Here is a 280,676-nt window from a genome sequence, read left to right on the forward strand (position 1 = left end):
TCCCTGGCGGCCCAGGGGTTAAGACTCCGAGCTTTCACTGCAGCGGGGCACAGGTTCGATCCCTGGCCGGAGAATTAAGGTCTTTCATGGTGTGACCAAAAGCTAGAAAGAAAGAGATAGAACTGGGTTCAGAGCCTGTATCAGTTACCCACTGCATGTAACAAACCTCTCCAGAATGTAGTGGCTTGAAACAAGGATTCCCTATTTCTCACCAGTCTGTAGGTCAACAGTGTGAGCTGGGATCAGCTCATTGGTTCGTCTGCTAGTCTCACCTGGAGGGCATTCTTGGGGCTACAGTCCTCTGCGGCTCCACTGGGGCTGACCTGTCTGAAATGGCCTCACTCCTGTATCTGGAAGCTGACGCTGGCCCTTGGCCAGGGCACGTGACTGCTCACCTCTCAGGAGGTCAGGCTGGGCAGCTTCACTGCATGGTGGTCTCTGGGCTCCAGGAGAGTGTAGGTGGAAGCTGCAAGCCCTCTAGCAGCCCAGCCTCCAAAGTGGCGCAGCCTGACTTCTGCCACAATTTATCGGTCAAGGCAAGTCATAGGCCAGCCCAGATCTAAAGAGCGAGGAAATAGATCCCACCTCTCAATGGGAGGCACTGCAGAGTTTGCATCCGTATTTAATCTACTATAGGCCAGAGGGTCCCAATAAATGACCGAAGCATGCCATTCTGCCCCCAGTAGGCCCACATCTCATATACCACCACCTTCTCCCTGAAACAAGCATTATAAAACGGTTGGAGTTCAGGAATTCCCTGGCAGTTCAGGGGTTAGGACTCCGCTTTCACTGTTGGGGGGCCTGGGTTCAATCCCTGGTCAACCCCACAAGCTTCAAGGTGTGGTAAAAAAAAAAAATCTGTTGGTGCTCATTTTGCAGACCAGGCTATAGACATTGATTGGTTAGGAATGGTGTTTGACTCATTGGCTGATTCCATTTTTAAAAAATTTATTTATTTGGCCTTAGTTGGAGCACATGGGATCTTCAATCTTTATCATGGCATGTGGGATCTAGCTCCCTGACCAAGGATTGTACCTGAGCCCCCTGCATTGGAAGCAAGCATCTTAGCAACTTGAGCACCAGGAAAGCCCCTGATTGCCTTCTGGATGATGGCCGCTAATATATCTCCCATCTCACATGCTGATCTTACAATGTGATGGTGAGGAGCCTCCACGGAGAGGTGAGGGTCTTATGTTCCCTCTCCTTGAAACTGGGTGGGCCTTTGAAATAGGTTTAACCGATAGAAAGGCACAGAAGTAATGTATTTGACTTCAAAGGCAAGATGGCAAAGAGCAATACAGCCTTCACCAAATTCTCTTGGTGAATTTGTCCTTGGACCCTAGCCGCCAAGCTATAAGGAAGCCAAAGTTTGGAGATGCCCTCTTTGGGTGTTCCAGCCAATAGCCCTAGTTAGGCCCCCAGCCATCAGCCAGCATCAACTGCCAAACACATGAGTGAACATTCTTTCAGATGATTCCACTCCTGGCTTTTGATTCTTTCAGCAGAGGCCTTTGAAGTCATGGAATAAAGATAAGCCATCCTCATTGTGCCATGTGTGAATGTGTGGCCCACAGAAATCAGGAGAGATAATAATGAGTATTGATTTTTTAAAAATAATTTTCTTTATTCATTTATGTGTGGCTGCGCTGGGTCTTCCTTGCTGCGCTGGCTTTTCTCTAGCTGCGGTGACCGGGGGCTACTCTCCTTTTTCGGTGTGCAGGCTTCTCGTTGTGGTGGCTTCTCTTGTTGCACAGCGCAGGCTTTTGGGTGGGCTTCAGTAGCTGCGGCTCATGGGCTCAGGAGTTGCCGCTCCTGGGCCCTCAAGTTCAGGCTCGAGAGTTGTGGCCCATGGGCTTGGTTGCTCCATGACATGTGAGATCTTCCCAGGCCAGGGATCGAACCCATGTCTCCTGCACTGGCAGATGGATTCTTTACCACTGAGCCACCAGGGAAGACTGATTATTGATGTTTTAAGCCACTAAGTTTTAGTGTAATCTGTTGCAGCAGGAGCTCGACAATAATGTAAGCTGTGGTAATAGAGACAAGAAAAAACAGTGGCTTAAACAAACTAACTCTCTCCTTTTCACTGAGAGAGTCTGGAAGTAGGAAACCCAGGGATGATATGGACATACCTATGATGTCATCAGAAGCCCAGGGTCTTTTTTTGTTTGGTTGGTTTTTTTGGCCACATCATGCAGCATGCAGGATCCTAGTTCCCCAGCCAGGGAAGCTTGGAACCACTGGACAACCAGAGAATATTTGTCTTCCCAGGGTCTTTTTTCTTGCTGTTCTATTATCCTCAGCACATGGCTACAATTCTCAAGGTCACCTCCTGATCCAAAGTAGCTACTGGAGTTCCAACGATCACATCTGCCTTCCAGGCTGAAGGCAGGATGAAGCAGAGAGGACAGAACTAGCCTTCACCAATATTGTTTCCATTTCGAGGAACGTTTTTAGAAATTCATTCCAAGACCTTCTGCTTATATCTCATACCCTAAAATTAAGTAACACAGCCACACCATATGTGCAAGGGAGGCTGGAAATGTTGCCTTTTAGCTGAGCTCATTGCCATCTAAAGTAAAACTGGGGTTCTGGTGTTGAGGAGAGGAGGAGAATGGATAGTGACTCGTAGGCTGATGGTTGGTGGCTGATGTGTTAGAGCAGGACAATGGAAGAGGGGTCTTCCCATGTTGGGGAGCTGGAGCTACACATTGGCCCGCAACCTGCTGCAGCCTCCTTGAATGTTTGGGGACCGTGGAATTTTCCATCTAAGTTGCTTCTGAACAAAGGATGGACTTCATTCCCTGTGAGACAGTGGGCTGATGTATGAGGAAAGCTCTGGTCTCTAACTTCACCCTCCCCAGGTGAACAGCAGGCAGCTGGACTTTTGCTAAAAATCTAACATGCAGCACTGAGCTTACCACTTCCTCCTTGACCACCTTGCATGGTTGCCCCAGTTTACTGGCAAATTCTTGGCATTGATGTTGAAGGCCTCAGCCACCTCTTCCACAGCTCTGCTTTGACCCCTACTTCATGCCTGGCACCCAAGCCTTTGTGTGGGTAGCTCCCACTGTCCAGAACACCTTCCACCCATCTCTGCCTGGGAGAATCCCACCCACCTTTAGCACTCTCATGGTGCCTTCGCAAGGACTAGAAAAGACTGTCCTTTATCCGGGCTTCCCAGGTGGCTCAGTGTTAAGGAATCCACCTGCCAGTCCAGGAGATACAGGAGACATGGGTTTGATCCCTGGGTCAGGAAGATTCCCCTAGAGGAGGAAATGGCAACCCACTCCAGTATTCTTGCCTGGGAAATCCTGTGGACAGAAGAGCCTGGTGGGCTACAATCCAAGGGGTTGCAAAAGAGTCAGATATGACTGGCTGAGCATGCACGCACACCCTTTATCCAGGTGGATGCAGCTCCCAGGGCTTGAGGAGTGGCGCACAGGTGGGATTCCAAGCACATGTGCCCCTTGCCCAGCAAACATCCTACAGAGCTGTACAGGGAGATGTCACTTTAAGGACCTCCCTAGGGAGGGAGGGAGGTCCTTCCTTTACCGGCTCTGTCCTGGACCCCACACCCTGATCTGGGGCTGGCTAGTTCCAGCTTTGTGTCCTCTGACCTGCTCAGTGCCCATTCCCTCAGACCCATGACACCAATAGCCATTCGGGGAACTGAGTTTGTGCCACAGACCATACCTCTCTCTTCCCACTTCGGGGACCAGTCACCCATCCCTTGGGCTTCCCAGGTGGCGCTAGTGGTAAAGAAGCTGCCTGCCAATGCAGGAGACATAAGAGATGCCGATCCAATCCCTGAGTCGGGAAAATCCCCTGAAGGAGGGTATGGCAACCCTGCAGTATGCTTGCCTGGAGAATCCCATGGACAGAGGAGCCTGGTGGGCTCCAGTCCATGGGGTCACAAACAGTCGGACACGACTGAGCAACTAAGCACAGCACCCCTCCCTTAGTCTTCAGCACACCCAGCAGCAGAATGGAAACCCCTGCTGGGCTGAAAGAGGGGCCACTTGGATAGTCCCTTGGAAATGACCCAGATGCCAGTAGATTGGAGTCAGCTACTCAGAGCAACTCAAACCTGAATCTCAGAGGCTCCAGCCTGGGCGGGGAGCTCACCCTCTCCTGGTGGTGCTGCAGCCACCCCACCCCTGGCACACCACTGCCACCCCCCAGACCCTGCCAGGCCCACTGTGTTTGTTGTGGTGGCCTCGAACCCACCACCAAGAAATGCACGAGAGAAGACATTCCATTTCATACCTTTTATTTTATCTGCATCTTCTCTGCCTTCTCCCTCCCCCACCGGCTCCTGAGAGGGGGTGGAAGCCCCAGTTGGAAGGGAAGGGACTACTCTCGCCTCCCTGGGGGAGGGACAGTGTCCCCTGGGCCAGGCCCCAGTGATGGAGGAAGCAGGGGCCTCCCTGGCAGAGCAAGGGCATCGTCCAAGAGGCTGTGGTCAGGGCTGAGACCCCTCGGATGCCCTGTGGCCCTGAGCCCCGTGTGTCATCAGGAAGGTGAAGAGCAGAGAAGTCAGGGGGCGATGAGAGGTGTGCGCGTGGCTGAGAGGTGGACACGGATGTCAGGGGCCAGGAGCAGAGACTAGGGAAAGCGGACTCGAGGGGGGGCCCTGAGAAGGAACCCCGGGTTATAGAGGCGACTGGGTGCGGGGGAAGGGTGCACCAGGGAAAGCAGGGGGTGGGGTGAGTGGGACACGGTTGTGCTCCAAGAACCAGGCTCCCGGTAGAGGGGCCGGGCTGCAGGGTCTGATCAGGGGCTGGCCCTGAGCAGAGGCCTGGCAGGGGAGGAGGACGGGGACCCTGGGTGGGGAGCGGGGCCGAGGCCGCGGTGCTGCCATAGCCAACTCTCCAGGTTCGTGGATGCCAGCCCAGCTGGGCGTGGCCCCAAACCACCAATTTGTGCTTCTGGGTTGCTTGAGGGCCCCCAACGCGGCCTCCACCGTGCCGAGAAGGGTCCATAGGCAGCCAGCCCTCTGCAGCGGGCAACTGCTGTCCCCAGGACTCCTCCCCCAGCCCAGGTTTTCTGGAAACTTCCTTTCCTGCCCAGCCTGGGAGGTCCCCCAAGCTAGATCACCTGCCATCGCAGGGGGTGGGACATGGTGGTGGTGGTGGCGGTGGAGGGGAGCCATGCTGGAACAGTTCCTAGACTCAACTGCGGGGGTGTCCCTTTGCCCTCCAGATGACCAGGGGTCACTGCACGCTTAGTCTAAGGGCTCCACCCCCACCCCCACCCCTCGTGTGCTGGTCTGGTTTCCCTCCTGTTTTGGACAGCAATCACTCAGGCATGGAAGCCCCTGGGGTGGGATGGTGGGGAGAGGGCCAGTCTGGGGGCCACGTGGGTCTCAGAGAGCACCCTGGCCGTCCCCCTGGCAGCCGCTGTCACCGTGGACGATGAGCACCGGGAAGTAAAGGGCGTCCTCATAGCACGGTGGGCTTTCCAGGGGCTCTGTGTCCTCCCCCCGGCGCCCCAGCGGCCCCCCGCTCAGGCTTCGGAAGACCCCCGGCGTGGCCCGACCCCCGGCTCCCAGCGAGAGGCGGCTGCGGCTGAAAGGCAGGCGGGGCCCGCTGGGCCGGGCGGGCGGCAGCGAGTTGCTGCTGACGGAGCGGCGGCAGCGCTGGCAGCCTCGGAGGTAGGCGCCCGAGCCGGCGCCCATGACCACGGCCTCCGAGTAGCTGGGCACCAGCTGCCGGTTGGAGCAGATGTGCCACTCGAGCTCGGTGAAGTCCACCGTGGCCACTCGGGAGAGCGGGGGCCCACTGGGCACGGCGCCGGGCGGGGGCGAGCTGGCGCCGAAGAGCTTCTCCACCTGGTAGTGGACGTGGGCCGTGCCGTAGGCCGCCACCACGCGCAGCGGCCAGGACAGCGTGGCCGCCGACACCAGCCAGAAGACCCAGGCGCGCGCGTACCAGGGCGGGCTGCGCGGGTCGGCGAACACCATGAGGGACTCGCGGAAGTCCACGTCCTTCAGGTGCATGCCCTCGCGGGCCTCCAGGTAGTCGTCCAGGCCCTCGTTGGCGCTGAAGAAGCGGGCCCGCTGGGTGAGGTACGAGGCCTCGGCCTCGGCGCTGCCGAAGCTGAAGCACTTGGTGAAGCGCAGCCGCGTGGCCGCGTGGTCGGCCAGGCCCACGAGCTCCTTGGAGACGTCGCGGACGCCGTGCGCCGAGTAGTCGAACTCGCCCCGCGCCGTGCGGCTGTCGGCCCTCTCGTGGTAGACCTGCGTGGTGGTGTAGGCGTCGCCGTTGCGGTAGCGGGTGATCTGGCGGGTGCGCCGCACGTAGTGGTAGCTGGTGGCCTTCCACCAGACGCAGGGCGGCGCCTGCTGCAGCCGGCGGATCAGGGCGAGCACGGTGCTGGCGTCGGTGCGCGGCGCCTGGCAGGACCGCACGTGACAGTGCCAGCACTCGGCCAGGTAGAGGAGGTAGAGGAGGGAGACGAAGGCCAGGGGGATGTACAGGTAGCCGTCGGAGCAGGGGCTGGCCGGGTAGGTGGGCGGTGGCCCCCCGCCTCCGCGGGCCAGGGCGGCCTCTGGCCCCAGGACCAGCCGAGGCACCGTGGCCAGGCGGCACCAGGCCACCACGGCGCCGCAGGCGTGGATGAGCAGGGTGAGAAGCAGGCACTTCCAGTGCGACTCGCGGCACAGAGAGCTTCCCAGGGACTGCTTCAGGGGCCGCTGCTGCAGAAGGGGCAATGAGAGGGGAGGCCTGGGTCAGCCCCGTGAAGGGGGTGGGGCTTCGCTCCCCACTTTCCAGAGGAGGAAACTGAGGCTCTGAGGGATGGAGGGGCTTGCTCCTGGCCTCACCCCTCTACCCAACTCACAGCAGAGCCGCAGGTCTCCAACTATGTGCCCTGAGCCTGGCCTCCACAGTGCCCTGTCTCCACTCAGTCAGGCGCATGTAGGAGAAAACAGATTCATCTCTGCCACCAGAGGGAAGGATACCCCAGCCCCTCAACGACTGGCTGTTGAGGAAACTGCCTTCTGGTCCTGACTTCACTCCCGATTTGCTGTGTGATTGCAGCCATATCCCTGCCCTCTCTGGGCACTGATTCCTGGACCTGGGGGTGTGGGGAGCCAGGGTGGCAGGGGGTCCTAGGAGTGGAGAGCCTAGGGGCAGCCTTAGGTGGCCGGGATTGGGTGCTGGCTCCACCACTGACTGTATGACTTGGCTAGTCCCCTCATCCTCTTTGGACCTCAGTTTCCTCATCTGTAAACTGGGATTGTTTACAGTCAACTGGGGTTGTGACAAGTCAAGGAGATCCTATGTGTGGAGATCTTAGCATAGAGTCTGGCCAATAGAATAAATATTATTCCCATTACTCTGCAATCCCTCTGGTCCATTGGTCTAACTAGGGATGGCAGGAGACTTGGGAGAGGCTTTTAAGTAAATGAGAAAGAGGAAGAGAGAGGTGTGAGTCTGGAGGGAGGGGAGCAGACGGAGCGCCATCCTCCACTCCCCATCTGCGCTGAGGGAGGGGGCTGGACACAGTGCAGGGCAGCAGGGACCACTCCCTGGCCCAGGGACTCAGGCACACCCTCCCTGGCAGAGCTTCCAGCCTGGCCCCCACTTTATCCCCAGATGCCCAGGGAGAGAAAAGAGGGAGGAGAGAAGGGGTGAAAAGGGGAAGAAGGAAGAGAAAACAGCATAGGTGGGCTTAAGGGGCCACTGTGTCCGCCACAGTCCCACCAGGCCCCGAGAGACCCAAGAGGAGAGGAACTGTCCCCAGCCCACCACAGGTGCCACCCCCCACCCCGACCTGCAGGGGCAGTCAGGTGCACATACCCTCATCCACCCCCAGAATTCACTCCACGCCACCCCACCCCAAGTTCATCAAAGAATCCACCCACCAGGAATGTGATCACTGCCTGTTTATCTGACAAACACCAGCCCTCACCAGTGCCCAGGGTACAACCTCCTTCCTCATGGTGACATGGTGCCAAGGTGTGTGTGCACCTGCCTCCCGCCCCGCCGGCCCAGGGCCCACCCACCGCAGGACACACAGAGGCACATACATGTTATACACTCACTGAAACCCAGGGACACACCTTACCTGTCATAGTGCACATCCCCCATCTCTACCCCTACTGCAACCTGACACCCACACCCTACAGACCCACCCACAACAGAGCTGCGCTCACACACACTCACTCATTAGCACTTCACCCAAGCCATGGGGGCCCCGGTCCCTCACCTGACTATAGGGCACAGATGTCCCATTCAAGGTGTGGGGAGCACCCACTGACATCCACACACCCACAAGCATCCTACATTCACCCAAACACACACATAGATCCACTCATCGCCTATCACCCGGACACCCCACACTGGGCCCCGCACCCCTGCAGATCCTCTTCCTCCTTAGGACTGAGGAGGGGCCGTTCTGAGGGTCCCAACCAGCAGGATGGGCCCTGGGTCCTCACCTCTGGGAGAGGGAGAAGGGGTACCCAGAGGCCACCTCCCTTCCTCTCCCCTCTTCCCTTTGCTCCCTGCCCCCCCCCCCCCCAGTCCCTGCTACTGCCGCTGCATTGCAGGCTCCGCCCCGGGCACCTCATGAACGGCCGGGCAGCCGGGCCGGGGGCCTGACCCGGGGGCTCTGGGGAAGACGGACAGCGCTGCAGAATGGGGAGGCGCAGGGGCCCGGTGCTGACGTCACAGGAGGGCGAGGCTGGATGAGGGGGCGTCGGGGGCGGGAGTTGTTCCCCATATCCCTTCCCAGCTGCCCCACCCCGACCCCCACGCGGGCCCCTAGGCCCCGAGACCCCTCGCAGGATGCAGATTACCCCAATGACGTCATTGACCATAAGGGCTCCGGACTTCCCTCCGCAGGCCCCGCTTTGGGGGTCGCCCGGGCTCTTCTCGCCCTCTCCCCTCTGCAGCCCCAGCTCCGGTCCCCCATCACCCGGCGCCGGTACCTCCTCCCGCAGCGGCTCGCCGTCCGGGGTGATCTCGGGCACGTCCCCGCTGTCGCCACCGCCGTCCTCGGGCATGGTGTCCTGGCTGCTTGGGCGGCCCCCGCCCGGGCCCGGGGCATGATAGGGGGGAGCGCGGAGGACTGCGGCGTGGCCCCGGAGGGCGTCCGCTCGGCTCAGCGGCCGCGGAGGGAGTGCGCGGAGCTCGAGCGCGGCGGCGGCAGTGGCGGCGGCGTTGGCGGCCGAGGTGCCCGGCGCCCCGCCCTCCTCTGACCCCGCCCCCACGGCACCCGCGGCGCCGCCGGCAGCGCCTGGCACCGCGGGCATTGCCCCCGCCCCCGAGAAGCCCAAGCTCGGCGGACGGACGCCTGGGTTCCCCTCCTGCCGCGCTCTCGCTTGCGACCTTGGATGAGTCCTTGCTTTCTGGAGCCTGAGTTACCCACGCTGTAAATAGAATCTCGAGGGTGGGTAGGTGGGTGGGTGCCGGCAGGGTCCTATCTCTGAGGAGTAGGCCCAGGTCTAAGCCCACTCAGATCCCATCTCTGAAGCCTCGCTTGTGGCGGTGGTACAAGGGGCAGTTACAGACCTGAATGCTGTTGTGAGCCTTATTAGCTGGACAGAGGCGCTGGGCTGTACTTGAAGTAGGCAAGCAGGAAGCCAGGACACCCTAGGCTTTGTGTCCTTGAGTTGGCACCCTCCACCCCAACCTCAGTTTTCCCACCTGTGAAATGGGTACAGGAAGGTGTTGGATTCAAGGCACATTCATCATGTGGAACAGGAACGTGGGATTTATCCTGCACGAGAGGACCCCCCTCCCAGGTACTGGTGGCCCCAGTGCCACTCCCTGACCCTCAGAGGCCTCAGATCTTCACATCTGACCCTGAGTCACAGCCTAGGCCCCAAGGTAGACAATCAGTGGGTAGGACATAGGGAGCTGCAATGCTGGGTGGATTTTGTTTTGTGATTTTTTTTTTTCCAAACAGTAACTCAAAGATCATCCTGTTCAATACCCCTACACATTTAAAGATGAAGTTAGTAACTGAAGTGATAGAGAGGAAAGGACTGAATCAGAATTTCATCCATTTATTTTTTTATTTATTGGGTGCACATGTTTATTGGTGTCATCTATATGCAAGTACTGTGAAGAATTCATAAGCATTGTGAAGACAAGTGTAGAAGTGGAGAATGACACAGGTCCTATTCTCATGATATTTACATCCAGGGCAAACTACTGCAGCCAGAGGGAGCCTGGAGCCTGGCCTCCAGCATCCATTCCAAGCCAGGTCAGGACTCTTCACTTTGTCTCTCTGAGAGGCACACGTTGAACTGATTCTTAAAGGATAATTAGGTTTGGGACAGGTGGATGTGAAGGGTAAGGACACACCAGGTGGAGGGGACTTCTGGGCAAAGGCACTGTGACTGGACCACATGGATTGAGTTTGGAGAGCAGGAAGGCCACCTGGTGTAACTGGACACTGGGCAGCTAACTAGAGGCAGGTCAAAGTGGCCCTGATCTTCCTTTGAAGAAGTGGTGGCTGGAAGTCTGTGAGAAGGGAGACCCCTGAAGACTGTCTTCAGGAGAAAGGAGTCCCTGAGGTCATGAGTGAAGCTTGGGGGTCTCACTTCGAGATGACTGCAGGGGTGAGAATGACTCAGGAGTTTCAACTGCAGCTTCTGGAGACGAACCAGCACACCTCCACTGACATCTTCTGGACCACGGGAGAGTCGATGGGACGAACCTAGTGTAGGATCCTATTCCAACTATTACCACCCAATTTCTGGGACTTCAGACCCGGACCTCGGTTTTCAATAGGTGCAATGGGTGTGTGTGTGTATGTGTGTGTGTGTCGAGAACCCAGGCCGGTGTAATGGGTTTGTGTGTCTGTATGGTGTGTGTGTGTCTACCCCGTGTGTGTATATGTGCTTGTGTGTGTGTAGAACCCGGGCCCTCCGAGCACCAGGCCCCTGGGGGTCTGCAGGATGGCAGCAGTAGCGGTAGGGAATTTCAGCACTAGACGACGGACAGCACCCGCGCGGAAAGGACGGGTGGGAGGCGGGAGGAGGAGTCAGAATCCCAGAGCTCGCTAGGCCCTACGGTCACTGCTCAGCCCCAGTTCCTACCAACAGCGCCTCCCCGTGCACCCCTCACCTCCACCTCTCCTGGAGTCAGTACTGGGAGTAGAATGGAGGACACGGAAGGAAAGCTAACGGTGAGAAGGAGAGGCAAAAGCCCGAGGGACAGGGCTTGATCACAGTTCCACCGTCCCAGTCCCTCTTGGAGTACGTCTCACGAGTGAAGCTTCCTTCCCGGACTCCAACCTCCGCCTGTTGTAGTCGTGGCAGGCCGACCGTCAACTGCCCCACTGCGCAGGCGCGGAAATAATTATACCTTTAGCCCATCTATTGGCTGCTCTGCCGCGAACTAATAAACCCACTATCCAATCAGAGAGAGGCTCCAATAGCTCCGCCTATCTCTCCCGGAAGTTGATTACTGCCGAATCCGCTTCGGCGAGGGCGCGCCAGCAGCCAATTGGGAGAGGGGAGGGGCGAGCCAGCGCTGCGGAGGAGCCAATGGCAGGCAGCAGGGGATGACGCACCCGACATGGCTGCTGTCGTCGGACAGTTCGGGGACGTGTCGGGCTTCTCGGTAACTTCGATCGGTGTCCAAGGAACGGAGCAGCTGCCTCGCTAGTATTCGTACCACGAGGCGACTCAGCGGGCCCTCGGAGAGAGCGACCATCGGGGCCATGGCTTATCACTCGGGCTACGGAGCCCACGGTGCGTGGGGCGCGGGGCGGGCGGGGCGCGGGCCGACCCGCCCGAGGACGGTCGGCGGCGCGGCCCGCTCACCCTGAGGGAGAGGGGCAGCCGTGACTGCTGCCCAGGGCGGCGAATGTCATTCGGATTCCTGCCCCGTGAAGCTCGGCCACGCGTCCCGGACTTCGCCCTCTGCCCAAACCCGAGATCAGATCGGGCGATGATAGCACTGTTGGGACCTCCCGTGCCCGACTCGGGCATGAATGGGGTCTGCCTCCCAAACTTCCCTTCCCAGCCATGACTCTGGTAGGATTCCTCACCAGTTCCTAGGGCCTCCGCGTTACCCAGCCGTCGCCTTTTCCACCCTTGTTCAAGGCGGGGATGTCCTCCCAGTTGTCTTCACCTAGCAAATTCAGCCTCCAAGATTCAGTTCAGAGATCAGTTCCCTTGAGGAGGCCCCCAGGAACCTTCAGGCGGGCAACCACTTCCAGGGGCTGCCTCAGTTCTTTCTTTCCCCACATTTAGCACCTCCAGAAAGAATCCCTCCTCACAGTTCTTTCTGGATTAGTTACTCCTCATCCAGCTAGTGTCCCTCACTGATTGCTTGGTGCTCCCAAGACCCATACAGGACTGTCCAGCCTGGGGAAGGGGCGGTGGTTTGGGCTTATGCTTGGTATTCCTGTCACCTGCAAACCCACAGGCTCCAAGCACAGGGCCCGGGCAGCTCCGGATCCCCCTCCCCTCTTCGATGACACAAGCGGTGGTTACTCCAGCCAGCCGGGGGGCTACCCAGCCCCAGGAGCCGACGTGGCCTTCAATGTCAACCACTTGCTTGGGGACCCAATGGCCAACATGGCTATGGCCTATGGCAGCTCCATCGCATCCCATGGGAAGGACATGATGAACAAGGAGGTGTGGCCCACCCCCAGGGCAAGGGTGGCAGGATTTCTGGCCAGGGCTGGGGCATCACGGGATCCCACCTAATCCGCACAGCAGCCTTCAGGGAAGGAGCAGACAGAGGAGCACCCTGAGGTTCTGGGTGCAGCTCTTCCACAGCCTCCTCTCTCCCCTCCTAGCTGCACCGTTTTGTGTCTGTGAACAAACTGAAGTATTTTTTCGCTGTGGACACAGCCTATGTGGCTAAGAAGCTAGGGCTGCTGGTCTTCCCCTACACACACCAGGTGAGCTGCCTAGCAGAGGAGCTGGTGGGCCCCTCTGCCTCCCGCCTCCTACCCCAGAGCCTGGCCCCCAGATCTCAGCCCCCTCCTTTGCTCTCTTGTCTGCTCCTCCTCACCTGGCCGCTGCTGCCACCTCCAGAACTGGGAAGTGCAGTACAGTCGTGATGTGCCTCTGCCCCCACGGCAAGACCTCAACGCCCCCGATCTCTATATCCCCAGTGAGTCTTTGACCTGGGCTGGGGGATGTGGTGGGGGGACTTGTGCCTTGAGGCACCAATGAGGAGAGACAAGCTCATGTGCTGGTTCAGCATCTGCTCTTGGTGATCTTGTGTGTGGCTTTTGTGATGTCCCTAGACACCAGGTAGACAGAATGGGGTGACCAGCCGCTTCCTGGGTGTGCTCCCAGGATAGTCCCCTTTGCGACCTCCCTGCCACCTGACCTGGACCATGTCCCTCCCCAGCCTGGAGCCCGAGGTGTAGACCTGGCTCGGCAACTTTCAGCTATGGGACCTCACGGGGCTCCTTGCATGCTCCTGAAGAAGCTGGAATAAAAACAGTTCCTACCACAGAGAACTGTGGTAGACATTCAGTGAGATGTGTGTGCTCAGCCAGCACTTGGCACACACGAAGCACACAGTAAATATACGCTGTTATCACCGTGCTACTTGTCCTCCAAGGCCTGCGCCAGTATCCCCTCCTCTGAGGACGTGGGCACTCCCTCTGGGTTCCCACAACCACCTGTCCGCATGGCATGGGTCAGGCCGCCCACACCGCACTGTGTTCAGCAGACACCGCGTCTGACTCCTCTCCCTGCACAAGGCACGGCCCCTGGTGGACATGCTGGAGGAGGGGAGTATGCCCGGGCTGGCTCCCAAAAGGGCAGCCAGACAGCCCAGGTGCCCTGGGAGATCCATGGTTCCTCTTCCCTCCTTCATTCCATTTCCCTCTCAGAGTCACTGCCATTCCCGTTTTACACACTGAAGCCAAGGCTCGGAGAGGTTTGAGCATCTTTGAGGACACACAGCTCACAGGTGGTAGAGCTAGTTTCCTGACTCCAGACACTATGCCCTCTTGTGGGTACATCAGTTTTAGGGCTATCAGAGGGCAGAAGACAGGACTGATGAGTTTAAATTGCTTTGAAAAGGCAGCTGCCATCTTAGCTTTTGTGAAAATAGCAGAGGTGACTTTGGCACACGAGGTAGTTTCTGAGACACAGCAGGAAGCTTTGGTGAGTTTCTTAGTATAGGAGAGGGCTTGGAGGTCCTGAGAGAAGGACATTTATACAACAGGAGGGCTCAGCAGGAAAAGGCCTCCCAAGCAGGGCACTGGGGGTCTGAGGGTAGAGGTGAAGCATGTGGGGATATTCAGGGAAGGAAGTATGGGGGTGTCAGTGGCTCTGAATACCTGGGGATGGGGTGTGGGGGCTCTGGTTGAGGAAACCAGGCTGATGGCATCTCTCTGGCTCTTGGCAGCAATGGCCTTCATCACCTACGTGCTGCTGGCTGGGATGGCACTAGGCATTCAGAAAAGGTCAGTGCCAATCCATCCCGATTCCCATCATTTCCCCACTCCTGACTCCACTCCCCACCTCCCTGGGGGATCTGTGCCAACTCCCAAGTCCATCCATGCCCCTAGTCTCACCCCTGCCTTAGGACGGCTGGTTCGGGACTCCCTTCACCTCACCCCCACATGGCCACAGGTTCTCCCCGGAGGTGCTGGGCCTGTGTGCAAGCACAGCGCTGGTGTGGGTTGTGATGGAAGTGCTGGCCCTGCTCCTGGGCATCTACCTGGCCACCGTGCGCAGCGACCTGAGTACCTTCCACCTGCTGGCCTACAGCGGCTACAAATATGTGGGGTGAGCACCTGTGGGCCAAGCAGGAGGCTGCCTGCTTCCTGGGGTTCCTGGCCTGCCCACTGGTAGCCTCGAACTGTGACTCTGGATCCCCTCTGCCCACCCAGCTCTTCTCTATTAGAGGGAGTGCCTGTTTTCAGCAGCCTCCTCAGGAGCCGGTGGTGTTGCTCAGGAATGTGCTAGAGTCACCCGGGAGCTCCGGGGAGAAGGGTGAGCTGGGGTGGTGAAGGGGGTCTTGGATCCAGGTCTGAGGACCGAGTCCTGGCCTTCCCAATTCATTCTGAGTCTAGGTCCCTGGCAGGGGGTGGGGTGCAGACTGGGGGGTAAAGGACCCCAGTGATGGTAGCTGGGGTCTAGGCTGGGCTCTGGGGCAGTCTCAGGCCTGGACCCTCGGGGTCTCCAGTCTTTTCTTCCTCCCTCCTGCCCCCGCCCCCTGTAGGATGATCCTCAGTGTCCTCATGGGCCTGCTCTTCGGCAGCGATGGCTACTACGTTGCGCTGGCCTGGACTTCGTCCGCGCTCATGTACTTCATTGTGAGTCTGAGGCTGGCCCCTCTTTGCCTGGGGTCGGAGCTGCAGACAGGCCTTCTCCTCCCGGCGCAACTTTAGCTCTCTCCTTTCTTCCAGGTGCGCTCTTTGCGAACAGCAGTCCTGGGACCCGACAGCATAGGGGGCCCGGCCCCCCGACAACGTCTCCAGCTCTACCTGACACTGGGAGCTGCAGCCTTTCAGCCCCTTATCATATACTGGCTGACTTTTCACCTGGTCCGGTGACCCCCATCCCTGCTGGCACTGATTTTTCCATACATTGAAGATTTGATTTCCTTGATTCTGTTTGACCCTGTTTCTGGGGCTTGTGGGGGTGATTTGCTAACACTTCTCGGGCTTTGCATTGGCCAGGGGACTGGGACCGCCACTTTTTTCCAAGGAGGGGGATCCAGGGAGGTCTTCCTGGAGTCGGTGGCCTTGATACTGCCTTGGAAGGCAGATGGAAGTGTTTCAACAGAAATAGTTGTTTATATGTGGCTGGGAAAGTGAAGTGGAAGCAGGCAGCTGCTAAAGAGATCTCGAAGGCCTCTGATCCATCTGAGGAGGTCCTAGAGGGGTATGTAGGCTAGTGGGGTGCTTCCCCCTCTTTCCCCCATCTCCTCTTTAAGCCTTTTAGGAGCAGAACTGGGGCCCATGTGTTTGCAGTAGTTTATTCATATTTTGTCACAAATGGCCGGGGAGGGGGTGCCGTACTCCTCCAGGCAACATAGAAAATAGGTTCAAGAGACTGGGTAGGCTGGGGTTGGGGCAAGTAGGGACAGGAAAGGGTCTGGAGAGAGAGCCTGGGGGAGGGGAGAGGGCAGACTAGGGGTGGGGCTGCCCCCCTGCTGAGCCTGCTCATTCCCGGTGTGGGTACCCCCCACCTGCAGGGGGAGCCTCAAGGTGGGGGGTGGAGGGGGCGGCCCAGAACTTCCAGGGTCAAGCCCTGCACCTTGGCAGGGCCTAAATTCCCCTGAAGAGGACAAGGCCGGAGGTCCCACCCCTTCCAGGACTGACTGCCATGCCCACAGGCTGGCAGAGGAGCTCCTGCCCCTGTTGAGAGCTCTGCCCAGCCCTAGTCCAAGGGGAGGGGGCTCTGAAGGCGGGAAGTCCCCGCAGCAGCAGTTTGGGGGGTGGAGAGGAGGCTGGGGGCACCAGTGCCCCCTCCCTCCCCAGGGCTGAGGCCTCTGCGGCCCAGGGGCAGGGCTGGGGGTGCACAGGCGTCCGGTCCGTTCTGGGCTCGCTCCCTGGCCGGCTTCCCCCTTAGAAACTCACCAACGTATAAACCATACTGTGGGAAGACACGGCAGTGAGCCAAGTCACAAGCGCGCCCGACTACCGTCCACCCACCCTGTTGCACCCCAGTTATCAAGGGCAAAGGGCCTGAACTTGGGGCCCAACCATCCCTGGGATTGAAGGGATGGTGCCTGGCACATCCCTTCCCTGACTCTGACTGTAGCGGGCAGGGCCTCACCTGTACAGGTAATAGAAGAAGGAGAGCAGGTAGAAGGCAAGTTTGCACCAGGACTCCTTCTGGCAGTAGTTGAGGATGTCGGCATTCATGATGGAGACGGCGTCATACATGACCTCAGAGCCATCTGCAGGGCGGTGGAAGTACCTGGGGGGAGGGAGGGGTCTGAGTGCCCACCCTCAAGCCTCCCAACCACATCCTGCCGGCTCCCCCATCTCCCCCTCCCAAAGGCGGCGGCTGCCCTCACCTCCAGAGGTGGTAGAAGAGGAGGGGGATGTTGAGGCCCAGGGTCACCCACTCAGCTGCACACAGAAACATCAGACAGAAGAGGCCGTGGATGGAGTATTCTGGGACCACCAGCTGGGGAGTGAGGGTGAGAGGTCAGCGGCCAGGTGCTAGGACAGATCCAAGCTTCAAGGGTCCTTGGGAGGTGCCCACCCACCATGACCTCTGTGATTAAAAGGGCTTCTAGCCTCCCACTCCCTCCCACGTGGCAGAGCGGATCAAACAGGCCGCAGAGGAGCAAAGCCTGGCTCTGGGTCACAGTGGGGCTGCGCTGGACTAGGAGCCTTCCGCCCCTAACCCTGACACTGACCTTCCTCAGTAGGCAGCAAATGCGTTCGATATTTTTTAAACGCTCGCGCTGTCGGGGAGGAAAAGACAGCAATGGTGAACGGGGAGGAAAAGACAGCAATGGTGAACGTGAAGGAGCGGGCACTGGATGCGCCCCGCCGCACTCCCACGCTCCCCACTCCCTGCACGTGGCCACCGGGGGGCGCCAGAGCAGGCTCTGCGGCGTTTTCGGCGGCGCGGCAGGAAAGCAGCCGCGCGGTCCCCATAGCGACCGTCACCATGGAGGGATCTTCACCCGCGTCTCCACGGCAACGGCCCAGAGCCCGGCAACGGCTGCCCCGCCAGGAGGAACCCGAGCCCTAAGCCCGCGCCAGGTGTTTGCTGGGGGCGGGGACAGACAAGAGGAAGGAGCACGGCCACCGCCCCCCACACACACCCCCGTCTTCCCGTCTTCCCTTCTTCCCGCCGCCCTCCACCCGCGACATATGGAAAGACAGACGGACGGACACACCTCGGCACAGCACATGTATCACTTACTGCCCGCGCTGGGTTGCCCTGGTCGATAGGGTTCTTGAAGTCAGTCCGCAGCTCGTCAAAGGCTATGATCTGGGGGAGGGGCGTATGCCCGTCAGGGTTGGGGCAACAGCTTATGGCCCTCCCACCCATTCGTCTCTGGTGTGAGATTCACACATGGGGATCGACCCAGATGAAGCTTGCCGCAAAGGTAGAGAAACAGGCCCAGAGAGGGGGCCTGGCCCAAGGCCACACAACAGTTTGGGATGGAATTCTAGTGTGCTGACGCGCACTTCAGAACATGTCCACTACACCTCCATCCAAAACATCCCAAGAGATACTGTCTTGTCTGCAGGCCCTGTGCTGAACACTGGGCCCCAGAAGCCTGGGACACAGCCCCTGTCTGGGAGGAGCCTCAGGCTTAGAAGGACAACTGTGAACTGCATTCCAGGGTGATCGGGGCTGCACAGAAATTGGGGTGGGTGCCTGATCCAGCGTGGGGTGGGGTGGGGAGTTCAGGCTGGACTCGGAGCAGGTGTTTGTCTGGTGAACAAATGGGGGGAAGGGCAGTGGGAACAGCAGGTACAGTGGCAGAAGGTTGGAAGAACAAGGAACATTCAGGAAGCTGTAGGTTCTATGGGGCTAGAGTGAAAGTGTAAGGTGAGTGGGAATGGTGAACAATGGGCTGGAGTGGTCAGCAGCGCCAGACGTGGAGGCCTTGTAAGGTGGGACCAGATATTTGGACTTGAACACAAACGTACAGGGGAGCCATTGAGGGGTAGAAAGCAGCAGAGCGAGGGCCGTCAGGGTGATGTTCTAGGGCTCAACGAGCAGGAAGTACATACTGGCCAACAGTCCCCGCCAAGACATACACGATGCTTCCTTTATGCCAACAGGCTTTATGTTTAATGCTTGCAACAGCATGATGATGTAGGAGCTGTATTATCACTTTCATTTTGCAGATGAGGAAACTGAGATAGATTAAATGACTTGTCCAAGGCCACATAGCTAGTTAGTGGCAAGCCAGGATTCTAAACCACTTGGATTCCAGAGTTAAAATTGTAAACACTTTACTACACTCAAGCCAGACCAGTCAGGGGACTTTTGGATGTTTGGGGTGCAGGCTGGGTGCTGGGGGCGGGTAGGCGAGGCATGGCGATCCGAGTGAAGAGAGGGCAGTGGGGATGCAGAGGGGTGGATGGGCTCCAGAGCTATTTAGAAGCCAGACTCCGGAGGGCTTGAATGGCAGTGAAGAAGAGGCAGAGGGGCCCAAGGAGACTTCGGGTGTTCGGGCATCTGGTGGTGGGCCCTGTCTTCATTGGGATGGGAACTCTTGAGGGAGCAGGTGTTTCAGAGGATGACGAGATGGATGTGAGGGGAGCTGGCCTGGGAGGAAGGCTGGCAGAGGAGCCTTCTGGGGTCCCCTCCCCTCAGCACCAGCCCCAGGATGAAGCAGTGGGCCCACCACCCCCAAGCATCCCAGACCCCATAAGGCTCGAAGCGAGAGAACATGGGCTTCCTGGAGGGAGCTGGGGCCATCTGGAGCAGCTCCCCCAATTCTCCCCCAACTCTGGGCAGCCGCCTGCCTGTTAGGCACAGCAATGGGGTCCAGCAGGGAGCGGAAGGGTGCCGTCTGTCTGCCCCAGAGCTGGCACCACCAGCAGGCAGCGGGTGTTGTGCCTCCCACCCCCCAGGCTGCCTGGCGCTGACTCAGCCCCCTGGAACAAACAACCCCCCCATGGTGACAGCAGACACGCGTCACTCACCACCAGGGTTGCCTAGTGACCAGCGGGGCCTGGGCTCAGGGTCTGTGGTGGGATCTGGGGTCCTGCCCTGGAAGGTTCTAATTCTTACCAATTTGGATTGAGAACCACACCTCCTCTCCCCACCCGCACACCCCTTGGCAAGCCTTGCCCTGGACTTACATACACTCGGCCTCATGTACAACAAGCCTACTTTACCAATGAGGAAATGGACGCAGGACGAGAGACTTGCTATGACTGCCCAGCTAAACAGCTGAGCGAACACAGTGCCTGAGATGTAGTACGTACTCAATAAACATTTTCTGAGAACGCCTGCGCCCTTTTTTCCAGCCTGGGAGCCCCACAGGAGCAAAGCCCGAGTCTTATTCATCCTAGTCTTCCCCAGAGCCACCCAGAGCCTGGTTCTCAGGAGCATGGACATGCTGAATGGAGGACTGCTCTGAGGACCCCCAGAGGACAGGGACCCCCACAGAGGCTGTAGGAGGCCTCTGGATGGGGAAAGGCCCAGAAAGGGGTTTCTTGAATTCCAGGAGACTTTCTTCCAGGAGCTGGTTAGCTCTGTGTGCCCAGCCTGTGACTCTCAATTCCTTCCAGTCCTCAGGACTCCAGCCACCACCCCACAGGATAGTCCAAGGCCCTGGCATGAGACAGAAGGCTCAGGGAGATCAAGAGGGATCCAGGGGAGATGCAGGAAGAGGAAGACAAACAGAGAAGCAGGCAGAGGAAAGAAAAAGCAACTGAGAGGCCCACAGAAAGAGGCAAAGTCAAGGGGAGAGATGGCCGCAGAGTGGGGGTGTGTCTGAAGGTGCCTATAGGGGCTCACTCCTCACACAGGAGGGGTGCAGTCAGAGTCCATGGAATCCTGGTGTAAAAGAGACAGGTGGCAGGGGGGCAGCAGGGGATGATGAGGGAGAGATGGGTCAAGAGCCAGGGAGGATCATGGAGCAGGCAGGCAGCAGGTCCCAGGAAAAGAAGGGAGTGATGAAGTGGGGAGACCCAGAGAGAAGCTGGTAAGGCAATGGGAAGGAAGAGGATGGAAGGGGGACTAGAGAGAGGGCTGGCAGGGCACAAAGCGATGACCGGGGAGGTGTGCGCTGGACGTACAAGCAGAGGATGCGGAGCGGAGTGGGCCAGGGCCAAGATGCACAGGCTGGGCGGAGGGGATGGGGTGGTGGCCGAAACCTCAGGGGACAGAGGAGAAGAAAGGGCAGTAAAGAGGGGGGCAGGGGTCCCAAAAAAGAAGCTGGAGGCTGACTGACAGTTCTGCAGTGATGGAAGGGAGACAGGCAGGGGAGGAGAAGGCCCCAGAGAGTGGGGGAGAGGGACCCTCTCTCAGGGAAGGCAATCAGCATAAGGGATGAGAAACGGACATTTCGAAGAACCAGGTGTGAGGCAAGGCCGGAGCGAGGAGCGAGAGACAGACCCAGAGAGACAGGAGACAAAGAGGAAAGTGGGGGCAGGAAGAGGAGGAAAGCTGGAAGTGCGGAGAAAACCTAGTGGGGGGAAGTCCAGACAGGAGGGGGCAGGGAAACCCAAGGTGAGCTGGTTAGATCTCTGGGGCTGCTTACAGCCAATCGATGCAGGGTCCTGAGTGGGGGTGGGGGCTTGGGGTGGGACGGGAAAGGGTTAATGGGCTTTGCGATCTGTGGGTCCTGTAAACAGATGCAGTTGCCATAGCAACCAGCTCCATCACTCTGGCTGGAAAAACCCACAAAGGGGGTGGGGAGAGCAGACAGACAAACTGCCCGTTGGACAACGGGGGCGACTAAATGGTTGGGGAGGGGGGGCGGGAAACAGGAGGAGGCAAAGTAGCAAGAATCCCAGAATTTCGCCTCACACCCCAAGGCTGCATGGGGCAGGGCAGGGGGGTCAGGGACCCACTGACATACCCACAGACAGGCGGGGGCGGCGGAGAAAGGGGGCCCCCCCGGAAAGGAAGCTGATGATGAGGGGGGTGTTCATGGGGTGAACAGCAGCCGACTGATGGGCGATAGCGGAGAGAAGGCTCCAAGTTTCTCCGGGCCCTGAGACCATCCATCCGTCCCCCTCCCATTCCCTGTGCCCCTGCCCCCACCCCGCCCCCAGCCCCAGCCCGGCCTTACGTGCCAGATGACAAAGAAGATGAGGGAGGCGCACAGCACCAGGGTGAGCATGTAGCAGAACGCGGCGAAGGTGAACGCCATGGCCCCCGCGCCGGGCGGCGGCCCGGGGGGCGCCAGCGCGGGGCCCGGGCGCAAGGGGACGCCCCCCCGGCCCGCGCTTAGGGCCGGCCGGGCATGGCCCGCAGGGCTCGGGCGCGGGCTCGGGGGGCGCGGGCAGCGCGGCCTGGTTTGGGTCCGCGGGGCCGTGGGGCACCCAGGGCGCGGGCCGGTGGGCTCGGGGGGCGCGTCCGCTGCCGGCTGCCCGGGCCCCGATCGCTCATCCTGCGATCCCTCGCCCGCGGCTCCCTCGCTCACCAGCCCGCGAAGCCGGCGGGGCGGAGCCGGGGGCGGGGCCGCCGTGCGAGCAGCCTCGGGCGGGCGGGGCCGGGTCTCTGTGCGCCCCTCCGCCAGCCCGGCCTGGGCGCCACCCCCGCCCCAACCTCAGGGACACGTAAGCATGGACGCACATGCCCGGCATACCCCCCTTTCCCCACAACCACACAACGAACCCACCGCAGCCACACTCGGACGGGCTCACACGGGCTCAGACGGGCGCACACACTGTTCTCACACACCGGCCAGGAGGCTGGGCTGAGGTCTGAAGTGCAAAGCGCTTGTCACTGTCCGTCCACCGTCCGTGTGAGGGGCAGACGCACCTGGCTTGAACCCAGAACAAGCCAGGAGAGGGGGCTGAGCCAGACAGCTTCAGGGGACGCAGGCCGGGAACAACGGGCCCGAGTCCGCAGGCCTGCCGCCTGCTCCAGCTGCGGCCCAACTCCTCATCCTGAGCCGCCTGTGTGGGTGTCGGCGGCGGCTCCCCAGGTGCTCACTGATGGCCGCTGCCTCCCTCCCTGCCGGAACCGTGCTGGGCCCGTGGGGACAGACCACAGCAGCACAAGCAGGCAGCTCTCCTAGCTCCAGGAACTGGGTCAAGGACTTCCAACAGCAACCCTAGGACACACAGCCTGAGCCAGGACCCCCGTGAAGCCCAGGGCTCCAGTTCCTTTCCACCCCAGGGCGCCCCCACCACAGACCACACTCACAGACCACAACTTCCTTGCAAAAACCCTCGGCTCACCCGAGGGCCAATGGAAATTTATTTATTTCTTGTCCTTTCGTCTTTCCCCAAGTGGCTTTTCCTTGCAAAATGCCTGACATGACACCAGAGGGGAACCTGGGAGTGGGGGGGGGCACCCCAAGGGGCAGCCCAGGGTCTTAAATACAAGCTGGAGGGCAGGGCACAGGTGGGACAGGCGAGAGACAGCACAAGGGACATGGCTTCTCAGGTAGAGACCAAAGGTTTGTCTTTGTGCAGGAAGAAGCTGTGTCACAGGGCAGAGGGCTAGGATCCTGGGTGAGAGGGAAGAAGTGGAGAGGCCCCTCAACCCTGGGTGGCACCCACATTCCCAGAGAAGTAGGGGGTGAGGATCCGCCCTCATGGGCTCCGAGGGACGGACAGGCCGGGGCGAATAAGCCAGACGTGCTGCCTCAGGGGAAGGAGGCGGTGCTGGCAGAGAGAGGGTTAAGGCTGGTGCCCAGCCTCTGGCACGGTGGGCCTTCCGCCTCCGCCTGCCTTGGGGACAAAGGGGCACGGTGGGCAGGCAGCACACGGGCCTGGATCTGGCAGGGCAGGGGGCGGCAGGAGCAGGCTCCCTCTGGGCTCAAGACACAGGCCCAGTGCAGCTGCCCGCCCACCTGCCCTAGATGTGCTCACACCCCACCGCAGCTGGACGGCTGAAGCTCTGAGTGTGGGAGGGGTGGGGGGCTGGGGAGGGTAGGGGGCTGGGGAGAGTAGGGGGCTGGGCCCGTGGCCCCACGCCCGTCCTGAGGTCTAGCCCAGGGCCCTGGATCCCAGGGCCTTGGATCCCCTGGTCTCATTCCTGGCCCCAGGTGCTGACTGCAGCCAGGGCAGTAGAGGCCAGGGAGGCCCTCAGCTCTTGGGGAAGCAGGGCGGGTACAGGGGGAGAAGGAAGAAGAGTCAGGAGAGAGACCCACTGCAGCATACATGGGGGGCAGGGAAACAGAGGAGCCCTCATCCCAAAGGTGTGTGGTGGGATATCTTTTAAAGTCCCCTAGAGGCAGCAGCAGAGCAAGACCGCACCCCAACCCCAGCCACAGGTCCTGGGTGTCCTCCCCGGGGGGCCTGGGGCTCAGGGTGGCAGGCAGATGGGCCAGAGGGAGATTGGGAGCCCAGGACACCCCCAAAGCCACAGATTCAAATGCCCCGGAGAGGGAGGCCCCTCCTGCCCCCTCCAGGGGCATCATCTGGAGAAGGTGCCCCCTCCTGTCCCACCCCATGAACCCCTCCTAGCAACAGCCACCACCAGCCTGCTTCACCGGGGTGCTGTCGATCTTGAGGTTGGGCCGCTCACCCCCCGAGGCTGCCCCGGGCCCCATCCGCTTTTTGATCTCAGCAGCCATGGTCATGAATGCCTGCTCGACGTTGGTAGCGTTCTTGGCACTCGTCTCCAGGAAGGGGATGCCCAGAGAGTCTGCAAACTCCTGATGAGGGGAGAGGAGGGGAGGTAAGCAGTGGCAGGCCCCGGCCCCCTTGCCACCGTGTGCCCAGCGGCCTGGCCCGGCCCGCTCACCTTGGCGGTGGTGTGCCCGGCGGCCCGGCCCAGCCCCCTCACCTTGCTGTGCCCAGCGGCCTGGCCCGGCCCGCTCACCTTGGCAGTGGTATTGTCCACCACCTTCTTGGTGGTGAGGTCGCTCTTGTTGCCCACCAGCAGCTTATTGACATTCTCGCTGGCGTAGCGGTCAATCTCCTGGAGCCACTGCTTCACGTTGGCATAGGATTCCTAGAGGAGCCAGACCAAAAGGTATTTTGATCCCAACTGCTACCCCTACCCCAGGCCTGGGGAACAGGGGCCTTGAGGGGAAAGTGGATGTCCTGGGCTCCTGAGAGGCAGGCGTGCTGGGCTCAGGAAGCCAGAGGAAGCCCCATGGGGCTTAGCTCTCCTGCCTGCCCAACTCTGAGACCCCAAAAGCCAGGCCCAGAGCGGCCCAGCTTCTCCCAACAGCCCCAGCACCTAAACAGCTTAGGCCGAAGGCCAGCCAGCTCCTCCTGCAGCTGCTCGTGTCTCCCTGAGACACAGAAAAGGCCTAACCACACGTGGGGAGTGCATGGCATCAGAAGAGAGACAGGCCAGAGGGAAGACAGAAGCAAAGGCTAACAGGTTAGCAAGAATCCCACAGTAGCCTTAAAACCCCATTCATGTTGCAAACCTGGGAGCCCAGTGGCAGGTGGAGGACCCTCCTGGAGGCGGCCCTGGCCTAAGGAGGGAGACAGGGACCCTGGGAGCAGGGCCTAACGTGCGTCCTACTTCTGGCACCAACAGCCTCCTCACTCAGCCCAGCTCTCCCGGCAGCCTGCCATGCCCCAACCCCCACTCCTGGCACGCCGACAAAGGACAAAACTTTTAGGAACAGGATTGAGCTAGAGCCACCTTCCCTTCTTAGGAGCCAGAGGTCTGATGATACCACACTGGGTTCAGACGTACACCTCTTGCCACATCCCAGGCTGGGCCCTGGGTTCAAATAATGGAACCATGCCTGAGCCCAGCCCTAAAGCACTCAGGGGACACACGCAAGGGCAAGACAGGGTGACCAGTGCTGTAGTAAGAGAAGGCAGGAGCTGGTGGGACTCCAGGACCATCTCATCTCGGGGAGATTACAGTTGACCTGCGCCTGCAGGGGTGAACTACCCCCATATGGGTGCTGGTGGGGGGAGGGGGAAAGGTGCAGGGGGAGGAGGCAACACGGGAGGGGTGTGGCATCTTTGGGGGGAGGGGAAAGCTGAAAATTGCTGGGACTCAGGCCCTGGGCAGGGAAGCAGAGGAAGAGGAGGCAGGCCCGAGCGGGGAGGGTCCTGGCCTGGCTGAATCTTGGACGACCAGGAGCCGGTGGAGGTTTCCTTAGGAAGGGGGCAGCAGAAGCACACTTGGGTTCTGGGAAGATAGTCCTGGAAGGAGTGCAGAGGCCACATCAGACCAGCAAGAAGACGGAGACCCACTGGGAGACAGCTGGAATGAGCCAGGCAGAGGCAGGCGAGAGCACAGGATTTAGTGAGACGATCGCAGGCTTAGCCCCACCTCTGCCATTTACTGTTATGACCCTAGATCCGTCACCTGACCTCTCTGAACCTCAGTTTCCTCACTTCAATAAAACAGTACCTCCCGGTGAGGGTGTTTTGAGCATGAGATAATGAATGCAGGCCTGTCTCATAACAAGTGCTTAATTAGCAAGAGCTGCTATTATCCTCATCACTGCTATTATTATGAGGGGACAGATTTGAGAGACGATGGGGGAGAACAGAGGGGCCCGGTGACTGCTGGGATGGGGGAGGAAGAGTTTTCTGGTCAGGCCAACAGGGACACTGTTATAAAGATGAGGACGCAGGAGCCGGTTCAGGAAGAGAGAGTGAGACCAGCACAGGATACGCTAGGTTTTGCAGACCATCGAGAGCTCTGTGGGGGGCCTAGAGGCAGGCTAGGGGCAGGAAAGGATGTGCTGGTAAGCAAAGAACCCTGGGTTCACAAACACTGGCTTTGCCTTCCCTGTCTGTGAAACCACGGGCAAGTAACTCAACATATCTCCAAGCCCGTTTCCTCATCTGGAATACAGGGACCCCACCATTTAGTTCACGGGGTAAAACCGTGAAGGTGAGAATTAACAGAGACGTAGTGCCAGCACAGCACAGGCTGCAGAGGAGGAGGTCCACAGTGATGGCCGTTTAGCTGCAGAAAACACAGAGCAAAAGCCACACCCCAAGGCGGCCAGGGCTGCGCAGGGGGAGTCAGGAGGCTGGGGGCCGTCAGGAAGCACAAAATCCGGGGTGCGGGGAGCAGCAGCGGACGGATCGGTAAAGTCACTGAAAAGAGAATCTAGGGCGCCAAGAGGTGGGAGAGCTGGAGACAGTCATTTTTTCAAGGAGAGGGAAGAGAACACAGTTAAAACCCACGAGAGGTCAATCGTGGCAAAAACTGAAATGAGGTCACAGGATTTGGCAGTTTGAGGTCCATCGTGACCTGCGCCTGAGTGGAGCACAGTTCATCCACAGCCTGTTGGCCAGGAGGCAGCACGAGTCCCTGGCGAGCTGGAATCCAGCTGCCCCTTGGAGCAGGGACTCCTCCTGGCCTGGGGTTGATGTAAGCGTCTCCATGTCCCCAGGGCCGGACCCACGTTAAGCAACAAAGTTTAAAAACAACAAAGCTAGTAGAATCAGTAGGCACGGGCTTTCAGGCTCTGCCACTTGAGCAGCTGCAGGGCCTAAGACCCATTTCTTCATCTGTGAAACGGGAATATAATCCAGACCTCTCTGGAATGATATGAGCATCAGAGGGCTGTGACAGAATTTGTGAACTGTAAGGTGGGGCAGGACTGTTTCTCACTGTTAACATCACCACTGCTGCTACTGACATGTGACTGAAGTTGCCACAGCAGACTCAGGGCTCCCAGAACTCTGCTCACGTGGGGCCCAGAGAGCACAGCTCCTTTACTTCCTTGTGTAAGCCCCTCCCACTGCTTCGCCACAGGGTCTTTGCCCAGGAGGCCATGAGCCCAGCAAAGCAACCAAAGCAGCTGACTAACCCACCAAACAGAGGTGCCTGGAAGGTCTAGAATAAGGTTTGACAGGGAGGTGAGGCCTGGTTCTGTCAAGGCCCTGCAGCAGGGCCTGCCTGGGGAGGATCCATTTCTGCAGTTATTTGCCTCCTTGTGAAATAAGTCCAGGAACAGTCTCCTTTCCGGGCAGCATGAGGAAGAGAGGACGGGAACAGTAAAAAGAAGCAAAAGCCAAAGACCCGAGGCTGAGGAGGAAAAGGGGGGACAGTGAGCCCAGGACTACCTGGTCTGTGACGTCGTATACCACGATGATGCCGTGAGCCCCCCGGTAGTAGCTGGAAGTGATGGTCCGGAACCGTTCCTGACCAGCTGTGTCCCACTACAAGACAGTCAGAGAGGGGGCAGGTCAGCCCTGGGCTCCGTGCCCAGAGCCCCTCCCCTCTGAAGGCAGATGCCTCTGCACCGGGGCTCTGGGAGCAGTCACACTCACGATCTGAAGCTTGATGGTTTTGCCGTCCAGCTCAATGGTTCGGATCTTGAAGTCCACCCCGATGGTGCTGATGTAGCTCTCTGTGTATGTGTCATCCTGAAGACCGGGGGCCAGGGAGATGGCCTGAGCAGACAGGTCTGAAGCCCATCTGGAAAACCTCCCTCTGGTTCCCTGCCCCACCTGAGTGCCTCACTGCTGGGCCCCAGTTCTCACACTCCAACCTGCCAGCCCTATGCCCTTGCTCAGTCAAATATATTGTGGGCAGGTCCTGCCACTTCATCCCTGGTCTCCTGGGTCTTGCAACCACTGTTCTCTGTTGCCCCACCTCCCTCAGGCCACCAGCCAGGACCCTAGATGGATGGTATGGGAAGCTTCTTACTCACAGCAAACCGTAGGAGCAGGCATGACTTGCCCACGCCCGAGTCACCAATCAAAAGCAGCTTAAACAGGTAGTCACTGGAGAGAAAGGATGGGAAGATGTGAAGGAGGGCAGGAAGCCCGCCTGCCAGCACCCTGAAGCCACAACTACAGCATTCTACCACAGCACGATGTGTGCCTCAGATTAGGATAATGAGGCACTCATAAGACCCTCCTGCAAGTCTGGGGCTGGGGAGGGCTGACCACACCCCATAACACCGCTGGCCCAAAGGGGAGCATCTGAATTTCCACTTTACAGAGAAGAAAACAGAGGCACAGAAAGGAACGTGACTTGCCAAGGATCACAATCAGTCAGGTGACAGAGCTGGGTATCCCAGCCTGGTTCCTGATAGACTCCATGGTTTCTAGTCCAGCAGGGAAACCCTACTGCACTGCCCTGGGCCTGTACCTGACTGGGCAGGAGAGGCCCCAGAAGTGGAGGCCAGGGCCCAGCCTAGAACTTATGAACTGAATTTCTACGCAGAGAGCCTGGTGTGAAGCTTCTAAGAAGAGAGGGTCAACAAGTGCCAATGATGGTTAGGCAGCATCACTGACTCAGTGGACATGAATCTGAGCAGACTCCTGGAGACAGTTAAGGACAGGGAAGCCTGGTGTGCTGCAGTCCATGGGGTCACAAAGAACTGGACAGGACTCAGGAACTGAACAACAACAAAATGTATCAAGTTTACACTGGTGCCTGGCCCTGTGCTAAGTACTTCAAATTCATCATCTCATTTACACTTTACAACAGTCCACTGAAGTGAGTGCCTTTATTTCCAACTAATGAGGAAACCACACGCCAGAGAACGGAAGCAACTTGCCCTAACTCACACAGCTGTTAACTTTAATACTGGAAACCAGGTTCAGACTCCAAAGTCTCGTTGAAAGCCTGTTGGTACCCTTCTCTGTTTCCCCTTATGATCCAGCTCAGAGCTTCACCCTTCCCCAAGGAAATGTGAAGTCTGGATCTGGAGAACAAAAAGGAAGTAGCAGAAGAGGAAGAAGATAATCGACACTTGGTGAAAGCTGTCAGTGAGAAGTCGAGGCAGAAACGCGGGCCACCTACCCGTAGGGGGAGTGACCAAGAAGTGAGGAGAGTTTGAGGAACAAAAAGAATCCCACTGGAAGGGTGGAAGCAAATGCCACATTCGTGTAAACTTCATCCGCAGGGTGACGGCGACGGGAAGGGGTGTGACAGTGGCGCCGGGGCTTGCGCAAAGGTGAGAGGAGGGCGGGAGGGGACCGGCCGCCGGGGGCGACCCGGCACTTTGATCCAGCAGCCTGGATGGGAGAGTCTGCGAGCGAGTGTTACCCAGAGGGCCAGCCTCCAGGAACCGGATTCCGGGAGGACCGGAGAGCAGAAAGTACCGCCCGACCTAAACGGCCCGAGTCTGGACCGAGACCAGAAACGCTGGTGACTGGCTCCACTATCAGGACTGTCGTCAGCTCCCCGATCGCCACTCTAAGGCAGCAGGTGGGGAAACTGAGGCCTGGAAAGAGCGGGGCTGCAGGGTCACCTGACCGACAAGGCCTGGTGGTGCCGGTGCCTCGGGCTCCAAGTGGTGCCCCTCGGGGTCGCAGTCTCCAGGCCCGTGTGCGAGAACTCGGGGTGTAGAGTCAGGGTCCTGGGGCCCCCGCGGGAGGGGCAGGACCCGGATGTGAGGGGGGGGAGGTCAGCGGAAGAAGGAGACCCGGATGTGGGGGCGCCGCGCAGCCCTGACCCGGGCCGGACAACCCCGGTAAGCGTACAGTCCCGTTCTCGAGATCGAGGCTGCGCCGCACGGCGCGGGCGGGGCGCACTCACTATTCGGGGTTCATGGCGGCGGCGGCGGCCCGCTCGGTCGCTCCCAGTCGGCTCTGCTCCGCCTCCCGTTCCAAGATGGTGGCCGCTCCGCCCCAGAGACCCCGCCCGCGACGCGCAGGCGCAAACGTTCCCGACCGGGGCCTCGACGCATTGCTTCTCGGAACTTGTAGTCCCCGTACGTTTTCCAACTCACTGCCGCCGCGCAGGCGTAGACCGGAGAGCCCGAATCTCCTAGCCCACGCCTCCGTCGCCGCGCATTGCCTTCTGGAGCTTGTAGTTCGCTCCCCAGACGCACCTGGGCTTAAGGACCGCGCTCTGCAGCCTCACCGCGTCCCGGCTCAATTTAGTGCTGGGATTGGCGTTTCACATCTGACAGAGGCATTCATTCTTATACTCCCCGCTTCCGGGTATATTAGTAAAAGTTCACTTATCAAGGGTTTTTGGTGTGCTGGCACTCCTAACTCCCAGCCACAACCCCAGGAAGAAGGTGTCACCCACATTTTATAGGTGAAAAAATCGAGTCTCAGTAACTCGCCCAAGGTCAAATAGCTTGGTCAGGGATAAAACTCAAAATCCATGATCTATAGAATCTCAGAGATGAAGGTTGTTAGAAAAAACTCCTGAATCTGTGGGGCCCCCAAACAATTCCGGGATAGGAGAAGCCTACTGGGCTCCAGCTGCGCGGAACCAGATGTGAACCACACACACACACTCTCTCTCTCTCATACTCGCAGCCTCTCCCGACCCCACTCTCAACCTAGAGACGTAGAGACATTAGGAGCTCTCGGCCTCCGCCCAAAACAAGCCCGGCTCAGAGTCAAACCGTCTTTATTTCTACAGCAACATTTGAAAATAGAGCGCGACCGCCTCATTTCCCAACTGGGGCAGCCCCTCCTGCCACTTGGGGCCATCACTGCCCGTCTCAAGAAGCTGCAGACGCGGGAGGCGGCGTGGTAGGATGGCTCTGTGGGCGGTGCCCGGGGCGGGGTCAGGCCGAGCCTGGGCGGGGCGGGCAGGGCAGTGCATAAGACCCGGCTGCAGGGCAGGGCCCGGAGGGAGAGGACGGGTATAGGGCAGGCTTTCCGTCCTGGGACACGGGGCGATGGCGGGTCCGGGCGCACCCCTAGGAGGCCGGGAGGAACGCGAGAAGGCCCAGGGAACCCTTTGGGGAGGCGCCGCCCCTGAGATGTGGAACCAGGGAGATACCACCGCGCGGAATGGGGTTGATTAAGGCCTGGGCGGTACCACTAGAGAAGGGTGGGGTGAGGGGAGGCTGGATAGTACCAAGGACGGAGGGGAGGGGTGCGGCCAATAACTTATTTCTCTATATACAGAAGCAACGGCCGGGGGAAGGCTGGGTGCTGAAGGGACCACAGGTGCTTAGTGTTCTTGGATCGCGGGTCTGCGGAGAGCGGGCCACTGAGTCTCTCTGCCTTGGAGACCCTGCCCAACCCCTCTGCTGGCCCTGAACCTAGGGAAGAGAGGCCCTGCTGGAAAGAATAAATAAGGGGGAGAGCTGGAGCGGGCGGGCCCAGCCTCCAGGGCTCAGTCTAAGATGATCAAGGGAGAAGGTTACCCTGAGATTGAACAGAAAAGATAGGGGTCCTTGGAAGAGACAGGAGGGCAAGCAGCAGGCCCATGCGCAGGGCTGGGGTGGGGACAGTGCCGGTGGAGGCTCTGGCGAATGGCTGCCCCTTCAGGATTAGCCCACGAGGGAGTTTCTTCGGGAGAGGTCCATGGAGCTGGAGCTGAGGGTGCGGCTGTCAGAGAGGCCTGTGCCTCCAGGCTGTGGGCAGAGGGGCAGGTGGCTCAGCCTTTGCTGCTGCCAGGCTGTGTTTCCCTGGCCGCGAGGGGCCTGGACAGCCAGAGCCCCTGGTGCCCTGACACTCCCACCCACCTCCACAGTCACTGTGTTTGCCGCTGGCCACTCATAGGCAGCACCCAGCTTTCCCTCACGTTTCCCCAGGGTCCGGCCAGGCCTGGGATGAAGACAAGACCGGAAGTGTTGCGGGATGAACAGACAGGCTTGAGCAGCTTGGCAGGTACTCATGCAGGCCCGAGGCTGGGGCCTCAGCTGCCAGGTGCTGACCACTACCTACCCGTACCTGGACTGGCTCTTCCACGCTCTTGTTGAGGAAGTTGAGGGAACTGGCCCGCTTCATCCTGAGGGGAAAGGGCAGTCAGGATTTGCCCACAGAGGAACTCAGGGAGGACGGGGAAGGGTCAGTGGAAGGCAGGCTGATGCAGGGGCGGAATGGGGCTTGAGTGAGACAGAGTTCACCCTGGGTCCAGAGTTCAGCTGGGGTTGGTAGGTTGTTGGGTGGGTTCTTGAGAGACTCACCAGGGTGGAGGGCTCACCTGGGGTTTGGGGGCTCCTGGGGGCTACCCCCCTGCAGCTTCTTCACCAGCATCTCACTGCTGCGCCTCAGGGCATCCCGAAGCTTCCCGAAGGAGCCACTGCGCCGCAAGGAGCCGCTGCCATCCTGCAAGGAGGCCGACGGGTTCGTCTCTGCCTCACTGGCTACACAGCCCCCTGGGCCAGCCAGCCGCTGGACTCACCCCACTCCACTCGGCAGCAGGCCCTGCCTCCTCGAGGTCAGCCTCAGATCGAGCCCCCGCACCCCCGGGCGCGTCTCGGCTGCCACGGCGGTCTCCACGCCCGCTGCCGCCATCCTTCAGGAGCTCCACCACCTTGGTCTGGCTTGCGGGGTCCAGGCCCTGAGCAGGGGCAGGGCATGTCAGGTGAGCAAGGGGCCCCAATTGGATCACACATCGGGCCACACGGGCCCTTGCCCACACCCCTTGTGTCTGTCGCCCTACCTGCTTGCGGCTGCGGCTGGCACAGTCCTCCAGTGTGTGCGCGGCTTCCAGCTTGCCCTGGCGCCGGTACAGGGCCCCCAAGCTGCGCAGGGTAGTGTTGACTGTGGGGCTGCAGATGGGGAGCAGGGCGGTCTCTGACTCCATGCACCCAGGAATCAGGGCCCACCCTGACACCCAGCCCCCACTGGCCCTGAGGAGCCTCCAGCCAACTAAAATGGAACCCCTCTGGCGGACAGGGCCCTGGTGGAGGTCCGTCTGGGTTCACCTCTATCTTGGGGGATCCCTTCAGGGCCCTAAGTGGGATGTTGCTCCCCAGGACTGAAAGCTGGGAACCCCGGGAGTGAGATCATCAGGTTTTCCCTGGAGGACAGAGCCTTTCTGGGACAGGTGGGCTGTGACCTGGGCCTGGAAAGATGAGCTGACAGAGAGGAAGTGTGTGTTCCGAGGCTGAGCAGTATGGTGTGTGGAGCCTGGCCTTGGCGCGCACCCATGATGCCGCCCCCCTCCCGCCTCTCTGTGCTCCTCACCTGTCTACTTTACAGGCCTTGTACCAGCTGCCATATTCCCCATAGGGGGTGCTGTCCCGGCGCTTATCCTGGGGGAGAGAGACGCGGGAGGTGGGAGAAGGGCCCCCAGCATACTGCCCGCCTTGCCCTCTCTCCACGGATACCCGCCGCGGCCCTGCCCCATGGGGCTACCTTGCTCTCCTCCCGCTCCTCTGCATGCATCCAGATGGGCTTGTTGTCCCCTGCCGAGGGAGAAGGACAGCCTCTCATGTAGGCCTCTCCTGGGTGGGCTGGACACAGGACTGGGGTTTTTGGGTTTTGGGTGGGGGCAGTCAGGGGCACTCAAGAAGAACCAGGGTTGGCCTTCATTGGATGAATGAACGGACAAGAAACAGACCCCAAACATGACTGACCCCCTCCTGGAATAGAGGAGTCTGGCCCAGGCCTGTGCTTGAGGAGCTTATGCCTGGGGGGTCTCGGTGAGCAGACCCTTGCAGACTTCAGGACCCTGGCCCGAGATGGTGCTATGGGCTGGGCTGAAGGGGTCCGAGAGCAGGAAGTGATTGACTGTCAGGAGCCAGGAAGGTGGCTTCCCAGAGGGGAAGACATTTGGGCTGGGCCCTCCCACTGAGCATGTGTTGCCCAGTAGAGCAAGGGGTAGAGGCTCAAAGCTGAGGGCACAGGTGTGCACAGGGAGGGCATTGCATGGATCCAGCCCCCTGGAGGCTGTGCCAGTGGGGGGGCGTGTGCTCACGTGTGCACACACATGGCTGCGGACCAGCCAGACACCTGGTGCGAGGCCTGCCCAGCCGAGGTGTCTGCCGTGGATGCTGGTGGCTGAGCTGGTCTGCACTGGGTGAGCCCCCGGCAGCCCTGCTCACCGCTGACAGAGCCGAACTCCTTCTCGTGAGCGCGGGTGAGGATCTCCTTGTACAGGGCCTCCGCATCCTGGTACTTGCCCTGCTTCAGGTAGCAGGAGGCCTGGAGGGGCAGGGCCCAGAGGTGAGCAGGATGGAAGGAATTGAGTCTTTTCCCCTCCTCCCCCCTCCTCCAGGCCCCCTCCGGCCCAGGACACCAGGTTGTTCTTGGTCTTGGCCACGTTGGGGTCGTCAGGCCCAAGGCGTGTGGCATAGATCTCCAGCGCCCGCCGGTAGTAGTATTCCACCTCCTCGGCTTTGCCCTGGTTCTGGCACAGTAGGGCCAGGTTGCTCAGCTGCTTGGCCACGTCTGGATGAAACTTGCCCAGGACCTAGCACCAGAGGAACCAGTGGCTGGGCTCAGGGCCAGCCTAGGGGCACCCCCAGCCCACCTGGCCGGCCCTGCACTGCCTACTCCCACCTTCTCCCGGATCTCCAGCGCCCGCTTGCACAGGGGCTCAGCCTCCTTGTACTTGCCCCGCTTGCCATACAGGACTGCCAGGTTATTCAGTGTTGCAGCCACCTAGAGGAGGGGAGAACAGAGGCTCCGTGACCTGGGCCCTGCTGGGACCTGGGAGCTACAGAGGGGCGGGGAGGAAGCCTCACTCACAGCTGGGTGGTCCTTGCCCAGAGTCTTCTCGCGGATGGCCAGGGCATCATTGAGCAGGTGGGCAGCCTCCTTGTACTTGTTCTGGTCCCTAGGGGCAGGTGTGAGCTGATGAATAGTATCCTGCAGCCCAAGGCCCTCCTCCCCAGATCCCTGGGGTCACTCCTTCTGCCTGTTCTGATGAGTGAGCACGATGGGGGTATGACCCAGGGCATTGAGAAACATGGTCAGCCCCTGCTCTCCGGCTTGGGGGGCTCTGGGCAGGAAGCACATGCAGTGCTGGGGTATGAGCCAGACCCCCCCCATGCCCTGCCCTCACTGCCTCGTGCTCAGTGTTCCTTGTGGTCTATTCCCCAGGGCCTCTGCTCCTGCTGCTCTTTCTGCCAACAAAACCTTCTCCAATCCCCTTACGTTTCGGGCAAACTCCACTTTCACCAGAGGCCCGCCTCAAGCCTTGGTGTTGGAGAGGCTGTGCCCGGCGCGCTTGTCCTCCCCAGTCATGTCCAAGCCCGTTTCCCGCACTAGACTGAGGCATGATGTGTAGCTCAAGCCCTGCTGTGGGCTCAGCCCTCTCTGGAGACAAGATCCTTCTGTCACCCAGCTAGCTGCCTAGTGGAGCCCGAGTCCTGGCCCACTGCAGGCACCAGTGCTTTGTCATCCCCAGGAAGAGTGCTCCCACAGGTGACCATGGTCGGGGGGTGCCTCACCGGTAGACCAGCGCCAGGATGTTCAGCATGGTGGCCACGTCCGGGTGGTCGTGGCCCGACGTCTTCTCCAGGTCCTCCAGGGCCTGCTTGCAGAGGGGCACGGCCACCTCATAACGGCCCTGGGAGGCGTACTGGATCACCAGGTTGTGCAGGGTGCGCAGCCGGGCCGGGATTTCATAGCCCCCGTGCTGGGCGGCCACATCGCCTCCTCCAGGGCTGGGGGCTGCAAAGCCAAGGAGGGGAGGCCAGATGTACCCCCTGAGCTGGGGGCAGCTTTGACTGATCACACCCGTGGCCCTGGGCAAGTCACTGTCACCCTCTCTCACTTTCCGCATCTATAGAGAGGGTCCAGGCAAGCCACAGAAAGAGAGGGTGGAGGCCCAGCTCTAGTACTTCAAGCCATGTGGCCCAGAGCAAGCCGCCTCGCCCTCGAGAGGAGCGGCCGCCACCTCATCTGCAGAAGGGAGGCTCTGATTGGCACAGGAAACATGAGCAAGGCCAGCACTGGCCCGGGGCTCCAGCCTGGGGTTCAGCGGTCCTCCTTTAACCTCGGGGGAGGCTGGGAGAAGAAAAGAAACTCTACCAGCGGTCACAGAGCAAAGAATGCAAGTCAGGGCTTGCACCCGGGCCGGGCGGCTCCAGGGCTCTGAATTGTGATGCCTGCTCCTCACGGAACTTGAGGGGATGAGAATAGCAACAGGTAAAGCCAGCCTTTTAAGTGCTCATGCTGGGATGTTATGATCAGAAACGAGGCAGGGAAGCACCTGGCGGTCACTCAGTCAGACCTCGTTTCCTGTGACCTCTGGGTCCCAGGGACTGGTTCACCCAGTCTTCCTTTCCCACCCCCAAAGCCAGCCGCCCCTCCGCACCTGGGTTCTGCTCCTCCTCGCTGGGGAACAGGTCATCCAGAGATTCTTTGGGGACGTCCCCCTTGTCCTCCTGGGGAGGGAGACAGGATGAGCGTCAGGGAATGTGGGCAGCCCAGGGGTCCGCAGGCTGGGTGGGAACTGCGCTTGTTCCCTGGCACCTCCCCTGGTCCTGGACCTGCCCCCCACCCCCGCAGTGGCCTTGCAGTGGCCACACCGGGGCTTACGTTGGGGGGGGTGTCCTCATCCAACTTGCGGATCTGGCTCATGAACAGCAAGTGCTGCTTCTCCTCCTCGAGCTGGGCCACGGCCTGCTCGCTGCGCTGCAGCTTCTGCTGCGTCCCCGCCAGCTCCTCGCGCAGCCACTGGTTCTCCTGCACCAAGCGCCGCACCTGGGCCCGCAGCTTCTGCTTCTCCGACTCCACAGCCCCCAGATGGCTTGAGAGCGCCAAGATCACCTGTGGCAGACAGCCAGAATGGAGGTCAGAGCCCTATCCACCCGCCCCCACACCCTGCCCAGCCTGGGCCTCCTAGGGCCCAGAAAAGAGCCAGGCCTGGAGGAGCTGCCAGCCTGAGGGTCCCAAGTTTTCTCATTGACAGAGTTTTGCCCCAGGGCCCCAGACAGACCACACACAGCCTGAGACCTGAACCCAGGATGCTTGGGGATCCCCAGCTCCTTCCTTTTGCAGTAGGAACCCCTGGGCTCCCAGGCTGGCTCTGCTAGACTCTGAAAGAACCCATCATCCCCTTTCCTGGGGCCTCCAGCTAGCCCTCCACATCGATGTCCAGTTGTTTTGATCATGAAGAGCACTGACTGGGGTGCTGCCAGCGCTGGCCGCTCTCTTCCTGTCTCTCTGAGGAGTTGTACTCAAGCCCTGTAGCCAGAGCCACTAAACCACTGCCCCTGGCCCAGGGCTAGCACTTTTCCCAAGATTCCTGAGAGATGGTTGAAAGGATACCAAGAGACCCCATCCTGACTTCTGCCCAGGAGCCACCTGCAGCTCCCAGGGAGAAGATTATGTGTCCTAAACCCCTGGTTTTCTGGGGAACCAGAGAGGCAGGGAAGGGGATGCAGGGGCCTCAGCTCCCATCCCTCTTCCCCAACTCCCTGACTCCTTTCCTGAGCTTCCAGGCTCTTCCTGCCTTGAGGCCTTGCTAGGTGCTACCCTTTCTCCATCCTTCATGGTCAGAGGCATTTCTGCAGTGAAGCCTCTTCCCTCTTATGCTCTCAGCCCCAGGAAAGCAGGGTACCTCACCCACCCCCCCACACCATTCTGTTGCCCACCTGTACCTGCCCTGGGAGGGTGCCCCGGTATGTTCATCTCTGTACCTGGCAGTCAACTGGCCAAGGAGTGAATGACCAACACATTGCCCTTCCAGAGGGCTGGGCAGTCTAGAACCATGTGCTTTCTAGACACTCAAGTGACAGGTGTTTTCAAATTCCCTAAACAGCCTGGACATATATACAGCAGATGGTGTGATCCTTCTTTTAAAAACAAGGAAACCAAGATAATACCACCTGCCCAGGACTCACGGAGCCAGGCAGTGTCTCAGCCAGGATCTGAGTGGGCCAAGACTCTTTTCCCAAGAGTCTAACTCCTCGTGCACCCCAGTGCCTCCTGGGTATCTCCATCTGCATGTCATCCTGGCAGCCCCAGCTCCTTAAGAGGACCCAAACAGAACTCCTGATCCGTCACATGCTCTTCTCCTTTTTTAAAAAAACTTATTTATTTTTATATTTTTTATCTCTTGGCTGCTGCACACAGCATGTGGGATCTTAGTTCCCCGACCAGAGATTGAACCCACGCCCCCTGCACTGAGAGTGCAGACTCTTAACTGCTGGAACACCAGGGAAGTCCCCTCCTCCTCTTAATTTGCTCAAACCACAGACCTGGGAGTTGCCCTTCTCCCTCTCCTTTAGTCCATCCCCAGGCCCTGCTCGACCTACCTCCAGAATGTCTAGAACTCACCCCCTTCTTACTAGCTTCATGGCCACCCCTTTACTCCAAGTTGCCATTTCTCATTTGAATTCCAGTAGTGGCTTCCTAACACCTGCTACCTCCTTCTACCCTGACCCATCCTCATTCACTCTCCACGCCTCAGCCAGAGAGAGTTTTTTAAAGCCTAAGCCAGGCGGTGTGCTGTGACTGCTTAAACCCTCCAAAGGCTTCCTGACTTCCTAAGAATAAAACCCAGACTAATAAGGCCCCTGTCTTCTCCACAGACCCCTTCTGCCCCTCTCTTTCCTCATGAAGCTTCAGTCAGACAAGTCTTCTGTCAGTTCTCCCACCACAATGAGATCTTTTCTACCACAGGACCTTTGCACACACAACCTCTCATTCTCCTTTTTTGTTCTGTCACTCAGATCTTGATTTAAATGTCATTCCTTCAGAAGTGTAGCTTGACCAATAGATAAGACCTCCTGCCATACCTTTTTTTTGAGAACTCACTGTAACGTTGAATATATATGTGTTTCTGACTCTTCTCTTACTAGACTTGGCAGGGATCTTGTCTGTCTTGTTGGACCTGTATCCCTGGCACCTAACATATTTCCTGGCACACAGTAGGCACTTGATAACTTACCTGTTAACAAATGAATAAAAGAATAAATGAGGGGAGGGGTCCTTAAGGACTTCCTTTTTGTTTCCCTAGGCCATGCAGTCTCTGCTAGGTAGCAGAGAAGTCAGATGATCAGCCCTCCTGGGCTCAACCCATCCATTTTTTCAACAGATATCTACCGGCTCCTACCATAAGGCTCCAAGGCACAGATTCTTCCTTCCACGCTGATTCTGTTACTACACTGCTAGGATTCCTCTGGAATGCTCCATCCCTCCCGTGACCTCCCTCCTCAGCACCCCGGACCAGCCTACCTGGGCCTCCCCCAGCCCCAGCTCGATGGCCTCGAGGGAACGGCGCAGGAGGACACAGCGCTCCTGTGAGCCCGGCTCTGCCTCACTAGCTTCATGAGCGACCAGGGGAGCGAGAAGGGCACGATGCTCCCCGCGCAGGGTCTCTAGCCCTTGGATGACGGCCTTGGTGCCCAACACGATCTCATCCTGGCTCAGCTTCTCCTCCCGAGGAAGCACCATCGTGGCCATGGCTGTGCCTCCTGTGAAGGCGAGAGGGCGGGCAGGGGGTGCCGGGCCTGGGGCCAAGCCGCTGTCCGCCCCGGATTAGGTAAACACCTAGGGCCCCCCGGACGCCTGGGTCCCCCGGGAGCCCGGTCCCCCAGATAGCAGCCCGCACCGTGCTCGCGCTCGGCCTACAGGGGGCGCGCTCTGCTCGTCTCGGCCCGGGAGACGCAATGCGGTGCGACCCGCGAGGCTGGACCCGGATTCGGCCCAGACCACTGGCTCAAGGCCGGCTTAGGCAACCCGGTCTCGGGGCTTCCCCGGAGGCTCCCTTAGAACAGGAGGCGCCAGAGGACGATCCTACTGGGATCGTGAGGGGTTTACTCCCGTGCGGAGACACCAGCCCCTCTCAGAGATCCGGTCCCAGCTCCCTCGGGCAGCGCCCCCTCCCCAACAGGCAGGCCGAGCCACAGAGCCCTCCTCCTGGGGAGGCCGACCCTGGGAAGACGCTCCCGCTAAGGAGCTGAGATCTCGGGGTTCCTCGTCCCCTCCCCCCCAGGCCGCGCCCACGACGACCCCTCCCCGTAGGCCAGCATGACATCCTGCGGACCCCTCCTCCCCTGAAAGCTCCCGAGCCCGGTCATCCTGGACCGCGCCCCCTCCCCGCGGGCCGGCCTGGTCCTCTCACGAGCCGCGCCCCAGACAACCCCTCCCCTAAGGCCGACCCCGAGCTCCCTTCCCCCAGCCCGATCGGCCCGCGCGGACCTCAGTCTCCCGCTCAGGCCCGCCTCCCGCTCCCGCTCCGGCTCCGGCTCCGGCTCCGGCTCCGGCTCCGGCTCCGGCTCCAGTGCCGCTTCACCCGGACCAGCCGCCGTGAGCTGGTCCCGCCGCCTCCATCCCGCCGGCCTTCCCAGCAGTCCCTGCGCTGCCTTAAAGGTGAAGCCGGCACCTTGGTGGCGTCGGAGGGGGTGAAACACTCCTTTAGGCCGGCAGGCTGCCTTAAAGGAGCACGCCTGCGGGGCCCACTCCAGGCCAGGGGGAGGGGCCGAGGGCGTGGCTGTCGGCGACGGGGCGTGGTCACCGAGGCGTGGGGCGTGGGCTAGACCGGCGAGTGGGTTCCCCGCCTCCGCCGCCGCCGACGCCACCTCCCAAGCTCCTGCGGCCTCGGAGTCCTCCGTTGTAACCAACACCGAGACCGCGGGAGTGTGGACTGGCTGGGGAGGATGTGTACCTGAACGTACCTTATTCTGCGGCCAGAGAGGACGGCGGGAGAAACTGAGGCCCGGAGGCCCAGGGAGAAGTCTCGGCCTCCTCAGAGTCCAGATCGGGACATTTGACATTTATTGGCATGGAATGAGGCGGAGTGCCACTTTCTGAGCGCTTACTGAGTGCCGCGCGCTTGGATGCCTTAAGTGCATTTAACGCTTACAAAGACCGAATAAAGCGGGCACTGCTATTATCCCAGTGTCACAGGTAATAACCCTACACTCATTTGTCTCTAATCGGTGGTTATGCCCCACCCAATTCCTTTGGAGCTTTCCTTGTCCCATGAGGTGGTTCCCGGCATCTTAGGGCTGCTTCTTGGGAGGAAGGAACAGAGGCTTCCGGCCGTGAAAGAAAAAAGGTGACAAGGGGCAGCTGGGCATTGGCAGAAACACTCTTGACGCTGTGGGTGAGCACCACCGCGAATGCTGTGGACTGGACGATCAGGACAAGGTGATATCATTCAGGGCTCAGGTGAGACGTCATCTCAGAGAGCCTTCCCCTGATTCCCCGCACCCTTATGTAGAGCAGCCCTCCAGCCCATCTCATGCACCCATCAGGCCAAGATCTGCATGCCTTGTTCATTCCCAGAGAAACTCCTGGCCGCCACAGGGCAACACTCAGTGAATGTTGGTTTTTTAAGAAGGGCGCACCTGTTGGCCCAGGTTTAGGCCTGGCAGTCTGCAGCCCTGCGTTGCTGGCCACCCTGGCCTTGCCTCCACTGCTTTTAGGTCGCCATCTCTAGAAGAGATCCCTCTGAGAGACAGTACCTGCCCAGCAACGCCTGGCACTGGTACCCAGGCATCCGGGGTGTACCTCTTGAGTGGGGGGCGCTCAGACTCTACCAGGTTCAGCGTCCTGATGGATGAACCCTGTGAGCATCATCTCTGGCAGATGTCCTGACGCCTCCCAGCTTAAGTATGTTCAGTGGCAGGAAGGTCAGTACAGTCTGCAGTGAGCTCTAAAGGTCAGCAAGGTTTTCCTTTGACAGTCACTGTGGACACTGCTGCCCACACCAAACTGAAGCTCTGCCCAAAGGAAGGACAGCTGCTCCCTTTTGCCAAAAAGATGTTCCAGTGCCTGGCCAGACAATCCAGGGCCCTTCACCCTCTCCTCCCGCCTCCCCCCTCCGGATTTCTCTTTTTCTGGATGTGGCTTAGCATGTCCATCCAGACACTGCTCAGAATATGGGGCTCAGTCCAGGGTGTGGGCATCCAGACCGGGAGGGAGATGTGCAGAGAGCAGAGGGCCAGTCCACTCCCAAGGAGCACACCACCTGTCCACCGTGAAGCTGAAAGTCAGGCTGGCTTCGACAGCCGCTGGACCATGTCTGTTCAGGGTGAGCTCGTCAATTAAAACCCTAGATTGCGTGCATCCTGGTTTTAGCCAGCCAGGTTCTTCTCCCCCATCCTGTGCTTCAGTGAGTGATTTATTTCCCCCCAGAGATTTTTAAAGGGAATTGATACATTCAGATGATGTGACATTCGAAAGGCAGGTACAAGATGCAGTGAAACGTGACTCTCTCTCACTGACCACCCGCAAGTCATGCAGGTCCCCTCCCCAGGAGCACCCGCTGTTACGTTTCTTGTGTCCATTGATTGCGTGGTTTGCCTCAGTGCAGAGCTTGTGTTTATCCTTGTCAGTTTCGTAGGGTCAGTTTTCCTCCAGGGCCCTGCAGGTTGGCGTCTTTTGCATTCAGAGCCTTTAGCCAGCACATCGGCCCTACCTCCCGGGGTCACACTGGCTGTGGTGTGACAAGCCTGCCTCTCTGCAGAGAGACTCCCATCAGACCATGACTGTACTCCCAGATGGCTGGCAAATTCACAGGGAGGAAATGGGATCCTGAGCCCAGGGAAACTTTGCTGTTCTTATCAAGGCTTTGTTGTTGATGTTCAGTCGCCCATTCGTGTCCATCTCTTTACAACCCCATGGACTGCAGCATGGCAGGCTTCCCTGTCCTTCACTACCTCCTGGAGTTTGCTCAAACTCATGTCCATTGAGTCAATGATACCATCCAACCATCTCATCCTCTGCTGCCCTCTTCTGCTGCCCTCAGTCTTTCCCAACATCAGCGTCTTTTCCAGTGAGTCAGCTTTTCACATCAGGTGGCCAAAGTATTGGAACTTCAGCTTCAGCATCAGTCCTCCCAATGAATATTCGGGATTGATTTCCTTTAGGATTGACTGGTTTGATCTCCTTGCTGTCCACGAGACTCTCAGGGGTCTTAACAAGGCTGGGTTTCAGTAACTCTTGGGAGGGAACTTTGTTCAAGGGTTCCTTCTAGAGACTGAGATTCAGTGGTGCCAGGGCGGGTCGTGAATATCTCTTATTATTATGAAACTTCAGCAGTGCCCATGACATGCACCCTGGGCTGAAAGGCACTCCTTATACATCTTTGTTTTACAGATAAGGAAAGTGAGGCCCAGAGAGGGGACAGCAGCTGCACCAGCTGACCACTGTGCCCTTTTCTAATCCAGAGTCTGGTCATTTTGTCCCAGTGTGTAAAGGAGACTGACCCAACACTGTAGAGGTTAAGAGAACCAAGGTCACATTGCCTGTTCATAGACACATGAAGCACAGCCTCATACACCTTCAACACACAGCCTCAGGACTTCCCTGGTGGTCCAGTGGCTAAGACTCTGGCCTCCCAATACAGGGGGCCCAGGTTCAATCCCTGGTCAGAGAACTAGATCTCACATGGAGCAACTAAGAGGTCACAAGTGACAGTGAAAGTTGCTCAGTTGTGTCCGCCTCTTTGCAACCCCATGGACTGTACAGTCCATGGAATGCTCCAGGCCAGAATACTGGAGTGGGTAGCCATTCCCTTCTCCAGAGGATCTTCCCAACCCAGGGATCAAACCCAGGTCTTCTACATTGCAGGCAGATTCTTTACCAGCTGAGCCACAAGGGAAGCCCAACAATACTGGAGTGGGTAGCCTATCCCTTCTCCAGCGGATCTTCCTGACCCGGGAATTGAACTGGGGTTTCCTGCGTTGCAGGCGGATTCTTCACAGACTGAGCTACTGGGAAGCCCTAGGAGGTCACAGGCTGCCACTAAATATCAAGTATGCTGCCAAACGCTTCCCAGGCGGCGCTAGTGGCAAAGAACCGGCCTGTTAATGCAGGAGACCTAAGAGACTCAGGTTCGATCCCTGGATAGGGAAGACCCCCTGGAGAAGGGCATGGCAGCCCACTCCAGTATTCTTACCTGAAGAATCCCATGGACAGAGGAGCCTAGTGGCCTATATAGTCCATGAGGTCGCAGAGAGTCAAACGTGACTGAAGCGACTTAGCACAGCACAGCACATGCTGCCAAATAAATCAATGTTAGGAAAAAAATATAGCCTCAGGCAGGTTCACCCAGAGGCACTGAAGGCCTGTGTGCCACACGTACACCTCCGCGGGTGTGGGTTTACAGGCCCAGGGACCTGCATACCAAATGTAGCCAGGGGCACACACGCCGGGCTTTCTTTGCTTGTGCTTTCTCTCCGGCTCATGACAGAGCACGTTCCTTTTATCACCTAAACAGAGAGAGCATTTTTCAGTCCCCCTTTATGGCTTGTGCTGGGTTCTTGCTCCGGCCTTTCTGCTACCTCTCTGCAGGCTCCCAGGGTTTCTTTGAGGCTCTCTTTAGGCATCTGGCCCTGCTCCTCCCTGTGCGCCCCACAGAGGAAAGCCTGGGCCTTCCCCGCCGGGTTCCCAGGCTCTTATCTTGCTTTTGGTTCATAACCTTGCATGTGTTCAATCTCTTAGTCACTCGGCTTTTGATCTGGTCTCTGGGGATTATACTGTGCGTCTCCCAAGGGAAGGGACTGTTACTTCCCCACTCCCCCCGCCGCCGCAGCTGCTGGTCTGGTGCCAGGCTGCTGATGGGTGCTCTGTTGATGGAAAAGAAAGGAAGGCGTCCATGCCTGATGGTGATTCAGCTCCTTATGCCATTTCCACAGAGCTCATCTGGGGAAGTTGTTCTTGCTACTTTTAAGATTGTTTTCTCCCTGAAAATCACTCCCACTGCTCCCACCCCTTCCCCTTGGATCCTTGGAAGCATTCATCCCACTGAAATCTGCTTTCTTAAGTTAATCTTCTTCCGTTGGCTAGCTTCATGCCTTTTCTTTGAAGTGGTGGTCGGGGCGGGAGGGGGTACATTTTTCCCAAGCATATCATCCCCCTTGGAACATCAGCATATTGGGACTTCCCAGACAGTTCAGTGGTTAGGACTTCACACTCCCAGTGTAGGGGGCACGGGTTCGATCCACAGTCGGGGAACTAGATCCCGCAAGCCATGCATCAGGACAAAAACAAACAAAAACAGCTAAGCCCACGCACCACGACTGAGCCCGAGCTCTGGAGCCCGTGCTCCACAACAGAAGTGACCGCAGTAAGAAGTCCTCCCACCGCAACAATGAGCAGCCTCTACTCACGGCAACTAGAGCAAAGCCCAAGCAGCAACAAAGGCTCAGTACAGCCAAAAATAAATGAAAAAAAATCAGCCACCGGTTCACATCGTAAGTGCTCAAGATTGGAGCTTTCTTAAAGGTCATGTCTCACGCACGCCCCCCACTCCATGACAGGCAGCTCATCACTTTCCGAGGGGCCGGTTTCACCTTGGACGCCTCTGGTTGCCAGATTTTCTGCCACTGAGCTGTGAATCAGCTCTGCTCAGAGCCCCCTTGAGGCTCTTGACTTCTGTCCTGGCAGCCACTGGGCACATCGGCACACACTCTTCCTTGTGGCCTCCCAGACAGACCCGAAGTGTCCCGGTCCTGCTCAGCGGGAGGGCACACAAGCTTTGGGGGCAGACTTAGCTGCATTCAGAGCCCCCCATTTTCCATTTGCTGGCTGGGGAGCCCTAGGCACGTACTGCTGCTTCATCTGTTTCCTTGTCTGTAAAATGAGGTTCCTGATACCGACCTTGCTGAGTCCTCAAGAGAGTGGAATAAAATAGTAAAGACTGTAACATTATGCTCGTACACAATAGACGCTATTGGGACTTCACAGGTGGCACTAATAAAAAAGAACTCACCTGCCAATGCAGGAGGCGTAAGAGATGCAGGTTCGATTCCTGGGTCAGGAAGACCCCCTGGAGGAGGGCATGGCAACCCACTCCAGTATTCTTGCCTGGAGAATCCCCGTGGACAGAGGAGCCTGGTGGGCTACAGTCCACAAGGTCTCAAAGAGTCGAACACGACTGAAACAACTTGGCACACACGCAATGGGTGGTATTACTATTAAATATTATCATTAGTGCCACCAAGCTTACTACTGGACAGGTCCTGTGCTACTGAATGGAGAGTGGGGAGAATAAAATAGGGAATATGGGGCAGTCTCTGGTTATAGCGTTGTTGGAGCGGAGACATTCAGAATGAAAGCGAGCAGCAAATGAGGCAGCAATAGAAAGGAGAGCCTGAAGATAGCAAGCACTATGAGGTCTGGTGCTGGCAGTGGGTACCCTGCATGGTCAGGACCGAGGGAGCTCAGCCTGGTTGGGAGCAATCTCCCCCTCTCCCTAAAGTCAGCTCTTCCACATGCCAAGGATGCTCAAATTTCCATCCAGCCCAGAGAAGCACCCTGCAGACCTACATACTCAATTCCACCTCTGACTAGCACACACCCACCTTGCCCTAAACCGACCATCTCCCACCCAAATCTCCTCCAGAGATGTTTTACCATCCACCTGTTCACCCCGCAGATGGCCAGTCCCCATCCTCAACTGTCTCCTTTGACCCTGTATCCTTTTCTTCTTTTTTTTTTTTTTTTAATATATATATGTTTGGCTGTGCCAGGTCTCAGCTGGGGCAGGTGGGATCTTGGGATAGAACCTGGGCCCCCTGCCTTGGAAACATGAAGTCTTAGCCACTGGACCACCAGGGAAGTCCCTCAACCCTGTTCTCTAACCAGCCACCTACATTTCTTGATTCTGCCTCTTTTTTTTTTTTTTTAATTATTTATTTCTAGCTGTGCTGGGTCTTGGTTTCTGCATGGGCTTTTCTCTAGTTGCAGAGCACGGATGGGCTCTTGCGCACCCAGGCGTCAGCAGCTGTGGCACGTGGTCTCATTAGCTTTGGATCCCAGGCACTGGCTCAACAGTTGTGGCACACAGGCTCAGTTGCTCTGCAGCATGTGGGATCTTCCTGGACCAGGGATTGAACCCATGTCTCCTGCATTAGCAGGTGGATTCTTTACCATTCAGCCACCAGGGAAGCCCTGATTCTGCCTCTTAACTATACAGGACTTAAGTTTCCTTTCTCTGCCACCTCTTCTTCCTGACCTTGGTATATGTCATCATCATCTTTTCTAAATCGCTGCCTTTCCCTGTGAACTCCGCTGGTCTTTATTCTTATTTCCTCCAACATGTAGCAAGGTGATCTTCCTAAATTAGATCATCTTGCTTTTCTGCCTAAAACTGTTTGTCGACTGCTGCTGACCTCGGGATGAAATGCATCGTTCTTGCTCTGGCTCAGAGTAGTACCAGTCACAGCTAGGAGGCTCCTCAGCGCTGTGGCCACTTCCTTTCTCTTCCACCCCATCGCTCCCCACTGCTTTCAGCCCCACTAAACCACGTGTGCTTCTCGAATAGGCAGGACTGTGTCTTATCTCTAGTCTTGCTATTTCCTGTCCCAGGACATCCGTCGTGTTGGGTGTCAGTTTCTTTGAGACATCTTCTTGGACATCCCTTCCCAGGCTGGCTCCGCTGCCCCTCCTTCGTCCTCCCAGGCAACCCTTCATGTTGTGTGGTTGTTGTCTATTTGTCTGTCTCCCCTATGAGGATCAGAGTTTCCATGTAGGTAAAGACCCAGCCCTAGATTTGTCCATGTGTCATTGTGCCTAGGACAGGAACTGGCCCATGGCAGGAACTTAATCCATGTGGGATGGATGGAGGCTTGGGAAGTTGGGATCTGAGCAGGGCCTTGAGAGATGGTCTGGAGTCCCATGACCTGGGTCAGAAATCCAGCTCCTTCTCAGCCACTCTGAGTGTGTTGGACAAGCAACTTACCCATCCCGCTTTCCTTCATCTGGCCTTTGAGTGTTTGCGAGAGACTAAGTGGGGTTTGGAGCAGGGTGGTTGGGAAGACCTCTCTGAGGAAGTGGTGTGCAGGCTACAGCTGAAGGGAAAAATGGGAACTTCCCTGGTGGTCCAGTAGTTAAGAATCCGCCTTCCAATGCAGGGGATGCGGGTTCAATCCCTAGCTGGGGAACTAAAATCCCACAAGCTGGAGCTAGGGAGCCTGTGTGCTACAGCAGGAGACGCCCAAGTGCCGCAACAAAGAAGAGCTTGCACGCAGTAGCAACGAATAAATAAAAGGAAAGGGGATGTTCTCTCTGTGGGGCAGGGAGAGCCGTGTAAGGTGGAGAGAGTGGCATGTCTGGGCTCTTGTGCAGGGAGGAGGCATCTGATCACTGAAAGATCAGGTGTGGCCCGAGTGTGGTGAGCTCTGGGGTGGCGCTGGGGGGCGTGAAGCAAGTGAAAGTGAAGTTAGAGCAGTATGGGTGGGGAGATGGGGCAGGCTGATGGACTGTGGGTTGGGTGAATACAAAGGTATTAGGAAGCTGCTGAAGGACTCTAGCCAGGGAGCAGGGCAGCTGGGAGGCAGAATGGACCAGAGTCCCTAGGATGACGCAGGATGACTCGTGGGTTTCTGGCTTGAGTAATAGGATGGATGCTAGTGCCATTTACTCAGTCTAGGGAGGAGCCAGGGAAATCAAGTTTCTTGATTTTGGCCATATTAGGTTTGAGACGTCTGGGTATATTCGAGTCAAGTAAATGATCAAAAATGAGAGTCGAGCATGTTGGGAGGTGCGGCTCTCTGTTGTTTGGCATCCTTCTCGGTAAAAAGGAAAGTGAAAGAGAAAATCACTCAGTTGTGTCCGATTCTTTGCAACCCCATGAACGATACAGTCCATGGAATTCTCCAGGCCAGAATACTGGAGTGGGTAGCCTTTCCCTTCTCCAGGGGATCTTCCCAACCCAGGGATTGAACCCAGGTCTCCTGTATTGCATTCATTACCAACTGAGCCACAAGAGAAGTCCAGGGAGGTGCTATTCTAGGCTTCCGAGGCAGCCAAGACTAGAGGGAGCAAGTCACATGACCAGGGGCAGGCGCAGGAAGGGCAGGGGGGATGGCTCATGCAAAGGCCCTGTGGCAGGGTGTGCCCAGTGTGTCTGAGGAATATAGAGGAGGCCCTGAGCAAGGGGGAGAATGACCAGAGGTGAGCAGCCCCCCCGGAGGTCAGCACTGCAGGGCCCTGGAGGTTGTGTGGAGGGGTTTGGACTATATTCTGGGTGAGATGGGAAGCCATTGGACAATTTGGATAAGTAATTTAACGCGTTCTAATTAACATTTTAAAAGGCTTCCTCCGGCTATTGTGTAGAGAATAGGCTACAGGAAGAGTGGGTGGAAGCGGAGGTAATTAGGAAGCTATTACAATATCCAGAGAGAGCAGTGAAAGCGGCAGGAGCTGCAGGGTTCTGGTCTGACGGGAAGGCCTATAGGATTTGCCATGGGGGTGGGTGCTGGGTGTGAGAGAGGGGACTCAGGGATGATGCCAAAGATTTAGCAACTGCAGCGTCAGGGCCTCCCAGACAGCGCTAGTGGTAAAGAACCCACCTGCCAATGCAGGAGACGTAAGAGGCTTGGGTTTGATCTCTGGGTCAGGAAGATCCCCTGGAGGAGGAAATGGCAGCCCAGTCCAGGATTCTTGCCTAGAGAATTCCATGGACAGAGAGGAGTCTGGCAGGCTCTGGTCCATGGGGTTGCAGAGTTGGACATGACTGAGCAACTAACACTTTCACGAACTGGTGGGCTACAATCCATGGGATAGCAAAGAGTTGGACACGACTGAAGTGACTTAGCACGCATGCACGCTCAGCTGCTGAGTCAGGGGGATGTCTGCACACCCGGAGAATTTCCCAAGGCCAGGAAGACGAGGAGGAAAAAAAGGAGGCCCAAAATGAGGAATTCAAGAAGCAGGGGTAGGGTGGGGTGGGGAGAACACCGAGTGCCATTCAGGGCCAAGTGGCCAAGGACATCAGTGACCTTCGCAAGGGAACGCCTGATGGGGTAGTGAGGATGAGGCCAGAAGCCCCCAGCTTTTGAAGACTTTCGCTGTTGGGAGAGCGGAGAGGTTTTAGAACCAAGGAGCTATTACTGCCTGTGTACATGGGATGTGCCAGATCTGGTGTGGGGGTGCACCGATGATGCAGGGGCAGCAGGCGGGAGGAAGCCCGAGAAGGTGGGAGGGACCTGGGGCAGGGCCAAGTGGTCCCCCGGGCGGGAGTGAGACTGGGAGTCAAGTCAGCAGGGAGTTCCCACTCCGGTCTCCATCATCTGCTTCCCTGATTCGGCCTGAGCTGGGGCATGCTTGTCCCGCTCGGGCCTCCCACCAGCTCCCAGGCCCCCAGGCCCTTGCCCTGAGGAGCGTCTGGGGGGCTCTGCCCGCTTCTCTAGCCCACCTCAGCCTCCCTCTCCGGGCGTTGTGTCTCACTGGCCAGCTTGTACCCTTCATCAGAGAACTGCAGTGCAGACTGCGTTTCTGGAACACCATCTGGTACCCGACTGGACTCTGCCCCTCGGGAGGCGGGCATTCGTTCCATCTTCCAGGCCCTGAGAGCCTGGGTGGCCATGTCACTGGTTCCCAGAGCCTCCATTAGGTGACTGGCCACGAGGCTTGGGGAGCTGGGGACGGCCTGAGCACCTGGCCATCCACTTTTCCAGAGCTGTGTCCTGCAAGGGTGAGGGGGCACACAAGCCCCCATTACTGGGCACTTATTTGGTGAAGGAGGCTTGGTGTGCAGGCCTGTGTCCTGGGAGCGCGTGAAGAGCCGGGTGTCCCAGGAGCGGGAATCTGTCACCTCCAGGGTTAAGGGCAGGCAGGAAAGCGAACTGATGGTGGACCTGAGCTCACCCCCTCCCCCCAGGCCTGAGGCTTCACCAACTTCCAGAAAATACGGCCCAGCGGGGGAGAGAAGCTGAGTTCTCATCTCATGTTGGAAGAGTGCAGATGACATGTCACTGCCTTGGGAGGTGGGATTTGGGGATGGGGGTCCCTGAGAAAAATGGGGTTTCGGCGTGGGAACAGCGTGACTTCTATTCCTGACCTCAGTTTGCCTCGTGGGGCAACACACCTTCACACTGTTTCTAGAATCAAGTAAATGGGAATAGGCTTCTTTCCAACCAGTTCCCAGTCGATTTTGTTGTTTTTTCTTTTGGCCACAGCACGTGCCATGTGAGATCTTAGTTCCCTGCACTGGAAGCACAAATTTGGAACCGTGGGCTCTCAGGCAATTCCCTCCCAGGCGACTTTTAATATTTATTCGGCTGTACCAGGTCTTAGTTGTGGCCTGTGGAGCCTAGTCAGGATCGAACCCAGGCCCCCTGCATTGGGAGTGCGCAGTCTCAGCCAGTGGACCACCAGGGAAGTCCCCCTCCCAGCTGATTGTGAGTGTAGTTAGTGGCCACACTGTGCGGCGGTGACGAGCGAGGCTGGACAGATTCCGTGTCACAATGAGGCGCGGAGGCCCAAGGATTGCTCGTTGGTAAGAAATCACCAGTTTATTGAATGAAAAACCCAACATCCTCTCAGTCCCTCCCACCCTGCCCCTCTCTCCAGCCAGTGAGCAGCACAGCCCTGGAGACGCTCTGGACGGCAGGGCTGCGCTGGGGGAAGGGCTGGAGGAGTCTGGGGGAGGTATGGAGAATGAGAAAAACACTTTCCAAAATGAAGTTCTGTGCAAAAACTTCTAGAAGGGGTGAGAGGGCCACGAAGCTCTGGAGGCGAGCCACCGGCAGGCTGCGGCCGGAGCTCCGGCCCATGTGCCTCAGGTCTCCAGGAAGGCCACGGCCGATGGTGGGGGCTGAGGAGGGCCGCAGAGGGGGAGGCCTGGCTGGGAGGAAGGGGCCTGCCCAGGCCAGGGGCCCAGGTGAAGAGGGGAGGACAGCGCAGGGAAAGAAGACCGGCGGACACAGGGTGCAGGGAGTGGAAGGGACTGGGCCGCAGACGTGTTGGCAGGGTCTGCCTCCCACCTCTCCGGGTCCGGAGGCAGGGCTGGGGAGGAAAGTCCTCAACAGGGGGAGAGCCAAGGACGGGGACCAGCCCCCGGGCGAGTCACACTAAACCACTGAGAGACTGGTGGTGCAGAGAACCAAAGAACTGCTCAGGGACACATGGGACACCTCCAGGGGACCCGGCGTGGGGGAACCATGCATGGGTGAGACCACGAAGGCTCCTGCACCCCAGAGACCCACGCATCACAGCAGCAACTCTGTCTTGGGGTGGCCTTGTCATTCCCACAGCAGTGGGAAGTGGCCTTGGCGCTGGGCGTCCCCAAGGGGAGGCCGGCGGTGTGGTGTCTGGCAGCTGAGCTTTAGAAGATGATATCCTGGGGGTGGCAGGAGGAGGCTGGAATGCCGGCCGTGGGCCAGGACCCCAGGTTTCCTAATTCCAGGAAGAGAACTGGTGCCACATGGAGAAAGAGGCTGAAGTCAGGTGAGGTGAGGGGAGGCCTGGAGGCCCAGAGGACTCGATTCCAGGGACCGGGGTGGGCGCCGAAAGGCACAGTCAACATGCCTCGGGCCAGGAGCCAAGAGGGAGGGAAAGGAGGGAGGGAGGAGGGGCTGCCCAGGACTGGGCTGGAGCAGTGGCGGGGAACGGTGGCCCCGGTGGGTGGCAGTGTCCTGCAAGACTGGGCCAGGGAGATGCAGGCCCTGGGGCCAGGAAGGGGGACACTGGGCCCGGGGCCTGCTGGCCTCCCCCTGCCCGCAGGCGGTGAGGCTGGTGGCAGTGCCAGGAGGGGGCGTGGCTGGGAGACGGTGCCCTCAGGTGGCCTTGCTGCCACTGAACAGTCCCACTGGAAAGTGCTTGACGTGGGTGGGCCACTGGGCTGCCAGCTGGAAGAACTTGATGTCGCTCCACTCGACCCCGTCGATGGACACTGGGGGTGACAGGGAAGGCGTGGGGATGACCAGGGCTGCCGGGGAGGGCCGCGGCCTTCCTGCCACCCCCTCCTCCAACCCCCACGCCCACACCTCTCAGCATGGTCTGCTGCTGCTTAGCAGAGCAGATGAGGCGGCTGATGCCCTCGATGACCTGGCTTTTAGAATCCACCTCCTTTTCTCGAGGCTTCTTGCTCAGGAAGATGGTGGGAACTGGAAAGCAAGCGGGAACCATGTTGTCACCGCCCCTGGAAAGGCGGCTGCACTCTCCCCCACCCACTGCCCCCTTTCCCTGGGAAGGGCGGTGATTCGAAGAAAGCAGACTCCCCACTCCCCCCAGCCCCGCCTGTCTGTCTCCAGGGCTATGTCTCAGGATCTCCAAGCTCCTGCCCTTCTCCCTGGGCCCCGAGAGAGGGACGGGCAGGCCTGGAGGCCCTGGTCGCTCCTGGCCTCACGGGTCACTTGCCTTTCTTGTTCTTTTCTTTGGTGACCACGGTCATGGCCATGGTGCCGGAGAGCTGGGCCTCCCCGCCGTGGGGCAGGCGGGAGACCTGCACTGAGCGGAAGACGCTCTTGAGGGTGTTCTTGGAGCTGGCGTCCCTCTTGTCGCCTTCCCTCCTCCGCTCCCCAGGGTGGCCCAGCCAGTAGTCCACCTGGAGGCCAATCACGTCCCCGTACGGGCTGCTGGGGCTCCTGGAGAGGGGCGGTAACGGGGAGGGGGCTCAGTGTCCCGCCAAGGGCGGACGGGGCGGGAGGGCCTGGGGGAGGCGCCAGCCAAGTGGCTCCGGGGTCCCTCCAGCCTCACAGAACAGGCTGGTGGGGGAGTGGGGAGTCAGGCTGACCTGAGGACATGGCCAGGAGAGGGCGAGGCCCCAAGTGCCCACAGGGGAGCCTAGGAAGAATCGCCCAGGCAGGAGGGAAGCAGAGAACAAGGAAGCTCTATGAGGGAAGAAAAATGTGTGCACGCACACACACACACACATAAGGACACGTGTGCGTGAGCACGTGTGCAAACGTGCACACACACGACCCCCAGCAGGCAGAACCCCCCGCCGAGGGTGGGAGAGACTAAGTGGGGCAGAGGCAGGCACCAGGCGGCTGCAGAGCTGCCAGGGGCGAGCAGCCGACCTGTGGCTTTCTCTCTCGTTTATGGCACTTCTAGCTCAGGAATAATTTTAGCTCCAAGGAGAAAAAGAGCTGATGTTTTCTTGAAAGGAGGCGTCAGACACAATAGGTACAGGCTACACAAATCATCTGATGTTTCTTTCTGCCTGGATTCAGCGGTTCCATTAAAAAACAAGCTTAAACCGGATGGGAAAGGAGGTCGGGATAAGGCGGGTCCCCAGGCCCCAGGGAGCCTGGACAGTGAGGTCACTGCGTGACCTGCTGGTGGGATTCCCTCCTCTTCCTGCACTTTCGCAAGTCAGTGGCAGACCCCCGACTGGGAGCGAAGAGGGGAGACAGGGCGAGTGAGGGTGAGGGCTGGGGTCCGGGCTCCACCCCGAGACGCTTAGGACTCTTTGGGGACCATGGTACTGTTGCCGGGGGTTCTGGCAAAGCCACCGGCCAGTGCCTACCCTCTCTGCTGCTCACAAAGCGTCCCCAGGAGACCAGGAGGAGACCAGGAGGCCAGGAGGGAGCAGAGGAAGAGACAGGAGCGCCTCTGGCTCTTCTCTGCTGCCCCCTCCCCCGCCTGGGGCTGCCCTGACCCCGCATCCCACCCTCTCCCCTGCCCCAATCAGCTCCCCCAGAGGCCTCCTTGACCACCCCATCTAAACTCTGGACATTTCAGATCCTAAAGGGATTCCCTCCCCATTTCCTAGCCACCGCTCCCTACTCGGTCACAGCACTCTCTCCGTGGCTTTGGCCTTGCTGGGGCCCAGGAGCCCAGGGTCTGACCTGCCCGCGTCACTGGCCGCGGGGGCCCTTGGGTGACGGACACACTGGGTGCCCGGAAGGAGGCCATGCCTCCTTGGGCCAGGAGCTGACAGTGAGGCTCTTATTTCCACCTCACAGCAAAACCCCGTGGCTACGTCACCTTTACTTTCATGGGGTGGAGCCGAGTAGCTTGCCCAAGTGACTGCGATTCTTTGCTCAAACTAGTCAGGCTCCTGAACCTCTTTCTGGGCCTCAGAAAATCCAGTCCTCACAAGAACCCCCCCCACCCCACATTTCTGACCACCCTGTGGCTCTGATCGGGGCTCCTCACCCTCCACCCCCTCAGGAGTGTCTTCATGAGACTTCCGGCAGGGCGGTTTAGCCGGAATTGGAATCCCCCGGACCCCCAAAGTTCCTCTTAGTACTTTTACTGCCTCTACCCCCGTCCTGCTCCCGCTCCACCCAGGGTCCCGGCTCCTGCTGCAGAGTCCGCCGCGGGGGTGCCCCCACCCAGGGTCCCGGCTCCTGCTGCAGAGTCCGCCGTGGGAGTGCCCCCACCCAGGGTCCGGGCTCCTGCTGCAGAGTCCGCCGCGGGGGTGCCCCCACCCAGGGCAGGTGTTCCCACTTTCGAGAGAGTTGCTCTCGCTTTGACAAGTGTCACTGAGTGGTTTGTTCTTTAACACAAACACACACACGGTAGACACAACTGTGTGGACATCATGCAAGTCCAAGTGTCTGACGCCCAGGCCCACACTCCCTCTCCCGGACCAGGCAGTCCTACCCCCAGTACGTGCAGCAGCTGACAGGCTAGAAGGGCCTCAGTGCCTCGGGTTTCATCCGCCCTTACACCCGGGAGGCAGACAGGACAGACGGGAGCAAGCTGTGTGATGACCAGCTTGGCCAGTGACCTGACTCCCCCCGCTGACCTTCTGGGGCCTCGGTCACCGTCCTACACGCTGGGGCAGCGGGGAATGAGTCAGGCGCTACCCTGATGCGATGGAGGCGCGTGGAGGGACAGATGAGAACGGACCACAGCCTTACCCCATGACGGCCAGGGCGCTGCTCATGGACGGGGAGGAAGGAGGGGTGGCTGTGGCGTCTCGGCTCAGGCCTGAGCTGGAGGGCGGCGACGTGGAGGGCACAGTCAGGTTGACCACGGGTGCATCGTCACCATCGCCTGCAGGGGGACACACACGGTCGGCCAGAGGAAGCCGCCCTGACCGGTGTTGGCTGCAGCCTGCTCCGCCACTGCCCTGGGGCTCGAGCCCTGCCTTGGCCTGGGACCCCCTCGTCTTCACCCTTTGGCTTCCTGACTAGGGAGCAGGCGGGCAGGATGCACCATCCTCGCCTGGTAGAGGCCAAGGGGCCCCAGGCTCACCTGTTGTGGAAGGAGAGTCTTCGACCAGACCCACCTTCACCACCTGTGAGGGAGAAGACACCCTGCGTTAGGTTCGCCCACCCAAGCCAGACACCTTCAGGTCAGCTGGACCTGGTGGCCACAACCGCACCGTTTGATCGCAGGCTTCGAAACTCTCTGCCAATTCTGAGCAGCTGGGATCGTCAGGAGAGGTGAGCAAACCCAACTGCAAACAGTGAGTCGAGGCACAGGAGACCTGTAGCTCTTCTCTGGGGACGTGGGCAAGGCCACCCGGTGGGGCAGGAACCCCTTTTGTATCCTGATCTCATTTCTTCTGAGATCACTTGGGCAGGAGGCCGTCTTCCCAGGTCAGAGAGAAGGGGGCACCGGGAGAAAACCTTGGCAGATGGGAGTGGGGTACCGGTGGGGGCGCGAACACACTGGAACAGGAATCTGGAGGAACGCCAACTAGCAGGGGTGATCCCAGGGACCCCGGACCCCAAGCCCAGCCCTAGGCAGTGATACTGATGTCAGTTCCCCAGAGAAAATTCTGGGAAGGGCAGAGGGGGGCCTCCAGCGGCCAGCAAAGGGTACAGCTAGAGACAGACCTGGATGTCAGGGCAGGGGCCTGAGGTCAGCAGGGCTGGGGGCTCATGGAAGCCGGGCCCCAGGGACGGCAGGGAGCGGGGGGTCACACACACATGGTGGTTCCCTTGAAGGTGATAAGAGCACAGTGCTGCCACTCCGTGGAATCTGCTCCTGACTCTACACATCCTGATTGTAATTCCTGGAAAGTGGCACACTGGTACTCCAAACTTCCTGGACACGAGTCCTCTCTCCTTGTTCCTCTGGTTGCTGCACGAGGCTGCCAGCTCCTTTGTTTGCTTGTTTCAATTTTTACTTTCTGTTTTGCTGCAAGGCCAGAATGGCAGTGACCCCACAGCTCCACACAGATGTGGGTCAGACTGCCAGCCCAGGCTGCACATCACGGCCTGGGCCCTCTGATGTGGCCGTGGGACCAGCCCCAGTGGCTGATGGGGACTGACTGGACCAGGCAAATGGGAGCCTTGACAAGGATCCACCCACCCAGGCTCAGGCATTTCCCAGGATCACTCGAGGCTCACAGGATCTGGGATGAGCGGAGAGCCAGGATGGGGGCCGCTGACCCCTCACCTGCACAAGCCTCTTCCTCCCTAGAGGTGGGGAGGAACCTTCCCCCTCCCTCGGCGAGGCTGCAGGAAAAGATACCAGCTGATGCGGAAGAGAAACTCGGCCGCCTCAGAAAGGGAGATCTGAGTTCTCTGCCAGAGAGAGAACTTCTGTGTCGTGCTTCGGCCCCAGTGGGGGAGGGGCGTCAGCTGTCCCCTCTAGGCTCCCTCTCTCGGTCAGTCTCGGCCCTGGGGCCCAGCAGCTGCCAAATGCAACCTGGGCTGGGATCACCTGACGCCAAGGACACCCAAGAGGTCTTTCCTTCGTCTTCAGAATCCACTCATGCAAAGATTGTCCCCTGACCAAACAGGAGGGGAGAGAGCCCCTTCCTCTCCGTGTCCCCCACTCTGAAGACAGAGCTACTCATATCTCGGACTCCCCTCCTCGGAACAGCTTTGTTTTCTTTTCCTTGAGGCTGGAGAACCAGTGCCCTGGATATCACCCCCCGGGACCCCAGAACCACAGTAATAACACGTGGTACCTGTGGTGACACAGGGCCAGCCCCCTAAAGGGGAAAGGACTCCAAAAGGAGCAGCTCGGGGCCTGTCCAAGCCCACGGCTTCCTCTCCCCGGATTGCTGACCCTTGGGGCTCTCTGTCGGGGGCCTGTCCTGGGCCCTGCAGGGTGGTTAGCATGTCCCTGGCCCCACCCACAGATGCCGGTGCCACCTCCACTCCCAGCCGTGCCCAGCCCCACTCCCAGCTCTGACAACCAAATGTGTCCCCAGATCAGACACTGCCAGATGTCTCCTGGGAGCAAAATCGCCCCTGGATAAGACCTGCTATCTAGATGAGTCTCTTGCGTATGAAGTCAAAGTCAGTCATGTTGGACTGTGCGGTGGACTATAGCCCGCCAGGCTCCTCCGTCCACGGGACTCTCCAGGCAAGAACACTAGAGTGGGCTGCCATTCTCTTCTCTAGCGGATCTTCCCGATCCAGGGATTGAACTTGCAGGGGTGTGTGTGTGTGTGTGTGTGTGTGTGTCTGTGTGTGTGTGTGTGTGTGTGTGTGTGTGTGTGTGTGTGCATGCGTGTGCACGTGGAGGCCACGTGGGTGGGTGGGGTACAGAGGAGAGGGGGGTTCGTACTCACGCCAATGAAGGGGATGAACTTCTGATACGAGTCTTCATCAGGGCTGTGAGGAGAGAAAGGAGAGCTTTACAGCTGGTGGGAGAGACTGTGTGGAGAGCTGGGGACCGAAGCTTTCCACGCTTTACTGAGGCTTTAAGGGAGCCCAGACATCACTTGCCATCTTCCCTCTGCCCTCAGGATGGCACAAGGAGCCTCCAAAAGGAGGCGAAAGCCCCAACTGTGCACGCTCTACCCCCTGCCCCCACGTCTGTACTGAGGGGGCGCCCACAGTGGGTGGAGGGAGGCCGGGGTCGGGGGAGGCCCAGGCAGAGAAGGGAAGGCACGGGCTCTCATACTCTCTTGGGTTCCTACGAGGGAAACGTGGTGGGGAGGAGGAGGGTGTGAAAAAGTGAAAGAACTGAAGATTTATCTAGCCCACCCAAGCTGTTTCCAAGAGTCCACCCCGGGTCCACTCACAACTTGTGCCTGCAGGTGAGCATGGCCTCCGCCACGGGCAGCTGGTGCGTCACGGCCGCCCCATTGACATACTGCATCACGCGCCCCACCACGTCCAGTTGCTCTGCGGAGAAGCCGAGACATGGGCTGACTTATTTCAGCAGGCGAACCCGAGAACCCTCTTTGAGAGCCCCCCTGCTGAGTCCCACCAGAAGACCCCAGGAGCTGAGGCAGACAAAGGGCTCTAAAGACCCACTGGTTTGAACCTAAGGAATTTTTTAAACAACGTTCATTTATTTATTTGGGTGTGTTGGGGCTTAGCCGTGGCATACGGGTTTAGTTGACCTGTGGCACAGGGGACCTCAGTTCCCCGACCAGGGTTCGAACCCATGTCTCCTGAATTGGAAGGCAGATTCTTAACCTCTGGACCTCCAGGGAAGTCCCAGGAGTTTTTTAAAGATATTTTCTCTGATGTGAACTATAAAGTCTTTACTGAATTTGTTACCATACTGCTTCTGTTCTATGTTTTAGTTTTAGATCCCCTCGACACATGCAGGATCTTAGCTCCTCAAGCAGGGATGGAACCCACACCCCCTGCACTGGAGGGTGAAATCTTAACCACGGGACCACCAGGGAAGTCCCCTGAATCTAAGGAATCGTGCAGCCAAGAGCCGTCCTCCCGTCTGATCCATGCTCCCTTTCCCCTGGCCTGCTCCTTTCCAGGCTCCTGCTTCCATCTTTGCTCTGATCAGCCCTGGAACCACCTGCCGCCCCCGCCCCCATCACTTCCTGCCCGGCCTGTGGGAGCAGGGACCACCTCCCGGCCTCGCTGGGCCCAAGCTCGCTCCGTCCCTGCTCCCTCTGCTCTGTATTTCAGGAAAAGACATGGTTGGTGGCGTGTTATTTGTTTATCAATAGACACTTGGCAGCTGCTCTCTGCTTCCACATTTGATCTCCACAACCAGATACTTCCTGACACCACCCCCTCGGCCTCCTTATTTCTAAATGTGCAGAGACCAAACACATCCAGCGTGGAAGGGCTGCACTTACAGGGCCTCCTTTTAATAAAATGCTGGAAAAATGAAAAGGCCGCGGGGAGGAGAAGCAGCACACCCCCCGCCTGCATCAGCTGAGCCCAGCTCCCTGTGTCTCGTCCCCCACGAGGGGCCAGTACCTGACACCGGGGGCTCCGAGCGGCTGAACAGATCTCTCCAGCCAGGATCAAGGAAGGTGCTGCTATACCTGCTGTCGACGGAGCCCAGGTATTTGGCCACCGGGTGAGAACCTGGGAGACGGAGACCAGAGAAGGCGAGCTGGTGAGGAGGAGGTGAATGAAGCCCAGCCTTCAGTCTCCCCGACTGGCCCTTCCCAGGACCCAACGCCGCCCGCCCCTTCAGGGGTGGGCTCTGCCACACCCTCACCGAGGGGAACGATGAGAAAGCGCATGTAGCCCAGCCAGTCGGAGGTCTTGCTGGCCAGCGACTTGACGAAGAAGCGGAGGATGGAACTCAGGTAGCTCTGGCCGCCCACCGCCGCCACCTTCACCGGCCTCGGCATGGAGGAGTTACAGTTGCAGCTGGGAGTGAGGGGTGGGGGGGACAGGGCCACGTCAGGGGGTCATATCCTGCTCAGAGGAAGCCTCCCCCCAGCTCTGACTTCACTTGACCTCAACAGCCCCCAGAGGAAAAACAAACCAGTGAACAAAATCACACAGAGAGAGGCAACACACCACAGTGCTTCTGCAAAAAGAGAGAGATTCAGGGTCAGAGAGGACAGGGGACCGTCTAGAAGGCAGGCAGAACCGGTTGAGGCTAATGGGAAGACGAGTCGGCAGTGCCCTCTGGTCACAGGCGGGCATGAGCCCAAGACGTCTGAGGCTCTTCCCACGGCAGGTCCTGAGAGGGAGGGCCCCAACTCTGGGTAGGCAGGGGGCAGGAGGAGAAAGTCTTGTAGAACCCCGTCACCGCCCGGCCTTCTCCATCATGGGTTTCGGAAGAGGATGAGACAGGTCAAGGTGTGGCAGGAGACCAGGCGGGATGCCGGCGGGCAGGACGGTGATGTTTCCATCCCGACCCTCCAGGGCCAGCAGGGATAACAGAGCACCCGGGCCTGACGCCGCCCGACCAACTGTGAGTTCCGGGTCTGATGAGCCAGGGGGCCCTCTCAGAGCTTGGAAATGAGGGTGGGAGGGGACCCCAAAGGGCAGGAGAGGAGCCGGCCTTACTAGCGCTGGATGCGGGTGAGCAGGGCGGACAGCACGGCCTGGACCTCCACCGTGGAGCACGTGCACACGACGGGCTTCCGCTGGTCCTGCAGCAGCTCCGCCACGTACTGCGGGGGAGTGGGGGCGGGGGGACCACACAGGTGAGGCCGTGCAGCAGGGACACCGCCTTCCACAGGCCACGAGGGCGGCAAGGCCCAGGCCGGGCCCACTGTCCGTCCTTCAGACCACAGCCGGCCGAGGTCAGGCTCGGACTGCCAGTCAGGAGAAGGTGGGGCCAGCCCCCAGGGAGACGGGATCAGAAGGAAACGTGGGAAGGCCCAGGACATGCAAGATTCTACACGGCCTCTGCGGCCCACACGCTGGGTGGATGGCGGGACCGGGCAGGGCTGGGCTGCTGTTGCTCCGCCCCTCCTGAAAACCAGGGCACCGCTGGCGTCTCTGCTCTTTTAGAGGTAAGGAAACTAAGGTACAGAAAATTGGTGACTTAAGGCCCCTCAGGCTGGAAAATGATGGGACTGGGACCAGAGCCAGACTGTGGGCTTAGGTCAGGGTAGGAGGAGCCGGAAAAGAAGGGGGTCATTTCGGATTTCCCCGTGCCCTGGCTTTCAGATCCACACCCGGGGAATCTCTTGTTCCCCAGCATCCCTCCTTCCTGGTCCCCTGATCCTGGGTGATGTACCTGGCCCTGCCAGTCAGCAGTGTTGACGAGGATGACGTTTTCCGGGAGGGCCGCGTCCGACACCAGGATCTGGTTCAGCTGGTCATAGACCACCTTTCTGGGAATCTGCAGGGATAGATGTGTCTGTTGATCCCCAGGGAGCTTGGGGGTGGGGTGGGGTGACTTGTGGTCCAGGGTGTAGAGAAGAGCTACCAGGAACCTATGTAGGAGACCCGGTGTCCCTGGCCAGACCCGGCCAGAGCACAGCAGACTGGAGCGGGATGAGAACACTCGAAGCCAGGCCTCAGGGCCCAGGCTGGTGCCCCAGGAACATGGTGGCTGTCCTGCTGAGGCAGGAAGGGCCCCAAAGGGGAATGAAGCAGGGGCAGTGGGAGGGGAGGAAGGAGCGGAGAGCAGGTGCTCACAGGATGGAAAGGAGGGCAGCGGGGAGAGATAATGAGAGTGCGCCAGGTGGGGAGCCCTCCGACTCAGGAACAAAGGTATTTCAGGAACAGTGATTAACAAGAAGGACAATACCTCGCCCCAGGCACCAGGCTATTCTTGTCCTGGGCTCATTTTCAGCTGCAGAGCGTTAGCTCTGGAAGCTACACGGACACAAACCCCCCTCCCAAAGGTATTTATCAGGAGAACAAGCGGGCCCACCACTAACTCCAGGAGCACAGGAGCTGGGCGAGGCCCGTCAGGGAGAATCCTTCCCTGGGAGACTGGCCTTCAGAGCGCATACGACCCCAAGGGCCAGTTCCTTCTGGGTGCCTACTCCAGCCACTCTGAGGTCTGGCACTCAAAAGTTTAATGTTGCCATGTCGGCTTCAGATCATTGTAACTAGCCCACAGCAATGCTAAGCGCATCAGAGTACAGGGCAGACCTTCCGGGAGAGCTGATGTCCCCTATTCCGTCCTGCAATTCCTCAGCAGGAGCAGATAACAAACATGCTGGACTTCTCCCTTTAGGCCTCTCTCTATTCAGAACAATCAAATACACCCCCTTCCTCTCCACCCGACCTCCCAAGGAGATGACGGACCAGAGCCGGGGATCCAGGGTGACTGGCGGTGGGTACCTGCGTGCTATGGCCCAGGTCTGGGGACCGCTCGCTGTCGGAGCTGTTGGTCCTCTCGCTCAGCGGCTTGGAGAGCTGCCGCTCCCTCAGGGGGGTGCTCCTCTTCTGCCGGGGGGTGTGCACTCCTTCCACTTTGCTGCCACGGACGTGGAAGGAGGCGGTTAAACGGCCCCCCTTTCCGAAGCCACTCTTGCCGTGCTCCCCTCCTTCCACCCGATGCCTCAGGAGCTTCTTCCCACCCTGAGTACCTGGGGGAGGCGGAGCCCTGCAGGTCCGTTTTGCTGGACTTCATGGGAGTTTTGACTTTCTCGGGCACAACCAGACTCGTGCTCATGTCTCCGAACATGTCCTGGTCAGTGATTTCCTGCCACAGAGCAAAGGAAGCCGCGAGGGTGACCCTCTCCATGACCACGAGAGCCTGGTGGCTCCTGTCTGGGCCGTCAGCACCCCGCGTTCAGCCCCCTGCGCTCTTTTCCAGGAAACACATGGCTCTAAAACTCCCGCCCCCCTCCCTTGACAACTGTTTAATTCAGCTGAGGGTGCCCGCCGTGCTGGGCACTGTCGCCTGCTATCCGACCTGACCCCTACATTTATGAACCATCAGCCCGCAAACCTGGGCTGATGATCTGGCTTCTCTAGGCGGGAAGGAGAGCCTTTTACTCAGGAAGTGATGTGATGGGAATTTCATTTTTGAAATGCCTGCTACGGAGTACAGACCAAAGAGGGGAACAGTGGAGGCTGGGCTACTTGGACTTCGGGTGAACCACAGTCCTCTTGAACCCAGCCTAAGGTTCTACTGGACAACAGATCTGTAACACAGTATTCTTTACTATGGGAGATGTGAGCCAGAAAGAATTCCTCCTTTCAGCTGGCAGCTCCCACCGGGAGGCTGAGGTACAGCACACCCCCGGAGGGTATCCGGTCAAGTTCTCTGCTCCCTCCTCCCAGCTGGGGCTGGCCTCCAGCCCCACGTGGGCTGAGCGTGGGCCCAGGCTGACCGTGTGCTCTGGCTGGCTTTCCTCCCGACGGGGCGCCACGGTGTTCTCATTTTGGCACTGTCAGTGCTCAGCATTGTGTGTGTGTATATGTGTGTGTGTGTGTGTCTGTGTGTGATTTCAATCTGCGTGAAACCACACTGGGTGTCCCAGGCGATCCACCCCATGCACCCCTGAGCAGCCCCAACATCTCTCAGTGGGAGGAGATGACCAGTAGTAACCACTTGGAGAGCTGATGCTGTGGACTATCCGGCCATTGTAAAAACAACACTGGAGAAAGGGATGGTTTTTCAGGGAAAGATACTGCTCATCGTCCCCCAGGAGTAAATGAGGGGGTGGGGCGTCCCCTGGTGGCTCAGTGGTAAAGAATTGCCTGTCAGTGCAGCAGACACAGGTTTGATCCCTGATTCGAGAACGTCGCACGTGCGGAGGAATGACTCAGCCTGTGCGCCACAACTACTGAAGCCCTAGAGCCGTGATCCCTGAAAGGAGAAGTCACCACAAGGAGGAGCCTGTGCAGGGTAACTAGAGTAGCCCTGGCTTGCTGTAACAGAGAAAAGTCCCTGCAGAAATGAAGACCCCACAGCCAAAAGTGAATAAATCAATAAACATTGAAAAAAAAAAGAAGTACATGAGAGTGACAGATAGTGAGAAAGTACTCAAACCAGCATTTGCTCAGACCGAATGAAAGAGAGGAATGGGGACATTTCTGGTTTGCTAATTTGGGCACCAACCTGATACTCCACAGGTAAAGATTTTGGGAGAAAGAGAATGTAGGACCTTCCCAAGTCCACAGATTAAGGCGAAAGTTTCACGATGGTCCTGAGGGTCTTTTTGCCTCTGTTTCTAAAGGTACCCAAAACTATTTTCAGCAGCTGGAAGCAGGAGACAGAACCGTACATACCAGAGCGTCTGCTTCAGTCAAGCTGTCGTCTTGATTTTTAATCCGAGCAGATTTGACTTTTTCTAGCGCAGCCAATTCCATCTGCAAAAATTATAATAATTAGTCATCACCAATCCAAATAACCACCACTCTAACTTGCTCCCTAAGTCCCTTGGAAGCTTAAAATACTTTCACTTAATCTGAAGACCTCATGACATCTTTCATAACATCTTTGGGACTTTCACCTTAACAAGGAGCATATTTTTTTGTGAAAAACCGAGCTTTAGAAGGTCAGTTATTCTGTGATCATTAAATCAGTAACATGGTGAGACGCTGAACCCAGAAATTCTGATTCTCAAAAGATGCTCTCAGGGAAGAGAGGCCCAGCCTTCAGACGACTTGGCTGTGGGATCTGCCAGTCTTGACTCTGGGATTTGGTGAACACCCCTGCCCAGGAGGGGCACAAGGGGCCACTTCTGCTGTCAGTGGTGCTGAGAAGAAAGGGGACGCTCAGCGTTCAGGTCTTTGATTTCAAGACTAAAGACATCCATGGGGGCCAAATGCGTTTGGCTTGGTGGAAACATCTAGAAAACCCTCAAACAGAATATTCTAAGCCATTTAGGTGTGAAATAATTCTCCCTTTGTCCTCAACTCTTATTAACAGGTCTCATAAATATTAAAAATGTACTTTGCAAATGCAGATAAAGAACCAGATTTTTCACACTTGCAAATGCTGCTTCTGGCTGTGCAGACACCAATGTTGGAATCCCGAGCAGCTGTGGGGGGTGAGTCTCAGCTGTGGGGAAGGCACTGGCCTCAGTGGGTCTCTGGTTCCTCTGGGGAACCAGGGAATCAGGAAGGACTGAAGATGTCCCACACTTCCTCCCAATGACCTTTCTCTGAGTAATGGGGACATTTTTCCAAGGAGCTAATAGCCCTATGAATTGTGTATCTTACATGAAAACGGGTCTCTGGTTCTTCTGGGGAACCAGGAAATCAGAAAGGATCGAAGATAGCCCACTTCCTCCCAATGACCCAAAGTCCCTTCTCTGAGTGGAGTACAGAGAAAAAGCCTGAAAAAGCTCACGGGGGTCACTTCGCAAACTAACGAACAATGATCACACAAGTCAGCCCATGTCACACGCTAAGCCAGGCTTTCTCCACCTGGGACCGCTGGCATCTGCAGAGGGCCCTTCGCTACTCTGGGGCGTCCTGCGCAGGATCTGAGCTGCAGTCCCGCCTCCACCCACTAATCACCCCTGCTGTGAGAACCAAAAAAAAAAAAAAATTGTCTCCAGTCCTTGCCTAATATTCCCTGGGAGGCAAAACCACCCTTGGTTGAGGACCACTGTTCTGAGCCATCTGTAAAATCAACCCAAGGCACTTCAGCCAGACCCCGTGGCCCCGGGGTGAGAGACAGTTTGGTTCAGAGCCACGCACAGCAGGCTGCCTCCTGTGTGCACAGCTAGCTCATTTACACACTGCCTATTGGGATAACCGATGTTAACGGTCTACAGTCACAGAACTCTCGGTCGGACTTGAGACTGGAGATGACTTCAGTCAGTGTGGGATCTCAGCATGACGAGCGACTTAAACACGTTCGAGAGAGGATGGAGGAGGGCGCTAACACCGCCCTGCTCGAAGGTTCTCGGGCAGCAGCCCTGTGGTCAAGCCCTCTGACAACAAAGCAGTGTCAGAGCGCTCTAACCCAGACTAGAGTTGGGGGCACCTGCCGGCTATGCACTGACTCTTCTGGATGTTCCGGTCGATCCTGCCAGGAGTAAGCTCCTGACTCTCCAAGTCCCTCTTCCTGCTCCTATAAATACTTTAGGCTTTTCTCGCCCCAGCAGCACAGCCGCTGTGTTGTCTCGCTGTGTGGCGCTGAGACAGTTGCGGCAGCCTGAGGTGTGGTGCCCGCACTCCTGTGCGTGTGGGGGGCCAGAGTGGGGTGGTACTTTAGGCTCCCACTTTTACCAACTGCTGGTCTCCAGCACCGTTCGTTACAGTGCCGTGCAATTGGCAACTTTTAGCAGCAGGCAGTCCTGGCAGAACGTCTCCATCTCTTGGCCGCCCCAGCTGAAGTGCTGTCAGGGCCCACTGTTATCAGCTTCAAGGACCAGATCATCTGCTCAAGTCTTGGGAAAACTCACAACTGTAATAATTTGTGTTGGCAGAAATCCCTTCTGGTTCTAGTGATCAACTGAACTCTCTGAAATTTGGGGAACAAAAGGGAAGGTTAAGGAAAAAGAAACAAATGACAAGGCTAAAAAACCAGGGAGAGAGGACGAAAGCTGGTCGGCGAGTGCTCGCCTGCCTACGGCGCACCAGCCCCGTGTGTTTCCCCTCGAACGTCTCGAAGCTTGCTGTGTGAAGAGCACAGCCTCGCTCTGTAGTTCCCAAAGTGCCTTTCATACTAAAGGATTCCAAAGTTCCACACCCACATCAAGACATATGGGGCTCTTCAAAATAGAAATATCACAGAGAACCAGCAAAGTCTGAAATTTGGCCAAAAGAATCAGAATTTGAAGGACTCACTAAAAAGACAACTGGAGTCTATCAATTTCAGGAGTCCGGAACTGGAATGGCTCTCTGGGCCCAGAGTAACAGTGGCAACGCTGCTTACCGTACTGCTGCTGCCCCTGCTGTAAACCAACCCAAGCACCAATCAAGCGCCACCTGGAGGTTTTAGCTGCCTCCTCCCACTGGATCTTCACTCTGCCTTGCAAGGCATGTCCTTTTTACATGCAACTTGTGGACGAGGACACGAAGCCTTGGTAACTGCCCAGAACAGTCAGTGGAGTGATAAGAGTCAAGATTCAGACTCAGAAGACTGACTCCAGAGTTTGTGCTCTCAGCCCAACCCTGCCCCAGAGCAATGTTTTGCCTGAAGAGGGGTCCTTAGGCCATCACACTGTCAAGACTGATACTCCACTGATTTCTGAGCTAACTGGGCTCCTGTGCTGACACCTTTTGTTCAATTGCTCAGTCGTGTCTGGCTCTTTGCGACCCCATGGACTGCAGTTTGCCAAGCCTCCCTGTCCTTCACCATTTCCCGGAGTTTGCTCAAACCCACGTCCACTGAGTCGGTGATGTCATCCAACCATCTCGTCCTGTTTTTCCCTTCTCCTCCTGCCTTCAATCTTTCCCAGCAGCTTCACTTTACAAATACAGCGCCTAAGGCCCAGACCATCAATTGATTTTTCTCTTTAAATTCTGTAAGTCATGCAACTGAGACTAAAAGCAGAGTCTACAAATTGCATCAACCCAGAGACAACTTCATTAAGACAGTTTCCCTTACTTGTTGACTGACAATGATCCCTAACGTTTCTTGAGTGTTTGCATATGTTAGGCATCAGGCTTCGTGCTCTGGGGTGCTATCTCAGTTCGTAATTTGCTTGCACTGTGTCACAGGAGGGCCCTTGTTCTGCATTCCTAGGATGCCTGCAGTCAGTCTCCCCGTGGCCAGGCCCCAGGTTTCTCTCCGGAAGAGTCCGCCCCTTTTATTTACACTTGCAGTGGACTCTGGCCCCCGAAGCCAATGACCCGTCCACGTGGACAGTGAGGACTCAGCAGGGCCCCTCAGTAGCCCCGCCAGAAAGAGCAGCTACAAGGACATCCTGAATAGACTGTGTGAGCCGTGTGAGGCCTCCTCCGCGCCAGATCACAGGAACCTGGGCTGGAAAGGCTGAGAGCGCGGGGTCTGCCAGGGTCAGGCCTGAGGTTTCTCCGCGGAGGGATTTTCCGCGGCGCCCGCCAGGGTCCATCCCACGTTTGCTCGCGAAGGCCACGTGGTGCCGCTGTTCCAGGGCTGGACCACACGTGCGGCGCCTTCAGCGGGAGGATGGATAAGGCGGACGACAGCGCCACCTGGTGGCAGCAGGCAGTCAGGCCGTCTCTGAGCCGACGGTTTGCAGATGCCCGGGAATGGACGGGAGTGGGGGAGAATGGAGGGCCTCACCGGTTTCAGGACGTTTCCTCACAGGTTCATACCTATTTGCTGGGTGAGTTTTGTATTTTCTTTGTTAAAGCAGCAAGAGCAGGAGGACTTAAAGGATTCAGTTTCTTTGATCTACAGAGAGGACACTTGGCTTTCAGCTGCAAACCAAAGACCTACTAAAATCGGGCCGTCGGCTGTAAATGAGGGCAGGGAGAGCTTCCAAGGGCCTGAGGCAGGTGCAGCATCAAGACGGGCTCCTGCTCTTCTGCTCCACAGCTGGGGAGGCCTTCCCAGGGAGGCAGGGTGTGGTCTGGGGTGAGGCTGGGCTCGGGGGGGGGTGCCGGCTCCCTCTGGCTCACCAGGCCAAATGGAAACCTGCCCACTGAATTCTCGATTCTGAGAGGGCGCTGCCCACTTCCTCAGCAAAGTCCACGTAATTTCTCCTGAACAGACCCTGGGGGGCTTCCTGCCCCATCCCTTCCCCACCAGGAAGCGGAGTCTCTACCCTTGGCCGGATGCCGCATTCCCAGCTACTGCGTGAGGGGTGCTGAGGGGAGGTGTCAAGGCACCGCGTGCTTTGGAGGGAAGGCTCCAGGTCACGGCGGGAAGAGACCAAAATGGACATCTTCCCGGCCACAGCAGTGCCCTCAGAGCACTAAGCGCCCGGCAGGACTGAGATGACAACCGAGGTTGAAAAAAGACGAGACCACTCGCAGGTCCCAAACAAGCGGGGAGCAGAGGACCCAGTGTTATCCCAACTCCCCCAGCCCCGCTCTGCACGCCCCCCAACCCTTCGTCGTGCAGGAGACCCCGTGTTAAGCCCACTCCCTGGCCCCGCGCCCCCACCGTCCTTGGCCGTGCTCACAGGGCTGGTGGTGTCTTTGCCGAGGCTGCCCTTGCTGTTGAGGCTGCCGATCTCCGTCTGGGAGCTGGACTGTGACATCCCCTCAAAAAAGGGCCTGTGGGCGGCAAAAAAGCACAGTGAGGGTCAGTCAGGGGCCGCCAGGCCCCAGAACAGCAGCTTGTGATCAGCCGGGGAGAGCTGGTGTTCTAGAAAGATTGAAAACCCGGGGTTCAAGGATGTCGGGAGGAAGACACAGCAGAGGCTGGACAAGGAGGGGCCTGGACTGAAGGACTTGAAAGAGTTCTACGGGGGCTTCTGTCAGTTAAACAACGACCTTTATCCAGAGGGCTGGAGGTTCGTCAGGGCCGAGGAGCCAAGATCCCCTGATCACGGGGGTAGGGGAGGGTCTGGAGACGGTGCGGCCTTGGGAAGCCAGGGTGTGGGCCTCACCTGAGCTTGGGCTTCGGTGTGCTGAGGACACTCTCTGTCTCCTCCATCTCGGGGCCGCTGTCGCTGGGGTTGTACATCTCTAGACTGTCGTATAGCTCGTCCAAGTCTTCTTCCACTTCTCGAATCTGCTCCCGGGACACATGTTCCAGCCCAAAGCCCACCTGTGGGGGAAGACAAAACCTCTGAGCTGGGGGCTACCCCTGTTCACAACATGGAGACGGGCAACTTGTTCCTACGGCCACCCTGCGCAGTCCCCTCAGAGGACTTGCCATGGCTTCACCCTCCTCAGGGTGGTCCTGGGGGCCCTTCTGTGATCTGACCCTGAAAGCAGGACGTGGTGAGGCCAGGGTCCCCCCTCAGTGCCTCCCTGGCACTCCCCACCAGGACCCAGCGTCAGGAAGAGGAGCGGGAGCGAGACCATGCTTTTCCCGAGGAATGGCTGGAGAAAACTCGGAAGCCTGGGACCCTGGCAGGCTCCTGCTGCCCTCCCCTCGAGTCCACAGGGAACAAGTCTGCAGTCTCAGTCCACTAAGGAGACAGCCTGTGAGGACCGGCTCCGGCCTGCGAGAGCTGAGGGTGGGGGGGAGCTGTATCTCTAGTGGCCAGTTCCTGATGCCATGGAGAACGCTCCCACCTCAGATTGCTCCTCACGATGTTCCCCGTGGGGCAGGAGTGACTATTGAACAACAGCGCTGCCAGACACCCCACACCGAAGCCCAGAGTCACCCCACGGTGGGGAGCACCACAGGCCCGTGGTTACGCTACGGCGGGGAGCACCACAGGCCCGGAGTCACCCCACGGAGGGGAGCACCACAGGCCCGGAGTCACCCCACGGAGGGGAGCACCACAGGCCCGGGCTTAACCCACGGTGGGGAGCACCGCAGGCCCGGGGTCACCCCACGGAGGGGAGCACCACAGGCCCGGGCTTAACCCACGGTGGGGAGCACCGCAGGCCCGGGGTCACCCCATGGCGGGGAGCACCACAGGCCCGCAGTCACCCCATGGAGGGGAGCACTGCAGGCCCGGGGTCACCCCATGGTGGGGAGCACCGCAGGCCCGGGGTCACCCCACGGCGGGGAGCACCGCAGGCCCAGGGTCACCCCACGGAGGGGAGCACCGCAGGCCCAGGGTTACCCCATGGAGGGGAGCACCGCAGGCCCGGGGTCACCCCACAGAAGGGAGCACCGCAGGCCCGGGGTCACCCCACGGCGGGGAGCACCGCAGGCCCGGGGTCACCCCACGGAGGGGAGCACCGCAGGCCCAGGGTTACCCCATGGAGGGGAGCACCGCAGGCCCGGGGTCACCCCACAGAAGGGAGCACCGCAGGCCCGGGGTCACCCCATGGAGGGGAGCACCACAGGCCCGGGGTTACCCCATGGAGGGGAGCACCACAGGCCCAGAGTCACCCCACGGCGGGGAGGACCAGGCACCCTGTGCTCAAGACAGCGGAACCTTGGGCACCGCCTGTCAATCTCTCCTCCTTCCAAGCAGCTACCGTCTCACGTGGGGGCCTGGAATCTCGACTCCCAGCGCCACCACCGACTGCGCCCCAGGAACCAGGGCGACACTCCAGAATTCCACTCACCGTCCGGCTCGGGAGTAAGGGCTCGTACCTCGTCTGAAACTTTAAACCGCTTCAGGAGGGCCACAAACTTCTGCTTGATGTTAGGTTGCTGTAGGGACAAAGCCACAGAGGTTCTCAGCCAGCAGCCCCGTGTGGAAGGCGATCACTTGTCGGAAGGGTGACCAAGGGCCCGCTTTTGTAAAGAGCTGGGGGAGGACAGTGGTGGGGACAGTCTCTACCCCAGGACCCCCCACCCCCACCCCAGTAACTCCCCACCGTCACCTCCTGCTCACCCCTTTCTCTAGTCTTTCAGAAACCCGGTGCGGACGGGCGAACGCCACCAGTATACACACAGGCTCCTCAAACTCGACGCTTTTCCATGCATCCCCTCTCTTGGTCCCCCAGTCACCAAGTCTGAACCTGGAATCTCTCCCTGCACCTCAGCTCCCGGCCCAGGGCCGCTGACCCCTACCCTCACCCACCTGGAACAACACTGCTTCTGTCCAGCCTCCTGGGGCCACTGACCACCCTCCGCCAGCCCCCTCCAGCCCACCTCCCGTCTCCTTCCCTCCCGAGTCCACGGGGGCTGCGCCACAGGCCAGATCCCAGGGCCTCTTAGCATCACTGTGTGTCCCCTGAGGGCTGGCACTGCCTGTCTCCGGCCTCGCCCACCATTTAACCCCTCACACCCTGCTTAGGTGGGAACTAACTGCTTACAACTCTGCAAAGCTGTGTGTGTGGTGCCCCCTTGTTGGGCCTTTTATACGGTAACTTCTGCCTTGACTAAACCTGGGCCCCAAATCCATGCGGTGAAGGCCTGCTGACTCTCAGCAAACCCGGCATCTCTCGGCATCTGGCCCGTGAAGTTGTCCAGCTCAGAGTCGTTCACTCCCCCTACTGCCATCGCAGCCCTGATACAGTACCCTCCCGGTGCCTGCCCTACACCGTCACGGCCACTTGTGAAAATGTGTTTGTGTCAGTGGACACTGTGAGTTCCCTGACAGCACAGACCAGGCCTTCCTTGCCTCTCCGGGGCCGACCCCAGCTCTGGGGACTAGCCTGTGGCCACCAGCACCTCCTGACTGGACGGCAGACGCGCCACCTAGGGATGGAGGAGACTAACTTGTGAGGGCGACTGAGCTGGGCCTTCGGGAAAGGGCGGGGCTCCCCCCCACGGCAGGGCACCCCGAGCGGAGGAGACTGGGAGCCACAGGGGCCGTTCAGCCAGCGCGCCTAAAACAAGCGCTCTCGGTGGAGAGGGGACAAGTGTGTGCAGGAGACAGCAATGAAAGAACAGTTCCTCTGAAACTCTGACTGGAAAGCCCTGCAGTTAACAGCAACAAAAACACCCTCGGGGGTGGCTATCAAAGGAGTGCAGAGCACTGGGTAACCAGGGAGGCTGGATTGACAGGAAGAGGCGGCTATAAAGCCCCAGGGGGCACCCAAGGGAAGAAAATGGGACCTCTCTGTGCAGGAAATAAAAACTTAGCCGGAATCACAAAAGAGAGCCACCCTGCCTCACCCATCCGTCATCAGAGCACAAGTGGGGCTGGAGGCCAGGACGGGCCTCACTTGGCCTAGTAGCCCAATCAAGGGTGAGAAGCCCGAGGACAATGAAACAGTTCTAACGCACTCTAGACGTCTCTAGAGCCCAGGGACAGCCCAGGACGCCTGGAGAGGGGACAGCCTGTCTCACAGTGGACCAGGCTCAACCAGACTCAGACACACACGCTGGGAAGGTGGGAAGGTCTGGCCTCTGCTTATTTCACTCCTGAAGGTGGCGGGAATCTATGCTCTCAGGGTCCCCAGGCTGGCTCTGCCCAGAGAGGATCAGGATGACTATGGGGACTGATGAAACTGGGAATTTCTCTTCCAAAAAGCTCCTGACACTTGTGACTTTCCTACACTTTGGCACTGGAACCCCAGAATAGATCAGAGTTAACCTAGAAATTCAGGTATTAAGCATCAGGAGGTGCAAGAGATGCAGGTTCGATCCTTGGGTCAGGAAGATCCCCTTGAGGAGGGCATGGCAACCCACTCCAGTATTGCTGCCTGGAGAATCCCGTGGATAGAGGAGCCTGGTGGGCTACATACAGTCCATGGGGTCACAAAGAGTTGGACACGACTGAGTGACTGAGCGCACTAGCATCTCAGTCCAGGACTCTAATCTCACCAACAGCAGTGGCTCCTTAGGAAATCTTATGCAGGAGACAGATTCCATGGGCACTGGTCTCTAAGGTCATGGATCCATTAAGGCAGGCATTATATCAAGCCCACAGTTCCAGGCCCCAGCCTATTATTTCTGGGTATGTTCAACAGATGATTTGAAGTGGAGATTCTCCTAGAGAGGACTGGACTTCTCTATGCAGTGGACAGTACGAAATCCACAGTGATCACCTGGAGAGGGGAGGCAGGCTGTCTGAGGGGCTCTGCTCCCCGAGGAACCATCTGTTCCAAAGCCTACAACAAGGTTTCTCAGCTTTTCTTCTACCCTAAGAGAGCCCGAAGAATGTGACAGACTGCCATCAGGAATGCCGGTTCTCTGCCACGGTGATTGGTGGTGGAGGAGGTGGTGCTGATGGAGGAGAATGTGGTACCAAGGGGTGTATCAGAGCCTTGAGGGGACGGCCCTGTGTGGATGCTATTGATTAAAAAAAAGCCCCCAGGAAGTCTGAAAACACCACTCCCATCCTACCCGGCCCCGACTGGAAATCTCAGCGGAAACGTTCCCCGGACCTTGGCGGCTCACCCTTGTGATGGCGGACGTGGAAGTGAGTTTCCTCCGGGTCTTCTTTACTTTCCGCAGATCCTCGTCCTCGTAGAACAGGTCCTAAGCGGGCAGGGGATGGAATGAGGTTGGGAAACCCCAACCCCAGGAGGTTCTGGAGGGTCTGGAGGGGCTTCCCGGCCAGTGTGTGTGAGGGGCTGTGGGGAGTCACCTGGCCGTGTAGCGGGTCATCACTGCCCTCCTGTTCTGATGAGAAACTCTCCTCCTCTTCCTCAGAGTAATTGTCAACATCAGGAGAACGGTCTGGAAATAGACACCTTAGTAAGAGAACCTCGCAAGGGGCAGATCTGGCCTGGTGGGGGGCTCTGGCTGGCTGGCGTCCCGCTATCCTCAGGGTAGAGGAGAGGGCCCCGGCCCCCTTTTATTTTCAGGGACCCCTAAGCTCCTCTTTCCCAGGAACACTTTATTTCCCAGGATGGAGATAGGGGGGTTGGGCAGGGCTTCCCGACACCACTCATCTTACCAGACAGCTTGGATTTGATCCCCTCGTGGTCAATGGGCTGGCTGGACAGGGAGTAGATCTTTATTTCTGCCACAGGCACGGAGACATCCTTCACGTTGCTGTGCAGGCCGAGCACCAGGGCGCCTTCGTTCGGGTGTTGCATCACCTATGAGCACGGGCAGCCACGGACGAGCCTCACACAGAGCCCCGCCGTGCAGCCCGTTTTCAGATCCCAGCGGACACGCGAGCCACCGGGAACAGCGTTCTAACACATTTTCTTTCTCACTCTCCCTCGCCTGCTATTCTTCTACTGCCTTCAGCCTCACTTTACCTTTCTTTGGCTGAGCAGTTCAGCTTGTGGGATCTTAGTTCCCCGACCAGGGACTGAACCCCTCGACAACTGAACTGGCCCTCAGCAGTGAAAGCGCAGAGTCCTAACCACTGGACTGCCAGGGAATTCCCTTGTCTCACTTTATTTATTTTTAAAATACTTCTTTATCTGTTTGGCTGTGTTGGGTCTTAGGTGCGGCACGTGGGACCTCTCATCAGGGAGCCTGGGCTCAGGAGTTGCGGTACGAGGGCTTAGCTGCCGCATGTGGGATCTTAGTTCCCTGATCCCTTAGTTGCAGATTCTTAACCACTGGACCACCAGGGATGTCTCCATGGTCTCATTGTAAAACTGTCTCTAGAAGTGCCAGTCACGGTTCTGGTCGTGTGCTCAGAGATGAAAGTCAAGGCCTGAGATAGAAAATGGCTGCAGTGTAATTAAGTCTTTCACAGACCAAGCAGCCCTCAGGCTCAGGGGTGGGGTGACGCCTGCAGGCCGTGGCCACCTGTGCCTGGCAGAGAGAAGGACCTAAGGGCTAGACACGGCGTCCACAGCCTTCGCGACCCCAGGCCCTCGTTCTGATACAAAACAGGAAGATGACGGAAAGATGCGCTGGGACTACCTCACCTTTTGTCGTGGCTGCCAAATTTTTTCTTATTTGAAGTATGAAAATATAGAAATGCGTTTTAAAATTGATCTGCAGTCCCTTTCTTCTTCCCCTTCATCTGGGCTGAGAAGATTGGCTGCACAGGGCTGAGAAGATTGGCTGCACATACAGGAGAGCCTCACAAATAAGCAAACAGACTGAGGAACATGGAGAGGAGAAAGGCTGGAGGAACCCAGAGGTGCTGACTGGGACTGACTGGAATGTGAACGCACATCCAAGGACTAATAACTGATTCAGGCAAGAATCATTAATGGAAGCTAAAACCATCGGCTGAAGATATGAGGAAAAAAGAGACTGTTACAGGGTCCTCAAACATCTGCCTATGAAATGTTTTTTTTCACTGCTATTAATTAACTTTATATTGGCAATCCCGGCACACATCATCTTCAATCAGCCGAGCGATAAGACAGCCTCACCAGTAACGGAACAGGTCAACTCGGGTGCTGCCTACATTACTGTTGTGGTAACTCTGCCAAAAACTTGGAGGCTGAATGTGATCTTCAGAAAACATCAGACAAACCCGAACAGAGGAACATTCAATAAAGAAACCAGCTTGTCCTAAAAAACTGTCACGGGCATGAAAGACATGGGAAAAATCTGAGGGACTGCAGGTCGAGGGAGACCAAAGGGACAAGTGAACGAAACCCTGGGCCTGAGAAGGTCGTTCCTGGGCCACGCCAGTGTCCTCATCTTCACGGTGGGCGATGCACACACGTGCGAGTATTCCTATTTCCAGGAAGTTGACACGGTGCATACTAATGCGTGGGCTTCTCGGGTGGCTCAGTGGTAAAGAATCCGCCTGCCAAGGCAGGAGAGGCAGGTTTGATCTCAGGGTCAGTAAGACCCTCTGGAGGAGGTCATGGTTACCCACTCCAGTATTCCTGTCGGGAGAATCCCATGGACAGAGGAGCCTGGCGGGCTACAGCCCGAGGGGTTGCAAAGAGTCGGACACGACTGAGCAACTAAACAGCAACAACATATTAACTGCGATGGGGCATCCTGTCTGCAGCTCACTCTCGGTGGCTCAGAGAAGTGAGCAACACGCACAGTGTGTGCACAGGCGAGAACTGAAGGGCAGGTGTGCTAACACTGGAGCGTCTGGGTGAAGGGCGGACGGGAATCCTTCATATTATTAGAAGTGTTCTCTGACATTTTTTAAAAAGCTAAAGAAAAAACTTTTTGAGAGCAAGGAAGTACTGGATAAAAAGAGGCATGTCCTGAATTTCCAATAAAAGAATTAGTTTGTAACCTGGAATAAAACAGGGGGTGGCAGGCTGGGAAGAGCCCCAGCTGGGCCGGGGTCTCTCTCGGGCTCTGAAAGGCCGCCCTCTCTCACCTCCGCCATGTTGATGAGCCCCACGGCCAGGGTCTTATAGCCCAGGATGGTCCGGTTCTTGTAACGCTTTCTCCTCTGCAACATGATCTGCAGCTTGTTGGCATCTCGCTTCAGGAAATGAGGGTACTGCCGGGCACAAAACAGAGCCGGGCACAGTTAGTCAGAGAGGGGGTCCTCGGTGGGGTCTAGTCCTGCTGGAGGATGCACCACCATCCTCTGCTTTCCTGGCTCCCCTCCGTATGAGGGGGTGATGGGGATCACTGGCTCCCCTCTGTATGAGGGGGTGACGGGGGGTGAGAGGAGCATCTGCCCAGCACCAGGCTTCCACTCTGCAGCTGGTGGTCCACACATGTTCTGAAACGTGGTCTCTTTCCTTGCCAGGTGATCGAGTGTTCAACCTGGGCTACAGGGGTTATGAGGAGAGACAGACATATGAGGATGGATAAGGAGGAGAAGGGATGGGACGGCGGTTGCAATATGGGGGCAAAATGAGACTGAAGGAGCACCCTCTCCTTCAGGGAGCGGGGGCACAGATTGCTAAGGAGAGGAGACGGGGAGGACTGTGGTAGAACGGTGGGGCTAACAGCCTCAGTCCAAGGAAAGAGGATGTGATGCAAACTGGTCTACAGGATGGAAAAACGACAAGGTCCTATGGACCAAAATGGAAAAGAATATGAAAAAGAATATAATATAGGAAACAAACAAGAAAAAGGAGCAAGTATATGTATGTGTGTACAAAAAGGAGTCACTTTGCTACACAGCACAAATTAACACATTTTAAATCAACTACAATTAAAAAAAGAAGAATGAGACACAGTGTACTTTGCAGCAGCCCATCCAGGTCTCAGCACTCGTGGTGCAGTGGCCTCAGAGATGGCTCTGGCCATCCACGCAGGCCACAGAAGCTCTGGGTGACATTAAGCCATTGGGCTGTTCTCAGATCAAATGATCTCCAGATCAGAGCGTCGTTCGAGACCGGGGGACACGGCATATTAATGACCTAAGACAGAGCAGGTTCTCACCTGAAGGGAGAAGGTTAACTGGAGCTCTGTCTCCGCCAGTCCACTGGCTGGAAGGATGATTTCGTTGGAGCGAAGAATCCTTTTTGAACCCTGAAACCGAGACAAAATAGGTCAAAGCTGCATCACCAAAAATCAGACCAAAACAAAGACTATGCTTACAAACAACACCTAAACTCTGAAGAATCTTACCAGTTCAGATGTTCCATCAGTCTTGGCTGTACTTGATTAAAATCAAGCCACTACCATAGACATGATTTTACATGTATTATGCTGTTTACAAAGGGTTTTCACATTAAAATGACGTGTTACTGCACCCGAGTTCTCCTTTCCCACTGCCCCTGAGGGAGAGGCAGCATGGTGGCACCCCAAAGCATGGCAGTTCACCCCAAGGCGTGGCAGTTCTCCCCGAGGCTCCCCAGCCACCCTCCTCCCATCTGACCGGCCACGCTGTCCTCTCCCTGGTCCTTTCGGCATGCTGCTTTCTCTTCCTGGGTCCTCTGTCATGCTTCCATACACAGCTCACCAACTCATCTTCCCAGTCTCAGCTTTGATACAATTTTTTCCCAGAACTTTTGCCTTAAGTATGTCCCCACTAAACCTTGCACTGGGTTAGACACCCAGTTTTTTTTGTTCTTAAAGAAGAATAAAGTTGGGCTAAACTGTTCCTCAAAGTAAAAAGAGACCAGTTGGAGGGGCTGAGGAATGACAGTAAATTTGTAAAAATTAAGTTTAACTTAAAACGGTGAAGTGACCAGACCTCCAGCACATCGATGGACAAGTTAGTAAACGTTACACCGGTGTAGCCCACATCTGTATCAAGCTGTACAAGATCTCTACCACTCCGGGAAAATCCCTTGGACCCCACCCCCCAGTCAATCCTGCACCCCTTCTCAGAGGTGAGTGCCGCTGACTCCTCTCACCAGAGACCTATCTTTCCTGCTCTAGAATTCCACATAAATGGAGCCGCACGGCGGGGACTATCTGGCTGGGCTTCTTCTGCTCAGCATTTATAATGTGTCGGAGGTTCACACAGGCTGTTGCCTGAATCACGTTCCCTTGGACTGCCAAGCAGAATTCTGTCCCACGAAGGTACCAGCGCTGCTCCCACTGTCCTGTTGCTGAACAGTCACACTTGGGGCGTTTCTGGTTAGCAATCACTATGGCTAAGGCTGCCATTCTGCTTTTCATGTTTATTTCTGTGTTGTCTTTGGTTGCAGCAGGTCTTGGTTGCTGTGTGTGGGCTCTTTGGCTGTGGTGCACAGGCCCTCCAGCGCCGGCGTTCTGGCTCCAGTAGCAGTGCACGGGACTCAGCTGCCCTGCAACATTCAGGGCCTTAGTTCCCCTGCTGGGGCTCAAACCCGCGTGCAGTTGCATTGGCAGGTGGATTCTCAACCACTGGACTAGCAGGGAAGTCCCAAAGCTGCCACTCCTGTAACAAGTCTGTGTGGAGGTGTTTTCCTTTTCTTGGACCCCTAGGAGAGGGATGGCTGGGCCTCAGGGTAGACGCACTTGTAGCTTTATGAGAAACGACTAGACCTATTTCTAAAGCGCTGGTGCCATTTCCCACCTGCAGCTGCAGAGTGTGCAACTCCCGGGCAATGGGCGTGGTCGGTCCAGGACACGTGGACTCTACTGCGCATGTGCAAAGGACCACTCCGCGGCACTTTGCGTCTCCCAGATGACTCATCCCCAGTAGCGCCCTCCCAGCCATTTATCTGAGGTTTGTAAATCTCCATTTATGACGAGCCTGATCAGACTTCTTTGCCTATGTTGTTCATCGTGTTACTCGATTGTTTTTTTAATTTGTACAAGAATTTGCCAGATACATGAATAGTAAATATTTTCTTGCCTATTCATATCTTTTGATGAAGTATTTAATTTTGATCTTTTTTTTTTCTTTTATGGTTAGTGGATTCTGGGTCCTAGCTAAGAAATCTTTTTCTAATTCAAGGTGGTGAAGTTATTCTGCTATACTGGAGTAGGTATTCTGCTGTGGGCCTTTAGAAATGAAAAACTTTTAGTTTTAACTTTTAGGTTTCTTACATATCTCTAATTTTTGCTTTTATAAAATGCAGGTTTTGTATAATGCAGAAAGAAAAATTTCCTAAATGTAACATTTCACAATGCTTTTATAATTAGAATACCATTATGCCAATTAAAAATAATAACCTGGAGAAGGGAATGGAAACCACTGCAGTATTCTTGCCTAGGGAATCAGCATGGACAGAGAAGCCTGGTGGGCTACAATCCACAACGTAGCAACTAAACAACAACAACAAATAATAATAATAATAAAGGAAACTCTGCTTCATGTGTTAGGTAACACTTTTTGTAACCTCTATTATGACCAAGAGTCTTGACAAAGTTTTCACCTGAATTTATTTAGGCTCTTAGGATTGAAGAAGTCTCTGGACAATGAATCTGAGAAATGTTAAGAATCCAAAATGTGGTTTATATATAGCAGTGGTTTCAACCAGGGGTAGGAGACATTTGGCAATGTTTACAGATATTTTTCACTGTTATCAGTGGGACTGTGTGTGTGTGCGTGTGATGTTTCTAGAGGGGAGAGGCCTGGGCTGCTGCTGACCAGCCTGCAGGGCACAGGACAGCCCCAGGAAACTGCTGAGAAACCCTGCCCCCTCTGCTGCTTCTAGGTGTGACCGCGGGGCTTGGCGGTGGGAGGGAGTCCTCCCTGCTCCTCAGCATCAGCTCCAGAACACTCTCCCTTCCACCTCCCCCCAGTCCCACTCTGAGCTGCTGCCACTGCCTCTCTTCTTGGCTGTTATTGTTCTTTCTTTCTTTTTTCAAATTTTTGTTGTTGTTCTTCAGTCACTCAGTCATGTCTGACTCTTTGTGACCCCACAGACTGCAGCATGCCCGGCTTTCCTGTTCTTCACCATCTCCCAGAGTGCTCAAACTCATCCGTTAAGTCGGTGACGCCATCCAACTATCTCATCCTCTGTCGTCCCCTTCTCCTCCTGCCTTCAGTCTTTCCCAGCATGAGGGTCTTTTGCAGTGAATCAGGTCTTCACATCGGTGGCCAAAGTATGGGAGCTTCAGCTTCCGCATCAGTCCTTCCAATGAATATTCAGGATTGATTTCCTTTAAGACTGACTGATTTGATCTGTGTGGACTGTGGTTTGATCCAAGGGACTCTCAAGAATCTTCTCCAACATCACAGTTCAAAAGCATCAGTTCTTTGGTGCTCGGCCAACTCTCACATCCATACATGACTACTGGAAAAACCATAGCTTTGACTATACAGACCTTTGTCGGCAAGGTAATGTCTCTGCTTTCTAATACTCTGTCTAGGTTTGTCATAGCTTTTCTTCCAAGGAGCATTTATTTTTGGCTGTGTTGAGTCTTTTTTAAAAAATTAATTAAATTTTGGCTGTGCTGGGTCTTCATTTCTGTGCTTGGGCTTTCTCTTGCTGTGACGCGAGGCCTTATTGCGGTGGCTTCTCTTGTTGCAGAGCATGGGCTCTAAGGTACCACCAGGCTTCGGGAGTTGAGGCACATGGGCTTAGCTGCACCCCAGCATGTGGAATGTTCCTAGATCAAACCCACGCCCCCTGTACTGGAAGGCAGATTCGTAGCCGCTGGACCAAGGAAGCCCCGTGCTCATTTCCTGACTTCAGTCCATCATGCGCTGTTCCTCTCCCCAGCACCCCTCCCACCCTAACAGTTCACGGTTTTGACACGTGCACTTTTGGACATTCCAGCCTCTAAACCCCTCTACCAGAGGTCTCATCCTCATCCTTGTCCAAGTCCTGCACCCACTTGATCACACTCTGGACCTTGTCATTACTGATACTGATGACTGAATCTTCTATGTCACATGGCCTAGTCTCTGACCCCCACTTCCTGTTCTTTCGAGCTCATCCTCTCTGGTGTGTCAGCAATAATCCTTCAAACCCACCAGGCCTACGACCCACTGATCCTCCCGTGTTTCACTCCTCCTCATGCCCGCTGTCCCCTCTGCTCATTGCTCGGCTGAAATGCCACTGTCTGGACAAGCAGTCCCTGCCCACCCCCAAGGGCCTCTGCCCGCTGCTGTTCTCCGTGCTCACCAGGTGGATTCCAATGTTGTATAAATCTGGCGGCACAAGCTGAACACGCCTGGAGAGAATTCAGGTGATCTGCTCTCTGTTCTGACTTTGCCTTTATGATCCCAAACGTGACGTGGGCCTGCAGGGCTGACCGGTGATCACATTTCATTTTCCCCAGTCTAGGAACTCGCCCCTTCACTCCATCCTCATGCCCCAAACACCTCCCCACCCCTCCCTTCACGCTGAGCTAACAGCCGTGATGCCCACTGTGCCGAGAAAACTGGAGTGACAGGAGAAGAGCCGCTGCCACACGAGCTCCTGGCCACGTCTGTGTGGCCACATTTCCTCCCCTCGGTCACACTGCGGGGCTCCCACTTCCATCCCCCGCCCCACCTCTCACCTCCTGCTCACTGACTCCAAGAGGCTCTTCCAGTCATTCTTCCCTCTCCCATACAGTCAACTTTGCTCTCTTCTGGATCATTTCCATTAGCAAACAGGCTACTGATATTTCTCTCATTAAAAAAAAAAAATCCTCTCTTGTCCCCACATGCCCTGCTGGGTACCGCCCCACCCTTCACCTTCCTGTTAGAGCAAACTCCTCAAGAGCCGTCTATTTTTGCTCTTGAAGACCTCTCTCGTTGTCTCCTAGCTGCGCTCCGTCAGCCCTCCTACCTGCACCATTCCCACCATGGCTGCCACCCTCAGAGTCTCTGAGAACCTCCACGGGGGACTCCTCTTCCTCCACTGATCTGAGTTCTGACAGGGCCTGTCACTCCCTCTCCGGCCCCTCTTCCTTCCCGTGGCCTCCTGCACACCAAACTTTCCTGGATTTCCTCTCGCCCTCAGCTGCTCTTTCCTGGTCCCCAGGTCGGGTCCTTCCTTTCCTTCCTGATGTCCCAGTGATGGAGTCCCTCGGCCTCGATCTCTAGACAGGCTCTCTTCTCTGTATCCGCTCCCTCCAGTCCCGAGGAGTTCATCCATCTTCTGGTCTCAGATAAGCTGACGACTCTCCAAACTGTCTCTCTCCCAGACCGCTCTTTCCCAAATTCTAAACTCACACAGTCAACTGTCTGTTCAATATCTCTCCTAGGATGTTTAACAGCCACCACAGACACAACGTGATGGGCTGAATTCTGGATCTTTCCCCCTAAACCAGCTTCACCCACAGGCTTCCCCATCTCACTTAAAGGCATCTCCACCCTTCCAGTTGCTGAGGCCAAAGCTCGGGTGCCGCCCTCATCTCTTGCCAGAATCGCTGTCAGAGCCTATCAGCTGATCTTCTTGATTCCTCTTTCTCACTGACAGCCTGTTTTCCACACAACAGCCAGAACGATCCTATCACTTCTCTGTTCAAAACCCTCCAAGTTGAGACTCCCTGGTGGTCCAGTGGTTAAGACTCTGCACTTCCAACGCAGGGGTGCAGGGAGTATGGGTCCGATCCTTGGTTGAGGAATGGGGAAACACTGGAAACAGTGACAGACTTTATTTTCTTGGGCTCCAAAATCCCTGCAGATGGTGACTGCAGCCATGAAATCAGAAGATGCTTGCTCCTTGGAAGAAAAGCTATGACAAACCCAGACAGCATATTAAAAAGCAGAGACATCACTTTGCCAACAAAGGCCCGTCTAGTCAAAGCTATGGTTTTTCAAACAGTAGTCATGTATGGATGTGAGAGTTGGACCATAAGGAAGGCCGAGCATCAGAGAATTGATGCTTTCAAACTGGTGCTAGAGAAGATTCTTGAGAGTCCCGTGGACTGCAAGGAGATCAAACCAGTCAGTCCTAAAGAAAACCAATCCTAAATATTCACTTAGGGGACTGATGCTGAAGCTGAAGCCCCCATATTCTAGCCACTTGATGTGAAGTGCTGACTCACTGGAAAACACTCTGATGCTGAGAAAAAGACTGAAGGCAGGAAGAGAAGGGGGTGACAGAGGATGAGACAGTTGGATGGCATCACCGACTCAACAGCACTGAGTCTGAGTAAGCTCCAGGAGATGGTGAAGACAGGAAGCCTGGCATGCTGCAGTCCATGGGGTCACAGAGTCAGACACGACTCAGTGACTGAACCACAAATGCTTCGGAGCAGCCAAAAAATAAACAGAAAATCCAAACCCAATTCACACAGAACAAAAGCCAGAGACCTTGCTGGCGCGGCATACACCCCATCCCCCGATCTCTTTGCCCTCCCCTCCTCTTCCTCTCACTCCCCTCCAGCTCCCCCCTTCTCTCCATCCTGCCAGCACCTCCCTGCTCAGGGCCTTGCCCTGGCTTCTCCTTCCACCCACAGCTTCCTCCCTCACCTTCTTCAAAGTCCCTGCATGAAAGCCATCTTCTCAGTGAGGCCACCTGTGACCACCACATATGACTGGTAACTTCCTCCACCCCTGGGCGTGCTCCATCCTCTTGACTGCATATTTTATTTATTTGTCCCCCCACCCCCACTGGGACGTGTCATCGCCTCCCAACAGCAGCGGCCCTCATCATCTGAACTCTCACTATCTAAATGTGTGCTGTGAATACCCATAAACGTTTCCATCCCAAATGCATTATCTGAACCGCAAACTTGTGAACGTGAACCCGTGTGCGGGGGTAAGAGGACGCAGATGCAGAGCAGCTTACAAGGTCACAGCCAGCTCTGGCACTTTCAGAGCCCAGCACAGTACCAGTCTCGTCTTTACTGCCTTCCAGCAAAGATTCGGCCCCTCGTGGGTCCCAGAATTTGATTCTTCCAGGTGCCAGGCACTACCAACTTGGGTCCAAATTCAAAATTATCTTCAGTATCTTTTTAAATCTGTAGAATCGTATATCTTCATTTGCAGTATAGAAGCAAAACAGTTTGTGTCTGATACTATAGTACCACTGACATTTGGGATTGGCTTGGTGGCTCAGATGGCAAAGAATCCGCCTGCAATGCGGGACACACAGGTTTGATCCCTGGGTTGGGAAGTTCCCTGGAGAAAGGAATGACTACCCACTCCTGGAAAGTTCTAGGGACAGAGGAGCCTGGTGGTCCATAGTCCATGGGGTCACAAAGAGTCAGACACAACTAAGCAACTAAAACTTTCACTTTCATAGTACCATTATTTATGACACATAAAAATACCCATTAATGAGTCTTAATGTATTAAAAATTAGGTTACTAGTGTTTTAAAAGCTTCTTTTTTAAATAGAGAAATTCTTGGTAGATTGTTGGGCATTCCCTGATGGTCCAATGGGTGTGTGTGTATACACACGTATACACATACATATATATACACACACGTATATATATACACACACATAAATATATAATTCTAATCTTCACTTGAAAACTCAAATGTCATTTATTTTACTGGCCAAAAAATATTCTCAGTTGTCTCCCCTCGAAGTGACAGGCTCACATTGTTCATTTTCAAGAAACAATCTTCCAAATTCCTGAGTCTGAGTAAGAGTTTGTCTTTAAGCCCTTCTTTTGATAAGAACGGTGTTCTGTGAAATAGCAGCTACTTCAAGACACAGCTCAGTCATCGGGCAGCTTCCTCCGTGAAGCAGGAGCGCTGTGTGCACGTTTCCATTTCATCATGCAGACTATTCAGAAGGTGTGTGCTCCAGGGCTGAGACAAAATAAATGAACAATTCTTACTGTTCTTCTTCGAGGACATTCTTAAGCAAACCTGGCCTTTCTCCTCTTCCTTGCAGTCTGCAATGGTGGACACACGATGACTGCTGACACGCTGGGGAGGCCGCCTGGTGTGAAGGAAGGGCCAGCTGTTTTGTTACAGGACACACTGACTCAAACTGCCCACCCTGTCCAGGGGCCACAGCAGCCACTCGCAGGAGTTATTTTACGACAGGCGGTCTTGGTAAGGAACTAACAAGCCAGCACCCACCGGAAGAATTTGTGAAAGGTCAAAAGGAGACACCAGACTGTATGTTGTACCAACATCCCAGGTCCCCCTCGCTGGCATCCATCTTGGCTGAGTGATGCATGCGGCGCCCCGCCTCCCCCCCCCCCCAACTCTTGGAAGCACCCTGAGTCAGAATGATTGGCCAGAGACAACCTGGAAACTAATCCCATCACCATAAAACCCGAGGCTGCGACCCACGTGGCAGAGCGGTCCTCCTGGATTCCCTTTCCCTGTTGCTCTCCGACCAGGCATCTCTTCCCAGTAGTCTGCTTTTTCAGCACGTGTATCTCCTCCTCCGACAATCCATTTCCGAGTGTTAGACAAGAGCCTGCTCTCGGTCCCTGGAGGAGGTCCCACTTCCTGCAACAGTTTCATCAACCACTGCTCTTGTAATTTCAGTGCAAATGTCGACAAGGTGGAAAGGCCAAGTAAAGTCACAGTACTATCATGAGAACAGTTTTGACCTCCTGTATCCTGTTAGGGGGTCTTGGGGAGCCCAGGCTCTGCAGACCCTATTTTGAGGACAGCTGCTCTATCAGCAGGTAAAGGTCCTTAAAGGCAGGAGTTTGGGTCTGTTCTGTTTGCTGCTGAATCCCCTGTGCCTAGAACAACACTCAGCCTATAACAGGTGCTCCATAAATATGTATTAGATGAATGTGTAAATGAATAAATAAGTGGCTGGATAAATGAATGTGTTAACATCTGTAATTACTTTCAGCTGCTTGGAAGTCGAGCAAAAAATTTCAGATTATTTGTAGTTTTTGGGTATAATTTAAAATTTTACAGAATGTTAAATATTTGATTAGGAAAGAAAAGAAATTATTTCTTTTGGCAAAGGCGTTTAACTGCGGGGAAGGCAAAAACAGCAGGGAACTTTCCAAACCACACCAACAGTGTTTGCACTGGAAAGCACTGGCTTTTAGCAAAGGAAATAATTCCTGAAAACTGGAACACTGCCCATGACCTAGAAACGAGTGCAAAATTGGGAAAGGAGGAAAAGACACCACAAGTTTCCACTTGCCCATCATGGCCCCTCACTTGCTTTTTCAACTCATGGTATCTAGAAACTTCTCACAGAATTGGGAGGAATTATCTCTCGTGGCTTAGGTGGTAGGGAATCCGCCAGCCAATGCAGGAGACCTGGGTTAAAAATCCCTGGGTCTGGGAAGATCACCTGGAGAAGGAAATGGCAACTCACTGCAGTATTCTTGCCTGGGAAACCACATGGACAGAGGAGCCGGGTGGGCTACAGTTCATGGGGTTGCAAGAGCTGGACACAACTTAGTGACTAAAGGGCTTCCCTGGTACCTCAGATGGTAAAGAATCTGAAAAGGGAAAGTGGAGTTGCTCAGTCGTGTCCAACTCTTTGCGACCCCATGGACTGTAGCCCACCAGGCTCCTCCGTCCATGGGATTCTCCAGGCAAGAATACTGGAGTGGGTTGCCATTTCCTTCTCCAGGGGATCTTCCCGACCCAGGGATCGAACCCAGGTCTCCTGCATTGCAGGCAGACGCTTTAACCTCTGACTCACCACATTAGATTAAAGAATCTGCCTGCAACGCAATAGCTGCTGCCGCTGCTGCTAAATCACTTCAGTCATGTCTGACTTGGTGCCACCCCATAGACGGCAGCCCACAAGGCTCCCCCATCCCTGGGATTTTCCAGGCAAGAACACTGGAGTGGGTTGCCATTTCCTTCTCCAATGCACGGAAATGAAAAGTGAAAGTGAAGTCGCTCAATCAGGTCTGTCTCTTAGCGACCCCACGGACTGCAGCCTACCAGGCTCCTCCGTGCAATGCAATAGATGGTTCAATTCCTTCATGGGGAAGATCCCCTGGAGAAGGAAATGGCAACGCACTCCAGTACTCTTGCCTGGAGAATTCCATGGCCAGAGGAGCCTGGCGGGCTATAGTTCATGAGGTTGCAAGAGTTGGACACGACCTAGTGACCAAAGTCACTATGCACCGAGATGAACAGGGAGTTTCAATGTAAGTGACACGCAGAAATCACAAGGAGTAAATGGAGTATTACTCAGCCATTAAAAAGAATTCATTTGAATCAGTTCTGATGAGATGGATGAAACTGGAGCCGATTATACAGAGTGAATTAAGCCAGAAAGAAAAACACCAATACAGTATACTAACACATATATATGGAATCTAGAAAGATGGCAATGACGACCCTGTATGCAAGACAGGAAAAAAGACACAGCTGTGTATAACGGACTTTTGGACTCAGAGGGAGAGGGAGAGGGTGGGATGATTTTGGAGAATGGCATTCTATCATGTATACTATCATGTAAGAATTGAATCGCCAGTCCATGTCTGACGCAGGATACAGCATGCTTGGGGTTGGTGCATGGGGATGACCCAATGAGATGTTATGGGGAGGGAGGTGGGAGGGGGGTTCATGTTTGGGAACACATGTAAGAATTAAAGATTTCAAAATTTAAAAAAAAATAAAATAAAATGTTTCGAGTGGTTTTTAATGTGTCTGTATTCCCACAGCTGCACCAGGTCTCAGTTGCCCCCTGGGGCTCTTCAGTCGGGGCATGCGGGCCTTGAGTTGTGGCAGGCGGGACCCAGCTCCCTGACCTGGGCCTCCTGCACGGGGGTGCAGCCTTAGTGCTGCACTGGGCCACCAGGGCAGTCCCGAAATGGTTCAGCTTTCGAGGACTAAATTAATATAATGTATTTATCTCAGAAAGAGAACTGAGGACTTCAGTGTATGGTTCATGTACTAGAAAAATGCTACAGACGTGGGTTTTAATGAAGCAAAAAAACTGCTGCATAACAGGAGAGCCAGTAACCAAACATCCTGGTTCGTAGGGAGTGGACATACAGCTCACTATTTCTCCAAGAAACAGAACTCCATGAATCACAAATACACTGTTCTTAAGCTGGAGAATTCCATCATTTCATGGATCCAGAGGCTCTTCAGACTCTCAGTAAGGTAGAGGGACCCGTCATTAAAAAGGCATCGGTCAAGGAAGGTCCTGTGTTGCAGTTTAACTCTGCTTTCTACTTCTGCCGCTTGGAAATCACCTGGCAACAAACAGACCCCTTGACCTTTCTGGGGCTCGGTTTCTCCTGAAACTGAAATTCCAGAATGCTTAGAATATGAATCTTGGTGAAATATTTTGGGTCCCTTGGAGATAATGAGTGAGTTCAAGGAATTAAATGTGGGGATTACTCAGAGATGAAATATCCCAGTAAATTTTAAACTGTCAAGCCTGAAATAATAACCTATAAATTTCTTTCACCCTGTGGAAAACCGCCAAAGCTGTCTCCCCAACCCATATATCTGCTTATACTCAGAAATCCCAGGAATAAGATCGAAACCTACACTTGCCATCCTAGTAATTTCTGAATTTCTTGATCTTCATGCTAATCCTGTTAATAGGCAGGGCAGGGAGAGCCACTTTTATCCTTCAGACAAAGAACTGAGTCCTAAAGAGACTGCTTTAACTAAGGGGCAGAAGTGGGATTCAGTATCACGTGAGCTGGACCGCCTTCCCACAGTTGCATCTTCTTTGCTGAGTGAAGGACTCAGCAAAGGATGCTGGTCCCCTACCAGCATCTCTGAAACCCTGACATGGGCACAAGGTTATCCAGCTTCCATGGGCCCTGAGCAAACAATCCTGCTCAACTCACCTGCAGCTTCACAGCGATGACCACCGAGTTAAGATCTTTGTCCATCTCTTTTAGCATGACGAGTTTCTTGAGGGTCAAGCTGAACAGCCTAGAAAAATTTAGAGAAAGAAGATCCAGTCAAAGGTAAGGAACTTATGAGAAAAGAGATACACCATCTGTTGCGGAAATGCTGCTTTACCTAGAGGAAGAAAGTTAGAACACGGTTTACCATGTCCATCATCAGTAAAAGAGCACTCTTCTTATTTAACTTTTGTACTTGCTCAAAAGGTATATTATTCTATGAGTTTCTGTGGATGTCCCTTTATCTCCAGCAAATACCACCACGCCTTTTCACTCCTAATATGCAGGAGCAGTTTCGGTGGGAGGGGGGAGTAGACCGGGGTTGGGGGCATCGATGTTTACTTTGCTTGCCCAGCTCCTCCCCCACCTTTCAGTCTACCCACCCGAGACACCTACAGATGCAAATCTGTATCAACAAGCAGATGAGCCACACAGACAGAACAGAAGCCAGAAGGCAGGAAATGCTTTCAAAGACCACAGGTTCGACTTCCGCCAAACTGGCATCAAACACGCAGAAACTCTTCAGGGCCGTGATGAGGACATGCCCCTTAATTAAAAGCAACAGGCTGTCCCTCACTCTGGAGTCTCAGCATCTCTAGTCTGACTCGACCTTGGCCTCCAAGGCAGGACAACCCTGGACTTCTAGGGGGAGCCGGGAGGGAAACATCAGATGCTGCCTCTCGGCTCCTGGGCTGAGTGGTTCGTGTCCTTCTGCTCTTGTCTCTGCAGGACCGAGAGGCACGGATGCTGCTGACCTGAGTCAGGTCCTCAGGCCCCCGACGCGGTCCTGCGCTCATTCTCCCCCTGCTTCGCAGTCCGTCTCATCTTTGTGCTCCCTCCTCATGCTCTAAGCTGAAATCACCTCTGCTCCTCTGGTGCCCACAGTCGCTCACCTCTGGGCCTTCTACCAAAGGGCAGGGCACAGGACGGCCACTCGGCAAATATTTGTTAATGAAGTTTAACAACTTCCTAACAGGGCCTCTAGGGAAAACCAGGTAAACAAGAATATGTGTTGAAGAGATTCATGAAAAAAAAAAAGGGGAACAAATTCAGATCAACAGAACTCAATTCACCCTTGCCCCAAACACTTGGCTAAGATCTGATAACTTCTGAAGGGAGCAAATAAATTTTTTTCTTTCCTTTTGCTTTGAGTTACAATCAAAATCAACTAAAAGAAAGTCTATCAGGTCTTTTCATATGTATTATTTCATCCAGACCTCAAAAACATGACTCCGTTTGTGAGTGTGTGTGTGTGTGTGTGTGTGTGTGTGTGTGTGTGTGTGTGAAGGGGGTGGGGTGGGTGGGTGGGGAAGGTTCATTGCTATACTCACAGAAGAGGAAACAGATTCTAAACAGTCATGACTCAGCTAAATGCCCACAGCCAGTAAGTGACGGAGCTGTATTCTGAACTCCAGTCTCCTCGTGGTAAGCAAATAATATCCCCTAATCCTCAGAACCTGGAAACCTTTTTCATGGCAAAAGGGACTCCGAAGATGGTGTTAAGGATGCCGAGGTGGCGAGGTGATCCTCGATTGTCTGGATGGGTCACTAGTCTTATAAATCTTTCTAAGGGGGAGACAGGAAGGCCGAAGTCAAAGAACGAGATGTAAGCACAGAAGCAGAAGTCAGAGTGATGTGTGTCTGGCTCTGAAGATGGAAGAACCCCCGGGGTCGGGGCCATGGAATGTAGGTGGCCTCTAGATGCTGGGAAAGCAAGAAAACCGACACTCCCTGGAGCCTCCAGAAGAAATGCAGCCATGCCACCATCTTGAATTTGGCCCAGTGAAACCCATTTTGGACTTTTGATCTCCAGAATCGTGAAAATAAATGCGGGTTTTGTTTTAAGCCACTACGTCCGTGTTACAGCAGCTGTTGGCGCTAATACACTCGTCCCCGAGGCCTCCCTGACACGGCTGCCTGCTCCGCCACCGACTGGAGCTCCTGCCCTTGTGCTCCTGAAACACATTCAGGTTTGTTAAGCAGGGATCACCACAGGTTCATGCTTGCCCCCCGCCCCCGGCCCCATCAATGACCACCCACAGCATCATTTGTTTCTCCTGCTTCAGACTAGAAATGTGCCGGCCCAAAGGAACTCTGGGTCTGCCAACACCCAAGAGATTACTATGCTTCACATAGTTGACGATTAAGAAATGTAACTAACTACACTGTTTAGCTGATTTCCAAGCCTTGCTGGAAAGGAAAGAGAACACAAGGAAAGGGAAGGAAAAAGGAAAGGAAAAAGAAAGGATGAACAAAATAGAAGACTGGATATGCCCAATTTTGTTCCTCATCTAAGGCTGCTAATTACGAATGCTTCTGGTAAGTTATGTTTTTGTTTGTTTTCAAAGCAGGGGCTTCCCTGGTGGCTCAGATGGTAAAGAACCCACTTGCCAATGCAGGAGACCCAAGTTCCATCCGTGGGTCGGGGAGATGCCCTGGTGAAGGGAATGGCAACCCACTCCAGTATTCTTGCTTGGAGAATTCCATGGACGGAGGAGCCTAGCAGGCTACAGTCCGTGGGGTTGCAAAGAGTCAGACACGACTGAGTGACTAACACTTTCACTTTCAAAGCACCTACAAATGGATGCGCTGGTGCTAAATAAACTCACTGTAAGAAGAAGAGTCACAGGGGTGAACTGGGAACATGTGTGTTTCTGCCTCTGTTTGCCATCCTTCACTCTCTAGCACATTCCACACATGAGTGAGCATCTCCTGAGCACCAGGCCTGCAGTGGTGGGAGCTGGGAGCCTTGTGAAGACAGCCCGGTAGGGAAGACAATGACACTCCTTGTCCTCAGCAATTTTATGCCCCATAAGACTCCAGACCATCTCTCCTTTCACACAACATATAAAATATTGCAGGTATTATGGTGGAATCCTTTTCAGGAAGGAAAAACACACTACGGACCAATAAATATTTGGTGAATCAATAAACAAACCTGTATGCCACAGCACCTGATGTTAACAAGAAAGCCAAGAATGATTCAGTCCCTTAGGTAACAAAACAATGATTAATAGCAAGACTGGATGTGTTTAGTGTTTGCTCAGAAACCAGACACACCACATATGATTTCCATACTATTGGCAGTGAGTTCGATAGGTCTTTCAGTTGTTTGCTTTTAATGGTATCACTCAAGGGGATGTGGGGACATAAATGTATTCCAGTTCTTCAAAGCATCAGAAAAACGTCTGTAACTCATTAAGCATCTGCATGAGTGCCTGCTCCGTCAGTCGTGTCAGCCTCTTTTGCGACCCCACGGACTGTGGCCCGCCAGGCTCCTCTGTCCACAGGATTTCTCCCGGCAAGAGTACTGGCGTGGGCTGCCATTTCCTCCTCCAGATCTTCCCCACCTAGGGAACTAAACCCATGTCTCCTCCATCTCCTGCACTGACAGGCAGATTCTTTACCAGTGAGCCACCTGGAAAACCCCTATTCTCATGTAACTCTTACAATAATTCTAAGATGTGGGTACTATACCCATCGTTCAGACAAGGATGTTGAGAAGGATTAAGAAACTTGCCCAAGGTCACATAAGAAACTGGTTGAGCCAAGACACAAACTTAAATTTATCTTAGTCCAGAAGTCAATTAAAACCAGTACAAGGCACTTCTCTGGCAATCAGAAGAAATTATTTTAATTACAAGTAAATATTTTCAACATATAACTTAATAGAAAAACTCTGATTAAATGAGACACATTTCTCCTTAAATCCACACTCACACAATACTGATTGAAACAGCCCCAGATAGAGTTCTGAGGATGACTGAGCCCGGCAAGACATTCTGACTGAAGGTGTCTCAACAAACACAAGACTGAGTCAGAGGCTGATTGTAGGGCTTTCTGTTAGCCCACGTTTTATTGGTTGGACACTTCCTATGCAGCAAGTCCTTCCTCGATCATATGCTTGCTTTCATCCGTTCTACAGCGGTAAAGATTAGGCTCTTACTCTGTAAGAAAGGCTTTGGGTGAGAGAGACGTGTTTTACATTTTAATAGGCTTCTTCCAGCTGTTCTACTAGGGCAGGATGAAAGGAAGAAAAGGGGAAGACGTGGAGAGTGAGGCAGCAGTGGCAGTAGTGCCAAACTAAGGTGACAGGTGTCTGGAGCCTGGGAGCAGAGCAAAGCGGTTTGAACCCTGGATATATCGCTGAACACACAGGGGTTTGGATGGGAACATTTGGAAATATGCACAGGAAGATGAAGTCAGAGGAACACTGATGGCATAATCTCTGCTTCTGAGCAGTTCTTGAGAGGATGGGGATTAAGCACATCCAACAGTTCGCCAACACATGTAACGGTGCGTACATAATACAAGCGCTAAATTACACAAAAGGAGATCATGAGTAATGGAGCGACGGTTTCGGGAAGGATATGTTATCTAAGCCCAAGTAAATTCTCTCCAGAAATTGCTTTCTTTTAGATCCTATTGGACTAAATCTGAAAGAAGAAAGAAGAAAGCTTGACAACTAGGTAGCAAAGGGAACAAAAATACATTAAGAATCTTTAAAAACCTTCTAAATTATTCTAGTTTGTGCTCTGCTGTAAGATAAAACAGAAACAGCCTTAAGTGATATCTACAAATGATCCCCCGTCTGCATTTAGCAGCTGTTTCAAACTTATTCCCAAGAAACTGGAACTGGACGGGCTCAGCAGGAGAGAAACAGTCGCATACTCCATCTCAGCCCCCATCTCCTTCCTGACAGGCCATCAGCGAACAGTGCAGTGGCCATATTTTGGCCAGAAAAAGGGAGAAACAAAGATCTGGATGAAACAAAACAATGAAAAGCCTGTCTCTGAATCAAACGGACGGTCCTTGTGGGACCAGAGCAGATAAATGCTGGACCAGACGCCAAGTGGCCTGGATTACTCTTTTGTCCCAAGAAATGGCTGTGTCACACGAGCAAGCTGTGCTTCTCCCCCGCTGCAGATCTTTAATCCTAAAGTGAGAAGAGCAAGCTCTGCCTTACCCGCTCCAACCTGCGTTTATCAGGATAAAGAGCACACCAGTAGAATAAAATTATGGGAAAGCTTTTCCTCTGTGGGATTAACTCTCCATTTCTAAAACTGTCTCCATTTTAACATGGCACCTGTGGAATTCTGCATGAGCTTCAATAACCAGAACACAAAAGGTAAATTTCTGAGCAGTGTTTTTTATGGCTTATGAGGTTACTTGACTATATAGATACTGAACTCATTATTTTACATGAAATAGCATAATTTTGACTGTGAAGCTAAGGCACTGCAATTAGAGAAAAGTCTGCGCACAGCAATGAAGGCGTTATTATGTTAAAATGAGTAACCTTAGGGCTTTCCAGGTGCTTGAGTGGTTAAGAATCTGCCTGCCAATGCAGAGACAGGGGTTCGATCCTTGCTCCGGGAACTAAGATCTCACACGCCTTGGGGCAACTAAGCCTGTGCACCACAGCTACTGAGTCTGTGCTCTAGAACTCACGAGCTGCAACGACTGAAGCCCGTGTGCCCCAGAGCCCACGCTCTGCAACACGAGAAGCCATGGCAGTGAGAAGCTCACACACCACAGCCAGAGAGGAGCCCCCACTCACCACAACTAAAGAAAAGCCCGGGCACAGCAACGAAGACCCAGCACAGCCAACATAAACGCATACGTGAGCAAATCTTTAAAAAAGAACCGAAGATAAAATGAGCAACCCTAAAGCAGGTTTTTAAAGAGTAAAGCAACTGAATCATCGTCCTGAAAGGCACAATGTGGAAGAGATGGGCTGAAGGAGATAGAGAGGAGAGGAGATTTTACCATGAACGGATGACAGAAGAAAAGATTTCCTGTCTCTGACTGTCTCATAAGAAATCAGATGGCACGAGGCACTGTTCAAATGGAGAAACACCAGAGGATGAGAAAAACTTAGACCCAAACAAGAAACAGAATCCAGGAAGGTGCTCCAGGCTATTGGATGCGACTCTGGGGAGCAGAGGACCGCCGGGTTATGGGTAAACCCCTAATTTTCAGCTATTCAGCATATAGTTATCTTTAGGGTATAAATGCCAATCACTTGCACAAGCCAACAAGATTTACAATGTTTTCCCCTCGTTCTACAAAGTCCTTGATGGGACTCTTCTGGATGGGAAAACAGGAAGCAGAGTGAGGTGGGGAGGAGAGGCTTTTCTATTAAAGTCAGACTTGAGAATTCTCAAGTCTAGGACTTCCCCAGTGGTCCAGGGGCTAAGACTCCGTGCTCGCAATACAGGGTGCCCAGGGTTCGATCCCTGGTCAGGGAACTAGATCATGCATGCCACAACTAAAAGACCCCACATGCCACAATTAAGATCCAATATTCTGCAACTAAAACTCGGCGCAGCCAAATAAATATATAAATATTTTTTGAAAAAGATCAGATTCCCCTCAAAAACAAACAAACAAACAAAAAAAACACCTCAAGTGTGCAGCTCCTTAGTAATATAGAAGAGACTTAAGTGTACACTTTCTCATCTATAAAACAGAATTGCTGTGTGGACTAACAAATGCGGAAAGCACTTAGCACAGAGCCTGGCACATCAGAAGTGCTCACAAAGGGTGCATGCCATCAGCATCGGACAAGCCCCAGTCACTTAAATTATAGCCCCTCACTGTGACAGCCCCTCAATCCATGTTGTTTCAGTGAGAGAGGCAGAGGGCACGTGTGGGAAGAACAAAAACAAACAAAACCCTCCACGGTGCAGCTAAAAATAACAGGGGCAAGAACCAGTAAAATACACAAAAAAATACGCCTTCCACGGAGGACTCCCAAAGCAAGCATGGCTGAGTACTAGGCACTTATTAATACACGTTATCACATTAGTAAGCTCAAAAGAAAAAATACAATTACTTTATTAGATGCTGAAAAGGGATCTGGCAAAATTCAACACGGATTCCTAATTTTTAAAAGACCCTTGGAAAAAGAACAATAGAAAAACACTTCCTAAAAAAAATACTTCCTTAACATAGATTTTAAATATATATGTTTTTCATATAGTTACCATGAGGACGGAAGCTGAGAGACCAGAGGCAGGAACAATATATGGGCCTATCTCTGCTGTTTATATAAAACTGGTCTGAAAAGCTGGGTGAAGTAATCAGAAAAAAATGATATGAAAAGCTGAAAGGAGGAGACAAAGCTATCCCATTTGCAGGTGTGTGACTGTGTTCTAGAACTCAAGAGAATGAACCAAAAAGCTAGTGGAGTCATTAAGAAAATATTAAATACACGAAAATCAAAAGTTTCCTTAATGCAAACGCTAACCAATAGTTAAGTATAATTGGAAAGTAAGGAGAGATGCCTGCTGCATTCAAGTAGGAAATGGCTTCCCAATTAACTTCAAAGTGCTTCAGAAAAAAAATGGGACCGAATTTTAATAATTGCTGAATGCAGGAAATTAATATATATGGGGCTGCACTAAACTCTTCCACATTTCTGTAGGTTTTAAGATTTTCTTCTAGGGAAAAAAGAATAAAGAAGAGGGCGACACCCAACAGGATATTAACATGTATTCTAAAGCTGAAGTAATGAAAATACTTTGTTGTTGGGAAGAGAATAAACAAAGAGATCAGTGGAAGGGAACAGAGTCCAAAATTAGGCCGAGTATAGGGAACCGCCCCTTGTGGTCCAGTGGCTATGAATCCACCTTATAATGCAGGCAACACGGGTTCAATTTCCGGTTGGGGATCTTAACTCCACAGGCTGTGGAGCAACTGAGCCCGAGCTCTGCGACTACAGAGCCTGCATACCTCAACTAAGACCAAATAAATAAGTAAATAAACATTAAAAACAATTAGGCCAAGTATAAATAAGAATTTATTGTATGTAAGAAATAGATAAATTAATTAACACATAGCATCAGAAAACTGGCTAGCTATTTGAACAAAAACAATGATGAATCTCCATCTCATTCCTTACTCAAAGTAAATTTCAGATGGATTAAAGATTTAAATAGAAAAAAGAAAGCCATAAAAGTATCACAAGAAAATATGGACAATTTAAAAAATAGTCTTCTGGTGGGGAAGGGCTTTCTAAGCATTACACCAAATCAGAACCCACAGAGGAACTGACTGAAACACACAAAAATCAAAAACTTCCATAAAGTAAATAATAAAACAGAAATTTAGAAGTATCCAAACATTTAAAGATTTTAACAACTAAAATGAAAAGTATTTATGATATGATAAAATGTCAAAACTTTAATATGCAAAGAGTTATTACAAATCAATAGAAAAAAACTTCAAAATAAAAATTGGCAGAGGACATTAACAGGCAATTCACAGAAAAAGGAGTGGTGAAAAAACATAAACAGGTATTTAATTTTACTACTAATCTGATAAATAAAAATACCAACCATACTGAAAGAATGAGAAAAAGTGGCGAGACCCAGGGTTGAGAAATATAGGGAAAAGGCACTCTAAATGTACTGAATGAAAACTATTAGTGATTTTCATTTTTAGAGAGCAGTTTCATAATAGGCATTACATTCTTAATATGTATACCTTTCAGAAGAACTATACAAAAAAGATCTTCATGACCCAGATAACCACAATGGTGTGATCACTCACCTAGAGACAGACATCCTGGAATGCAAAGTCAAGTGGGCTGTAGGAAGCATCACTACAAAGCTAGTGGAGGTGATGGAATTCCAGTTGAGCTCTTTCAAATCCTAAAAGATGATACTGTGAGTGTTGCACTCAATATGCCAGCAAATTTGGAAAACTCAGCAGTGACCACAGGACTGGAAAAGGTCAGTTTTCATTCCAATCCCAAAGAAAGGCAATGCCAAAGAATGCTCAAACTACCGCACAATTGCACTCATCTCACATGCTTGTAAAGTAATGCTCAAAATTCTCCAATCCAGGCTTCAACAGTACACGAACCATGAACTTCCAGATGTTCAAGTTGGATTTAGGAAAGGCAGAGGAACCAGAGATCAAATTGCCAACATCTGATGGATCACTGAAAAGGCAAGAGAGTTCCAGAAAAGCATCTACTTCTGCTTTATTGACTACGCCAAAGCCTTTGACTGTATGGATCACAACAAACTGTGGAAAATTCTGAAAGAGATGAGAACACCAGACTACCTGACCTGCCTCCTGAGAAATCTGTATGTAGGTCAGGAAGCAACACTTAAAACTGGACATGTAACAACAGTCTGGTTCCAAATCAGGAAAGGAGTATGTCAAGGCTATATATTGTCACCCTGCTTATTTAACTTATATGCAGAGTACATCATGAGAAATGGTAGGCTGGATGAAGCACAAGCCGGAATCAAGATTGCTGGGAGAAATATCAATAACCTCAGATATGTAGATGACACCACCCTTATAGCATAAAGCAAAGAAGAACTAAAGAGCCTCTTGATGAAGGTAAAAGAGGAGAGTGAAAAAGTTGGCTTAAAACTCAACATTCAGAAAACTAAGATCATGGCATCAGGTCCCATCACTCCATGGCAAATAGATGGGGAAACAATGGAAACAGTGACACAATTTACTCTTTTGGGCTCCAAAATCACTGCAGAGTTGGTTTATAAAGAAAGCTGAATGCCGAAGAATTGATGCTTTTGAACTGTGGTGTTGGAGAAGACTCTTGAGAGTCCCTTGGACTGCAAGGAGATCAAACCAGTCCATTCTAAAGGAAATCAGTCCTGAACATTCATTGGACATGTGCGTATAGGGAACTGATTAATAAATATCTTATTTATATAAGAAGCAATGTATAGTTTCTAGAAGGAATGATGTAGATCTATACATATAAATTGAGAAAATACAATAATTATAGTATACGTCCATTTTTGTTAACATTCCTAACATTCAGTTTTCATACAAACAGAAAATCATTTCAACAAATTTTTACAGTGGTCACTGCTGGGAAGCGGAATTCCACCTTATTCTTATTGTTTTAAGTTTTTTTTGTATTGCTTACATTAAAAATTTATTTTTCTTACCAAAAAATATATTCCCATTTTCAGAGATTTTTTTTAATAGTGATAATTATTAAAGCTAGGAGATCACCATTTTATTTTTTCTAGTTTTGAAAATTCTTAAGTTAAAAAATAAACAATTTGTTGTAAAAGAAACAGGCTGAGCAGAAATCAGAAGGCTATACAATAGGTGCATGAAAAGATGCTCAACATCATTAATCGTTAGAGAAATACAACATGGATGGACTTGGAGTGTGTTATGCTAAGTGAAATAAGCCACAGACAAATACTGTGTGATATCATTTAGATGTGGAATTGAAAATATACAACTAACTCATGAATATAACAAAACAGAAGCAGACTCATAGATATGGAGAACAAATGAGAGGTTACCAGTGGGGCTAGGCAATATAGGGGGAGGGGATTAAGAGCTACAAGCAAATATAAAATAAGCTACAAGCATATACTGTGCAACAACTATACTTTATAACTTTAAAAACTGGGAATCACCATACTGTACGCCTGTAAATCAACTAAACTTCAATAAAAAAAATCAGAGGGCTATAGTCACTAAAGAGCACTTAGTTTAAAAGTATGGTTTAAATGAGGGAAAAAAAGGTCCATCAAACTATTAATAATCCTAAGCCCACTCATATAACTGAAACAAAGGGTAAAAATCAGACAACATAAGTTAGAATCTCAGAATATTGGAGCTGAATGCATTATGTCCATTTCACAGGCTCTAAGAGATGAGATATGAAAAACAGAAAGCTCTTTTAAGCCAAACACATTCCCTTCAATTAGAATGAGTATAGATGCCAAAAGCTGAATATTATACCAAACCAAACCAGACTCATGTTCTCCTCCGCAAAAGTGCTACTTAACAGCTCCTTAAAGAAATCAAGGAGAAGCTTAAACAATATTGAAATGTCAAATATCTCTCTCACATGTTAAAATCACTGTTCAACTTTTTAAAAATGTAATGAAAATGGTCAATTTGACTCTGTAATGAGTGTTTTAACAAAAAACATTTTATCTCACTTTACAAGGTAGAAAGAAACATGATATACAGCTGAAAAACACCAGATAGGCACTCAACAGGGTGGCAACCCACTCCAGTATTTTTGCCTGGAGAATTCCATGGACAGAGCACCCTGGTAGGCTACAGTCTATGGGGTCGTAGAGAGTCGGATATGACTGAGTGACTAACACTTTTCACTTAACAGGAAAGGAAAGCAGATAACTAATAAACACATAAAAAGAGGCCCAAACCAATCAGTAACAAGGAAAATGTCAATCAAACCACAGTGAGATACTATTTCACAGTCACCAGAGTAGCAAAAATTATAAATCTGACAATATCAAGTGCTGTGATCAGAGTGATCAGAACAATTAAACACCGCTGGTGGGAGGGCAGCTTGGTCCATCTACTTTGGCAGAGTTGGCTTTACAAAGCAAAGCTGGAGAATGAATGCACGTTCCCTGTGGCAGAGTCTACAAACAGACTTTAGATCAGCAGTTCTCTAAGTACGGTCTGGGACTCAGGTGATCCTTTTGGGAGGTATGTGAGGTCAAAACTATTTTCAAAATAGTTCTAAGATGTTGTTTCCTATTTCACTCTCATTCTCACTTAACTATGAAAGTGTCTTCACTAGTATGTGATACTGTAACAAATTTGAATGCAGAAGCAGATGCAAGAAATCAGTTTTCATAAAGTCAGTAAAGAGCTGTGATAAAAATGTAAAATGATGTCATACTTTTCATTAATCTTTTTTGTTTCAGAAGCTGTAGTTTTCCTTTCAGAAAAAGTTTAATTTTTAGTTTACTATTTTATTGCAAAATTATTATTTTAATAAATTGATAAACATTTCTATTTTAATTTGTAAATATTAATAGTTATAACCCACCAGAAGACATGCCTTTAGCATATTTGTACCCCCATAAAAAAATCCAAACAAACAAAAAAAAGATCAAACAAAAAATTGGTTACTACCGCAAATATCTATCAACATACATGCACACACAGTAATACAATGGACTACTACATACACATCAATGGAAATGAATGAATTACAGATATACACAACAGTAAGAAAAGAGAATACAGTTAATATGATTCCACGTACATAAAGCTCAGAACACACAACTCTAAACAATACACTGTTCAGGGAGACAAATACTCAAGTGAATGACAGAAAGAATTCTGTACTGAGGGTAGCAGTTACCTCTGACGGGGACGGAAAAGGATGCGACAGAGAAGAACACACAAGGAACTCTGAATGATTAAATTCTTTTTCTTAAATCTGGGTGTTTGTCGTAAAATGATCGATACAGTATATCTTTTCTAAATATTCTTACATATCTATATTCAGTAGAATACTCAATATTTAATAAGAATAACTAGAGATCACTCTGGTTCAAGACCCGGGAAAAGAGGAAGCAGATCTAAATGCTAAAACTGGGGCCAAGACGTCTGGATGCATTCACTCACTAAATGCTTCTTAAGCATCCACCAGGCACTACTATTCTTTAGGGATTTTTCAAGGGAAACCAAATACACAGAATTCCCTCCCTTACGCGGCTCACAGGAAGAGAAGCTGGACTTCCACTTCACAGGAGAATGGAGAAGCTGCAGCAGATCGGCACTCCTGCCAAGAACAATGGGAAAAGCTGGCTGGGACACAGGAATGGTCTGTTTTAAAGTAGTAGACAGCACCCAGAGGGGCCACAAGAAGAGAATCTTGAGAAGGGAGTTGACTTTTGCAGTAAATTACAGATTCTGAATATGGGCAGGAGGCAGAGAATCTGGGCTTTGTGTCACACACCAGCAAAATGGAGGCTTCAAATCTTCAAAACTGCCTGGTTTTCTCTAAGGACGTTTGCTGAATACTGAGGGTGAGTGAGGCAGTAAAGAGCTAAGCAGAAATCTCCTGAAAAGCAGTTTTGTTACATAAAGAATGTGAGCTCTACAGGGAGAAGGGTTCCAAGAACACATAAGGGTTTCTGGAAAACCCTGGAGGGCTTGGGAGAACCAGAAGTTAGTAAATCTGAGCCTCAGCAGAGTTGCAAATTCAACTTCCATCTAGTACAGTTGCTGATTGGATTAAGGTCATCAGCCCAGCAGAGGGAAAAGGGATCCTGTCTGGAGAAGAGTATCATCACCTGGAGCTCCTACAATTACTTTCGTATGCAAAGCCTGACGTTACTAGATGTGGTGAAAGAGAGGACCACACACACCCCTGAAAGCTAACAGGGGGGGGTAAAAACAGACTGACAGAGACCCAAAGATGATCCAGTTGTTAAGTGGCAGCTGAAAAACACCTAAAAATAACAATAATTAATCTGGTTTTAAAAAAACAGGAGAAAGGTAGGAAAAGGGAGACGAAAAGATGGAGAATTTTACCATTGGACTGCAGACCTATACATAAGCACCTACACAGAGACAACTTGTGAGTTACATATCTCCTCCAATCATGAGACTTGTATATTCAATAGCTTGTGAAAGTCGCTTAGTCGTGTCCAACTCTGTGACTCCATGGACTGGATATTCAACTGCTTACTGGCTGGCAGTTCCCCTTTGAAGTATCAATAGCATCTCAAACTCAACATGTTCAAAAACCAAACTCTCCTCAGTAAACTTCCTCCCTTCCACTGTTCACAGTCCATTCTATAAAGCAAACAAGAAATCCAGGAGTGACCTACATTAGCTCTCCCTCCCCTGCTTTCACAACCCAACCATTACCAAGTGCTGTCGACAATGCCTCCAAAGGGTTCTCAAATCCATTTCTACCCACTGTTACCAACATCAACCAAGTCTAAGACACCGTAACCTACTTCTGCAACAGGCTCCTAACCAACCTACCTACACTCTTGCTTCCCTTCAACTTCTTTACCTTGTGGTTACAGAGATCTTTTGATTATATCTGGTGTCCTTCAGCTTCAAATAATGTCTCCCAACCAGGCCAGTGGTGCTAGTGGTTAAGAACCCGCCTGCCAGTGGAGGAGATGCAGGAGACTTGGGTTTGATCCCTGGGTTGGAAAGATTCCCTGGAGAAGGGAATGGCTACCTACTCCAGTATTCTTGCCTAGAAAATCCCATGGACAAAGGAGCCTGGCGAATTACAGTCCTTGAGGGAGCAGAGAGTCAGACATGACTAAGCAACTGAGCATAACCAGATTCAGTGAGGACACTGCCAATGCTATTTGAGCTCACTATAGCAATCCAAGCGCCTGTCTCCAATGCGGGAGACCCGGGTTCGATCCCCTGGAGAAAGAAATGGCAATCCACTCCAGTATTCTTGCCTGGAGAATCCCATGGACGGAGAAGCCTAGTAGGTTACAGTCCACGGGGTCGCAAAGAGTTGGACACGACTGAGCGACTTCACCTCACCGCACCTCACCTAGCAATCCAGGCACCTGACAGAGTGTCCAGCACATAGCCCTGGACATACTGTTGAATGAGTGAACATACTTTCTAGAGTTCTGCCCTTGAAAACTGAGTGGGAATTTCTATACCGACTACTTGATTATTCCCAGACCCAATTCACCAAGGAGTGTCAATTTCAGGGAAGCAAAAAATAAAAAAGTATAAGTAAAGTCTCTTAGTGGCTGACTTTAGAATAAAGAATACAATAACTGGTTTTAGATTAAACCAGCTCTAGACTGCCATGTTTAGTCACTCAGTGTGTCCGACTCTGCAACCCCAAGGATCGTAGCCTGCCAGCCCCTCTGTCCATGGGGATTCTCCAGACAAGAATACTGGAGTGGGTTGCCATGCCCTCCCTCCAGGGGTTCTTCCCAATCCAGGGATCAAACCCCAGTCTCCCATACTGCAGGCGTATTCTTTACCATCTGAGCCACCAGGGAAGCCCATGAATACTGAAGTGGATAACCTATCTCTTCTCCAGGGGATTTGCCCGACCCAGGAATCAAACCGGGGTCTCCTGCATTGCAGGTAGATTCTTTACTAGCTGAGCTACCAGGGAAGCCCAGTTCTAGATTAAAGCTGCCAGAATCAGACAGAGAAGTATCTTTGTGTGGACCATCTTTCCAATTCTCTTAGGTATATATGACCACTGGAACTGCTGGGTCATATGGTAAATTTATGTTCAGCTTCTTAAGAAACTGCCAAAGTATTTCCCCAAGTGGTTATGCCATTATGCATTCCCACCAGCAATGTCTGAGGTTCCTGTTTTCTCAACAACCTCACAAACATTCATTACTATCTACCTTTTTGATTATGGCCATTTTAGAGAGTGTGAAGTGGTATCTCATTATGGTTTTAATTTGCATTTCCTTAATGACTAATTTATGTTTCCCCAATGACTAATGTGCTTATAATGATGAGTATCTTTTCATGTACTTATTTACCATATCTTTAGTGAAACGTCTATTCAGATATTTTGCCCATTTAAAAATTGATTGTCTTAAGTTTGGCAGGAGAAACATCAACAACCACAAATATGCAGATGATACCACTCAAATGGCAGAAAGTAAAGAGGAAGTAAAGAACCTCTTGATGAAGGTGAAGGAGGAGAGTGAAAAAGCCTGCTTAAAACTAAATATTAAAAACTAAGATCATGGCATCCGGCCCCATCATTTCAAGGCAAATAGGAGGAAAAACGGTGGACGCAGTGACGGATTTCCTCTTCTTGAGCTCTAAAATCACTGCAGGAAAGCCGAGAAACCCACTCCAGTATTCTTGCCTGGAAAATCTCATGGACAGAGGAGCCTAAGGGCTACAGTCCATGGGGTCACAAAGAGTCAGACACAACTGAGCAATTGAGCATAGACAGTGTGTTGAAAAGCAGACACGTTACTTTGCCAACAAAGGTACGTATAGTCAAGGCTATGGTCTTTCCAGTGGCCACACACAGTTGTGAGAGCTGGACTGTAAAGAAGGCAGAGCACCAAAGGATTGATGCCTTCGAACTGTGGTGCTGCAGAAGACTTCTAAGAGTCCTCTGGACTGCAAGGAGATCAAACCAGTCAATCCTAAAAGGAAATCAACCCTGAATACTCATTGGAAGGACTGATGCTGAAGCTCCAATACTTTGGTCATCTGACACAAACAGCTGACTCATTGGAAAAGACCCTGATACTGGGAAAGACTGAGGGCTGAAGGAGAAGAGGGCATCAGAGGATGAGATGGCTGGATGGCATCAGTGATGCAATGGCCATAAACTTGGGCAAACTTCAGCAGATGGTGAGGTACAGGGAGGCCTGGCATGCCTCAGTCCATGAGGTTGCGAAGAGTCGGACACGACTGGGCAACTGAACAACAAGTTTTTAATATATTCTGAATATAAGTCTTTTCTCTGACAGTGGACTTTTAATCACAATAAAGGAATTCAGAAGAGACTTGAAAATATCTTCTATGTGATGAAGAGAAAACAACTTTGAATTCAGAACTATATGCACATATAAAATACATTTTAGAATGAGAATTAAAACATTTTCTGATAACAAAACCTGAGTTTACTACCAAAAGACCCTCCTATATGTATATTACTTTTATCTACCGCTATGTAACAATACAAATGGCTTTAAATGACACATGTTTATTATCTCACAGTTTCTATGTGTTAGAAACTCAGAAGCAGCTGAGCTGGGTGGTCCTAGCTCTAGGTCTCTCAGGAGGCTGCAGTTGGGATGTTGGCCAAGGTGCAATCTTCCTGACCAGCGTCTGCTTTCTTTCCAGGTGGCTCATTCATAAGTATTGGCTGATGGTGACAAGTGGCCTCGGTTCCTCTCCCAGGGCTGACTGATAACCTCAGGACATGGCAGCTAAGCTGGCTTCTTCACAGAGCGAGCAGGTCGAAGAAAAAGCAAGGCAATGGTGCCATGTATTTTATGACTTAGCCTCAGAAGTCACGCTCCATCATTTCGGTGACATCCTAATGGTTACACAGGTCGGCCCTGTTCACTGAGGGAGGGATACTAAGAGTGTGAATCCCTGACAGGGTGAATCACTGGGCACCTTGGAGGCTGGCTTGAACCTCAGTATACCTTCTTAAGGACATACTATACAAACAAGAAAATGGTACTAGAAGATCAAGGTCAAGGATAGAAAAAGAAATGATGAACAAAGAAAACAGCAAAAATGTGGATAATTTAAACAAACTGCTAATATGAGACGAGAATGACTATGTTTAATTTACCAATGGTAAATACAACATGAATGGTAAGAGGGACTGCCTGAAGTCAGAGCATGTTTTTAAGGTCCCTGAATTGTTTCAGAGGAAAATGGAAACTAACTAACGTTAAACTCCTAAGTGTACACTTTCATATTTTGAGAGTAATCACCAAGAAACTGAAAACTGAAAGTCTGAGAGTCCCTAGGACAGCAAGATCAAACCAGTCAATCCTAAAGGAAATTAACCCTAAATATGCATTGGAAGGACTGATGCTGAAGCTGAAGCTCCAATACTTTGGCCACTTGATGCTGACTCACTGGAAAAGACTCTGATGCTGGGAAAGACTGAGGGCAGGAGGAGAAGGGGGTGACAAAGGATGAGATGGTTGGATGGCATCCTCAATTCAATGGATGTGAGTTTGAGGAAATTCCAGGAGACAGTGAAGGACGGGGAAGCCTGGTGTGCTGTAGGGTCCAAGGGGTCACAAAGAGGCAGACATGACGAAGTGACTGAACAACAACAAATCTTTCAAATTGCTAGTTTAAATGGATTGTGAGAAAAAAAGAATCAATTTATCCAGCTCAAAAGGAAACAGGAAATGGGTTTCACAAAGGAAATACAGGGAAACAGAAATCATAATAGAAATCAGAAATACTCAGAACCAAACATCAACTGAAACATTATATATCAACTTTGTTATTGCTACTAAAGAGGTTCTTAGAGGAAATTTTATCTTCTTGTTGCTTTTCAGAGGAAACAAAGTGGTTATATTAGATAAGAAATGCCAAAATTAATCAATTAAGCAGCCAGTAAGAGGTTAAAAAAAACCCAAAACCCCCCCCAAAAACTCAACCCAAATCAACCAACCGAACAAAACACTAGTGAAACAAACCAAATATATCTAAAAGTAAGAAAATGATAAAGCAAATTTCATAAAATAGAAAATAAACATATATGACCTAATAGACCTATAAAATTCATAAACCAGATTCATTTTTTAACGGGACATACTCCAGACAAAGCAGAGATTTATGAGTATGCCACAAACCACTTCATGCAAATAAAGCTGAAAACTTAGATGAAAAGGGCAGATCCCTAAAAAATATAACATACCAGAAATGACTAAGGAAGCTAGAGAAAAGCTGAATGGCTGTGTAAACACTAAAGACACTGAGCAGCGATTTTAACTCTTCTGAAAAAGAAAACACCAGGTCCAGATAATTTTTAGAGGCAAATTCTATCAGCTATTCAAGGGAGAGATAATATTCATCTGCACGCATTCTTCCAGAGGATCAAAAACAGAGAACACTTTCCAATCTATTTCATAAAATTTACATATCGTTAATACCCAAGAAAGAAAAATTATTTGTAAAGCAGTATTAGCTGAGGTAGTACAGAATTTGTGAAGGAACAGAGAGATAGACAAATGTAATGCGCCAGAGTGCCCAGAAACAATCACAATTATACAGAAATTTGACAGAAGAAAAAGACACCATTTCATTAACTGGGAAAAGAAAACACTATGAAACAAACAAACAAACAAAAAATCAGATCCATACCTCACACCATGTATAAAAATAATCTCCACGTGGATTAAATACTTCAATGTGAAGTGCAAAATTGTAAGAGAAATATGGGAGAGTATCTTTCAAACTCTGAAGGATGGATTTCTCAAAAAAGACACTGAAAAACATCCAGAAATTCCATTATAGTAAAATTAGGAATTTCTGTTCATCAGGAGATACCACAGAGTGAAAACACAAATCATGAACTTGGAGAAAATCTTTGAGACTCATAATACTGACAAAGGACCTAGAATATAAAGAACTCCTGTAGTTCACGATGAAAAACCCTGACAAATCAACAGCAATGTGGGCAAAAGACATGAACAGATGTTTCATGTTTCCAGAAGAGGAAACAGTGATGGCTAATAAATACACAGAAATATGCTCACCCTCATTATGAATCAGAGAAATGCAAACTGAAATCAAAATATCATTTTACACCCACAAAACTGGCAACATTCAATGTGGGTGAAGATGCAGGGCAACAGGAATTCATATGCTGCCAGTGGGAGTTCCATCACTCAGGAGGCTATCGGGCATCATCTTATGAAGCCGAACATGAGCAAAACCCACGATCCAGCACTTTCCCTCCTTCTGCCCTGTGTACCCAGAGACACGCACAACCATGTGCATAGCACTCACTGGTTATGTGACCTTGTGCGAGCCACTTCATCTTCCTATGCCCCTGTTTCTTCATCTGCAAAACATGGATTGTAATACCAACTCTTGGGCTAGTTGTCAGGATTCATATATATAAAAGCACTAGGAACAGTGCCTGGCCCATAGTAAGCTCCCTATAAGCTATCTGGGCTTGGGTGGATGGGTGGTGGTACTGTTTACTGAAATGAGGGAGTTAGGGGAAAGTTTTGGGGTGAATAGAAAAGCCAGGACATTGTTAGAGTTTGAGGCAGCTTGAATATCCAAGTAGAAACAGTAAGTAAACAGCTGGCTATGAGTCTTGAGCTCAACGGAAAGCTTAGACTAGAGATATAGATTTAGGAGGCATGGCATAAAGAAGACATACAAAGCAATGGGAACGGGTGAGATCTTTGGGAGGAAAATTCAAATAAGAAAGAAGGCCAAGGGACTTCCCTGGCGGTCCAGCGGCTAAGAGCCACTGGTTCAGTGGTTCAGTGGTTCAGCGCTCCCTGCAGCGGGCTTGAACTCGATCTCTGTCGGGGAACTAGGATCCCGCATGCCCCGTAACAAATAAACAAATGAAAGAATGAATGCAAGCTCTATATGAGATTAAAAGAAAAGAAAAAAGAAGGCCAAGGATGGAATCCTGGGTATTCTGCTGCATGAAAGTCTGGCAGAGAAGGACGGTCCAGTAAAGGGGTCGGCGAAGCTGCCAGTGAGGGAGAAAAAGGATGCGCCTGCATGAGCCTAGGGAAGAAAGCGCTTAAGAAAATGTCCTGTCCAACACTACCGAGAAGCAGAGTACGCCGAGGAGAGAAAACCGATCACTGCGTTTAGCAAAACGGAGAATCCTGGTGATCCCAATAGACATTTCAGTAGAGTAGTAAAAACAAAAGCTTGACGTACCCTTTCTCATGAGAAATATAAGCAGTTGTAGATGGAGGGGAGGACAGAGGAGAAAGTTTTGAGCTGGAGAAAGAGCACCATGGTACCCGGTCCCCTTCCTGACCAGTGTGTGAGTCTTTAACAATGCACATTTTCTAGCATGCAGCTGCTTTGAAAAGTGTTGGGGCCGAGTGGCCTCACCTGAGGTTCCCTGTGGCTCTCAGAGTTCCCCTGGGGACAGAGAAAATAAGTTTCATCTGAGAATGTGGGGAAGCGAGGTGACTGGAGACTTGAAAAGGAATAAACCAACTGAGTAGAAAAGATGTATTTTAAAGTAGCTCTGGTGAGGCTCTAGAATTATATACGAGGAAAATGGCATACCACACGAGTACCCAGAAAGTTTCAATTTCTGTCCTTCCATATCATTATCCCAGGGTCACTGGACTATTTTTGAAATCACAGAGATGAGGAGCTGATCTGAATCTCCTCTGCAATGAGACTTGACTGATAAAGGGAATAACACATGAGAAAGAAGCCTTGAACTCTGTACAGTTCAAAAGAAGCACAGTAACAGCAGGAGGCTGAAACCAGAGATCGATGTTCTCGTCCCCAGTTGTGGAGGCATCGCAGCCACTGGGATGCTGCAGCTTCCCATGATCTGAAGAGCCAGGAAGGGGACACCCAGCTGCTTTCCCAACTCCTTTCCTTTCTCATTCGCCTTCTCTTTCTTGTACTCCCCTCTCCCGACATCCAGCCTGACAGATTCTTACAGTGTTTAAACAAACAAAAAACTGTGTAATCTGGATTCAAGATGGCTTTCTCTACAAAGACAACATTTTAAATAGTAGATCATGTTAGGGGCTGAAACAGCTCACCATTTTACCTTCAAATACATGTATGCTAAATACTGTAGACCCAGCTGGCTTCTTTTTTTCCAGAGAAAATAACATTTTTCTTTACTGTCTCTGTCTATCCCACCCCAAGGCAGGGTCCACCTTTGGCTCCAGAAACAAACAGCTGCTCTTAGAGGTGAGGTCTGAGAATAGTCCTTGGGCATTCTTGACAAAGGACTTCACAGAGGAGAATCACCATTATCTCAAGGTTTGAAATCACAGGGCTTCAAAGAAGAATACTCCCCATGTTACAGCTTTCTATTCACAGAACTTCCACCTTGAAAAGAAAAATGCTGGGATGCAAATGAGCATCTTTCCACTGTTTCCATGCCTCCACTGTGGGATCACAATACCTGAAGCACACACTTTAGACCTAAGATCAGAATTTAGCTTTACCTCAGAAATGTTATAAAAGCAAATTAGCTTGGTCTCATAGTAATAGAGCCCAACATACTGGAGTGTGAAGTCAAGTGGGCCTTAGGAAGCATTACTACAAACAAAGAATTCCAGCTGAAAGTGTGTTAGTCATTCGTGTCCAATTCTTCGTGACCCCATGGACTATAAACTGCCAGGTTCCTCTACCCATAGAGTTCTCTGGGCAAGAGTACTGGAGTGGGTAGCCACTCCCTTCTCCAGGGGATCTTTCGGACCCATGGATAGAATTCGGGTCTCCTGCACTGCAGGAAGATTCTTTACCATCTGAGCCACCTCCTAAAAGATGATGCTGTTAAAGTGCTGCACTCAATATGGAAATTTGGAAAATTTGGGAAACTCAGCAGTGGTCACAGGACTGGAAAAGGCTGGTTTTCACTCCAATCCCAAAGAAGCACAATGCCAAAGAATGTTCAAACTACTGTACAATTGTGCTCATTTCACATGCTAGCAAGGTTATGCTCAAAGACCTGCAAGCTAGGCTTCAGCAGTATGTGAACCAACTTCCAGATGTACAAGCTGGGTTTAGAAAAGGCAGAGAAACCCGAGATCAAATTGCCAACATTCACTGGATTATGGAGAAAGCAAGGGAATTCCAGAAAAACATCTACTACCGCTTCACTGACGAAACTAAAGCCTTTGACTGTGTGGATCACAACAAACTGTGGAATATTCTTATCCTACCTGAATATCCATCTTACCTGCCTCCTGAGAAACCTGTATGCAGGTCAAGAACCAACAGAACCAGTCTTGAAATAACGAACTGGTTCCAATTTGGGAAAAAAGTATGACAAGGCTGTATATTGTCACCCTGCTTATTTAACATATGGAGAGCACATCATGTGAAATGCTAGGCTGGATAAATCATAAGCTGGAATTAAGACCGCCGGGGGAAACATCAACAACCTCAGATAGGCAGATACCACTCTAATGGCAGAAAGTGAAGAGGAACTAAAGAGCTTCCTGATAAAGGTGAAAGAGGAGAGTGAAAAAGCTGGCTTAAAACTCAACATTCAAAAAACAAGATCATGGCATCTGGTCCCATCACTTCATGGCAAACAGATGGGGAAAAAGTAGAAGCAGTGACAGATTTTATTTTATTGGGCTTCAAAATCACTGTGAACGGAGATTGCAGCCATGAAATTAAGACACTTGCTCCTTGGAAGAAAAGCGTGACAAACCTAGGCAGCATATGGAAAAGAAGAGATTATTGCTTTGCCGACAAAGGTCCGTCTAGTTAAAGCTTTGGTTTTTCCAGTAGACATGTATGCATATGAGAGTTGGACCATAAAGAAGGCTGAGGGCCAAAGAACTGATGCTTTTGAATTGTGGTGCTGGAGAAGATTCTTGAGAGTCCCTTGGACTGCAAGATCAAACCATTCAATCCTAAAGGAAATTAACCCTGAATATTCTCTGGAAGAACTGATGCTGAAGCTGAAGCTCCAATAGTTTGGCCACCTGATTCAAAGAGCCAATTCATTAGAAAAGACCCTGATGCTGGGAAAGATTGAAGGCAAAAGAGGAAGGGGTCAGCAGAGGATGAGATGGTTAGATAACATCACCAACTCAATGGACAGGAATTTGAGCAAACTCTGGGAGACAGTGGAGGACAGAGTGCTGAAGTCCATGGGCTGCAAAGAGTCGGATACAACTTAAGGACTAAACATCAAGAAATGACAAAGTAATTACAAATGTTGGCTGACAAGAAGACAATCAGGGCCAGACTCTTACCAACAACTAGTTTCAAAGGAAGAACTGCAATCAATTTTTTAAAACTTCGTTGTATCTTTTTTAGTACTCTCTCACTCTCTAATTCTTCTATGGGCTCCCAATAAAAACGGTGAGAGAGAACAGACTTGTGGTTGCCAAGGGCTGGCAGGGGCAGGCAGACTGGGAGTCTGGGGTCAGCAGATGCAAATAATTCCAATAGAGGATGGATAAGCAACAAGGTCTTACTGTACAGCACAGGGAATTATATTCAACACCCTGTGGAAAACAATAGAAAAAGAATATAAAAAAGAATGCATATACACAGCAACAATCATTTCACTATACAGTATAAACTAATGCAACACTGTAAATCAATTATACTTTGATTAAATAAAATTTCTAAAAAGGGGTTATTTTATAATGCCTTCAGGATTGTTTATATCTAAAATGGTATCTTTGACTCCTTCCTCTCTAAATTTACTGCCTATAAAATTTTAAGAGTCTTATTCAGCTTTATACAATAGATGCACAAGTCTTAGAAAATGTACTTTTGTGTGTGTGCATAAAATAATTTCACCAGTGACAACTTCATATATGCCTTATTTTCATCTGTGTTTGTGTTTCTTTCCTAGGGCTGATATAAATTACCACAAACTTGGTAACTTAAAACAACAGAAGTCTGATCTCTCAAAGTTCAGATGCCAAGAAGTTTAGATTCCAGGTGCTGGTGGAGCTGCACCCCCTCTGAAGTCCATGGGAGCGCCCGTCCTTAGCCCCACGGCTCCTGGGGGCTGCTGGCAGACCCTGGCATGCCTTGGCTTGCAGAACCACCCCAATCTCTGCCTCCTGTCCTCACATAACCTTTTCCTTCGTGTCCATCTCTCCTCTTTCAAATTTCCCTCTACTTTCTAAGGATACCAGAAGATCCTCTCTCCAAACCAGGCCACATTCACGGGTACCCAGAGTAGTACACTGACGTATCGTTTCAGGGGCCACCATTTACTCAGTGACACAGGTTAATCTCCATTTGGCTGGGCTCCTAAAATAAAGTATGCTTGTCCTTCACGTCATTTGTCACGTTCTTCCAAGAATCCAACCTGACTTGGGAAAAGCTACTACTGACAGGAAGTCAATAGAGAATCCCTTGATGCTGCGAATGCTCACTTCCTAAGCTATCGATTTTCAATTCAAATAAGGGTTTTTCTGTGGGAAGAAAATGTAGCCTATTGGATCTCCACTTTCATATCTGGTAGAGATTTCAAGTGGGAGTTCATTTACTGTTCTAGTGGAATTAGATGAATAGGGTCATTTCTATTATCACTATGGCCCACACTTTAGACATTCCTGTTTTTCTTTTCTAACTTTTTATTTTTGAAAATTCAGTCACATAGCTTTCAAAGAGGGTGATGTAGTTAAAGACCAAATTAGCCAAGGGAAACAAAATGGTTTGGTGACCAGCAACCGATGTGACATGTGGAAGGCTAAGATGACCTGTAATGCTAAGAAAAGCCATTCTCAAGGTCTTTGCTGATGGATGAGCAAGAAAGTAGACACAACTAATGCAATTTGGCACTAATATTGCAACTGATTATGCATTGGTGTTTTCCTAACACATACATACACTCTTTTTTAAACATTCTTTTCCATTATGGTTTATCCCAGGAGACTGGATATAGTTCCCTGTGCTATGGGGTAGGATCATGTTGCTTCCCAATTCTAAATGTAACAGCTTGCATCTACCAACTCCAAATTCTCAGTCTAGCCCTCTCCCACCCCTCCTCCCCATGGCAATCACAAGTCTTATCTCTACAGACATTCTTATTTTTCTCCTTGAGTTTAAAACCATGGATTTATTCACTACCCCCCACTCACCCAGGAAGAAGTGATTTTCCAACAGGGAGAACTAAGATTCCATCTAACTAAGCTATACTCTCCTCTTGGCAAGCGGCAACTACTTTAGCTCCCTTCCTCCACTGTCCTGCCTTTCCTCAGCCATCCTTTACTCCAGGTCATGCAAATCAGTGTGTGTGTGTGTGTGTGTGTGTGTGTGTGTGTGTGTGTGGTATGAGTGTGAATGTGTGTATGTGAGTGTTCTATGAGTGTGTATATACGGTGTGTGCATGTATACGCATATGTCTGTGTGCATATGGTGTGTATGTGTGTGGTATGAGTGTGAATGTGTGTATGTGAGTGTTTTATGAGTGTGTATATATGGTGTGTGCATGTATACGCATATGTCGGTGTGCATATGGTGCGTATGTGTGTGCTCACTGACTCCACTGTACTTCCTGATTGCCTGCTGCACTACGAGGACGCGTATTCACTTGTATTTTCTATTCAGAGGCTGACAGAATTTCTTTAAATCTTGGCCGTAAACACACACAGGGAAGAATAACAGCAGACACAGCACTTACTCTGCCATGCCCTGTTCTAAATGCTCTACGTATATTAACTTACTCAATCCTTGTTCTATGTACAGTGCTATTATCCGGGTTTTACAGATGAGCAAACTGAGAGAGGGGAGGAGAGATGAGTAGATGGTGGGACCAGAATGTGAGCCCGGCAAGTGGGCTCCCAGGTCCGTGGTCTTGGATGCCATGCAAGGCTGCCGGGGAGACAACACTCCAAGATGCCTGGCTAGTCCAGGTGGGGTGGTTACGGGTGAGGATTTAAAGATGCTTTTCCACATATCCTACAGTTCCTATAATGATCATATACTAATTTTATAACCGGAAAATACTCTTTCAAGTAGGAAAAAGTTATCTGCTTGCGAGGGCACAACATAGTAACTAGCAAAGAACACGATGAGCCAGGCACTGCAGTGTGCGACTCCCATACACCAATTTTATCCCCAAAACAGTTATAATTTTCCTCTTATACAGAAGAAAACAGATGTGCAGAAAAGTTAAACAGCCTGCCGAAGGTCACACAGCCAGTGGGTAACAGCCAGGATGGTCTGTATTCTAAACTAGGTTACACTGCCTAAATTAGATATAAAACTTTGGTGCTAAATTCCAGTATGACTCGCTGCTGTAGACTGCACAAAATGCCGAGAAAATGCTTCACATCCTGTGACCCAAACCAGATACAGAGACAATTAAACACCTTCCCTTGCTTCTGTGTCTACTGCTGCTCATTTTTTTCATCCGAAATACCACCTCCTCTCCTGACTTCCCACCACTGGGTGAGCTTTTGTGCTTCGCGGAGGTCCACACTGCTTCCACTTCTTAAAGCACACATCATCAGCTTCTTCCCGGAATTACAGTCAACCCACACCCAATGCATCTGAAGGACAAGGATTCTGTCCTACTCTTATTTGAATCTCTCCAATTCCTAGCACAGCAGTCTGAAAGAAAACAGGAAATGTTTGTTTAATTGTAATCTTAACCATGTATCATTCAATGTAAATATATTTAAAGAGAAGATTTTAATGGGAGAAAAAAATCTGCTTCACCATACTAAGTATAAAAAAACCCATGTGTTTTCATTCTAATAGACACCTTAATTGGACAACACTGGCCCAGATTAGAGGGCATTTAAATTACCCCTTTCTAAACACTGTCACAAATGAGAATATTCTCTCCCTTGCCACCGGGTGAGCTGGGCATGTTGCCAAAACTTTTTCTGGTGAGGTCCTGTAGTTAATTTCTTAATCTGTTAGCATTTTCTTGCATCTTATTAAATGTAAAGAGAATTGGACTTCCTTTGTTTGTGTGAAAGTGGGGTAATCTTTCTATGTCAGCCTCAGAGGGATAGAATCATCATTGAACAACTGCCATCTTTTACCTATCAGATTAGTAAATAACCTAATCCCCTAAAAAGAGAGACAGACAGAAAGACACACATACACACCCCTGTAACAATGTGGGAAAGGCTGGGGGGAAGTGGGCACTTGTCTGTGCCCACAAATCCATACACGCCTATCTATGGAGAGCATTTTAGTCATCTCCACCCACTTTGCTGACCCCGATGCTGGGAAAGATTGAGGGCAGGAGAAGAAGGGATGAGATGGTTGGATGGCATCACTGACTCAATGGACATGAGTTTGGTCAAACTCTGGGAGACAGGGAAGGACAGGGAAGCCTGGAATGCTGCAGTCCATGGTATTTCAAAGAGTCAGGCATGACTGAGTGACTGAACAATAGCACCCCACTTTGCAAGTACATACATACTCTTTAGGCTCCCCTGGTGGCTCAGAGGGTAAAGAATCTGTCTGCAACGCAGGAGACCTGGGGGTTTGATTTCCAGGTCAAGAAGATCTCCTGGAGAACGGAACAGCTACCCACTCCAGTATTCTTGCTTGGAGAATTCCATAGACAGAGGTGCCTGGCAGTTTACAGTTCATGAGGTCACAAACAGTCAGACACGACTAAGCAACTAACACTTACTTACTTCCTTACTTTATATACTCTTTCACTCAGCATTTCTATTCAGGAATTTATTCTACAGATATATGTTGTTTCTAGTAGAAGTAGACTGGAAAACATAAAATTAGCATCAACAGGAGATTAGGTAAACACATCATGATATATCTCTCGGATGGACAACTATGCAGCTATAAAACCAAATGACAACAGGGACTTCCCTGATGGTCCAGTGTCAGACTCTGCACCTCAGTGCAGGGGGCCTGGGTTCGATCCTTGGTCAGGGAACTAGATTCCATACGCTGCAACCAAAACCCAGGGCAGCCAAATAAATGAATAAATATTTGCAAACAAAAGATGACATTCTCTTTGTACTGATATGATAAGATCTCCAAGATAAACTGTTAAGTAAAAACGGGTACAGAACAGTATATACCTTGTTGACACTTATGGAAAGCAGGAGGGAAATGAATTATACATGTATATTTGCTAGTTTATGGATAAAGTAACTCTGGGAGAATCAACAAATAGTTTCCAGAATAGGGCAGGGATAAAAGCTGGGAAATGCACAGGAAGAGGAATTTTAGAAATCTTGTAACAGCTGTCTAGTAGGCACAAACATGAAATGGTCCCGATTAGGAAGAAAAGGGACTCCAGTCAAGAAATATCTGCATAAAAGGGGGAACTCCATGCAATAAACAGTATAAGTGAGAGGTCAGAGAAACTTGACGATATCACAAAGGCATTTTATTCTGCTAATAAGAGAATAAGGAAAGCAATGAGAAATTCTGGGGTACAAACCATAATAAAGAAATAATCCAAACATGAGGCAAAGTATGACATCATCTTAAGTAACTGATAAAATTAATGAAGAAGAAGACTTGTGATCTTTATCCTAGAAGCATTCTCCCTTGAATAAAGAAAATGTAATCTTAGTACTGCAAGTACTTAAGAGTTATGGGGCTATAGTCACAATGTTTACATAATGACAAATGTTATTTATGGTTTTTCAACTTCAAAGTGGGAGGGAAAAAAACTAACTAAAGGTAATGCCATTAGTGAAAGGCATAACCGAAACATTTAAAGTTATAAATGTTAGCAACAACAACAAAAACCCTGAAAATATATTCAATACTTTCCAAATGCAGAAGGAAGGAAGAAGAAAGAACATAAAGTGCTATACATTAGGTTCTCATATTTCACACTGGAAAGTCAATGGATCTTTTATAATTGAACAAAAAGAGGTAAAAACAAATGTGGAGTCAGGTCCCACGGGAAGAGCCCTCCCCAGCTGAGGGACCAGTTCTTAGTTCATCTAAGCCAAGGAAACTAGTCTCATTCCAAGTGGAACAGAGACTAAACAGCAAAAAGAACTGTAAAGAAATCTTAACCTGTAATGAATAACAACCATATTGTTAATTGGGCTTCCCTGGTGGCTCAGATGGTAAAGAATCCGCCTGCAGTGCATGAGACCCAGGTTCAGTCCCTACGTTGGGAAGATCCCCTGGAGAAGGGAACGGCTACCCACTCCAGTATTCTGGCCTGGAGAATTCCATGGACAGAAGGAGCCTGGCGGGCTACAGTCCATGGGGTCGCAAAGAGTCGGACACGACTGAGCGACTTTCACATTCATATTGTTAATGCAGTGTAGGATGAGTCATTATGTTACTATTACTTAAGTTTTTCAGCATAAAATAAATGCAATGAAGGACAAATAAATTTAAAACCTCTGAAAATTTTAACTACAGTTGAAACTACCAATATGAAATCATGATTGCTTTTAAAGGAAGCTAAAAGTATTGCTTAGTTCTGACCATTGAAAGAATCATCTCAGTAGCAGTCATACAGATTTCAGTCTCTCAATACCATTTCTCATTCAAAGCAAAGTAACTGATTCTAAGTATGCGACAGAAAAAGCACAAAATGAGCCCAGAAAATCTTGTCATGCCAGAAAGCAAGGGAGGTACCATATCTTCTTTGGTATCGTGGGGTCACAGCCAATGACTTGGAAGCCACCGTGAAAGAGACCACAATAACCAAAGAGGTGACATCTGAACACCCCAATGAACGACGGTGACAACAGACTGGAAAACATTAAATAAACAGAAAGCCCTGAGTTCACAACACACACCTGACAGCTCTGAACTATAGGGAACTAACTCATTCTGAAAACAGGGACGTAACGGGAAAGAGTCAGGCCTTTTGTCATTTACAGCACAATCGCTAATTTTGCTTCCTCGTGGGTAGACAACAGCTGTCAACTCCTGTAATCACATCCTCAGTAGCCATCACACACCAACATCCAGAGGCAGGAAAGAAGACTTCCTTTCTTAGGTCTCTTTCTTAATTTAATTTTTATTTGTATCAAAATAGCTCAGATGGTAAAGAATCTGCCTGCAATACAGGAGACCCCGGCTCAATCTCTTGGTCCGGAGGATCCTCTGGAGAAGGGAATGGCAACCCACTCCAGTATTCCTGCCTGGAGAATCCCATGGACAGAGGAGCCTGGTGGGTTACAGTCCGAGGGGTCGCAAAGAGTCACTCACGACTGACGGACTAACGCTACTACGACTAACAGGTGTACATTATTTAAAAGAGCAAATGGTGCTACAAGGCTTAATTAACAAAACCATTTCCTCCTTTAATCCCGCTTCACTTTCCAGAGACACTCCCTTTTCAATTCTTCTGGTATTTACTTTCAACTTTCTCTTTCTAAAGATAGATACAAGTATTCTATATAAAGCTTATATCTATCTAAGTTTTCCAATTTCAGACATTATCTGCTGAGTCCCTCCTACACGAGGTTAAAATTTAGCTCTCTGACACCACGCAAAGACACACACATCACCCTTCCTTCATCCCCCACAACAGTTACACGGTGGTATATTAATAAATCAACATTTAGTACTTACATGATCATGACTATTGTTCTCATATTTTATCCTGTGCAGTCATGTGGTGTGCTATGACTATATATTTTTTCTTATATAACTTCAACATTTGGAGGAGACTGCTTTTTTCTTTTTTAAAAAATTCTCAAACAGAACTCGTAAGATTCCTCTCAGCATAATCAATCACATGATATACTACACGTAGTCTCTGAGTCCCACTTATCCTAGAAGACACACCTCCTGGAACCTAGGGTCAGTCTGACCTGGGCCAGTTGCAAAGCGGTCATCCTGGGACTTTTCCTCACCAGTACCTTGTGGGTTCCCCACATAGCCTTCGTCATACTCCTTTTTCCCCTGAATTCCAGGTCTTTCTCTATCGTACTTCACTCTCTAGTTTTGAAAGATCACATCCTCTAGGTGTTCTAAGAAAAGGCAGACAGCAAGTGTGTCTTTTGAGACTTTGCGTTTCTGAAAATATTTTACTTTCACTCTTGCCTGACAGTATGGCTGAGGACAGAATTACAGGCTGGAAATGCTTCCATCAGGCTTTAGATGGCACTGATTCATTGTGCTTCGCTTTCCAGTGCTGCTGTTACGCAGCTTGATGCTACCTGTTTTAGTCCCTTTTCATATGACCTTTCTCTACAGAAGATTTTAAATCTGCTGTCAATGTCCTCGAATTTCACAATAATGTAGTTTGTTGAGGGTTTTATTCATTCTAAAGACCATGACTTTTGAGAAAATCTTGCATTATTTCTGTAACAATGTCCTGTCCTGTTAGCCAGCTATGGGACTTTCTAGATATTCTTTAATTTTCTAATTGTTTTCTGTCTTATTGTCTCCCTCTTTGACTGTGTTACTTTCCAGATTTCCTCACCTTCAACTTACAGCTTCACTTCGTGATAGTTTTAATCCTTGAGAGCATTCCTAAATAGTCTGCTGATACAGCATCCTGTTCTTATTTACTCGATGAAATACCTCTTTGAGGAATTTGATTTTTGAGGAGCAGGCTTTCTTTAGGTATCTGGAGAGACTTAAGTTCTGGTTAAATTACTGGTTTTTCCAGTAGTCATGTACAGATGTGAGAGTTGGACCATAAAGAAGGCTGAGTGCCAAAGAATTGATGCTTTTGAACTGTGGTGCTAGCAAAGACTCTTGAGAATCTCTCGGACTGCAAGGAGATCAAACTAGTTGATCCTAAAGGAAATCAACCCTGAATATTATTTTAAAGGACTGATGCTGAAGCTCCAATACTTTGGCCACCTGATGTGAAAAGCCAACTCAATGGAAAAATTCTGATGCTGGGAAAGACTGAAGGCAAAAAGGAGAGGAGGGAGGCAGAGGACGAGATGGTTAGATAGCATCACCGACTCAAAGGACATGAATCTGAGCAAACTCTGGGACACAGTGGAGAACAGAGGAGCCTGGCGTGCTGCAGTTCATGGGGTCGCAGAGTGGGACACGACTTAGCGATGGTAAAGAATCAGCCTGCAATGCGGGAGACCTGGATTTGATCCTTGGGTTGGGAAGATCCCCTGGAGAAGGGAAAGGCTACCCACTCCAGTATTCTGGCCTAGAGAATTCCATGGACTGTGGGGTCGCAAAGAGTCAGACACGACTGAGCTACTTTCACTTTACTTTCCCCCAGACTGGACTTTCACACACATATTCCGTTTCGATTTCTCCAGATCCTAAACTTCCCATGTCTGGCAGGAATGGGAGAGCAGTAGTGACCTGAAAGGGTGGGATGGGGATCTGGGTGCTAACTGCCGTGTTTCAGACTTTCAACCAGTATTTCTGTTTTCAGCCCCAAAGTATATCCCACAGTCAGAGTTTCCTAAAACTTACTGTAGAACATTGTCTAGCTGTGGTTGAAAACTGGCTTGCTTCTCATTAGCCTCCCTCCATTGTAAATACTCAGAGCAAAGACACTGAAACCTAAGTTCCTTATCACGTATGCAGTTACTCTTCAGTTTTCGTAATTTTATAAGTAAAATTCTGGCCCACTGTTACCTACTCTGCCTTTCTCTTCACCCTCGTAGTTTACACCTTAAAAAAAAATCCTTTACTGTCATTTCAGTGGGGTTAAGGGAAGAGTAGATATGATCTATCCCATTTCACTGTCATCCCATGATACTTCTGTTCATCTGCCACTGGCCAGAACCGAGTCATGTGCACCCTCCTAAGTAGCTGGGGAAGTAAAATCATCAAGATGAGGCTAAATTATCTGAACTTGGGATATGATCAGTCTTCCTAGAAGAACATGGCCACAAGGGGGAACCTGATATCTGAACAAAACAGAGGTTCCAAAAAAGAGAATAAACAGCCTGCAGCAGCAACATCAAGTCGAGGAATGGTGACTAGCCTTCTCTAAATAGTGGGAAGGTTTTTTCAAGACCAACTTTTATTGGGGGATATAATTTATACACGATAAACATAAAGCTTACATACAATAAACATGGTGTAACCACCACCGCAATCAAGATAAAGAACATCTCCATCACTCCTCAAAGTTTCTTTGTGCCTTTTTGCAATCGGTACCCCTCCCTCCTCCAGGCCCCAGGCAACCACTGATCTGCCTCCTTGTTACTATATACTGGTTTCATCTTCCAGATTTTTATATAAGTAGAATCATACAATATGCACCTCTTCGCTACTGGTTTTCTTCTTGTGGTGTGTTATCAGCAGTTCCTTTGTATTGCTGAGTAATATTTCATTGTGCTGCTGTACCATAATTTGCTTATCCCTTCACCTGTTGATGGACACACTAATTGTTTCCAGTCTCTGGCTGCGATGACTGAAGCTGCTGTAAATATTTACAGAGATGTCTCTGTGTGTACTTTTGTATTCCTTTCTCTAAGGTAAAACTCTAGGAATGGAATTACTGGGTCCTATGGGTGTGTGCGTGTGTGTGTGTGTGTGTGTGTTTAGTCGCTTCACTCATGTCCAACTCTTTGCAATCCCATGGAGTTCCCCCACTGTGTGTGTGTGTGTGTGTGTGTGTGTGTTCAGTCGCTTCACTCATGTCCAACTCTTTGCAATCCCATGGAGTCCCCCCACTGTGTGTGTGTGTTTGTGTGTGTGTGTGTGTGTGTGTTCAGTCGCTTCACTCATGTCCGACTCTTTGCAATCCCATGGAGTCCCCCTCACCCAACTCCCCCACTCCTGGCTCCTCTGTCCATGGGATTTTCCCAGCAAGAATATTGGAGTGGGTTGCCATGCCCTCCTCCAAGGGATCTTCTCAGCCCAGGGATCGAACCCAGTTCTCCTGCACTGCAGGCAGATTCTTTACTGCTGAGCCCCCAGGGAAGCTCCCCAAGGTAAGTATATGTTTAACATTCAAAGAAACTAGCAGCTATTTTCCAAACTAGCTGCTCTAGTTTATGTTCTCAACAGAAGAGCACCAAAGTTCGGCTGGCCCCACAGACCTGCCAGCACTTGGTATTATTGGTCTTTTAAATTTTAACTGTGCTAGTGGGTGTACATGGTAATTCACTGTGGCTGTAAACTGGTTTTCCCTGATGACTAATAACGGTATTAACTCCTGGCCATTAGTGTATCTTATTTTGTAGAGTACTCATTCACATCTTTTTGCCCATTTAAAAAATAGAATTAACACCTTGCCATTGAATCATAAGACCTCTTTATCATCCTTGTCAGAGACGCAGATTACATCCATTTTCTCCCATACCGTGGCCTGCCTTTTCTTAACTGTACTCTCAAACAGCAACATTTTAAATTTCGATAAAATCCACTTTAGCACTCATGTACTTTATGGTCTGTGCTTTTGCACTGTATTTAGAAAATCTTTTCATACCCCAAAGTCACAAATATTTTCTCTTATTTTTCTTCCAGAAGCTTTATAGTTTTAACTCTTACTTTTAGGCCCCTGATCCAGTTTGAGTTATTTTTTGCATAGGATATTAAAGTAAGGGCTAGTGTTCATCTTCTTCCATACAGAAATTCAGTTGGTCCTGCACCATTTTTTGAAAAGACTTTCCTTTTCCCATTGAATTGCCTTGACACTGCTGCTGAAAATCAGCTGTCTATGTGCTTGGATCTGCATGTGTGTGGGTTTGTTTCTGGACTATTCTGTCTCATTTATTCATATATCTGTTCTTTTTGTATCACCATAACTTTATGGTACTACAAGCAAGTCAAATTCTCTCATTTTGTGGTTCTTTTAAAAACTGTTTTCTAAAACAGCCTATTCTAGTTCTCTTGCATTACTATGCACATTTTAGAATGGACTTGTCAATTTCAGCAACAAAAATAAAGCAGAAGACTTTACTGAAATTTTATTAAATCTATAGATCATTTTTTAAGTTAGGCTGAGCCAGGTTGTGGCATGTGGGATCTTTAGTTGCAGCATGTGACCCCTCAGTTGTAGCCTGTTGGGTCTAGCTCCATTTCTTTGCCGAAACTTCTCTATCTGTTCATTTATTTTTCCTTTAATTCTGATCATATTTTGCTGTGACACTTTGGTCATTTGTATAACAGCTGCTTTGAAGTCTTGGTCTAAAAAATCCAACGTGTGTAACCTCTAAGACACTCAGAATCAGTTTCTATTGAGGGTTTTTTTTCCTGAGTACGAGTTACACTTTCCTGTTTATATGTCTAGTAATTGCAGGTTGAAAACTAGACATTGTATATAAGGTGTTGTGGCAACTTTGAACTCTGCTGTGTCCTTCTAGGGATTTTTTTTTTCTAACTGTAGTAGGCAGTTAACTTGCCTAGATTCAAACTACAAGTTGGTCTTTCCTGAGTATGCAGCAGCTGATACGTTCGTTCAGTTCTTACAGCTTCTAGCTACTAGTTTTTTAGCCTGGCTCCCGGGGCCTCCCCTGCACCTGTGTAATTTGGCAGATAGCCAAAGATCTGGGACGCTTATACTCAGATTAAGGGCTCTCACTTTCTGGGATTTTTGTTTTTATAATTTCCCTCTAATTTTCCAGCTTTTCTGCCAGACTCAAGGTCTGTCTTCTGACACCCCAAGCCAGTAAGGCTCCAGCTTTCTCCTGCCTCAACTATGTACAGATTAGGAATTAACTCAGTTTAAAAAAAAAAAAAAGGCATCAAACTTACAGATCTCAGCTAGTACAGGTTTATCGTTCAAGGACTAGTTTCTCTCTGGCTGCTCCCTGTTTGTTGTTTTTTCTGGGTCCCTTGGGTCGCTCCTGCACATTTAGCGTTTAACAGTTTTAATGGTCAATTTCACATGTCAACTTGGCTGGGTTAGGGGGTGTCCAAATAGATGGTGAAACGTTATTTCTGGGTGTGTCTGAGGGTGTTTCTGGAAGAGAGGAGCATTTAAATTGGTGAACTGAGTAAAGCAGGTGGCCCTCCCCAGTGTGGGTGGTTATTATTCAATCCACTGAGGGCCTTAAATAGAACAAAAAGGTGGGAGAAGGGCAAATTTGTTCTTTTGCTCAAGCTGAAACATCCATCTTCTCCAGCTACTGGACATCGGCATCCCTGGGTTTTGGGTTCTTAGATTCAATCTGGGACTTGTACCATCAGCCTTCTAATTCTCAGCCCTCTGGACTGAGACTGAATTACCCCACCAGCTTCCCTGGGTCTCCAACTGCAGGCTGCAGATGGCGGGTCTTCTCCACTTCCCTAATCATGTGAGTCAACTCCTGTAATCTATCTCCTACCTACCTGCCTACCTACAGCTCTTTCATTGGTTCTGTTTCTCTGGAGAATCTTGACTAATGCGACAGTCAACCAGGGATCTGGGCTGAGTTTTCACTCAGCTGCTAGGCCTCACCCTTTCTGCAGCTCTCTTGCTTCCAGGATTTCCCCTTCTATTTCCCCTGCTCTCCATTCCTGAGCCCCCTCCTCTGTCACCTCTGCCTTGTAGGGTTTCAGTCTTCCCCTATCATTTCCATTGCAGCCACCGTGAGGACTGAAGCACACCGTTAGGCAAAAAAACCCACAAGTCTGCACGTCCTACTCCTTCCAATTACAACTTTTTTTTCTCCTCTAGCTTCTGCTTTTGGGTGCTTTTAGTAGTTTATTTTGTCCAGATTTGCTAATTATCATCTGTGGGAGGGCTTGAGGAACCACTTCAGTCTATCTCCTCTACTGGCAATTTCCTAATCCAACTGAGAATAATTTACAACTCAATATACTTTTTAGATTTTTTTTAAAAACAACATCTTACCTTTAAGAAACACAGCACTATACAAAACATTTATAAGTAATACAAGTTTAAAAATAATGAACAACAATCTCAATGGGAAAGATCTGATTGTTTTTAGAAATTTAAGTCAAGCAGTTCACGTGTTTCAAGCAATAAAGTCAAAGGTAGAAAAGTCTTGGGACTGTTCTTCCTATTTTAATAAAGAGGAAACGTAAAATAGAACATAGGAATGGGATGGGAGAAATGTGAATAAATTCATCAGTTTTGTTCCCAATATTTTTCTGATGTACTAAATAGACATGTTAAAAAAAAAAAAGGGAGAGGAGAAACATAGGAGGTGGGAGGTAGAAGGTAAACTGCTGCTTATAAACGAAGCACTTGATTTAGTAAATCCCACAATTCTAAATCACAGTTAGGGTTATGCTGTAGGTTACTTTTGTGTGTGTGTGTATGTGTGTACAAAGTATTACTGACACACTGTAGAAAAAATACTTATTTTCAAAATAAATAGCAAAGTGAAAGAAACATCCCTATAAACCTCTAAGGAAGCTCACTGTTAAAAATCCAAGGAAAAATGTGTACGTGTGTGTGAATGTGTGTGTTTCTGTGTACCCCACCCTTTGAGCAGATACTTCCGTGCTTCTCTCGCTTTCCTTTTTTAACCAAATGGATCTTACTGTCCATATTTTATAGCTTATGTTTATTAAATGGACACCCTTCCCTGTGAGTAATTTTTCTGGAGGAAATCAGCAGACTGTCTTCTTCATGGTGTGCGGCCATGGTATTTCGACTCAGGGCATGTTTTTCTTTTAATTCTCATTTCTGTTTTTAGACCTGAATTCCTAGGGGGTGCCCCTGAGCCTGCAGGGTTTAGTGACCGGCAAACGACTGGTTAAAGGTCGTGCTCACACACCTGGGGCCAGCTAGGCTCCTAAGCTCTGCACACCGATCTGTGTAGGGTTCAGAACACACAGCTTGGGTCTGCCCCAGTGTGACTTTCTGCTGGACTCTCCTGCATCTCTTCTGTACATTCAGCTGCCCAGCTGACCGGGGCTGTGCGGAGAGCTTGGGGCCCCTCAAGTCTTACCTATGGGCAGTACACGGCTTCCAGCTGGTCAGGGATGCGTGGAGAGCTTCTCAAGCCTTTCTGCGGCTGTGTCGTTTCCAGGATCTCGGCTAAGGCTCTGAGTTGACTGTGGTTTGTTGTCTGACCTGAGTGGGACAGCTATTTAGGCAACCAGAGCTGCCTGTCCACTTGCCACTGAGACCACAACTTTCACTGACGAGGGGAGCGGACTGTTTTTTTTTTTTTTTTTTGTCAGAGAAACAGAACATCTTCTGCTCCAAATGAAACGGGTTTCCTCTGGCAGCCGGAACTGGTACATTAACGGCATGGGGGTGGCAGGGAGTAGTCCCAGACCAAGAACATCAGAAACTCCCACTGTCCTATCTAAAGTTCAGCAGCTTCTTATGGATAAATGCTTCTCGATTTGCTGCTGGCATGAGTTCTACTTCCGCAGGCCTGAAGTGGCTGTTTTTGCCAACTTGGTCCGGTTTATCATTGTTTATCAAGGAGAGATTTGTTCACTTCCTCACTCCCCTCACCAGAGTCCTGTCTCTGTCCTTAGCTATTTTTTGAATCTTCTTTGATCTCCAATGTATGACATGGCCACGTGACATGACACCACTTTATAAGTCAAATCCGGGGTCATAAAGGCAAGTGAACATTTCTCATGCCTAGCTGTCTTCCTACACTATTACACCATGTACTTCTAGGTCCTGAGAGAGCAATATATAACTTTTTCTTTTTCCTATTTTTTTTTTTTTGGCTACACCATGCGGCATGCAGGATCTTAGTTCCCTGACCGTGGATCAAACTTGTGCCCCCTGCAGTGGAAGTCTGGTGTCTTAACCACTGGACTGCCAGGGAAGACCCAAAATAAAACTTTTTTAAAAATGACTCTACAATTCTTCCCTGGTGGCTCAGACAGGAAAGAACCTGCCTGCCGACGCAGGGGACCCAGGTTCAACCCCAGGGTCAGGGACATCCCCTGGAGAAGGGAATGGCTACCTCCTCCAGTATTCTCACCTGGGGAATTCCACAGACAGAGGACCCTGGCGGGCTACAGTCCACGGGGTCACAAAGAGTTGGACATGACTGAGTGACGAACATGACAAAAGTCTACCAGGTCTGAAAGTGAACCAAACGCCTGAGTTTCCTTCAGGTCTTATCTGGGTACCAGAAGCAAGTTTCACCTTCATTCTTCTATGGAAGAAGGTGCTCAGCCACTTCCTGGTCTCCTTCCCTTAAGACACGCATGCTCTAGTTGGCTGGTATCTCGAGTCACCGGGCTCCTGAGAGCTGGTTAACCAATCCCCAGTGAAGGCAGACAGCCCTGAGAGCTTCTAGGTTGATTTGTACCAATAACAAGCCTGGGATTTATTTTCCGTCACTCTCATAAACCTTGTTTCCTCTCTCAGTGTGATACAGTATCTTTGTGGAATAGAAACTGCAGTCTACTGCTGGAACTTACCCTGCTCATTTTGCAAACCCTCACACGGCTTGCTCTGGTAATTCAGCAAACAGGTACTATCGCTGCTATCTGTTCATCTCTGTTCATTTTCTTAGAGTCCGACTCGAGAAAAGGCTAAATACAGTCAGTTATCAGTCAGAGGCAAACAGGAGTTAAAGCTCAAGGGTTTCTGATTCTTAGTTCTGCCTCCTAAAAGCATTCTTCAACATTGTTATTGTGTTGACACTGAGTTCCTGAAAAAAGCATTTATTCCCTGCACCCCATCCTCAATGAACTGCAAATCACTTTTGAAATTTCTTAAAAGGCATTTCTTCTCAAAAGTCTTCAGCAGCCCAAGACTTCCCAGACTGAGTACTACACATTAATCTGGGCAAAGATCGTGGCAAAGGGAATTTCTCATTTATTGCTTCCCTTGGGTAGGTGGTACCATGTGACCTGTTGACGCAAGGGAGCAGAGCGGTCGCTGGCCTGACCAGATCCGGTCCAGCTGAGGACACAGTGACGGCACCATGATGAAATGACCACACACCCTCCGCTGCTCAGCTCGGCGGCTGCTCCAGGATGTTTGCCCAGCACAAGCCTGGCCCAGGCAGCGTGGGAGGAAGGAATACGCCACCCGACGAAGGTGGAAACGCCGCAGATCATGTCACTTCCAGACAGCAAGAGGTTTTAAGTAATCCACACAGCGTCCCCAGAAGCCAGCAGTCCATTACAAGTGGAGTTTAACTGATAAGGTGGGGTGGATTACACAGAGGTAATTCAATTGCAAGACTCTTGACAACGCCATAATCTAATACTGCTCGGGAGGGAAATCACTCCTCTTGTTTGGCTCTTTCATTAACAGAACCACCTGACTGCAGCCGAAAACGCTGCATCAGGAGGAACAGCCTCTCGAACGGCCTTTACTGGATGGAATGACCTGACTCACCTATAAATCACAGCATTTCTAGTCTAGTCAAACAGCCGAATCAGTGTAGACTAAACTTTGGATTGTGAGTCACTCTGTTTTCTCCGTGATGGAATTCCAGATACAAACACCATTTAGGGGAATTTGGGGTTTTTCAAGTGAAGGTGGCTAACGTGTAAAGGGAGAGAAGGTAAAAACACTGGACACCATTCAGGTCAATGCAGCGTCTCGGGGCTGTTCCCACAGAACGCTGCTGTTGTTCAGTCACTGAGTTGTGTCTGACTCTTTGTAACCCCGTGCACTGCAGCATGCCCGGCCTCCCTGTCTCTCACCATCTCCCAAAGTTTGTTTAAACTCATGTCCACTGAGTCGGTGATGCCATCCAGCCATCTCATCTTCTGTTGCCCCCTTCTCCTTTTGCCTTCAATCTTTCCCAGCATCAGGGTCTTTTCAAGGAGTCAGCTCTTTGCATCAGGTGGCCAAAGGACTGGAGCTTCAGCTTCAGGATCAGTCCTTCCAATGAATATTCAGGGTCGATTTCCTTTAGGATTGACTGGCTTGATCTCCTTGCAGCCCAAGGGACTCTCTAGAGTCTTCTCCAGCACCATAATTCAAAAGCATCAATTATTTGACGCTTAGCCTTCCTTATGGGCCAACTCTCACATCCATACATGACTACTGGAAAAACCATAGGTTTGACTAGACAGACCTTTGTTGGCAAAGTGATGTTGTTTCTTTTTAATATGCTGTCTAGGTTTGTCAAAGCTTTCCTTCCAGGGAGCAAGTGTCTTTTAATTTCATGGCTGCAGTCACCATCTGCAGTGATTTTGGAGCCCAGGAAAATAAAATCTGTCACTGCTTCCACTTTTTCCCCTTCTAACTTCCATGAAGTGATGGGACCAGATGCCATGATCTTAGTTTTTTGAATGCTGAGTTTAAAGCCAGCTTTTTCACTCTACTTTCACCCTCAGCATGAGGCTCTTTAGTTTCTCGTCACTTTCTGCCATTAGAGTGGCATCATCTGCCTATCAGACTGTTGATATTTCTCCTGGCAATCTTGATTCCAGCTTGTGATTCATCCAGCCTAGCATTTGGCATGATGTACTCTGCATATAAATTAAATAAGCAGGGTAACAATACACAGCCTTGACATAATCTTTTCCCAATTTTGAACCAGTCCGTGTTCCATGTAAGGTTCTTACTATTGCTTCTTGACCTGCATACAGGTTTCTCAGGAGACAGGTAAGGTGGTCTGGTATTCTCATCCCTTCAAGCATTTTCCAGTTTGTTGTGATCCACACAGTCAAAGGCTTTAGCAAAGTAAATGAAGCAGAAGTATATGTTCTTCTGGAATTTCCTTGCTTTCTCTGTGATCCAATGAATGTTGGCAATTTGATTTCTGGAAGCTCTTGGTTCATGTACTACTAAAGCCTAGCTTGAAGCATAACCCTACTAGCATGTGAAATGAGCGCAATCATACAGCAAGCAGTGTTAGATGGCAGCTGACCTGAACTTTCCCTGCTCTTCCCCTTCAGGAGTTCCAGTCCTGTTTGGTTTAAACTAATAGCTCTTAATTATAGAAAGCATCAGGCTTAACATATGACATAAACAGTTTACGTTCTCTTTTTTCATAAGATGCTGATTCATAAGAGATGAGCACATTCTACCTGGGTTCTAGAAAAACTCTGTGTGTGTGTGTGTGTGTGTGTGTGTGTGTGTGGTGGGGGGCGGGGGGTGGTTCCCTGATGGCTCAGTGGTAGAGAATCTGCCTCCCAATGCAGAAGACACGGGTTTGATCCCTGGATCAGGCAGATGCCCTGGCGAAGGATATGGCAACCCACTCCAGTATTCTTGCCTGCAAATCCTCATGCACAGAGGAGCCTGGCATGCTACAGACTATGGGGGGGTCACAAAAGAGTTGGACACAACTTAGCAACTAAGCAACATTACACACACACACACACACACACACATTCATATACGTATCTTATGCATATATATGTATTTTAAAGGCTGAGCCAAAGAATTGATGCCTTTGAATTATGATGCTGGAGAAGACTCTTGAGAGTTCCTTGGACAGCAAGGAGATCAAACCAGTCAATCCTAAAGGAAATCAGTCCTGAATATTCATTGGAAGGACTGATGCTGAAGCTCCAATACTTTGGCCACCTGATGCTAAGAGCCAACTCATTGGAAAAGACCCTGAGGATGGGAAAGATTGAGGGCAGGAGAAGGGGGTGACAGAGGATGAGATGGTTGGATGGCATCACTGACTTAACGGACATGAATCTGAGCAAACTCCAGGTGACAGTGAATGACAGGGAAGCCTGGCATGCTGCAGTCCATGGGGTTGCAAAGAGTCAAGACACGACTTAGCAACTGAACAAAAACAACAATGTACTTTAAATCTATTCAGTGTTAATAACATTAGTGATGAGAAAATACTTTCCATATCCACCAAGATGTAACTTAAAGATATAAAAATAATATCGCATTAAGTATATAAAAAGTTCAAGATAAATACCTTTCAAGACTTTATAAAGTGGAATAACAGTGCTGCACCACAGACAACAAAATACAGAATGCACATAAAACAATGGATGTGATGAACATATTCTTTGCATATTCTGTTTGTCATAGCAAGAAAGGGGAAACAATATAAGCTTCTTTCCTCGCTTTCTGAAATAAAATCCATGAAGAACTTCCCTGAACATTCCTAACCAATACCCTCTTATACTTCAGGAAGATTTCTTAGCTAGCAGTCAGTCAGAACTCTCCCTGTTTCTGGGTTCTGCAGCTGTAGCTCAGAAGCTTCAGCATCACTTCAGAGCCCGTGAAAGATACAGAACTCCAGACCCACCAAATCAGAAGCTGTATCTTAACCTGATGCCCAGGAGATCCGTACACATATTAACATTTGAGAAGCAACGGCCTGCAGCACATTTTCAACGAAGCTTTCAATGACATGTAAGAGCTTGATTTTGAGTCCACGTTATGAGAGTCATCAATACAGGGGTGAAGATTGGTTTTGTCAAATTCAAGGAGGCTTCTTTTACCTATGGTCTGGCACTATCTGAGCAACCACTGTCAGTATTTGGGACTCAGCACATCAGACAAGCTAAAGCCAATTGGTTCCATGATGTTCTCAGGTTGTAAGCACTAGCTCACAATAGGATTTATTTAAGAAATTAATACCAAAAGTCAGAACTTCTAAATCTCTTTTCATGGTGTGCCTGAGAATCACACTTCTCAAACTTTGGTGTGCCTGAGAATCACCGGGGGAACTTGCTTGAAAAGGAAGAGACTAGTTCAACAGTAGTGAGACTGAACAACAAGGGGGCTGAGCCCAGGGGGCTATGGTCCATGGGGTAAAGAGCAAGACTGGCCCCTGAGCAAACCTGAGAGCAAGTGCCTCCTTAAATATTGCAGCCAGAGCTTCTCGCTGGACTTACCCTGGTCTCCATCCTGTACAGAGTGAGTCTATGGACCAGCAGCACCAGCATGGACTGGAGCCTTACCAGAAGTACAGAACCTTGGTCCAACTCCAGAGCTAGTGAGTCAGAATCTGCACATCAACCAGATTCTCAGGTCATTCCTGTGCACATTAAAGTTTGAGAAACAATGAAAATACGGGATGTCCAAATAAAGTCTTGCAAAAATACTAAAATTCCACAGTCTTTCTAACATATCATGTTGCATCTCTGCTACAGGAAAGAATTAACAGTGGCCTTCCACCGATGTTCAAAGGACAGCCCTACACTGGTCAGTATTTCTGTCACTCTTTTAATCGATGACCTGGATAACGACATAAAAGAGGTGCTTATTAACCTGAAGATGGCACAAAGCAAGAAGCTCCTGGTGCAAGAAGCAAGAACCAGGCCATCCTGACGGGCCAGATGACAGGCTGAACACTGAACTATAATAAGTATATTAAAAGTTTTACATTCCAGCTAAAAATTTTAATAACAAGGGTATAAGAAGGGTGATGGCTTGCTTGGCAGCAAAACATATGAAAAATCCTGGGAATAAGTCCAAGAGTATATCATGAATTTAACATAAGGCATTTCAAATCAGTGGGAGAAAAATGAATCATTTAATAAATGGTGTTGGAGTAACTGGGTACCTCACTGAAAAACAAATAAATGTGAAACTCCACCTCACATTTTATATCAAAATAAACTCCAGAAGGAATCAAAGATTTAAACATTAAAAACAAATCCATTAAAGTACAAGAAGAAAGTATGCAGAAAATACTTTTAAGATAACCTCAAAGTGAGTGAGGTCTTTCTAAGCGGGAACAAAATCCAAAGGATATAAAATCCAGAGGCTGTTTTTAAAATGTTGATACATTTTATTACTGTAAGAAAAAAAAGATCAGGACTTCCCTGGCAGGCCAGTGGTTAAGACTTAGCACTTCCAGTGCAGGGGGTACAGGTTTGATCCCTGGTGGAGTTACTAAGATCCTACATGCTGTGTGGCATGGCCAGAAAAGAAAAAACCAACCAACCAAACAAAACACCAAAGCAAACCCCCAAAAAATCTGCATGGTAAACACCACTGTAAACAAAGCCTGAAGAAAAATGGCAACATGAGGGGAAATTTGATAACTCTTGGCAAAGACATAAGGCTAAAAACTTCCCAAATCATCAAGAAAAAAGCCCAACATGCCCAAGAGACAGCTCAGCCCAGAAAGACTCAGGAGGCTGAGGGCTGGCCTCCAGTAGCTGAAAGGCATTCTTAGGGAAGAGTGAAAAAAACTGAGTCATAGGTTGCTATAAATGGCTGACTCGGGATTGATGGTGGAAATTCCCATGGGTTTAAATGTCAGCGGAACATACAGAAGAACTTTCTAAGAATTAGGCCAAGGCTAACTGGCCAACTTTTAGGAAATTTTTGGAAGGGAGGACCCCATAAGGTGGGAAACAAAGCAACATGATCTTTGAGGTTCCATCAAACTCCGAAATTATACAATCCTGTCCCAAAGATGACATCACCTCTGGAAAAGTTAACCACACAAAATCAAACAACGTGAGGCACTTACAACGCCAGAAAGACTGGGAACCATGGTGCTCCTCACTTTCCACTCTAAGTACAGTGCTCTCTCGGGGAGGGGAAATAGGGGGACAGGATAAATGATTTATGGACTCATGACTGCTGTCCTCAGCAGTACTTTGAGGGGGTTTCTTTGTGGTGAGGTGTTGGCCAATTCTGTTTCATTCATTACTCCTTCCCCTTCATTACTAAAAGCAAAAGAAGGGTTTTGAAAGAGAATGAATTAGGGCTGGAGAGGTAAGTATGAGGTCTCAGCAGTGTCGTTCTTTGTTGCATAAAACTCATGATGCATAACCCGAGAGAGATCCGTAGATGCCAATGTTGCTTTCTCTACAGTCTGATTATGAGCTGAAAAACACAAACAAAAATTCAGCTTGCAAATGGGCTATATTCCAGAAGTGAGTTTTGCAAATCGGCTGGGTAGAATTTGAAACAGCACTAAAAATGTGGGGAGCTGGAGAAGGAAGGCCAGGAGGAAGCAGGCTCCTCAGCCAGCCTCTCAGGCTGGACATGGTGAATCCACAAAATGTCTGAGATATTGAGCATCAACACCTCTTCCGGGTAGCAGGAAATCCCACAGGAATACTTGTACTTGATAAGGTAAAGTGAAATTGAAGAAGCGTTTTATTTATTTTGAATTCTAATACCGTGGACAAAGCAAATTTAGTTGAAGGAGGTTGAGAAGAGGAACAAAAATCTATTAAGATTCTGAAGGGAGGGACTTCCCTGGTGGTCCAGTGGCTAAGACTCTGTGTTCCCAAAGCAGGGGGCCCGGGGTTCCATCCCTGGTAAGGGAACTAGATCCCACAAGCCCCAAGTAAGAGTTCACATGCCACAACCAGAAAGATCCTGTGTGCCACAGCAAAGACCGGTGCCACCAAACAAATAAATAAATATTAAAAAAAAAAGAAGAAAGACTCTGAAAGCAGCTCTTGACGGACCCCAAGAGCTCTAGAAGTTGGCCACAGTGAGCCTTTATTGTGGCATCTAATTTCACTTCAAAATCTGGTGCTTCCTTTTGCCTTAATAAGGACATGCCACTAAATGCTTTTTAGCCATGATGGGGGAAAGCTTTTAATTCAAAAGCATAAAGCAAAGATCCCCATGGCTCCCCCAGCAGCAGCCTCAGTGGCCCTGGCCCCCCTGGTTCCCTCTGCCGGTGTCTCGTGGTTTTATTTCTGTCCTTTTGTCTAAGGCAGGATACAACAGCCTCAAGCCCTGCTTCTTTCCACCTGTGACACAGAGCTTGAACGTTGTGTATCATGGCTTTTTGTTTATTTTGTTCAGAAATTATAAGTAAACCAAAAAAACAAATACATACAATGAAAAGAGTGGGGACAAAAAACAAGACGCTTTTGGGGTAACAGATAAATCAATAAGAAGCCCGAAGAGGAGGTAAGAAGGGTTAGCTGAAGCATAATTATCTAAAATGCAAGATGGAACAAAAGAGCGTCAAAGGGGGATAGGGAGAGAAAACCCCCCATGAGGGTGGGAGCAGAGGAAGGTGGCACCGTGGTCGTGTTCTCCACGGGCCATCAGGGGGCGCCGTCAGCCAGGACAACCTGGCTGCTCCAGGTGGGACTGTCTTAGAGGATGCTCCCAACCTGGGAAAACTACACTAAGCTATAAACCACCGGAACTGCTTTCAGAGCCAGGTGACTGAGAGAAAAATAACAAAAACAAACAAGACCAGTTATCTGCCATCTGCTTCTGTATTTGCTTGTCCAGATCAGAAAGGGCAGGGGTAAAGCGTCACTTCAGGCCCAAAAGGAAGAAACGCCAGGAGGGAAAGCGGGAGGAATGTCTTCCAGGAGCCCCTGCTGCTCTGACCCCCGGCCCATCCTCCAGCAGCACCCAGCCCACTGAGGCCCCTCGCAGCCAGGCTGCAGGGCAGGAGCTTGAAGTGGAAACGGATCTGGGGTGAGGGCAGGGCTGAGAGGCCTGGAGCAGTGACCTCAACGATAAGTATGCTTCACAGATGTGCTAAAGCTAACTTCATATCTCTGAGAAATGAGAATAAACACAGGGTGTATTTCACAGGCGGCTGAAAAAGTAGGAAGCTAAAGGTCTCACCCAGTATCACACTTAACCCAGACAAATATTACTGGTGTAACTGTTTTACTGGTCTGTTTTTTTTTTTTTTCCCATTAGACTCTACAGATTCACAATTTTTTTAAAAAAAAGGCAGAAAGTATTGCTTTAAGGTACATTTCACAAAAAGATCTGCCAAATATCGGAGCCTGGACAACACACGCAAGCCAATCTGTTCCTTCAGAAGCAACTTTGTGTGGCCCTCCTCCCCCAAACCTGCGTGCAGGCAGAATCTTTCCAAGACCCTTGACCTGTATGATATTACATTACAAACCAGGAGCCTCACGGAGTCTCACTGGCTGTTCCGATGACCTGGACGAGGGTAGGCAGCATCCTCAATCCCAAGTGTCAGTCAGCAGCGATGCCTCCGGCAGCCACAGGAGAAGGCAAAGAGGAAAGCAAGAGAAAAGAAGGCTGAGGGTTCGTGCAGAGAAGAGAGAAGAAAGGGGGTAGAAAAATGAACACATAAAATAGACAGAAAGGGCAAAAGCTGGTTTTGTAGCTGAGACTATACAGGGTGTCCCCAATGTCATCCCGTGATGTCCCGGGGACTGACTCCTCTCCCCTCTTCCTACAGTGAAACAGGGATAATAATTCATCTATGCAATTTTAACAATTTTGGCTTAACATGTATATGACATGACTACATGTAAGAGATACAGTTTTGTTTGTCTTCTGGCCGTGCTGTGTGGCTTGTGGGATCTTAGTTCCCCCACCAGGGATCAAACTGGAGCCCTCGGCAGTGAAAGCGCAGAGTCCTGACCACTGGACCGCCAAGAAATCCCCTAGAAATACTGTTTTCACATCAGACACCAGTGTTTAGCTGGCCCAGAGCAGGTGATGGGCTTTCAGAATTCAGGGGAGCAGCTTTGCTTTGAGACAGAGGGTGGGGGGCACAAACTACCGGGTGCCTGCTAGGTGTTTTCACGTTATTTCATTTACTCCTCACTGAACTCCCAGGTGGTGCTAGTGGGAAAGAACCCACCTGCCAATGCAGGAGACAGACCTAAGAGACGTAGGTTCGATCCCTGCGTTGGGACGATTCCCTGACGGAGGGCATGGCAACCCACTCCAGTATTTCTGCCTAGAGAATTCCATAGACAGAGGAGCCTGGTGGGCTATGACCCATAGGGTTGCAGAGTTCGACATGACTGAAGCGACTGATCATGAACATCAACGAGATATGCATTGTTATCTCTGCTCCATAAATGACAGAACACATCTAGCGAAGATAAGTGACTTACTCAAAACCAGTAAGCAGCAGAGCCAGAACCTAATCGCAGGTGCTCTGAAATGATAGCTGCCTCCCTCTCCCTGAGAAGCCGAGAGCAGCTCCTCCAGCCAGCAGCACACCGACCGTGTGGGACTCTTGGCTGCAAGAGACAGCGCCTCGAAAGCCCATTCATTCATTCGAAATAGACCTCCTGCCACAAATCTAGAGGACAGCTGCAAACACCAGTACCATGAAGGACACAGGCTCCGGCACCCTAGTCTCGGAAAGCTGGCTGTAAAGCAGTGTGAGGGAGTGGGGTAATGAATATGCCCGAGAGAGAACACGCCGTCAGAGAGCAACAATGACAACCCAAAACAAGACGGAGACAGGAGAGTGGGGCAAGGGTCCTAATTCAGACTGACCGGTTAGGAAAGGCTAGGAACTCAGACAAGAACCAGCCATGCAAATAGCGAGTGGCAGAACATTCCAGAAGAGAATCACATGCAAATGCCCCCAGGAAGAATCAGGCTCAGAGTGCAATAAAGGGCAGACCTGTCTGGCTGGAGCAGAACCAGGGATACACAGAGGGGTTGTGTTGGTCCCGAGGCTAGGTAAACAGAGTCTGGGTTGTATTCTGATTGGAAAGGATCAGAGGGTTTTTAAACAGGGAAGTGTCGAGCTCTGCCCAGTGTTTGGGAGAGGCTCCTCTGGCTGCTCAAGAACTGGAGGGAGGCCACCCTGAAAGCAGGGAGGCCACGACCAGCACCCAGAAGACAGATGATGGTCCAGACACGGTCTAGGGCAGGGGCGGGTGGAGCTGAAGAGACAGCAACAGATTTCGGATCTCTTCTGGAACTGTATGGAACAGGACTTGCTGATGGATTGGAGGGTGGAACTGAGAAAGGAGAGCAGCAGAGAGGCCTCCGAGGTTGTCAGCTTAAGAAGCAGGGTGGATGGTGGTACCATCCATTCATTTTCGTTAGATGAGTAAAGACTGCGAGAGTTTGTTGTTTTTTTTTAATGGGAAAGGGATAAAATAAAGAGATCTGTTTTAGCAACTTTAACTTTGAGATGCTGTTGTTCAGTTGCTCAGTCGTGCCCGACTCTTTGCGGCCCCATGGACTGCATGCAGCATGCCAGGCTTCCCTGTCCTTCCCCATCTTCCTGAGTTTGTTCAAACTAATGTCCATTGAGTCGGTGACGCCATCCAATTATCTCATCCTCTGTTGCCCCCTTCTCCAGCCCTCAATCCTTCCCAGAAGCAGCGTCTTTTCCAATGAGTCCACTCTTCGCATCAGGTGGCCAAAGTATAGGAACTTCATCATCGTTCCTTCCAATGAATATTCAGGGTTGATTTCCTTTAGGATCGACTGGTTTGAACTCCTTACTGTCCAAGGGACTCTCAAGAGTTTTCTCCAGCACCACAGTTTGAAAGCATCAATTCTTTGGTGCTCAGCCTTCTTTATGGTCCAACTCTCGCTAGAGAAGGGAACGGCAAACCACTTCAGTATTTTTGCCTTGAGAACCCCATGAACATTATGAAAGAGCAAAAAGCTTGAGATATCTGTAAGATATTCAGATGGAGCTACGAGGGAGGCAGTGGGTACACAATTCAGAGATGAAACAACCAAACAAGACGCAAATTTAAGAGACACATATAAACTTAATGTGTTTCTTCTAATTAGAAGAAAATATAGGATAGTTTCTTAGTGACCTGAGGATAGGAAAGGGTTTCTTACGGTATCAGAAATATAGGATTTCTGCTGAATAAAGGACACTTTGAACGAAGTTTACAGATGGGTCAGGCCAGGAGATGACAGCTGCGTCGTCAATAACTAACTCAGGATGGCTCAGACAGTAAAGAATTTGCCTGCAATGTGGGAGACCCATTCGATCCCTGGGTCGAGAAGATTCCCTGGAGAAGGGAATGACTACCCACTCCAGTATTCTTGCATGGAGAATTCCATGGACAGAGGAGCCTGGCAGGTTACAGTCCCTGGGGTCGCAAAGAGTCAGACAGGACCAAGCACTTTCAGGATTAAAACCTAGAACCTATGAGGAACTTGACTGGAAAAATGGGAAAAGGATATGATCAGGTCATTCATAGGGGCTTCCCTGGTAGCTCAGATCGTAAAAAGTCCGCTGCAACACAGGAGACCCTGGTTCAATTCCTGGGTCGGGAAGATCCCCTGGAGAAGGGATAGGCCACCCACTTGAGTATTCTTGGGCTACCCTCGTGGCTCAGACAGTAAAGAATCTGCCTGCAATGTGGGAGACCTGGGTTCGATCCCTGGGTTGGGAAGATCTCCTGGAGGAGGGAATGGCAACCCACTCCAGTATTCTTGCCTGGAGAATTCCATGGACAGAGGAGCCGGCAGGCTACAGTCCCTGGGGTCACAGAGAGTCAGACATGACTGAGCAAGTAACACTTTTACTTACAGGATTAAAACCTGGAACCTATGAGGAACTTCACTGGAAACATGGGAAAAGGATATGACCAGGTCATTCATAAAAGGGAAATCCCTTTATATATCCCTGTAGTATACACAGAGATCCTCATCCTCACTTAGCAATCAGAGGAACAGGAATTAAAATAACAGGGGACACCCCTGGTGGTCTGATGGCTAAGACTAGCGCTCCCAGTGCAGGGCGCCTGGGTTCAATCCCTGTTTAGGGATCCTACGTACTGCAACCAAGACCCCCGTGCAGCCAAATAAACAAATAACTTGAAAAAACCAAACCAAACCACAAAATAACATGCTACATCCATCAACTGACAAAAGTCTGACAATCAGATCTTGAGCGCTGCATTCTGTGGTGGGAATAGAAAGGGAGCAGTCATGCTTAGCAGTTTAACTTCATGCTTCGTGAAGTGTGAGTGAACTCAGGGAACTAACAGGCTTGTTGGTATTTAGCTGGAAAAACTCTCATTCAAGCTCCTAAGAAGATACACACGAAGTCTTTCATCAGAGCACTGTTTGCAGTGTAGGAAGCTGGAGAACAAGCTAAGCATCCATCTCTAGGGGGAAACAGAGAAACAACACAAGGTAGCTGCTAGTCATAAAGTACAGTAAAGAAGCCAAACGCAATACAAACGCAACAACATGGAGAAAACTCAAAAGCATGGTTTTAAGTGAGAAGAGGGTCGAAATGAGAAATGGGACATAGTATTATTTAAGATAAACTTACAAAAAACATCATACAAGGATACAAACATATTCAAGGGCAAATATTAAAGGAATCAGAGAAGAAATGAACAGGAGTAGGGGACCGGACTAGGAGGAGAGATGATGGTAAATGACAACCACAACAGTAATAACCCCAGAGGGATCCTACAATGTCAGCACAGTGTAGTATGACAAGCTCAGCTCTGCATTTGCGATCTAACAGAAAAAAGTAACACGTTTCACAGGGCAAAAGGAATGTTCCTTCTGTTCCAGCTGCCTTTCCCAATCCGCCTGACATTTTGCTGGTTGACTCATCGGACTTAACAGGCGAGGAAGGGAGCTGAGAGGGAGGGAGGCGGGCAGGGCACCAGGGCACGATGTAAATGGAGCCCCCGCAGTGTCCCGCACCCCCCTGTATCACCATGGCGCTCGGCACACTGCTGAAATCACACGCATCCACGACCATCTCCCCACCCCAAGAGTCAGATCACATTCATCCTTGTAAACCCAGAACTCAGTCCAGTGAGTTCTGGAGCGAAGAATACACTCAACACGGACTAGCTGACCGGTTTGCTGCTTGGTAGACTGCATGAAAAATAATTACAACTCAGTTGAACTTTCCTGACTGTGATAATGTAGCTAAATGAATGTTCAGGGATTATCGCTGGCGATGGCTACACGTCCTTCCCGGCATCACTTATTCTAGCGTCAAAAGGAACGTCCATTTGGACGGCGGACACATCAACAAACCTATCACAGAATCCAAGTCAAAGAGAAGCTAGAGCAACACCAGAAATGCAAATGATAAAAGTTCATTTTAAGTGGGGGGGGTGGGAGAGGCAGCAGAAGTCAGGTCATTCCCACTCCCGGGGGGTCAGGTAGTATCAACCTCTGAAATGACCGTTTGACACTTTGTGAACAAAATGTGAACACTCTTCTTACTCATTTTAAATTAATTTTTAAATAAACTTGATTATGGTATAATTTACATACATATATCCTCTTATATTTACATACAATAAAATAAATCCATTTTATTTCTTTTTTCTGGCTACACCACGTGGCTTGGGGGATCTTAGTTCCCCAACCACGGATCGTACCCAGACGAAGGCAGTGAAAGCTCCGAGCACTAACCACTGGATGGCAAAGAATTCCCAAAATGCTTCCATTCAAAATGAACAGTTTGAGGGGTAATATTAAAAAAGGTTTACTTACTATTTAGAAAATTTTAAACACACACAGAGTAGAACAGTCTCATGAACGCGATTTACCCAATACTCAGCTTCAACAGTTTTTAATGCACGTCCAGTCCTGTCTCCTCTCTACTCCTGCCCACAGCCCTTAGTGGATTATTTTGAAGCAAAGCCCAGACTTTATTTCTCTGCATATGTAAATACTTCAATTGTGATTGTTCAGTCACTAAGTCATGTCCGAATTTTTGTGACCCCCTGGACTGCAACACGCCAAGCTCCTCTGCCCTCTACTGTCTCCCTGAGTTTGCTCAAATTCACGTCCATTGACTCGGTGAGGTTGTCTAACCATCCTGTCCTCTGCTGCGCCCTTCTCCTTTTGCCTTCAGTACATATCTCTAAAGGATATTCATTTAAAATGTATCCATAATACCACTTCCACACTGAAAACAATTAACAATAACTTCTTAACACCATAAACTAACCTGTACCCGCATTTTCCAGATTGTCTCTCATGTTTTCCTTCATTACGCTTGGCAGAGTCAGCACCATAATCATCACTGGTTCAATCACTTCTCAAGTCTCTGTTTATCCACAGGTGTCCCCTCCATCCTTTCTTCCCCTCATTACCGTTTATTTGTTGAAGAAACGGGTCTGTCCTATAAAACATCTGCAGTTTGGAATTTGCTGACTATAGCCCTAAAAACAATTTCCCATGTTTCTGTCCCATGTAGTCTCTATAAAACTGCAGTTAGATCGAGGTTTAAATGAGTTCTGGTTAAGAGTCGGGAGGCAACGTTACAGGTGGTATCACAGACCTCTGTAAGGAGACATATCATGTTCCAGGTGCTCTTTGTCTCACTTTTTGAAAAACATAATCTCTACCTCCACCAACTGAAAAAAAAAAAGCATTTATGATTGTTTATAAGACTCATTTCATCTAGAAAAGTGTAACAAAGTATAGGACATCAACCCCCATTTAACAGACTGATTCTGGGCTGTGGTGTCCCTAAGGAAGGAAAAGTAGGCTTTGAGTCACCGTCTCAAACACTGAAGATGGTCCCACCCAGCGTATCCATGAATCACTTACTTGAAGCCATACACCGGGCGCACACTGCCGTGTCCACCTTCTGCGCATGTCTCAGCTCCCCAGGGCGGGGGGCGGGGGGCAGTCCTGGCCTCTCCTCCATCCCAACACAGACAGCTCTGCACACAGGCAGCCCCCAGGCGAGGGTGACCGCTGTGCACTTCTCCAAGCAAAGGCCCTTCTCTACCCCTGGTGAGGTCCAGCCTCCTTCATTAGCTCTTCACACCTTTCCTCCAGAGTCAGCAACATCCACATTTTACCAACCGAAAACAGAGGCACAGAGAAGAAATGTAAAGTGTGAATCAGTGGGAGGGTCCAGCAAGAACTCAGTGATCAGCGGTCGTTCAGGGAAACCTGCTGAGCTGTGTGTGTTTCTACTTTAATGCCTCCTCCTTCCCTTCAGGGAGATGCGTGACTCTGAACAATCCGAGTCTGTGAGGGAAGGACAGCCGTGGACGCTGTCTAGACAAGGAACCAGAGGGCCCGGTACAGTGACCTTCCTGCTCTCTTCGTCAGGACAAGTCCCTGCTTGACAAGAACTCTGTGTGTGTGTGTGTGTGTGTCGTATCCGACTCTCTGTGACCCCATAGACAGTAGCCTGTCAGGCTCCTCTGTCTGCGGGATTTTATAGGCGAGAATACTGAAGTGAATTGCCATTTCCTTCTCCAGAAGATCCTCCTGACCCAGGGATCGAACCCACATCTCTTGCATCTCCTGCACTGGCAGGCAGATTCTTTACCACTAGCACCACCTGACATGAATGAAGTTATCACAAAAGAGAATACGAATCAGTTCATTAATTAGGCAATTAACATTACCCATGAAGACTCCCCTGGTGGTCCAGTGGATAAGGATCCGCCTGCCAATGCAGGGGACATGGGTTCCATCCCTGGTCCAGGAAGATCCCACGTGCCACGGAGCAACCAAGCCCCTGAGCCGCAACTGCTGAGCCCAATCTCTAGAGCCCAGGAGCCCCAACTACTGAAGCGCGTGTGCCTAGAGCCTGCGCTCTTCAACAAGACAAGCCACCGCGTGAGAAGCCCGTCCGTCACAGTGAGAGAAAGCCCTCGCAGCAACGAAGACTAGGTGCAACCAAAAATAAGTAAAACTTATTCATTAGCTAATTAATTTAAAAGATAATAAAGAACCTGCGAAATCTGGGCTGGGGGAGAGGCAAGCAGTTATATACTCCAGCCTCCCCACAGTCCAGTGGCGAGGCCTGCCTTTAGGGAGCCCTGCAGAGGAAGTCGGGGTCCCTGGCAGGAGGACCGGGGTCTCTCTCTCCCCACTCTGAGAAAGCCCTCAGCCACCAGCAGCACGATGCGACACCAGTAGCTCCAGGGCCTTGTGCTGCCCGTCACCTCCTACTCACCTCCGGGCTTGGCTGGCTCTTTACTGCCTCCAGAAATAAAGGTTCGAGTATGATACTTCTTGTGCCAGTACCTATTGTCTCCTAACCCAAGCTGCAGAAGCACAGGCCACTACTGACAAACAGCATAACCTTCAACACAAAAGGATCACGCGCTCCCTCATCCTGGCCCCCACCTCTGGACCAGAGCAGATTAAATGAAGAATTCTCAAAATTCCCAACGGTGTCACACACATTTAAAGTTGCCGGGTCAAAGATTCATTCTGGCGGCAGACAACCACAAAGGATTTCAGTGTTACATACAGTGGAAACGATTGCAAGAAATTCTAAATATGGACAGACCAGTAATTTAAATTTCTTTTTCTAATGGCGAATGCTTTTCTTTTCAGTTCAATATCTGATTCGAAGTCAGGCTCCAATTAAGGAAAGCGAGACCCAGTTTTCTGGTTCCACTGGGGTTTACTTGACAGGGATTACCTGTCGGTCGGTCGCGAGTGTGTTTTCAGCTAAAGTCTACTGCTGGGAACCTTGTCGGTGACTAACTGATGTGTTTCAGGAGAAGGAAACACCCTGATTACTAGCAGTCAAGGGCAAAGTCAAGCCCAAACAAGGAACTCTCCCTCCTGGTCTGGTGCTTCCCCAGGCAGGCCACGGCCACTTGCCTTGAGCGGGCCGGCTGGGTGAAGCTGGCAAATCAACCTGCCTAGGTTTTGATTTCCTTTCAGCAGCTTCACTCCCCACAGACAAAAGGTGGAAATAACCCGAAAGTCCAATGATAGAGAGAGAGGGACACCAGGAAAAACACAGTGCCTCTTCCTCAGCTGGACCTTCTGGGGTCTACCTGAGACAAGGTGGGACCTGGGACCCCTTCGCTGCAGTGCGTCACCCACACACACCTCTCTGCCAGCAACGGAATATAAAGAAACTGTATGGGACTAAAAATCACCACGTGATGCCCAGCTGGGGCAAATTCTGGACAAGACACAGAGACCAAAGAACTCAACTGCCACTTCTGAAGTTGTTGTTCAGCTGCTCGGTCGTGTCTGACTCTGCGACCCCATGGACTGCAGCACACCAGGCTCCCCTGTCCTTCACTATCTCCCAGAGTTTGCTCAAACTCATGTCCACTGAGTTAGTGATGCTATTTAACCATCTCATCCTCTTCTGCCCCCTTCTTCTTTGCCTTCAATCTTTCCTACCATCAGGGTCTTTTCCAATGGGTTGGCTCTTCGCACCAGGTGGCCGAAGTATTGGAGCTTCAGCTTCAGCATCAGTCGTTTCTGAAGGGCCAGGAGCAAAAGCAGCGTACTGCGCATGCCCTCTGCACAGACCACCACCTAAGGGGCGGGCCAAACACTTAAGCCGCCCCTCTGGCCAGACCCCTGGACACACCCCTACCCTCACCCCAAAAAAGGAACAAACTCGTCCCCCTCGGGGAGTAACCAGCACTGGAACCTGTCACTTGTTCTCACGCCCTTGTGCTGCAGCAGGGCCCCAACAAAGCAAAACCTTGCCTGAAGTTCTTGTCTAGCCTCTGATCAATTTCTATTGACTGAGGAAGGCCAAGAACCTTGGTCAATAACACATCTGTGACACCTGGAGTGGCGACATTTGTCCTGAGACCAGGGGAAGCAGCCAGGACAAGCCAGCGTTCTGGGGATGGCAGGGCAGGAAGAAGAACGCACATGGGTCCTCAGCTGCTGAATTAACTCGCTTTGGCGTTACCCTACCTCTAGACTCTTTGTTATCTGAAATAGTGCCTGGGTGTTTAAGTCACTGAGTTGGCTTCTGTTTTCCTTGAAGGTGAAAGCATTCCACCCGATAACACTTATTGACCTAAAAGGTTTGCCACAGCATGAGCTGTGTGCAACAATGAAAGGCAGAACTGGATCTCTATAATTAACACAAACACACAAGAAAGCAAAACAAAATACCCCCTGTCCTTGTCATTAAAACAAAAGAGAGGCTTTGGGACAGGTCAAGAGCAAGGTTACCAGGAAAAATACAGTAAGTGAATCCACATGTTTAGCAATTCAATAAACAAACTTGGACCAGGAAACTGCCCTGTAGGAACTGATTGTGCTTCATTTCAGAAATACTCCTTAGAAGATGACTTTAAACACAGTATTTATGTGGATGACAATCCTCTGAAGTAGTCACACTATTTCCATTTTACAAATAAGAAAACGAAAGCGCAGAGAAGCTAAGTAACTGGCCCAAAGTGACCCCGCACATGCAGTTTTCTCCACCTGGAACTCCCCCGTTTTCCCCTCCCTAACTCCTAAATATCTTTCAGGTTCCAACTTGAAGCAACATCACTTCCTTACAAAAAGGCGTCTTTGATGTGTGCGGACAAGGTTCAAAGCTCCCGTTACACTCCACTGCATGCAATGCTCTACTGAAGCCCTGTGTACCCTCATGATTATTTAAATATTTGTCTTCCCCAAATGTACAGGATGTACATGCCCTGAGGACAGGTCGGTCCTGTGCCCTGCCACACAGCATTGCCAAAGCAGAGCAGAGGGACTTTCCTGGTGATCCAGTAGTTAAGACTCTGCGCTCCCAATGCTGGGGGCCTGGGCTCGATCCCTGGTCAGGGAACTAGACCTCGCATGGCACAGTGAAGATCCAGCATGCCGCAGCTAAGGCCCAGCTCAGCCAAGTAAATAAATCTTTTTTAAAAAGCTGAGCAGAATGCCTTGTCCTTAAGAGGCTCACAGTCTGACAGAGAGACTGCAGATGAGCAGTTCTTTACAACTCAATGTGAGAGGCAGAGAGATGTGTGCACAGGGCCCAGCAGAAGCCCGAGAGTTGGGGCGGGGGGAGGGTTCATGGAAGAGAATCCTGGGACCCAAGCCCTGAAAGATAAGGAAAATTAGGAGAAAAGGAATACAGGAGAAAGGTGTTCTAGGCAGCTCGAGCATAAAGTATACATTTAGAGAAGAACAAGGCCATGGAATTTTAGGGGAACTCCCCCACAAGCTCACTATGGCTGGAGTCTGAGATCAGTGATTAAACGAAGCCTGATCTACATTCAGAGATAGCAATCCGTTGTGTAGGCCCCTAGAATAATCCAGTAACAATGGATATAAGGACACACTCACCACGCCAAGCACCTCAGATTTATAATGTCATTTCATCTTCCAACTGCCCTTAGGATCATTACTCCCACCAGGAGGGAAGACCACACATGCTAGCAAATGGCAAAGCCAGGCTCTGACTTGCAGTTGTGTCACAGAACCCCAAAGCCCATGCTCTTAGCCACAATCTAATCCTTGTCTAGCTTACCATTCATTGATATGATCTTACACAGTTGCAGGTAATTTAAATAATTATCATGATCCAACTAGGAAAGCTGGCTATTTAAGAAATCCCGTATCTTTGTCATTAAGCAAATCATAAACACAAATATCTCACACATCGAGCTTGCTTAAAATAAAGGATCCGAAATACTAATAACGTATTAAGCACTAAACAGCTAATAGTCACTAGACTTTTTACGATGACGATCAAATGAGAATTAGTCAAAGACAGAAAATGCAGTATCCTGACAACTGACAATCCAACTCTGTCTCAAAAATTATGTTACCTCTAAAATCATCAAAAACGATGCAAAGAAAACACAAGACTGTCTCAGTCTAAGTCTCCTCATCAAAACTAACCTTCCTGGGGACTTCCCTGGTGGTCGAGCGGTGGTGCTCGCAATGCAGGGCCCAGGTTCCATCCCTGGTTGGAGAATAAGATCCCACATGCTGTCCCTAAAGATCTCATGCCCCGCAACTAAGACCCCATGCAGCCAAATAAATAAATAAACAACAAAAAATGAAAATAAACCCAACCTTCCTAGGGAAACTTAAAATTATTAATCAAACAATTCAGTTATTGAGAATGGGTGAAAGGGAAAGACAGTGGCTAAGGCAGAGGAAAGCTGATACAACATACAAAATATCTTTTCCCTCCTATCATTTGCATGGTAAATTGAAATAATCACTGAATGTGTTCACAAGGCAAGACATAACACTCTAAGTGCCAATTCCAGTTAAAACATGAGCAGAAATTTTTCCCAGTTAGGGAAAGTCTTGGTTCAAAGAACTCACGTGTTTTGGAAGCCCGTTATCAGCAAAAATGCAAACATACTAAGTCACAGTTGACGGGCTATTAATAAATCATTACCACAAACTGCTGGGAGATCGCTGCTGTTTTAAAATGTCTCGTAATATATAGCAAGAGTTCACAGACTGAAAATAATTATCATGGTTACACCAGATTAAACATTTATTAGTGCCAGGAGTTTTTAGAACAAGCGATCACTTCCTTCTTTTTTTTTTTTGTTTCAATATTTATTTATTTATTTATTTGGCTGTGCTGGGTCTTAGTTTCAGCATATGGGATCTCTTTAGTTGCAGCATGCGGGATCCTTAGCTGTGGCATGTGGGATCTAGTTCCCTGACCAGGGATGGAACCTGGGCCCCCGATGTTGGGAGCACAGCCTCAGTCACTGGGCCACCAAGGAAGTCCCTCACGTCATTCTTACGATCACAATTTCTGATGAGCTAAGGCACAGAGAGTTTAGATCAACTGCTCAGGGTCACCTGGGAAGGAAGTAACCAAGCCAGGATGCACACACAGGTCTGTCTGGTGCTGGCGTTCATGCTCCTTCCACCAAGCAGCATTGTCTTTTCTGGGCTGAAAGGCAGGTTATCTGGTATACTCACCAAACAGCCCTATCATTGAAAGAGACCTGCAGGGACAGCAAAGGACTTTCCTGAGGTCCTCTGGCCCAGATCTCCTACCCTGAGGTGAGCACAATCTATAATCATTTTGCCTCATACCAGATACTCTCTTTCTGAGACTACTAAAAAATGTCCCCATAACTAAATTCAAACTAGACAAAACAAGAATGACACGTGTAAATGCCTGTCACCATGCCAGAGCTGTGGGGGCATCATGTTTTGGTGGGAGACAGGACAAGAGGCGCCGCAAACACTTCCTGTGCATTACTTGCAATCAGCGAGCAGAAGATAACAGGCTTTCATGCATTCCGTTTCACCACCATCATCTCTGCCGCCTCCTGCCTTTTAGCAGGGAATTAAAGCACGTAAGTGGGAAAAAAAAAAAAAAAAGCAGACACAGACAATAAATAAATGAGCCTGGCGATGTTCCAATAAAGCTTTATATGCAGACTCAAAGATTTGAATTTCATATCATTTTCACATGCCATGAAATATTATTGTTCTTCTGATTTTTTTCCAGCTACTTTAAAAACTACAGCTTTCGGGCTGTAGAAGAACAGGTAGTGGACCAGAGGGCATCAGGTGAACCTGCATTAAACCAAAGGAGAGAAAGTCAGAAGAGATCAAAGGAAAAGTAGTGAGCCACAGAGCAAGGCTACAGCCTTTCACTTTCTTCTTTTTTAAAAAATTTATTTAGTTAGTTATTTTTGGCTGTGCGGGGTCTTCATTGATGCACGCAGGCTTTCTCTAGTTGCGGCAAGTGGGGGCTACTCTGATGGCAGTGCGAGGGCGTCTCACTTCGGGGGCTCCTCTTGTTGTGGAGCACGGGCTCCAGGCGTGGGTAACTTCAGAAGTCGTGGCGCCCACGCTCAGCTGCTCCGCAGCATGTGGAATCCTCCAGGACCAGGGATCGAACCCATGTCCCCTGCGCTGGCAGTCAGATTCTCAACCACTGGACCATCAGGGGAGTCATGCAGCCTTTTTCTTGACTCAGTGCTGGAGCCACTGATTCGGGAGGACTTTGCGGACCCTCCTCCACTCCCACTTGGGGGAAGTGTCCCAGTTTTGAGTTCTCACTGAAACTTGGGCCTATCGCTACCCTAACACTTACCATAATATACCCAGTCAATCATCTGCGTATGTTTCCGTCTCTTTTTACATCTATACTCCTAGCCAACCCCATGGACAGAGGAGCCTGGCAGGCTATAGTCTACAGGTTCCCAAGAAGGGGCCACAACTTAGGGACTAAACCAGCCGACATAGATCCTCAAAAAAAAAAAAAAAAAAACCTGGAGGGAAGGGTGAGAAGGAAAATAAAAGAGGAATAAGCTCAGAAATTCTTATTTTCATATAAACACAGACACCAGCACAAGGTCTTGACAGCGGTTCCATGACACACACCTAAGCAGTTAAGTCAGTGGCTTACCTACTTTTCACATCTGTTAACAATCTCTGTTGTTTATGGCCCATAAATATACACCAGCCCCTCCATCTATTCTTTATACTCATGCCTCCCCTCAAGCCAGGCATCTGACTAACTTGTTTAGATGAATCTGGATGAAGAAGGTCCAAGCATCAATTTAAAATGACCACTGAGTCTCCAGAAAGGCTTGGGGTGCCCTGGGGGATCTGCAGAACACAGATGAAAAAATTACTGTCCCTGGAACACTGGCCCCCAGGACGAATGATGGCTTCAGATGGTTTAAAGAAAACCTGAGAAGCCACAATTACAGCTGCAATATGAACATCAACATGGGAAAGTCTACCACACCATTATCACAAAAAGCATAAAAGAGAGATAAACAGCTTCAATCACGCGTGGTTGGACGGATGGCCTTGTGCTGGGTCATTAACTTTCTCTGTGCCGTGGGTTCCTCTGGCAGCCCAGAGAAGCCAGCAGCTCCTTTCTCAGAACAATGGTTTTGAATACATAAAACCGTCTGCGTAGTTTAAAAAGGAAGCGGGTTATCGTAATTAGCCCACACGACCTCTCCCTGACACTTCCTGTCTCCTTTCCCGGCTTCATTTTTTCTGCTGGCGTTTGTCACTATCTAACACACGGCACATATCTGACTTGTGTTCTCTCATTTGGTAGATGTCTTCCCAACTACAACCTTGCTTCCATGAGGGCAGCGGAGTTAATCTACTTTGTTAACCACTCTATCTCCAAAACCTACAAAATGGCTGGTATATAATAGAGGCCCAAGAAAAATATGTCAAATGTGTAAACAAACCTCTTGTCTCCCAGGAGCTATATTCTAAGAGGAGTCGGAGGCAGTTCTAGGATCTGTCATCCTTAAGCAAGAGAATATACAATGTCGTGTGTCCACGCGTGCTCAGTTGCGTCCGATTCTTTTGGACCCCAAGGACTGTAGCCCACCAGGCTCCTCTGGCCATGGGATTTCCCAGGCAAGAATAGTGAAATGGATTGCTGCTTCCTTCTCCAGGGGATCTTCCCAACCCAGGGATCGAACCTGAGTCTCCTGCTTGGCATGCCGGTTCTTTACTGCTGAGCCAGGGAAGCCCTAGAATACACACTTCATATCTACTCGTACCTTCTTAGCAGCACTGGAAACCTTTTATAAACGCAACCTCACGCACCTACAATAAACTTAATAGCTGAGGGCAAAGAAAGGATGTGCGGTAGAGAAGTCAAAGGCCCCCAGGTTAGTCAGTGAACAAAATCCACCGGTCAGGTCTCCTGCTGACCCACCCTCCCTACACTCTACCCTCGTCCTCCGAAGCTTCTGCTGCCTGGCCTTCAGTCTCTTTCCGGCTGAAGTGTATTAACACCTAACTGCACAGTGACGGTAAGAGACAACTCATTCACAACAGCCACACTCCTCTGCAACAAGGTTCTAGATTTCCAACTTCTCGCCAAGGCAACTCTTAAAGAGAGGAAATGTTTTGTTGCTAACTCATCTTATTCACTGTAAATTAAAAGGTTAACAGGAATGTAAACCCTCAGCCGTGACAGGCTGCCTACATTGTTTGTCTCACAAAGTCCTAAACGAAAGGAAGCTCAGCGCCCAGACAGCTCAAAGCTTCAGAGAAATGCAATAACTTCCACCAACTGCAACGCCTTCACTCTGCAGTGTGCCAATGAATTAGAAGAGCCAACCAGAAACCCGAGAAAGAAAGGTGGGGTGGGAAGAGGAGGTTGACATCAAGGTCAGTTAATAGGACAGAAACCGTGTCCTTCAACGTTTCACAATGGCAGGGCTGTCAGCACCTCATGGGAAGGCAGTCTGGGCTCTTCTTGGGTGGCCAGGCAAACATCAGCCCGCTCCTCGCCCCCACAGCTGGACCAAAACAGAGTGGAGGAAATACGCTTGTATCAGCAGGGTTCTGAGACACTCAAGCCCATGTGCTTAAAATATTACCTTCTAAATCTCCTTAAACACCAGAATTATCCATGTATGTGCATCATACATAGAAGGAAACAGGAAGACATAGGGTTTTTTTTGTGGGTTTGTTTTCTGTATGTGTTTTTTTTTTTTTGAGGGGGTTGTTTTTATTAATAATATTTCAAGTGCCAGGAAACCAGCAACAGCTGGTCATCGACGACAGAAAGTTCCATGGTAATGACGTGTATTAAGAGGATTTCAAGTTGAAAAAGAGAGCGAGAGAAACATTTTTCACATAGGCTTGACTCCAGCTCAGTGAGAAAATACCAACCGAGAGCAACCTTTCTAACCAACTGCCGACCTCTTGTACTGTTCTGGTTCTGATCCTTAGAGGTAAACTCTTCTGAACCGGCCCAATAAAAACTGTAATATAATTCTGTAACTACTCAGAGTGCTCTTGCTTTATAGTCACACTTCAAGAGAAAGCCCTGAAAACACAATGATGAATAAAGCCCACGAGCACGGAAAATTTATTTTCAACCTTTTCTTTCAAAGCAAAGGTCTTCAGTGTCATTCCAACTTTACAACATCAGTGAGGTACCAATAAGCTTTTTTTAGAATCCGTTGTACAGGTAATTACATAACTGAATAAAAAAAGAAGTGAAAAACCCTAAAAACACAAATTGTTTACATTCATCTAATTTCACTGATTGTTAAAGTGAAAACTGGAAATAAACTAAATATTCATTTAGTGGGATTAGTTAAACAAACTGTGTTTTGCCAATTTCATGGAATACTACAGAGCCATGAAAAAGAATGGGAAAGACCTCCAAGTACAGAAACAGAAGAACCTCCAAGTACAGAAACAGAAGAATCTCCAAGTAGAGAAACAGAAGAATCTCCAAGACACCTTTGTCACAGGAAAAGGACAAGCTAAACAACTCACGGTGATTCTGCTTACGTAAAACATTTAAATGAGTCTGTACAAATGCTGTATTTAAATACTCAGGACAGTGTGCCAGGGGACCGGAAGAGAAGTGAGGGAGTCTGGGGAAATTTTTCACGTCATTCACATGCTGTTGTGTATTTTTTTTTAAAAATCTTAGTATGGAAAAAGGACTAGATGATTCTATGAATCAAAGGGAAGAAAAACAAAGATGAAAACCTACTTATTAATGTCAGAGCAAGAGTGTGATCATTGGAGAGCCTTCTATCTGCCACACCTCAAAACAGTGTTTACTTCAGCTACTGTACTGATAGAAACAAGATGAATCATGAACATTAAGAACAAGATTTCTGAAGTGGTAAGGCTACACTATGATCAAAGTACACAAGTCATCATCGTCTCTAAGAGAACTGAGAGTTTAAAACGCACACTTCTCACATCTTCCTGTCAACTCAGACGAGCTGCATTTTCTGGTTGTTTTGTGGAATAGCCATACTTTCATGGCACATACTTGTCCCCTGGTACTGAAACCTGACTAGCCTTGACGGCGAGTTCCAAGGGCATGCCTGAAAATAAGCGACAGCACTGCACCTTAAAAAGTGCTTTGCTAGGGCTTCCCTGGTGGTCCAGCGGTTAAGACGCTGAGGTTCATCCACGTTGCACCCGGAGCAGTACTTCAGTCCTTTTTTTTTTTTTAAGGTGCTTATCATGCTTTATTGAAACCATGCTACCTTGAATATACTCTGCAGGTATCTTTGATATCACATTCTTTATGTGGTATACGGGCTCTTTTCTTGTATCTGAGTCATTCCATCAATTGATTCCCGAAGGAAGTAATGTTCCTTTTTTTCCTTTTCTGAACTGTGCCACACAGCATGTGCGATCTTAATTCTCCAACCAGGGTCTGAACCTGTACCCTCTGCGTTACAAGTACAGACTCTAAACCACTGAGCCACTAGGGAAGTCCCTTTATTCCTTTTTAAGGCCAAGTAATACTGCACCGTATGGACCACAAATTGTTTATCCATTCGTTTGTTGATGGGCATTCAGGTTGTTCCCAGTTTTGAATCAGTATGACTAAATCTGATGAACACATAGGCACCAGAAGCTTTCGGCTCCTTTCATTTTCTACTTCAGCACTGCCATCTACTCTCAGCTTACCACCAGTCCTATTCTTATATTGGCCCTATGTGTAATGGGAAAAGCAGTCGCTTATTCTACAAACATATATGAAAGACCTACTGTTTCCAGGGACTGTTCAGGCACCAGGGACACAGTAAGGAACAAGACAGAATAATCCCTCCTCTGCAAAATTTACAATCTTTTTTGAGGGGAGAGGTTGCAGAAGGAGAAAGGTAAGTGTAAAAAAGATAACTTCAGATAGGACATGTAATAGAAAAAAGTTAAAAGTAACATATTCAGCAAGTGGCTGGAAGCCCATATGTCTAGTTCAGATCTGGCAGCCAGGGAAGACCTACCTGAGCTGAGACCTGAATGACACCAAGGAGATGGCCACGTGACTATCTGAGATCAAGGCATCCCAGGTAGAGAGCACTGCAAGTGCAAAGTCCCTAAAGACAGACTGAACCTCTCCTTGTCAAGGACTCACAGAAAGGCCAATGTGATAGAAATGCAGTGAACAAGGGTAAGAGGGGAAGCTGGAGAGGCTCACAGCACCCAAGCCAAATAACCTTTATAGGCCAAGAAGCCTGGGTTTCACTGGAGGGTATTAGCAGGGGAGAAAAATAATCAGGTTTGCATTTTAAAAACATCACCCTGGCTGCATGGAGAACTGTTAAGGGAAAGAGGAGAAGCAGATCAGTTAGGTGGCTATTGCATAAAACAAGTGGTGGGGATGGCTTGGACAACATGGAAAGCAGAGAAAACAGGAGAGATGGTGATGGTGTCAAGATATCTTAAAAGTAGATAAGTAGCTCTTGCTAATGGATTAGATGTAGCAGGAAGGAAAAAAGAAGAATCTAGGATAATTGCTAGGTGCTGCAAGTAGGTGGATGACAGGACCATACACTGAGGTGGGGAAACCTGGAGGAAGAGGTTTAGACTTGCGGGGAGAATCAGGAGTTCTAGTCTAGTCTGGTCTAGTCTATAGATCTGCAAGATGCTTTCTTTGCTTTCACTGTGGTCCAAACATTGCCACCAGAGTGAAGCTGTGATACTGATTAAACGTCCAAATGCAGATGTCAAATAGGCACTGGGATATACGAGTCTGAAGTTACTAGAAGTCAGGGCTGGATACACTCTCAGTGAAGGGTGGATTTGTGAAACTGAGAATGGGATTATACAACTGTGCTTCTGAAGCAGCAGACACCTGCTCCAGAGCCCCGGGACCACACCTGGTGAATAGGACCCTAAGAGCAATTTCACTGGGGTCTGGGGCTGAGTGGGCAGGAAGGGATGAATTTTATACTTGAACACACACATATAAAGTCCAAAGTGCTGGACTTACACAGGTTTGCAAGATTCAGTTCAGTTCAGTCACTCAGTCGTGTCCGACTCCTTGCAACCCCGTGAATCGCAGCACGCCAGGCCTGCCTGTCCATCACCAACTCCCGGAGTTCACTCAGACTCACGTCCATCGAGTCAGTGATGCCATCCAGCCATCTCATCCTCTGTCGTTTCCTTCTCCTCCTGCCCCCAATCCCTCCCAGCATCAGAGTCTTTTCCAATGAGTCAACTCTTCGCATGAGGTGGCCAAAGTACTGGAGTTTCAGCTTCAGCATCAGTTCTTCCAAAGAAATCCCAGGGCTGATCTCCTTCAGAATGGACTGGTTGGATCTCCTTGCAGTCCAAGAGACCCTCAAGAGTCTTCTCCAACACCACAGTTCAAAAGCATCAATTCTTCAGCACTCAGCTTTCTGCACAGTCCAACCCTCACACCCATACATGACCACTGGAAAAACCATAGCTTTGACTAGACGGACCTTTGTTTGAGAAGATTAAACATAAGATTTCAAGGACATTTTGTGTTTGTAGCAGGCAGTTTCTGAACTATACTGTAAGACACCCTGTGATACCTCTGCATGTATTTCTTGGAGTATTTCAGGAAAAAGGCTGGAGAAGTATCAGAATATACAGCAGTTAATCAGCAGAAATGTATCACATGGACTAGATCTCTGGGCCTACAGCTACAGGGCTTACAAGAAGACAGAGTAGCGCAGCTGCTAAGGACGTGGACTTCAGAGTCAAACAGACCTAGGTTCAGATCCCATCTCTGCTGCTCATTAGCTGCGGACGCACAGGGTCACTGTAAAGGTTAAATGACAGAATACTGCAATGTGCACTTAAGCTCAGCCCCTGGTTAAACACTGACCCCAATATTTCCTTTCTACAGGGTCTCGGTGTATAATAAGCTCTACAAGACATAAATTTATAGGAGCATAATAATAAAAGTTACATATGAAAAGTTCTAAATGTGGCTGGTAGGATTGGTCAGGAAAGCACGGAGATTGAGCTGAAGAAGACTGATACAGGAACTTCACACCCTGCTGGTGGAAATGCAAAATGGTGCAGCCAATATGGAAAACAGGATGGAGATTCTTAAAAACATTACAACTAGAGCTACCGTATGATCCAGCCATTCTTTTTTCTGCGTATTTATCCAAAGAATATGAAAACACTAATTTGAAAAGAAACCTGTAATCCCGTGTCCACTGCAGGACTATTTGTTACAGCCAAGGTATGGACACAACCTAGGTGCCTGTCGACAGATGAATGGATACAGAAGATGTGGCGAGTGTAACACACACACACATACACACGGCTCCATACACACAATGTAGTATTATTTAGCCATAAGAAAAATGAAATCTTGCCATTTGCAACAGCAGAGATGAACCTGGAGGGAATTATGCTAACTGAAATAAGTCAGATAGAAAGACAAAAACCATATGATTTTACTCACATATAAATATAAACAACAATATAAAATACAAAAAAGCAATATAAAAATACAAACATTTTTGTAAAATATAAAAAACATACAAAATAAATGAACAAACCAAATCAAACAAAAACAGATATGTAGATACAGAGAACAAAGCAGTGGTTACCAGAGGGGCAGGCGGCGGGGGAGGGGGAGGATGAAATCGGTAAAGCTGGTCAGCTGTATGGTGTCAAACGGAAACCAAGTTTTCGGCAGTGAGCACGCTAGAGTGTGCACAGAAGTAGAAATACACATGTTGTACATGATGTAACTTACTTAAGTTATAAACCAACATTACCTCAATTAAAAAAGGGTTTTTTTTGGACTTCCTTGGTGGTCCAGTGGGTAAAACTCTGTGCTCCCAGAGCAGGGGGCCGGGGTTCGATCCCTGGTCAGAGAACTAGATCCTGCGTGCCACAACCAACGAGTTCACGTGCTACACCTAAAACCTGGCACAGCCAAACAAATAAATAGTAAAAAATATATATATATTTTTTAAAGATAAAGCAAAGAAGGTAAAATCAATGCGGAGAGTACAAGAACCAGCACTGACTGAGAATTCCTGCCTGTCAGCACTTTTTTAAAAAAACCTCTTTTGAGATATAACTTACATGCTATATAATTCATCCACTTAGGTGTACAACTCAATTGTTGTCAGTGCATTCACAGAGCTGTACAACAATCACAGTCCATTCTAGAACATTCTCATCATCCTCAAGAACACTATACTCATTATCATTAGCAGTCACTCCCCAGTTTCTTTCAACTTCACAAGCTCTAGGCAACCACTGGTCTTCTTTCTGTTTCTATGGACTTTCCTATTCCAGACGTTTTATACGAATAGACTCATACAGCGTGTGACAGTCTTCTTTCCCTTAGTATAATAGCTTCAAAGTTCACCCATGCAATAGGATGGGTCCGTGCTTCACACTCTTTTATTGGTGAATAATATTCTACACCACATTTTACTCATCTACCCATCAGCAGGTAGGATGGACAGGTAGGTTATTTCTACTTTTTAGCTATCGTGAGTAACACTGCTATGAATCTTCATGTATAAGTTTTTGTAAGAACATGTGTTTTCATTTCTTTTAGGCATATATTTAGGAGTAAACGCTTGGGGAAGAAAATGGCGACCCACTCCAGTATTCTTGCCTGGGAAATCAAATGGACAGAGGAGCCTGGCAGGCTATATAGTCCATGGAGTCGGACATGACTTAGTGACTGAGCACCAATACCAACTAAGAGTAGAACTGCTGGGTCCTATGGTTAAACTGTGTTTAATCTTTTGAGGAACTGCCAGACTTTTAGAGTCAATACAGCTAGCTCCAAGTATTCAAATAACAGTAACTTTTACGAGACAAACATCTTGGGGCCCCTGAAGTTACTGTCACTTCTCATATTTTCAAATTGTTTCATGATTTTTAAGTTGGTAGTAAAGAATCATTAACTTTGCCAACAAAGGCCTGTCTAGTCAAAGCTATGGTTTTTCTAGTAGTCATGTATGGATGTGAGAGTTGGACTATAAAGAAAGCTGAGAGCCAAAGAACTGATGCTTTTGAACTGTGGTGTTGGAGAAGACTCTTGAGACTCCCTTGAACAGCAAGGAGATCCAACCAGTCCATCCTAAAGGAAATCAGCTCTGAATATTCATTGGGAGGACTGATATTGAAACTCTAATACTTTGGCCACCTGATGCAAAGAACTGACTCACTGGAAAAGACCCTGATGCTAGAAAGGATTGAAGGAAGGAGCAGAAGGGGATGACAGAGGATGAGATGGTTGGATGGCATCACCAACTCGATGGACATGAGTTTGAGCAAGCTCTGGGAGTTGGTGATGGACAGGGAGCCTGGTGTGCTGCAGTCCATGGGGCCCCAAAGAGTCGGACATGACTAAGCAACTAAATTGACTGATTCATAAAGAATCTGTAGGAAAAAGTAAAACACGTAGGAGATAGCAGATTAGAAGGCTGGAAAGAGAGAACACTAAACCTTTATTTGCTCCTTGAAAACACTGAAAAGCTTCATGGGACAAACTAGATATGAAAGCCAAAATTACAGTTATTTCTGAGAAATGAGAATGAGGTGCTTAATGTCACCTAAGTGCATCTATGTATGAGGATGAGAATGTATGAATGGGAAGGCTTTGACTGAGCGAAATTTTTTGCCAACTCTTGCATCCTCTTGAAGTCATGTTGGAAAAGGCTTTCTTCTGCATCTTCCATCCTCTCACCGTCCAACATTAAATAAAACGTACTGTTGCTCAGCTGTGTCAGCCAAGTAACTTTGGTTCGTGTTCCAAAACAGGCTCACCACCAAAGTCAGAAAGTGTGCGTTTTTGATAAACATCACAGTTGCCTGAGGCAGGATCATCTTACAAGACTGTCCAAGAGCTCCATGATCCAATGTGGTTATAACCACTGACCACAGGTGGTTGCTGAGCATTTAAAATGTAGCTAGTTCAACTAAGAAATGATATTTAAACTTTCTATTTAACTTGGATGAATTTTAAATTTAATAACTGAAGCAGTGGAAGTTCTTTTTTATCGATCATATTTACTTTAGATATAATGGTTTAAATAAGATACATTATTAAAGTTAATTTCATCTGTTTCTTTTTCCTTTTCTCATGTGGCTATTGGAAAATTTTAAAGTATGCATGTCTCTGTGACTATACTAAAAACCAGTACACTTTAAATAAAGTGAATTGTACAGTATGTAAATCACATCTCGATAAAGCGGTTTTTAAATACATGTGCAGCTCACACTGAATTTCTATTTGACAGTTTCTCCATCGATGAAGGTACCATGAGTCAGTTAAATAATGAGGGAGAACAAAGAGAAAATCACATGTACTTCCTTGTTTGTATAACAGCCTTTGTGATAGACCTATTTACAAAACAAGGCCGGTAAAATCTGAAAGCTAATAACAGAGAAAAGAGAATCATCTGCTGAAGAAATTAACTTCACTAATTACAAGCCACAGCTGTCAGAGTATCAGAAAATATTCCATGAGAGGATGGAAAAGGAAAATGGGTTACAGAGATAAAAAACCAGCATGTGAGAGAATATGTATCAGAATATCCATCAGCCTCCGAGCATCTTACGGAGCGTGCGATGCGCTAAAGGCAGGCCACGAAAATCAGGAGGTGTTTGGTAGGAGTTTCGGTGGTTTATCACAGGGTCAGGAAGCAGTACGGGATAAGAGCTTTTTTATTATTTCAAGACCATGAAGCATTAATGAGACTGAGGCCGAATGAGGCTACTCCCTCGACAGCCACGCTCTTAGAGACATTGGTGACTCTCTCAAAAACACACTAAGCAGAGGCAGGAAGGCCAGCTCAGCTTAAAATGCATGGCAGGCGAAACAAACTTAATTTAATGGCATGTGTATTCCCTTGAGAAGGAAAACGAAATATTGGCTTACAGTGTGTGGAATTCTCTGGAGTCATAACTTGTCAAATCACTTGTGCTATTTGTATAGTAAGAACTTCACAAAATGCTGCGTCGGTAATTGCCATCTTATAAAAGGGCATTGATGCTGGCTGACAATCTCCTTTGGCCTTTATTCGTGGCAAACAGGAGGCTCTGATGGGAACAGCTCTCACTGAGCACCAGGAACTGCCTCTGCAGAAAGCTATGAGATGAGAACAGAAAGCTAAATGTTCAACTCAACTTGTTAAGGAAAAGTAATAAGAAAAAAAAAACCACAGTAACTTTCAACAGAGAATGAGGAGAAAAGTCATTGATTATTAAAATAACAGGGGATGTTGGGGTGGTAAAGGTCGAGGAGAAGCTGGAGAACTAAAGCCAGGGAAAGACAAGGAAGAGGATTGAGGCTGGAGTTGGCAGCAGCTGCCCTCCTGTTACTGTATGTGTGAACTGTTACCGTATTATTACATGGTATGCTATGCTGCTGTAACCAAGGATATATTCATTGACAGGTCTGCAAGAATAGTGTAAGAGAGCTTCTCAAGGATGCTTTCCCTGACACCTGTATGCACCCTCATAGTACGCATCACCCTGCCCTGTCTCTGCTGAGCCGTGGGCTTCAGGATGGCAAGGAAAGGGTATGTCCTGCAGAGTATGCGATCTGGGACACGGTTAGTTTAGTTCAATAAATGTCAGCTGAAATACTAGAGAAGGCCATACCACCTGTGTGCTGTCTCACCTGAATGAAGCATGTTATTTGCTCCAGTCAGAGCAATGCCACTCATGGACTGAACTGTCTCCTCCCCCGCCCACGCCCCTAATTCTCATCGTGAAGCCCTGACCTCCAAGGCAACTGAGTTTGGAGAGAGGGCCTTTAGGGAAGAAATCTGGGTTAAATGAGGTCATTAGGTGGGGCCCTAAGCCAATAGGACTGGTGTCCTTATAAGAAGAGTAAGAGATACCAGGGGCTTCCTAGGTGGCTCAGTGGTAAAGAATCTACTTGCCAACAGAGGAGACACAGGAGACGTGGGTTCCATCCCTGGGTTGGGAAGATCCCCTGGAGGAGGAAATGGCAACCCACTCCAGTATTCTTGCCTGGAGAATCCCACGGACAGAGGAGTCTGGCGGGCCATGCCCCAGGGAGTCGCCAAGAGTTGGACGCAACCAAGTGACTGAATAATGATACCGAAGATCTCTCTCCCTCTCTAAGTGTACAGAGAGGAAAGGCCCACTGGAGGCACAGCGAGGAGGTGGCTATCTTCAAGCCAGGATGGGAGGCCCCAGCAGGATGCAACCCTGACGGCACCTCGCTCTTGGATTCCCAGAACGGCAAGGAACAAATGCCTGTTGCTTAAGTGACTCAGTCTGTGCTATTTCTCATGGTGGCCAAAAAAAACGAGAGTTCCGCTGGTCTCGATGCCAGCTGTGAAGATGCCCCAGCAGGGAGTGCCTCAGCAGTGGATGCTAAGCTGAAGCCACATGCTGGAGAGCTAGACAAGGTCAGCACGGGCCCATTGAGGCCAAGTGTAGACTTCTCAGAAGAAGGGGGACTAGCACAGGGTGTGTAAGGCACCAGAGCCAGTTAACTAGGGCAGATTCCAGAGTCATCACTGTAGGCTAGACTTCTTACATCCTTGCATCTTCTGTACTCATTTCTCCATTGTTCTTAGCACTCAAAACGTTTCCTTGAACTCCCTGCCAATCTCAGTGATGCCAAAGCAGAAACAAGAGAAGATGTTTTCACCTTTTTCATTAAAGGGGGAACAGAGCATCTATGGGGTCAAAATGGTAGAGTAATAACAATACCTAAGTAAAATTCCAAGTGGAAAGTGAAACTCAGGGTCCCAGAAACTGCAAACATTTGACAAATATTTCTCTCTCTCTCTTTAGTTGCTAAGTTGTGTCCAACTCCTGCGACCCCATGGACTGAAGCCTGCCAGGCTCCTCTGTCCATGGGATTCTCCAGACAAGAATACTGGAGTGGGTTGCCATTTCCTTCTACCAAGCACTAACTGTGCAGCTGACCCTGCTCTAACCACTAGGGGTGCAAGAGTGAACCAAACCAACAAAAATCCTTACCCGCATGGAGCTTCCATTCCAGCTGGGAAAGGAGTTGTACAGTCACTAGTCACGTCCAACTCTTTGCAATCCATGGACTGTAGCATGCCTTCCTGTCCTTCATTATCTCCCAGAGTTTGCTCAAACTCACGTCCTTTGAGTTAATGATGCCATCCAACCATCTCATCCTTTGTCACCCCATTCTCCCTTGCCCTCAATCTTTCCCAGCATTAGCGTCTTTTCCAATGAGTTGGCTCTTCACATCACTTAGCCAAAGTATTGTAACTTCAGCTTCAGCATCAGTCCTTTCAATGGATAGTCAGGGCTTATTTCCTGTAGGACTGACCGGTTTGATCTCCTTGCTGTCCAAGGAACTCTCAAGAGTCTTCTCCAGCACAATTTGAAAGTACCAATTCTTCGGTGCTTAGTCTTCTTTATGATCCAACTCTCACATCCGTACACGACTACTGGAAAGACCATAGCTTGGACTATACAGACCTTTGTCAGCAAAGTGATGTCTCTGCATTTTAACACACTGTCTAGATCTGTCATAGCTCTTCTTCCAAGGAGCAAGTGTCTTTTAATTTCATGGCTGCAGTCACTGTCCAAAGTGATCTTGGAGCCCAAGAAAATAAAGTCTCACTGTTTCCACTGTTTCCCCATCTATTTGTCATGAAGTAATGGGACTGGATGCCATGATCTTAGTTTTTTGAATGTTGACTTTTAAGCCAGCTTTTCACTCTCCTCTTTCACCTTCATCAAGAGGCTCTTTAGTTCTTCTTCACTTTCTACCATTAGGGTGGTGTCATCTGCATATCTGGGGTTATTGATATTTCTCCCAGCAATCTTGATTCCAGCTTGTGCTTCATCCAGCCTGGCATTTCACATGATATACTCTGCATGTAAGTTAAACAAGCAGGGTAAAAATATACAGCCTTGACGTACTCTTTTCCCAATTTGGAATCAGTTCACTGCTCCATGTCTGGTTCTAACTGTTGGTTCTTGACCTGTATACAGGTTTCTCAGGAGGCAGGTGAGGTGATCTAGTATTCCCATCTCTTTAAGAATCTTCCACAGTGTGTTGTGATCCACACAGGCAAAGGCTTTAGCATCATCAATGAAGCAGATGTTTTTCTGGAATTCCCTTGCCTTTTCTATGATCCAACGATGCTGGCAATTTGATCTCTGGTTCCTCTGCCTTTTCTAAATCCAGTTTGTACATCTGGAAGTTCTCAATTCCAATGAGACGGGAGGAGACAGTAAACAACGAACATAACACATAAGGAAATTATATAGTGTGCTGCTGATGCTGCTGCTAAGTCGCTTTAGTCGTGTCCGACTTGGTGCAACCTCATAGACGGCAGCCCACCAGGCTCCTCTGTCCCTGGGATTCTCCAGGCAAGAATACTGCAGTGGGCTGCCATTTCCTTCTCCAATATAGTGTGGTAGAGGCTGACAGCTGCTATGGACAAAAAGAAGCAGGAACCGTTTGGGGGAAGAGGGGCTTAGGGGAGACTTCACCGGGAAGGTGACACTTGAGCAAACAAAGAATGAGAATGAGCCCTGCATCCACCTGGTGGAGGCAGTGCAGAGAGGCAGGTCACGCCTGATACTTTCAAGGACACGCAAGAGGCCCACGTGACAATGGGGTGACCTATGAAGAAGTGGCAGGTGGTCCAAGCTCGGGGCGGGGGGAGGCGCCCCGGGCAGGCAGTCTTATCACATAGGCTCTTGCAGACCACTAGAAAGACTGCATTTTACCTTGAATGAACTGAGAAAAGATACTTCATCATCTTACCATTTGCTAAACCTGAGAGGCGCTATTTCAATTACTACTCTCTTTGGTGGGAGTTTAGTAGCCAAGTCATGTCTGACTCTTTGTGACCCCATAACCCACCAGGCTCCTCTGTCCATGGGATTTCCCAGGCAAGAATACTGGAGTGGGTTGCCATTTCCTTCCCTGGATCTTCCCAACCCAGGGATCAAACCCAGGTCTCCTGCTTGGCAGATTCTTTACCAGTGAGCCACCTGGGAAGCCCCATTATTCCCTTAAAGAGTAGACTTCTGAAATTGTGATATCTGTCTGTATTTTGTTTTGCAGTGCAGAATTCTAGCCCCTGACAAGACACTCAGACGAAGTCTAGAGGCCAAGGCTGAAGTATCAACTCTATATAACCTAGAAACGTAATTATGTAGGACAAACACAAACACCTATTTAAATAAAAGGGCTGTAAATGCACCACATCCTTGGAAGATGTATAGAGAACAACAATTTTGCACACGGAGAAACTGAAGAACAAAGAAAAGATTTATGCATAGATTTCATTTTTAATTAAAAAAAAATTTTTTGGGGGGTGGCCACATTCATTCCACAGCAAGTGGAACCTTAGTTTCTTGACCAGGAATTGAACTGGTGCCCCCTGCATTGCAAGGCAGATTCTCAACCACTAGACCACCAGGGAAGCCCCTATTCATGTTTTTAAAGGCAGCCTAAAAGTGAAATGAGAAGAAAACCACATGACTGCTCCAAATGACTATATCCCCAAGAAAATGTGGAAAAAGAAAAACCCATCAGAACACGCATCTCAGAATAACAGGAAGGGGGAGGCCAGCTCTCAGAAAAGGCAAATATAAGATATTCTCACCCAGACCACTCCTTCCTACCATGCCCATTCATGTTCCCTTTCAAATAAAAGGGCTTCTGTCTAAATGTAAGCTTATATTACACCCAAATCAGGCTCCAACCAAGAAAGCTCACAGGCATATCCTACTGGGAGGTATGCGGCAGCAGTTTACCCAGGGGATAAAGTGAAACATGCACCCATAATCCCCACCCACCTTCCCAATACTAATTTCTGATTACTGCATTATTTGTGACCCAAACTAATGGTTACATTTCTGGACATGCTGCAGAGGTATGTGCATGGGGCGGGCATGGAAGGCATAGAGAAACTATGAATTTTTAAAATCACTATTGAAAATATGAGAAAGCAACAGCATTAAAGAAAAATCCAGAGAGAAAAACTATCTAAAAAATCCATTGTCTTAAAACAATCATTTCATTTTGCATTATTTTCCAGTCTTCATCCATATTCATATATATTTCAGAGAGGCAGTGTGCATAAGATTTTGTCCCATTATAAACATGTTCCCACATTTCTACACTCTTCATAATTACTAGTTTTAGTTGCTGCTTAAGACTCTATTGTATTGATGAAACACTGTCCTAAACTTTGGTGGCAGAAAATTATAATGCATTTACATAATAGCATCGTCACCTAAGAATACATCCTTCTTGTCCCCCAAGAAGCTCCAAATGTATCTAAGGCAGAAGCGGAGCAAAAACACTAATGCATTCACCTATTTATGCAACAATTATTTACTGAGTGCTTGCTAAGCTTCTGGCATTAATCCAGACCCTGGGGATGGAGTAGCTAACAAAATAAGCCAAAATCCCTGACTGGTAGGAAAGACAATAAACAAGATCAAATCAAACAGACAGAGAAATTCTTAGAGATATGGACTTTCTCAGGCTATCAAGTGAATGATGAAGTCAGAACTAAACAAATTCCCACCCTTCTCACTCCTAAGCCTCACGAAGCCACAGCTGCTCCTCACCAGAACATTCAACATAGCCTTCCGACAGCACTAAATCCAGGACCCAGTTTTTTCTAGAACAGGGGTGAGCAAACTTTTTCTATAAAGGGCTAAACAGTAAGTAACTGAGGCTTTGCAGGTCACAGGGTGTCTGTTGCAATCACTCAACTTTGCCTCTGTGGGGCGAGAGCAGTTGTGGACCATGTGCCCATGAATGGATATGGCTGTGTGCCCAAAACTTCATTTACAAAACCCTGGCTGGGAGTAGGACATGGTCTGCCCACCCTGTTCTGTATGGCTCGAAACAACCACTCAGTACCGTTACCCAGAAAGAGAGGGAAGATATACCTGCCGTCTGCAACAGTACGATTCCATTGACTTTTCCTCCACAGTGACTCATCTCTGCCATTTTATCTCCACGTCCATCGCTGCAGCCCTAAACCAGACTCATACCACCTGTCACGCATATTTCCCTGCTTCTGCAGAGACTGTTCCCCGCAACCTGAATTCCCTCTTTCCCAGTAACAAAATTCTTCCCACTAGAAAATTATTCTCTCTATAAAGTACAGTTCAACTGACTATAAGGAGTTAATATTAGGGACTTACTGTCAATTATTTTACAAAGGATAAAGGCATCGTAGTTATATGCTTTTAAAATGTGCCCCTGCTCCTTAGAGATATGTTGAAATTGTTACAGTAGAAATCCTATGTCATCTGGGATGTGCTTCAATAATCTGGAGGTGCGAGTCGGGTAGGAGGTGGGGATACAGATGAAACAACCTTGAGCTGATAATGAAGCTGGGAGGTGAGGTCACAGGGATGCATCACGCTTTCTCTACTTTGGTATATTTCTGAAATTTCCCACATCGAGAAGCTGAAAGCAAAAATTCCAGTTCAAATGCCAGTTTCTATAGAGGAATTAATGCCCTCTTCTGTATCACCACAGCATGTACCTCTGTGTGTGGCTGATTTCAACCTGTTTTGTACAACTGTCAGCTGTTTCCACCAAGACAATGAGCTCTTTATGGCCAGGCCTGTATCATACTCATTTTGGTAGTTTTCTGAGCACACTTGACAAATAGTTGACATCTGGTGTTGTCTATAGAAGTTATCTTGGGGGGAGGGGGTGGGGGGGAGTCCAAAGAGAAAGAATAATAAGTAGAGCACCCTTCACTCACTCCACACCCCCCCATCAAAACTAAATCTGAAGGACATTTATCGTTTCAACTTTACCACTGACATGGAACTTGTGGGCTAGCCTAGACTTGAGCTTCAGAAACCCAATCTGAAAGTAGAAAATAAGAACAATTACCCCTCAGCTTTTCAGGAGCCAGTTGGGGGGTATGGAGAACAAGATTTTTGTTCCCTAAAAAGAGACGGCATTTTAATTCTCCATTGCTGACTTCAAGGCTACCAGTATTCTAAACATCATCACCATCATCATCCCAAAGGAACTGGTGTGGTAATCAGCTCTAGAGCCTCGGCAGAATCATTTGTCTGCTGTCTTCATTTTGCATCCATTACTTAGCTGTATTACAAATCTGTTCTCTAACATAAAAGGACAGAGGGGAAAAAAAAAAACACAACCTTTCTTCAGCCATTCAATGATGTTAATTACCTCATGCAGCCTGGGCTGGTTTGATCTGAGAGAAGAGATTAAGGAAGTTCCCATCAGGCATCTCTGGTTTCAAATTTTCAACGTCTTACGTGTCTCCAAAAGACTAGCAAACTCACACAGCTCTATTTAGCAGAAGTCAGTCCACACTGCATAAAATGAAAATAAAAGCTCTGCTTCCAGCTGAACGGACAGAACGCGATGCATCAGCTGTAAACACACGGGACCCTGGTGTCATGAAGTCTCCCGCGAACAGCACATATTGGCCAAGCCACAGCTCTCTCTCAAGCGATCACCCATTTCACAGCTCTGTCTATCAGCCCCAATCCTCTCCTTGGACCAGAGTGCCTGTCCTGTGCCTTCAGATGCCTGGTAGGCAATTTTAATGTACTCAGAAACACTCATTTCTCAGACAAAACCCATTAAGATGCCTCCCCACAGCATTTTTCCAACCTCCTGTCCCCCTCTGTGGCTCGTTTGGTCTGAGACCCCGGGAATACTGATCGAGTACTCCTCTCTCTCTTCCTGACTACCTTTCCCTTAAAGCCTGTCCCTCTCCATTCCTATTTCTTGAGCTTAGTCTCCTATACTTTCATGGTCAAATAACCAAATCAGAAAACAGAATATGTGCAGCCCTTAAGAAAAACAAAACAGAATAAAATCTCTTGACTGAACAGGAATTTCTACAAGGTGCTCAATGAGTAAGGATGCAAAAAACAGTTCCAATATGACTCCATTTTTTAAAAGATATCCCCCTCACTCTATGTATGTGTGTGTATACCTGAGTATGGAGAAAAAATATGTTGTTGTTGTTTAGTCGCTAAGTCGTGTCTGATTCTTTGGCGACCCCATGGACTGTAGCCGGCCAAGCTCCTCTGTCCATGCGATTCTCCAGGCAAGAACACTGGAGTGGGTTGCCATTTCCTTCTCCAATGCATGAAAGTGAAAAGGGAAAGTGAAGTCGCTCAGTTGTGTCTGACTCCCAGCGACCCCATGGACTGCAGCTGGCCAAGCTCCTCTGTCCATGGGATTCTCCAGGCAAGAACACTGGAGTGGGTTACCACTTCCTTCTCCAGCGGATCTTCCTGATCCAGGGATGGAACCCGTGTCTCCTGTATTGGCAGGTGGATTCTGAGCCACCTAGGACGTTCCATGGAGAAACATATGGAAGGATGTAAATATGAGTTAGCTGGTAGGGAGTAATGAAAAATGAGAAAGTGAAGAGCAAGGAGAAAACAAAGGAAGCAAAAACAGAAACAACAGACTTCACTAAATAATACATATATATATGTGTATATATATATCTCTATATATACATATCCACACAGATGTACATGATACGAATCCTGTATTTCTTTTATGAATCTAAGTAAAAGCACATACAGGGCTTCCCAGGCGGCACTAGTGGTAAAGGACCTGCCTGCCGACCCAGGAGACTTAAGAGACACAAATTCCATCCCTGGGTTGGGAAGATCCCTTGGAGGAGGGCATGATGACCCACTCCAGTATTCCTGCCTGGAGAATCCCATGGACAGAGGAGCCTGGCGGGCTACAGTCCATAGGGTCGCAGAGAGTCGGACACGACTGAAGTGATTTTGCACCCCCGCAAAAGTATACATAGATATATTTTTAAACTTTTAAACAAAATGAATGAAAAGTACTAAAAAAAAATTCAACTGTACAAATGAAAGAACCTCTCATTCATTCAGAAAAGATTTTAAAATATCAATACTAAGCTGGTTTTAAAACATGTCTAAAAATTCTTTGATAGTCCTCTCATGAAAAGGCAAAAAGCAAAGATCCCCTTGAATATGGGTTGGGTTTAGTGATTCGCTTCTAATGTCCCAGGTCATGTGAGCAAAGGCAATACGGCTTCCACCTGGCTCTCTCTCTCTGGTGATGCCAGCCCTGGGAACCCAGACACCACGATGTGAGGAAGCCAAACAGCCACGCAGGAAGGCCACCTCTACGGGTCCCAGCAGCAGCCCAGGCAGTGAGTGAGAGCCTGCACCAGATTCCAGCCCCCAGCCTCCAAGCCGCCCAACTGACTTCGAGTGGAGCGGAGCATCTTTGCTGAGCTCAGCCTAAACTGCATATCTGTGTGCCAAAGAACTCTGTTCAAATTTTAAGCAGCTAACTTTCAGAGTGGCTTTTTTGTTTTTCACACAAGAGTAAATAACTGGGACAAATACTGCTTAAGATCTTATGGAGTGAACTGGGTTGCTTCTCCCTTTCCACTGCTGCTGTCTTAAGTGTCAAGGTTAAGAAGTCCACTGCCAGGCTCCCTGTTCCCCAGCTTCTGCCTGCTAGTGCTCAAGGACCCAGGGTGTGCTGGGGCAGGGTGCAGACGTGGCAGAGCAGGGAGAAGGCCAGGGGAGCTGGGAGATCACTTACAATCAGCAAATAAGTAAATATACTGAGGATAATGAAAGCCAGACTCCTCACTCTTGGCAAAGGCACTAGCAAACATGGGAAGGGGCAGGGCTGGGGAGCAGCCTGAGGCACTATGTGGGAACCGAAGATGTTAGTTTGAACTCGGGGTATTTTATAGTTAAAAAAAAAAAAAATCCAGGTTTTCTACAGAAATAGAGAAACTCGTGTGTGTGTGTGTGCGTGTGCGTGTGTGTGTGTGTGTGGTATGTGCTGAACTCTGTGTGTGTGTGTGTGTGTGTGTGTATGTGCTGTAGATACACACATTTCCAGGCTCCATCTTCTGAACATGTCTAGAAGCAATGACATCCTGTAACAGTGAGCACAACAAACTGCTGATCTTGGTTTCTAAATGCCATCCTCCACTAACAGAACCAGGACTTCTTAGAGAAATGGCTGATTGCTGGGCCAGGACAGGGAAAACACAAGATAAGCCTGGAACATCTTGTTCTAGAAAAATTAGAAGTGTTCAAAGAATACAAAGGACGTATAAAAGGGAAACAGCTTGAAACAGCTCTTACTGACCAAATCTGGGGTAGTCTGAGCATCAAAATAAATCATAATACTAGTAAACTACAATGAATAAATCACAAATCCATTAGTCTATACTGAAAGGAAGAAAGAGAGCAAGGGAAGGAGGAAGGAAGGAAGGAGACGAGAAAGGCTTACCCTTACAACAGAACAATTTATAAATGTAGAAGGAATAATGGAAACAAAAAAACACCATTTGGCAAACACATGGTTGTTGCTCTTTCAGGCAAGACACTAATGCTGGTAAGTTTGAAGTATGATAAGAAACAGGATATTGACCTGATCTTAAACTGTCTCCACACAAAACACTCATCAGTTACAAAAAGAAAAACAATGCCTTTACAAGCAGAAAAATCAGAGATGCCATGCAGATACCAACACGACCAGATGATCGAGGTTAACATCACCAGTAACGGGACTAGTTAACACCATGTGCTCTATGATGGGACGGACTGAGAACATCGAAGCATCACGGCCTGAGACTGGGCATGAGGACACAGTAATAGATTCAGCTTGCAGATCATCCTCCTGAACATACCGCTGCTGAGGACACGAACGACAAGCAAGCACTGAGGGGTTACCCCAGAGTGGAGGACACGAAAAGGCCTGACACCTAAACCCAGTGCGTGCTCCACGATGGGATCCTGGACCAAAAGCAAAAGGAGGTGCTGCTGGGCAGCTGGCAAAATGTGAGCAGGGTCTGTGCATTGGAGAGGAGGGCTTTATTGATGCTAACGACCTGCCTAAGAGGGACTGCAGTAGTTATTTGGGAGTGCACTTGATTCAGGGGAATGATTCAGGGGAATGTTTCGGGAAAGAGGGAATCATATACATAACTTAGTCTCAAATGGTTCATAAAGACTAATTTAGAGAAAACTGTTCTGTTTTTATAAGAATAGCATAGAATAAATTGTGGTAAAATACAAATATAGATGTAAATATAAGTAACTGTTAGTTGCTCAGTTGTGTCCGACTCTTTGCGATTCCCATGGACTGCAGCCTGTCAGGCTTCTCTACCCATGGAATTCTCCAGGCAAGAATACTAGAATGGGTTACCATTTCCTTCTCTAGGGGATCTTCTCGACCCAGGGATTGAACCCAAGTCTCCTTCATTGGCAAGCAGTTTCTTTACCACTGAGCCACCTGGGAAATCCAGTGAGTCATGCAAATTGAAACCACAAGGAGCGAACATCTCAGATCTGTTCACATGGCTAAAATTAAAACAGACTGACAAAATGAAATGTTGGTGGAAATGTGGAGCAACAGGAACTTCTGAACACTGTCTGTGTGAGCTACCTACTGCTGCACAACAATATGAGCACAAGTGTAGTAGCTGACAATGACACACGTTAACATCTCACAGCTTCCGTGGGGTGGAAGCCCATGCGTGGCTGGGCTGAGTCCTCTGCAAGGTTCCAGTCAAGACGCCCACTGGGTCTGTGGTCTCACATGAGACTTGAGCAGGGCAGGATCTGTATCCAAACTCACCTGCTCGTTGGCAATGAACATTCCGTTCTTCATGGGTTCCTGAACCGGGGGTCACATTTCCTGCTGCCTGTGGACTTGAAGCTGCCCGTGAGGCAACACAGTCACGTCCATCCCATCACCTCTGTCATTTTCTATTAGGAAGGAGCAAGTCACACATCCCACCCACTCTCAAAGGGAGGGGCTACACTAAAGCATAAATACCAGGGGACAGGGATCACGGGGCCACCTTAGAATCTGCTACAGTAAGCGAGAATGTTAAGTGACACAACCACTTCCTCTTATAAACCAGAAGTTTCTCTAAAGTTAAGGATAAACCATTCCACTGCTAAGGATTTACTCACAAAGAAAGGAAAGTGTAACTCCACGAAAGACCTACACACAAACACTCACAGCAGCTTTATAAATAAAAGCCAAAATCTGCTGGGACTTCTTTGGAGGTCCAGTGGTTAAGACTCTGCCTTCCAATGCAGGGGGCACGAGTTCAATCCTTGGCTGGAGAATTGAAAATCCCACATGATCCATGGTGCAGCCAATAAATAAGTAAAAATAAATAAATTTTTTAAATTAAAAAAAAAAAAACTATTGCAAACAACCTGTTTTTCCATCAGCAGGAGAACAGATAAATAAATTCTAATATTTGCTTCAATGAAATACTACCCGGTAATCAAAAAGAATGAACCACTAACATACAATGCGGATGCATCTGGAAAAAGAAGGTTAATACAAGAATATGTAGTATATGATTTCACTTATATGAGACTCAAGAACAGACAAACATAATCGATGACACTACAGTAAACCAGAGCAGTAATTGCCTATGAGAGGTGGGGACTGACTGGAAGTGATACACATGTTCTTGATTAAGGTGTTGGTTACATGAATGCATATTTTTGTCAAAGCTCATCCAACTATAACCCCAAGATCTGTACAATTCACTGCATTCAAATTTTAACTCAATTTTTACAAATGTTTAAGTGCATATTAATAGAAAGTGGAAAAAGTGCAGCACAGTAGCTTAGAGTATAGATTCTGAGGCCGGACTGCCAGGGTCTCAACTCTGGCAATGTTGCTTTCCTCAGCAAGTTACCTGACCCCTCTGCACACCCCTACCTGTCGGACAATTAAATGAACTGACACACAGACGCACAGCAATTAGCACAGCACCCAGTACATATTATGCATCCAGTTAACATTAGCTACCATCAAACAAACCTAAAAAGGATGATTATGAATGCTTGGAAAATCTAAACGTTGGCCAGGAAAGGCAAATCATAGTTGGTGACGAAGCACAACAGTGACTTGCCTTTCTAGAATCATAATAACACAAGCCCTGAAGAATCGTCTAACCAAAATTACAATTTTACTGGGAGAATGAGGTGATGGTGAATAGGCCAAACCACCTTCCATATCTGGAATTCACCAGATAATAGCCAAAGACGGCTTTTGATTTGAAAGAAGCCTTGTAGAACTACTTGACTCTCCGAAATATGTGCATCACTTTGACTAGAAATAAATATGATAACTAGGGAAAATAAACTAGTAAGGGGAAGTGGACTAGTTAAAAAATAAAAACAGACTGGAAAATAATCAAATGCTGAAACTTCAAGTGAAACCAAAATGTAATTAAAACGAGCCTCTGAGGACTTCTCTGGCGGTTGGTCCAGTGGTTAAGACCCCGTGCTTCCACTGCAGGGGTCATGGGTTCGATCGCTGGTCAGGGAACTCAAGATCCCGCGTGCTGCGAGGTGCGGCAAAATACGTAAATAAATAAATAGCAAGCAAGCATCTGTGTGTATGAGAAGGTGCACTCCAGAGTAATACTAACTACAGAGACTTAAGGTCATGGAGGAAGTGAGATTACATTGTAATTATCATACGAGTATTAAGTCTATTCCTTATTAAAACTGCATAGAGAGTATCCTTCCTCTCTCACAACTTAACATTCAAAAATCTTATCACCTTTCCATCCAGTAACAGGCCAGGGATTTCTCAATCCTTTGGCTGGAAGCCCAGGATTATAGTGTATTAATATGCATGAGAATTTGACTATAATAATGTATCACCTAAATTCACATGGAAACTTTCAATGAGGAACATAAAATTTGCTTAAATTTTACCAGAATCCTCCCAGCATTTCTAAGCAGTAAGCTGACAAAGGAAATGCAAAGTGAGTGGTTTGCTTACTTTCTTTTTGAAAACCAGAATTAAGACATAGGAATCCCAGCAGAGTAGTATTCTTGCTGCCTTCCTATAAACACATGCCTTTTAAAAAGCAAACACCACTTTCCAAAAACAAGTTATCTCTAAAGTGACCACACTCAGAACCTCAGACTGGGCGGATTCACACTGTTCAAGAGACTTCACCTTGGTAATCACACCTATAGCCCCAGCAAAAACCAGACAGCAAACTTACAGACGAACTCAAGGGCTTTTCCACGGTGCTTGAAGACTTAGAAGGTATCTACAGATTGCTCATCTGTTCTTCCCAACACCCCTAGGTAGTCAGCTCCACAGTCATTTTTATTCTGCCTATTCTGGTAAGATGGAGACTCAAATAGTAACAAATCACAGTTGTTGTTCAAGGCAGAATTTAACTCTTCTGGCTCCAAGTCCAGTGTTCAATCCACTCTACCAGTCTATCTATATAAATAGGAGTCTGTGAAGATTAAGCATTTGCTAATTTTTAAGGTCTAGATTAGGGATGACACCATTTTAAATTACTGGCTTATTTTAGCTCTCTTCCTAAAACAAAAAAGTCAAACCCACTTACTTCACGGACTATCATAACTGGAATATAATGGTGGTGGAGACGTCTCCAGAGGGCCTTCTGGATTGTCACAGGGATTAAGGACTCCACTGACATTCAGTGGTGGAAAAAAAACAAGAATACCAGGCCTCCTCCAAACCACAATTCCTTTGAGTCCTGCACAGTTAAGAAATGACTACCTTTCTACACAATTTCCGACATTCGTATAAGTGGAAATGTTCTAATCAGGGGCAGAACTAGGTCTTGTAGGGCCAAAGTTTATACAAGCTGGAGGGTCCTCTAAAGGAAAGCACACAAAATTATAGTTACAACATTAGATCTCAGATTTCAAAATATTAAATACATAAGAACAGATGAAAGAGTTGCAAAACTTCCATGTTAAAAGTGCAAAATCAATGAAAGAAGGTCTAAATATGTGAATGGAAGGACATGACACATCCATGGATTGGAAGATCCAATACATTAAAGATTTCCGTTCACTCCAAATTAATCCACAGAGCAATGCAATCCTAATAAAATTCTCAAAAAAAAAAAATTCAGGGAAATTGAAAAATTGATTCTAAAACTTTTAAAGGAAGAAAGAGCAAAAATTAGTCAAGGCAATCATGAAGAAACACAAAGCTAAAGACTTGCATCACTCAGTAACAGGCCTATTATAAGGATGGAGGAACAGAGACGGGGGATCAGTGGTACAAGCAGGCACACCCTGACCAACCGTACAGACAGAAAGTCTAATAGGCTCACATGCAAACTGTCATGTAATTTACAATCAGGGTGACACACAGAGTGGAAAAGATGATCTTTTTCAGTTTAGTTTTATTTTCAACTTTAATATAATAAGCTTCACCCATTTTGAGAGTACAGTTTCATGAGTTTTGACAAATGCGTAAGCGTCATCATAATCAAGACAGAACATTTCCATCGAAAAGATGATCTTTTAAATAAACGGTGCAAGGTTAATGGAAGATCCCTGTGGGAGGAATGTATTTTAACCCTTCACTTCACACGGAGATCTCAATTTCAGATGAACCGTAGATATAAACATGAAAGGAAAAATAATTGAGAAGAAAATATTAGAGAATATCTTCATGATCTTGAATGGACTATGATTTCTTAAATAGAGGACTTCCCTGGTGGCTCAGTGATAATAAATTCACCTGCCAATATAGCAGACATGGGTTCGATCTCTGGTCTGGGAAGATCCCACCTGCCTCGGAGCAGCTAAGCCTGTGGGTCACAACTACTGGGCCTGTGCTCTAGAGCCCAAGAACTCCAACTCCCGAAACCTGCATGCCTAGAGTCCGTGCTCTGCAACAGAAGAAGCCACCACAATGAGAAGCCTGTGCATCACAACTAGCTCCCACTTGCCACAGCTAGAGACAAGCCTGGGCAGCTACAAAGGCCAAGCACAGTCAAAAATAAATGAATAGATAAATTTTAAAAATTAAAAAAAAAAGATTTCTTAAATAGGGCAGCAAAGATACTAAACATAAAGGAGAAAATGTATAAATTGGGCGGATTTAAGATTAAGAACTTGTGTTCATCAAACAACCACTGAAAGAGTAAAAAGGAAACCCACAGAGTATGAGAAGGTATTTGTAAGAAAAAAGAACTCCTACAAGTCAATAAAAAACAGACAACCAGATAGAAAAATGAGCGAATGACCTCAACAGACAGTTCATAAAAGAGGATACCAGACAGTTGGGAAGCTTAGGAAAAGGTTCGCAACATCATCAGGGACATGCAAATTAACATCATGGGGGCAACCTCCAGAGCAGAACAACTGAGATGAAAATGACAAACAGCAGCAACTGATGCTGGAGATGTGGAACTCACACAGCCCATTAATTCCACTCCTGGTTTTCTACTTAAAGGAAATGAAACAAACTATACGAGAGTGCTTATCACCTCCAACAGATGGGTAGGAATGGCCACAGCAGCCCTATACATGACATGGGAAATCTCCAACATGACTAGCCCAGTGATTACATAACTTGAGATACATTCAAACAATGAAATACAATATAGCAACAAGAATATAAGAGCTGCAACCACAGGCAAACAAACATCATGATGAGCAAAAAAAGACAAGATACATAAAGTGGTGCAGCTGCTATGGAGAACAGTAAGGAGGCTCCTTGAAGAACTAAAAATAGAAGAGCCGTACATATGATCCAGCAATCCCACTGCTGGGCATATACCCTGAGAAAACCATAATCCAAACATGTGCCCCAATGTTCCCTGCAGCTTTATTTACGACAACCAGGATGTGGAAGCAATCTAAACATCCATCGACAGATGAATGGATAAAGAAGACGTGGTACATATATACAACAGGATATTGTTACTCAGCCATAAGAAGGAAAGAAACTAGGTCACTTGTAGAGACGTCAACAGACCCAGAGACTATCATACAGAGTGAAGTAAGTCAGAAAGAGAAAAACAAATATTGTGTATTAATGCATACACGTGGAACCTAGAAAAATGGTGTGGGTGAACCTATTTCCAGGGCAGGAATAGAGATGCAGACATGTGGGCACAAGGAGAGAAAGGGAACAGGGAGGGGCCGTCTGGGAGATTAGGATTGATATATTAATACCTACACTACCATGTTCAAGCTGGTTTTAGAAAAGGCAGAGGAACCAGAGATCAAACTACCAACATGCACTGGATCATCAAAAAAAGCAAGAGAGTTCCAGAAAAACATCTATTTCTGCTTTATTGACTATGCCAAAGCCTTTGACTGTGTGGATCACAATAAACCGTGGAAAATTCTGAAAGAGATGGGCATACCAGACCACCTGACCTGCCTCTTGAGAAATCTGTATGCAGGTCAGGAAGCAACAGTTAGAACTGTTCATGGAACAACAGACTGGTTCCAAATAGGAAAAGGAGTACGTCAAGGCTGTATATTGTCACCCTGCTTATTTAACTTCTATGCAGAGTACATCATGAGAAACGCTGGGCTGGAAGAAGCATAAGCTGGAATCAAGACTGCCAGGAGAAATAACAATAACCTCAGATATGCAGATGACATCACCCTTATGGCAGAAAGTGAAGAGGAACTAAAAAGCCTCTTGATGAAAGTGAAAGAGGAGAGTGAAAAAGTTGGCTTAAAGCTCAACATTCAGAAAACGAAGATCATGGCATCCGGTCCCATCACTTCATGAGAAATAGATGAGGAAACAGTGGAAAGAGTGTCAGACTTTATTTTTTGGGGCTCCAAAATCACTGCAGATGGTAACTGCAGCCATGAAATTAAAAGACGCTTACTCCTTGGAGGAAAAGTTATGACCAACCTAGACAGCATATTGAAAAGCAGAGACATTACTTTGCCAACAAAGGCCTTCTAGTCAAGGCTATGGTTTTTCCAGTGGTCATGTATGGATGTGAGAGTTGGACTGTGAAGAAAGCTGAGCGCCAAAGAATTGATGCTTTTGAACTGTGGTGTTGGAGAAGACTCTTGAGAGTCCCTTGGACTGCAAGGAGATCCAACAAGTTCATTCTAAAGGAGATCAGCCCTGGGTGTTCTTTGGAAGGACTGATGCTGAAGCTGAAACTCCAGTACTTTGGCCACCTCATGCGAAGAGCTGACTCATTGGAAAAGACTCTGATGCTGGGAGGGATTGGGGGCAGGAGGAGAAGGGGACAACAGAGGATGAGATGGTTGGATGGCATCACCGACTCGATGGACATGGGTTTGGGTGAACTCCGGGAGATGGTGATGAACAGGGAGGCCTGGCGTGCTGCGATTCATGGGGTCGCAAAGAGTTGGACACGACTGAGCGACTGAACTGACTAATCTGACTGACCATGTATAAAACAGATAGCTCGTGGGGACCTGGTGTATAATACAAGGAGCTCAGCTCGGTGCTGTGATGACCTAGAGGAGTGGGACAGGGTCGGGGAGAGAAGGTCCAGGAGGGAGGGGATACGTGCACACATGCAGCCGATCCGCTTTGTTTACAGCATAAAGTAAGATAACGTTGCAAAGCAATTTTTCAAAAAGTGGCAGCATTTGGAACATGCAGAAAAAAGAAAAAGAGTGAACCAGAGCAGGCAGAACTAACTTATGCGTTTACAAGTTAGGATGCTAGTCTGTTTTGGGCTGTTGGTAATGTGTTGTTTCCTGATAGGGATGCTAATTTTGCAGGTATGCTCAGTTTATAAAAACTCATCAACTGTACCGATGATGTATATTTTTTTCTAAGGACTACCATATATTATACTTTATCAATAAAAAGGTTTTTTTTAGTTAGGTATAGGACCTTGGAAGTAGCCCGTACACATAAAGGGCCTTGAAGCTTAAGTTTCATTAGCTTCATAATACATTTGTCTTTGGTGTCTCCAGACATATACATATGAAAATAAAAAGCAGTTTATAATGTTCTAAGTCTAAGATTTAAACAGATTTTATGTAGAAACTTCACTAATTTTTCACCAATCAATATACACTGAATTTTCCAGAAATGTAACTAATGTAACTACTGTAAATAAAGACTGTATTTTGTTGGTATAGAATTTGATGAAGATTTATTCACCACTTTAGAAAACCATGTCAGCAATGATATAACCATGTATCATGAGGTCCCCACAGGGTACACCTGTGTCAATCTCTACCTACAGGTGCCATATCCACAGCCCGTGTGCAAGCACGTGGCAGCCACGGTTTCCAACAGGCTGTGAACACTTACTCATGTCTCTGGAGAATCTACATATAGAAATACTTGCTGTATTACAGACAGCTTTCCTTGTATGTTTCCTTTATATTGCAGTTAAGACACTGTACACATGTTGATAAATCTTATTATCTGGGAAATTTCATTTCAGGATAGAAAAGGGGCCGTAAAATCTGAACTATTGAGAACCAGTTACAAACCATCAAATAACTGTAAAGAGAATCCTAACTCTTGAATTTGATAACTGTTCTTTTATACTACTCACATTACCTAAATCACAAGTAAAATACTTGTCTAGAATGTTTTAAAAAATAAAAAAAGAAGAAAAGAAAAACTTAGCTACCATTTTCAATAGCAATTACCTAAATATATCTATTATAAATATTATCTAGACATGGTGAGCAGAACAAGAGGGAAACAGGAGTTCAAACTACAAGATCTAACTGAGCCCTTTTCCTTTTAAGTCAGCAAGATCCAGTCTGGCATTCGCAAGCAAAAGCTTCCATTATTTTTCTGTTCTCTTTCAAAAATAGCTCCACCTTCAAGATTACACAAATTAGATCATTCTGCAGCAGGATTCCTCCTTATAGAGCAGCTCCTAGGAAGCACAGACGGGCTGTCTGCTATAGAAAACCAGTCATTAAAAAAAGAAAGAAAGAACGAGCAACCAGATGTTTTTTACTTTTCAGTTCCACTGGATTAGTGACAAAGGGTATGTGCTGTGGCTGTTAATGGTAGCTCTCTCTCTCTCATCAAACACCATCAAACAGGTGAGGATCAGAGCGGAGCTCCCAGACCAAACTAACATGACAGCGGAATAATTAGGGACAGTGAGACGCCACTGCTCCAACAGCTTCACCAGGGCCTATGGCATAAAAAGAATTTATCTAGATTTTTAACATAACCAGTCACCAACCTATGGATTATTCCATCACCCAGTAAATCCCCAAGGAAATTTACTCCCAATTAATCACAAGGGGCAAATGGAGGAACAAAGAAAGTTCCTCAAGAGCTCTGAAGAGTTCTGTTTACACAGATCTCCTTCTTAAACCATGTCACTTAACGATAAAGAGATGACAATAATCATTATTTTTTTTAGTGAAAAATAGAAAACTGACACAAGGAAGTTAAATGAAATCTTGAAGTCATTCCTGAATCCTTTTCTTCTGTCTTATCCCAAATAAGCAAATCCTGTAGGCTTGAAAAGACCGTACCCAGAATCTGATGACTTATCTTCTCTACCACCCTGCCTGGAGCCATCATCAGCTCCTAGCACGTCACTTCCATACTCCTAACAGGACCCCCTGCTCTCGCCCTCGCTCTTCCTCTTCTACACACAGGGGTCAGTGGTTATTTTAATATGTAAGTCATTATCATGTCTCTTCTCTGGCTTGAAATCCCAGTGGCTTCCTCATCTCACTCAAGGTCAAAGCCAGAGTCCTACAAAGGCCTACAAGATCTGGTCCCTTCACTCTCTTTCTCTCCTGTTATTCTCCATCTCATTCACTTGCCTCCAGCCCACGGGCCTCCTGGATGTTCCTGGAACCTACTAGTACTTACTGTTCCCTCCACTGGCTTGCTCCACACCATTGCTCCCCCTCTCTGGGTCTTCTAAACCACCTTATTTCATAACACACTCTCTGCCTCACTTATCTAATCCTCTCCTGCTTTAATTTTCACCATCTGACATTCCCTATCATTTTCTCACTCATTTACTTACTGTCTGCTGCCCACTTTGCCCTGAGAAGCTGACTGCCAGGAAAGTGAAAGTGAAAGTCGCTGAGCCGTGTCTGACTCTTTGCAACTCCACCGACTATACAATACAGTCCATGGAATTCTCCCAGCCAGAATACCAGGGTGGGTAGCCTTTCCCTTCTCCGGGGGATCTTCCCAACCCAGGAATCAAAGCGGGGTCTCCTGCATTGCAGGTGCATTCTTTACCAACTGAGCTATGAGGGAAGCCTAACTCCCAGGAGAGCTGGATTTTATTTATTAAATGCTCTTCCCAGGTGGCACAATGGTAAAGAATCTGCCTGCCAATGCAGGAGGTCTGGGTTTGATCCCTGGGTCAGGAGGATCCCCTGGAGAGGGGAATGGCTACCCACTGTAGTATTCTTGCTGGTAAAATCCCATGGGGTTGAGCAAACACATGTACATACATTAAGTGCTCTCTCCTCAGTGTCTAAAATGATGACAAGGCGTGACTTTCCTGGTGCTCCAGGGGTTAAGACTCTGCACTTCCAATGCAGAGAGTGTAGGTTCGATCCCTGGTCAGGAAATTAAGATTCCACATGCCATGCAGCATGGCCAAATAAAGAGAAAAAATAATAATAATAAATAAATAAAATGGTGACTAGGCATCTCCTGTCTGTGTGTTATCTACCAACTGAATGATGTTACTAATAGGTAGAGGAGGAGCCACAGAGACCCAAACCCAGATGGTAAGGAAAAGCCAAATTAGAAACCAGACTCCAGAGCCAAAGCATTTCTGGCACGTGGTTTTAAAGAGATTAGAGCAACTTGCTGACTTTTTTCCTCCAGATATAAGAATAGGAGGAAATACCTGAATGAGCATCAAACAAAACAAAGCAAAACCAAACAAAACCCAAACCCAGACAGGGCCACCATCCCAGTCATTTTTCTATAAAACATTCTCTTAAATGGACTCAATCAGACAGTTCTCTTAAACGGTTTATCAGTGAAATTGCCTCAGGAGGCCCTCCAGGAATGTAAGTAAACACACCACTGGCCTAAGGCCAAAGCACACCAAACTAATCCTATGCCAAAGCTTAGCTTAGATCCTGTCCCATTTCCAACCCAAACTTTTGTTTCCCCAATGAGATGGTACTTTCCTTTCCCTCCATGGAGAGAAAAGTCAACCAAAAAGATCAATGGGCAGTGTTTAATAACATTATGGCTGCTCCTTTAAATAAGTTTTTTTTTTTTTTAAAGGAAAGATGGAGGGGATTATCTACAAGTAATAAAAACAAAGCGATAATGCTCTTGCATATGGTTAATGAACCATTTTCCTCATTAAAGATAAGCGTATAAACAAGTTATTGCACGTCTTGGTGGCAGAAAGGAAATACAATTAAATCCATTAACAGCCACAAGAGTTTTTATGTTCCCAGAGGACCCTGGTTTCCAGCGCTGCTTATTCATTTTCATCCACAGCCAAAACAATGCATAGCAGGGATGACCGAAGGCTGTGTGGACTATCCACGTATTTCAATTTTAAGGAGACAACTCTATTAAACAACAGACTTCAGGTAGATGATGCTGTCACATTCCACTGGATATGAGCTGACCTGACAAAAGCCTACCTGGAGAGACAAAGTAAATGGTGACTAACATAAATCAGGCCTACAGATGCTCGACCATCACACTCACAGTCTCACTATTGCTTCCCAAAGATGTCAAGGTAACGATTTCTGTGAACAGAGATGCTCAAACACTTTACAACTATATGAACAGAGATGCTCAAACACTTTACAACTATATGAACAGAGATGCTCAAACACTTTACAACTATATGAACAAAGATGCTCAAACATTTTATAACTATTTTGTTTCTCTGCAAAACAAGTCAACAAGGACAAAAAAAAAGGTATCTCCACTAAAAAAAAGTCAGGTAAACAAGAGGTAATCAAAACAAATTTAACTAAGCACTAGATATAGGGCTTTACTTACTAATCCATGGTAGTCCAACCCCAAAGGAAAATGTGACTTGTATCTCCAACTACATCTTCAATAGGGTCTCTGACTCCCTAAGACTTGAGAGTAAATCCCTACCCTCAACTCACCAGCAAGCCTGCCTGGCGAGCACAACCTGGACCAGGAGGTGAGCAAAACAGCCCCACTGTGGGTCTAAGGCTCTCAGATTATACTCCCCGTTACTCTTAGCCTCATACTCAGAGCCCATTCCTCCTTAACATACTGACTATCTGGTTCTTCAGTTCATAGAGTATCAGAACCAAAAAAGCAGAAAGAAGGCATATCAATAGCAATAGGGAGGAATGAAGGCAAAAACAAAACTAGAAAAGCAAACATGTGACTTTAAAAATAGTTATACACCATGCACCAGTCCACACTCTTCACTTCAAGCCCATGAGGGTCTCATTCATCCTGACGATCCACATGGGAGAAGAGGTTAGCCCGTGTTTTATACATTCTCAAGGAAGAACCAGAAACATGTAAATATATTTTTAGGTTTATAACCAAAATGGGAAAATAAAGTCTTGGTGCTTATTACAGGAGAAACTGACACGTATACAAAGATCCAAGTGCTTCAGGATAGACCTTAAATGCATTACCAGGTTTTCCTATAAAAGTAGAATACAGTTTTCCTATAGTCTGAGACGCAAAAAGGAAAAGCAAAAAAGATCAACTCTGCTTAAATCCTCATTTTCCTAGGAGTCACTCAGCTTTTATTGGTGATAAATGGCGGCTAGCTGTAAACCGGTTTAGTGGCTCTTCTGGCTGCCAAAGCAGAGCTAAAGAAGTCAGCAGGTAGAATAGGGAAGCTGTCAAGTCAAGCCGGCTCAAAACAAAGTTGTGGTTTGCAGGCGGGGCCTGAACCATCTCTTCCGTTCATATAAGCTGGCAGGATGTAGAAACAGGATCCCGACGCAGTCACTGCTTCAGAGAACCAAAATATTTTCCTTTGACTTTCTAGTCTATTAAGCTTGGGGTTTGGCAGGATCTGTGTCTACAGTGAACCCAAGACCTTATAATGGTCCCTGGGAGGAAATCGGAATATAAACAAGGTAGCCCTGATTCTAGACAGAAAGCAGTTTTTGGAGGGGTATCGAGGAGAGACAAAGAAGCCAGGCTGGCAATAAAGACAGCAAGAGTAACAGTAATATTAAGTGTTTTCTATGTGCCACAAAAGCAATTAACTTGCATTAATCTCCCTTAATCCTCATAATACATGAATGGTAGGGGAATTATTATGCTCATTTTACAGATGAGAAAAATGAAGCATTAGAGAGGTTAAGTAATTTGTCCAAGTCATTCAAACAGTAAACCAACAGTCAGGATTAAAATCCTGGTTAACTGGCGTCAATAGTTGGGCCATGCGAGGAGAAGAGCTGACTCATTGGAAAAGACCCTGATGCTGGGAAAGATTGAAGGCGGGAGGAGAATGGGACGACAGAGGATGAGACAGCTGGATGGCATCACCGACTCGATGGACATGAGTTTGAGAAAGCTCTGGGGGCTGGTGATGGACAGGGAGGCCTGGCGTGCTGCAGTCCATGGGGTCGCAGAGAGCAGGACACGACTGAGCGCCCGAACAACTGGCTCCAGCACTGACACCTGCAGCCACTAAGCTACGAAGCCTCTCACTGTCTGTAGTTTGGTAACAGAGCAGCACTCTGTAATCCCAACAGCACAGCGTGCGTGCTAAGTCACTCAAGTTGTGCCTGACTCTGCGACCCAATGGACTGTAGCCCGCCAGGCCCCTCTGTCAATAGGATAACATTACAGCGTCCAAAGCATTAAACATTATCAATCATGAGAGTCAGAGAGCGCACAGGGGACACGAAGTTTAAGCAGAGAAACAGTTCCCAAGTCATGAGACAAATCCCAGCTCCACCTCCCTTTAAACTGGGGAGCCCTACAGAAATGCCTTCCCCTCCCTGGGCCTTGATTTCCCTTCCTGGGGAGTTGACGGTTACTGTGCACACATCAAAGGCTCAGCAGTCTGCTTCTCTTCACCTGGGCATCAGCCTAAACACCCCCTCACCAGAGGCCTCCTCAATCACACTGCCCAATCCTCGCCAGTCCCCAAGCCGCTTTCTCATCATGGCACCACCTGCCTGTTCACTCTGGATCTACTTACCGGTTTATCACCTGTCTCCCTCCTCTGGGACGTTCACTCTAAGAGAGAATGGACTTCGTCAACCTGCTTGCTGCTGGTTCCCCAGCCCCTGGAGCAGTGCCTGGCACATAGAAACACTCAACAAATATTTGTTGAATGAAAGAACCATGCAGGAGAGACTTTCATTCAATGAACTATACAAATAAACAGGCACTGTTCATTGACAAATATATTTATCAAGCACCTATAAAGTAACTATGTAAACAGACAGGATTATTTCACATGGCGCTAACTGGTGTGAAGATTTCTAAACTCTCAGGATGGACTGGGCAGGTGAGGGCAGCTTTCCAAGTAGCGGGTCAGCTGAGACCTGAACAACACCCGGGAGCCAGTCACACGGTGATCGGGGGACAGGGCATCCAGGCAGAGGGAACAGCAAGTGCAAAAGCCCTGAGGCAGGGCGACCATGCCGGGGCCCAGCCTGTGGAGCCAGGCGCTCATGGGCAGCACGGTAGAGAAGAGGTCGAAGCCATGGGAAGGACCCCTCCAGGAATTATCTCCGAAGTCAGAAGAAGAAGGCTTTTACTCTATGTGTGACGGCAAGTTACTCCATAGCGTGTCTTATTTTCACCAGAGACTCAGTGGTAAAGAACCTGCCTGCCAGTGCAGGAGAGGTGGGTTCAATCCCTGGTTTGAGATCTCCTGAAGAAGGAAATGGCAACCTGCTCCAGTGTTCTTATCTGGGAAATCCCTGGGACAGAGTCAGACAGGACTTAGCAACTAAACAACAATAAACTTATCTTCGCCCAGCAGATTGTACACTTTATGAGATGAAGGATTTTGCTTGTGGCACACACTGGCTGGTCTACAAGCATCTGTTAAACGAATGAACTGGGGAGAGTATGAACAGAGAGTGACATGGTCTGATTTTCATTTTAAAGTATCGCTTTGAACTTTTACCTTCTGAGAGGAGACCAGGGTAGCAGAGGATGGGGAAATTTACAAACAAGGACATTAGATGTGCTTTCTGGGCACTGTAAATGAGAGACAGGGGAAGAAAAGGCTACAATCTAACCCCTGAAGCCATTTGGTGTTTTCAAACAACAGAGAGGAAAAGGTCCGTGAGGAGGGACCAAATAAATGACAACTGATGTCCTAAGCCTTTCGTGTTTTTCTAAACTGTTTAAACCACTACAAAGAATCTCTGTCTCACTTATAACAAGAGGAACAAAAGGAAGCTCAAAGCCAGACACATACACAGCAGACACACAGAGTTTTGGAGAAAAACTGTAAAGAAAAAACACCTTCCTACATCTAAGAAAAATAACCAGGCTAAATTTCCTCAGGGACAATTAAGATTCTTCTTAGCACATCCAAACTGTTAGCTGGGGGGGGATCTTGCTCAGAACAAGGCTCTGAGAGGCAGACTGCCACCCAGAGGAGGTGGCAGACTAAGAGACGAGCACACTCTGTAACAGGGACCAAGTTTTAAAACGCCACTCCTTTCACACCTACCTATATCCGCACGCGGTCACTAAAAAAAAAAACATCCAGGGTAAAGCACTCACACCTGACATGTTTACTACCTGTCTCCCTCCACTAGAATGCTCATGCTAGGAGAGAATGGACTTTGTCTATTACCTGAATTTCTAAGAGGTACATTATAGTTCTAAAAAAACTTTTGCCAACATCATCTCTGGATACTACCACGTGCCTCTCTTTACAGCACTGAAAGTGCTGAAAGAATGAATGAGACACAGGTTCATCTGGGAGTTGTGGAGCGTCATTAATTCTAAGCGGGGGGAGAGGAAGAACAGTATTCGGGGTCAGAAAAATTGGCAAAGCTATCACTAAACTCCAATATCAATGCCCCCTCCTCACCTGTGCCTCGCCACCCATTGCCACAAAGAGGGCAGAGGGTAAAGCGCTCTCTAGTCACCATTTCTGCTATCAATAAAGATGAGCAAGCAACTCTAGAACCCAGAAAGGAGCGTGAGGAGTAGAGTGAACTCTCAGCCCCCACCACCATGCCTCAACTATCCAACCTTTTTTCACAGCTTTATTGTGATATAAAGTGTGTAAGTTTCCCTCCTTTGATGTACGTGTACAACCGAGTACAGTTGACACGTATCTTTAGATATTTATTTATTTTTAAAATATTTAAAGTGTTTATTCATTTGGCTGCACTGGATTTTAGTTGTGGCATGTGGGATCTAGATCCCCGACCAGGGATCAAACCCAGGCTCCCTGCATTGGGAGCTCCAAGTCTTAGCCACTGGAGCACCAGGGAAGTCCCTAAACATCTATTTTTAAAACATTTACTGGTCTTTTCTGTAATATGTGTTTATTACAGAAAGTCTGGAAATCACCAAAAAATATACAAGGACAGAAATTAGTATCACACATAATCCTACCAACTGAAAACCATTTTGGAGTTAACGCCTCCAGACAGTTTTCTCCGTAGATATTGACTAAGACCTAAATTTGTGAGAAACGAATGGACAAGAAAGCATCAGGAAGCAAATTCTCTCCAGGAGGAAGCAAGCTGAGTAGAAGGCAAAAATGTTTAAAGAGGGGAAATTAACAAAAGAAAACTAATGGGCCCTTGGAAAAGAGAAGAAAAGGGACATTGTAAAATAACTTGGAAGAGGACAGACTGAGGACTCAGTCTAATTAAACGAATAAGGAGAGACCATAAATATGGCAGCCGCAGGTGACTGCTGTGACACGAAATGTGGCCAGAACAACAAAGGAAGATAATTTTAAATTTTACTCAATTTCAATTAATATTTAAGTAGCCACACGTGGCTAGTTGGCTAGCTGTATTGAACAGCACAGCTTTAAAGAGAAAATAGCCTATGATCTTAAGACATAATTGAATGTCAAACGAAATGTTTTAAGTAACTGACTTCTGGAAGATATAAAAGCTAAGCAATAATACATCATCACTGACTGGCCTTCTCCATGGCGCTACCCAAGGCAGAGGCCAGGCACCGGTCTGCCTAAGTGGCTCCCTGAGCTGTGACTACAGCTATTCTCCGGTGTGTAATAACAGAAAAGGGAAAGCGGGTCCAGCAGGCTTTCTTCTCAGATCGCGGCCCTGTGAATGAATCCAGAGGTGGCGCCCGGGCACACACGTCCCTTCTCTAAAATCCTCCCAAGCTATGCTGGTTATTCCTCTAACCAGGCCTAAAGAAGGGAGGATTCTGTCAGGGCTCGCCAGTCTAGAACCAAAGCACCTTGCTCAAGGCCAGCCCCATGGCCAACTTCAAGCTCCTGTATTTTCTCCAGAGCCCTTAATACCACTCCAAACTCACACTGGAAAAAAGACCCAACTCTTGCCATCATTCCCGTAGCTTCCTTGTTTTCTCAAAGTGCTCCCAGAACGTGACACCACAGATTCAAGCCAAGTTGACTGCAAATTTCAGAGGACCTACTGAGCCTTCCAGTCCAGGCCAAAACAGGACAAGCCTCCCGGAATGAAGCAGTAAAAACACACAGCCCCAGCACTTTCTGGCTGGCACCTTCTAATATACACGGAGATGGTACCAGAAGTAAGAACAGCGGCAGCTTATTGGCTCAGCTAAGAAACTGGAAATCTAGTTTAAAAGGAAATCTCATAACCACTCACGTGTCCAAAAGATCTGTAAATCAATACATGTAAAAACGGACTCTGTGAAAGTCATTCTGTCTCTGACTTAAGGAATCTGAGCTTCCGCAGGGACGGTGGATAATGTTACCCCGATAGAGAGGCTATTGTATTACGACACTCACAATGTGAAATTCAAATCTTCTAAGGTACAGATACACTGTTCAGACTTCCAGTGCTAGGGAAATAATAGAAATTTCCCCAGGTCTCTCTTTGATCAATTACATTTACTTTGTATCTATCATTTAAGAAGTACTTTCTCCTGTAGACCTATAGGTCCTATTTTACCAACTGTTTCTTTTTCTTTTTTTTCTATTTTTCAGCCATACCACGAACCATGTGGGAGCCATGTGGGAACCATGAGTTCCCCCACCAGGGATCAAACTCATGCCCCCTGTAGGGGAGGTGTGCTGTCGTAACCCCTAGATCACCAGTGAAGACCCTATTCCTATTCTACATTTATTTCACCCACATATTAAAATGGATAGTAAGTAAAAGTATTACCAATCAATAGATCAAAACACCAAGGCACTGAAGAATTTGCCCCAGCACACAGGAAGAACACACAGCAGTATATCCTGGCTTGCCTAGTGCTTTCATGGTTAGAGGGGCAACTGGCACTTCTACTGCAAGTTGGCCAGTGACGCCAACTTGGCCATGGTCACATCCTTTTTTTTTCTAAATGTGGTCTAAACGAGAAGTGACTGATAACCACTGAGCTCCTTCCCTAAGCATACATACAGATAAGAATATGCAAATGTGCTCTGGGCTCAAAGACAAATGTGATACAGTTTGTGAGTGACGCGGCAGAGCACATGGTGTCCCCTCACAGTCAGTCTGACACTACAGAAAGAATTCAGGACACTTCTGACACTTAATCACCTTTCTGGCTCTACTTACACAACTCAGAAAGAGGAAAGAACATGCGGGGAAATGTCACCGTACAAACAGCACAGAGAAGGGATCGATGAGACACTAAAACCCTTCCTGTGACATCAAGCAACTTGCCAACTGGTGCCAATGATGATGCCACACCACTCTCCACACTCTGGACCACAGACGAGGCAGCACTCCCCTAAGTGTGAAGTAGTGCCGACTTCAAAAGCTGTGAATTTCATACAGGAACTGTTATAACAGACCTCCCAGCTGGCTGTTGTTCTTTAGTCACCAAGTCGTGTCCAACTCTGTACGACTCCATGGACTGTAGCCTGCCAGGCTCCTCTGTCCGAGGGATTTCCCAGCAAGAGTACTGGGTTGCCATTTCCTTCTCCAGGGGATTTTTCCCACGCAAGGATCGAACCCAAGTCTCCTGCACTGGCAGGAGGATTCTTTGCCGCTGAGCCATCAGGGAAGTCCAGAATCTTAACAGCCAATTATATTTCACAATGCTTACCTCTGGGGAGTAAGAACAGACATAGGGGCTTTCCTTTACAATTTTCATCTTTCTGTACTGCTTGAATTTCTAATCATGGACATGTATTAATCTTTTTATTTTAAGCCACAGAGAAGTCATATACAACATATACAACATATGGTCAGTGCTACTGCAATAAGTTTGTATGGGGACAGACGGTTACTGATGTACCATGATCATTTCGTAATGTATGCAAATATCAAATCACTATGCAGTACATCTGAAACTAACATAACATTGCCCATCAACTATATTTCAGTGAAAATTTTGAAATTCCAGGTGAGAAGAATAAAAATCTACTGCTTTTTTTGGAAAAAACATCTTTTTATTATAAAAAAACACTGATAAAAGATGGTAATGAATAGAACAGTTTAGTTATTTTTAAAGCCAACTACAGATATGCTCTTCATTCATGAAAAAAAATACTGTGGATTCTGAAAGAATTTAGTAGCTGTTAAGTCAGAGCAGAGTACCTACTTGAGAAACAATTTCATTTAAACATCTAATAAAGGGAAAGCTGTTTCCTTCCTTCCCCAAAAGTACATTATACTTCTACAGGGATCAAGAAAAGGAGCGTGACATTCCCTGTGCTCAGCTTCTCAACTCTCATCTCCACACCAGGCAGAGGATGACGTTTTCACAAGACTGAATCCCACGACATTTCATACATACCTAACCTTGGGTCATACAATCACACTGACATTTCTCAAGTGCACATAAATCACACGTCTATGTCTCATTGAGCTTCACGAGATGAGAATGTTAATTCAAGGTGAAATTCAGTGTGCCGGATACAGAGTGCGGACTGCCAATATTCCCTCAACAGCATGAACAAGTATACCAAGGAGCCCTCAAACTCACTGGATGGCTCCAGTAATGGGAAGGGCCAAGAGCAGGCCATTCTCTCCCCACAGGGTGTTATTTTCCATCCTGCAGATAAAACAACACGCTCCAAAGAGCACAAGTGTTCCACAAGGAGCTGGGAGGCACGAGGGTGACAGGTGGAAACGAAGTCAGAGCAGGACAGCTGACAGTCCCAAGGACTGGTTAGTAGACATGACCTGACTGTATGCTCCCTGCAGGTGACAGCAATAAGCCAGCCTGAGGCGCTCACACCATGCCAGCATAATAATTCCTGATTTCATCAGGATGCCTAGCTGTTTCTTGGGCGAAACATTTATTCTGTGGACCTCTCAGTGACCAATAGGGACAGACTGGAAATCAAGAGCCATCGGTGACTTTATTTATCCTCCTCGCTGGCACAGCAGCTTCTTGTCAGCAAGCTTACGCCTTTTCAATCTAACAAGCTAGAGAAGGCAGCTGTCCAAATGTCACCAAACGTAGTGATAGATGTGAAGGAAGGACAGGCAAGCCTGAATTACTCACACGGGACCCAGGGAGGAAGGGACTCAGTGCTCGTGTGTTTGAAAGAAGTAGATGAGGCTATTTCAGCTATAGATAGGCCTGAAGAGAAAGAGAAAGGCAGGCCTGCTTAGGACCAGGAGGGGTAAGCCACCACATACTAAACTCCTAGTTGAGTCGTGTATGTTAGGGTGTTGGCCAAACCAAAGCAAACTGGTGTGGCTCCCGATTGCCCTGAAGAAAGGACAGAGAAGAAAGAAAGTAAAATCAGTGAAGCGAATGCTGAAACACAGGGACACCAAGAGCAGAGGGGGACTGATGGAAAACAATCCAGCATGATCTAAAAACATTCCAGATGTATATCCTTCCAACCGCAACTCCACCCCTACACACAAAGGCATCCTAAAGAAACTTTTGCGAGAAGCGCCAAGAGTCCTGGACAAAAATATTTATAGCATTACTGTTCGTGTTAACAAACAGGAAACAACCCAACTGTTCACCAAAAGAAGATTTACGATATATTCATACTGTGAAATTCTTACCCTTAGGGAAAATGTTTTGAGTTACCATACAGCATCGATGATTCTCACAAACTTAATGTTGAGTTCACACACACACACAAACAACACACAGAGACACAAATAGGTTACAGAACACACACATTATGATAGCATTTATATAAACTTCCCAAAACATTCACAACGAAAAAACATTGTCTAGAGATGCACATACGTAGTAAAACTAATTTTAAAAGACCGGGAAATGAGGGACACACAATTCAGAATAATGTTTACTTTTGTAGGGAGAAGCAGGGGACGTGGCTGGGAAGAGGCACCCAGGGCTCCAACGCAACTCTAATGCTGTTTCTCAAGCTGAGTCAAGGACAGATATGTGCTTCTTGTCATTTTTTAAATTTTAAAGTCCTCTCTAGGACATACATCATTTTGTATGCATGAAACAATTCAAAACAGAAGGGGGCTGGAGAAAAAGGAGAGTTGAAGATGTAACCAAGCCATGCTCCCTAACCCCCACTTACATGTCCATCTGCCCAAGATGGGGCTTCCAGAGTGAGGAGCAAGTCACACTCCAAGACAACAGAATCAACTCGGTTTAGAGGTGACAGGAAAAAAGACCATCTTCAGGCACTTCTCTGGGCTTCCTGGCTGAAATCAACACCACAGTGTCTATCTAGTCAAGGGGTAAGCTGTGAGACACTGCACACTGTCTCCAAAGTGTGTGAGAAGACTGCCTTGCCCATACAAAAACTGAAAACAGCCCAAGTCAGGTATATTTTACCAATGGAAAGTCCCCAGATGGTTCCAACAGACAGAGGAATGGATTGCAGTTAGGAACAAGGCAGTAGTTTTTTGTGGCCCTGCAGAGCTAGGAGAATATGTGACCGGTTACTGGGGGTGGGGAGGAGAGGATGAAAAATACACTTGAAAACACACTAAATAGGACTTTTCCAAGACCATAAAAGCCTGGACAGAATGTGTGCATCTGGAGTACAAATGGACGTGTGTTTTGAACACAAACTAGAAGCCCTAAGGGTTAGTATGGGCTTTACCCGGCAGAAGATGACAACCAAGTTTGGCACATGCCAAGTATATTGGGAAATAATAATATCTAGAGAGATCTATACCACATCCATGTAACACAGGTACAGCCCACGGGCGCTGGCGAGGCAGGGAAAAAAGTCTGTGACTTTCACCGGGAAACGGACAGGAAGGCCGGATTCTGTCAGAAGGCCCAGGGCAAAGAATCCACTGGGCCCTGCTCTGGGAGGGCAAGAGGGTGGTCCCGGCCCGAGGCCGAAGGTGGGCATGCCAGAGGAGGGCGGGGTCCCCTCGGGAGGAGTCCCCCGGAGGCCGAGCAGGGACGCAGCGGGGCAGCCGAGGGGGAATCCAGGGCCGGGGCGCCCCCCTTGGCCGACGGGACGGGGAGGAATAGGAAGGCGGGGGCCTGTCACAGCCCCGGCTGGGCGGTCCCCGAGGGCCTGGTCGCCCCCCGCCCGCCGCTCACCTGGGCACGCAGCTGGACGAGCTCCGGTCCACCTCCCAGGTGGCGTACAGGTTCATCTGCACGGGGGCGGGGGTGCGGCCTGGCCCCGGGCCGCCGGGAGTCGCGGAGCCCGAGGCCACCGCGACGGCCATGGAGGTGGAGGTGGACGAGGACGAGGACGAGGCGGCCGCCGCCGAGGTGGACGAGGACGACGAGGTGGCCTGGGCCAGCTTGGGGGGCGTCGGCTGCTGCGGCGGCGGCTGCTGCTGCGGCGGCGGCGGCTGCGGCGGGGATTGGGCGACCCCGGAGCCCCGCTGGCTGCTGCCGCCCCCGGCGCCTCCGGGACCACCGCCCGGCCCTCCGCGTTCCGCCATGGCCCGGCCGGGGGCGGGGAGGCGCGGGGGTTACGGGGATCGAGGCGACGGCCGAAAGGAGCGCCCAGACTTCTCTCGCGGCGGCCGCGGGGGCTCGATTCGTCTGCTCAGCCCGCCCGCTCGAGCGCGCGAGCGCGAGCTGCACGCACGCGCGGGGCCTCGCGGCGCGCGGTCCTCGCGCTCGCCCGCCGCTGCCTGTTGCGGCTCGCGCCGCCGAGACACTGGGTGGGCGTGTCCGGGGAGGGGGCGGGGAGCCCCGGCCCGCGCCCGCCCCACCCAGCGCCCGGGGGCGGGGCCGCGCTCGGGCGCGCGCCCCGGGCGGGCCTGTGGGCGCGCGCGCCCCGCGCTCCTCGGGGGAGGGGGTCGGCGGCTTGGCGCCCTCCGCCTGGTCCTCTCCTCAAATTCGCGGCCCGGCGGCAGCCCGCTGAACCTCGCCGCCCATTTCTCTCCCCTCTCCTTTTCTGCGGTGGCAGCAGAGCCAAGCGGAAACTCCGCTTTTCCGGGGCGCGGTCCCGGCCCGGAGAGGGCTGCCGCGGGAGCGCGCCTCGGCCCCCTCGGGTCTGTAGACCTGAGGCCCGACCCGCCGCACACCCAAACCCGCTTTCCGACCGCCGACTTGGCGCCCGCCCTGCGGCTCCGGGGGGCTTCTTCGCCACGACCAGCAAAGGGCGCGATGGGGACCCAGTGGTCGACTGGACGCCGCTGGGCCAGGCAGTTTCCGCCGCTTCTCCCCAGTGTGGGCAGGGGCTCAGACCTAGAGTCCAAAAAGCCTTTGGCACGGGTGAATTCTAAAGCTAAGCCCTTATTTTCTGACCACGATGTCCCCCTCCTAAAGAACCATTAGAGTCCCAAGTCCCCATCTCTGCCCTCAATTTCTTATACTTTGAATGTTTTTCTGCCTCATCACTTACTATATTTCTACAATCCTATTCCTTCTGAGGTCTTACTCAACTGCCTTATCCTCCCCGGAGTCACCCACACTCCCCGCTCCAGGAAGCATCTGGAAGCCTCCCGCATGGCAGCTCCTCAGATGGTGCTCTTAACACCAGCATGAGTGGTACAGCAGCACTGTGTGACTTCTCTCCCCAGTGCTTGGCAACTGCCGGTGGGACCCATGGGACCAACCCAGTCCAGCCTGTCAGAAAGACTTCCAGGGACATGGGGGACTAGAGCCTAGGAAAGCAGCCCCCAACCACACCCCCACCTCCGAAACCTAGAGATGATTGATGAAACCACCCAGGGGCTCATATGGACTCAGGACAATCTAGAGGTTTTGAGCTGCGTTCTCTCCAGGTGAGGACCTGGACTCGGCCACAAGGTCTGTTAGGAAGGCCTGACCTGGCCTACTTCCCAAGCCCACTGCACTTCCTCAGCCCAGCTGGGCACTAAGCTGGCTATTTTTAGTCCCCAAGGACACACTAGTAAGGTCAAACCAGACCTGGAGGTCCTTCCTCCAGACCCTTCCTACAAAAGCGGGCAGTGGTTAAAAAAAAAAAGTCTCAGAGTGGCTTTAGCTTCATCACCAGTCTCAACTGTAACATCTTCTCTAGGTGCCCGCCCCCAGACACTGGACCACTTTAGGCCACAGAAAATGGCTGTTTTCATCCTTTTGCGGGAGGGAGGGGACTAAAAGAGGGAGGCTCAGGAGTGTTACATATTCATCTCTTTCCTTGGGAAACAGCTTTATTTACAAAACAGGTCTAAAATAAGAACATGAAAACGACAAGGCCTTGGGAATAGCAGGAGAGCTGGTTCTTCGGGCCCAAGTGTGAAGCAGCCCAGATGTCCAAGCAAAGGGCTTTAAAGAAGGCCAGGTGTAAGACGGGGACTTAAAATTTGAACTCCTTATATTTCTTGCTGCCGCCACGGCTGTCCTGAGGCTGAGCCTTCCGTTTCTTTTGCTGTAGGAGAGAAAGAGAAACAGGTCACAACAGGTTAAACAACCCGCTGATTCCCCAAACAAGGGTGGGCAGCCTGATGTGGCCACATACGTCTGTGGGAAAAGTCTAGAAACTGGAATCCTCAGACTCAGACGAGTTCCTTCCCCTCCCTGTGTCTCAGCTTCATCGACCTTAAAGAGGGCAGCCCACCGGAGGATTCTGAAGGTTCCCAGCACCCAGGAAGCTCAGGGCAGCAGCCACTACATCCTCCCTTCCTCTCACCACTAGAGGGCACCACCCCACGGGGAAAGGCAGCTCTGGTCCCTGGCTCTCCCACAGCCGGGCCCAAGTGAGCGCCCACCTTCTGCTTGGCAGCATGCTCAGCCACCATGTCACTGAAGTCTTCTTTCTCCACTTGTGCCTGCTGCTCCCGCACGTGCTCCTCATACTTCTGGGTCATGGCCATGGGATCCAGCTCCAACTCTTCAGGCGCCAGGGCCACTTCCACACCCTGCAGCTCGGGGGCCGGGCCCTTCCGACTCATAACCTGGAAAAGAAATCAGAGCACTGTCTTCTCCAAAGAGAGGCTCAGAAGCTGGAGCTCCTGCCCGCGTTCCCAGCCCCCTGAAGCAGTGTCCTCCAAGTGCTCACCGTGGACATGTCATAGATGTGGGTTGAGCCCATCATGGCGCCTCCTACAGTGGCCGTTCTCTTCTCCGGCAACACAGTGAACAGCTGAGGCGTCTCACTTCTGTGAAGGACAAGGAGGCAAACAAGGGGGGTCAACCCCAAAAAGAAAGGATGAAAGGGTCTCCAGAAGGGACAACAAAAGGAACAAGGGCAGCGCCTCCACTGAGCTCCCCCAAGAGATTCCAAGACACCCAGGGGAAAAATAATGTCCGAGCTGCCTCTACAGATCATGGAGATAAATGAGATGAAAAAGTGTCACCTATTTCAGGAATTCTACTCAAAAAACAAGAGCAAATATACCAGTATCAACCCAGACCATGACTTCCTCCCCACCCCTTCCCCGGAAGAGGTGGAAATCCATCCTCACTAAGCAGCCAGCCATAAAAAGAGATTTCAGATCCTGTCACTCCTCTGCCCCAAATCCTCTGTGGCTCCTAATCATTATTTGAATAAACCCAAACTCGTCCCCGTGACCTAAAAGTTTCATAATCAGGCCCCTTATTTAATCCTTCTCATTAGGTCCTAGCCCCAGTACCCTTTCTTTTTCTTCCTTGAATATACAAAACTTGAGACTTCTGCTTCTGGACAAGGAGTATAGGACCACGACCAGATTTACCTTCCTACCTGAAGCAATCAAAAACGGGACAAAGTACATGAAACAGTGGTTTTCAAGTCACTGGACATGAGCAACAAAGGAGAGGGATTCCTGAGAGACAGGAAACAAGTGAGGTGATTCCTACTGCACTGAGAGTCTCCAGGCTACAGGACAAGGAGGGGGAGCTCCTTGTAGAGCCCCGAGGACTCCAGGAGTTGAAGGGGTGAAGCTGGAAGAGCAGGGAAACAGAGGCGACTAGAGATCACAGGATAGAGAACCTAAAAAGAAAAAGCAGAGACTCGAAAACTCAAGAGACCTACAGAGAACCCCCTCCAGTCCTCAGTTCTCGGGCGAGGACTGTGTGGGAGGAAAGTACCAAGGCCAGAGAAAGAACCACCTGAAGGCACTGGCGGTTACATACATGCCTGCTCTTCCCTCAGGTCTGGGAGCAGGGCCTGATCAACAGGATACAGGGCAGAGTACAGGGCCTCGTGCCTCAGCAGTGGAGGACTGAGCACTGCTTCAGTCCTGCCTAAGGAACCTGAAGAGCAGGACCTGAAAGGATCAAACTATTTCCAAGCACCGTAACTGTAACAACCCTGAACGAAATTAAGGACTTATAGGAACCTTAACCTGACAAGGCACATTTCACAACCTCAGTAAAAAATTATCAGAAAGACAAAGAGGCATGAAAATACAATTCTTACCAAGGAAAACAATCAATTTATTTAAACCAACCCAGAACTGGCACAGATGTTACCAACAGCAAGCCAGTACCTTAAAATGTTATTATAACAGGGCACTTCCCTGGTGGTCCAGTGGCTAAGACTCTGCCCTCCCAAGGCAGGAGGTCCAGTTCCACCCTTGGTCAAGGAACTAGCTCCCACATACCCGCATCGAAGAATTTGCATACCACAACTAAAGATCCACATGCCCCAATGAAAATCTCGTGTGCCACAACTAAGAGCTGGCGCAGCTAAATAGATAAATATTTTTCACATATTAGCATAACTGGATTCCATATGTTCAAAAGTCAAAGAAAAGACACAGGAGATATAAAAAGACCCAAATCACACGGCTAGAGATGAAAACTACACCGTACGGGATTAATGTCAGATTAGAAATAGAAAAAAATACTAGCCAACTTGAAGACACAAGAATAGAAAAATTTCTAAAATGAAATACAAAAAGAAACGAGAAAAATTTTAAATAAACAAGAGTCATCAGTGAGCAGCAGGACAACTTCAAGAAATCTAGCAGATGTACAACTGGAGTTCCCAAAGGAGAGGAGAAAGAGAAAGAAATAGAAAAAATAATTAGAGAAATAATGGCCAGAATTTTTCTAAAATTAATAAAAACTATACCAGCACAGATTCAAGATGTGTAACAAGCCCCAAGTAAAGAAATCCAAAGACGGGAATTCCCTGGAGGTCTAGTGGTGAGGACTCTGTGCTTTCTGGGGCCCAGGGCTCAGGTTCAATGCCTGGTTAGGGATCTAATTCCCCAAACCTCGAGGCAAGGCCAAAAAGAAAATGGAAAAGAAAATAAGAAAAGAAACTATCAAACCATTAAAAGGAAGAAACAAACCCAAAGAAAACTAATGCACGTCATAAACTGTTCCAAACAGCGATAAAAAGAGAATCTTGAAAGCAGCCAGAGGAAAAGGACACAAACGCACAGAGGAACAATGGAAGGATGATGACAGATTTCCTGGCAGAAACAATGCCGGAAAGACGACACTGGGGCAACATCTTTAAAGCAAAGAAAGAAGAAAATATTGCCAACCTAGAACCCTGTAGCTTGCAAAAAGGCAGGCTACTGCATAGTTATTATTTTTGTTTAAAATGGTCAATTATCTCAATTATCTTTTAGAGAAATTTCATAGAAAATTGCACATTATTTGAACATTTGAATGTCTCCAGTGTTCTTCCAATTGCTCTTGCAATTCCTTCTGCTCCAGCTCTTAACCCAAATACCTCCTCCTCGTGGGCCTCCCCAAACGTTTCCCCACCACCCAAAGCCCTCTACACCCCATCATTCAGCCTCCTTCCGCAACATGTCCGATCCACATCTGAAACTGTCTTGTTCTCTGACAACTTGTTTACCTCACCTGACTTTTTCTTTTTTCAACTGCTGATCCCCCTGTGCCTAGAGCAGTGCCTGGTACAGAGGTGGTGTTCACTAATTGTTAAAAAAAAGTAAAAGGCTAGTGTGTGGCGGGGTGTGGACATGGGAGGCGGGAGGAACAAAAGTCAGCCCGTCTACCTAGAAAACCCTCCCCTCTCAGCCCTGCCTGGTACCCTCACCCGTCCATCGCCTCCTCAATCTTCTTCTTCCTCAATTCAATGAGTTCGGGGGTCTCCATTCCGGCTGGCACTGATGAGAACCCTCCAGGAGTGATGAGGCCACTGTGGAGAGAGATACAAGCTCTGGAGTAGAGACAAGGTCCCCACACACAAACAGACCACTGCGAAGAGGCAGACTCTCTTGCTTCCCCCACCTGTCTGCAGGGGTAATGAAGCCAGTCTCATCTGGCTTATCTTCATCACTTTCCTCCTCTTCCTCTTCTTCTGAAGACTCTTCATCAGATGGCTCTAGCTCCCCCCAAGGGGTCCGATCAATCTCTTCTTCCTCAGTCTTGGTCTGAAAAACACCACTCATTCATTCAATGAATGTTTACTATACATGTATCCTGTGTCAAGTGGCTGTAAAAGGGAGAGATTTAAGAGTAAACAGACAGATAATAATCCCTACCCAGAGAGAGCACCTAGTCTAGTGGAGAGCTTGAGTTACATCTCAGGGAAACGTATGCCCCTTTCTCAGACTTTGAACTTCAGAACACACAGCTCTCTAATAATGAAGCTAGAAACCAACTATCTCTGAACTTCATGACCTAAAGTAAGACCAAGCTTGCCAGTCACGGCCCATACCTGGAATTCAGCAGCATTGGTTCCAAACACATCCCCATAGAGGGGTTTCCCGGTCTCATCTACTGGGGGTTTGCCCCAGCCACCAGCATGGTACCCAAAGGAACAGCTCTGCAAGACAGGAAATGCAAATCACTTCCATGCCTGGGCTCCAAGAAACACTGATGCCCGAGAGAAAAGTCATGCTCCAAAGTACAGAATTAACATTTGGGAACTCTGGAGATTATAACTGCAGAGAAAAATCAAATATTTTAAAGCATTACAAAGCAAAATTAGCAAACAACAAAAATCGAAGGTAACAGGATGGGAGGTGGGAAGCAGAAAAAATGCTAATAATTCCAGCCTTTGTAGTCACACTCTGAAACTGAAAAAAGGTACTTTAAAACACACGGCTCCAACTTCTTACTGATTTTTCCTAACTTTGGCAAGGTTTTAGAATCTGTTTCTGTTAAGAAACAGAAAATTTTATCTGAAGTTGAACAATTACTTCGTCTTCACTTTAATGACTTTGCTCATTTTTTTTCTTATTTACTGTTTTATTATTTTAAAATAACGGTAAGTTTAACACTATTCTTGAGATAAAATTTTGTCTATCCATGTGTATATCAAAGAGATATCTGGGAACACATTCACCACATATTAAATTTGATTGGTGAAATGTGGATGGCATGTTTTATTCTTTGTACTTATCAATTCTGGTTAGACATTTTATGCATTTTATGACAAATATCTCAGGGTTTAAAAAAACATTACTCCTTTAAAAAAAAACACCACCACATTATAGAATGAGAAGAAAAAAGTCATCCTCTAGTGAAAATGTAGAGCCAGCTAAGAATGAAAGCAAGGAGAGGACTCACCTCAGGGATAGGCGAGTTCAGCCCAGGGATTTTCAGGTTGGGGTACGATGGGGGTGGTCCGTATCGCTGCATGGCAATCAGCCATGGGGGAGGGACCTTGTGGGCATTCTGCGGGAGAAAGAGCACAGGATACCATCTGCCCAGCCGTATCCTTTTGTCTCCCTCCCGCCTCAATTAGCAGCCCCTTCTCTTCTTTCCCAGTCTGGTAACTGGCACTCACTGGTCCTACTGGCATCCCCAAGGAAATCCTCAGCTCATCAGACAGATCTCCTGGCTTCTTCTCCTTCAGCCGCGTCTCAAACTCCTTCCCCTGAGGAAAAACCCAAGCATGCAGTACTGTGGACTCCAGACACATGCGGGGAGGTCAATTGCAAGAGGACATGGGAACAAAAGGGGAGAAGTCCCAATCCACATCAGACACACAGTCCCGGTGGGGGCTGCCATTCCCACTGACTCTCATCAGTTCTTTCTCTGGCTACAGTAGGGAAAGGAATAAAGGCCAGGAAGGAGGGGGAAAGGCAAGACTCCCAGCGCAGTCATTAACCCACTATGAGAACATCAAGTTCAAGGACTGGCTTTCTCATCTGCTAAATGAAGATATCTGAGAAGATCCAAGGTCCTTCCACCTCAAAATTTCCAAGATATCATGGCGATGAATATGCTAAGGCTCAGAAAGGAAAAAAAAAAGTTTTTCCTACCCCAATACGAAGTGTATCTAAAAAGCACCCGCCTTTGGCCTCTCTATTCCCAAATCACCCACCATCAACAACGATCACCTCAAAAACATGATCTGCATATCTCCTTCAGAGGACCACCTTATTCCAAATTCCATCCCATCCAAAGGGAGTTGATGGACAATGTGAAGGCTGAGGGGAGGGGCCACCGTACCTGCTTCCAGAGCCCTTCTGACCCAGAGTGACACAGCCATGACCGAAGGCCCAATGTTGCCTCCCCGCCCCACCCCCGAACCTCATAGTACAGGTCCCCATGGATGGTCAGCTTTGGCTTGGTCTGCCACTTGAAGAAGGCGTCATGCAGTTTCTGGTAGTCAATGTCAATCTTCCCCATCTTGGGCCGAACCTTCTCTCGCATTTTTGACTTCATGGTTTTCTGTTCTTCCTGTGGAGAATGGCAGAAGACACACCATAAAAGGTATGCACCAAGTTCAACTCTTGGCAGGCCCAAATCCCTACTCCAAAGAGACAGAGGGAAACCTCATTTATCTCATCATAGAAGCCACCAAAATCCTTCCTGCTCAAATCCCTCAAAATGTGATCCACATTGAACAAAACATGTAACATATGAAATCACCCTCAGCTATGTATGTTAAATATTTTGAAAGCCATCTGATCAAGAGATTGACCTCATCAGTTGCCTCTGCAGAAAAGTAGGTGACAAGAGTCTACCTCGGAGGCACGCTTGGCACCACATACTTTGGTACCTCCTGAATCTGCGCACTACACACAAAAACACTCTAATGACCTAATCAGAGTATTTAATCAAAATTTTTGAATTTAGGAAGTTAAACAATCAGCATACATTTCTAGCCTCAAGGGCATCAGTTCACACAGCAGGCAGAGAGCTACAAACAGCCAAAAGCAACCTGCAGAGGAAGGAGTCACGGTGTGCGGCTCAAACAGAGCTTGCAAAGCGCAGGCAGGCAGGAGGACAGGGAGACAAAGGGGCAAACAGAGCCGCAAGGAACCAGCAGTCTCAGCGGGGGCAGGGAGCCAGCTGAGCAGAGAGGTGAGGTCTGCCTTTCAGGAGCGGTCCTTCCCCTCCTGCCCTCCCAGCCCCCATGCGTCCTATGCAGTGCTGACACCTAAACTAAAGGATCAACGGTCAGACAGTTAACGTGGAGGGGGGCTTGGGGAGCCAGATACAATTCTGAAGCAGGCGGCAGCTAAGGAGTGGATCCCCCACCGCAGCTCTGAGCGCCAGCCAGGCCCTCACCTTCTCCTGCAGGGCCTCCCGCATCTCCTGGATGCCTGTGCGTTTGATGAAGTCAGGCAGCTCAAAGGGGGGCTTCTCAATGCCTCGTTTGCCCTGTAGGTACTTGCGCTTGAAACACCAGTGGCGTGGCACAGGCACGGAATTCCGCGTGGCCTTGAGGTGAACCAAGAGCTTGGGGTCCTGTGCGGTCACATCGTGCATCTCGACGACATCAGGCCGAGCCACGAGCTGGAAATACAGCAGCAGCCCTCTGCAAAGTCTGAGCTTCTCAGACCTAAAGCTGCCCTGCCTTCCCTTCCTCTAGAGGGCCCATCCTGGGCCTCCTCCAAAGCCCTCCTCCCCACACCCTGGAGGTTCCCAGAGTTCCTGGGCTCCAGGGCCTGCGGGAGCGCCTCAGCCTCTCAGCCCTCACCTGCTTGAGCTCAGCCACGGTGAAGCGGTTCATTCGGCGCAGCTTCTTCTTGGACAGTTTGGGGGCTTCCGGCTTCTTTTCCTAGAGCAGAACAATCCTCTCTTGTGAGCGGGACTCTTAGGTGACAGGAGACGTCCCAGCTTACTCTGAAACTTAAGCTACCAAAGGACTTCTCCCCTGCAAGAGGTCGCCACGGTCCCTTGAAGGATGCATCGCAGCCACTTGCCCCCAGAGCCCTTGTTTCCCCTACAAGTGGCGTGGCCTCACCTGTCTGTCATGGCAGGGGGCGTGGCCTCACCTGTCTGTCATGGCAGGGGGCGTGGCCTCACCTGTTCGTCATCGCTGCTGTCATCGTCGCTGTCCTTGTGCTCCTCCTCAAAGCCCTTCTTCTTGGGCACCGCAGAGTTCTCCATTTTGTCAAGTTTCTCTGGCTCCTTCTCCTTCTCCTTTTTCACGTCATCGGTGAGCTAAGCAGACAGACAGCTTGGAACTCCAGCTGAAGCTGGTTCTGAAGACACCCCCTCACCCCGCCCCGGCTCAGCAGTGCCCCTTCCGAGTGCGCTGCTCCTTGTACCTTGAAAGCCTCAAAAATCCTCTTGAAGAAGATGAAGTTGGGCTCATAAATCTCAGGCTCTTCAGTCACGTACTCAATTTCCACGTCGGCCGCTGGGGATTCCGAGCCCCGAGAGCGGCCGGACTCTTTGTCTCGGTCCCCAGAGCTCTCAGAGGATGCCGCCCGCACCCGCTGGGGCTTTTTCTTCTTCTTTCGGTTCCGGCGCTTCCGATTTTTCTGCCAAAACACGGTAAATAGACTAGGTCAGAGATTCAAAGCATCATGCCTGCCTCCCAACCCCTGATCACCTCACCGAATTTTCCCCAAGTAACTGCAAAAACAGGCCTTGAAGTCAGACCACAAAGTTCAGCCCCTCTCAAACTGTGTGTCTCTGAGTAAAGTACTGCACCTCTCTGAATCTCAGTTACTTCGGTTCTAAAATGGAGGCATGCATCACACTCAGAACTCAAAGGATTTAGGCCAATTGAATAAAAATATATATATCTGTAAGGTGCTCTGGACAAGGACCTGGCATGAGACAGCAGCTACTAACTTTTTTTTTGGCCTCCCTGTACAGCATGTGGAATCTTAGTTTCCCAATCAGGGAGCAAACCGTGCCCTCTGCAGTGGAAGCGCAGTCTTAACCGCTGGATCACGAGGAAGTCCTAGCAGCTACTAACTATTGAAGATCTGAGACAGGATTCTTTTAGTGGCCAAACCCTCTCTCCAACATCCCTTCCAGATCCAGCTCCCCCCATACCTCCTTCTTGGATACAGACATCGTGTCCTCCTCAGTCTCTGATGCTGAGTGGCCCAGGGACGAGCGAGTGTCTGTTTCCATTTCCTCTTCCTCTGTAAGGGAGGAAGACGGCCATCAATCTCTTCACGGTAACCCCTCTGTCCCCAGGGCCAGTTTCTCTCTTGAATCCTCCTCGGGGGAGGGAGGCGGAAGGCAGACTCGGGCCCAGCTCTGCAGGCTCCGTCCTTATAGCCCTTAGGACTCACCCTGCTGAGAGTTCATCTCTTCCTGGCGGCTCTCCTTCAGCTGCAGGATTTTTTCCAAAGCCTGGGGGATCTTAGGGCCCACAGAGGGGTCATCCATCTGCCAGAGACAAGCCAGGAAGAGGGGGTGACCATAGGGTCCTTTTTTCTCGACTTCTACTCCTTGGACTTGAAAGGCTGCTGGCCAGGCGTTGGGAACATCGACAGTGGACACCAAGTGGATTCAACCACACCTTAGCATCCCTCAGAGTGAACCCCAAACCCCACCCTAGAAATGTCTGCCAGACTCAACCGACTTCCTGCCCTACCTAAGTGTGTTTTAAGTAAATATGGATCCCCTCAACCAACCAGCCCCACCCCCAGAAGTTCTCCCATCTTCTCTCGAGTCCTTCTCTAAAAACCCAGAAATACTCCTTTTCTAAAACACTCTCCTGTTCCCAGGAAGAACCCTGCAATCTCACCTCTCTGTTCTCATCTCCAGGGGGTGGTGGGGGACCACGAGGCCGAGGAACGGGGGCCCCCATAGGCAGAACAGTGGGAGTGGGGCCCACTGGAGCAGCCACTGAGAGGAGGGAAAAAACATCTAATGTCAGAAGAGATAAGTCACACATTTTAAAACTTACTTCCTTGCTTCAGAGCCAGGGTAATGGTTACTCTTGGGAGGGGAGGAGGGGCTAGAAGGGAGCAAGGAGGACTTCTGGGGTGCTAATAATCTTGTTTCTTGGACCAAGTGCTAGCAGTATAGGTGTGTTCAGTTTGTGAAAATTCACTGAACTGTACACTTAGAATATGTGCACTTTTTTGTGATTCATACTTAAGTTAAAAAATTCCATCACCTTCCTTGCCCTTCCCTTCTTTCTAGGATCTTACCTCGAGGACCCAGAGGAGTGCGAACACCAATCTGGCCCATGTCTTGTGGGGGCCGAGGGACAGGGGTGCCCATCTTGGCAATCTCCTGCTGTCGTTCCTGCTCCAGTAACACAGCTGCCTACGAGAGGGAAGTAGGAGCTGGGGACACAGCTCTGGAAATCCACGGGGCAGGCAGCCCCCAGCAAATGCAGCCTTTCAGCCAGGTTACCAGATTAATCAGGTACTACCAGCACTCTGATATCCTTCCCACCCCCATGCTTCCACACTCTTGATCTAAATGAAGGAGCCCTCTCAAAACAAAAGAAAACTCTTGGAAATGACACGAAGAAAAACCCAAAGAAAACGCTGGTTCCTGATAATTTTTTTTTAAATATTTAGTAAACACTGCCTATTTTTTTAACAAGATTTTTCTTCCCAAAAGATAAAGTTATTTCTAAGAACAATAAATTATTTTCTTATACTGACCCCTCAAGATCTACCACAATATGGGCAAAGACAACACCCTGTAGATATCTCCATGTTTGTTCCTGTCAATGTTTATCTCCTAATACTCCTAAATAAGCTAGTTGGTGACAACTAATACAATGCATCTCAGTAACTGAGGATCTTATATATCATTTCCTAACTTAAACACACCACATTTGAACTAAATCTGATACAAATGACTAAATTAGCCCAGAATCCTCTCCAGTGTACCTAAAATGATATCACGTAAGACTAGTAGGGATCATGCATGCCTGAGTGCTTAGTTGCTCAGTCATGTCTCCATGGGCTATAGCCTGCCAGGCTCCTCTGGTCCATGGGATTTTTCAAGCAAGAATACTGGAGTGGGTTGCCATTTCCTTCTCCAGGGGATCTTCCCAACCCAGGGATCAAACCCACATCTCCTGTCTCCTGCAGGCAGACTCTTTACTCACTGAGCCATTGGGAAAGCCCAGTAGGGGTCAGGAAATTTCTTCTGTAATGGGCCAGTCAGTAAATATTTTAGGCTTTCTGGGTTGTTTGTAGACTGTTGTAAATTCCTTTCCCCCATCTCCCCAAAACAACCCTTCAAATATATAAAAACCATCCTTACATCACGGGCCATACAAAAACAGGCTATAGTCCACAGATTACCAATTCCTTGGCTACGCGAAAGAATTATTTGGGAGATAATGGAACTTAGATGAGGATGAGGTAATCTCCATGGGAAACCTCAATGGCACAGCTAATTTTAGACAGTAAGCACTAGAAGTGACAGACGATGGATTAGACCATGGGGGTCAAAGGTTAGGAAGAGGGAGGCATTACCCGCTTCTGCTGCTCCAAAAGCTCATGTTCCTTCAGTGAATGATCTCCCTGCTTAAGAAAGAAAACGAGCTCATTCCAGTACCAACACCCCACTGGCCAGTCTACCACAGCTCTGCTTCCTGGTCTGCTCTTCCAGCCGAGGCCCCGAAGACTTGGGTCCAGACCTTCCCAGAAGCCTTGGCCCCAGGATCCGGCTCCCCTGGAGGCCCTACTCCCTTTTCAGGACCCTGGTGAGACCCAGGCTCAGGCTGCCACCTGCCCTACCTGCTTGGCACGCTCCTCCTGCTGCATCAGCAATGCCGCCTGCTGCTGCGCCAGCTTCAGCCGCTCTTCCTCAGACAGCGCCACGGGCTCACCCACCCGGAGAGGAGGAGGAGGCCCCAAGTTTGGCGGTCGGGGTCCAACTGCCATAGGAAAGCCAAGGCCAAGGCCAGGTGGGGGTGGTGGGGGTGGTGGAGGGGGTTGTAGAGGAGGGAGACCCATGGGTGGGGGCGGCATGGGAATCCCCGAGAGCTGTGGGGGGAAAAAAGACCATTAACTACGAAGCATTTATGTAATGGCAGGCATTTGCTGGGGAACTAATATAAGGCTGGTACTGGGATTCAAAGTCAAATGATGCACAATTCTTGCATTCAAGAAAATGCAGGGCTTCCCTGAAGGTCCAATGGTTAAGAATCCACTCAACACAAGGCACATGGGTTCGAGCCCTGCTCTAGGAAGATTCCACGTGCTGCGGGGCAACTAAGCCCATGTGCCACGTGTGCTGCAGCTGCTGAAACCCGTATACCCTGGAGCCCGTGCTCTGCAACAAGAGGCCACTGCGGTGGGATGGCCGCACAACACAACTAGACAGTAGTCCTGTGCTCGCTTCAACTGGAAAGGGCCTGCACGCAGCAATGAAGACCCAGCGCAGCCAAAGACATAAAGGAAAAAAGAAAGAATACTCTACAGCAGTATCGAAAGAAGAGCATTTTAACTTTGTGCCACCAACTGATGAAAGCTATCAACTCTGTCCCAGAAGAACATCATGAACACAGACTTCACATACAATTTCAGGAGACTCACGGACACCTCTAAAGGCCTTCTGAAAACTCCTCAACCCCTCAAAAAATAAAAACCTTCTTATGCCACACATAGAAGTTCCTGGATCCCAAGTCAGGGCTACTGCTCTACAGAAAAACAATCAAATCCTGGATCAGAAAAGACATGGAAATTGAGAGAATTTAAGTAAATAAGACCCAGTGTGCCCCAATGACTGATTAAATATAGACGGTATGAAATTAAATCAGAGAGTAAGCCCTAATTTCTCATTGAATAACATGGGAACTCTGCACAGGGAGAGCAGAGAAGAGAGTGATTACTTCCAGCTGGGGAAGGATTATGTCAGGTTTCCAGATATTTAAGCTGAATCTTAAACGACACATGAAATTTGGAGGAACTGACACAGAGAAAGGAAGTAAGAATCTGGACGAAGGAAGAACTGAAGAGTTCCCAGTTCTTTCATCAGTGTACCTCCCTGCCCAGTGGGCTAGGTGTATCCCCCTGTACACTCAGAGGAGGAGCTACTCTGAGTAGAAAAGAATCTTATCAAGTGAGATAGCCTTCTTACCTGTGCTGACATAGGAGGAGGAGCAGCTTTGTCCCCATCTTCACCTCTCAGAACGGGACGATTCAGGACGATGCCAGTCTGTGAAAGAGAAAAGAATCTAGGGCAGTCTAAAAGGAGCTGGTGCATGAAACAGCGTTCGCTCTCGTCTATTCAACAAAATTTACCCAGTGACTGTCTGCCAGAGCTCGGAATGGGCTCTGGGAAGAAACGATATATACAAAAGCAATTATAACACAGCAGACAAGAAGCAGCCAAGACCCCACTTGCTGTACGGAGATTCGTAAACAACGAAGACCGAGTTGTAACGGGTCATTAATGCCTCCTGCAAACGCTCGGCCTATCCTCATGTCCCGCCACCAACACTTACTTGGCGAGTGTAAGCCTGCAATCGCTCCACAAGCTCCTCGCGACTCCCTGCTAAGCAAAGCACAGGATCAACGGGGTAGGTCAGGTCGACCAGGCCAGCCTGCCCAAGTCAGGCCACCGCGGCCAGCCTCTAACCCCCGCCCCCGGGTCTCCGGGGTAACCAGCTCCGCTTCCCCGCAGGCCTGCACTTCCCTGCCCTTGACTTCCTATGCTCCTCACCCTGGATGGGAGCTCCGATCTCTGCTAATTTGGCCTGAAGCTCCTGGGCAGCCCAAGCACCATAGTGCCCAGGAGGCGGCGGCGGCGGCAGCTGCAACTCTCCCTTAGGAGGCTCCGGATGCTCGGCCGCCATCTTAGCCGCAGGAAGGCGCGCGACCAACACGGAAGCTCGGACCAGCCTCCGGGCCCACTTCCCGGAACTTCCGGTAGGGCGATACGCCACGTCCGCTCGAGGTTTGCCAGGCAGTTCCCATCAGGGCCCACCCCCTACCGTTCTCCAATGCTCCTTAGGCCGCCTGGTCGCGAAGCCTTCTGGGAGTTGTAGTGCACAGGTCACGATCTCTGCGGATTCAAATCCGGGAGGATCGCGGCCGGCCGCGACGCGGGGAACTCTGGAGGCCAGAGCCGGGGCGGGGCTGTGGGGAAAGCAGGTCCTGCCCGAAGGGCGTGCTTTCTGCATCTCACTGGCCTCAGCCCAGACCTCCCGACTTGCGGCGCTACTCCCTGGTTGGACTTGAGAGGCCTGGACGCTCACGTTCTCCAGGGACTCGTTCCCCCGGCGGTCGCGCGCTGTGGGCGCCAAGCGGGAGTTTGCCGCCGATGCCTGTGATAAAACAGTGTCTGATTGTCTGCCCGCCCATCCCCGGCCCAGGCATGGATGAATGGGCTGAAAGGAGATCGGAGACGGGAACGAAGCCGGCCCTCCGGGCTGAGATCCAGCTGCCGACCTGGGGGAAGGGCCACACTAAAGCCCCTTTTTCCACCTTCCTGGCCGGCTCAAATGTCATCTACGTTAAACTGTCTCCCGCCTTTCCTGCTCTGGAGCGGCCAAACCTCTACCATTTGTTTTGAAATCTTTCTTGCCCTTTACTGCACTTAAAACTCCCAAGACATGAGTTTTTACGGTCTCACAGTACCTGGCGTTAGAAGTGCTCAATGAATTATTACTGAAAGGGGGGAAAAAAAAAAAAGCAGTCTTAAGCGACAAGATTTGGATCCTTTTTAGTCTTGAAAATAAACGCAGGGGAATTCCCTGGTGGTCCAGTGGGTCGGACTCAGTGCTTTCCCTGGGGAAACCCGGGTTCCATCCGCGGTCAGGTAACTAAGATCCCACAAGCCGCACCGCAAGGCCGAAAAAGAAAGAAAATAAACTCAGGACCTTTTCTTCCCTCATCCCCACCAGCTTACTGGCGCAGCAGACCCTGTCTGGTGCTCTCCTACCCCACCAGCGGCCTGTGCCCCTGAGGGAGGGATGGGCAGGTGGCCCTTGCTTGCCCCCTTCTGCTTCTCCCTGTCCTGATCAGTCAGTTCAGTTCATCTTCCCACCTCTGCCTCCAGCTCTGAGATCCCGTTCCCATTCTAGTGCTGCTGTCTCACAGGCAGCCAGGTCGCAGCCAGTGTGCAAGTATGTGTGTTGGATGAGAGAGCGGGGCAACTCAAAATGGTCTCTATTCCCTCTTCCCTCCCTCCACACCCACATCCCTCAGATCTTCTCTCTAGCATGCTCTATTTCACGAATCACCCCCAACAGAGCAGTACCTGGGAGGAGGGAAAAAAGAATGGGAGGTCAGGTCCAGGGAAGGTGATGTTTAGGATAGACAAAGGACTGGGCCAGGAAGGTTGCTTGCAACCTAACCCTGGTAGGAAATTCTCTTTGCTCCTGCCCAAACCTAAACCCTCCCCCTTTTCATCACTACCATCATCCCAGTCTCCTGACACTCCCAGAGGAGATGCCGAACCCAGAAAGGACAGGAAGAAAGAACAGCAGTGCCCCCCAGCCCTCCAGCTTGTCAGCCCACTCAGGCAGAACCATTCCTGATGCAAAGGAAATGTCTTTCTGCTTACTGTAACTGGAGAGCCACTGGCAGGTCATCTGAGGCCAGAGGCCCCAAGGTATGTGCTAGGGAAGAACTTCGGGGTCTCTGAAGCAGGATAAACTAAGGGCTGATGGGTGAGGATGCAGTGTGACCAGGGCTAGAAAGGGACAGGCCAGGCAGTGGGGTTCATTTGATGATAACAGCCTTGGGACCTGGGCAGGATATGACCCTCTTCCAATTGTGCAGAAGGGAAGACAGGGGCAGAGAGAAACTGACATCCTGAAGGGACCAAATGGATCGCAAGCAGTTCTCTTAACTGAGATCCCCATTCCCTTCTCCTGCTTAGTAAGGACCCTCACACAACACCTATGTATCTGTGTGGGTCTAGAATGGAATCCAGCCCCTTCCAGCCCCAGCTTTGGGGGGCTGCCTCAGCTCCAGGATTCTGGCCACACTGGGCCCAGACGGCAGTAGAAAGCAGGGGTTCACGAGAACCACGTAACTCAATGTGGGGCTCTGGGTGTCTGGGAGGACTCAGCTTCCAGGTGGTTGGAGCGGAGGACTAAGAAGGCAGTAGAAAAGTCAGGACCGTTCTCACAGAGGCTTCACATGGATCATCTCTGCAGCCTCAGAACAGCTCCACAAACAGCTCCCTATAGTAGATCTGGAAGCAACCAGGTCCAGGGAGTTGCCTCTTAACCCTAGAATTTAAGTTCACCCCAGGTTGAACTTGAGTTCCCTGATTCCCAGCACAAAGTGCCCAGGCAGGTGTCCTGGGTCCACGAAAGCTCTGGCCGGGAATACGTGGATCCGGACTTCTGGTGCAAAGGAGGAGAGGGTCAGCGGCAGACTGGAAGGGAAGGGATCTCCAGGGGTGTGAGGACAGATGGAACCAGACCCCAGGCTGGAAGGTATTTCTCTGCTGGAGGGGGAAAGAGGAGAAGGGAGTGGGCGGAAAACATGTGGGGACTTGCGAATGTACCTGCGTCTCTAATTCCCCTGGGACCGACCTGCCAAGGGTGACCACTGGGGGCCCAGGAATGCCCAGCAAGGCTGGAGTGCCCAGACACCTTCCAGGCCTTAGTTTCCCCTTCCGTAGAGGGAGGGCAAGCAGCTGACCACCCTGGCGTCCAGACTCTGCCAGACTGCCCAGGGAAGATGCCCGTATTCGAAGACACCCCTGGGAGAGAGTCCCGCGGGCGGCCCCCTCCTCTTCCCATTCTGCCCCTCCCCCTCCCGTGCTCGCCGGCCCCCGCCCCCGCCCCGCCTCCGCCTCCGGTGTGCGATGGGGGGCGGGCAGCGGGCTGAGCCAAGAGCAGCGGAGCTGGGCCGACGCTGCCACCTGATCCCATCCAAGCGCGGAGAGGCCAGCGAGCGACCAGCACTCTGCGCGGTGGGCCCCCAGCCCCCTCGGACCTTCAGCGGATTTCGCCGCAAGGTCTGGGGAGATAGCGGCGACCCCCCTCCACGCGGGTCCCGGCAGAGTCCGGTCAGCGTGAGTACTGCAGCGGCCGGCCTGGGGCTGGAGGGGCGGAGGTGTACCGGACCTGAATGAGGGATGCCGGCTGGGGCGGGAGAGTGTCTTGGGGGCTGGCGCCTGAAGAGCATGAGGAGGGAGGGGGGCTCTTGGCCCCCGGCAGAGCAGGAGAGGAATGGGTGAGAGTGCGACGCTGGCCTATCCCTTACTGGGGACCAGATCCCAGTGACCCGATCTCTGGGGGAGGTTGGCATGCAATTGAGGGAATGGGGGCTGGGAGAGTGGGGGCCAGTGATGGACAGAGGAGGATGAAGGGAAATCAGAGGCAGGGAGGAGGTGGCCGTGGATGACAGGCAGAGGGGACTGGGGGGCGGGGGTGACCTGGCGAAGGCTGGTGGGAAGAAAGGAAGGAAAAGGAGCTGGAAAGACATTTCATCTCCTGGGCCACTAGTGTGCAGCCCTCTCTGCCCTTGGCCCCTTCCTCCTCAGTGCAGGGGGCAATTGCCCTCTTCACCTGCGGTGCCATCCTCAGTAAAGAGGCAGTCTCCAGGTCACCCAAGGGTCAGGTCTAGGTGGTGGGGGTCAGGGTGCCCTCCTCCTCCAAGGGCATCCATCTCAGCCCTAGAGCCCCCAGAGAGCGAGCAGAGGGCTTGTGTGGGAGTGGGTGGGCATCCGATCAGTTTTCAAAGCTTCGGCCAGCTAAGCCGTTTCTTCTTTGGTTCCCTGGAGAAAGGAAAGCAATTTGCAAAACTGGGCGGCAGCCTGCGGTAGATTGTTCTGACTAAAATTAGCACTGATTTTCTCACGAACCCAGGCACCCTGACTTGTCTGGGACACGATTGAGGGAAACTCTCATCGGAGAAGACAGAGGCGAGGCCGGAAGAAGTCTGAAGCATGTCTCAGTTCTGATCCCAGCAGGCTGCCACCCGCCCCCACTGACCTAGGGGTTACTGAAGGAAACCGAGAGCCCCAGGTGGCCCCCTACCTGGGTGCCGGTGGCCTGACCCCGTGTCCACAACAGGCATCGCGGAGTGAATTTGCTAAGCACCCTCCTCCAGCACCCTCTCTTGGGACCTGGAATGTTTAGCCTGGCCGAGTGCCCACCCAGAGGAGACAGGGTTACTGCTTTCAAATACCTGAAGGTCTGTCATGGAGAAAAAACTTACAGGGTTCCTGTGGCCTAGCAGGGCAGCATGAGCAACCCCGAGTGTGGAATGTGGAAGGGGACAAGCCGAGGAGGGCGCGACCAGCAGTAGGCTGAGTCTAGCTGTCCCAGAAAGAACTTTTGAAACAGCCAAGGCTGCTCAGAAGCAAACCAGGCAGTATCTGCAGGCAGTGAGCCTCCAGTCACGGACGGGGAGCATGCAGAAGCTGCTGCCTACCTTGGAGGACTGGCATCCAGGGAGTTCTTACGTGGATGATACCCTGTATCCGGCCTCTCAGACTGGCTGGCTCCCCAGGGCTAGGCCATGGCAGGGAGTGGGATGGAGGGCACCACCAAGCACCCCATCACCTTTCTCCCTATGGCCTGGTTGAAGCATCTCCCAGGCAAAGTCCCACTGTAGCTGTCCACAGGCTTGACCTCCTGGGCTGACCTGGAGTCTCAGAAAAATAGACTGGTTTCAGCAACTTAGAATGTATGTAATCTTGGATTTTAGCTCCTGAGTGTATGTACTTTGATGTCTGTTTCTTCACCTTTTTCTACTGTTTTAGTAAATGAGCCATTTGTGTAATTTCTATTGCCAAAAAAAAGGCTGGTTTCAGTGAGTTGAGCAAAGATAGGAATTGGTGGTCCTCCATGTGGCCCCAGTGAGAAATTCCTGCCTGGTCACCAAGTCCTCTCGGCAGGATAAGTGACAGGGGAGAAGCTGTGTGTCCTGAGAGGGCTCTGACTCCCTCGTGCCTCACGTGGGCAGCACCAGCCCTTCTCCGCCCTCGCAATCCTTGAAGACGGGGCTCTTAGGCTTTCTTTGCTGCGCCCTTGGTTGCCCTCTGTGGCTGGGTGCTTCACATCCCTTGGCTCCGGGAGGATTAACTCTGTCTGCAGGCTGGTGGATGAAACCAGGTGAGGGAGCCTGGAGAGAAGGGAAAGGCATAACCAGGACATCTTCACACCCCAACAGGCTTTAGTGTAATCCAGGATCAATTAGGGGGAGGGGGCGCTAAAGGAGAAGGATGGGAAGTCAGGCCCAGGGGAAGGTCATGGTCAAAGAGTTTTCACATTACTTCAACCCTCCTGAGACTGAGGTGTCCTAGTTCCACACACATGCACATGCCCAGAAGGTTCCAGGCTCCCCCTTCCCTTTGGAGAAGGGTGCATGTGAGGACGAAGCCAAACTCGAACCTGGAGACGGAGGCCCCTGAGACAGAGACCCCCACCCTCCCCGGGCACTGAAGCTAAATTTCCACTGAAGCTGCCAAGCGTCAGGATGCCCTTGAGCTAACACATTCATGCGGGGGCAGGTGACTGGCCAGACACCAGGCCCTCCTCCAGCCTCACGCTCCTGCTGCTCAGCTGGGATGGAGGCCACCTTCCCCTGGAGAATCTCTGTAGGGCAATAAGCAGGAACCCCCCTGTACTCCCCTCCCGAATCCCAGGCGGCCACCCTCTTCCTTGGCCAGGCATCTCTCACTGCCATCAGCCGACAGGGCAGCCAGGGTTTCAGGTGACTTGGGATGGAATTCAGATAGGGTTCCAGGATCTCAAGTCCTTCCTTTCTTTCCCTCATGGATCAGAGGTATGCAGAATTGCAGAGTCCAGGGCAGGGATGGGGAAATCAGTTCTCTGTGGAAGCGGCACACATGCTGTCTGAGGGCATGGACTCTGGAGCTGCAAGTATCTGGAAGCAGATCAGAATCCAGATCCTGTTAATACCAGCTGTGCGATCCAGATAAGTGACACCAGCCCTTAGAGCCTCAGTGTCCTTGTCTGTAAAATGGGAACACCTATGTTAGGGCTGCAGTGAGGATTAGATGGAATTAAGTGTGCAGTCGTATAATACACATAGTAAGCTTCTTCTTCATATCAGAGACTCAAGAAGGTCAAGATCTGGTCAGCGTTTCTGAGGAGCTCAGTGTCTGGGGAGTCAAGACTAACTGCTGGCTGAAGAAGCAGTCAGGCAAGGAATCCTGTAGGAGAGGAAACCCTGAATTGAGACTTCTGGGCTAAGCCAGGCGCTGGTGCTAAGACAGACATAAATGGCCACGAGACAAAGATGAATTAGGGGCAAGCAGAGAAGCAGAGACTTGGCTCAAGGGAGGGAGTGCCTACAGCCTGAAGGGCTGGCCAGACCCCAGAGCCTGTAATTCCACCCAAGACTGAGTTATCTGGAGATAGGGTCATGGTAACAGGAGGTAGGAATCTGATCTTCCTTGGCCTCTCTGCGCACCCCACCCTTCGGAGCTCTCATTTGCAGCAGTCCTGTTGGGGCTCGGCGCCCATCTCCTCTGCCCGCTACAAACCTGTTTTCCTCCTTCTCCTGCCAGACCTCACAGGAACACTGGCCCTGCTACCGGAGCCCCAGGAGCCCCCATGAGTGCCGGCGAAGGGAGTCCTGGATAGTGAGGCCCTGGCTTATCCAGGGGTGGGTACCCCATCATGCCGCCCATTCTCCAGCGCCTGCAGCAGGCCACCAAGATGAGCCGCAGGAAAATCCTGCTGCTGGTGCTAGGATGCAGCACCTTAAGCCTCCTCATCCACCAGGGGGCGCAGCTCAGCTGGTAAGGGGGCGGGGTCTCGGTGAGGGGGCGTGGCCCGGGAATTGCTTTTCTCCAGAGCTCAGCTGCCTGGTTAGCGGATGGGAGCTCTCCTCCTCCTCCCTTCTCGTTCCTTAAGCCTGACAGAAGAGTCCACTCTCTTCTCGGCTTTGCTCTTTCCTGTGTTCTCAGAGCACTTTCCATACATTCTTTTTAGATCCACACAACCTTCCTGAGAAGGACTTCACAGAAAGTGTGTGTAATGGATGTGGACGTGAAAGTCGCTCAGTCGTGTCCAACACTTTGCGACCCCATAGACTGTAGTCCGTGGATTTCTCCAGGCCAGAATACTCGAGTGGGTAGCCTTTCCCTTCTCCAGGGCATCTTCCCACCCAGGGATCGAACCCAGGCCTCCCGCATTGCAGGCGGATACTTTACCAGCTGAGCTACAAGGGAAGCCCAAGAATACTGGAGTGGGAATAGAATACTATCCCTTCTCCAGCAGATCTTCCCAACCCAAGAAGCAAACCAGTCTCATGCACTGCAGGAGGATTCTTTACCAACTGAGCGGTCAGGAAAGCCCTGAGTGTGTAAGCTGAGAGTCTATTCCAGCCCGAGTCTTTCCCTCGCCATCACTTCTGAGTACCTGATGGATGGGAGGCAGAGAGGTTGAATATCCTATGAAGTGAAAAAGAACTTTAAGATCAAAAACAGAAGTAACTCCATATAAACTGCACTTAATAACTTTACTATGGTAAGTTACATACAGGCAGGAAGGATCTAGTAGGTGGAGGATCCAGAGGCATTCACAGTGGCGTCGAAAGGGGTACAGGGAGATTTAAAGGGGCAAAAGCTAAAAACAGAATGTGACTACTCAGGAGTACATCCCCATGGATGGACAGGTGGTGGTGTCCTCCACCTGGAGTGGGGGGTTGGGGGTTTTGTGGCCATTAACTGTCTGCATCAGCAAAAGACAGTCTTCCAGTTTTCACATGGGATGAAGGCAAGGATAAAGTCTGACAGGGAATTTACCTGGCTTGAGTGCACTGCTTATGAGTAGGCTAAAGCCCAGTTACACAAAAAAGGAAGGGTGTAGGGCTGCAGGCCTGTGATGGAGTCAGTGTACTTCAGCCACACACTCCCCAGAGAACTGCAAACAACTTCACACTACTGTTTTTCTGGGCAAGTCTCCTCACTTCTCTGAGCCCATTTGCTCATCTAGAAAATGACAATGACACTATGTGCGACCCTGCCAGTCACCCTGATACAGGATACAATGTGATGATGAATAGGAGCCCTGACCCTGCTCCTGGCTCACTGTGGGAACCAAATAAATCCCTGCGCCCCACTCAAGGCCTGTTTGCCATTCTCTACATGGTCATCCATGAGAACAGTGTGAATGGGCTCAGTCCCTCCTGCCAGATGCCTTTCTGGTCTTATGGACCATCCTTGTAGACATCCTGAACCCAAACCAGAAAGGTAAATCTCACTAGCATCCTCAAGGCTGCTTAAGAGTTGCCCTTGTTGCCTGATGCTTAGGATGGTAGAAAAGAAAGAGGAGAGTGACTCAAAGTCTGGCATGAACTTACAGGTCACCTAGTAAGGTCACCTTGAACACCCTTGTTTTAGGAACAAGAAAACAGAAATCAAAGTTTTATGAAGGGTAGGATTATTATGGTTTTTATACTATTATATTTCTGGATCCTAGAACAGCTCCTAGCATACAGTAAATTAGTAGATGCTTAAACAAACAAAAACAAGTACTACCTGAATGAATGAATGAGGTCCCAGAGGACTTGATGGAATCATGTAACAAGCTGCTTCAGAGTCCCTGCCATTCATCTACAGTGTGAGGAGCCTGCTGTTGTTCACTCGCCAAGTAGTGTCCAACTCTTTGCGACCCCATGGACTGCAGCACACCAGGCTTCCCTATCCTTCACTATCTCCCGTAGTTTGCTCAAACTCATGTCCATTGAGTTGGTGATGCCATCCAACCATCTCATCCTCTGTTGCCTTCTCCTGCCCTCAATCCTTCCCAGCATCAGGGTCTTTTCCAATGAAATGAAGAGCCAGGGGAAAGAGTAAAAATGAGAAAGACAACAGACAGCAAGAGGGTTTGGCGATTTTATCTGAGTTGCTGGACTTATAGAAATGATGTTCCTCCTCCTGTTCTCCAGTTTGCACACCTGTAAAGTGGAATTCCTCAAGGGTCCCCAAGGGCCTTTGTCCTTGTATTATTCTATTTTGCATTTTAAAAACACTAAGGGTTTATTTGTTTGGCTGTGCTGGGCCTTCGTGCCGCACACAGGCTTCCTCTAGTTGCCGTGCACAGGCTTCCCGTTGAAGTGGCTTCTCTTGTTGCAGAACACTGGCTCTAGGTGTGCAGGCTTCCGTGGTTGTGGCTCGGGGGCTCTAGAGCGCAGGCCTGGCAGCTGTGGCACAGGGGCTTAGTTGCTTAGCAGCATGTGGGATCTTCCCAGACCAGGGATCGAACCTGTGTCCCCTGCATTGGCAGGCAGATTCTTAACCACTGGACCACCAGGGGAATCGCTGTCCTTGTATTATTTTTTATGGGTAACCAAATACCACAAAACTTAAGAGGCTGAAAACATCAAACATTTATTATCTCATTCCTGTGGGTCAGGAATTCAGGCTTGCCCTAGCTGGATGCCTCTGGTTTGAGGCCTTTCACAGAGTTTCAGCCAAGCTGGTGGTTGGAGAAGGCGATTTAATATGAAGCCCTGATTGGAAGGGCTCCCCTTACAAGCTCCTATACGTGGTTGCTGGGGGAGGCTTCAGCTCTTCAAGCAGGTTGATGATGGACTGAGGGCCTGGCTCCTTAAGGACTGACTGTTCCCACCTGGTACCTCACCCTCACCCCCTGCAAGAGTAACCCTAGAGAGAGTGAGAGAATGATACTAAGTGGCATAATCTTTTTATAATGTAATCCCCCAAGTCACATCCCACCATTTCTGCCCTATTCTACCTCCTTAGAGGCATCAATAAGTCCCACTCATATTCAAGAGGTGGGACATACACACGTGTGTGAACAAAAAGAGGCCAACAGGTGAAAGGTTGTGGCTGAACCACGAGAGACTCCAGGATTTTGGGCCTCCAGAAGAGAATTCAATCTGGGGTCAGGGATGAGGCTTGATTGCTCAGCGCTTTTGTGTAATAAAGTTTTATTAAAGTATAAAGGAGATAGAGAAAGCTTCTGACATAGACATCAGAAGTGGGCAGAAAGAATACCTGCCTGCTAGTCCTTAGCTGGATGTTATATAGTTACTAAGTAAAAAGTAAAAGTAAAAAGTCGCTCAGTCGTGTCCAACTCTTTGCGACCCCGTGGACTGTAGCCTACCAGGCTCCTCCGCCCATGGGATTCTCCAGGCAAGGATATTGGAGTGGGTTGCCATTTCCTTCTCCAGGGGAGAAGTTATTAGCAGTCTGTTAATAAAAGAAAGGAATGTCTCAAAAATCAGAGAATGGCACCAGGCCCCTCACCGACAAGATGTATTTTGAGATAATCTTTGCATGAGGCGAGTCATCCCGGGCCATAAAACGATTGATTTGAATCCTGTAGAAAGGCAGATTCAGTTCAGTTCAGTTGTTCAGTTGTGTCCGACTCTTTGCAACCCCATGAACCGCAATACACCAGGCCTCCCTGTCCATCACCAACTCCCAGAGTTTACACAAACTCATGTCCATCAAGTCAGTGATGCTATCAAACCATCTCATCCTCTGTCGACCCCTTCTCCTCCTACCCTCAATCTTCCCCAGCATCAGGGTCTTTTCCAAGGAGTCAGTTCTTCGCATCAGGTGGCCAAAGTACTGGAGTTTCAGCTTCCACATCTGTCCTTCCCATGACACCCAAGACTGATCTCCTTTACGATGGACTGGTTGGACCTCCTTGCAGTCCAAGGGACTCTCAAGAGTCTTCTCCAACACCACAGTTCAAAAGCATCAATTCTTCAGCGCTCAGCTTTCTTTATGGTCCAACTCTCACATCCATACCTGACTACTGGAAAAACAATAATTTTGTTTACATAGATTAGGAAAACAATGTCTGAGTATAACAAACTGGTTTGTCAAGTCGGTTCTGAGCCTAAATCTGAGCTTTTAGGTGGCACCAACTTGAAGACAGAGTCAAGGGTAACTGCATAGTATGTTAACATAGCTTAAGACAAATATTTCCATTAAAAAATGCATTGGTTAGCTCAAGATTTGAGAAACGTTAAGTTCATATGGAACCAGATGTCATCATGGCAACATAGTATTTTAAGAGAAACCTCTTTTTAACTTTGTATAGAGAAGGGGAAAATTTTTAACACTGTTTTGTCTCCTGCTGCTGCTTAAAGTGAAAGTGAGGTTCAGTCCTGTCCAATTCTTTGTGACCCCCATGGACCATAGCCTACCAGGCCCCTCTGTCCATGGGGTTCTCCAGGCAAGAATACTGGAGTGGGTTGCCATTTTCTTCTCCAGGGGATCTTCCTGATCCAGGGATCGAACCCGGGTCTCCCACATTGTAGGCAAACACTAGAGAGGTTTTTTTTTTTTAATGTCTGACACTTGCAACCTATTTCCTCCGTTTGGAGGCCCTTGGCCTTCCTGCCTGTTACCCTCTCACAGGGACTCCCTGGGGGTGGTCATCTTTGATGCCCGTACCATGCGTGTGTGTATTGTTTGGTGGGTAAAGCGCTGGGCCCATCCCCAGCATCCTCTGGGAGAGGCCGGGTCAGGCGGCACCCTTCTCACACCCTCCTCCCTGCACACCCCGGACCCTGCAGGTACCCCAAGCTGTTCCCTCTGAGCTGCCCGCCTCTGCAGGACTCTCCGCCGCGCCCCAAGCACATGACCGTGGCCTTTCTGAAGACACACAAGACTGCGGGCACGACGGTGCAGAACATCCTGTTCCGTTTCGCCGAGCGCCACAACCTGACGGTGGCCCTGCCGCACCCGAGCTGCGAGCATCAGTTCTGCTACCCGCGTAACTTCTCGGCGCACTTCGTGCACCCGGCCACGCGGCCGCCGCACGTGCTGGCCAGCCACCTGCGCTTCGACCGCGCGGAGCTGCAGCGCCTCATGCCGCCCGGCACCGTCTACGTCACCATCCTGCGCGAGCCGGCCGCCATGTTCGAGTCGCTCTTCAGCTACTACAACCAGTACTGCCCCGCCTTCCGGCGCGTGCCCAACGCGTCGCTCGAGGCCTTCCTGCGCGCGCCCGAGGCCTACTACCGCGCGGGCGAGCACTTCGCCATGTTCGCGCACAACACCCTGGCCTACGACCTGGGCGGCGACAACGAGCGCAGCCCCCGCGACGACGCCGCCTACCTGGCGGGCCTCATCCGCCAGGTGGAGGAGGTCTTCTCGCTCGTCATGATCGCCGAGTACTTCGACGAGTCGCTCGTGCTGCTGCGGCGCCTGCTGGCCTGGGACCTGGACGACGTGCTCTACGCCAGGCTCAACGCGCGCGCCACCAGCTCGCGCCTTGCCGCCATCCCCGCGGCGCTCGCGCGGGCTGCGCGCGCCTGGAACGCGCTCGACGCCGGCCTCTACGACCACTTCAACGCCACCTTCTGGCGCCGCGTGGCGAGTGCCGGCCGCGCCTGCGTCGAGCGCGAGGCGCGCGAGCTGCGCGAGGCCCGAGAGCGCCTGCTGCGGCGTTGCTTTGGCGACGAGCCGGTGCTGCGGCCCGCGGCCCAGATCCGCACCAAGCAGCTGCAGCCGTGGCAGCCTAGCCGCAAGGTGGACATCATGGGCTACGACCTGCCTAGCGGCCGCGCCGGTCCAGCCACCGAAGCCTGCCTCAAGCTGGCCATGCCTGAGGTGCAGTACTCAAGCTACCTGCTGCGCAAGCAGAAGCGCCGAGGCGGCATGCGCCTCCGGCCCGAACCGGTCCTAGACAACCCTCCTCCTCGGCCCATCCGGGCGCTGCGCCCAGGCCACTGAGCTCCAGGTGGGAATCTGGCCCCTGACCTGCCCACCAGGCTCTTTCCTAGGGCTGCCTCCGGGTTCCACCGCATCAGGGCCCTTTCTCCCGAGAGGGGCTGCAGTAGTAAGTGGGGGCACATCTCCCTGTTTGAGCCCACCTCCCAGGAAGGTATAGGCCCGATTGAACCCCGGGCCACTCTCTCCTTTGTCCTAACTGGTTGGTGGCTTTGCCAAGAGATTTGAGCCCCATTGAGAACTGCCCACCCTGCCTTCTTAAGGGGATTGAGGACCCCCCCAACCTGTCTTTTCCAAGTGGATGAGTCCATGCCACACAGAGGGGCTGAGCTCTGGAAAAGGCTACTCTGCCTGTCAGGCTTCCCAGCTCTTCTTCCTGCCAGGGGTCAGGCCCCCACACTGTCTGTCTTCCAGGTTCCACCGTCCTAACAGACCTAAGCTGCTCCCATACCCCCAGAACCAAAAGTTCTTGGGGTGGGCTTTTTGTTTGGTTGGTTTTCCTTTTTAAAATAAAATATTTTAAAATGTGCATGTTGTATGTCAGTCATTGAAAGCCAATTACTCCCCCCCCCCGCCCCCTTTGAGGATGAGGCAGATGCCTAAGAATAGATGTCTAGGCTGTTATCATGAGAATGAGGACCCAGTGAAACCGAGCAGGATCTTGTGGGGCTCCTGGACATAAAAGCCTTTCCATGTCTTTTGTTTCTTGTTTGTAAGCAGCAGACTCCAGCCTCCGTGACCTTCCCTGAGTTCCAAAGGGCAGATTTGAACAGTTGCTAATCAAACAAGGTAGAAGATGCAGAGACAGGACAGGAGCAGCAGCCTGGGGGCAGGGTCCTGGCTCCACCTCAAGGGATACACATAACAGTATCTTTTGAGCTCTTTATAGAATTAAAACCTCCAATAAATGGCAGGTATCAGCGTTCTTCATTCCAGAGAAGACCACCAGAGGCCAGATTAAAGACCAGAGAAGTCTCTCAAGAGATTGTTGTCCTTTAGTCGCTAAGTCCTGTCTGGCTCTTTGCGACCCCATGGACTGCAGCACACCAGGCTCCTGTGTCCTCCACTATCTCAGGAGTTTGCTCAAATTCAAATGCATTAAGACAGTGATGCTATCTAACCATCTCATTCTCTGCCACACCTTTCTCCTTTGCGTACAATCTTTCGCGGCTTCAGGGTCTTTTCCAGTGAATCAGCTCTTTGCATCAAGTGGCCAAGCTCTTAGAGCTTCAGTGACAGTCCTTCCAATGAATATTCAGAGATGATTTCCTTTAGGACTGACTGGTTTGATCTCCTTGCAGTCCAAGACATTCTCAAGAGTCTTCTCCAACACCATAATTGGAAAGCATCAATTCTTCAGCGCTCAATCTTCTTTATGGTCCAAATCTCACATCCATACATAACTACTAGAAAAACCATAGCTTTGACTATATGGACCTTTGTCAACAAGTGATTTCTCTGCTTTTTAATACACTGTCTAGGTTTGTCATAGCATTCCTTCCAAGGAGCAAGCATATTTTTTCCAGACCACCTGACCTGCCTCCTGAGAAATCCATATGCAGGTCAAGAAGCAAGCGTTAGAACTGGACGTGGAACAATAGACTGATTCCAAATAGGGAATGGAATACATCAAGGCTGTATATTGTCACCCTGCTTATTTAACTTATATGCAGTGTACATCATGAGAAATGCTGAGCTGGATGAAGCACAAGCTGGAATCAAGATTGCCAGGAGAAATAACAATAACCTCAGATATGCAGATGACACCACCCTTGTGGCAAAACAAAGAAGAACTAAAGAGCCTCTTGATTAAAGTGAAAGAGGAGAGCGGAAAAGTTGGCTTAAAACTCAAACGTCAGAAAACTAAGATCATGGCATCTGGTCCCATCACTTCATGGCAAATAGATGGAGAAACAGTACAGTAACAGACTATTTTTTGGGCTCCAAAATCACAGCAGATGGTGACTGCAGCCATGAAATTAAAAGATGCTTGCTCCTTGTAAGAAAAGTTATGACCAACTCAGACAGCATATTAAAAAGCAGAGACATTGCTTTGCCAACAAAGGTCCATATAGTCAAAGCTATGGTTTTTCCAGTAGTCATGTATGGATGTTAGAGTTGGACTATAAAGAAAGCTGAGTGCCGAAGAATTGATGCTTTTGAACTGTGGTGCTGGAGAAGACTCTTGAGAGTCCCTTGGACTGCAAGGAGATCCAACCAGTCCATCCTAAAGGAAATCAGTCCTGAATATTCATTGAAAGGACTGATGCTGAAGCTGAAACTCCAATACTTTGGCCACCTGATGCGAAAAACTGACTCACTGGAAAAGACCCTGATGCTGGGAAAGATTGAAGGCAGGAGAAGAAGGGGACAACAGAGGATGAGATGGTCGGATGGCATCACCGACTCAGACATGAGTTTAAGTAAGCTCTGGGAGTTAGTGATGGACAGGGAAGCCTGGTGTGCTGCAGTCCATGGGGTTGCAAAAAGTTGGACACGACTGAGCGACTGAACTGAACTGAACTGAACCTATGTTTCACCTACAAGAGTCATAGAGATCAAAAGTTTGTTAACTTGGGTTCAATCCCTGGTTGGGGCACTAAGATCCTACAAGCCACATGGTGGCCAAAAGAAAGAATCCGCCTGCCAATGTAGGGGACATGGGTTCAATCCCTGATCCAGAAAGATTCCACATCCTGAAGGGCAATGAAACCCGTGAGCCACGACTGAGCCCTCGTGCCCCAACTCCTCGAGGCCCGCATGCTCTAGAGCCTGTGCTCAGTACAAGAGAGGCTCTGCACTGCACTGCAACCAGAGAGTGGCACTGCTCACCACAACTAGAGAAAGGCCCCTGCAGCAATGAAGACCCAGCACAGCCAAAAACAAACAAACATATAAACATTTAAAAAAATAAAGTTACTGTATCAGCCAGGATTTAATCAGAGAAACAAAATTACTGGTCACAATTATATGTAGTCAAGATGTATCCTAGGGATAAGACCCTGCTGTAATTGTGAGGGCTGATCATAGAAGACTGCTGTTTTTGTTTCTGGTGCTGGATCTCAGAGACAGCAGGCAGACTGTTGGAAAGCATGTGATGTGAGGTGAGGGAAGCACGAACAAACTGGCACCTGTGAGGACTAGCTAGCACCCACAGGATGGACCAGAACGCAATCAATCTCTCACTGCACCTAAGCCTCTAACTTTAATGAAGCAGACGTTTCACAGGAGAAGCTGGGACTCTATCCGGGAGCTGAACATGTGCCTGGAACAAGAAAAGCAGAAGCAGGAGGAGCTGTGGACCCAGCTATTGCCCGATGCCAACATGCTGAGCCAGCAAGTGAGGGTCACTGTGAGAGAGGTGCCACCACTTCGGGGGCCCCTGCACCAACCTGCCTCAAAGAAAAAAGTATGCAACTCCTGTTTCACTTCCACTTTCCAAATCTTACACAAAATGTCACTTGTGGGCCACATTAACAGAACTATGCAGGGAAGAGAATTCTGGGAAATAGATCCAGCTTAGTTAAAATGACACAGTACAAATTCACCGCAGTTTCAGATGTTAATTTGAAAATTATTACCCATGGAGACCAATTAGCACCAAAGGATTTTAGAGATGAAAGGTCACATTCCTGAGGCCCTCAGATTCATGCTGTGGTTGTTTCCCCTGTCCCAGAATTGATTGTGAGATTAGTGCTCAGTAGCTGGCAGACTCCCATTGGTTCCCTGCCACTGCCGTGTGGACGAATATGGTAAAAAGGACCAAAAGGAAAGCCCTGGAATTGTCCCCTCCCCCACCAAGTTGTAAACCAGGTTATACCACAACCCTGAAGAAACTGCAGAGATTAGTGCCACCATTAAGGGTTTGAGAGATGCAAGAGATGCAAGGAATATGATGCCAGTCATATTCCTACCTGTTTGCAGGTTGAAAAAGCAAACAGTGTGGCAGTGCCAATAACAGCTGCAATTCTATTTTAAACCATAAAGAAGGCTGAGCACCAAAGAACTGACGCTTTCAAACTGTGGTGCCGAAGAAGACTCATGAGAGTCCCTTGAACAGCAAGGAGATCCAACCAGTCAACCCTAAAATGAATCAACCCTAAATATTAATTGGAAGGACTGATGCTGAAGCTCCAATACTTTAGCCACCTGATATGAAAAGCTGACTCATTTGAAAAGACCCTGATGCTGGGAAAGATTGAGGGCAGGTGAAGAAGGGGATATGATGGTTGGATGGCATCATTGAACAATGGACATGAGTTTGAGCAAACTCAGGGAGATAGTGAAGGATAGGGAATCCTGGCATGCTGCAGTCCATCGGGTCACAAAGATTTGGACACCACTTAGTGACTGAACAACAACAACAAAATATTTTTTAAATGTATTTATGCGTTTTTTGGGGGTTGTGCTGGCTGTTATCCACAGCACACAGGATCTTCAGTCTCTATTACAGCATGCGATCTTTCAGTTCCAGTATGTGGGATCTAGTTCCCTGACCGGGAATTGAACCCAGGCTCCCTGCATTGGGAGTTCAGAATCTTAAACCAATTGGTCAATTGGTTAAGGGAAATCCCATACCACTGCAATTCTAGATTTGAGATCTTTATTGGAGAAAATCAATAAACCCCAGCAGCAACTGCTATTGAACAAACTTTCTCTTACATTCCCATTAGCATAGGCAATTACACTGCTTGCTTTTACCTAGCAAAGATAACAGTATCCCTTTACTGTCTTGTCCTTAGATTATTGCCATTCTCCTGCAAACTGCTAGGGCCAAAGGGACTTTGATAGTCTTGCCAGCACAGAGAACACACTCAATTGATGCCATTATGCTAACTGGACACTATGAACAGGAAACAACAATTCCCTTAGGTGCCCTAGACATGTGTGCCAGAGAGTTGGAGATGAAAATTCGAGGGCCTGCCACATCGGGAAAGTGTCCAGAAGTCCAGAGGTCTGCGGAATGGGGCATATCTCTTCTAATGTGAGAGATGAGTTGCTGTCACTGATATCATATGTCACAAAGAAAGAGGAGCAGTGTATGGTGTGCCTTTTGGGTTTTGGAGTCAACACAGATCACAAGCTGTTTTGACTCAATTTCTGGGTAACCTGTAAATCTGACAATGTTCTATCTGGATCTCAAAAAAGCTCTTCAAGTGCCCAGGCTGTGGTGCAAGCTGCCTACCACTTGGGCACTATGCCTAGTAGTCCCACGTGTCTGACTTAGGTGTCAGCCAAAGACTTCATGTGGCATCTCTGGCAACCCCCAACAGGAGGATCACAGCTAAGACCTCTGGAATCTTGGTCATGCTATCTCTGCTGACAACTATTCTATCTCTGCAAAAGCAGTTTCTGGCTTGCTACTGGGCCTTAATAAAGACTGAATGCCTGATTTATGGAACACCATGTGATTATCAGCCCCAAGTGTTCATCATAAACTGGGTGTTATCTGACCTACAGAACCATGAAACTGGATTTTCACAGTTGCATCTCATTAGAAACTGAAGTGATAGAGGGTCTTCCCTTGTGGTCCAGTGGTTAAGAACCTGCCTTGCAGTGCAGGGGATGCGGCTTCAATCCCTGGTTGGAGAACGAAGGTCCCACAAGCCTCAGAGCAACCAAGCCTGCACGCCACAACTACTGAACCCACACACCACAACTTGAGAGTCCACATGTCGGAACCAAAGATCCTTCATGATGCAACGAAGATCCCGTGTGCTGCAACTGAGACCTGAGGCTGTCAAATAAAAGAAATTGAAGTGGTATATACGATACTGGGCCCACACTGATCCAGAAGGCACAAATAAATTACATGAGCAGGTGGCTCCGATTCCCATGCCATCAGTTTCTACAGTTTCACCTGTTTATACTCAAAGGCTCCAAGGGGAGGAGGAGAAAGGACAGGCCTAATTTCTGTAAGGCTTTGTACAAGTAAACCAGCGACAGCCAGAAGTGGACGTCTGCTCAGGACAGCCCAATTCGGAGCTGGCCCTGAAAAACGGTGATGAAGAAAAACGGTCCGTGTGGGCAGAGCTTTGGGCAATACATGTGTTATCCATTTGTGTGGAAGAAAGGAGGGGTTAAGGTGCCAGTTTATATGGACTCTTGAGCAATATCTGATGGGCTGGCCATTTGCAGAGACTTGAAAAGAACACATCTGGGAAATCGATGACATGATGGTCTGTGGAAGAGGTCTGTGGATGGCTTCTTTCTTTCTTCTTCCATAAGACAACAAACTATCACATGGGGTTTCTTTTTTGTTGGTGTTCTGTTAAATTAATTTTTATTGGAGTATAGTTGCTTTACATGTGCATGGCGTCTTAAAATGCTCACAGAATGGGAAGTTATTCATGTCCCGTGTAAATGCTCATCACAAGGCAAACAGTGCCGGAGTCCTCAATAGTCGGATAAGACAATCCATCCTATAGATGCGGTCAGCCTCTTGCCCCAACCAAACTGGTGGTTCTCAATGGACCCTTCACAAAGTGCAAAGCCACCAGGTCTCTCTATACGTCTTTATAAGAGGCGTCTGTTCTTTGTCCAGGTTTTCAGTTTCTTTTAATTTAAAAAATTTATTGTGGTAAAATACTTATTAACATAAAATTTGCCATTTTAACCATTTTTTTAAGTTTATTTATTTATTTACTTTATGGCTGTGCTATGCCCTCGTTGCTGGCCAAGGGCTTTCTCCAACTGTGGCAAGTCAAGTGGAGCCTGCTCTTTGTAGCGGCGCTCAGGCTTCTCACTGCAGCGGCTTCTCTTGTTGCAGAGCACAGGCTCTAGGGCACAGGAGCCGGAAGTTTCGGCATGTGGGCTCAGTAGTTGTGGTGCTCGGGCTTAGTTGCCCCAAGGCACGTAGGATCTTAGTTCCTGGAGCAGGGATCCAATCTGTGTACCCTGCATTGGCAGGCAGACTCTCAACCACTGGACCACCACGGAAGTCCCACTGTAAGCATTTTTCAAGTGTACCATTCAAGTGCAGTGAGTACACACACAATGTTGAATAACCGATCACCACGGTCCATCTCCAGAAGTTTCTTCATGCCAACTGAAATTCTGCATCATTAAACATTCACTTTTCATCATCCTCTGCCCACAGCCTCTGGTAACCACTATTTAACCTTCCAAGACTGGGTCTATTCTGGGTAACTCATAAAAGTGGAGCATATGATATTTGTTCTTTTGTGTCTGGCTTATTTCACTTAGCATAATGTTTTTGGAGCTCATCTATGTTGTTGTATGTTGTCAGAATTTCCTTGAAGGCTAAATAATATTCCATTTTGTTTATCTCTTTATCTGTCCAAGGTCATTTAGGCTGTTTCCACAATGCCTCCACAAACAGGTGTACAGATACTTGTTTGAGTCTCTGCCTTCCGTGTTTTTGGTGCATAACTAGAAGTGAACTGCTGCGTCATAATCACAGCATAATTTAAACACTCTCAAGTAAACTAATCTTGGTTTCACCAGGCTAACATTTTGCACCAGCACTCTCTTTTTCATCTCCAACAGTTTTTCACACCAGCACCTCCCTGGACAGAAAGTAATGTGCGTGGCAACATCAAGTTTTTGTTTGCTGAGTTTTGATTGGTTTTGATTTTTCATATGAGCAGTGAAAACTCTCACGGAGCCAACTTTTAAAAAATGTATTTATTTTTGGTTGCCCTGGGTCTTCATTCCTGCACACAGGGTTTCTCTAGTTGTGGCAAGAGGAGGCTACTCTTCGCTGCAGTGCAAGGAGTTCTCATTGCAGTGGCTTCTCTGTTTCAGAGCTCAGGCTGTAGGGCACGGAGGCTCGGTAGCTGTGGCACTCGGGCCATGGCATGTGGGATCTTCCTGGACCTGAGACTGAACCAGTGTCTCCTGTATTGCAAGGCATGCCCTTAACCACTGGGCCACCAAGGAAGTCCTGGAACCGACTTCTGATGGAAATGCCTTCGGTTCAAATGCCAAGACCAGGAGGCTGGGGAGAGGATAAACTGGGGGACTGGGAGTGACATATACACACTCCTCTATAAAATACAGAGGACTAAAAAGGGCCTATTGTATAGCACACGGGGCTCCATTCAAAACTCTGTAACCGCCCATGTGGGAAGAATTTGAAAAAGAGTGGATGTATGCTTATATAAATATATAACAGATTCAGTTTGCTGTGCAGCAGAAACTAACACAACACTGTAAATCAGCTAGACTCCAAAACAATTTTTTAATGCCAAGACATTTCTTCTAAGACAGACCTTTTGAGTCCAGATATGAGGAAAACATTAACCATATCTTGACTGGTTGTTAAACGCTGCAGCAGAAAAACCTTTTTTTCTTGATTATCGGCATCACTTACAAATCTTACAAGTGGTATAATGGCATTTGTCAGTGAAATCTGTTGACTCATCAGCCTGGATAAAGAATCTGGTGTTTTTTCAGTTAATTACCAAGAAAAAACCAAATGTCTTCAGCATCATGTGACATCAGCATGTCTTGTCGTTGCTCCCTCTGAGGTAGAATCTTTCCACTCTTTTGTTGAGCATCTTGCACTAACATTCCACTCATAATTTTACACACTAGCATTATTAGTTTCTTTTTTTCTGAACAATAGGTCTGTTACAAATAACTTGTTCTTTGAGGCTTTTTAATATAACAAATGTGGTTATAAAAGCCTTGATCTGTTTGCTTTGTGATACCATAGATAAAAACTAGCACGTTTATTTGTCAAATGGCTGTAATTTGTAGTTAAATTCTTTCCAATTTTGCTAAAGCCAGGGCTACATTTGTAAATTGTAATTTTTCATCACTAAGCCTGCCAGATTTGTCTACAGTTCTAAGCTCCTCCTCTTTCACTTCACACCCCATAATGAAACATCACCACTTTGAATCACTAGACGCCTTTGTAAAACACAAACGCTAATAAGATATAAAATAAAAAGGCATCATAATAACTAAACAGGAAACTCGCAAAAAAATATTAAATCATTCTGAAATTCACTTCTAACCTATCTAATTCATGTTTTACATTCTTCATATCAACAGCAAAGTGGCAGCGAGGCCGCTGTGTGTGCTAAGTCTCTCAGTTGGGTCCAAATCTTCGCAACCCCATGGACTGTAGCCCACCAGTTTCCTTTGTCCATGGGGATTCTCCAGGCAGGAATACTGGCGTGGGTTGCCATGCACTCCTCCAGGGGACCTTCCCAACCCAGGGATCGAACCAGCTCTCCTGCATTGCAGGCGGATTTTTTACGTCTGTGCTACCAGGGAAGCCCAAGAATACTGGAATGGGAAGGAATGCCGCGAAGTCATGGGAAAAAATATTTCTTTAGAAAAAAATTTCCTCTGATATTTTTAACTGCAATGGCTGGCTTGTGGAATCTAGGTTCCCTGGCCAGGGATCGAACCAGCACCAAGTGCAGTGGAAGCGAAGAGTCCTAACGGTTGGATCGCCAGGGAAGTCCCTCCTCTCGTTCTCTACCACATCAGAAAGTGTGTTTGCGCCCCTAAGTCAGTCAGCCGTGCGTAAGGGGGAGGTAACCCGAAGGACAAGGGTGTGATCATCCATCTTCACCTCCTCCTCTCCAGGAAACAGCATGTTCACATGTGATGGACAGACTTGTTATCTCATGCTGAAAACTGAGCAAGGCCCCACCCACTGAGCACTGCAGCCAGGGCTGAACAACCCCTCACAAATGAGTTCCGAGGCTGCTCCATTTAGGGTCCATCCCTGAAACTGCTGGCATCGCACAGCACACAAGGTTCAAAAATAACACATTTCTTTTTCTCTTCACAAAACAGAATCCCTAACCTAGAAACATCTCAAGTAAATTCTGTGGTTTTGCAGAACTCAGAAATCTCTGCCTTAGACTATCACTCCTGTCTGCTTGTTGATCCACATTCCAGCCCAAAAGAAGCGTGGAAATACCTGCGCCCACATCCTGGGCCTTAAATAGAAAACCCGGAAGTTGTTGCACTGCTTCCGCTCTCACTCTTTGGCCACGCTTAGATGCAAGGCACACTGGGAAATGTCTCTATTTCGGAGAATGTACCGGGGAGGAAGAGGAAAATGGAACTGTGAAATAACTGTCCTATTAAAAACTCTTTCCTTGTCTGCGGCTGGCAGCAGACACTGAGCCCCGTGAGGGCCATATCTCATCACTGGGCACTTGGTATCCAATGGCACTATGAACTTAGCTATGACCAAGCACTGAGGAAACAGCTCTAGTCAAAGTGGGAACCTGAAAGTTCCAGAAGAGCTGCGCTGGTCATGAATGAATTCTGGTGGATTTCAGCAAGAAGACAGGACAGCATGGTGGAAAGTTTGGAATGAGTGCTGACTTTGTAAGTTCTTATTTATTGAGCAGTTTGTTTATACTCTTTGAGCTGCATTTCCAAATTGGGATAAAACAAAATGGGCATAATATTATCCATCCTGTGGAGTTATTGTGAGGATTATATTTAAAGTGCGTAAAGCTGGTCTTCAATAAATATTGGCTGTTAGTTTAATTTTAGTAATAACCCAAGAGGGACACTTCCACTACTGTCAGCCATCGAGACAAGGATGACAGTGCTAATTACCATTTGTTGTGCTATTAGTATAAGCTTTACATATCTTAACTTTTTTGACCCTATGAGGTAGGTGTTATTATCCCCATTTTATAGAAGAACAGACAAAGGAAGATTAAGCAACTAGACCAAGGTCACATACCTGTTTACAGTGGCAGTGGGCAGTTTGAACCTCAGAACCAGTACCCAAAAGAGCCCTTCCTGGATAACTGGATAGCCCTTCCTGGGAACTGGACCATCTGGCTTCTTAACGTTATTTTTTCCAGTAACAGATTTAAAGCAACTGCTGGGCCTCTGATGTCACCCTGAAATTCTTTGCCCAGCTTTGCCATTGACCTACTGGGTCACCTTGGGCCAGTCCCTTCCCCTTCTTGACCTCAGTTTCCTCCTTTTACAATGAAGAGTTGGACGCAATGATCTTTGATCCTGAACTATAGCTCAGAAGGAGGCATTTGGGAATTAGGCCTGAGTAGAGGTCTGCCTATGACATCATAGAGGGGAGAATTCCATAAGAAGTCAAGCTTTCCTAGAAGCCCCAGTGTGACGGCTTAGGTGATTAGGCGAGACAGGTTATCCAGGAAGGGCTCTTTTGGGCCCACGTGTTAAGCTTTCCTCATTCCAGGGTTCCCAGCATAGTCTCAGATCAATCTTCCATGTCTGCAAAGGCTCAAAATGAAGCAGACACTGATGACTCAGATGTGTTGTCTCACCTTGGCTCATCAACCCCATACCATAGGCCAGGCCATGGTGGAGTCCACCACCATCACCAAGGTGCATCCCATCACCGTGGGGAGTCCCACCATCATGGCTTATCCCATCATCGTGGTGGACCTCACCACCCTGAAGAATTCCAAGACTTCCATGACAATGTCTTCTCCCACGATGCCCACCGCTCCTATCACTCCCCCAATCGTGGTGAGTCCCACCATCATGGTGTAGACCACCGCTCCACATCCCTTTCCCAGGATCCTTCCCGTGACACTCTCATCTCCCGCCAGTCCTATGGTGAGGACCACTTTGACAGTGAGCACCACCATGGTAGCAGGAGGCACCATGGGAGGTCCCACCAACACAGGGAACCCAACCACCATGGTGGGTTTCACCACCACACTCAGGTTCCTGACTATAGTGGGCTCCATCGCCAAAGTGAGGCTCACCACCGTAAAGACTCCACCCAATCTAGTAGCCGCTCCCACCTCAGTGAGGCCTGTCACCATGGTGGGCACCACCACAGAAGGCCTACCTCCATGATGTCCTACCACCATGGCCCACCTCACCATGGCGAACGCCACCACAGGGAGCACCAGCACGGCGCACATCCTCATGATTACCCCCACCGAGATCACCACCGTGGGGAGTACCGTCACGGAAGCTCCAAGCTCCTTGGCTCATACACGCCCCACACCGTGACCTTAGGCTCCCTCAGCTCTGCCTATTCTCGTCCAGCGGTTTTCCAGCACAGCAAGCCAGACCGAAAGAGCTCAGCCTTCACCTTGGCTGGTTCCCTTAGTACAGTGAACTCACACCCTTCCGAGACCTCCAACAAAGTCTATCCTCAGGACTCCTCTTCCAAAACCTCGGAAAGCTGCCCTGAAGAAGACGAGCACGTTCAGAAGCGCAAAGGTGCGTCTCGAGCGCGCCCCTCACCCCCAACTCCAGCTGCCTGGCCCAGGTTCCAGACCGGAGTCAGGCCTGGCACGTCCTTCACAAGGCTCGCTCTCCCCTGCAGGTGTAGTCCATTGGCTCTTCATGCGCCTGACCTGGAATTAGGCACCTCTTCAGGCATCAATTGTTGGTTCATTCAGTCACTGTCTTCTTCATTCTCATGTTCACCTCTCAAATGTTTCCTATTATTGAATGTGAAAGCTGGTGTAGGTCACTTATCCAACGAAACCCAGACTGTCCATCACCTGGATCAGAACATTGACCATTGTGGATTCTGTTTGTCCACATTTCGCCCACTAAACTGTGACCTTCTTGAGGACAGAGGGAAGGACCAGTGCCAGAATGAGGGCCTGGATGGAGGGCAGGGAGGACCTTGCCTGTTAGCATATAATCCCCCCCCCCAGATTATTCCCTAGTAGTTCAGTAGACATGGCATTAGCTTCTTGAACAAGAAGCAAGGGATTTATGTCTGTTTGTGGAAGAGAAGGCGGTCAAGAGGGGGAAGCTATGTGGAAGCATCTTATAGGGAGAGGTTACCAAGAGGATGGGGTGGCGAGGAAGACTGGGTCTTTCACGTGTAAGCTGCCATATGAGTAAAAAGCGTGGAGTGTAAGAGCCTGGGGCCCTGAAATATGCTCAAATCCCAAGCAAACAGGCACCCGCAGGGCAGGGTCAAGCCCTGGCTTCTATACCAGCGCAGGACGAGCATGCCAGCCCTGAGTGAGCTCACGGCAGGCAGGCCTGGGAGGGTGCCCAGATCCCTGGGTTCCTTGCCCCAAGAACTTGCCTATCTGGCCCCCTTACAGTTGGCCGAGCCCCGCAGGCCCACAAGAAGGTGCACTCTTCGGACTTGTGTTGGTTGTGGGAAGAATTAAGCCAGCTCATTTGGGGTCTTCGGAGAATGCTCAGGAAACTGGTTGACTCCCTGGCCTTTGAAACCTTCATCATCTTCATCGTCTGCCTCAACACCATCATGCTTGTGGCTCAGACCTTCGCTGAAGTCGAGGTCCGGGGTGGTAAGAGCCAGGGAGCCCTGTTCACGTAGAGAAAGCCGTTGATGTTGTTCTGGGCCTCCTGTGAGCCTGACCAAGTTCCGGGTGATTTAAACAACTTAGCCCATCTGATCCTCACCCTGGGAGGTGGGCGACATTGCCCAGCAGTTAGAGTGAGGCTCAGCGAGTTTTGCTGAAGTCAACCAGAGACAGGAGGGTCTTCTAAGCTTGAGTGTGTGCTGTTTGTGACTACAGCCACCAGGTGGCGCATCAGCTCCAAGTACGTTGATTTGCGCAAGAAGGATGCCCAGAACCCATGTCCGATGGACGGGTCAGGAGGCCCTGGAGGCCAGGAGGCCCTGGAGGGAGGAGGCTGGGAAAGCTGGGAAGACCGTCCCTAAAACTCCAGGGAGCAGAGTGAAGGAAAGGACCTGCCACAGGACCCATAAACTAAGGAGAGAAGAGTGGGCTGTTTCTTGCAAGCAGTTTAAGGCTCCCTTGGAAGCCCTTTACTATGTGAAAAGCATTTAATGCTCATGAAAATTCTATCAGGCACACTGTTATATCACCATTTCATAGATGAGGAAAGTGAGGCACAGAGCAGTTGAGACGCACAACCATTGGACAGAGCCAGCTTCTCCCTAAATGGCTGCTTGCAAGTGAGGTTCCAGCGAGGAGGAGGAGGCAAGGGCTGGGCTGCTGGGGGCAGGGGTGGGCCTAAGCGAGGGCTCCTTCCTCCCTCCCCACCCCATGTCCTCACAGAGTGGTACTTCATGGCCTTCGACTACATCTTCCTCTCCATCTACATTGTGGAAGCTGTGCTCAAAATCATTGCTCTGGGCCTCGCATATTTTTTGGACCCCTGGAACAATCTGGGTGGGTAGAGATGGGGCCTGTGTGTGTGTGTGTAGCAGGAGCCCTTGAACTGCCCAGAGGCGACAAAAGCAGGGGGTGTTGGTCCTGGGAGGGCTGTGGGCCTGGGCACAGGGCCTGGGCAGCAGTCTGTGACACCCGGGCACCCCTGTGTCTGCAGATTTCTTCATCATGGTCGTGGGTGTGCTGGACTTCGTGCTCATACAGGTCAACTCTTCCTCCACGCGCGCGATCCACAACCAACGCGTCTTCCGCATCTTCAGGGTCTTTAAGACCCTGCGAGCGTTGCGGGCGATCCGAGTCCTTCGGAGGCTCAGGTTAGCAGGACCACAGCTGCCCACGACAAGGCTGTAGATTTCCAGAATGCTTTTCTGATGAGTCTCCTGCCTTTCACTAGGCTCAATCTCTAATTTTCCAGAGAGGGGCTGGGACCCTCTGCAAAGTAACTAGCAAACCAGGGATCTACCGCCTCAGTCATCAGCAGTCTGAAATCTGTCATCATCTTTGGTTTCTGGGCACAGACCCACACCCCACTGACACAAGCCTCTGTCTCAAACTATGCCCACAGATTCCTGACCAACCTCCAGGAAGTGACCGGGACCCTGGCCCGGTCCTTGCCGTCCATCACCGCCATCCTCATCCTCATGTTTACCTGCCTCGGTATCCATGTCATGGGGCTGGGTGGGAGCGTGAGGTGCTGTCATGGACAGAGTGGCGAGGCGGAATCAGAAGTTGGGGGCGGTGAGGGGAGAGGAAGAGGTGGGGAGAGGACCCCGTGAGCCAGGTTTGGTCCTCAACAGCCAGTCCTATTCTCTGTGGTGCTCCGGGCACTGTTCCACTACTCTGACCCCAAACGCTTCCAGAACATCTTCAGCACCATCTTCACGCTCTTCACCATGCTCACCCTGGACGACTGGTCCCTCATCTACCTGGACAGCCGGGCCCAGGGTAGGGCGGGCCTCAGGTTGGGTGGAGGGCAGGGGCTGTCTGGGTGGGCAGACCCTGAGGGCTCAGTTATCCCATCTGCCAAGTGGGGCTTCTGAGCCATGCTGGCCGGGGTGTGGTGAGGACCAGCAAGGGACTCAAAGCTCAAAGGAGCCCAGCCCGTCTCTTCCAGGCGCCTGGTACATCATCCCCATTCTCATGATCTATATCATCATCCAGTACTTCATCTTCCTCAAGTGAGCACCCGCCACCCTGCACGCCCCAGCTTTACTACCCGCAACCTCACCCCAGGGGCACCCCCTCTGCTCCCCTCTCACTATGGTTTTGCCGCCGCAAACCCAGAGGAGGGTGCAGTCTCGCCTCCAGCCCCCTCCTGTCTCTTGCCCCAGCCTGGTGATTGCTGTCCTGGTGGATAACTTCCAGATGGCGCTGCTCAAAGGCCTGGAGAAAGTGAAGCAGGAGGTAGTGAGGGGATGCAGCGAGTGGATCCATTGGGAAGACACAGGGAGGGGGCACAGAAGCCGCAGGGAAGGGTGGAGGGTACTCCAGGACAGGCAGACATGGGGATCTGGCAGAATGGAAGCCTCTTCTTTGCAGAAGGCAGCCGAGCTCCATGAAGAACTGTTGGATGACTCGGTGACGAAGCTCATGGAAGCAGGTACCAGCACCCCACTTCTTCCCTGACGGACAGAGAGTGCCAGGACCAACTTTACTTATTTATTTATTTTTGGCCACACTGGGTGGTTTGCAAGATCTCAGTTTCCTGACCAGGTATCAAACCCAGGTCCCAGGAGTGAAAGCACCAAGTCCTAACCAATGGACCACCAGGGAATTCTTTTGGCCTAGCTTTAAGAGTCTTGGAATCTGAGACTCAGGAGAATTTTCAGAGCTTAGAACTTTGGTCCAAAGAACTCCATGACCATCCGCCACACTGATAGTCAATTCTTGAAAGACCCATTTGCAAAACAACTAACTAGCCATGTTCAGTTCAGTCGCTCAGTCATGTTCAGCTCTTTGCAGCCCCACGGACTGCAGCACGCCAGGCCTCCCTGTCCATCACCAGCTCCCAAAGCTTACTCAAACTCATGTCCATTGAGTCGGTGATACCATCCAACCGTCTCATCCTCTGTCGTCCCCTTCTCCTCCTGCCCTCAATCTTCCCCAGCATCAGGGTCTTTTTCAGTGAGTCAGTTTTCTGCGTCAGGTGGCCAAAGTATTGGAGTTTCAGCTTCAGCATCAGTATCAGTCCTTCCAGTGAATATTCAGGACTGATCTCCTTTAGGATGGACTGGTTGGATCTCCTTGCAGTCCAAGGGACTCTCAAGAGTCTTCTCCAACACCACAGTTCAAAAGCATCAATTCTTTGGCGCTCAGCTTTCTTTATAGTCCAGCTCTTACATCCATACATGATTACTGGAAAAACTGTAGCTTTGACTAGACGGACTTTTGTTGGCAAAGTAATGTCTCTGCTTTTTAATATGCTGTCTAGGTTGGTCATAACTTTTCTTACAAGGAGCAAGCATCTTTTAATTTCATGGCTGCAGTCACCACCTTCAGTGATTTTGGAGGCCCCCCCCAAAATAAAGACTGTCACTGCTTCCATGTATGGATGTGAGAGTTGGACTGCGAAGAAGGCTGAGAGCTGAAGAATTGATGCTTTTGAACTGTGATGTTGCAGAAGACTCTTGAGAGTCCCTTGGACTGCAAGGAGATCCAACCAGTCCATTCTGAAGGAGATCAGCCCTGGGATTTCTTTGGAGGGAATGATGCTGAAGCTGAAACTCCAGTACTTTGGCCACCTCATGCGAAGAGTTGACTCATTGGAAAAGACTCTGATGCTGGGAGGGATTGGGGGCAGGAGGAGAAGGGGACAACAGAGGATAAGATGGCTGGATGGCATCACTGACTCGATGGACGTGAGTCTTGGTGAACTCTGGGAGTTGGTGATGGACAGGGAGGCCTGGCATGCTGCGATTCATGGGGTCACAAAGAGTCAGACTAAGCGACTGAACTGAACTGAACTGCTTCCATTGTTTCCCCATCTATTTGCCATGAGGTGATGGATCCAGATGCCATGACCTTAGTTTTTTGGATGTTGAGTTTTTAGCCAAGTTTTTCACTCTCCTCTTTCACTTTCATCAAGAGGCTCTTTAGTTCTTCTTTGCTTTCTGCCATAAGGGTGGTGTTATCTGGATATCTGAGGTTATTGATATTTCTCCTGGAAATCTCTGAGATCTAGCCACATTACGATTCACCGAACATTCATTTCTGTTAATAATGTACAAAGTTTATAGCAGTTGGTCTTATATGAGATGACTTCAACTGTCCTTGAGGCTTTTGTCAAGGTGTTATACACACTTGTCCAGAGTCACTCAAAGAGGATTGAGAGTCTATAAAAATGAAGTTTCCTGTCCATGTTCATTTTTACACATCTGACTTTCTGGGTGAACAGATTTTGAGCCAATGGCTTTGCCTCCTGCTGAAAGATGTTCAGAACTTCAGAATCTGAACTCCGGAATCCCACTCCTAGGATCATCAACACCAAAGGATTAAAGACCCTCAAGTGTCACCTGGCCCCTCACCTGCCCTCTCCATCTTGGGCACTCAATGCCAAAAAAAAAAGCTTAAAACAAAAAGAGGAATTAATTGTCTCAGATACTTAGTAACTTGTCTTCAGCTGAAAACAAGGCAGGAGGAGAAGGGGACAATTCCCTGACCAGGGATCGAACCCATGTCCCCTGCATTGGAAGGTGGATTCTTAACCACCAGACCCAGGGAAGTCTCCAGGCAGCAGCTTGACTTCCCCTTCTTTCTCTACATCCAGAGCCTAAAGAGGTGCTAAGTGAACACACTATAGAGAAGCAGCTCATTGAGAAAAAGTTTGGAGCCATGACTGAGAAGTAAGGAGATGCAAAGGGAGGGGAGGTGTCAGGCCTGAGGGGAGAGGCCTGGGGGCGGACTGGGCCCGGACAGCTGGGGACTTGTGGCTGTGCTCATGGCAGGGGTCCTTGGCACAGACTTCTGGCGCTCAGGAGAGCCTTCTCCCGGAAAGCCAGGCCTGCCCCACCTCGTCCAGACTGGCTTCAAACCAGCCTTCCAGGCTCTTCTCTGCTGCTAGCAGAGCTCGAGCCCCAAGCTTTCTGATCACGGCATCCCTCACCGCCCTGGCCCATCCTGGCTTTATGCACAGCACAGCACACACATGTCCACCTTCAGGCCTTTGCCCGCCCTGTTCTCTCTGCTGGGATGTTCTCTGGCTGCCAACAGCAGGCATAGGTGATCAATAGCTGGAAGAACTGAGATCCAGTCCTGCTCATTTCACCTCCTGGCTGCTCTCCCAGCTGCCCTCCACCCTCCACATCCCAGCTCCTCAGCCCCTAGCGTGGACAGGGACTTGACTCCTCTGTGATATTTTCTTTGGGAGTTTTTCAGCCTCCAAACTCTTCCCTACTGGCCCACCCTCACCTCCACTGAGAGTGGTCTTTGTTTTTGTTGCTGTTTTGCCTGTTGGTTTTAATCTTTCTTCCTTCTACTTTCTTTTTATTTACTTAGTGATCTTTGTTGGCTTTTTTTAAAGTTTTGGCTTTTCCTGCCTTCTCTGAGTTTGCAGCCTTATAAGGGCTCCTGCCTCCCTTCTCTTAAGGTCAGGGCCCCTCACTTTGACCTTCCCTGAGTGTCTTCATCTTGAATTCATCCATCCTCTACAAACTCCTTCCTTGAAGCCTGCCTGGTCCTCAGGACACTCCCCACTGTTCACAGATCTGGGTGCGCTGGGAACTCTGTCTATGCTTAGCAAACCCTCAAAGTGTCTTTCAAGCTCAGCCCAGTGATGCTTCCTCCAGATATCTTTCCTGATACCGGGTCAGGTTTTCCTCCTCTGGGTTCCGCAGTGCCCTGTGTTTACACTTGTCACCAGTGTAAACACCCTTGGCGTGACTTCTTGGCTCTGTCACAGATGGAGCTGCTTGTGGCAGGAGCTGTTTCTCTTTTGTTTCTGTGTCCTCCAAGCACCATGCGATGTTCCACGATTTCAGTGTTGTTTGATGGCTGGACTGATAAGGCACGCTGGCAGTGAAGGAGTTAATGAATGGGTAGTGGATGGGGGTGGGGCCAGGGAAGAGCAGGTGGATGGAGAGATAGGTGAGAGAGGGAAAGGGTGGGATGGTCCCATGGGTGAGTCAATGGATAGATAGCCAGGCGAGTGTGGCAGTAGGTGGCTGAGTGGGTGCATGAGTCAGGGTGGGGTAGGTTGGACGGATGCAGGGGCAGGTGGTTGGGAGGTAAACAGTCGTCGGAACTCTCCGTGGTCCAGGCAGATGATGGGGCTGCAGGGTATATGTGGAAAAGGAGATACACCATGGAGGGCCCACACAGAAAAGGGCGGGCCGTGGCTGAAAATGGAGGCATAGGGTGCTGTGAGTGCGGGGGTTGAGGGGTGCGGAGGCACTCTGGGGGCTGAGATGGCCCAGCTTTGCCCCCTTTCCACCGCCCTCAGGCAGCTGGAGACCCTGTTCCACTTCCTGCAGCTGGTGGCTGGCGTGGAGCATTACCAGCTGAAATTCCGCTCCCAGGCCGCTGTCATCGATGAGATTGTGGACACCACATTCGAGGTGAACCAGGCAGGACCTGGGAGGAGCCAGGTGGAGAGGACGGGGCACTGGAAGGCTAGGCTTCGGGTGCTTGTGCCCGGAAGTGGCCCGAGTGAGAAAAGTGTGGGCCTCCCGGAAGCAGAGGCCGGCGCCATCACTTCCCACCCCCTCCCCCACAGGCTGGAGAAGAGGACTTCAGGAAGTGAGCCCCAGAGAGGCAGCCTGGGTCCAGACTTCAGCCTCTGGCTGGCTGTCCACCAGCTCTGGCCAAGTCCCCATATCCGCTGGAAAGATCACGGGGCCTGCGGGGGTCGGGGGGAGGCGGCCAACAGAGTTTTAAAATCCCAGGTGGCTCTGTGTCCTCACCGGCTCGGCCGAAGCACAAGGGAACCTGTGTGCACGCATGCACGTGTAGCCTGGAGCATGTATACACGGGAGTGTTCTGGGTGACAGGCTTGTCCTTGGATCCCTTCCTGCCCCAGTGGGGCCTGGCATCCTGGCTGGGCCTGGCATCCTGGCTGGGCCTGGCAGGGCCTTAACAGCAGCCGGGGGCAGGTTGGGGGGGTGATGTGGAAAGTGGACCAGGCTCAGTGATGGACGGAGAGTGGGCAGTCACCCTGCTTCTGGGGGGGAGCCCGGTCTGGCCCAGGAGACGGGAGAACAGGTTAGAACAGCGCACGGTTGTCAAGAGCCCAAGGGACCAGGAGGCTCCGGGAATGAGGGCTCAGAGCCCAGGAACTCGGGCCTACCAGCACCCTCAGCATCCAGTATCAGGGTGCCAACTCGCTGGGGACAGCCTGAGCCCAGAAGGCAGAGGTCATCACCACACCCTGCCCTGCCTGGGGTCAGGCTAAAGAGCCTCGGGGAGGGGAGAGGAGGGAGGCTGTTCAAGTCCTCCCGGCCTTGGGGTGGGGATGGGGAAGGGTGTGTGTGGCGGGGACAAGCCTCTGGTAGAGGAAAGCGAGGAATGGGCGCCCCTGTAGGATGCTCAGGTTGGCAGTGGGCACCAAGCGCTAAGTCCCGCTCACGTCCAGCCAGAGGGAGTTCTCCCACCACCCACAACACCCACCTTACCTCTAGCAGAGTGAAGCTGGAGGGAATCAGGGACAGAAGCCCAGAGCAGGGGCTGTGCGGTGGCCATTTCCCTCTCCACCCCGCCTACGTCCAGTCTGGACCAGACAGTGGCCACGTCTCTGGGCCCCAGAGAGAAGCAGCGCGTCTCCTTCCGGGCCCTGGCCCAGCCGAGAGGACAGATGGGCTGTGCGGAGGAAACGCCCACCAGAGACTTGGGCACAGATTCCAGGGGTAGAGAGACCACTGGCCTCACCTCACCGCACGACCTCACACATTCATTCAGCATTTCCTGCCCCTGAGTCCATGCCAGCCATGCAGGAGGTTCCTGCTTGCTGGCACCTGGGAGCCAGCCAGCAGCAGAATGACCGCAGCTGCCATATCTGACAGGCTTGAGTTTCCCCTACAACCCTCGGTCCCGTCAGACTCAGCTCCTCAGGCCCACTGCCACCCCATTCAGCCTTCGAGGGCTCGAGGAGCACGACCTGGGAGCTGGGGCTGTTCCTTGTTAAGTCCCAGCATCGGGCAGGAAGCCGGCCAGGCAGGAGCAGGCGTGAGGCCTGGCCGGGCTGCAGGAAGGGGCTGCCAGGTGCTCCCCACGGCCACCCTGCCCGCCCGCCTGGGGCCTGGTGGGGCCCACCCTCTGAGCTCCCTCAGGATCTGGTTCCCGCCCATCCTGTCCTAGATACGCACAGGTGTGTATCCGGGCATCTGAGAGACAGCTCCAGCCAGGGCCTGTGGGTCTGCGTTTGGGGGGCTGTGTATACATTCCAGGTTGTCCTCAGTGTGAGGCTGTTTTCCCGTGTTTGTGTCTGTGCTTCTGGGTTGCTAGGTCTCATGCGTGTGTGTGGGTCTGGTGTCTGGGAGCGATCTGAGGATCCATGGTGGGTGTGTGTCTGTGTGTCTGGGAGCGATCTAAGGATTCATGGTGTGTGTCTGTGGGTCTGGGAGCGATCTGAGGATCCATGGTGGGTGTGTGTCTGGGAGCGATCTGAGGATTCATGGTGTGTGTCTGTGGGTCTGGGAGCGATCTGAGGATTCATGGTGGGTGAGTGTGTCTGTGTGTCTGTGAGCGATCTGAGGATCCATGGTGGGTGTGTGTCTGTGTGTCTGGGAGCAATCTGAGGATCCATGGTGGATGAGTGTGTCTGTGTCTGTGAGCGATCTGAGGATCCATGGTGGGGGTGTGTGCCTGTGCTTCTGGGTTGCTAGGTCTCATGCGTGTGTCTGTGTGTCTGGGAGCGATCTGAGGATCCATGGTGGGTGTGTGTGTCTGGTGTCTGGGAGCGATCTGAGGATCCATGGTGGGTGAGTGTGTCTGGTGTCTGGGAGCGATCTGAGGATCCATGGTGGGGGTGTGTGTCTGATGTCTGGGAGCGATCTGAGGATTCATGGTGGGGGTGTGTCTGGTGTCTGGGAGCAATCTGAGGATCCATGGTGGGGGTGTGTGTCTGTGTGTCTGGGAGCGATCTGAGGATCCATGGTGGGGGTGTGTGTCTGATGTCTGGGAGTGATCTGAGGATTCATGGTGTGTGTGTGTCTGGTGTCTGGGAGCAATCTGAGGATCCATGGTGGGGGTGTGTGTCTGTGTGTCTGGGAGTGATCTGAGGATCCATGGTGGGGGTGTGTGTCTGTGGGTCTGGGAGCGATCTGAGGATCCATGGTGGGTGTGTGTCTGGTGTCTGGGAGCAATCTGAGGATCCATGGTGGGGGTGTGTGTCTGATGTCTGGGAGCGATCTGAGGATCCATGGTGGGGGTGTGTGTCTGTGGGTCTGGGAGCGATCTGAGGATCCATGGTGGGTGTGTGTCTGGTGTCTGGGAGCAATCTGAGGATCCATGGTGGGGGTGTGTGTCTGTGTGTCTGGGAGCGATCTGAGGATCCATGGTGGGTGTGTGTCTGTGGGTCTGGGAGTGATCTGAGGATTCATGGTGGGGGTGTGTCTGGTGTCTGGGAGCAATCTGAGGATCCATGGTGGGGGTGTGTGTCTGATGTCTGGGAGCGATCTGAGGATCCATGGTGGGGGTGTGTGTCTGTGGGTCTGGGAGCGATCTGAGGATCCATGGTGGGTGTGTGTCTGGTGTCTGGGAGCGATCTGAGGATCCATGGTGGGGGTGTGTGTCTGATGTCTGGGAGTGATCTGAGGATTCATGGTGGGGGTGTGTCTGGTGTCTGGGAGCCATCTGAGGATCCATGGTGGGGGTGTGTGTCTGTGTGTCTGGGAGCGATCTGAGGATCCATGGTGGGGGTGTGTGTCTGTGGGTCTGGGAGCAATCTGAGGATCCATGGTGGGTGTGTATCTGGTGTCTGGGAGCGATCTGAGGATCCATGGTGGGGGTGTGTGTCTGATGTCTGGGAGTGATCTGAGGATTCATGGTGGGGGTGTGTGTCTGTGGGTCTGGGAGTGATCTGAGGATTCATGGTGTGTGTGTGTCTGTGGGTCTGGGAGCAATCTGAGGATCCATGGTGGGGGTGTGTGTCTGTGGGTCTGGGAGCGATCTGAGGATCCATGGTGGGTGTGTGTCTGGTGTCTGGGAGCAATCTGAGGATCCATGGTGGGGGTGTGTGTCTGTGCTTCTGGGTTGCTAGGTCTCATGCATGTGTGTGTCTGGTGTCTGGAGTCTTGAGAAGTTCTGGATGCGTGTGTGCCTCTTGTGTAGTGTTAATTCCAGCCACAGACTCAGGTGTGCAAAACATGTTCCAACTCTATTTCTTTAAAGGACATTAAACTGCATCTGTCCCCTCACCCCTTCTATGGACAGCGGATTTGACCTCGCTCCCCTGGGGGCTCCCTGCCAGCCCCTTCCAGGGGTCTTGCTCAGGACAGAGGGTGGGGGAGTCCTCCTGGCATGGGGCCCACAGTGTGTGTGTCTTGGCCAGCAGGGGCTCTGCCATCTCTGGGCCACATGCTGGTCTAAGAATCTCACGGGATGAGAGCTCAGTGTTCTGGGGTGGCACAGGCTAAACCCCCAAGCACCGCTCTGAGCGGTCCTGGCAGCTGAGAGGGAACAGGGCTCAGGCGCCCCTCAGCCTCCCCTGGCTGCTGTCTCCTTCCTGTCCTGGGGCATCATCTCTCTCCTGTGACTTTGTCTCCCCACCCATAACTTGGCAAACTCTGGGAGTCTCTGGAGGTTTGTTCCTCTGTCTGTGATGCTGGGATATTTGGGGGACTCCAAATTTGGGAGCTGAACTTTGCACCCTTAGCATCTTCTGGGCTGAGATGGCAGAGGCCGAGCGTGGGGTGGTGTGGGCACCCTGTTGGCTGGAGCGGGGTTGCTGGGAGTGGGAGTGGGGGATGAGAGAGGGACTCAGAAGAGACCAATGCCAGAAGCAGTGCTAGCAATTTATTGCCGTAGATGTGGTCCAAGGAACTGACATGCCCTCCACCCATGCGCCCAGCCCTCCCCAGCCTCATTGGCTCCCTCTCTCCCCTAAGCCCACAGGGGTCTCTACAGGGACACACAGTCATGCTTTAGAAGCTGGGAGGAGTTCTTCCAGGGAACCACAAGGATCTCAAAGTCACAGCGCAGCTTCTGCAGAGAGAAGGATGAAAAAGGTGGGGTGAGCCCAGGCCCCAGGCCACCACCTCCCAACAGCCCTGTGCCTGTGACACTCTGGGATGCAAGAAGGAACAGCGAATTAGATGGTCAGGACCACCAGACCCCAGACCTTCCCAGCCAACCCCAGCCTCTCACCCCGCCAAGTCCAGGGGAAGCCCCAGTCTGCTCCTCTCTGCACCCTCACCCTAGCCTCGGGGCCGAGTCAGCCAGACATCAGCCCGGCCAGCCAGACCAGTTCAGGCTGGGCAACCTGAGGGCCCGGCTGCTGGGCTGATGCCTAACTGGGGACACAGCTGTTACCTCCTGCTGTGCTTCTGCGGCCAGGGGGCAGGTGGTGAGGTCTACGTGGTCTCCAGCCACGGCACTCTTCCGGCAGGCCGTGCTCTCCATGTCCACGGTCAGGTAGTACTTGATGCCCGCCACCAGCTGGGGCAGAGGTGGGCACAGGTCAGGGGTGCCTGGAGACGGCCCTTGACCTGGACCTCTCACCTCCCTCCGTGTCCTCCCATCACCCATCACCTTCCCCTGGGCCTAACCAGCACACGGCCTTTGGATTCAGACCTGCGACCGAAAGGCAGGGAGAGGGCAGCAGGGAGTTCTGGTGGGGGTCCCTGGTGAGGTGGGCAGAGCCTGGGCCAGACAGTAGCCTGAGACTCAAGTCCACACAGCTGCCCCTTCTCCCTCACCCCACCACACCCCAATCCGCCTTTCAGGACAAGGCCGATTCAGGGTTGAACCTTATTTGAAATTCAGAGATTCTGCTCCGCATGGACTTTTGACGTTAACTGGATTTTGAAAGCTGTTGTGTTAAGATGCCACCCTGATTACTCTTAGTCGCCCCTCCATCTGGGGCCCGGCTGGGGCCGCTGTCGCCTCCCCGCGCTGTCGGCGCCGCCCCCTCCCCGGCCCCGCCCGGCCGCCCGCACCTGGCTTTGCGCCCGGAGGATGGTGATGTCGCGGTAGTAGTAGTCGCTGTTGCTGCCCATGTTGTAGTTGGCCACGGCCGCCTGCGCCGCCTTCTGCACCTGCGGGTCGCTGGGCGACAGCTCCTGCAGTTCTCCGACCTTGCGGTCCCCCGGCCGGGCCCGGGCGTCGCGGGGCAGCACCAGGAGGCAGAGTGCGAGCAAGGCCAGGGCCATCGGCAGCAGGAGGCTCGGTCGCGCCATGGCCGTCGGTGTCGGTATCTGACTGTGGCCGGCGCCGCTTTTATGGGCTCCGCGGCCCCGCCTGGCCCCGCCTGCCGCTCGCCGCGCGCCCCCGCAGGCGGGGAGGGATCCACCCAGCCTGGTTGGTCCACACGTGAGGCCGCCTGCGGGGTGCCGAGGAGGACAGCGGGCAGGCCCGAGCACACCTGGGCATCACCACCACGCTGCTTGCCCTCCAGGCACACCTGGTTGGGGAGGGCAAGGACTGCGACAGCTCCTAGCCACAAGTGCCACCACAGGGGCAGTTCACAGAGACCCATCACATATGAGAAACCCACAACAGCTACTAGCAAGCTCTTAACTATCTCCAATGCGTAGTCTTGGAGAAGTTACTTAACCCTCGTTGCCTCAGTTTCCTCCTCTGTGAAATGGGTTGCTTCGAGGGTTCAATAAGTGCTTAGGGGAGGCCAGGTGCTATATAAACAGCAGGTAAGCAGGAGTCCTTACTGCACTGAGCCGGGCACTGTTTAACCCTCACGATCAGCATGAGGTAGGGATCAGTGAGCAAGGGTTCCATTTTACAGAGGAGTAAACAGGACACAGAGTGAAAACTGATTTTGCCCGAGAACACAGGCTGGTAACTAGTAAATGGTGACACTGGCTTTTGAGCCCAGGCAGGCGCTGGTGGTATAGGATCCGCCTGCCAACACAGGAGACGTAAGAGATGAAAGTTCAATCCCTGGGTCGGGAAGATCCCCTGGAATATGAAATGGCAACCCGCTCCAGTATTGTTGCCAGGAAAATCCCATGGACAGAGGAGGCTGGCGGGCTACAGTCCATGGGGTCACATAGAGCTGGACACGACTGAGCGCGCGCACACACACACACAGGAGACACAGTCTAACTCAAATCTGTGTTCTCAGTCCAGAGGGAGCCCAAAAGATAACTGGCCAGGAGTGTGGGTGGTCCCAGCTCTGCCATTTACTGCCCGGGGGCCTTCCAGCAAGCCCTTTGACCTCTGGGAGCCTCAGTCCTCACCTGAAGAAAGGTGACAACTCTTGTCTTCTAAGGTCTTGCTAATTATAATGGCCTGAAACTGGGTCACTCATAGGTAAACTGGGCATATGTTGGAAGTACCAGCAAAACAAGGCTGCGATTTTTAACTTTTTGGCCACACCCTGCATGTGGGATCTTATTTCCCAGACCAGGGATAGAATGCACATCTCCCTTTGGAAGGGCGTCTTAACCACTGGACCGAGATGGCGGAGGAATAGGACAGGGAGACCACTTTCTCCCCCACAAATTCATCGAAAGAACACTTGAGCATCGAGCAAATTCCACAGATGCTGGCAGAGGACATTAGGCACCCAGAAAAACCACTGGACCAGTAGGAAAGTCCCAGGACTATGATTTCTGGGGGGAATACTCTGACACAATATAAAAAGCAGCACTGAAGTAGTCAACACAGGAAAAGTTTGACATGTTTTAGAATTTTCTACAATTAATATTTTAAGAATTTAGGGTGCGTGCTTAGTGGCTTCAGACTTTTTGAGATCCTATGGACTGTAGCCCACCAGGCGCCTCTGTCCATGGGATTCTCCAGGCAAGAATTCTGGAATGGGTTGCTACGCCCCTCTCCAGAGGATCTTCCCAAGCCAGGGATCAAACCAGCATCTCCTGCGTCTCCTTTATTACAGGCAGATTCTTTACCGCTGAGCTACTGGGGAAGCCAAGTGCAGGGCAGTTTGTACTTTTAATCACTTGTTGGGGGAGGGGAGGGTGTTTTTTGCTCTGGGGACACCAATCTTTAGTGCTTCAGGGCCACTGAGGATCTTACCTGGGGCTTGGGAGAGGTGGTGGTTTTCAGTAAGCAACAAAGTGTTGGGGCTTAATAAGTGGCAGCTATTATTGTGATGAATATTATGAGTAAGCATCCAAGATTCCCTGATCCCAACCCCAATTCTCAAACCCTCAGAATCCCGAGGTCAGGAAAGGCAGGGATTTCTCCCAGGGAGACCAGGACCAGCATGTAGTCACTGCCCAGGCCAGATGCTGCCCCACACCCTCAGCACAGCTGTGAAAAACAATCTTGGGATGCCAAGGAATAGTCACAAGTCTGTTGTGGGCTCAGGTGTCTGCCTTAAAGGGACAGACCACTTATGGAGTCCAAGCTCCCTCTGCTCGCCGTATGACAGGCCAGTGAATCCCAGAGACAAGGTGCTGAGGCAAGGGATACAACTATTTTTGGAAAGCTGGCTGACCGAGAAGATGGCAGACTAATGTCTCCAAATGACCATGCTGTTAGGGTCTGGATGCCAGGCTCGTTTATAGAACCTGAGGGAGAAGCAATGAGGAACTAAAGTCAAAAGGCCCAGCAGAGAGAGTGGAGGTCAAGTAAAAAGGGCCTTCAGTCTTGCAGAACATCTCCAGGAGGGCCAGCATTTGGACGGGGCGTGTTAATCCCCTTTTTGTAGTCATTCACAGAGGGACAGAGTCAGATTCTCTATGAGCTGAACAAAGGCACTTTAGTTTCACAGTCAGGCAGAGGGCCAGGGTCCTTTGAGGCAGACCATTATGTCCTGGCTTCCCAGGTGGCTCTGACAGTAAAGAATTCACCTACAATGCAGAAGCCTGCCGTTCAATTCCTGGATCAGGAAGATCCCCCAGAGAAGGGAATGGCTATCCATTCCAGTATTCTTGCCTGGAGAATTCCCTGGGCAGAAGAGCCTGGTGGGCTAAAGGTCAGGGGGTCGCAAAGAGTCAGACATGACTCAGTGACTAACACAACACATAAGAACAGCAGGAAAAGAGTCTAAAAAACAGTTCCAATGTGGAGTGAGAACTGGTTCTTCTCTGCAACAGACCCATTTGTGCAAGAACTGGAGAGAGCTTGGCTTGATGAGGAGGCCAAGGCCAGGCAGGAGCCAGGCCAAGAGAGCCTGGCCATGGGGGAGTAAGAGGCCCAGGCTGCAGCACACGCTGGGAGAGGTGGGGAGGCAGCCCAAGCGGCCAGGCACCTCCTCGGGTTCCTCTAGGCCTGCGCTCCTGCCACTGGGAACTCAGCTGTAGCTGCACTTAAATCTGCACCAGCTCCCCGGGAAGCTAGCCAAGGGCCAGTGTCCCCAGCTCACTTGTCCCTACCCTGCTATTCCTTTGTGCTGACACCAACAAATCTTTTGCACACCAACCTAACAATTTCCAAAGACTTTTCACCGGCTGGTCTATTCTCACAAACACCCGAGTTAGTAAGCACCATCATTATGCAGGTGAATAAAGTTGTTCAGAGGTCAGGACAGCTGGAAGACCCTGGACCCAATCAGAGTAACATTAGAAACATAGTACGGCCTGAAACTCCAGGGACAGTCCCCATGACTACCTTTCTGGGCTTCAGACTGGCACCCTCCAAGGAAGCAGCCTGTAACACGAGCTGGGCCCAGCTCTGGCCACCTGGTAATCTTCCAGGGGCCTCTCACACTTCCAAGACCTAGGCTTACACTGAACCTTCATCCCTACTAATAACCATCATAATCTCTGGCTAATTACCTAACTGCTCTATCCTTGGCTCTTTATTTTTGTTCTCCCTTTTATCTTCTACTGTTCTGAGATGTATCTAACAGAAAAGCACAGAGTGTCTTGGATTACCACCATACAGGTCAAGAAGTGGAAACTGCCACTCGCAGCCCCCTATGCTCCCATGCATCACACCTGTCTCTTTCCCCCAAAGGCAATCACTCCCCACTTCTCTTTCTTTACCAATGACTTTTGCAATAAGCTTCCCTGGTGGCTCAGACAGTAAAGAGTTTGCCTGCAGTGCGGGAGCCAGGTTCAATCCCTAGGTCGGGAAGATCCCCTGGAAAATAAAATGGCAACCCACTCCAGTATCCTTGCCTGTAAAGTCCCATGGATGGAGCAGTCTGGCAGGCTACAGTCCATTGAGGTCACAAAGAATCGGACACAACTCAGTGATTTCATTTTCTTTGGCAAAAAGGATTTTTTCCCCTTCTAGTTTTACTGCCTCTGCAAAGAGCCCCACATGTGGATCCAGCTGGGAGCCCCTGTGAATGAACAAAGCCGCTGTGAACATCTGCTCAGGAGCTGACGCAGGTGTGCCTTGCGTCCTGTCCCATCCCTGGCGAGGAACTGCTGGCTCACAGGGTGGGTCTTCAGTTTTACTGGCAAACACCCAACTGCTTTCCCCAATTGTTCACACCAATTTACACTCCCACTAGTTGGATATCTGTTCCTGTTGCTCCATTTCTTCATCAGAACTTGGTATTGTCTGACTTAAAATTTTTTGCCAATCCTGTAAGTGTATAATGGCATCTTATTTGCGTTTCTGACGGACTTAATCTGACCAAACACCTTCTGACATGCTTATTCACCACTCAGGTATTCCTCTGTGGCTGCCCTCCAGGTCTTTCACCCATTTTTCTATTGTATTGTCTGCTCTCTCTTGACTGCAGCTCTGGAGTCCTGTGTCATCTATGTGGGTCGCAAATATCCTTCCTCACCCTGGGTTAGGCTCCTCACTCACTCTGATTATCCTGAACAAAATTTCTATGATGGAGTTGAATCTATCAGCTTTTTAATCTTTCCCTATTCTGAAATCATGAAAATCTACTCACGCTATCGAAGTGTTTCTATTTATGATGTCATTTCTCCCCTCACCAGACTTTAAGCCCCGAGGACGAGGAAAATTCTATAAATAAGTAGCTCCTGAACACGACCAGCACTGCATCTGATCCTTACAACAATTTCATTTTCCAGGTGGGGAAACTGAGTCTCAGAGAGACCAAGTGCCGTGAGCAAACACCACCCATGGCTCTCAGGTCCATGGGTTTTCATGTGATGTTTTGAGGACCAGTCTGGCTACTTCCCAGTAGTAAGTCCATGGACATGTTAGTCAGCCTGACCCTCTAGTTTCATCTGTGGAAAACAAAACTAACAACACTTATTAGGAATGCAAAAAAAATGTTTGCACAAACCTTAGCTCTGAACCTGGTTCATAGTAAGTCCGATAAACAGATGATGAAAATATACCAAATACAAGTGTAACTCACTCAAGCCTGCCCACCCAGTTGGGTTGCCCACACACTTTCTGCCTCCCTGAGAACAGGGTGGACTGCATGAGCCCCGCCCACTCATCCCAGAGACCAGAACACATGACCAATGGCAGGTAGACCTCAGTCCACATCCCATCCACCCTTTTCCTGCTCTGACTCCCTCGGACTTTCCACCAGGTGCTGACTAACCCAGCTGTTGACCACACGGATGTCTGGATCCCAGGAAGGAACCAACCCACTCGCTCTCCCACGTTGGTGAGGGATTGAGACACTCCAAGGCACCTGCCCAAGGCCCGTATTGCCAGGATGGCCGCCCTTGGGAGTGTGAGGGAAGCTGCCAGTTTCGATCTGCACTGATAAGCAGTGTGGCAAACCTGGTCAGTCCCTGGGGAACAGGCAACTCCCAGCCCGCCTGCTTCCCACATACAAAGCCCAGTCATGAAGGCCACTGGCTTTATTGATTTATAAAACTTTACAAGGACAGTGACTGTTCTGCCAAAAAGACTACCAAATGGCATAAAAGAGACCACAGGTGGGGGTGGGGGTGAGGGACAGGGCCAGGAATCCACTCAGAAAAGCTGGTAATTATTGTCACGAAACTGGCAGGGAAAAGAGAAGGAAAATGCATGCAAGGGTGAGAATTCCAAAAAAGTTGAAATGGTGAGGGGAGAGAACTCCCCAAAGGCCCTGGAGTACATGGGAGGTGTGCACAACAGCAATCTCTTCTTTTGTAGAGGACGGAGGAGGAGTCCTCACTAGGCTGCAAACTCTGGAGACTCAATGCTGGGGCTTGGGATCGGGGGCTCCCCAGAGAGCATCACAAGAAGGCATCACACCACTCTCGCAGGCAGCCAAAGCAGTCCCGGGACTGCTTGGCATTGGCGCCACACGTGTCCTTCAGCCATTCCCGGAAGAGGTCTTCATCTTTCTTTAGGACTAGAAACTGGCCGAGGACCACATAGGCCTGCAAAACGGGCAAAGCAAAAGATGGGCTGCTGAGTGCTGTGTAGGACTAGGAACAAGACGACCACTTCCTGGGACTTCCCTGCTGGTCCAGTGGTGAATAATCTGTCTTGCAATTCAGGAGACATGGGTTCAATCCCTGGCCCGTAATCTACAATCCTACTTGCTGTGGGGCAACTAAGCCCGTGGGTTCTGGAGCCTGTGAGTCACAATGAAAGATCCTGCAAGCTGCAGCTAAGACCCCAAGGCAAACAGAAACAAATAAACATCACGGGGGAAAAAAGGGCCACTTTCCTGTGGCTCCCCACACAGGAGCCCAAGAGGCAGGGTGGGTTCTGCCCGGCTGACTCTGCCGATCACACAGGAGCGTCCACTCCCCAACAGATACACACACCCTCCTCACTCCCCAGCTGCCGGCAAATGCTGTAGTCGCGCCTCGCCCCCCTCCCAACTACAGGCAGCCACTCCACACCTTATCAAAGCCCCTTTCCTCCAGTTTCTTGCCCAGGACTTCGCCAATCCCGGCCAGGCTTCCCACTGGCTTCTCCCCCATGGGCTCTGCCACGAAGTCTCGGTGCTTTTGGGAGGTTGTCATCTCGATCAAGCTTAATCTGGGAATCCCAAGAAGAGGGAAATTAGGGCTGAAAACCCGGGAACGCCCGAAAACCCACTGGCAATCTCACAGGAAGAGAATGCCAGAGCAGCTGTTATGGGGGCTTTCTCGATTCCCTCCACTTCACAGATGAGAAAACTGAAGTCCAAACAGAGTCCTTTCCTCATTGTTTAAGAGCTTAGTCTCGCCCAGTCCCTGCGGGAGCTGGGTTTTGGTACCGCCCCCGAGGAGAAACTATCTTGCCCTAACAGGCGGCGCAAGCAGGACAAACTTAAGATTTCCACAGTACCCAGGGCCCGCCCTGAAAGTATCACTCCTCTGTAACCTTGGCTGGGCAAAAGCAGCACTGACTCGGGTCTGGAATGGCCACTTGGCCCGAAAAGCAAACGAAGGGCTCCCTGACCCCGCCGCCGCCGCACAGGCTGCTCATTGAGCGAAGGCGCAGCCCGAGCGCGCACACCCGCGCAGCCAGCAGCGTCAGCGCCACACCTGGACGCCCGCCGCGCCCTACGCCGTGGACCCCGCCCCCAACGCGCCGCGCCCCGCCCCTCCCAGCGCCTCGCCGAGCCCTCTCGGAGAGCGCATTGTCTGGTCCGTCTCAGCCCTTGCGGACCCTCTCCTCCCTGCCTCCCCCTCCTCCCCGCGCCCGTTCTGGCCTCCAGCCCGAGCCCTGTTCCGCGGCTCGCGCTCACCCGCAGCTCCAGTTCCTGTAACGGCTTCTCCCGCCACCCGGCTGCTCCCGCCGCTACCTCAGCCCACTAGAACTTTCTTCCACTTCCGCTTCCGGGTCGCCTCAAGGGGGGGCCCCTTAAAAAAAAACAAACAACCTACATTGGGCACTTCTAGCCGCTTAGGGTCATAGAGTTGCGACACCACCCAGACCTCGAGAGCGCCCATAGTAGGAGTTCATTTCCGGTTGCTTCGCAGGAAGCTGGGCTGCCCTTTGTAGTCTTGCTTCTTGGGAAGCATTTCCGGCCTCAGGGAACAGAAACCTGTGAGAAGAAAACTTTATTTATCTGCTGAACGGCATGCGGAACTTAGCCACTTAACCTTGGCCGACCTGGTGGTGGGAAAAATTAGAGAGACGGACAAGGGGAAAGGCGTGACCAGGAGACTTCCGGGAGAGCGCCGGAAGTACGGTGTCCGACTCAGGCCGACGGGCGTTGTCCTCCTCCCTGTCGGACTTATTAGAGTCGGACGGGAACCGGATGGGCCCCAGACCTGAGTCCAAACTGACTCCACCGTTGTGACCACCAGCGAGTCCTTTTTCTCTGCTTTCGTTGCCTCAGCTCTGAAGTGAGTCGTGGATGAGGCGATCTCAGCGTCCTGCCTGGAGAACCGGGTCGTTCTGGCAGCTCTCGTGGGATCCGAGGGCCAGAGAGTAAGTTTGGATCTTTCCCTCTGAGCATCTTTCCATCGAGATAGAAAAGGAAGAGGGCAGGGGACGGCAACTAGAGATGACACTTCGGAGTTTCCTTTGGAAACCATCATGACTTTCAACAAACTCGGGGAAATAGTTAAGGACCGGGAAGCCTGGCGTGCTGCAGTCCATGGGGTCGCAAGAGTCGGATACGACTTAGCGACTGAACAACAGTCTTCTGAGTACGCATCAGTCGTTGTCTTGCAGTACCAGGGTCAGAAACAGCAGATGCCAAAGATCAAATCGGTCTCAATTAAGTTCAGTCGCTCAGTCGTGTCTGACTCTTTGTGACCCCATGGACTGCAGAACGCCAGGCTTCCCTGTCCATCACTAACTCCCGGAGCTTGCTCAACCTCATGTCCATTGAGTCGGTGATGCCATCCAGCCATCTCATCCTTTGTCGTCCCCCTCTCCTCCTGACTTCCGTCTTTCCCAGCATCAGGGTCTTTTCCAGTGAGTCAGTTCTTCGCATCAGATGGCCAAAGTATTGGAGTTTCGGCTTCAGCATCAGTCCTTCTAATGAATATTCAGAACTGATTTCCTTTAGGATGGACTGGTTGGATCTCCTTGCTGCCCAAAAGACTCTCAAGAGTCTTCTCCAACACCACAGTTCAAAAGCATCAATTTAGTCTACCTTGCCCTTACATTAGCTCATTCCTGACCTGGCTTGTGGTAGGTGGTCTATGTCTGTAGGGTATTGAGAGACTGAACATCTGTGTGGTTGTGTCACACCTGAGATGTACAAGCAGGTTAAGGAAGAAGTGACTTATCTTGCCTCTTCTCCAAGTGGTTTCTAGAATGGCTTATTTTTCTAAAACATGTATTTAGTTTTTATGGTTATACCAGTACTTAAGGGATAAACACAAGTTACTTTCATGTGTCTTATGCTGTGTTTCCTGCTTTGCTTATGATTATTTTGTTCTAATACTAATGCTCTGGGTTAGTTCTCTGAAGTCTAGAGAAATTGAACAGCCAGGAAATAACCAAGGTAGGATTTGAGTCCAGTTAATTGGATTTCAGAGCCCATATTTTTCACCAGGACATTGTATCACTCCTCGGTAAAAGGCCTGTCCTCATCTTCAAGAGTCTTGGGTTCTCAGCCTACCATCTGAAAAACTCAGGAGGAAGAGTTGAGAGTCTCCGCATCCCTCGCCCCCCTGGACAGGACCCACCATGTCTCAGGCCACCAAGAGGAAACATGTGGTGAAGGAGGTGCTGGGGGAGCACATGGTGCCCTCTGACCAGCAGCAGATTGTGAGGGTGAGTGGCATCAGGGACCAGTTGCTCTGCCCCTACCACCCCTCCATCCTCTTAGGCCCCTGGGGTTGAGACAGGGTGCTGTACAGCTCGGCAGGTGTTGGAACTGGCTGATGAAGCTGATTGGTTCTTGGTCTCTCCTGGACCAGGTCCTCAGGACCCCAGGGAACAATCTGCATGAGGTGGAGACAGCCCAGGGGCAGCGCTTCCTGGTGAGCATGCCCTCCAAGTACCGCAAGAACATCTGGATCAAGAGAGGTGAGAGAGGCAGCCTTTTGGGAGACCGAAGCGTTTCCTGTGGCCTCGGCGTCCCACCACAAGTAGGACCGACTGTGCTTTTCTCTCCTCCCCCTGCAGGGGACTTTCTCATCGTTGACCCTATTGAAGAAGGAGAGAAGGTGAAGGCTGAGATCTCCTTTGTGCTCTGCAAAGATCACGTGCGCTCTCTGCAGAAGGATGGGCACTGGTAGGGTGGTCCTCTTGGTCATTGGCTGCCCCACTTCCCTGGGGATTTCGTTCGCACCTGTGGGCTTAGGGGAGGGAAGGTTGTGGCATTTCAGGCAAGAGCAGCTGGCAACAGCTGAGGGGTTTCTCTGTCCTTTCTGACCTTGGCTCTTCTCTTGGCATAGGCCTGAGGCCTTCTCCCAAGTGGCTGAGAAACACAACAATAGGAACAGGTGAGACACAAGTCTTGGGATTGGGGAGACAGAAAACGGGGGTTCAGGCCTTGGTACCTTGAGGGAAAATTGAACTTTCCTGTCTTTGTATATCAGGTCCCTGGTGAGAGTGCCTGAATAAGTGGTGATGAGTATAGCTTGAAGGTCAGATTTCCTGGGTTAAAGTCTGGGCTTTGCAAGTTACAACCAGGTGACTTTAAGCAGGTTAAGCTCTTGGGCTCGGATTTCATCACCTATAAAATGGGAGCTCTGTAGGGATTAAAGAGACTGATGCTTGTGAAGTTGCTTAGTACCTGGTAAGCAGTGTGAGCTCATTGAGTGTTCGTCGGTCATAGTAGAATCGTCACTATTAAAACAGCAGTTGTAACGAATTTCTGAGATGGGTTAGGGAGGTGGTGTTTTGCCAGTTTTCCTTGGCTCAGCTTTCTTGCAGTTCTCTCCCTGTCTGGCTCACCAAGCCCTGACCGCTTGGCCGTATGGTCCTCTCTGTGGTCTTCTCAGAAGGCACTGGGCTAACTCTGCTTTTCCCCCGTGCAGACAGACTCAGCCAGAACTCCCAGCTGAGCCACAGTCGTCAGGAGAAGAGTCCAGCTCTGAAGACGATTCTGACCTTTTTGTTAACACCAACCGCAGACAGTATCATGAGAGCGAGGAGGAGAGTGAAGAGGAGGAGGCGGCCTGAGACCGCGGGACCCACTTCTCCTCTTGCTCAGAGACTGGTCCTGGGCTCCTCTGAGCGTGAACATTCCCAGGGGGCTCTGCGGATCTTTCCCCCTGGATGGGGATAAGGCAGGGCCCCTGTCTGAACTGACCTTCTGACATGGGAGAATTAAACCCCTGGTGGGTGCTGCCTCATGCTGGTGTTGGAGTGGCTCTTTGGAGGAAGGAGGGGTGTGTGGATGACATGACACATGGCTCCTCGGTGGTGGCCTCGTGGGCAGGAAGTAGGGAATGGCTGGATTCTTTCCTAGTTTCTCCCTCTCTCGTCCAGCACTTAAGTCAGCGCCAGGCCCTGTGTGCCTCCTTGCATGTAGTTAATACATGGGGGCATTCCCGCTTCGTTGCCTGCCTGTAGTTGATGCTCATTGAGGTGTTTAGGATCACAGTGGGACTTGGTGCCCACCTGCCTCTATGAGACGCTCAGGGTGAACCTCGCGGGGCTTCATGAGCCACTGGCCCTGCCTCTTTCATCATCTGTGGCCACAGGAGTACCCGCTGCGACACTGCGTGCGCGTCCCCCGCTTAGCCGTCACCCCTCAGCCTTCTGGCCACCCACACCATTTCACTTCTCCTTTGAAGCTTTTCACCTCTGACTGCATTCTCGCTCTTCATTGCTGGCGTTGAGCTTGTAGTCAGGGCCCAGACGTTGAGCTGACCTCCTGGCTCAGCGTCTTCCTCCCCTGCTTCTGTCATTGTGCTCTGCATCCATCGGCGTCTGCATCCACGGATGGGCCTGTTCAATGCTGTGGCCCCTTCAGTCCTTGATGCCCCTATCACTGAGGCCCTTGTCTTCTGTTCCAAGCCTGTTGCCTGTATCCGCAGTCACTCACTGCCCCTACCATCACTAGGAATTGCAGCACCGTTGGAATTCAGATACCTGTACAATCACCACATCCAGGTTTACTCACTCAACTACCCCTCTCCTCCCACAGAAATGCTTTTTTCCCCCCCAGAAGAAATTCTTTATCTTCATCCTCCAGCCATGCCGGATTCTGACCATTATGCTCCTATCTTCGTTTCCCTCTTCACGTAGCATCAGTTCTGCGGTCTACACCCTGTCCTTTCTGCCTCCAATGTGTTCATCTAGTAAAATCTGACCGTGGTCAACCCAATCATGCACCTCTGTGCCTGTGCACAAGTAACTATTAGGGAAAACAGCCAACCTGGCTCACTAGTTTTACCTAAAATTTATAATTACAAACCTCAGATGGCCACTCAGCCCTGCCTAGCAGATCTACCCTAGGATGCTGTATTTGAAAACTTTTTAACCAACTGCCCTTCTGCTAGTTACACACAGCAGCTTTCATAAAGAAACAGCCATTGGAGGGAACTCTCACCTCTCTGTTACCTGCCCTACAGTGGCGCTCACTGGTACTCCTGTCCTTTTACTGCCCATTAACCCAGCGGGACTTAAGCCTTTCCTCCTGCGCTTTGGAGCCTGTCTGCTACAGGACTTTGTGTGAGTTTTGGTTTTACCATCTTCTCTACTAGATGTGTTAGCATCAAAAGTATGATAGACTCCCTTCTGAAAAACAATCAGAAAAACCTGTCAGTGATCCCACACCCTCTCCAGCTACCATTTCATTTACTTGCTCCTCACTCACTCTTTTGTATTTATTAAGTATAGTCTTACATGTATACACATACCTGTATGTATGTATATGTGTATATACGCATGTACATACATTTATATGCAAAAAATTTGCCAGATGAGTTAAAGATGTATATGTGTGGGTCTATTTTTAACTCATCTGAAATTTATTTTTCATGGGAGATGGCTAATTTTTTTTCCCTTAAGGGATAGCCACTTGTCCCTGTACCACTGATCTAGAGGCTCATTCTTTGCTCACTGATTTAAAGTACCTTTTAAAAATAAATGAAATTTCCACGTTTTTATGAATCTCTTTGAAATCTGGCTTGTTGCTATTTGTGCACAGGCCATAGGTTATGGCATGGTTGTTATTTCATTCTCCTTCACTGTTGCTTGAAATTTTCATATTTTCTTTTATGTAAGAACTTTAGAATGAACTTAGTGATTTTCATTTAAAAGTTCTATTAAGATTTCCATTGGCATGGGTTTTGTTTTTCTTGAAGTATAATTGATTTACAATGTTGTGCCAATCTCTGCTGTACAGAGACTGTAAAGTGTAAAGTCACTGTAAAGTGACTCAGCTTTACATATATATTCATTCTTTTAAAATATTCTTTTCCGTTATGGTTTATCCCAGAATATTGGATATAGTTCCCTGTACTACTACCATTGGCGTGGTTTTAAATCTCATACTTTGATTTGGAGAGGGGTCATACCAGTTTTTGATCTTTCTATCCAGAAATGAATTATGTGTACTGTTTTCTAAGATGTAGTTCTCATGTGGGTCTTTGATGTTTCTAGTTCAATGTAGCCTTAAGACTTCTAAGTTAGCTCTTTGTTGTTATGAATGGGCTCTTTTGAAATTACATTTCCGACCATCAGTGGCATGTCAGAAAGCTGTTGGCTTCTGTGTGCCTGCCTATTTGATCGAATTGAATTCTTGTTACTTCTAATAGTTCTTCAGTTGATTCTGTTGGCTTTGTGGGTAGAATGTCAAATAATATCCTGCTAGGGTCAGTTTTACCCTATTCTTTACACTCATTTCTTTTCTTTATGAATTACAGAGGGCAGGACCTCCAGTATAATGTCAAATAACACACTTGTTCCTGTTAGAATGGTTCTCAGGTTTCACCATGAAATATCATTCTTGCTTTAGGGTTCTGGTAGGTAAACTTCATTAGGCTGAAAAGGTTTCCTTCTGTACCCAACATAATGTTTTTTCCCTTTATTCCACATTGACAAATTTTTGGTATCCATGAAATAGAAGATTTTGTTTTTAATGATTGCACTGATTTACATTGGTGTTGAACCATCCTTGAATTCTGATGTAATTCTGCTTAGTTTGTGCTGGGTTTTGTTTTGCCCATGCCTTACGGCTTGTGGGATCTTAATTCCTTAACCAGGAATTGAACTCAAGCCCTTGGCAGAGAAAGAACAGAGTCCTAACCGCTGAATCACCAGGAATTCCCTGCTTAGTTTTTTTTTTTTTTTTTTTTAATAGTCTTTATTGACTCTATTACAGTGTTGTTTCATTTTATCCTTTGGTGTTTGGGCCATTAGCATGTGGAATCTTACCTCCCCAATCAGGGCCTGGTCCCACACGCCCTGCATTGGAAGGCAAAGTCTTAACCACTGGACTGCCAGGGAAGTCCCCTGTGGAACTCAAGTTTTCTATCCTTGAGTCAACTTTGGTAATTTATGTATTTTTAGAATCATATATTTTATGTATATTTCAGTTTTGGGGGGTCAAAAGGTCAAACATCGTATTTGTATCATTTGGGACTGTCTTACTTAAAAGTGGCAAAGGCTAATTCAAACAAACGAGCACATTGATCTGTGGTCTCGAGAGCAGAGCTGACCTCGGCCAGTGTGGTTTTGTCAGGGTTCTCGTTCGTCTTCTTGGACTGTCTGCTTCTCCTTGCCGGACTCCTCTCTCTCTACAGGTGTATTTTTCAGGAAGCTCCAGTTTGCACTCAGTCCTGACAGCGTTACTTCTTCAGGCTCCGTGAATTTCAGGGAAGACTGACTGGCCTTCCCCAGGTCCCTTAGCTCTCTTGAGCAACCACTGTGGCCAAGGCTGAGTAAGGGGAATAAGAGGAGGCAAGATGAGCCACCCTGATCCATATAACGTGTTCCCAGAGAGCAGAGAGGTTCTCTACCCGAAAGGGGCTAGGGGTGAGAGCAGATAAAACAGCGTTTGTTTTTTGTTTTGAGTTTTTGTTTTCCTGCCACACCATGCAGCTTGTGTGAGCTTACAGTTCCTGACCAGGAATTGTACCTGGGGGCTTGACAGAGCCCAGAGTCCTAACCAGTGAACCACCAGGGGATTCCCAGTTTCCCACTTAACCCAGTGTATTTGTGTGATTGAAGGAAGGGAGTGTTGTAACTATAACCTTGGCCTTGTATTTTTCTCCATCCCTCAGGGATTCTTTGACCTACTTCATAACCTCGTTTTTTTCTTCCTGAAACCTTTCAACCTCCACTGCTTCCTCCCTTATTGGCCATTTAGCTCCTGTGGGTCATAGCTAGGAATTCTGATAAAGGTAGGGTCTGCATACCATTCCCCTTTGTCATTCTCCACAGCTGAGTTCCGCCTCTGTTCTTTCAGCTTCCTTGTGGAGTCCTACCACGTAGGAATAGAGCTCCCAGAGTCGGCTGAGTGTTCCAGAGCCCTTCTTCCCCGATGCCATGGCCAGTCCAGGTGACTGACTGCCAAACAGTCCCGACCCTGCTGCAGTTAGGTGTGAGACGTGGGGCCCGTCAGACTCCACATGTCTTAGCACTTCAGGACCGACCGTTACAGCCAGGTCATTCCCACCGGAGCCTCCCCATGCAGCCCAGCTCACCTTCCTCCCTTGTCATCCAGCCACCCGTATATATGTGCCAAGGAGCACCCATGGCACTCTGAACTGGCCACCTAGCTTTTCTCCTTTCATCTGAAAACATGAGATACTTTGACAGTTTCTCACATTAAGACATCCTTGCTTTCCTAGAGTAAAATAGCCATGATGCACTTTTCAGAATATTGCTGGATCTGGTCTTCTGATGTTTGGGAGGATTTTGGCATCCAGGGTCATAAGTGAGATGATTTAAGCTTTGCCTTTCCTGCATTGCCCTTGTCTGGGTGGTTTTGTTTTTTCAAGGTTATGCCAACCTCATAAAGTGAACTGGAGAACGTGCTCTCTGTATACGTTCTCATTATATAAGTGTGTATGTAAGGTTGGGATTTTACACTTGTAAAACTTTTGGTAAAACTTAACTCTAAAGCCAGTGGTGGCTGGCATTTTTGCAGTGGGTTGATTTTTAACTTTAGGTTTTTATTGAGAATAGGATTGGCCAGGTTTCTGTTCTTGAGTCGGTGATAATTTATTTCTTATTTCATCTGTGGCACAAAGTTTAATTGACTTTTAGGCTTGTAATCTTAACTGTATCCAAAGTCGTATCCCCCTTTTTAATATCTAATATTATTTTTGTTTGTGCTTTTTTCTTTTTCAGGCTTGTCGATCTTGGCAGAAGTTCATTTATTACTCTCTGCTGAGCACTGACTTTTTGTTGTCGCTCGTTGTTAGTTTCTTTTCTATTTCATTAACTTCTGCTTTTACTGTATTTCTCCTTATACTGCCTTTGAGTTTATTCTGTGGTTCTTTTTTCTAACCCATTTGGTTTTGTCCTTGACTCATTAATTTTCAAAAAGCTTTACCTCCTCCCTTCCCCTAGACTAGTTAGGGAATTTTCACACCTGAAGAAAAAGTGAAAGAATTATGAAGTGGGTACCTTCAACGGGGCCACTAGTGTCCAGCATTCTGTGCCAGTCTACTCTCTACATACACAACACATAGGTTTTGCATTTAGTTCTGTCTCTTTAGCCTCTCTTAATTTAGAATAGACTTCTTAACCTCTTTTTAGTCTGTTTTTCATAAAATGGACTTTTTAACAGTTCAAGCCAGTTTTCTTATAAAAATATCCTGGGCTTGGATTTGTATGATTGTTTTTGTATGCTGAGATTTGGGTTAAACAATTTTAGCAAAAATAACCTAGAGCTGATGTGCTCTGACCAGGTGCAGAACTGATGTTCATCCATCACAGATTACAGGGCAGGTGATACAGGATGCCCAACTATCGGTGATGCTCATTTTGATCACTGGGTTAAAGGGACGGCTTCTAGGTCATTTCCCTATAAAGATTCTGTTTTCCTTTTGTAATTAGGTGATATGTGAAACAGTCTTACATTTTAGGGCTAAAGTTTCTCTTAATGCAGCTCTCTAAAGTATTTGTATCTAGGTGTTTTTTGAGTTGAATTTTTGGATTGAGATACACATAAAATTTACCATCTTAACCATTTTTAAGTGTGCGGTTCAGTAGTGTTAACAGTGACATTGTTGTACAGCCAACTTCCAGAGTGTTTTCATGCCCATTATCAACTCCCCATTTGCCCTTCCTCCAGTCGCTGACAACTACCATTCTACTTTCTTTCTTTCTGAGGTAGGAGGCACCCACCACGCTTCATGGCTTGCACATCTTAGTTGCCTGAACAGGGATTGTACCTGAGCCCTCGGCAGTGAGAGCTTGGAGTCCTCACCACTGAACAACCAGGGAATTCCCTACTTCCTGTTTTGATGAGTTTGACTAGATATCTCAAGTAAGTGGGCTCATACAATAGTTGTCTTTTTTGTAACTAGATTATTTTTCTTACTTTGTATAATGTTCTCAAGGTTTATCCATGAGAAATTAGGGCATATGCCATAACTTCCTTCCTCTTTAAGAATGACTATTATTCCATTGTTTGTCCTGTCACATTTTTTTATAAATTGAACTCTTGGGTTCTTTCTTTTACAACCTTTTACCGGTTGTGACTAATGCTCCTGTGAATATGGGTGTACAGAGCTCTCGGAAACCTTGCTTTCTTTTGAATATATACAGAGATGTGGAATTGCTGGATCACATGGCTGTTTGTCATTTTTTAAGGAACCACCACCATGCTGTTTTCTGTGGTGGCTGTACCAGCTTTCATTCCCCACCATCTGTGCACAGAGCATTCAGGTTTCTTCACTTCCTTGCCAACACATTATTTCCTTTGTTTTGGATAGTAGCCGTCCTGATAGGTGTGAGGTGCTCAGTCTTCAGTGTTCCTTGGTTTCCATTACGATACCTCTATTTTTCAGCTCTGCTGGTCCCTCATTGCAGCAGGAGGGTTTCTCCGGTGGTGGCGAGTCGCTCCCAAGCACATGGGCTCTGCAGTTGTGATACTCAGGCTCAGTTGCCCTGTGGCACGTGGGATCATCTTAGTTCCCTAACCAGGGATTGAACCCACATCCCTTGCAGTGATTGGAAGGTGGATTTTTAACCCCTGGACCCCCAGGGAAGTCCCATCATTGGTAATTTTTAATGACAGCACCTTCCAACTCACCACCACAAAACAAAAGCCAGGACTTGACAATAACCCAGGCTACCGTGTGCCTCCACTCTCCCTTTCTACTGCCCACCCTCTCATTTTCTGCTCTCCCACCCCCGGGAACTGTCGTCTTGAATTACCTTTGCTCTTGTTTTCCTTCTATGTGATTTTCTTGTAAAGCTATTTTTAACTTTAAGAGAAGGATAACATGCTGAATATTATATTTGGGGCTCTTTCATTTACCATTACATTACTGTTTCTCCTTATTGCTATATAATGCTATGGTTCATTTGTTTTGACTGTTTATACTGTTTCCTGTGGGACTGTATCAAATGTATCCATTGACTTTTTCTGATGGCTTTTGGGTTTTTCCACATCTTCGCTGTTGTCAACATTCTTGTGCCTGTGTCTTTGTACTTTGTGTATGTTTCTCTTGAGACAGCTTCCTGAGTGAAATTTCTGTGTCCCAACTCTAGTCAGTGCCGCCAAATGCTTCCCAAAGTGCTAGAAGAAATCTCAGATAGCTTACTAACATGAGATGAAATAAACTAAGATCAAAGGGAATTGTAGGAATGGAAAGAGTCACTTCATAAAAAAGTCACTTCATAAAAAACTAAGATGATCCCACGTGCCACAGGGCAACTGAGCCTGAGTATCACAACTGCAGAGCCCATGTGCTTGGGAGCGACACGCCACCACCAGAGAAACCCTCCTGCTGCAATGAGGGACCAGCAGAGCTGAAAAATAGAGGTATCGTGATGGAAACCAATGAATACTGAAGACCAACTGTGGATCCTTAAGGTGGATGTAACGGCCTCTTCCTATAGTCTATTGGTTTATTCATAAGCTGTTTTTTAAGTTTACATTAAGTGCAACATGTTTAAAATTGCTATGTCTGTGAACAGGACCCTTTTTTATGAAGTGACTCTTTCCATTCCTACAATTCCCTTTTATCTTAGTTTATTTCATCTCATGTTAGTATAGCTATCTGAGATTTCTTCTAGTTAGTATTTTTGCCTGGTGAGTTGTCTTCCTTTTTTTTTTTCCAGTTTTATTGAGAAACAATTGGCATACATCACTCGGTTTAAGACAGGCAGCATGGTGGTTTGATTTACATATATTATGAAATGATTGCCACAATGGGTTCTGCTAACATCTGTATTCCTATATAGATATGACCAAAAAAAGAAAGGGAAAAAACCTTTCTTCCTAGTGATGAGAACTCTCAGAATTTCCTCTGCCAACACTTTTCCTGTGTGCCTGTCCCATAGCTGTTAACTCTAACTCGAAGTTTGTGCCTTTCAACTTTCTCCCGTTTCCCCTCTTCTCACCCTCTTAGTCCTTTTACTTTTACTATTTTAAAATATGTATTTATTTATTGGGCTGCACTGGGTCTTAGTTGCAGCATGTGGGATCTAGTCCTCTGACCAGGGATTGAACCTGGGCCTCTGGCATTGCGAGTAGAGCATCTTAGTCACTGGACCGCCAGCGGGGTCCCCTACTTTCACTCTTTGCACGTCCTCATGTTTTAGATGTCTCTGAGTGCATCTGGATTCTTTTCTTGTTTCTTTTTTTTCTTTTTTCTTTATTTTTTCTTTTAAATTTTTATTTAGTTTGTATCTGGATTCTTAAAAATGAGTCACTATTTTTCTTTTAACTGATAATGTTTATTAACTGTAATAATTGGTATATAGGGACCCATCTGTCTAATTTGAATGACAGTTTGTATGGATATAAATTCTAAATTCTTTTTTTTACACTTAGAAAACGCTGCTTCATTGTCTCTTTGCATCCAGCGTCGCTGTTGAGAAACCCGATGTCAGTCTGACTCTCTCCTTTGCGTGTGACCTGCTGGCTCTCTCTGTGAGCCTGTCTCTGGTATTCGTAAAGTCCTGTGGGATGTGTATGTGATCTGTATACACAAGTGTGCATTGTTCCTTTTCTCTCTTTGGCGCTCAGCTCTTCTGGTCCAGTGTGCCTCATGTTTGTGTTATTCCAGGAGATTTGTGTCCATTATTTCTTCAGTTATTTTCTCCCGCCACGTTTGTGTCTCTCTAGAACTGCTCTTATTCCGATGTCATCCCTTCACTGTCTCCCACATCTCTTAGGTTTTCTTTTACATTTTTTGTGTCTTCAGTCTTTCTTCTTTGACGATTTTCTGAGTCTGGTCTTATAGTTTACTGATTCCTAAGCTGTATCCCTTCCGTTGCGTATTCTGTCTGTTGTGTTCTTTATTTCAGCTCAGGTTGAGTTCTCTAGCACGTTAAACCGCAGTGGACGGTGCTGGAACTTTCCTTTATAGAGAACTCTGGATCCGTTGTCTAATGCGCTTGAGCAACAGCCGCCTGGGAGCAAGGCAGCCTTTCCCACCAACCCCCGGGCTCTTGTCGCAGTGCTGCTCCTGGGGTGTTAGCTTCTGGCCTGCCCATGTGAGCAGACTGGGGCCACTGAGCTCTGGCCAGCACGCAGGGGCCTGTTCTGTGCTGAGGGGATACGTGTGGGATTTTGCAGTGTGCTGAGCAGCAGGAGGAAATCTGTGAATGAAAAGCCTGGGGCCACTGAGTGCTGGAGGAATCCAGTTTCCAAGACTGAGACAATTCCTTGGGGTCTGAGGGAGATGGGGCTGAGTGTCAGGGTGCCCCCCACCGTGCCCCACCCGGCACACTGGTCCCTTGTCCAATAACCCAGTACAAAGGCTATCAATGTGGGAGAGCCTTCAGTGTGCAAAGAAGCCACATTGGTACAGGGCCTCTTTGTAGTTGGAGGAAAAGGCCAGCAATTTGTCCTTAGTAATTGCCCACATGTCCCCCTAGGAAATTGCTGGGGTTGAGGGACCCTGGATTTTGTCTTCAATCAAGGCCCGTCTCTGCTTCCCACGTCTGAGGAGCACGTGAGGCAGCTTCTCAGCACGAACCACTGAGAAGAGCATTGACACGAGGGAGGGCGGGACGCCGGCAGTGGCTCGTGCTCACATGTGATTCATGGATGACGTACTCTGGGAATCCAGAATCCTTATGAAATGTGTCAAGGCACACGGCATACCTCGCCTGGTGACACAGGAATAAACCGTTAGCAATGATCAAGGCTGTCTCCTGAGTGGTCACAATTTCTTCGGTTATTGTTAGGACAGCCTCTGATGATGCTAAAATATCCACTTCATTATGTAACCTTTGCTTGTTCACAGCGACAAGCACCAGAAACCCTCCAGTCCAGGTGGTTCAGCATGGAGAGAATGCTACCACACCATTTTCATTAACTGTTGTAGGAGAAGAGTTCTTTTCCTTGGGGTTCAAACTGCATGAGCTGGGCCACAGTGAGAGGTGTCATCAGTTCCTGGCTCCACATTCAGTCAACATTCATGGAAACTGCCAACAAGGGGCACGATAAGCATGTCCAGCCAGCAGGTCAGCCCTGGTCCTGGGTGCAACAGCCCGAAGGGTCACTCGGATGATGTGATCCAGTGACACGACCGCGGCCAACTGGGTGCAAGGGGTCCGAGAGCGGCTGTGACTGGTCGGCCGCTGGTAAGCTCCACCACCCAGAGGGGACTTCACTTACAAGGCTTTAGTCCATCAGCCCTCCAGCGCACAGACTTCAGTGCGTGCTCGAGAGCACTTGGAGAGTAGTGGGTGAGCTGTCTGACCAGGCTGTTGACCGTCCATGGCCACAGAGCTTTGGGGAGGGGGCCTCTGTGGGGAGGTCCTCCCCTTCTTTGCTTTCCCTTTCTGTCCAAGGCTGACAGGTCAGATGCGTTCTGTCTCCTCCTGTCTCCTCCCTCGCCCTCCTGGGAAGCACATAGGACACAGCAAGTTTGCTCCGCTTACTGTCTCCCGAGCAGGTGTAGACGAGGGAAGGGGCAGGGGTCTGCAGAAGGGCAGGTATGGTGTGTCTGCACTAGACGGGGTCGTGTTAGGGGTGGCATGTACGGGGCCTGGAGCACCAGGCTAGGGGGCTTTGATGAGTCGCCTGAATTGACAGGATCTGGTGCGTTAGGAGTCACGGGAAAACAGGTATTGAGGGAAACACCGGGATCATAGGAGTGGAGACCCCCAGTGAAGCTGACTCCGACTCCGGAAGAGGCCCTGGGGGAGCGACTTGGACTCTCACCGCAGCCCTGTGAGCGAGCACAGCCGTCTCCAGCCCATACCAAGATGAAGACATTCAGACCAGCAGAATATGAGAGCTCATCTAGACAGAACTTCTAGAAGATGAACTTCAGAGAAACAATGAAAATGACTCCAGAGGAGAGATCTGAGAGGCAAGAAGGAACAAAGTTCATTCTTGATGAAGATGTCTGATTAGGGGGTAGTTCTTAAAAAAGTCAAGATAATGTCCTGGAGAATAAAAACATATGACTGGTGACTTCCCTGGCAGTCTAGTGGCTAAGACTCCACACTTCCAATGCAGGGGACTCTGGCTCGATCGATCCTGGTCAGGGGACTGAGATCCCACGTGCCACAGGCAACTAAGTCTGCATGCCACAAGGAGGACCCTCAAGGGCAGCCACAAAGACCCAGCGCTGCCAAAAATAAAAAATTTCAAAAGGAAATGTTACTTGTATAGAAGAGAAACTACTCTGTTTAAGCTGAAGAGGAATTTTTCTAGACCAATTTAGGTGATTCACTGTGATGGTTAATCTTGTGTGGGCTTAATCAGTTAAGCCAGTTAATCAACTGGGCTCAGGGGTTCCTAGATAGTTGGTAAAATGTTATTTCTGGTATGTCTGGGAGGGCATGTTTGGAAGAAAGCATTTGGAGCAGCAGATTGAATACAGAAGGTCCCCCTCACCAGTGCAGGTGGACTCACCCACTCCACCAAGAGCGCCAAGAGGAGAGAGGTGGGGGAGGGCAGGCTCCCTCAGCCTCAGATGGGACGCCCGTCTTGGGCTGTCAGGTGTCCACAATCCTCAGGCCTTCGAACTCAAACCGAACTCACAGCACCAGCCTTCCTGGGTGTCCAGCTCGAAGATGGCAGATACGGGAACGTCTCATGGTCACGGGCGGAGAAGGCAATGGCACCCCACTCCAGTACTCTTGCCTGGAAAATCCCATGGGCAGAGGAGCCTGGTAGGCTAGAGTCCATGGGGTCATGAAGAGTCAGACACGACTGAGCGACTTCACTTTCACTTTCATGCATTGGAGAAGGAAATGGCAACCCACTCCAGTGTTCTTGCCTGGAGAATCCTGGTGGGCTGCCGTCTATGGGGTCGCACAGAGTCGGACACGACTGAAGCGAATTAGCAGCATGGTCACGGGAGCCAATTCCTGCAATAAACCTCCTCAGATACCCTAAAGGTTATTTCTCTTGAGGAACTGACTCTCAGGGGTCAGAGGACACATCTCAGGAGGGGGCCTGGCCTGGGCCCCAGATGAGCTGGGGCAGCTTCTTCACCAGGCAGCCGGAAGTGAGGGGAGTGGGGGACAGCTTCCCCATCCTGTGGGGAAACAGAACTGGACGAGCTGGCAGGAGACACAGGGCAGGACGCGCCACCGCAGCCCGATGGGCTTCAGCGGACCTGGGCGGGGGGTGGGCACAGCCCAGAGGGAGAAAGACACCTGGGGGTGGAGGGCCGTCCTGCCCCGGCTTCACCTGCAGGCCACAGCCGACACTGGCTTTTGGGCTGAGGTTCCCATCACCAGGCCTAGAAGGGCGGGCTTCCTTGGGGGCTGCGAGGGAACAAAGCCACAGCAAGGGAAGGGGTCCTGGGCAGGCCTTGGTGCCTTAGCAAGGATGCCACATGGCTGGGAGTGGAGAGGCAGCCATTCGGGCCTCTGGAAATTAAAGCTGGGCTCCCCAGGCCCTTTTGAAGGCACGAGCCACATTGAGAGCACAGACTCCCTCCCGTCCCCTTCTCACCCACCGGTGTCCTTGTTCCATAGCTGCTCACCCATCAGACCCTCAGGACCCAGGCAGCCGGTCTGGCCCTGCTGCTCCTCAGCCCCAGCACCCCTGACGCTCAGTAAATATTTGCTGGAGTAATGAGAGAAGGTGAATGTTTTCAACTCTACACCAGCCCTAAGTCTGACATAGAATGCAGTCAGCGGTAATTTGCCCGAACAGTGGCCCAGCTGGCTCTCCCCAGGCCTTGGCTAAGACCACACTGACCCCCACACCAACCTGAGTGGAGGCATCACTGTCCCCAGTTCCCAAGGGGCTTAGTAGTACTGGTGGGTCCTGGCGACTTACATAATAGTCACAATCTGAAAATTGAGATGTTTTATTCAGTGGGAATTTTTAGGACAAGCCTGGGAGACAGCATCTCAAGTAACCCTGAGAATTGCTCCACGGAAGCGGGGTGGAGGAGTCAGGTTTTATAGAAGTTTGCAACAAAGGGCAGGTAGTCAGAACATCAAAAGAATTTTTGTGAATTAAAACTGTGTATCTCAAGGAATTTAGTGCTCTTCTCTGTATGTATGAGAAGACGCAGGGGTCTGCGCTCACTGAAATCATTCCTTTTGTACGCACCTCAGCTCTCTGGGGCCAGCATCCTGCAGCTTTTCACATCCTGAGCGCTCCCGTGCTCACTGGAGGGAGCAGCTGCAGTCTGATGGTTGTTTGAGAGCAGGCATCAGTATCCTTCTTCCTGGGTGCCCTGGAGGGCTGGGCTCACGCATGGCTGACATCGTTTCTCAGTCCCCACCTTCTCCCTGGGCTCTGCCGGCCCTGGCAGCTCAGGCCTCAGATGATTCGGTGCTGGCTCCTCCAGCCCTGGAGCTGAACTGACTCCCTGCTGCCTCCCCGCCCCCATCAGGTGGGCAAGCACAGCCTAGGTAGGGATAGCATGACTCAGGGCACAGAAGCACAAGCACAGGGCTGGGACCAGAGGCCACAGGACGGGAGACGCCACAGACTGCCAGCCAGGGAGGGTTCCTGGAGGGGGCCCTCGGAGCCCCTCCTAGGCCCTGGCTCGCCATTTACTGTCCCCTCAGTCACAGGTCAGAGTGTCAGGAGACACCCTGGGACACAGCTGGTCAGTTCCACCCGGGTCCACCAGTGCTCTAGACACGACCTTGGACGTTTTTGGCTCTGATGATGGCAACAGCTTCCTAACAGGCTGCAGCGGGTAAGGTGTGAGCTTCGACAAGAGCTTGGCCAGAGCTGGTGCTCCGCCGCCAGGGACAACCCACAACACAGGACATGTCGCAAAAGCTTCTGGGAGAAACAGACCAAGATTCCCCAGACCCTAGACCCAGCCTACGCTTCCCACAGGGACCCTCCCTGAGGAACCCAAGGAAGAAGCCCAAGCGGAAACTAAATCAGAATCAGACCCCAAGATAAGGAGACAAGCTGAAGCAGGGCCTGACAATGCCGGGTGGGGCTGCCACGAAGTAACTGTCATCGAAAGCAATGGGTTAAGGCAACTGTATTTTGTTCCTTGTTTACATTTTTCTGTTCTTTTCTTACATTTTCTAAGGTTATTTTAATCCACTTTTTTTTTTTCATTAAAAAAAAAATATCTGTGAACCATCTGCCACGCACTCGGGTGGAGGTGGGGGTGGTGGGATGCTGGTTTTGTCTGACTCCCACCGGAGCCAGCTGTCACCTTTCCCTCGATTCAGGCTCTTACTGTCCCTCACGGAGTTCACACCGAGGAATCTCAGCTGCCCTGCTAAGCAGACAAGGTTCCCAAGAGGCGGGTGCTCTGAGAAACCGAGCCTCTCACTCTCCACGTAGACAACAGGAGCCTGCGATGCCCCCAGACCCTGCCGCGGCCGTCCTGGCTGTGAGCAGTGATTCTTGTGGCACTGAGACTGGGAGAGACCGCGGTGACTGAGCCTCTAAAACACCTCCCAACTCTTACCCAGAAGCCAGCCTTGGAGAGAGTAAGGTGCAACATTTAACAGGCACAGCCAGGACTGGTACGACCATGCCAGGAGCGGCTGGGGGAGGCGAGGGTGAGAAAGCGAACCAGCTGGCTTCTCTTTGGCTGGCTGGGGCCCAGCGTGGGCTGAGAACTGCCTTAGCAGAGCCGGGCCAGTTCCCTCCCTGCATCTCTGTCGTTTGTGTCACCTACAACCGGTCTCACCTGGCAGAAGCCAGACCCTAAGCCACCTCTGAGGGGCCTTGCTCACCTCCACGTTCCAGGTGAGTGAATGAAATGAGCTCACTTAATCATCGCAAGACACCCTATGAAGCAAAGGTGTTTTGGTCAAACAAACGGCAGAACTAAGGCCGTTTAGAAAGGTTCAGTGACTGCCTGAGGTCACACAGGTGACGACGGAGCCAGAGGGCAATGTTCCCCATGCTCTGTCTGGCACCGCCTGCCCTTTTCCCAGGTCTGACCCTGGAACCTGCACCAGGACCAGGGGGAAAAAATAAGGAGGGAGCTTTATTTAATATTAAAGTCGGGAGAGGGATCAGAAGGGAGGCCAGCTTCACTTGGTGATGGTGTTCCTGCGGAAAGAAGAGGAGCGTGAGGCTGAAGAGCGGCTGTGACCCCACCCCCCGCTCCCCAATGCATGCAGGCAGCACAGCGCCCCACTCACGCGTTCATGCTCTTGCCACTGCCACTGAGCACGATGTATGGCGTCTTCTGGGCCTTCTGCTTCTCCTGCAGCAGAGCCACGGTGCCCAGGGGCGTGTCACTGGAGCTCATCTTCTTCAGGAGCTGTGGGTCGGGCCAGTCAGCAAAGCAGGAGCACCCCAGTGCCCCAGTCCCCGCCAACCCCACACCCCCAGAGGCCACTGCCACCTCCCCGTGGGCACCCACCGCCTCCTCGTCCAGCTTCTTCATCCGCCGCTCCGTCTTCATTTTGCCAGAGCCCTTCCCGTGGAAGCGGTGAGACAGCTGCCGGAAAGCCTATGACCGGGCAGAACCCTGTTAGAGCCGCTGAGCCAAGGTGGGGGCGGTGAGCCTGGGAAGGGGCTGGGAGATGGCCCCGGCCCTGGCACCCTCTGGGAGCCCCCAAAGAGAGGGAAGGATGTGCTGGAGCGAGGGGGCAGCAGACTCCAAGAACGTGAGGAGAGAAAGGCGGACAGCTGTCATCAGCTGAGAGCTCAGGGGGCCGCTGGGAAGGGGGCAGGCAGGGAGGACGCCCCCGAGCGATGGACACCACAGTCCCCTGGCCGAGACTCCAGGGCGCGGCCCCACTCACCTCCTTGGGTGTGAGCTTCCGGCCCGTCTCGTCCACGTACTCGATCTTCACGTCGGGTTTATAGCCGTCCTTCTCCTTGAAGTCCTGGGTGAAGCCGCGGTACTCCTCCCGCCGGCTGTACTTATCGTCAATGGCCCTGTGGGAGACGCAGGGGGCCTCAGCACTGCCCGGCGCCCGGGCTCCCAGGGTGCGGCCCCCGCGCCCACACTCACATCTTGTCCTCGATGCAGTACACAGCCGACGGCAGGGACTTGTTGGGCGCCTTCACCCGGGCCACCTTCTGCACCGTCGTCTCCAGCAGCCCTGGGGGGTGGAACCTGTGAGAGCCCAGACTGCCCAGCACTCCCAACAGCATGGTGGCCCCTGAGGGACCCTCCGAGCTGTGCTGCGGGGAGAGACATCAGTCCCCTCGTGCAGACAAAGGAAACGGAGACCCAAGAGAAGTCAGGTGCCTGTCCAGGGCCACCGGCTCAGTACACGGCAGAGCTACGATCCTAACGCCAAGGTCTCTGCGCCACCGCCTGGATTGCGGCCACTCCTCCCACTCCCTGCAGAGGAGAGGCCGAGCCTCCAGGGGCAGTGGTGCCTGCTGGGGCACGTGTGGGCACAGGCACTGAGCATGGGGGAAGCAGCGCACAAAGGCCAGCGGCTACCGTGACTGCCGGGCCCGGGGGCGGCGGGGAGGAAGGGGGCAGGGGGCCGGAGGGCGGCAGCTGCCTGGCCCGCCTTCCGTGGCGGCACCCAGGCCATTGCAGGGCAGCCCGAGCCTCTTACCTTTGTTCTGACACAGGAGCAGGGCGGCCGCCAGCCCTCTATTCACGATGGGCTCCTCGTCCAGGATGGTGGTGGAGGAGGCAGAGAACTGGGGGGGCGGAGCACACAATGATGGGGGTGCTAAGTGGGCTACCCTCCTGCCCGACAGTCACCCCTCCCAGGACTGTGGTCCTTGCTGTGTACCAGGCCCTGTGCGACGAGACGCCTCATTTAACCCACAACACCCCACCAGGTCCGTATACCCCATTTACGCAGGAGGAGCCCAGGGCTCTGAGACACGGCGGCCCCACGGTGCGGAGGGCAGAGCTAAGCCCCCAGCCCAGCGCCCACCCCACCAGGCTCCTGCAGCCTGCAGCGGCCCCTGCAGCCTGCAGCGGCCCCCGGCCCCCAGCCCGGCTCCTCGCCCTCCTCACGTCTTGCTGCTGCTTCTCCTCGTCCAGGTTGACGGTGCTCCAGCCCATGTTCTCCTCCCCGTCAGACTCGGAGCCGCCATTGGCCGAGCGCTCCTCGTCCCGTTCAAAGTCCTGGAGGAGAGATGACCAGGCTCAGTCCAGGCTCCGGCGAGCCCGTCCCCCTTGAGCACTGAGGCTTATTCCTGAGGACTGGCAGGGCCGCCACCCCCGGCACCCAAGAGCAGAGCAGGCCCGGGGAACGTGTTGGGGGTGGGCTGTCCGAGGACCCACCATGAGCTCTTCCTGGTCCTCCCGGTTGCCGGCCAGCCCGTAGGTGGGGATCTCCCCCAGAGTTCGGCAGAACTCGGACGTGGCGTTGAACACGATGGCCCCCTTCCGCTCCGGGTCCTCCTCCTCCCAGCCCCGCTGCCGAGACTCCAGCCTCTTGACGATCTCCACCACCTGGGGGAGGGAGCAGCTGTGCGCAAACCCAGAAGTTTCTAGGGGGGTGCCATGGAGACCCAGGAACCCACCACCCTCACTGGCAGCAGAACAGCATGCCATTCCCACCACCCACAGCGGACCAGACCACGCTTTCCTCTTCCCTGACCCCTGGTCTGCTCTGCACTGATCTCGCTCCATCACTCTGAAGTCAGCGATGGCTCCCCACTGCCCTCTGAATTAATATCCAGAATCCGGCACGGCCCCTCATGACCGAGCCTCTGTCGCGCCTCCTCCTCCGCTCGCTCTCGCACCCCGCGCCTTCCTTCTCCCGCCCCCTCCTCCACCACCCACTCCTCCCCAAACAGACTCAGCTCACGACTCAAGCAAACATCCCTCCCCCTGGAACCCTGGCCCTGCACAGGCTGGATGCTCCGTGGACCTGGCCCCTGCTTCCAGCGCTGAACCACCACCCACCCACCCTGCCGCCCCACTCCTCACGGCCAACGCCTGACCCTGCGCCCACCACAGGCCACCCCACCGGGCAGGGCTCCAAGGGCCGCCAGAACTCTGCTCCCGACACCATGCCCCGTCCTGTGTCACTCCCACCAGCACACAGGGACTGTCTAGGATCTTCCCCCCTTTTCCCTCTGTTATTTTTGGCTGCTGAGCATATGGGATCTTAGTTCCCAGACCAGGGAGCGAACCAGCACCCCCTGAGGGAAAGCACGGAGTGTTAGCCACTGGACCGTCACGGAAGACCCTCTCTGCTCTTTGAAGAATCCTCTTGCAACACCACAGCCCTCCTGCTCTGCCCCTGACAGCAAACTCATCACAGAAGTTTCCAGTCTCCGTGTCCACCTCTGCACTCCTTTCCTTACATGAATGACATCACGTTTTTAAATAAATGTCATCCTACACATAAAAAGGCTACTTGTAATACATGCGTATGCTTTTAAAAATCACCACCACCAAACAAACAGCATGTCCCCATGAGCTGGCTGAACCGCATCATGAACACCCTTTCAGGCCCCAGGGGCCTCCTCCCCACATACCTGCGGTCACGATTCACGGCCTTTCCTTCACAGTTTAGCACATACAGACCCACCCATGAACAGTCTGTTGTTCTGTTATGCATTTTTCAAACATTACGTAATCTGAAGCACACTGTCTGACTCTATGTTTTCAAGTATACACATATGTTTTAAGGTCAGTCTTGACGTAAGCGGCTCCAGTTGAACAGCTTTTCACTACGCGATCCCGTCCCATGCTGTGACTGTACCGCGGTGGAGTTCTCCAGTGCACCAAAGACAGCCTCTCCCCGGACCACGAACGGCACAGCTAACGCAACCCGACGTGAGCATTCACACAGAGTGTGGTCCGCTGAGACACACGATCTCACTCTACAAGGCTCGTCAGTGTCTCCCCACTGATGGGACTCCTTTACATGCCCCTGCAAAGTGTGGACAAGAACTCTGGCTGCCCCACATCCTCATGGACACTTGACGTTATCAAGCCTGACACTTTTGCCAAGTGAGGCGGGTGGGACCTGATCTATCGTTTCAGCTCACCTTTCCTCCACCGCTACCCAGGTTGGGCCTCACCTTGTGTTTCAGGGGTCATGCATCCTTGCACCTCTGTGAACTGCCCTTCTGCACGTGGACAAATACCTTCTCCGTTTGGCCTATCTTTTTACATTCCTCATGACATCTTTTTCTCTTTTTTTGCTGTGCCACAAGGCAGGTGGGATCTTAGTTCCCTGGCCAGGGATCAAACCAGCACCCTGTGCAATGAAAGTGGGGTGTCCTAACCACTGGACCACCAGGAAAGTTCCCTTCATGGTGTCTTTAAAATAAAACTAAGTTTTTAAATGAAAATCAAGTTTTTAATTTCTAACTAGTTAAATGCTGCACACAAGGTGAATATATTTGACACCACAGAACCATACACCTAAAAACGGGTAAGATGATAAATCCTATGGGTATTTTAACACAATTAAAAAGAACCACTACCGTAGTCATAAAATTCTTCACGCTTTTCTCAAATATTAAGTTTTTAATTTTAAGTTCTTAACCTTTTAAGTGAATTTCTGCACAAGGTGTGAGGTACAAACCACATTTCACATTTTTCCAAATAGATAACTGATTGTCCTGACTCCGCTTACCTAGCTGAGCTCCTTTCACACTGGGCCACGTCATGTCGTATGGCAGGAGTCTGTTTCTGGGGGCCACATTTAATGCCCCCAATATCACAGGGCCTCAATTACAACTGTCTAAAAAGACTTGAAAGTGGCTTCCCAGTGGCTCAGTGGTAAAAAATCTGCCTCTCAAGTAGGAAGTGTGGGTTCGATCTCTAGATTGGGAAGAACCCCTGGAGAAGGAAATGGCACCCCACTTCCGTATTCTTGCCTGGGAAATTCCACGGGCACAGGAGCCTGGTGGGCTATGGTCCACATGGTCGCCAAAGAGTCGGACTCGACTTAGCGACTGAACAAAAAGACTAGGTATGTATTACAGCAAATCCTACCACCTGATTAGTCTGAGGGTCTTGGCTATTTGGGGCCCTTTGATCTTCTGTGTAAATTTTAGAATCACTTTGTCAGGTTCCACAAAAACCTACTGGGATTTCTACTGCAACTGTGAGGATACAGACATCTCTACAACATTACTTTTATCCATTAATATGGTTATTACAGACTGAACTGTGGCCCCCCCCCCAAAAAAAACATTCATACATTGAAGCCCTTGTCTCCAGTGTGGCTGTACCTGGAGACAAAGCCTTTTTTAGAGATAATAAAGGTCAAATGAGGTCTGAAGAGTAGGCCCGAATCTAATAAGCTGGTGTCCTTGTAAGGACAGAGGCACCAGGGAATTACACACAAAGGAAGGCCATGTGAGGACACCGTGGAAAGATGGCCACCTACAGGCCAAGGACAGAGGCCTTGGAAGACAGCAAACCTGCCAACACCCTGACCTTGGACTTGAAGCTTCCAGAAGTGTTGGAATACATTGCTGCTGTTTCAGCCACCCAGTCTGCAGTGTTTTGTTATGGCAGGCCTGGGTAACTAAAACAACATGCCCTGTTTAATACCTTTCAAAAAAGGACTACGATTTTCCTCTTAGAGATCTTGCATGTCATTCATTCCTTTTAACTTTGTTGCTAAGCTGATTATTCATTATCCATAATGTCTTCTATTGTTTACCCATGTTACTTCATTATCTATACTGCTTTCATGAATGGTATCTTTTTAGAATTACATTCTCCATCTCTTGCTGGCGTACAGAAACAGAGTGAACTCTCACCTACTAATCTCGCGTCCAGCAACCTCGCTAACACCTGCGTGATCTGGCCCCCGTTTCCCATCACCCCACCGAGCCAACCTTAGACGGGAGCATCAGTGACCTCCGTGCTGACTGACCCCATGGCCAGTTCCCATCCTCCGGATATCGGAACCCTCCCGAGTCTGCATCACCACTGCTCACACCTCCCCTCCAAACCGGTCTTCACATGGCTTCCAGGAAGGCACCCTTCCTCTCCCTCCTGGAGCCTTACCTTCTCCTCCTTATCTACATCCACGCCCAGTGATCCCACCCAGTCCTCTGGTATAAACCCCATCTACACACTGACTTCCATGCTTCCATCTCAGCCTCTCTCGAGTATATATATGAAGTTCAAGGTCATACATCCAACTGCCTATTCAGCATCAATCACCTCCAATGAGGAGGCATCTCAAACCTAACTCAACCGAAAGCAAACACTCGCTTTCTTGCCCACACTCGTTCCTACCCTGCTGCTGCTGCTGCTGCTGCTGCTAAGTCGCTTCAGTCGTGTCCGACTCTGTGTGACCCCACAGACGG

At 50.2% G+C, this 280,676-nt stretch overlaps 13 protein-coding genes across 18 annotated transcripts in view; 4 read left to right on the plus strand and 9 right to left on the minus strand.

Moving 5' to 3' along the window:
- Positions 1-5,368: 5,368 nt before the first annotated feature.
- Positions 5,369-9,010, minus strand: TMEM151A (transmembrane protein 151A). Its single transcript, XM_068979190.1, has 2 exons — positions 8,936-9,010; positions 5,369-6,700 (listed from the first exon to the last, which is right to left on the minus strand). Exons 1-2 carry the CDS (start codon positions 9,008-9,010, stop codon positions 5,369-5,371), a joined length of 1,407 nt encoding a protein of 468 aa, XP_068835291.1.
- A 2,534-nt stretch (positions 9,011-11,544) lies between these two features.
- On the plus strand, positions 11,545-15,510 carry YIF1A (Yip1 interacting factor homolog A, membrane trafficking protein). Of its 2 annotated transcripts, XM_068977701.1 has the most exons (8): positions 11,545-11,710; positions 12,390-12,601; positions 12,766-12,870; positions 13,007-13,085; positions 14,340-14,397; positions 14,567-14,722; positions 15,159-15,252; positions 15,346-15,510. In XM_068977701.1, exons 1-8 carry the CDS (start codon positions 11,680-11,682, stop codon positions 15,490-15,492), a joined length of 882 nt encoding a protein of 293 aa, XP_068833802.1. In that variant the 5' UTR covers positions 11,545-11,679; the 3' UTR covers positions 15,493-15,510. The 2 variants fall into 2 exon arrangements, with proteins under 2 accessions (XP_068833802.1, XP_068833803.1); XM_068977702.1 differs by lacking the exon at positions 14,567-14,722.
- A 999-nt stretch (positions 15,511-16,509) lies between these two features.
- On the minus strand, positions 16,510-21,749 carry CNIH2 (cornichon family AMPA receptor auxiliary protein 2). Its single transcript, XM_068978791.1, has 6 exons — positions 21,669-21,749; positions 17,828-17,896; positions 17,313-17,360; positions 16,965-17,077; positions 16,721-16,864; positions 16,510-16,537 (listed from the first exon to the last, which is right to left on the minus strand). Exons 1-6 carry the CDS (start codon positions 21,747-21,749, stop codon positions 16,510-16,512), a joined length of 483 nt encoding a protein of 160 aa, XP_068834892.1.
- Positions 21,750-22,830: 1,081 nt separating this feature from the next.
- On the minus strand, positions 22,831-30,094 carry RAB1B (RAB1B, member RAS oncogene family). Its single transcript, XM_068977078.1, has 6 exons — positions 29,984-30,094; positions 28,146-28,218; positions 27,763-27,858; positions 27,556-27,651; positions 24,377-24,508; positions 22,831-24,209 (listed from the first exon to the last, which is right to left on the minus strand). Exons 1-6 carry the CDS (start codon positions 29,995-29,997, stop codon positions 24,015-24,017), a joined length of 606 nt encoding a protein of 201 aa, XP_068833179.1. The 5' UTR covers positions 29,998-30,094; the 3' UTR covers positions 22,831-24,014.
- An 846-nt stretch (positions 30,095-30,940) lies between these two features.
- On the minus strand, positions 30,941-40,356 carry KLC2 (kinesin light chain 2). Of its 4 annotated transcripts, XR_011145172.1 has the most exons (17): positions 40,243-40,356; positions 39,277-39,565; positions 36,634-36,864; positions 36,410-36,479; positions 35,541-35,763; positions 34,837-34,924; positions 34,648-34,749; positions 34,385-34,558; positions 34,191-34,290; positions 33,502-33,551; positions 33,331-33,398; positions 32,804-32,912; positions 32,543-32,701; positions 32,342-32,466; positions 32,089-32,146; positions 31,881-31,962; positions 31,705-31,769 (listed from the first exon to the last, which is right to left on the minus strand). XR_011145172.1 is itself a non-coding variant. In XM_068977276.1 (16 exons), the coding sequence occupies exons 2-16, from the start codon at positions 39,502-39,504 to the stop codon at positions 31,686-31,688; spliced, it is 1,866 nt and encodes a 621-aa protein (XP_068833377.1). In that variant the 5' UTR covers positions 39,505-39,565; positions 40,243-40,356; the 3' UTR covers positions 30,941-31,685. The 4 variants fall into 4 exon arrangements, 2 of the variants coding, with proteins under 2 accessions (XP_068833377.1, XP_068833376.1); XM_068977276.1 differs by lacking the exon at positions 31,881-31,962 and having other exon boundaries at positions 30,941-31,769; positions 34,840-34,924; XM_068977275.1 differs by lacking the exon at positions 31,881-31,962 and having other exon boundaries at positions 30,941-31,769.
- Positions 40,357-51,421: 11,065 nt separating this feature from the next.
- PACS1 (phosphofurin acidic cluster sorting protein 1) lies at positions 51,422-194,881 on the minus strand. Its single transcript, XM_068976065.1, has 24 exons — positions 194,529-194,881; positions 89,449-89,536; positions 77,857-77,946; positions 76,835-76,960; positions 74,525-74,669; positions 74,213-74,304; positions 74,023-74,103; positions 71,323-71,382; positions 69,710-69,870; positions 69,281-69,374; positions 64,500-64,580; positions 62,849-62,964; positions 62,601-62,736; positions 61,543-61,647; positions 60,864-60,970; positions 60,061-60,215; positions 59,814-59,924; positions 58,661-58,763; positions 58,205-58,247; positions 55,927-55,969; positions 55,590-55,725; positions 53,137-53,363; positions 52,764-52,883; positions 51,422-52,669 (listed from the first exon to the last, which is right to left on the minus strand). The coding sequence occupies exons 1-24, from the start codon at positions 194,879-194,881 to the stop codon at positions 52,554-52,556; spliced, it is 2,889 nt and encodes a 962-aa protein (XP_068832166.1). The 3' UTR covers positions 51,422-52,553.
- Positions 194,882-196,567: 1,686 nt separating this feature from the next.
- Positions 196,568-210,237, minus strand: SF3B2 (splicing factor 3b subunit 2). Of its 2 annotated transcripts, none has more exons than XM_068976532.1 (22): positions 210,105-210,237; positions 209,887-209,933; positions 209,520-209,597; positions 208,175-208,423; positions 207,911-207,961; positions 206,621-206,738; positions 206,212-206,312; positions 205,754-205,850; positions 205,509-205,600; positions 204,770-204,985; positions 204,525-204,662; positions 204,196-204,276; positions 203,784-204,011; positions 202,800-202,949; positions 202,051-202,140; positions 201,831-201,938; positions 200,977-201,084; positions 200,547-200,689; positions 200,353-200,454; positions 197,413-197,512; positions 197,123-197,308; positions 196,568-196,782 (listed from the first exon to the last, which is right to left on the minus strand). In XM_068976532.1, the coding sequence occupies exons 1-22, from the start codon at positions 210,235-210,237 to the stop codon at positions 196,711-196,713; spliced, it is 2,688 nt and encodes an 895-aa protein (XP_068832633.1). In that variant the 3' UTR covers positions 196,568-196,710. The 2 variants fall into 2 exon arrangements, with proteins under 2 accessions (XP_068832633.1, XP_068832632.1); XM_068976531.1 differs by having other exon boundaries at positions 209,887-209,936.
- A 6,759-nt stretch (positions 210,238-216,996) lies between these two features.
- GAL3ST3 (galactose-3-O-sulfotransferase 3) lies at positions 216,997-223,040 on the plus strand. Its single transcript, XM_068979223.1, has 2 exons — positions 216,997-217,118; positions 221,879-223,040. Exons 1-2 carry the CDS (start codon positions 216,997-216,999, stop codon positions 223,038-223,040), a joined length of 1,284 nt encoding a protein of 427 aa, XP_068835324.1.
- Positions 223,041-234,845: 11,805 nt separating this feature from the next.
- CATSPER1 (cation channel sperm associated 1) lies at positions 234,846-242,852 on the plus strand. Its single transcript, XM_068976456.1, has 13 exons — positions 234,846-234,939; positions 235,029-235,205; positions 236,054-236,263; positions 237,002-237,115; positions 237,273-237,429; positions 237,681-237,772; positions 237,917-238,060; positions 238,230-238,293; positions 238,447-238,519; positions 238,658-238,715; positions 240,882-240,957; positions 242,553-242,667; positions 242,826-242,852. The coding sequence occupies exons 1-13, from the start codon at positions 234,846-234,848 to the stop codon at positions 242,850-242,852; spliced, it is 1,401 nt and encodes a 466-aa protein (XP_068832557.1).
- A 4,313-nt stretch (positions 242,853-247,165) lies between these two features.
- On the minus strand, positions 247,166-248,442 carry CST6 (cystatin E/M). Its single transcript, XM_068979227.1, has 3 exons — positions 248,203-248,442; positions 247,577-247,702; positions 247,166-247,249 (listed from the first exon to the last, which is right to left on the minus strand). Exons 1-3 carry the CDS (start codon positions 248,440-248,442, stop codon positions 247,166-247,168), a joined length of 450 nt encoding a protein of 149 aa, XP_068835328.1.
- A 5,706-nt stretch (positions 248,443-254,148) lies between these two features.
- BANF1 (barrier to autointegration nuclear assembly factor 1) lies at positions 254,149-255,824 on the minus strand. Its single transcript, XM_068978188.1, has 3 exons — positions 255,753-255,824; positions 254,920-255,058; positions 254,149-254,448 (listed from the first exon to the last, which is right to left on the minus strand). Exons 2-3 carry the CDS (start codon positions 255,040-255,042, stop codon positions 254,302-254,304), a joined length of 270 nt encoding a protein of 89 aa, XP_068834289.1. The 5' UTR covers positions 255,043-255,058; positions 255,753-255,824; the 3' UTR covers positions 254,149-254,301.
- A 376-nt stretch (positions 255,825-256,200) lies between these two features.
- Positions 256,201-259,329, plus strand: EIF1AD (eukaryotic translation initiation factor 1A domain containing). Its single transcript, XM_068977980.1, has 6 exons — positions 256,201-256,441; positions 257,520-257,740; positions 257,887-257,995; positions 258,095-258,203; positions 258,367-258,414; positions 258,952-259,329. Exons 2-6 carry the CDS (start codon positions 257,654-257,656, stop codon positions 259,094-259,096), a joined length of 498 nt encoding a protein of 165 aa, XP_068834081.1. The 5' UTR covers positions 256,201-256,441; positions 257,520-257,653; the 3' UTR covers positions 259,097-259,329.
- A 14,083-nt stretch (positions 259,330-273,412) lies between these two features.
- SART1 (spliceosome associated factor 1, recruiter of U4/U6.U5 tri-snRNP) overlaps positions 273,413-280,676 on the minus strand; it is a 15,059-nt gene continuing 7,795 nt past the window's right edge. Inside the window, exons 13-20 of the mRNA XM_068976948.1 lie at positions 276,670-276,840; positions 276,400-276,510; positions 275,987-276,074; positions 275,425-275,515; positions 275,213-275,348; positions 274,828-274,917; positions 274,604-274,725; positions 273,413-274,511 (exon numbers count right to left, since the gene is read on the minus strand). Of these exons, the coding sequence (XP_068833049.1) occupies positions 274,493-274,511; positions 274,604-274,725; positions 274,828-274,917; positions 275,213-275,348; positions 275,425-275,515; positions 275,987-276,074; positions 276,400-276,510; positions 276,670-276,840 (828 nt within the window). The 3' untranslated portion in view covers positions 273,413-274,492. The remainder of the gene's footprint in view (positions 274,512-274,603; positions 274,726-274,827; positions 274,918-275,212; positions 275,349-275,424; positions 275,516-275,986; positions 276,075-276,399; positions 276,511-276,669; positions 276,841-280,676) is intronic.

The sequence above is a fragment of the Capricornis sumatraensis genome, chromosome 8 (assembly GCF_032405125.1).
Source record: "Capricornis sumatraensis isolate serow.1 chromosome 8, serow.2, whole genome shotgun sequence".
Taxonomy (NCBI): domain Eukaryota; kingdom Metazoa; phylum Chordata; class Mammalia; order Artiodactyla; family Bovidae; genus Capricornis; species Capricornis sumatraensis.

Bases quoted from the DNA above. Each gene is read 5' to 3' on its own strand.
- TMEM151A (XM_068979190.1), bottom strand. From the start codon at position 9,010: ATGCCCGAGGACGGCGGTGGCGACAGCGGGGACGTGCCCGAGATCACC. The intron at 6,701-8,935 runs GTACCGGCGCCG...CCCCTTCTGCAG, and splicing joins GCGAGCCGCTGCGGGAGGAG to CAGCGGCCCCTGAAGCAGTC.
- YIF1A (XM_068977701.1), top strand. From the start codon at position 11,680: ATGGCTTATCACTCGGGCTACGGAGCCCACG. The intron at 14,398-14,566 runs GTCAGTGCCAAT...ACATGGCCACAG, and splicing joins GCACTAGGCATTCAGAAAAG to GTTCTCCCCGGAGGTGCTGG. The intron at 15,253-15,345 runs GTGAGTCTGAGG...CCTTTCTTCCAG, and splicing joins CCGCGCTCATGTACTTCATT to GTGCGCTCTTTGCGAACAGC.
- CNIH2 (XM_068978791.1), bottom strand. From the start codon at position 21,749: ATGGCGTTCACCTTCGCCGCGTTCTGCTACATGCTCACCCTGGTGCTG. The intron at 17,897-21,668 runs GTAAGGCCGGGC...CCCCTCCCCCAG, and splicing joins TCTTCTTTGTCATCTGGCAC to ATCATAGCCTTTGACGAGCT. The intron at 17,361-17,827 runs GTAAGTGATACA...CCTCCCCGACAG, and splicing joins AGGGCAACCCAGCGCGGGCA to CGCGAGCGTTTAAAAAATAT.
- RAB1B (XM_068977078.1), bottom strand. The intron at 27,652-27,762 runs GTGAGTGTGACT...ACTGTCTTGTAG, and splicing joins AAACCATCAAGCTTCAGATC to TGGGACACAGCTGGTCAGGA. The intron at 24,509-27,555 runs GTAGTCCTGGGC...TGGCTCCTCTAG, and splicing joins TATACGACGTCACAGACCAG to GAATCCTATGCCAACGTGAA.
- KLC2 (XM_068977275.1), bottom strand. From the start codon at position 39,504: ATGGCCACGATGGTGCTTCCTCGGGAGGAGAAGCTGAGCCAGGATGAG. The intron at 32,467-32,542 runs GTGAGTCCAGCG...GCCTCCTTGCAG, and splicing joins CTGCTGCCGAGTGGAGTGGG to GATGGCAGCGGCTCCTTGCG. The intron at 31,770-32,088 runs GTACGGGTAGGT...CTCTGCCCACAG, and splicing joins GCGTGGAAGAGCCAGTCCAG to CCTGGAGGCACAGGCCTCTC.
- PACS1 (XM_068976065.1), bottom strand. From the start codon at position 194,881: ATGGCGGAACGCGGAGGGCCGGGCGGTGGTCCCGGAGGCGCCGGGGGC. The intron at 69,375-69,709 runs GTGAGGCCCACA...TGCCGCCCACAG, and splicing joins ACACCGAAGCCCAAGCTCAG to GCCCTTTTTTGAGGGGATGT. The intron at 55,726-55,926 runs GTGAGCCTGGGG...GTCCCCCTGCAG, and splicing joins AGACTCTCCTTCCACAACAG to GCGATGGTGACGATGCACCC.
- SF3B2 (XM_068976531.1), bottom strand. From the start codon at position 210,237: ATGGCGGCCGAGCATCCGGAGCCTCCTAAGGGAGAGTTGCAGCTGCCG. The intron at 205,851-206,211 runs GTGAGATTGCAG...TGTCTCTGGCAG, and splicing joins CTGGAGATGAGAACAGAGAG to ATGGATGACCCCTCTGTGGG. The intron at 196,783-197,122 runs GTGGGCGCTCAC...TCTCTCCTACAG, and splicing joins AGCATGCTGCCAAGCAGAAG to CAAAAGAAACGGAAGGCTCA.
- GAL3ST3 (XM_068979223.1), top strand. From the start codon at position 216,997: ATGCCGCCCATTCTCCAGCGCCTGCAGCAGGCCACCAAGATGAGCCGC. The intron at 217,119-221,878 runs GTAAGGGGGCGG...CGGACCCTGCAG, and splicing joins CAGGGGGCGCAGCTCAGCTG to GTACCCCAAGCTGTTCCCTC.
- CATSPER1 (XM_068976456.1), top strand. From the start codon at position 234,846: ATGGCCCACCTCACCATGGCGAACGCCACCACAGGGAGCACCAGCACG. The intron at 237,773-237,916 runs GTATCCATGTCA...CTCAACAGCCAG, and splicing joins CCTCATGTTTACCTGCCTCG to TCCTATTCTCTGTGGTGCTC. The intron at 238,061-238,229 runs GTAGGGCGGGCC...CGTCTCTTCCAG, and splicing joins CCTGGACAGCCGGGCCCAGG to GCGCCTGGTACATCATCCCC.
- CST6 (XM_068979227.1), bottom strand. From the start codon at position 248,442: ATGGCGCGACCGAGCCTCCTGCTGCCGATGGCCCTGGCCTTGCTCGCA. The intron at 247,703-248,202 runs GTGCGGGCGGCC...CCTCTGCCCCAG, and splicing joins TCCTCCGGGCGCAAAGCCAG to CTGGTGGCGGGCATCAAGTA. The intron at 247,250-247,576 runs GTAACAGCTGTG...TTCTCTCTGCAG, and splicing joins CCGCAGAAGCACAGCAGGAG to AAGCTGCGCTGTGACTTTGA.
- BANF1 (XM_068978188.1), bottom strand. From the start codon at position 255,042: ATGACAACCTCCCAAAAGCACCGAGACTTCGTGGCAGAGCCCATGGGG. The intron at 254,449-254,919 runs GTGTGGAGTGGC...CCCGTTTTGCAG, and splicing joins AGGAAAGGGGCTTTGATAAG to GCCTATGTGGTCCTCGGCCA.
- EIF1AD (XM_068977980.1), top strand. From the start codon at position 257,654: ATGTCTCAGGCCACCAAGAGGAAACATGTGGTGAAGGAGGTGCTGGGG. The intron at 257,741-257,886 runs GTGAGTGGCATC...CTCCTGGACCAG, and splicing joins ACCAGCAGCAGATTGTGAGG to GTCCTCAGGACCCCAGGGAA. The intron at 257,996-258,094 runs GTGAGAGAGGCA...CTCCCCCTGCAG, and splicing joins GAACATCTGGATCAAGAGAG to GGGACTTTCTCATCGTTGAC.